Below are 243793 nucleotides of genomic sequence, written 5' to 3' on the forward strand. Positions count from 1 at the left end.
AACTGGAAAAAACCACCATGAACTTCATATGGAACCAAAAGAGAGCCTGCATAGCCAAGTCAATTCTAAGCAAAAAGAACACAGCGGGAGGCATCACACTACTGGACTTCAAACTATACTACAAGGCTACAGTAATCAAAACAGCATAGTACTGGTACCAAAACAGAGATATAGACCAATGGAATAGAACAGAGGCATCAAAGGCAACACAACATATCTACAACCATACAATCTTTGATAAACCTGACAAAAACAAGCAATGGGGAAAGGATTCCTTGTTTAATAAATGGTGTTGGGAAAACTGGCTAGCCATGTACAGAAAGCAGAAACTGGACCCCTTCCTGACACCTTACACCAAAATTAACTCCAGATGGATTAAAGACTTAAAACATAAGACCTAGCACCATAAAAACCCTAGAAGAAAATCTAGGTAAAACCATTCAGGACATAGGAGCAAGCAAGGACTTCATGACCAAAACACCAAAAGCATTGGCAACAAAAGCCAAAATAGACAAATGGGACCTAATGAAACTCCACAGCTTCTGCACGGCAAAAGAAAGAGTCACTAGAGTGAATTGGCAACCAACAGAATGGGAAAAAATTTTTGCAGTCTACCCATCTGACAAAGGGCTGATATCCAGAATTTACAAAGAACTAAAACAGATTTACAAGAAAAAAACAAGCCCATTCAAAAGTGGGCAGAGGATATGAACAGACACTTTACAAAAGAAGACATACATGAAGCCATCAAACATATGAAAAAATGCTCATCGTCACTGGTCATCAGAGAGATGCAAATCAAAACCACATTGAGATATCATCTCACACCAGTTAGAATGGTGATCATTAAAAAATCTGGAGACAACAGATGCTGGAGAGGATGTGGAGAAATAGGAACACTTTTACACTGCTGGTGGGAGTGTAAATTAGTTCAACCATTGTGGAAGACAATGTGGCAATTCCTCAAGGACCTAGAAATAGAAATTCCATTTGACCCAGCAATCCCATTACTGGGTATATATTCAAAGAACTATAAATTGTTCTACTATAAGGACACATGCACATGAATATTCATTGCAGCACTGTTTACAATAGCAAAGACCTGGAACCAACCCAAATGCCCATCAATGATAGACTGGACAGGGAAAACAAGACACATATACACCATGGAATATTATGCAGCAATCAAAAACGATGAGTTCGTGTCCTTTGTAGGGACATGGATGAATCTGGAGAACATCATTCTCAGCAAACTGACACAAGAACAGAAAATGAAACACCACATGTTCTCACTCAAAGGCGGGTGATGAACAATGAGAACACACGGACACAGTGAGGGGAGCACTACACACTGGGGTCTATTGGAGGGAATAGGGGAGGGACGGGGGGGAGCTAGGGAGGGATAGCATGGAGAGAAATACCAGATGTGGGTGAAGGGGAGGAAGACAGCAAATCACACTGCTACATATGTACCTATGCAACTATCTTGCATGTTCTACACATGTACCCCAAAACCTAAAATGCAATTTAAAAAAAAAAGTATTCTCCATCCACTCCTAGAATAGTACTCCCATTGCTCTCCCCACACGCACCTTCTCTCCAGGTTGAGATTTGCATTCCAGTAAAAACTTGATAGACTCCCATCCCCCTTCTATGATTTCCACTTGTATTGCTGCTAAATGCATTAGGTTATTTCTTCTGTATTAGTCTGTTCTCATGCTGCTAACAAAGACATACCTGAGACTGGGTAATTTATAAAGGAAAGAGGGTTAATTGACTCACAGTTCCACCTGGCTGAGGAGACCGTGCAATCATGGAGGAAGGTAAGGGAGTTGCATGGTCAGGTCTTACATGGTGGCCAACAAAAAAGCATGAGAGCCAAGCAAAAGGGGAAATCCCTTATAAACCCCTAAGATTTCAGGAGACCTATTCACTACTGCAAGAACTGATTTGGAGAAACTGCCCCCATGATGCTACCACCTCCCACTGGTTCCCTCCTACAACATGTGGGAATTATGGGAGCTACAATTCAAGATGAGATTTGGGTGGAGACAAAGCCAAACTATATCACCTTCCCATTAATATATTCAATTGCTGAATCCTAGAATCAGAGAATTTCAGGGTTAGCACAGATCATCAGACCCTGGGATCCCATCTTCTCTAAGAAAACCTCATCAAGAGGTTTGAACACCTTCACTGGCTAGAAACTCATGTTTCCCATGCAAGGTGGCCCATTCTGTCTCTGAGCACCTCTAGCTCACCTGGATTTTCAGCAGTGGTACTGCAGAGCGGCCAGAGGGAGGGCAGGAAGCGTGCTCACAGCTGGAACGGTCAACACATCTTCTCCAAAATTAGTCTGTTCAGGCCTAAAGGTGAATAGAGAAGGTAAGATGGGGGCCTTTCTGTGCGCTAACTTCCCCTGTCATAAAGCCTGCCCGGGCTTCCACTCAGCAATTCCTGTGGAATACAGTTTCTCCTTTGTTAGATTTTTTTCCACTTAGTGACTCATTGTCTATTTACTGGTATCTTTGAGGTCTTACAGATTTTTCCTATTACCATTAATTTAAATGTAAAAGGATGGTCAAAGAATTTAGCAAGGATAGTGTAATCTTTAATAAGATTTTTCAGAAGGATTGTCAAGAAATGTTTCAACAAGAAGACAAGTGGTAGTGAAATATTCTTTTAAACAGGAAAAGGTAGCAGAAAGCTGCGCTAATCACAGCAGTAATGACACTATAAATAAACATCAATGGAAAAGGGTAGAGAAATATGTGAGTCTATGTGGGAATTTAATAAATGATAAAGGTGGCATTTTAAGTCTTGGGAAAATGGAAGATCCCTCTGGAAGAAAAAAATGTTAGATACCTGTCTTGTGATGGATTTTTAATAACTAAGCAGTTCTAAAAAGCATAAAATTTTAGATTGCATTTGAGAACAGTTTTCTAACATTATAAGGAAGTTCTTCCTAGGGAAGACAAAACTGACTTAACATATTTTAAAAGATTGCAAAATTAAAACCTTATTTTAAAAAGAACAACAGGATATAATGTTCAAAGTATATCTCTTCTACAAAAAGAACTGTAATACGTTTATAAGAAAACTATTAGTACTTTAAAGGGAAACTAGACAGAAGATATGAACAGACAAGAAAATTTGGCCAGTAAACAGATGAAAAGATGCTCAAATTCATAGCAAAAAGATGGTTAGTGAGATGCACAACTTTTCATTGAAAGGTCCAGCGGGGAAAGAAATAACATCTAGTAACGGCATGTGTGTAGGGAAAAGGAGCTGGAAAAATAAATTGCCGCTATCTTTCTGGATGTCAGTTTTGCAAAATTTACAAAGCTAAAAACGTGGATGAATTCTGCTTCAGACACTTCTAAGGAGGTATTCAACAGAACGTTTGTACACATGCATAATGATATGTAAAAAGGTTTAATGAGGCGTTGCAATAACAAAATGAAAATAATAATATCTGAGTCAATTACCAATAAGGGAAGGGTAGGAAGAATTCTGTCGCATTCATACGGCACGCTATGCAGAAGTTAAAAGAACAGAGAAATCAGTATCCAGTGATCTGGAAGGAAGAATGTTTATATATTTTTTTTAAAAAATCAGTTACAGACCAAAATGTACGGACTGATTCCATTTGTAAAGATACACCTTGTATAGACACAGATGCACCTGCATCAGATGGGAGGAAGTCAGGAGAGACGCCCCCCAGACTGCTACCACAGCACCCCAGAAGGGTGGTGGGACTATGGGACATTTTCAGTTTTTTTGTGGTTTTCCCTATTTATCAACAAATGTGTTTAAACAAACAAACAAAACTTATTACCATACCTGGCACAAGACAAGCTATCAAAAGACAGCAGCCATTCTCCTGACCATTATGATGTGTGTGCTGTGCCCTGGATAATTCCCCTTCTGTCCCATTCTTGTAGCCAGCTCTTGTTTTCCAAACATTTTTCTCTTCTTGGTTGGAAGCAGAGGTGAATTTCCCACCTTCCCATGAAGATCTGTGACTTACAACTTCCCTCTCCTTCTCCCTCCCCCACCACCCATATAGTGCATGTCCCTCAGCTGGTGTTTATTTCCTGTGACTCTGAAGAAATGGAAACGACGGATGGGGTGAATGACTGTGGCAGGGTCCTTACGCCATGCCAGAAACACCCTTTAAGGTGACAGCTGACCCCCAGATAGGCTATCCCAACACTCTCTGTGGCAGCTTTGGAGCTCTAGTGAAGACAACCACCCACCATTTGGGCTGTTGCTTCTCAGGGGCACTGTTACTTCCCTGGCGCTAAAGTAACCAACTTGTCCCAGTTTGCCCAAGACATTCCCCCATTTTAGCACTGAAAGTTTCACCTCCCTGGAACCCTCTCAGCTTCATGCAAACCCAGACAGCTGGTCACCCTTGTGAGCAACTGCTGTGTGTCTGGCTGTTCGCTAAGCAGTGCTGGGGGGAGAAAGGGTATGAAGATAAACAACACACTCTCAAACCTCAAGGTCTTACGATGCACATGAGAACACTGGTGGAGAACCAACCTGCCCTGCTGCGATTCGTCTTGGTGGAGACACCAGCCACGGGCTCTGGCAGGGAAACCACAGCAATGAATTCTTCCTTCAGGGAGCCTCACTTAACGTTCTCTATGCTATAGGCAGTCTCTGGCTGGTAGCCCAATTCCAAGGCTCTGATTGACTTTCCCTGTTCTCTCCTATGTCTCGTTTTTGTGCTCTCCCCCACCCCCACCTTCCCAAAATTCCCTCCTGGCTTGGCTCCCAGGGGCCCTCACAGGCACCTGGGAGCCCCTCAAGAGCGTCTCCTCCAGTCAAGCCAGCCAACAACTCGTGGGGAGAAAATCGAGGGTCACAGTAGTCCCAACTTTCTGGGTCCCTCCCTGAAATAGATCCCTCTGAAGGCCACCCTGAGGATGCTGGCTTGGCAGTGGGTCCCTGGGCTCCAGAATATTCACTGGCCCAGCCACGTCCTGCTTCCCACTTGAAAGCATGTGTGCACCACCTCCCAGGGGTGAAGACCAGCCTTCTGTAGGAGGCACACTCACAGCTACCACCCCGCGCCCCCAGCCCGGGCGGCCATCTTTCCCGACACAACCCTCACCTCTCTCCGGTGCTCGGCGTGTCCTGGCCCCTCGCTGGCCTTCCTCCTTAGCAGGGTTTTCAGCTCAGGTTCCATTAGAGTCACCTGGGAAGTGTTTTAAACACACCAAGGCTAGTCCCCCTCTCCCACAAGATCAGTTAAATCCAAATCTCAGAAGAGGAGCTCCAGCACTGACAGCCTTTAAAAGCCTCCAGGTGATTCAAATGTTGAGCCAGGAGTGCGTGCAGGGCCGGCTTTGCAGGAGAACCATGGCAGCTCACCACAGCCTCGACCTCCTGGGCCCGTGAGATCCTCCCACCTCAACCTCCCGAGTGGCTGGGGATACACTCAGCTAATTTTTTTTTTAACGTAGAGACAGGGATCTCATCATGGTGCCCAGGCTGACCTTGAACTCCCGGGCTCAGGTAATCCTCCAGACTTGATCTTCCAGAGTGCTGGGATTATAGGCGTGAGCCGCGGCACTTGGCCACGTTTGGCTTTGTTAAAGAGTAAACTAGCCCAGGTGTGGTAAATATAATGCTCTAGGGTAGTGACCCAGCACCTTGGCACCTGCTACCTAAGTAAATCACCTTAAGTAAATGTGGCGAATGACAGCATTTGCCATCAAAGGCTGTGGGAGAATTCCGTGAAACAATAGAGGTAAAAACACCTAGCACGATGCCTGGTGTGTGCTCAGAATATCACAATGTCAGCTGTCAGCCAGTTACTCTTCAGTACGAATGAGTAAATGGTTATTGCCCAGCAGGGGGTCTTGACGGGGCGCAAGAATGAGGTGCCTCCTGTGTTAGGGAGGAGCGCCCTAACCAGGGGGAAAGGGAGGGAAGGACTGAGGCCTAGCTTTGCTGATGTCATAGATTTGGCCCAAGGATGCAGTTTACCCTAATTGCTTTGTCACCTTCTCAGGTCACCTTCCCTCTCTGGCCGTCTCATTCTTGAGGGCAGAAGAAAGCATTATTGTCCACTCCTTAACCCAAGGTGGGGAAAAGATGAGAGTCCATGCCTCTTCTAAGCAGAATGACCGCAGGCCTTTGCCGGTGGGCGTTTCTCATTCCTGGTTTGTGAGGTCATTCCTGTGGACAAACAGAAGAAACCAGAACTTGGCCTGCCAGGGACCTCCAGGCACCAGGCCAGTTCTGAGCTCAGTTTCATTTCACCAGCCATGAATCTTTCTCAATGTCATCCAACACATTACAGGCATTTATATTAAACAATAACAATAACAAATCATTGTCTTCAACCTGCTGAGCCCCCGCCTCGGTACCAATGCCAGAACTCGGTCGGACACTTTTGGGAGAAAATCCTGCCTATCTCCTTGGCATCCCAGCCCTGAACCCAGGAGCAGAGAGCTCCCAGGCGATAGTCAGGACAGGTCACCACCTGCGACAGTGGGGTAGGGTGCAGGGAGGAAGCAGGAAAGAGACGCTACGGAGCATGACCAGAGCTGTGAGCCCACAGTCAGCCCATGAAGCCCGCCGCCATCACCCCTGAGCCTCCAGGATGGACACTTCACTCCTCCTCGCCTGTCAACGCTGGTCTCTTGGTCATGCCACCTGTGTCAAGAAAGAGCTGATCGGGAGACAGCACGCTTCCCTGTGTGCCCTCAGACATGTTCCAGTTCGGGCCATGCACACATAGTATCTACCAAAAAAACTAAATGTGAGCCACTTTAAAGGGAGGACAGAAAAGCTGAATTTAGGCGGGACAGGACAGAGAACGGTGTTTTAGCAGCAGTACTGGCCACTGTGGAGGGGGGAGAGGGAATGCGAATATTTGTCAAAGTTGATTTTCTGAGATCCCACCCCTTCCGTGCGCGGATTTCCACATCAAACAGGATCTTCACCCATTACCAATGAGCGTGCCCCACCCTGCCTGGACTCCTGTTTCTCCCGCTATGCTCAGGGAGGAGGAAGGATAGAGGAAATCACTCAAGAAGGATTTAAAAATCAAAGGGTCAGAACAGGCAGGAAGCTGGAGAAACCAACGTGAAGAAGATGGAAAAGGGAAGAACGTGTCACAAAGTAACAGCAAAAGGAAGAAACCCAGTTTTAACACGAGGCCCCGGGGCTCTCGGTCACCTGCGGCATGTGGAGAAGTCACTTCTCTCCTGCATCTGGAATGGTCCTAGTCGTCGAAATGACTGGGTGGGTGCAAGCCTAGCCATCTGGAGGCAGAAGCCTCTCGCGTGCCGCAGGACAGACGCAAGGAGCCTCCAGCTCAGCACCCGACACCCAGGAAGAGGCTGCGACATACTTGTCGATGGGGATGAAGAGCCCCCGTTCCTGCAGCTCTGAGGAATGCCCGGGGTGGTTGCTATCACTCAGCCACGGGACCCAGAGAACCTGTTTTATAGGTGCAAGGATGAGGCCTAGATCTAAAACCCATCTGACTTCCCCATGAGCCTGTAAGCTCCGCAAGGCCAGTGACCACGTCTCAGTCACCACTGTACCCCTGGCCCAGCCACTCCTGGAACAAGAGGCATGTGCCTGTGTCCGCTGACCCCACAGGGAGGTGAGCACCAGCGTAGGCCGAGGGGACACCATGGGGAGGGGATGCTGTAAGTGTCCTCACCTGATGGAGGACACTGAGAGTGAACCAAGGGCAGCCAAAGCCAGGGCAAAGTCCAGAGCAGCCCAAGGAGGCAGCGGGAGTCGTGGCCCTCTTGGGCCTGCCCTGGGAGTGCGCTCGGGTTTGGCGGTGGGGACGAGATGCCTCTGTAGTATTTCCGCCCACATTGCCTATGTTGCCAGCCAGCGATGGCCACCTCGTGGAAACCAAGGGACCTGTGGTTTGGGGAAGAGGAAAGCGTGGCAGCCCACAGGGGCCTGCGTGTGGAGGAGCCTCTGAGCCCCGTGCGAGAAGGAGACGGTGGGAGGCTGAGGAAAGGAAAGCCTGCGAGGTCGGAGCCCAGCGACTTCGAAACCCACGTGGATTTGGCTCCTGAAAGGGAACGCTGTGGCCCTGTGGTGAGGACGGATAACCTGTGGACAATGCCAGTTGCTCCTCACCTGAGGGGAGAGGCTTGGTGACGGGGACAGGAAAGGGACGCCTTGAGAGCTCCCGGAAGGAGCTGGCACCAGGTTGAGCTCCCGGAGCAGGCTCTCTGCAGGTACTGCCAGGTCCCAGACACACCAGCTGCGGAATGCTGGCAGAGCCCAGCAGGGGAGGCCGCGGCATCAGCTTTCCTCCTTGCATTATGATTTTTCAACTGAGGCTCAGAGAGGTGAACTCATGTGCTCAGGGTCACATGACTCACACAGAGGAAGAGAGAACAGTCTCGGATTTCGGGCCCTGCTCCTCCTCTCCTCTGCATCACACTGCCTCTCCCGGGGGGCAGGCGTGGGCACTCGCCCCACTCTGTCCATCTCTCTCCCAGCAGGTGCTTGCAGGGTGCCCCGTTGTGCAGGGCACGAGCTAGGCACTGTGAACACGGCGCAGCCTCTGTCCGGGTGACCCACAAGGTCCACTGGCCCCGGGCAGGGCACAGGTCAGCATGTAATCCTAGTGAGTTTCAGCTCTCAGCCTTTCAGAGCCTTGGGGCACTGTTCCACCTCTGCCGAGAGCCCAGGATTCAATCTTTCTCCCCCAGAGAACTCCGGCTTGGGGAGCTATTAGTAAACACAGGCCCCCCTCCACACACCTTCATCAATCAAGTGGCAAGAACCTGGGGTAAGACACAGCTCCAGGAAGCCCCAGCTAAAATGAGCAGATAGTACCTGGCCAGGCCTCCTCTGCACCCCGGGCACCAGCATGGAGCTGTCTTAATCACCAGGCCCCAAAGGATGACACAGGCCTCCACAGCTCAGGGAGCGCCTACAAACAAGGGCTCGGGTCAGCTCTAAAGATAACTGCCCTATGCCCTAGAATCCTCTTGGCAGAAGTGAGAATCCTTCTGTGTCTCTGAAGGTCATACTGTCCTTCAGGGATTGCAGCTTCTGCAAAGACATAGAAGCTGTACTGCAGGTGAAGAGCGCTCCCAGCCAGGCAGACCCACCCAAGCCAGAGGCCACAGCCTTGCCTCCCTCATCCTCACAGACCGGAGCGATGGGTTCGTCTCTGAGCTTTGTCATTCACCTACCCCTGTACGGTGGCCACAATGACATGTCTCCTAGCTCCTCCCAGCCCCCTGAGCTGAAATAGCTGTGTCCAGCTCGTCTTTATTCCCTGAAGTACCTGGTCTATGAGCACATGATACATATGTGTCAGACAGGAACGCTTTGGTTGATAAAGAAAAAGGAGGAATATATTCCTTGAGCTGCATGTTTCTTGATTTCTTACTGTGTATACTGTGAAGAACCCTTTATGTGAGTTCATTTAGTTCTGAAAACAATGTGTTGATGTGGGTAATACTATCCATATTTTAGGAGGAGGAAACTGAATTATAGAAGGATCCTGGGCCAGGTTTCAAACCCAGCCTGCCTATCCCGAAGCCACATTTTCAGCCAACTGTAGAGCCTGCTTTTTTCCCTATCAGAAAGAATGGATTCCCAGGCCGGGCGCGGTGGCTCAAGCCTGTAATCCCAGCACTTTGGGAGGCTGAGGTGGGTGGATCACGAGGTTAAGAGATCGAGACCATCCTGGTCAACATGGTGAAACCCCGTCTCTACTACGAATACAAAAAATTAGCTGGGCATGGTGGCGCATGCCTGTAATCCCAGCTACTCGGGAGGCTGAGGCAGGAGAATTGCCTGAACCCAGAAGGCGGAGGTTGCGGTGAGCCGAGATCGCGCCATTGCACTCCAGCCTGGGTAACAAGAGCAAGACTCCGTCTCAAAAAAAAAAAAGAATGGATTCCCAGGGATCTGCCTTTTTCTAAACATCAGCATGACTTGGTTTCATCTTAACTGCCTGGCAAACAGTAGGTGTTCTATAAATGTCCATGAAGGATTAATAAATGGACGGCATCAATGTCAATGAAAAAGCAAATACTGAGGGAAGAAAGCATGTGAAGATGGGTCAAAGACGGGCAAAAGATGGGCACTCTGTTCTGAAGCATTATCAGCAATTTCCTGGTATGTGTCTTTTGTGTGTGCCTCATACACAAACACAGGCAGGCACACAGATACCACACAGGTCTATGCTCTCAAGTTGGAGAAAGTGAATGTTAATTACTTCTACAAAAATCTTAGAGGCTCTTCCATCCCCCAAGATGTGATTCAGAACTCCACCCATGTTGCAATTCAAACTTCCTTCTGCTAATCTCACTAATGCCACTGAAACCTCTACTGTCCTTACACGGCGGCACCAAGGGTTTGGGCAGAAGCGTGGGATGTGAGAGCCCAGAGCTTCCACGTGGGCAACAGCGGGATCTAGCCTGATTCCTGGTTCCTGCCCTCTCTACCTAACTCTGGAGCTTGGTAAGGCCTTGGTGTCTGTAACCATGGCTCACATACTGCTTCAGCTCTAGCTGTGGTGTGTGTGTGTGTGCGTGCCTGTGCGTGTGTGTGCAGGCGCACGCACAGTGCCTGCACACCCAAGAAGATCCAAACTATTCCCAAATTTAAATCTTTTCTCTCACCGTAACTCTAAATACAGCCATGCATGTTAGAAACATATATCACATATGAAGTTCAAAAATGAATCACTGCCTCATCAGACATTATTTCCTCCAAAATGTATACAAACACTGAAACCACTCCTTTTAAAACAAAATGAGTAAACAAATGAGGACAAACGATCTCTAAAAGGAAATTCAGAAAGAGATGGGGAAGTGGCAATTCCCAAAGGTGAACCTTCAAAGAACACAGCTCACTCAGCACCTGCCAGCTAATGAGGTCATCACGGTCCTTTCTTTTATTTAAGAGACAGGGTCTCGCTCTGTCACCCAGGCTGGAGTGCAGTGGCGCGATCTTGACTCACGGCAGCCTCAGCCTCCTGCCCTCAAGTCATCCTCCCGCCTCAGCCTCCTGGAGTGTGGCCACCATGCCTGGCCCTAGGGACGGATTTGACTTCCGTCACTCAGTGCTCCTTGGAAAAGCCCCCTCTACTTCAGAATCCAGTATCCCGTCCCCTCACCACCTCCCAACGCTGGCATTTAGAGTTTTCACAAACGTGAAGTCCACACCACTCTGAACAAACTCCCTTAGATGCTCCATTTTGCTCAGTTTGGCTGAAGCTGAGCTTCTTGTCCCCAGACTGAAAGAGGCACGAAGCTTAAGCCACTCCGCCACCCTGTGGCCAGCGAGAGAACTGCACGTTTCCCGCGGGCCAGAGGCCACGCTGTGAACAATGAGCTCACGAGCTGCTTGCTCACCAGTCTTACATCCACGCCTGCACCTTTTGGGAGCGCCTCCTCGAAGGCCTTACCACAGTTCCTAATTGCACTGGAAATTGTCTGCTTTCATACAACCGTACGCCAGTTTTCTTGTGTTTAAAGGGACCGATTCATCTATTTCTGGGTGCTTTGCTCTCCAAAACATCGTGGTTAGAATCCAACCCCAGGGTTTATCCACTTCGTCCTTCTGCCCCAGGGAAGGACAGACACCCTTGAACCCACTCAGGAAACACAGTCACTGTCGTTTTATAAAGAGTGTCTGAAGGCAGCGTCACAATCTCCTGATAACACACAACCATGTGTTTGAAGGTCAAGGGGTCGGGAGATTTTCTCTAAAGTCAAACCCAAATTCCTACTGCTGCGAGGACCTGAGGAAGTACGAGCAACCCCTGCTGATGCTGATGTGAGTTTGAGTCCTAACTGGAGAACTCGATTGCTCTGAGCCTTACTCTTCTCATCTGTGACGTGCAGGTGTGAGAGTCAGTCTTCCTGCCCCTGCCTTCGGGTTGTAGGGACGTGGGGTGTGCAAAAGGCTTTTTAAGTACGGTAGGAACATGGCTCCAGTTACTCTCATGAAATGCTCCAAGGTGTCAGAAGGCATTCAAGAGGGGCAGGTCGCGCAAAATGATGTCTTCAAACACAGAAGTAGGAGGAACCAGACTGGAGTTGGTGGGACCAGACATGTCACACCCTCCTGCCCAGCATGGGAGTCACAGTGTCAGCGGGCCACCCACAGACCATGAACCAGTGACCTGCTCACTGGCATTTTGAGTTGACAGTAACCCCCCTCAGCCGCAGAGTGCCAGCGCAGGAGTGACTCTGGCCAGGTCAGCGAGGTCCGGGGGCTCTGTGACAGAGCTTGCCCCGATCACAGAAGCCATCTGTTCTGGATTTTCTGGACTTCTGGTGTCAAATATTCCAGTCCATTGCGCCAATAAAGACACATGTGCTTGGCAGGGTCTGACGACTGGGGTTCAGGAAATACAGCTCCCGGAAGCCCATTCTCGCAGCACCCTTTTGAATGGAAGAGGCATAAACAATCATCAATAAAAAACTCTCGCTGGGGTCTCTGAAATCCCAATCCTGAAGTGTAGGGCTCTCACAGTGGCCACCCTGTCCAGGGGGTCGGAGGGTCACCTGTTTCAGGGTTGAAGCTGGAATCCTCCCGAGCCTGTGACTGGCCAGGACTCTCTCCTGGGACCCCACACCAGAGCCCAAACGGCAAGATCAGAAAGGAGGCTGACATCCTTGCAGCACGGGCACAGCTGGTGCCCGGGCGCTCTCTAGTGGAAGATCAGAAGAAGACAGCCTGGAGGGATGCAAAATGAAACTCACGAAGCAAGCCAAGTGAGCATTTCTCCTGAGTTTTCTTTCCCCTCCTTCAGGATTGTCAGCACACATCTGCTTCCACGTTGACTGGCAGGCAGGCTTCAGTGCCTCCTATGATCCAGTCTAGGGAACGACCTTCAATTCATAACAAAACAGAAAACTTGGAAAGGTTTCTGAACAGCAGCTCTCTCCACCTCCAAGAAAAACAATGAAGTTTGGTGTTTGGGCCGCCTTCCTCCCTTGATGTGTTTCACACACGATTCTCCTGGTTCAGGGAGCTTTCAAGTTTGGGCATCAAATGCATGCACAGCCCTTTCAAGTAGGAGGTCTGAAAACCAAGACAAATAGTAGCTGTGCTTTTTAAAATGACTCATTTCATTTCCAAAGCATTTGGTCTTTTTATTAGTCTCTTTAAAATATAAAATCCATTGTGCAGCACACATCCATCTGAACAAACTAGATTCCAGGAATGCTTGGAAGAGATGCACACAGTCCTGTTGTGTGGGCATGCACGGAAGCAGGCTTATGCTTAAAATTTGTAAAAATTGGCCGGGCGCAGGGGCTCAAGCCTGTAATCCCAGCACTTTGCGAAGCCGAGGCGGGTAGATCACTAGGTCAAGAGATCGAGACCATCCTGGTCAACATGGTGAAACCCCGTCTCTACTAAAAATACAAAAAATTAGCTGGGCATGGTGGCGCGTGCCTGTAATCCCAGCTACTCAGGAGGCTGAGGCAGGAGAATTGCCTGAACCCAGGAGGAGGAGGTTGCGGTGAGCCGAGATGGCACTCCAGCCTGGGTAACAAGAGCAAAACTCTGCCTCAAAAAAAAAATTTGTAAAAATTGTAAACTAAAAATTGATATTTAGCCAGGCATAGTGGCTCATGCCTGTAATCCCAGGACTTTGGGAGACCAGGGTAGGTGTATTACCTGAGATCGGGAGATCAAGACCAGCCTGGCCAACATGATGAAACCCTGTCTCTACTAAAAATAAAAAAAATTAGCCAGGAATGATGGTGCATGAATCCCAGCCACTTGGGAGGCTGAGGCACAAGAATGGCTTGAACCCACAAAGCGGATGTTGCAGTGAGCTGCAGTCATGCCACTGCTCCAGCCTGGGCAACAGAGTGCGATTCTGACTAAAAAAAAAGAAAAAATTGACAATTTTTGTAAATGGAATTATTTAGGCACCACACAAGGGTTATTATTGTTTATGATGTACTCTTTGCAATTAGTTTTTCTGTGGCTTTAGATACTGACAAAACCTAGTAAATATGTCAACAGTATTTTAATGTGGATATTTAACAGGAATGTTGGATCAAGTAGTATAAAATCAAAGAACATTAAGATGTAATATCTCTTAGGCAGTTCCTCTGAGAACCGAGCGTCAGACCAGACAGTTTACACACACAATCCCATTAAATTTCCCAACGACTCCATGAAGTCGGTGGTATTATTTCCATTCTATCGCTAAGAAAACTAAACAGAGACCTGAACAGGCGTTCGTCTCTGTCTGTTCCACGGCACTTCCCTGCCGCCTGTGTCAGTGCCATAAGTACTGGCAAGAATAACCCACTTCTAAAGTACTTACACCAGAGGATGCTGACCAAATGAAAAGAATTTCACAACAGAAAGATTAAGTAAATGCTTGAAAGGAAAATAATGTAGTATAAGGATTCCACAAAAGGCTTTTATACAAAGATGTTTTCAGAAAAGAAATGTGATTCTAAACAGTGTCTCCAATCTAATCACATGAATACAGTTGAATACTTGAAGACCGAAATCAAACTGTGCACAGAACAGTGGTGCATAATCCCAGAAAGATTTAAAATACAAACTTACCAAAATCACAGCTTTTAAACAACAGATTTGAAAACATAAATAGATACTCACTGCATGAAGACAACCTTGGCTCTTCTTTGGTGAGACCTCAGCACCTCCCAAAACGTTATAAATAATGTTAAAAAAACTTTCCAATGATTAGTCTTAAACTTCACCTTTTCTAACATTAAGCGTCTCCAATCTAAGGACCTGGCTGCTTGATCTGGAAAGAATTGAGTTAGCCTTTATAAAGTGTCGGCGTAAACATCTTTTCAAGAGGGGTATATGATGATTTTCGTTCGAGAAGCCAATTCAGCGTTTATAAAAGGTAACTAAATCCATCAGCATGTCTGTCCATTTTTCTTTTTGCATTAATGAGACTGAGCTTCGTAATTTCTGAAGCATACAATTCAAATGGGTTCAGATTAATAACAATTATATATTTATACATTGATATATATTCACATATATTCATGTGTTTATTGCAAGATAATTAAGCTAAGAAAACTTTACCCTCCAGGTTTCAAGAGCAGTGAAATTAGCAGGTTCATTTCGACCTGACTGTGACGGTTCCTCTCTCACCTTGCTGTTCCCTGTGTCAAAGGACCCAGAGGAGCAGAGGCCGTCGCTTCTAAGTCCCAGCCTAGCACAGTGTTAGGCGGGTGGTGGGGACTCATTATAAGGGTTTTTGCCAAGTTTAGAATGAGGAAACTGAGACCAGCATAAGAAAATTAAATGCCAATTTATTCAACTCCCGGGTGAGGTTCCATGGTCCCGGGGAAAGGGGCCAGGGAAGTCACACTTAACTTCTCAGGACAGGGGGTTTGATAGGGGTTAGAGATGATTGATTGATATTGGGAAAACAAAGCATAGGCAATTTCATTAGGTTGTAGGGAGACAGGGGGGTGAGCTGCTGCAGGTAGGGAGGTGGGACTTACTGAGGGTGGGCTGGCTAGGGATGTATGGGGCAAGCTGCCATTGGGTAAGGCTTGGTGGGGTTTTTTTTAATTCTGGTGGGTTCGAATGCATAGTTTAGTGCTGTGAGTGCATAGTCTAGTGCTGAATATAGATCTGGAAGCAGAATGCAGAAGTGGGTGAGGGGAGCCCGCGTGGAGAAGCCAGATGCTGAGTAATGTGTCCGAACTGATAACGTGTTATCAGACGTGGGGAGGGGTGGGTGTTGATGCGGAGAGGGGTGGGCATGGTCCATCTGGCTCCCAGTGAGGCTATCGACCTTACACTCATGAAGTGTCTCCTTAACGGATCTGTGCTAGCAACTTCTAGGGCACAGGTTTGATCCCTAGAAAAGTTTCTATCTACATTTCACCAAGAATGAACATATCTCTATTAAAAAAAAAAACCTCCAAGCTTATTGTCATTTGGGCTTCTTATCTGTAGTTCAGACTACTAAGGGACTGGAAGTGCTTTCAGAACCAACCTACTCAGTTTGGCATCGAGGAGACAGACTCACAGAGAGAGGGGAGGGCATCCCTGAGACCCTCGCCCAGGCCTTCTGACTGCAAAATTGCTATTCCTCTCTTATGTCTGTGGAGCTGGTGCCTCGTGGCTGCCCACATGACAGAAAAGAAACAGCTACCTCAAGACAAACAACAGTATCTCTTCTCTGGCCACAGTGAGCGGCTACCTGTGACATTCTCAGAGTGGGGCGGCCCAGCCAACAGAGCAGCAGTGCCAGGGGCCTCGCTCGATGCCATTGCAGGCGAGCTCGGAGTTCATCCTCCTTGGCAGTTCGGAATGAGGAAACGGCGCAGGTGAAGAAAGGGAACTGGGAGGAACAGAGGGACGATTAAAAGGTGGACTCATACTCGGGAGGCTGAGGCAGGAGAATTGCCTGAACCCAGGAGGCAGAGGTTGTGGTGAGCCGAGATTGCACCATTGCACTCCAGCCTGGGTAACAAGAGCGAAACTCCGTCTCAAAAAAAAAAAAAAGTGGACTCAAATGCAAGCAGCGGGAGAAACGTCTGTGCAGGCCCGTCCTCGAGCCCTCCAGTACGGCCTTGTCGTGTTGCTTGGGCCTCCCGAGCCCCTGGAATCCCAGCCCCTGGAAGACAAGAGCCGTTCTGGAGGAAGCCACGCAGAAGCACTCCCTCAGTTTCTCACAAGAAGGATGAACAACATGGTGCACTTTCTCATAGAGCAGATGAACGGGAGCTTATACTTCCCTAGGAGGTCAGTTTATCCCTGTTTATCTTTGTTGTAACAAAGACGTTGCATCAAAAGCAAAGGTTTATAGCAGCAACAACGTGACTGTCCAAAGCCCTGGTCTGGACATTCTCAGATCAGCTCTCGGAAACGGTGTTTCGGATACGTGGGTTCTGCCTTAGAAGACGGAGATTTCCGGCCGGGCGCAGTGGCTCATGCCTGTAACCCCAGCACTTTGGGAGGCCGAGGTGGGCGGATCAAAAGGTCAGGAGATCGAGACCATCCTGGCCAGCATGGTGAAACCCCGTCTCTACTGAAATACAAAAATTAGCTGGGCATGGTGGCGCGTGCCTGTAATCCCAGCTACTCGGGAGGCTGAGGCAGGAGAATTGCCTGAACCCAGGAGGCGGAGGTTGCGGTGAGCCGAGATCGCGCCACTGCACTCCAGCCTGGCGCCTGGCAACAGAGCAAGACTCTGTCTCCAAAAAAAAAAAAAAGACGGAGATTTCCAATCAAAATGTGTAATTAGTGGCGAAACAAGATATGCAGAGGGCCAGGCTGCTGTCAATGCTGAATCCAAACCAGATTCCTGTCAGGCCACACTACATCCAGAAACATTTTCTTATGCAGAAAACCTTAGTAGCTTGGCTTGCCAGAGTGATTCAAGCAAGGCCTCTGCTCTATCAATGAAATATAAAAGTCAGATAGAGCTAATTAATAGTAAAAAGCATCACTTAAATTACCTTTCAAGCATTCTCAATTACCTTAGAAGGAGCAATTGACAATCATTTGGTACATGAGATATGAATCGACTTTCTCCAATTCATTAAAGCAGGTCCCCCAGAGCCCTGGTCAGACCATACTTTGATAACCTAGTTTAAGTTATGGAAACAATTTGTACCTGAAAGTAATAGAGTGGAATTGCCTCAGAAATCCCCTTCCACGTAGTCTGCCATTGTAATTTTTTTATTATAGAGTTTCTATCTTAGAGGAAAAGATGCAGCAGGGTTCTCCTGGGCTGACCCCTTGCTTCCCTGGGACTCAGTTGGCCCCTCTGTAACAAGAGGGGCCTCACCCCTGAAGTTCCTTATCACTCTGAGGGTGCCTGGTTCCCCATTGCTGCAGCGGCTCTCAGATACCTGAATCAAACCAGCCACTCCATTGTAGCAAAAATGTTGATACAAACGTCAAAAATCTCTTATGTGAAAACCTCGAAACGTCAAAAATGTCTTAGGCAAATCGGTTTCTGCAAAGAAAACAAATCTCTATTTCTGTCTTGGTTTCTTGGCCTGACTGCCAGGCTGAGTGGAGACAGTGAGGAAAGAAGGGGACTGGGGTCTCCTTAATCTGAATGCTCATGTTTTTCCCTCAGCGTCTCTTGACGCTCAGTGCAGCTCCTCAAACTGCCCACGATGGCCTGTGTCCCAGAGCCCAGAAACTCTGTGTGTCAATTTCTCTAGGACACTGATTGCCGTCCCAGGTCCCCTACCACCACCATCCCACACTACACCCTTTCCCCCAAGATCTCCTGACAATTCAGGAGAAGGGATATTAGTCGGCTGTGGAAGGCTGGGGAAGTCTTAATGTGCTCATTTTAATACTTTCAGGCCGGGCGCGGTGGCTCACGCCTGTAATCCCAGCACTTTGGGAAGCTGAGGCGGGTGGATCATGAGGTCAAGAGATTGAGACCATCCTGCTCAACATGGTGAAACCCCGTCTCTACTAAAAATACAAAAACTAGCTGGGCATGGTGGCGCGTGCCTGTAATCCCAGCTACTCGGGAGGCTGAGGCAGGAGAATTGCCTGAATCCAGGAGGCGGAGGTTGCGGTGAGCTGAGATCCCGCCATTGCACTCCAGCCTGGGTAACAAGAGCGAAACTCCGTCTCAAAAAAAAAAAAAAGACTTTCAGTTAATCCCCTTGTTTTCAGTTCCACCCAACCCTGGGCATTCTCTCTGTGAGTGTGCGGCATTCAGAAGCTTACCATCGTGGACAGCATCCCCCGAAAAGCCTCTGAGTTCCAGCTGTATCCAGTTTGTATCAATTTATCCAGCTGAATCCAAACCAGATTCCTGTCAGGTTTGGATTCCTTTATCCAGCTGTATCTATTGCTGTCTTTCCTCCCCTGGGTACTGTCGACATCTCCCCCACCGCGCTCACCTTTATGGTCTCTCCACTGGCACTGGGGCGGGGGACGCGAAGACTGCAGACACGTCCGGGTAGAATCCTGCTTCCTTTAACCCGATGTCTCCAGGGTGGAATTCCTTAGGTCGTTTGACCCTTGCTTCTCTTCCCGTTTTCCCCTCCTTGTGCCATGATCCGGAGTCACGCCAGCACCTTCTTTCTTCCGCTCACGGCCTCCTCCTTCCCTGAGAGGCCTCCCTTAAGATCAGTCCCTGGAGATCTGTGGGCTCTGGCCTGTGAGAGAAGCCCTCTCTGCCTTTTGGGATTGCCACAGCTGTGGAAGAGAAGGGACGTTCCAACTCCCTGGCTGCCCTGACAAAGCTCTTCACTGTCCTGACCATGAGCGAGGCCTCTCTGTCCCCCTCCCTCCCTCACTTCCTTCCTTTCTTCCTTCCTTCCTTCCTGCCTACCTGCCTTCCTGCCTTCCTTCGTTTTAAATATAAAATGTTTCATGTACAGAAAGTGTACAAAATCTTTTTTTTTTTTTTGAATCAGGGTCTCACTGTGTCACCCAGGCTACAGCCTGGAACTCCAGGTTCAAGCAATCTTCCTGCCTCAGCCTCCTGAGTAGAGGGAGGGCTACAGGCATGTGCTCCCATGCTCCACTGATTTTCGTATTTTCCATAGACATCGGGTCTCCAGGCTGGCCTCCATCTCCTGGCCTCAAGTGATCCTCCCACCTCAGCCTCCCAAAGTGCTGGGATTACAGGCATGAGCCACCACGCTTGGCCTCCAAATTGATAACTAAAGGCCATCCTTCTCCTACCTCATTCCTTCTCTCACCCTCTCTTCCTAGAAACAATCATTTTCTAGAGTTGGCGTGTGTAATTTTCATATCTGCCTCATGGATTATGTGCTCACATTTTCATGATCTATATCCTTTTGCAACTTGTCTTTTCACTCAAAACTCGAGAGTTCATTTCTTATAGCTGCTATTTTCGTATCCTTTGCATGTTTTAAAATCTGCTGCTGATGGATAATTTCCACATTTTTTATTTTATTTAAAGTGTTGTGGTGAACATCCTTGCATCCTTATTTCTCTTTATGCTTAGACTGCAGGAGAGTTCCCTAGGCTGGATATCTGCAGTGGAACTGCTGTTTGTATGCAGGCGTTCAGCTGGGGTAGGCCTTGCCAGCCTGGTTTCTTGGGTGATTCTGCATCCCACCAGCAGGGTTTTACTGTCTGCATCTCATCGCATCCTGTGAAACATCAGCTGTTCTCAAACTTCCATTTGTGCCAATCTGACAGATGTAAAAGAAAGCTCATTGTTTCACTTTGCATGTCAATGAGTAATTTCCAGTCTTCCTATTCTGTGAATTGTCTGTTCATAGTATTTGCCCATTTTTCTATTGAGTTGTTTTTTCATATTGAGTTAAAGGAGGTCTTCACATATTTCAGATAATAACCCTTTGGCTGTTATATTGGTTGCAAATATTCCCTCCAAGTTTGCGGCTTGGCATTTAACTTTTTAATGGTCTTTTCTCTCATAGAAAGTTCTAGCTTCTCAAGAGTGTAAGAATATTCTCTTATATTGTCTTCTGAATATTTTAAACAATTGCTTTGCATTTAGGGTTTAACATACCTGATATCTATTTTCGTGTGGGATATGAGGCAGAAATCCAATTGTTTCTCATTTGAAGAAAATAATTTCCTGAGCAGTAGCTGTCTATCCTTGATGACTGCAAATCTTTTATTGAGGTATAAATATCACATTAACAAGTAACCATTTAAAAATGTACAGTTCAACAGTATTTAGAGATTCACAATGCCATGAAACCCCTATCTCTAGTTCCACAACTTTTCATCCTAAAAGAGCACCCAAATCTCTTTTTTCCCCATAGTAATCATTGCCTTACTTTTTTTTAATATTCCGGGGCACGTGTGCAGGATGGGCAGGTTTGTTACACAGGTAAACATGTGGCATGGTGGTTTGCTGCACCTGTCAACCCATCACCTAGGTATTAAACCCAGCATGCATTCACTCTTTTCCCTAATGCTCTCCTCCCCCGCCATTATTTCCCTACATGCCCCAGTGTGTGCTGTTCCCCTCCCTGAGAACATGCAAACACCCCATATCTTTTGAGGAATCACTCCCTCTCTCCCAGCCCCTAGCAACCAGGAATCTGCTCTTTGTCTCTATAGTTTGCCTATTTTGGGTATTTCATATAAAAGGAATCGTGTAAGATGTGACCTTTCGATCATGTCTTCTTTCACTTAGCATAATGTCCTGGAGGTTTATCTATCTTATAGCTTATATAGTACTTCATTCGTTTCCATAGCTGAATCATACCCAATTGTCTGTCTGTACCACAATTTATCCCTTTATACCTCATATACATATGTGTTGTTTCTTCCTTTTGGCTCTTAACACTGCTATGCTTAACTGAAACTTAATATCACCTTTAAGGATAAATTACAATATATAAAGTACATGGAACACGGCCTAAAACTTACATAGCAGAAATCATGTAAGCTATAGTTACTATTCTTATTCTCTATTTTGTATTTTCATGGGTCTGTCCTTATTCTCTTTTGTTCCATTTCTCTTCTAATCTATTTCTCTGAAACTATCACATCTTTTCACTTACTATAATTTTTTAGTACATTTTAAAATCTGGGAGGATAAAATATGTCTCTCACTTGATCTCATTCCTTAAAGGTATTTGATAATTCCTGGCCTTTCAGTCTTCCACATGAATTTTTTAAACAGCCTGTCAAGGTCTATGAAAAACATTAATAGGATGTTGAATGAAATTGTATTGAATTTATAGATAAATTTGAATATGATTACTTTTTAATAAGTCTTACCATTCATGAACATTATATCACTTTCTGTATATTTAAGAAAATTTAAGCTTTATTTCAATATAATTTTATAATTTTCATTAAAAATGTCTTGTAAAGTTTTGATAAACTTCTTCCTGTGCACCCTTGTTGCTACTTTAAATTATATTTTAACTCTACAGTTTACCAATTTCTTTGTTGCCATTGATTTCTATATTTCATTCCTTCTGTTTCCTGAAGGACATCCCTTAGTTTTTAAAGAAAGAATATGAGTGGAAAACTTTCTCTTCTTTATTATGAAAACGGAATTATTTAACCCTCATTCTTTTTTTTAAAATTTTAATTTTTTTATTGCATTTTAGGTTTTGGGGTACATGTGCAGAACATGCAAGATAGTTGCATAGGTACACAGGTGGCAGTGTGATTTGCTGTCTTCCTCCCCTTCACTCACATCTGGCATTTCTTCCCATGCTATCCCTCCCCAGCTCCCCCTGCCGCTGTCCCTCCCCTCTTCCCCCCAATAGACCCCAGTGTGTAGTGCTCCCCTTCCTGTGTCCATGTGTTCTCATTGTTCATCACCCGCCTATGAGTGAGAATATGCGGTATTTCATTTTCTGTTCTTGTGTCAGTTTGCTGAGAATGATATTCTCCAGGTTCATCCATGTCCCTACAGAGGACACGAACTCATCGTTTTTGATGGCTGTATAGGATTCCATGGTGTATATGTGCCACATTTTCCCTGTTCAGTCTATCATCGATGGGCATTTGGGTTGGTTCCAGGTCTTTGCTATTGTAAACAGTGCTGCAATGAACATTCGTGTGCATGTGTCCTTATAGTAGAATGATGTATAGTCCTTTGGATATATACCCAGTAGTGGGATTGCTGGGTCAAATGGAATTTCTATTTCTAGGTCTTGATAAGGTAGCTGGTTAAAGTCAACTACAGAGATAGCAGGTTTTCTCTCAGCAATTCGTAGCTGTCCTCCTGTTCCCGGGAGGCTCTTGTTAAGAACTCTTCTTCTGGTCTAATTGCTGATCCTTTGTCAGTAATCCCTGTTCGTTTTAGTTGTCTTTCAGTTTTTCTCTTTGTGATTGCTATGTGATAGTTTCTATCTGGTGTCTCTTGGGTTTAAATTTGTTTTTATTTTTTCTGTTCTAGGTTCACTTTGTTTGTTGCATCTATCAAATCATATCTTTCGGAATCATGCCAGCCATTTTCTCTGTACGAGGACTCGGATTAGAGCACGTTCAATACACTCATCTATCCTTCATGTCACTTAACTTCTCGTTCATGTTTCCATCTCTGTCTGTGCTGCGTTCCAGGAAACGTATTCGTAAGTTCTATTGTTCTAGTCCATTAATCGTTTCTTCAGCTATGTTTAATGTACTTTGTGGCTGTCCATTGACTTTTTTGTTTTTATTTATTTTTTTTTTAGACAGGGTCTTGCTCTGTCACCCGGCTGGAGTGCAGTGGCATGATCTCAGCTCATTGTAATCTCCGCCTCCCGGGTTCAAGTGGTTCTCCTGCCTCTGCCTCCCGAGTAGCTGGGACTACAGGTGCGCACCACCACGCCCAGCTAATTTTTGAATTTTCAGTAGATATGGGGTTTCACCATGTTGGCCATGATGATCTCGATCTCGTGACCTCATGATCCACCCACTTTGGCCTCCCAAAGTGTTGAGATTACAGGCGTGAGCCACCACACCTGGTTTTGACTTTTTATTTTCATGATTTTTTTTAATTTCTAAAAAATCTACTTGGTTTTTACCCTTACTGCTAGCAAAAATGGTAAAAAGAATAAACAATATTCTTATCTAAGTTACAAGATTAACAAATTACAATAATGAAAAAATTTTACTTTACAAAAGAATTGCTTTAATAGGCTGGGATACTTACTACTATTAGTCAAGTAGCAGAAAATATGGAATTGTCAAAGCACTAATCTGCGTTAGTTGATTCCTGGAACATTCCTGCAGATCAGTGCACCACATTGGAAGAGGAACCTGGATGCACTTGTTTAAGGAATGCCACCAGGATTACGGGATGGCTTGAAGTTTGGTCTCATTAGGGATGCTTTAGGTAGAATAAGATGAGAACTTGAAAATAAAACTTACAGGCCTGCTTGATAACTGGTAGAGCAGGGGGCTAGCCTTGAATTCTACTAGGTAGTGCTCCCATAACTAGGCTTCCAGTTACAGAAAGACTCATTCTCATTCTGATGGCCCTAAGGATTTGTGCTCAATGGACGGAAGCCACAAGAAATAAATCTATGCTGAATATAACGATCTTCCAACCATTAACCAGTCTATGAGTAAGTACAACTAAAACAAAGGCCCCCAAGTGAATTATTTTTTGCCAAAAAATGATTAAAATTAATCCATTCCACACAAAATAAGCATCATTGGTGCTTCTGAAAGAGCTGCACTGTAATTCGGTGGCAACTGAGCATTAATTTTAGGTGGCGTAGGAAACATATTCTTACCAGTCTAAGTCATGGGTACTCAGTCTTTATGGCCCTTACAAAACAGTGGTTTTCAGTGGTCTCCATTTACCATCTGGATTGTAATAATAGTCACGCAAGATTTCTATTCTGTTCACTTGAGGCCGACTCGAAAGGAGAGCTTTCCAGGTCTCCCCATTTTAACAGCAGGAATCTTTTTCACAAGAAAGCAGTTGTTTCCCACTGCCAATAATCCCAGATATATTCAAATGTCCCACAGACCTTACAACTATTCAAGAATTCCTCAGGAGTACAACTTCCTTATCTTGACATAAAGAAAAAAATCTACCTACTTCAGTAACACAGTTAGTGATAAATTATTCAACTGACTGCATAGTCCAAGAAATCTTTATGGAAAAAGTTAAGAATGCTGTTAATCCTCTAGTTCATGCCCTATTTTTTTTTTTCATTTTTACTATTTTTGAGAGCATGAATCACTGTGAATTGAATGAAGTGGGAAGATTTGATCAGAAGTGTCAAAGTGGGTTAAGCCTCTCTAACCGTACTCCACGGGGAAAGGAAATGTGCCCTGTTCCAGGTGGCTGCTTAATTTAAACCATCAGTAAGTGCTTGCTTAACTAATCTGCAGCAGCCTTCTCTGGTGAAGCTAAAATTTTACAGCTTCCATTAACACTTGCTCATTTGTTACATTACTACTCTATAATGTCATGTGCCATGCTCAAAAATATCAGTTCTACTTTGGCAGGTCCCTACCTGTTACGATAAAGGATGCATCTTGGGCATGGTTTTTCTGCTCCTGGTATCAGTAGAACTCCTATAATGGCTTATAGTAGAACGCCACGCATTTGATTTTGTTTTGATTGTGCTGTAGAAATAGAGGCAAGTTTTATGTCCCATATCCAAATTTTCATTTTTACACCTCAAATGCTACATATGCTAGTCAACTGTCACAATAATATTAGACCGGATGTAAGAATTCTCCAGGAAAAGAAAATGTTTAATTAAGGGCTGGCTTAGATTTGGGTGTTACTATGAAAAATGCCATATCACAATTAGACCTAAAACATAGATAGGGAGAAAGTGAATAAAATTTGGGGTTAAGGGTAGTTCTAGAAGAAATCCAAGAGGCCGGGCCAGGCGTGGTGGCTCACGCCTATAATCCCAGCACTTTGGGAGGCCGAGGCGGGTGGATCATGAGGTCAAGAGATCGAGATCATCCTGGTCAACAAGGTGAAACCCCGTCTCTACTAAAAATACAAAAATTAGCTGGGCACGGTGGTGCGTGCCTGTAGTCCCAGCCACTTGGGAGGCTGAGGCAGGAGAATTGCTTGAACCCAGAAGGCGGAGGTTGTGGTGAGCCGAGATTGTGCCATTGCACTCCAGCCTGGGTAACAAGAGCGAAACTCTGTCTCGGGAGGGGGGGCGGGGGGAGAAAGAAATCCAAGAGGCCAACACTGGCTGCATTCACTCAGCACCAATGTAAGTGTCCTTGTTTTTAGGAAGAAGTACAGGGAGAAAGGGATGCTGGGAAACGATCCTAATTTCAGTTCCTGTCTCACCACAGGACCTTGGGTAAGCCATTTGGTATCTGTTTGTCCCATCTGTAAGATCCATTAATACGATATCATATAGAGATCGATAAACGTTTCTGTCAAGGGTCCAACAGCAAATGTTTTAGGCCTTGTTGGTCATTTTGTGTTACAATTACCCAACTCTGCCACTGCAGTGGCAGAACCAGCCATAAGCAATGCAAATAAATGAGTGCGGCTGTCCTAATAAAACTTCGGAGGCACAGATGATTTGGCCTGGAGGCTGTAGTTTGCCAAGCAAGAGTATCCTGTCTATTCAACGAAAATACCTTAATATTTAAGGAAGTGCCATAAGAAATGATAAAATGATGCATAGAGAAGACTTAAAATGACGGCGAAAGAGAAAAGTGGTTTGAGAAAAGCTGATATCACAAGGTAAGTGATTTCTGCAAAAACAAAAACCCAAACAGCAAGAACTGAAATCCATTCTTGGTGAAAATTATTTATCAAGGCATTCAAACCGCCTGAGGCATTGTAATCATTCCCTGGGAAGTTGCTTGATCTTTCTTCACGTTTAGAAGAATTAATGCTAAAGAATGAAATCTTCTTTGTGAAGTATTATCATCTTAGTGGACAGAAGATCATGTTGGTATATATATTTCATTACTATTCTTTTTCGCAGAGGTCAATTTTTAAAATCGTTTCATCCAGCAGATGATATTTAATGTATAAAAGGAATAAAAATCAATGATGTGCTTATGTTTCCTATTTTTACCTCAAGTGTCATCCTTCTGATGTACAATCATGTGGCAATATATATGCTAACACCAATTATTCTGAATTCTTTATCAAAACAATTTGCCAGCACTTGTAAAACGAAACATTGGTATGATCTGAAAAGGAAAAAAAATTCTGTCATTTCTTAAGAGTTTCTCCTATAGTCTATGATTTTTCTAAAATTTGAGAAGCAAATTTAATAAATTGAGAATTTTGAGGGCATACAGCTCTACAATCTTTTATATTTGGTCCAGATGTGTTTCAGAATTCAGAAATTCACATTTAAGAAAAGCAGTGTGTGCCGGGTGCAGTGGCTCACACCTGTATTCCCAGCACTTTGGGAGGCCGAGGTGGGTGGATCACGAGGTCAGGAGTTCAAGACCAGCCTAGCCAACATGGTAAAACCCCATCTCTACTGAAAAAACAAAAATGAGCCCGGCATGGTGGTGTGCACCTGTAGTCCCAGGTACTCAGGAGGCTGAGGAAGGAGAAGCACTTGAACCTGGGAAGTGAGCCACGATTATGCTACTGCACTCCAGCCTAGGAGACAGAGCAAGACTCTGCCTCTAATTAAAAAAAAAAGAAAGAGAGAGAGAGAGAGCGAGAGAGAGAGAGAGAGAGAAAGGAAAGGAAAGGAAAGGAAAGGAAAGGAAAGGAAAGGAAAGGAAAGGAAAGGAAAGGAAAGGAAAGGAAAGGAAGGAAGGAAGGAAGGAAGGAAGGAAGGAAGGAAGGAAGGAAGGAAGGAAAAGAAAGAAAGAAAGAAAGAAAGAAAGAAAGAAAGAAAGAAAGAAAGAAAGAAAGAAAGAAAGGCAGGCAATGCAACACGGTCCATATACCACATCACGTACAGCTTGTATACCTCCAGGGACATCTGCAGCAGCACTCTGTAAGAAAATTAAGTACTTTTGCTACAGCCAAATTAATTACACCAAATAAAATAAAACACCACGAATAGCTTCATGTCAATTCAGTTCAGATTTTGCTGCCAAATGTCTTTGTTTCAAACTTTTGCAAAATCTTTGGGTTTTCAGAGCTTTTTGAATTTTGAAGAAGTCTGTGCCTTGTAGAAACAAAACAGAAAAGTCTTTCTGACGACTTTTTCACCTCGAGACCCGCAATTGACTGTCTGAATTATTTATATATGTATATTTAATATACTTAAACCTGAAGAAACTTTCAAAGCATGGATTCAAGAACAATACGCCTCAATTTTCCCACTAGCAGCACAATTACCAAGTGAAATGTGCTCCCTCAGCTCAAGTCTTGATTTCTTCTTAGAGCCAACAGGCATGGCACAGAACCCACTTTCACCAGTACTCATGGTCATTCTGACAGTGATTCTCAACCACAAGGGCTTGTCCCTAGAGGACAAATGACCCTATTATGAGCAATCTTCTATTTTCTAAGAACCTTTGGTTTTTCTCTGCAATGAAAAGATGATTCTTCTAGCTCTGGCAATAATTGCAAATCAGTATTAACTGACATTGAGATCTGCAGAGCTCTTTAAGAATTTGATCATTTTAAGTCCAGAGCATTAATTTTTAGTCCTGGCTATACATTAGAAATACACACAGAACATTGTTAAAAATAGATATCCAGGCAGCACCAGATCAATATACTTAGAAATCCAAAAAAAAAAAAGATAAGTGTCCTCCTTCCTGCAAAATTCAAAACAAAAACAATACTCAATCATAAAACACATGGAAGGAAGTCCACCCTGGATGGAATTTTTCTTATGAAGCTTCAGTACACTCTTTTTATTCTGTTTTTAAAGCCCCTGCTTTGCTACAGCCCTCAGCATGAACTGGTTCTTCCTACTGGATAATCCAGCACTGGGTGAGCCTTCCAGACTTGCAGTCTGAGCCCCAAGTGGAAGAGGGAGCAGAAGAGAAAGACAGCAGTGTGGTAGAACATCCCAGACCACCATGCAGTCTAGGAAAGGTTCTGCAAGGCCACTGTAGAGTTTTCAAGCCAAATATGGCTGTCAGAGGACTTCTGTGTCTTCTAGAATTTGTAAACTAAGTATATCTTAGTATAATTGCCATACTCAGCCAATGGCTGAGAGAAACCACGGAAGGCAATGCAAATACTGCAATGGATTTCAAAGTGCAGCGGGGCCCCCAGGTTAACTGCATTCTCTGTAATCCCCCCGCACTGGAGGTGTGTGCCACAGATCTCCAGTATGATGAAGGGGCTCAGTACCCTGAGAAGAAGCTTATCTGACTAGCATCTTGTAAAGTCCTCCATAACTATTAATATAACTTCTCACTACTACAGGATCTGAAGAGGAAAAGGGAAAGACAAAAAGTAAAGCAAACGTTACTTGAATAATACAAACCCACAAAGTGTTCATATCTGTAAACAATGCGCCAAATGTTTTATTTCTCTCATTTGCAAGTAATTAACTCTCAAAGCATTAAAAAATTATTACACTTTACCAATGAATTATTTCTGTCCCTGGAGATTAAATCAAATAAAAATGTTACAAATAGTATCAGTATAATATGATTTCTTAAATATATAGGACACTGTCAACAGCTTGATTCATATGAAAATATAATCAGATATCTCAAATTCCTAATTGTTTTAAAAACACAAAATACAAACATTTGCTATGAAATTGCTTATAATGATCTCTTTAATAAACTGCAATTAACCACTAATATAGAAATTCAATTTAAGCTATAAGTTGTATGTATATACTTTACAGAAAAAAACAATTTTGTAAAAGTTATGACAAGCAGAGATCAAACATTAGTTACTGCATTCTCTTTTTAGAATGTATATTAAATCACACTAGGAAAATGTAAAGTTTTATGACCAGGCCTTAAAAAACATGAATGATGATGACAGAACCACCACCCCATAAACAAAACTAGAGCAGAGGGTGTCCACATCTTCCTGAATTCAGTGATTTGAAATACTGCCGTGTTAAACAATAGGAGCAAATCTTAAGGTTCAGCCAAAAAACTTAAATATTTTTCAGTATTTTTTAAAGTTTTAATAGTGTATCTCTGATCGAGGATGCAGAAAGGACAAAAAAAAAATACTGTACTGAATTGATCCTCACAGGCCCGCTACCTCAAGAAACACAGTGTCATTATATATGGCTTATTTATATATAAAACAACCGGAGAATTGTCATTCTTCTTAAAAAGTATTTAAAATACATTCTAGGTGTGCATTAGGACTAAATGTTAATTTGTGATGTCCTTAAAGTCTTTCAACCTGTAAGAAATAATTTCTGGGAATGTAAAAATATTGAATTTTACATACTTCAGAGTCTTGAAAAACTTAAAGTGTAATATTTTCATGTATCAGCAAATAATTATGCCATATAAGCTCATCTTGAAGGAGCATGTAAACAGCTTCCAAATTTTGATGAATGCTACATTAAGGAGGGCAGAGTGTAGCTATTTTAAGGTTTGATTGTCCACAATTTTTACTATTAGAGTGCAAGGAGACAAAATAAGCACGGATGTAAAATACACTTTATTAGAGGGAAAACAGTGTTTTTATGAAAAGAAAATAGCAAACATGTCATTTCTCCCTTTAGTGGGTTTTCTTCATTCAATTACCTGGCTTACCAAAAATGTTAACTCAGTTCAATTACTGAACAAACTACTTTTCAACAAAATGTCAGGGTCCAACACTTGTCCATGGGTTAAAACCTTTCAGCCAGGCGCGGTAGCTAACGACTAAAATCGCAGCATTTTGGGAGGCCAAGGTAGGTGGATCACGAGGTCAGTTCAAGAACAGCCTGACCAACATGGTGAAACCAGACTCTACTAAAAATACAAAAATATTAGCTGGGTGTGGCAGCACGTACCTGTAATCCCAGCTACTCAGGAGGCTGAGGCAGGATAATCGCTTGAACCCAGGAGGCAAAGGTTGCAGTGAGCCGAGACTGCGCCACTGCACTCCAGCCTGGAGACAACGCAAGATTCCATTTCAAAAAAAAAAAAACTTTCAAAGAACACTAGTCATTCTAAACCCCTTTCCTATTCTTCAGTAAGGCTTAAATTAAATATAAGCCTATTGACCTTTGCTTCACAATTTTAACATTAATGAAAATTTCATTCTAAATTTGAAGTGATGTTTCTTCAAGGGTCTGGCCCATTTGGGTGGCAGTGTACAAGTGGATTGTTATTACATACATGGTCACAAAATTAGAGTAAAAACTAAAAGGGGAGAAAAGTAGACAACCCAATATTAGTTACCCTAGAAAAATAAAACTGAAAGATACTTGAAAATTGTCTTTAGCAAGATAAAGTAGAGTGCTTTATAGACAAGAACAGTGAGTGTTTTCTCTCCCCGTTGGAGCCCCTGGAATCTGTGATTAAGATGACATTTGGGGTTTGAGAAGTCTCACTGATGACTGCTTCACCAATTTCTGCTGCTGTCTCGTTGACTGTGCATCCTCAATGGCATGATATGCTCTCTGTAAAGGAAAATACTTATCATGAATTTTAAAGACAAGTACAGGCTCATTTGGTTGAAGGGAAAGCTAAGAAAGCAAGAGCTGAAGCTCTCCCAACGGGTCTGATAGCTAAGGACCAAGGATACAGTCCAGAGGTGTCACATAAAAACAAGACCCTTGCACCTGACTGATCCACAGCATATCATTTTAAGTTTATATATCCATCCAAAGTTATAATTGGGAGACCTTAGGGAGAAATAATGGTATTCATTATAACAGGCTTTTTAAGAAGTATTTCAGCTAAAAAAGGGGGGGTACTCTCGTTCACCTCTGCGGTGGCGGCGTCCTTCAGGGAAATGTTTCGAACACAGCCTTGTCTGGCACTGTCCTTTTTGTGGAACAGACCCTGTTCCTGTTTCAAAAGAAACAATGACAGAAAAGAAATTATTCTGAGGAAGAAAAAAAAATCACAACTTTTAATTGTGAACTCTATTTTGTAACAAATAGACTAACCAAATACACACATTCAAGTAGGACATGAAATAAATCATCTTGGTACAAAGACAGTATTTCCATACGTGAGTTGTTAGAATTTATAAAACTGGATGAGCATACATCTACCTGTATAAAATAATGGCTTTCAGCAGGCTGTGATAAATAGCTTACAGAAACACCACTTGGTAGCTCATCACATCTGACAAATCAAAAAAACCCTTCCTTCATTTCTTTGGCTGATAGATAAAATTTTTGTATAATGTAAAATACACTGAGTCAATTCTCACCATTGAGGTGAAAGAAAAGTGGTAACTGAGGTAACTGTAAGACACATGCACGGTGACACAGTCTTTCTTTCCCAGTTTGAAACCTGCATTTCATACACCAAGCCACTCCTTCAGTTTCAACATTCTACAATGTGGTATTGCTAGGGAAACACCGTGTTTTCTTTTATTTGTAAATTTCCACAAAAAGATACATAAACATAAATTAAAGGTAACAGTACTCACATCTCTAGCTATTCAATTTCACAGTAAATGTTTTTCAGATACTTTTGCTAATAGAAACAACATTACTGTTTAGAGAAAACAAATACACTCAAGAAATCACCATATGTAGAATAACAATTTATAGTGTTTTAATGGCATGAAAATAAATTTATAATATATATAATGTAGCAAACATATTTCAAAGAAAGTTAAGTAGTTGAGTCTGAAAACGAAGCAAAAGCTAATCACTTTTACAAATTACTACGTAATTAAAATAAAAGTGCTTCCTTATAAAATGACGGGACCTAAGACATAAAAAGCATGATCACATACTTCAATCGTATTCGCATTCCATAAATGCCGAATGTCATACAACATGGGAATTTTGGATACATTTAATTTTATCAAATCACTTAAGAATCTTCTGAAAGCCTAAAAAAGAGGAATCTTTCCAGAAATGTCTAAGATTATAGTAACGTGGGTATCCATATGAAATTAAAAAACAAAACTCTATTTACTAATGCTTATTTCTCTCAAAAAGAAAGTATCAGCATATCAGACTCTTAATTATCTGGGTGGGTAAACTGATACTTCACTCTATGCAATCAAGACTGCCAGAAAATGAGGTACAGTTATACAAATAAACTGATTATATCTTTAAGTCTCAGCATATGGTAGTAATAATGACACTAATCCTTCAAACACTTTGTGTAGTTAACTGTAAAACAGGCTGAAAGCAATGAATTATTAGCTTTAAAGGTGTGACATGTTTTCTTACCTTAACTGAAATTTTTAGCATATTTTCACTGACACTAGGAGGAAGTACAAAATCTTCAAATGGACACTGCCAGTCTACAGACATAAGGCCCAGGATTTCAACTGCCTTTATACACAACACTCGCCTATTTTGCAAAAGAAAACAAAAACTTACAGGTCATGATGAAGACAATGTATTCTCACCAATAATTCACTCCGCTGAATGGCAGAGGTAGCACTTGCTCAGCAAAGTAACAAAGCAGGCTTTCAAAAACTCCCCTTCTGTCAATCTTACAGAATTCAGAAAAATGTCACTTTTTTTTTTTTTTTTTTTTTTTTTTTGGTTAACCAACCAAAAGGCTGATAGGGAAATCATCCTTGAAACACATAAGAAATAGGCTGTACTCTCATCAGGGGAGCAGTAAAGGCAGAAGCCCCTGAAAATGTTTAACTTGGAAATTATTAACTGCTCTTTACCGTCAGCCATTTATGCCTTCCAGTCAAGAATGAACGTGCAGGAAATGTCATAAACCTTAAATGTCAGCAAAGATTCACTTTAGGCCTACTAATAAAGATCAGATTTGAACACTTTAATGCTAATACACTTTATCACAGAGTACATTCAATGGCAATAAAAGAACCCTTAAAGGGCATCCACAGTGATTTCTCAGCGTGTGATTCATTTTCATTACTGATAGACCTATACTTAAAATTAAGCTTCTATTACAGAAAGCAAAATTACAAAAGAACTATTAATTCTACAAATATTTAGGGTGCCAGAGAAACAAAGAAGATAGTTTCGGCTTGAGAGGTGCTCCCTGGCTAGAGGAGAAATAAACATGTAAAGAAATGCTACGGCACAATTAGACAAGTGCCATAAGAGTGTGCAGAAGCTCACCAACTGAGCTAACCAGCCGCACAACAAATTAGCTGGGCACGGTGGCGCGTGCCTGTAATCCCAGCTACTCGGGAGGCTGAGGCAGGAGAATTGCCTGAACCCAGGAGGCGGAGGTTGCGGTGAGCCGAGATCGCGCCATTGCACTCCAGCCTGGGTAACAAGAGCGAGACTCCGTCTCAAAAAAAAAAAAAGAGTGTGCAGATTGAGTCTTTTGGAGCAAGCAAGAGAAAGAGAGGAGAACAAGATTGTACTGGTAAAGCAGGTGACCTGGGAGTCGATTCTTGAAAGGAAGGAGTTCCCCATGTAGGTAAGGAAATGACAGTCCAGACAAAAGGAGGAACACTCTGCCATATAAAGGGATACAAAACAGGAAACCGTAGCTGGAGTACCAGATGGACACCATGGTGAAGTAGTAAGAAAACGAGCACCAGACCTAAGGGGCTTTTTCTTTTCCTTTTAACAAATTTTCACTTTTAATAAAACAGGAAATAACATGATAATGTTGTTTCACTTTTAATGAAAAAGAAATGGCATAATGTTTATTATTTTAGAGTCATGGTCCTGGTGGTAAACAGAGGGAGGTGGCAGAGATTGGCAGTAGACATTCGAGGTAGGAAGTTACCGCAACAGTCCAGTCAGGAGACAATGAAAGCCTCAAGGACGGCAGTGGCCTGAGAAGGCGGAAGAAAGGGCTAGATTCCACATGTTTAGAAGACAGACATGAATGGCATGGTGACCGATGCGGTGTGGGGAACTGAAACAGACCCCTGGCACTGTATTTCTCAGCAGAAATGCTGTTCAAGTTTGGGCTTGTTTGGGATTGCGTTGTGCACTGGACAAAGTCCAACATCCCTAACCCCAGCCTAGTAAGTGGCAGTAGCACCCTCCACTCACTGTGACAGTCTCCAACACCAACATCCATTTCCAAACAGTCTCCACTGCCCACACTCCTGGCCTCAATCCATAATAAGCTAACAGAGCTAAGAGTTAAAATGGCTCTTACAAATGCGTGTGCCAAACACAATTCACTACTCCAAATATCTTTCAGTTCTTCTCTTTACCATGCCAATAATACTACTGCTCTCCTACCACTAAAATGTCTCCTTCGCTCTTCCTCTTGCACCATGTTTACCAAGATTCAAATCTTGGTGGTCTTCTACACACACTCTCAGAATGGTCTCAGAAAGATCTCAACTCCTGATTTTTATCCAAACTATCTATCTATCTATCTATCTATCTATCTATCTATCTATCTATCTATCTATCTAGGTATCTATCTACCTCTCTCCCTCCCTCCCTATCAATCTATCCATCTACCTACATACCTACCTACCTACCTACCTACCTACCTATCTATCTGTCTATCTAGGTATCTATCTACCTCCCTCCCTATTTATCAATCTATCCATCTATGTACCTACCTACCTACCTACCTACCTACCTACCTACCTACCTACCTACCTGTCTATCTAGGTATCTATCTACCTCTCTCCCTCCCTCCCTCCCTATTTATCAATCTATCCATCTACCTACCTACCTACATACATACATACATACATACATACCTATCTATCTAGGTATCTTTCTACCTCTCTCCCTATCATGTATTCCCTTCTCCTCTATATCCACTCAGTCGCCAAGCCTCATAAGTTGAATCCTCATTCTTTAGACCCTCCCACTTCCTATCATGATACTTTCCAGTCTTTATGGTGGACAGAGTTTTAAGACCGCCCCCAAGATTCCCAAACCCTAATATACATCTCTGCACAGTCCCCTAGACATTTAATGTAATGGATTTCATTTCCAGGATTAGGTTTTCTTATAAGGCACAGGTGGCTTTAAGCAAAAACAGTTTATGTAGGTGGGCCTGACCTAAGTTCATGGACTCTAAATCTGGGCAAGATACTAAGAAGTCAGAGATTCAAAGCACCCTTGCTGGCTTGGAATAAAGGTGGTTTCGAGGAGCTGAGAGCAGCCCACTGGCTGACAGGTCAACGACACAGGGGTCTTAGAACTCTGCCAGCAACAGCAAATGAGCTTTGAAGTGGATTCTGCAGTAATCTGTTGTGCAGCAATAGAAAACTTACACAATCTCTAACTGGTCTCCTTGCCTCTGGACTGATTCTCTTCCAGTGTAGCATCCCAACTGCCAAAGATCTTTTAAAACTACAAGCCTCATTGTATTATTCCCTGTTTACAAGATTTCCATGGGGTAGAAGAGAGGTTACTCTTGTGTGTACTATGCCTCTGTGTGAGCAGCCACAAGTGACATTAAAAAAAAAAAAAAAAAAAAAGGACTTCCGGGTGTGATGGCTCATGCCGGTAATCCCAGCACTTTGGGAGGCCAAGGCAGGAGGATTGCTTGAGCCCAGGAGTTCAAGACTAGCCTGGGCAACACAGTGAGACTCCATCTCTACTAAAAATACAAAAAATTAGCTGTTGCATGCCTGTGGTACCAACAACGTGAGAGGCTGGGGTGGGAGAACCACCTGAGCCCGGGAAAGCAGAGAATGAAGTGAACCATGATCAAGCCTCTGCACTACAGACTGGGCTATGAAAGAGAGACCTGTTTTAAAAAAATACAGTAATAGACTATACCTTAAGCAAACCAGTGATTCTCCTTCACATCAATGATAACATCTAAACCTTTATAATCTTATGAGCTACTACCTATGACTCATCTCCCAACACTAACATCTTACCATCCAGCCATTCCACACTGATCTTACTGGTCAAACTGCCATAGTGCTGTATGCCTCCACCTGCCTCTAGTTAACCTGTGCAAGAGCTGCGTACCCAAGACTCAGCTCAAGCACTCCCTCACCTATAAAAGCCTCCTTGACACTTTTCCCATGACACTGTGGTCCCTATCTTACTGTATCAAGAGTTCTTCCTATGTCTTCAGTCTCTGTCAATAAAAAACTTACACAGTGTCTAACTGGTCTCCTTGCCTCCGAACTGATTTCTTCCAGTATGGCAGCTGACCACAAGGATATTTTAAAACTACAAGCCCCATCATATTCCTCCCTGTTTCCGAGCCTTCCACGGGGTAGAACAAAAGAGAGATTATTCATGTGTGTACTATGTGCATACGCCTCTGTGTGAGAAGCTGCGAGTCGTATCAAACAAAAACATGAGAGACAGCTGGGTGTGACGGCTCATGCCTACGGTCCCAGCACTTCGGAGGCCAAGGCGGGAGGACTGCCTTGGCTTTTCTTTGCTTTCCTTAGCACTATCATACTGTGACATCAGTGATAATTTGTAGCCCCCGGCCTTTAAAACAGGGAAGGGAGAGAGATGTAACTTTCATCTCTGTGTTCCTGTATTTGTCACATGTTCATGTTTTTTTAAAAAAAGTCTGCTCAATAATCAATTTCTCAATAAGGATTACTAAAATAAACTATAGCAGAGTTAGGACCAACTAGTAAAGCTATAGCCTAAGAAATTTAGGTCATGAGAACTTGCATTTTGTTTTTAAAACCTCATAAGAAAAAAAAAATTGGGGGACTAAGTTTTCGGTGAATTTCAAAATAAAAAATGCGATATACTGAGAAACTCAATTAGTAATCATTAACATGTCAATAATACATTTAATTAACAGGGTTGATATCATTAATTTCCAAAACATTCTTTAAATTCAGTAAGAAGGTTAACATACCAATGAAAACTGAGCAAAAAATATCAACAAGTAATTCAAGAAGTAGCAAATATAACCGGATGATGATATATTAAAAGGTTCATGCTCAACAGTAATCCAAGAAATGCTAATTAAAACAAAAAATTATTTTCTACCCATCAAGCCAGGAAAAAATTTAAGTTTATTTATTTATTTATTTATTTTTGAGACGGAGTTTCGCTCTTGTTACCCAGGCTGGAGTGCAATGGCGCAATCTCGGCTCACCGCAACCTCCACCTCCTGGGTTCAGGCAATTCTCCTGCCTCAGCCTCCTGAGTAGCTGGGATTACAGGCACGCGCCACCATGCCCAGCTAATTTTTTGTATTTTTAGTAGAGACAGGGTTTCACCATGTTGACCAGGATGGTCTCGATCTCTTGACCTTGTGATCCACCCCCCTCGGCCTCCCAAAAAAAAATATAAGTTTAAATAAGTTTATAAAATATAAGTTTAAATGATAAAACCTAGTCTTAACGAAACACAGGAGAAAGAGCACGTTCCTGTATTGCTGAGTGGTCTCTAAACAACCGATTCAACCTTTCTGAAAAATGACTTGGCAACATACAGAAAAGACCTCAAAACTCTTCATGACTTTCAAATTAGCAACCCCACTTTTAAAAATGTATTCCAAAAAAATAATAGAAAAAGGGTCTGGTTACAAATATACAACAGTAAGAAATCAGGGAATATCTAAGACATACATTGTTTGGGCTTAATCTATGGGAGACAATATAAAATTATGGACACAAAAAATAAGTGATTAGTTGTCAAAGTCATAAAATCTGCTTTTTAGATTGTTTTGTGAATATTTTTACCTCTCAACTAATGAGCAAATCAGATGACTGAAGAATCCTCCCTTACATGAGGATTCTTACATGACTGGGTAACCTCTCTTATCCTGTCATTCAGCTTTCCTTTCTTTCTTCCCATCCAAATAAATTTAAATGCAGTCATGAGGAATCTAATGCAGATTTTGCCTACTGTAAGAACTTTGCCTTAATCTTATAAAACTCATCACTAAGAAAGTTCTGAAAATTATTAATCTATAATTCTCACTTTGGGATAAGTTTATTATCTAGGATAAATCCCAGGAAAATAAGCTTGGTAGTTTAGCCCAAGTTCCTGTATTTGGAAAAATTATCTACCACTTCCAAATGTTTAGTAAAAGCTGAGAGAAACATACAGAAGTAATGCCATTCCTTAAAAGGGGCATGCTAATCACTCAAAATAAAACTTAGCAAAAGTGATTCATGAATTAATCGTCCATAACTGGTCCTGCGGTTCATGAGTAAGCGTATCACTATTACAGGTATAAAGCCTATTCTAGATTCTCTCAGTAGTTGTGTAACCTGAGTAACTCCCTAAGCTACACTGTGTAACTTGGATAGGTCCCTAAGCTACAAAGATATCTCAGTTTTCACATCTTTAAAATGAGAAGGTTGGAACAGAAAATCTCAGAGGACATATTTAGATGTGTATTGTTGTGATTCTATGAAAAAGAACATTTTGCCACTCACTTTGGAGAATTTTAAGTACAATTCTCCAAATCCTCTGCCAGTTCAGCTTTCAAAATTCTTGTGACCTACGCAACTAAGCAGTATTTGGAAAAATGTCGCTTCAAGTCAATACCTGTTTGTGACCATAAAGATGGTCTTCCCGCTTCCAGGAACAGCACAGTGGTATCGGTAAATCTCTCCTTCCAACTTTTTGATATGATTCTGAAAAGGAAACCAGACTCTAGATTTGAGAAGTATGTGCATGTAAGTAGTATTTACAATACTGCATATTAGCTAATTATAATAGTGTTAGGAAAACATTTATTAGAAATAACAGCACAATTCCACATATTGGTACATGAAGCTACAAAAATATTCACAGCATGTTTGTAAGTTAACTTCTACTGTTGCCTTAAGAGAAAAATATGTATTAAATGCTTACCAAGTGGTCTTCTGGTAAAATACATTTTGTTCTGAAGTAACTTAGAAATATTAAAATATCTGCTAGCAATCATCACGCTTTAATTAAGAAACACATAAACATACGCCAGTATAAAATAACTACATTAACATTACAGGGGCTCTGAAATAGGAGTCCATGGCAGGCCTTCAGGTGGGTCTCTGAAGCACAAAACATAAAATTTTTTGAAAATGTGATTCTACAACGTTTTTCACAGCACAGTTCATATTTTTTGTCAGTGTTTTTTTTCAATCACAGAAGGGAGTCTGTGATCTCTCTCAAAGATTAAGAACCACTGCTTTAAAAGAGGTAGGAATATATAATTAATTATACACATAATAAAATTCCAAGATAATTAATGTTTAATGCTTTGAACATTTGATCTTATAGATTAAACATGCATTGAGAAGTATATTGATGTATCAAATTATATTTCTTACAGTAAAGAAAATATGACAATATTAGTATGAACAAAGAATTTCTAAGATTTCAAAATGTCTGGCACGATTTCTTTCTAAAGACAAATGTAAGCATAAAGTAATTCAAATATAAGTAGTAGCACATTAAAACACATTTATTTCCTTTTCAGCTATCTCAAAAGTATTGTGATTTGAATTAGTCAAATATTAAAAACAAGAATTTTTAAAATAATGGATGCTAACGAAATATTACTGACATTATATATAATACACGGTTGAAAATAGATAATATATATGAAAATACGGAATAAATAAGACCTTGACACTCTATGACCAAGAATATAACACCAATATTGTTAAAAGGATAACACAACCAATATAACCACAAGCAGAGAAATCACACTTGATATTATTTCAGTGCTTAAGTTTACATTTTTTAAAGTTGCTTGGTACCTAGTCATTCCTTGACAATTGCAAAAAGCCATGAATAAGGAAGAGGAATCCAAAAAGAACTGGGGTCTCATCCTCAGAATGAGTCTCAGAGAAGAGTGCAGTTTCATAGCAATAGTCACGTGTTTCACGATTCACGTGTGCAAATTAGCTAACATCTTTTAACATGTATGCCTTACTTTCTTCAACGAGAAAATGGGAAACGAATTTAATAATTTAATGCATCTATCTTCAGCTTGAAATTTAAATGTTAAAATATTTATATTTGAAATGCAAGCACAAGAAATACTACCCACTTTCTATCTTGTATGCCTTAGTTACCAGGCTATTGTGCTTCAAACCATTGAGAGCTTTTATAATATAATTTATCACCATAATACCCTTTAGAAAACCTTGTTTTCAGCACTACTAAAAACCCATTACACTCTGAGATTCAGATTAAGATATTCAGTCACTAATGGCAGCAGAAGATCAAATTAGTTGGTAAAATATTCACGTATCCTTCCCAAAAATGCAACTTGAGGAATTTAACAATACTTTGCAAAAGCCCTTTACCCCGTAATTCAATTTTTTCAAATAAATTCTAAGGAAATATGAAAAAGCAAACAAGATATAAAAAAGCAAAATGTATAAAGATGCTTATTAAAGCATTATTACTGTTAGTAAAATAATAAACAAATTTAATGTCATGAATTAAGAGAGTTAAAAGCACAATGGAATGTTACCTAAATAGATGGGAATACAAGAATTAAAAGTGCTAAAGAAGCATTTCTAAGAACATGGAAAAATATAACTAAAATGAAAAAGCAAGGAATGTTGCTTTAAATGTTGTATGATCGTAAGTATATGAACCAAAATGAGTATTAAATGACTATATATATATTGTATATAGTCAAATATACAAACAATGTATATATAGTCATATATAGAAGAATTTAAAATGTTAATGAAGCATTTCTCAGAACATGGAAAAATATAATGAAAATGAAAAAGAAAGGTTGCTTTAAATGTTACATGATCATAGTAAGTATGTGAACCAAAATGAGTATTAAATGACTATATATGCATACATATCATGTACGTGTAGTCACATATACAAGAATTAAAACTTCTAAGAACATGGAAAAATATAACTCCAATGAAAAAGCAAGGAATGTTGCTTTGAATGTTATATGACCGTAATAAGTATGTGAACGGAAATGAGTATTAAATGACTATATACACATAATGTATGTATATATATTTGTTTATGTGTGTGTATATATGTGTATATACATATATAAATATGAAGACTAGAGGATAAGTAGAGTAGTACATCTCAGGAAAACATAATATATGATTTAGTAACTCTCAAAGCTGAGTATCAAAGAATACAGAGCACTACTCAGGAGAATAAAGAAAACGAGGATCAAAAGATCCCCAAATAAAATATTTAGAATTTGCCCATATTACAAAGGGCTAAAAGGATATAATTTTATACTCTAATGCTCTTTAATATTTCCATGTTTTGTTATACTTGATCCCTTAAGGACAGAAGGCTTCTTTTGTATATCCAGTACACTCAAAAGAATCAATAATCAATAAACATTTTTACCCAACTAACTCATGACAGCAAGACAGGCAAAGATGAAATAGCCTAAATATCTCCATTTTCCGTGCCCACCCTTGACATCTATGGCAAAAACTAACAAATTCTCTCATTAGTGTATATCATTCTATTTCTTCCAGTAATTATAATAATGCATCTAAGTTTTAAAAGCTGTCTGATACCTTAAAACTAATAAATCAGACAAAATGATTATATGTTTAAATAAAATAATTAAGTTTCTTTACGTTTTGTGCTTTTTGACATAGAGTTATAAAAAGATATCACAAGGAAAAGATGAATAACATAAAAGGCTAAACAAAAATTCAACATTTAAGAAAAAAATCTTAAGTTACAGAGGTTCTCAAAAGTAAGTCTCATTAAAATAGCAATATATCCAGTAAAATTAAAAATTGTTACTTTTATTTTAGAATCTCAGGAGGGAAACTACTAGAAATGATTTAAGGTAGCATCTTGAAGTAGTTATTTGTGCTTGACTCTCCTAGAATACTGCATGCGGTGACACTTTTGCCATCGCTCAATTTTCTAGGCACGAGAAAGGTTTGTCAGCTGCCATTAACATCTACATGTTTTGTTACCCTTGACCCTTTAAGGACGGAAGTCATTTCCTTTGTATATTCAGCACAGACTGGTTTTTGAATGTCAGTCTATCTTCTTTAAAGTGCTTATTTTAAACATAAACTTCAACTTACTATTTTGATAACTGCAATCCTAAAATACATAATCCAACTGAACAGTTATATGTTAATAGTTTCACTCTCTTCAAATATACAACATATTAAATCTATGTTTATACTTTGGCTTCATTTTTGAGGAGAAGCATAAAAGTTGCTAGATAAGGCATTGCTAAAACGTTTCCATCATTTATTACAAAAAAAGAAATTGAAACACAACTTATGTGGAGAACTAAGAGGGTACTAATTTCAAAAATAATGATTTGTAATTATTTTTCTCTCATTAAGATAAATCTTCTCTAAGGATTTAAATGCAAAAGGTTGGTTTTTAAAAATAAAGACCTCTATATATTCAAGGGCCACACAGCAATTTGACTAATTACATGTTCAACTTCTATCTACATTAATTAAAACTAGTAATTATGAAATAAGTGTAACCAACAAGGAGATTCAATTTTTGAAAAGCAGAAATGCTAAAGCCTGAAGATGTATATGACACAATTACAAAATGACTATCATTTATTAGCAACAGTACCAAGCGGTTAAATAGGAAAAAGAGGGATGAGAAAACATATCCTCAAAATTCATGTGCCAACTATTATTTGAGGTCTAAGGGCAGGATCAGAGCAACTGACACTTCCATTATTAAAGCAGATGCTCCAGTAAATAGTCTTGTAACTTCAGGAAATTTAGAGTCATTTGTGAAACAGAAAGCTATGTAATTCCATCATCAGGCCTCACAAACATAAAGAACACGTTCACTAAATTGGACACAAAACAGTCCTGTTTTTCAATTTTATCTGAAATGCACATGAACACCATATAAACAGATAAAATTTTTGAAATGATAGTAACAGTATCTGCTTCTGAGCTCAATAAAGTCTATTCAAGTCAATTAAAGTCAATCTATCCAACAGAGAACAGAGTTATTCTCTGCATCCTTTAATATTTTGTGCTAATCTCTTATTTCTGGACAGTATTACCAGGAATACCACAAGTTTTTATTTGTAGTCAAGCCACTACTATGAAAGTTCAGATGGAGGTGAGAGTTTTAAAGAAAATTTCATGAAAATTGACAATGGAATTCACACACAGTCAATTAATACCACAGTTTGCTTTGATTTTTAAGGACGAAATCAAGAAGCAGTTTAGGAAACATTTATTCCTGTATTTCCAGTTCTTGCTGTGTAGGCAGAAAAACAAAGAAAATAAAGTTAGAAGCATGCAGAAATATAGATAAAATGTAAACATATACAATAAAAATCAAAGGAAGAACAATTAAGAGGGATTTTATTTTAAAGTCAAGGTTGAAAAATATTAATAAATCTCTTTTGGGGGAAAGCCTGTCATGGGAGAACAGCAATTTATACACATATATATATACATACACACACACATGTGTATATTACCAAAACACAATAAAGTTCAAACTAAAAGCCTAAAAGCTCTTAAATTTTCTTTAAGATTTAGCAAGATCACAATTATATATAATATTTTATTCACCCTCCCCCCAGTTCTATTTACTGGGATAAATCTAGATTGATGAAGTAGAGCAAATAAATTAATTTGTTTAGGAGAAATGGAAGCAACGAAGTTCCAGTAATCAGCTACAAAGCAGGAAACCAAACTTAACAATGTTAACTAAACAAGCTATCACAGAAATAGTGATATAGCCTATAACTTAACATTATCGCTTCTGAAAAAAAAAAGCTTTACTCCTGTGTAGAAAAAAAAATCTATAATTTCAATTAAACACATGCTCAAATGAAAAACAAATAATCAAATTCTATTCTACAAACTATGTATAATACTTAAAGAAGTTCATCAATCAGGAACTTTAAGAGCTGCCCATGAAATCCTGGACCTAGATATCATTAAAATTCCATTTCACTCATGACCATGAAGAACAGAATTTACCTCAAGTAAATCAGACCCCTCAGATTCCTGTCTGTCATATGGACGAATGATACCATCTTCATGGATCAGGCGAGGGGGACGAAGACTAGATACTTCCTCAGTTGATTCTGCTGCCCTGAATAAGGCATCAGGAAAATATTGACAGTCTTTCAAAGTAACGTGTGTGTTGATTAAATATATAAATATTTCACAAAAAAACAGTAATTTTAAATAACTTTCCCCAAATAATACAAAAATATTAAAATGACTCCAAGATCCCCAAGCTTTTCTAAAAAAAAAAAGAAATATCAAAATAATAAAACCAGGGCCTAGCTCATCTACTCTCTGTATCCTTGGTGTCTAGCACAGTGCTTGGCACATGGTAGGTAATAAACATTTGTTGAATAAAAGAGAAATTCAGAAAGTATGTCTTTTCTTATTCCTTTCTGGTGGCACTGTATGTTTTGAAGCCATCACAGCTTGCAATTAGACTTTAAGATCCTTAAGAGCAGGCAAATTATCTAATCCATTTATGTGTTCCTTGTAATAATTAGCACACAGAGACAAACCTTGCACATAGTACACTCAATTACCTCTGAATGCCTTGGAAGGTACTACTGGCCATATCTATGATTCCACCAGTTGGACGAGCCACAGCACCCACGAGCCCTTTTCCAATTCCTTTAAAGAATCCAGCAGCTCCTTCCTTTTTGGCACCTTCAGAAATTCAATGTCCAATGACAATAAATGAATAAAGATATTTTAAAATGAGCAAGTTTGAATTCAACCAAAACCAGGGCCAGATACTGAACTGTTTTAACCAGGAAGGTACAAAATCTTGGCTTTCTAAAGAAGTTAAATGTAATCCAAATGTGATCAAATAGTGATTCTCAAAGTGTGTTAGAAACACACATTCTTGGGCCCCACCCTACACCTACTGAATCAGAATCTCTGGGACATTAATAAGCACTCCAGGTGGTGCTGACACAGTCACATCAGTACCTGCAACTTGCAGATGTAAGAAGGGACCAAAAAACATTCGCTTTTTTAATGCTGACCATCATATTTTTCAAGGAGTATACTTTTAAAAAATATTTTAAAAGTTTATTGAAATATGTAGTTCATATACCATAAAATTTACCATTTAAAATGTACAAAGTAAATTTTAGGATAATGTGGCCTTTAGTATGTTCAGACTCGCACAACTATCACCACAATCCATTTTAGAAAAAGTGCCCCCTATCCGTTAGTCATTCCCCATTTCCCCCCACCTCTCCCCCACAAATCCTACCCAGTGTACCTCCATTTCTCCCTGCCCCTCCCCAGCTCCAGACTAGGTAACCACCTGGAGCTGGTTTCTATCCCTATGGATTTTCCTATTCTGGACATTTCAGACAAATGGAATTAGGTAATAGGTGGTATACTGCAACTGTCTATTTCCACTTAGCATCACGTTTTCAAGGTTCATCCATTCTGTAACATGTACCAGTGCCTGATTCCTTTTTATGGCTGAATACTATTGTAAAGTATAGAAATATCATGTTTTGTCTATGCACGCATGAGGTGATGGGCATTGGGGTTGTTCCCATCTTTCGGTTATCTTGAATAATGGTGCTATGAACATTTGTGCATAGTTTTTGTTTGAACGCCTGCTTTCAATTCTTCTGGGTGTAAACCTAGGAGCAGAATTGCTGGGACACATGGTGACTCTGTGTTTAACTTTTTGAAGCACTGACAGACCATTTTCCTCCAAAATAACTGCATTATTTTATAGTCCCACTACTGGTATGTGAGGGTTCCAGCTTCTCCATATCCTCCTAACTCTTGATACTAGCCATCCCAGTAGGTATGAAACGGCATCTCATCCTAGTTTTGACTTGCATTTCCCTACGGACTAATGATGTTCAGCATCCTTTTATGTGGTTATTGGACATGTGTATACATTCTTTGGAGAAATGTCTATTCATATCTTTTGCTTCTTTAAAATTGTATTATTCATCTTTTTATTGATTTATAATAGTTCTTTCTATGTTCTAGATATGTCTTTTATCACATATATGATTTGCAAACATTTTATTCCATTCTGGACTGTCTTCTCCCTTTCTTCATGGTTGTCCTTTGAAGTAAAAAACTTTAAATTTTGATGAAGTCCAACTTTTGTACCTTTTCTAGCAAGGTTTTGCTTAATCCAAAGTCATGAAGATTTACTCCTCTATTAATAGTCTTGCTCTTACATTTAGGTATTTAATCTATTGTGAACTCATTTTTATATATGCTACAGGTAGGGGTCCAATTTCGTTCTTTTGTTCGTGGATATGAAGTTGTCCCAGCGAATCTGTTGAAGACAGTTCTTTCCTATTGAATTATCTTGACATTCTTGTGGAAGATAATCAGAAGGAAGGATCTATTTCTGAATTTTCAATTGTATCCCACTGTTTTACATGTCTATACTTTTGCCAGTACTACACTGTCTTAGTTACTGTAGCTTTACAATAAGTTTTGGATTTGGGAAGTAGAAGTCGGCCAACTTTGTTCTTCTTTATCAAGACTGTTTTGGCTATTTTAGACCCCTGGAACCACCATGTAAATTTTGGACTTGGCTTGTCAATTTCTGCAAAGAAACCAAGTGGGATTTTGATAGGGATTGCACTGAAGAAGCGACGTGCTTTTTTAATGGGATAAAAACAACAGCAACAAAATTGAGTCAATTGCTACTGAGGGCCCAAACAAATCTAGTTTATCTCTGGTCCTGCTAAAAATAACATTCAAAGTCTGAAGCATCATCTCCTACTTCACCTCTCTGCTTTCTGAGGAAAATATATTCACTGAGCAACTGAGGGCTATGAATATAAAATTCAGTCAGCAATTTTCTCAGTCAAGTGTGTAGCATCAATAACATATACTGTGTTTACCATGCATTCAGTCTTCAGATTCTGTAAAGGAAGGCGGTATTTTCAACATACCTTCCACAGGTTTTGTTATTATTCCAGTCACTCCACCAACAACTCCCTGAAAGACAAATCAAACATAGAGTCTGGACTGAATGGAAGGCGTTTAATTTTAAACCAACCACTAGAGGTCTCTACAGACATCCCGGAAATAACAACGACAACAAAAAATTGAAGACTTAACTCGATAATGTGAACAACATACACATATAAGTCAGCGCTATGATTTTTCAAATATTGTATCACAGCAAATCTTAATGAAAGCACCTAGTAGGAGTAAAATGTTATAAAAGAAACAGGAGTAAAGCAGGTAAAAGGATTTTAAATCTGGCTGACACCAATCAGCTATGTAACCATGGGCAGTGGAGGAAATCTGTCAGTCTCAGTTTCCACATCAGCAAAATGAGTGAGTGGAGCCAAATAATGTTTATAATCTAATTCTAGATTTTAATAAGATTACTCTGTAACTTAGTGGAAGTGCAGAAAACTGAAAATAAAGGGACCTCCCAAGGATACCTAATAACCTGGCAAATAAAGTACCTTAGTGACTATAATATCCAACATTACAAAGACAGCAGTCAGCTTCCTAAAATTATTTCCAAAATGAAAACATGAATATACTAATACATTCTTAATCACTGTGAAGTTAATAGTAGTAAAACTACCTGTATATTCTAAAAACACACAGAAAGAGACCTGATGGATACACACTCCAACTGGAAACAGATGAGAGATGATTAGAGTCGTCTACCCTTACTTTTAATGTTTTATTTACTCATTAAAAGAATAACTTGTAAGTTCTTACAGTTATTTATAAGAAGAATATTCATATATCGCATAGATAATTAATGGTACTCATATATTACCTATATAATTTAAAAGTCTTAAAAAGTAATGAAAGGCAGTTCCTGGTTTACCAGCAATTAACTTTCACACATCCCTTCTAAAGAAACAATCACTGGTACCCTGTAGCTTTCCTTCTTCCTCTAGTTTCCACTGGTACCACGTATATCTACTTCTCACTTCCTCATCTTCTCACCAGTTCTAACCAGTCATCATTACAGTTTTACAAAATCTGGCAATTCTGGGCATAGATCTGGTGATGACAATGAGGAAGGGGAGTAAAAGGAAACTGGAAAGTCCATAATTCATCATTATTTCTATTCTAACCAGGCCTAGACTCATAAGGAACAGTCTAAGTTTCATACAACCAGCTAGAATACATATTTTTTTTTAAGTTGCAGATTTCTTAAAGATTCAACAGAGAACTTACCCGTAAAAAGCCCTTTCCTCCTCTGGCCAGGCTGTCTCCAAAATCTCTGGGCTGACGACTCAATTCTTCTCTTCTTTTTTGCTGATATTCCTTGTCCATTGTAATTGCTGCCAAACCTTTCCCAACAGAACCAGTGATTCGAGATACAACTCCTGCCGCACCACCTATCAAAGACAAGGAATTAATACCTAGAATACTCAAGGAACTCAAACAACTTAACAACAAGAAAACAATCTGATTTAAAAATTAGCAAACAGGCTGGGCATGGTGGCTCAAGCCTGTAATCCCAGCACTTTGAGAGGCCGAGGTGGGTGGATCACGAGCTCAAGAGATGGAGACCATCCTGGTCAACATGGTGAAACCCCGTCTCTACTAAAATTACAAAAAATTAGCTGGGCATGGTGGCGCGTGCCTGTAATCCCAGCTACCCAGGAGGCTGAGGCAGGAGAATTGCCTGAACCCAGGAGGCGGAGGTTGCGGTGAGCCGAGATCGTGCCACTGCACTCCAGCCTGGGTAACAAGAGCGAAACTCCGTCTCAAAAAAAAAAAAAAAAAATTGGCAAACAATCTGAATATTTCTCAAAAGGAGACATTCAAATGGCCAACAAATATATGAAAAAAAAATGTTCAAGATCAATAGTCATCAGGGACGTACACATCAAAACCACAGCGAGATAGTATCTCACCCCAGTTAGAATGGCTACTACAGAAAAGATAAAAAATCACAAATGCTGTCAAAGAAGTGGAGAAAAGGAAATGCTTCTATATTGAGAGTGGGAATATAACTTAATACAGCTATTATGGAAAACACTATGGAGGTTCCTCAAAAAACTAAAACGAGAATTACTGTATGATTCAGCAATCCAACTACTCAGTAAATATCCAAAAGAAAGGAAATCAGTTTATCAAAGAGATGTCTGCACTCCCATGTTTCCTGCATCACTAGTAATAATAGCTAAGACACAGAACCAATCTAAGTGTCCACCAATGGAAGAATAGATAAGAAAATGTGATATATATATACACACACAATGGGATACTACTCAGACATTAAAAAAACTGAAATCCTGTCATTCACAGCAACATGGATGAGCCTGGAGGACATTATGTTAAGTGAAATAAAGTCTGGCACAAAAAGACAAACACTGCATGTTCTCATTCACATCTGAGAGCTAAAGAAGTTGAACTCATAGAATTGGAGAACAGAACTATGGTTATTAAATGCTGAGATAGGTAGGGGGAGAAGAAGACAGGAAGAGATCGGTTCATGTATACAGCATTACAACCAGACAGGAGAACAAGTTCGAGTGTGCTATGGCCCTGTAGAGTCGCTATAATAAACAACTAGAAGAGAGGGTTCTCAATGTTCAAACACAAAGAAATAATACATGTGTGAGGTAATGAATATACTAATTACCTGATTTGATCACTACACATTGTATACAGGTATCAAAATGTCACTCTATACCCCATAAATATATACTATCATTAAGGTCAACTAAAAATAAAATGTGAAACTGTTTTAAGGCTCAGAGAGGTTACATTGTTTACATAAACAGCATTAGCATGCAACTGCTTTAAACTAATAAGAGCATAAAATGCTGTGCCATACAAGAAACGTAGAAATTAACTTTTCCTATCTAACAAGAAAAGGAACAAAATTATTTAAAATACATGATTCAACACTACAAAGACATATTAAAAAACCAACAGCCCACTGTTAACTTATTTTCCATTTAAGAACAAGGAAACATATCTTTTAAGAGGGATTACTAAGAAAGTGATCCCTTCTTTTATTAAATGAAAGCATTCGTTTTTCATATTTCCTAACAATATAATAAACAATAAATACATAAACACAAATATGTGATGCATACCCACTGTGTGTCCAAAGAGGCTTCTCACTCCAATAACCAACCCCTCTGCAAATTCTTCAGGGCCTTGAACAGCACCCTGGCCAAAAACAGAAAGCTTATTATTTAAAATTTAAATAAGTTTAAGACTTTTAATCTAACAGTTCGGGGTTTGCAGGGAGAATTTTTATCTGTAAAAATCTGTAAACATTGTGACGAATCAATTTGCACCTTCTAACCCACGTATGGATAGAGTATCTATTGTGTCTGAAGACACTTGGAACTGACACAATCTTAGCAAACCCTTTAAGTTAAAAGTTGGATAGGTATAAATCACTGGCTTCAATTACAATTTGAAGTCGGCCTCCCAGAACCAAGTTTCATCGGATTGCTAAAACAAGCTGCGATAAGAGTAAGAGCCCACAAACTTTTTGCTGTCCTGTTCTCCCGTTTATTTTCTCTGTTTTATTCTTCTAAAACCCTCATGCACTGGGCTGGTAGGCCCTTTAAATGGAAGGGAATAGGTTAGATAAAAGCTTGAAATGAAACAAACTTTGCTTTCAGTGCCCCATTAGTCCTTTCCACATGGTGGTACAGCCTTGAAAATCTTAATCTACTCAGCACTCTAAATATTCTTACAACTACATTAAATCCTGGCAAACGTGGGCAGTGTTCATTAAATTCTAAGCAATCATCCAATGTTATCTCATGTGCCTTAGATAAAAATATAAAATTGATATACTTTCGTGATTTGAACATTATTCAATTCCCAGATACAATTACAATGCAAATTACTATCTGCCATTAAAAAATAGAACATCCATTTATCTATATCTATCCTTAAAATAAGTAAGAAGTCAGTACCTGGAAGGGTTCATAGAATAAAGCTTCAACTCCTTCAGACAGACCTCTGATTAATCCAAATGGGTTTCCAAGTACATCTAACCCCAATACAAGGACATACATCTGTTTCAAGAACTAAAAAAGAAATTAAATTAAGTCCGCACAACTGCTTTAAGACAGATTATAATGAAGTACAAAAAAAGAGATTTATTGATCAAATTAAGTTTGTGTTAAAAGAAAGCTGTATGGAATAACCACCACCACATCCACTAAGTGATCTTTCACTATGTGCAGGGCACTGTACTAATAATTTGCACAGAGCTTTGAAATTAGACAGAACTAGGTTTAAGGCACAGCCTGACGTGCAGCAGTTATGTGACTTTGTACAAGTCATTTAGTATCGAATGGCCTGTCTTCTAATCTATAAAATGGAAGGTTAGACAGGGTGTGGAGCTTATGCCTGTCATTCCAGCACTTTGGGAGGCTGAGATGAGAGGATCACTTGAGGCCAGCAGTTCATGACTGGGCAACATAGTGAGACCCCATCTCTATAAAAAATGAAAATGAAAATTTTTTTAAAAAGGGAAGTTACACTGTCCTTGCATGGGTGAGTATGCATATTAAACGAACACATAATTCAGTAATTCTTAGTTGTTTTACTACTACATTACCATCACTATTATTAATAAATTAGATGGAAAATAATAACAAAAACAAAAACTAAGGGAAACTGTATCCTCATTTTAACATGTAACAACCATAATGTCTGTATATGTCACAGGAGTAGAAGGAGTTCCATGGTATAGCAGTTTTACCCAAGTGACCTGCAACAACTACTGTGTCTATGCATACATACTTGAACCACAGAGGAAAGAGGCTTCGAATTCTCTTTGAGATTCACTAGATCATGTTTGGGAACTATAATCACTAAAGAAATCAAGTGTAACGACTACGAATTCACGATTCTTTCCCAAAGTGGTAAAAGTACAATTGCAAAGGAAAAAAAGGAACAGGAAGAAGACTTTCAAAAGGTGTATAAAGAGGGGTAGAACTAAAGAAATGGAAATTAATGCCCATCAATGACAGACTAGATAAAGGAAATGTGGCATATACTCTATGGAAGAATACTCTGAAGCCATAAAAAAGGATGAGCGCATGGATGAAGCTGGAAACGATCATTCTCAGCAAACTAACACAAGAACAGAAAACCAAACACTGCATGTTCTCACTCATAAGTGGGAACTGAACAATGAGATCACATGGACAGAGGGAGGGGAACATCACATACCGGGGCTTGTCAGAGGTTGGGTGGTTAGGGGAGGGAAAGCATTAGGAGAAATACCTAATGTAGACGATGCGGTGATAGATGCAGCAAACCACCATGGCACGTGTACACATATGTAACAAACTGGACATTCGACACGTGCCCAATAACTTAAAGTATTGTAATAAAAAAATAAAGAAATTAATCGTTGAAGAAAACAACTAAATAAGGAGATTTCGAAGTGAGGTAAATTAGATAAACATTACTGCACACTGTACAGTCACATGCAAATGTTTTGCTATTTTATAAAGTATATTCCTGATGAAATACTGTGATAGGGTATTACCTGTTCACTGTAATGCCTAACAACACTCCATATAAGCTGATCTCTCTTGTAAAATTGATATCGAATTTCATAATAAGCAAGTCTGGGAGGAGAAAAAGGAAAGATTCAAAGATACCAAGATATATAATTTAAAAAAAAGGGACTTAAAATGTGAATGACAGCTAATTCTAATCATAGCCAATTCTTTCACAACTGACTTCATACATTTACCATACACAATTTATGATTATCTTAATAATGGTTACTAAATTATTATAAAAACAGTGCATATGTTTTTCATATATGGATAAAGAGTGAAGAAGTTTTTTAAAAGTCAACAACCATCCCACCACAAAGGTTTATTTTCCTATTTCCCACTTTGAATTCTTTCTTTTTCTATGCAATGGTAAAATGTTTAAAACATTTTGTACACCCTGTTTACACTCAAGATTGTGGAAAAGTATTTCTCTATGTTATTTAAAACTCTAAATAACCATGTTTAAGGGATGCACAGTATGCCACCATGAGGCAGTGTCGTAATAAACAATTCTACTGTCAGACACTTCCAATTTTTGGTAAAATAATTAATGATGCCATGTGTATGTTGAATATAACTCTTTAACTGAACTTCAAGATTAGATTACTTTTTGGAAAAAAATTCCAAAAGGAGAATTACTGAGTAAAAAGCAACAAAACATTTAAGCCTCCTAACAAATGTAGTTTTCCACTTACACCAAGAGTATATAAAAAGTGATATTTCTTAGACTTAACCCCTGACTAGTATTAAATAAAATTTTAAAACAGAATTGTTCGCATTTTAAAATCTGTGATAATGTGCTTTAATATGCACGTATTCTTTGAAAAATAATAACACCTTCACTGTGTTTTCCCTTTTGCTAATTATCTCTTACTGTTCTCCGGCCACTATAACCATCAGAATCTAGGTTTTTGTTATTAATGTTTAATATTAAGATAACAGTCCTTTGTCTGTCATTGTATTTTCCCAGTCTTGTTTTTTTAATTGTTTTCATTGACTTTCTTGTAAAATATTTGATTTTTATACAGTTAAATATATCTTGTATTTTCCACTGAAATGTTTTCCAGTGATTTTAAACTTAGAAAGACATCCTCTATTCAGAGATTTGACTTTTTTTGTCTTTTCAGTTTAGGTTTTATATTTTATCATTCATTTTCTCCAAAATTTAGTAGTGTACATGTGAGGTGAAGGTGATCTACGGGGAATTTTTTTTCACCCAGATAATTACTTGTTCCAATACCATTGTTGAATTTCAATTCAATAACAATGTTTAATTTATATGTATCTAGCATTACATATTTCTAAATATGTTTTAAAATATGGTCAATTTATAATATATCACTAAAAATTCAATTATTCTATATTCATGTATTATCTAGATATGAGTAATCAAAGAAAACAAGACTTTTCACCTTATCATTATGAATACAATAAGCATTCCTAAAGGGTATAATCACAAATGCACCAAATTCTCCAAATGTAAGTAGCAAAGTTATCCTTTTCCTAAGCTAACGATGCACAAACGGAGAGAATTAACATCGAGAAACCTGATCTTGGTACACCTGCCTCCCAATGTACTCTAACAGAAGTCTTACTTGAAGATAAGGTCATCCACATCAGTTAGAGTAGCACCTATGCTTTTCAGCAGCAGGTTGACAGAATGAACTGCAAACATCTCCTGTTTTTCTTTGTCTGATTCTTCACCTCCTGAACCCAAAGACAAACTCAAATGCAACTAAAAGAAAAATAATTTTCAATAAATGAAAGCTGAAAGTGAAAATTTACATATATAGGATCCAAGTAGTTACAGAAACAAACCAAAAAAAAATGTCTTTCCATTAGAGTCCTAGTGAAAGCCATTATTTGATACTATACACTAAAGCAGAACAACCCACTAATATTTGATTCTCTTTACTTTTTGATAAAATACAAATTGGTCTGATCCAAAAATAGAGTTCGAATTTGATGCACTGCATATAAATGCCATTGTATGGATATGAAGGAGACCAACATACTTTTTAAAAATTGCATAATCATTTTGGTTTTTTTGTTTTTTGAGATGGAGTCTCATTCTGTTGCCAGGCTGGGGTGCAATGGCACGATCTCGGCTCACTGCAACCTCTGCCTCCCAGGTTCAAGCAATTCTCCTGCCTCAGTATCCCAAGTAGCTGGGACTGCAGGCGTGTACCACCAAGCCCAGCTAATTTTTTGTATTTTTAGTAAAAACAGGGTTTCCCCACATTGGCCAGGATGGTCTCCATCTATTGACCTCGTGATCCACCCGCATCGGCCTGCCAAAGTACTGGGATTCTAGGCGTTAGCCACCATGCCCAGCCAATCATTTTAAGAAGAAAAACATGTCAACTGGCACATAAGTAATTTGACAGTCAAAATAATAATAATAACGATAACATGACAAGGTAAGTTACCAAGCTGTCAAGTTTTTAAAAGTAAAATAAGGTTTTCAGCTTCCACAGACCCTCCAACTTAGTATTTAAAAATGAGATTTTAGATTCTCATTTAGCTGCTACATTGTGCTAAGCTACCATTAGTGCAACAGTGCAAGAAGAAACAGGCAAAAAGTAATTCAATATGTGAAGTAAAGTAGATGAATTTCCTTTCTCATTTTGTCACTTCCTAGGCGTATTAACTAACTAATATAGAGCTCAAGTAAAGTGGACTTGGGGCAAGGCCAGGAAAGCCTGTGGTTATTTTCTTTCATGTGACCCTCTGCTCACATGAAAAGTCTGGGAGGGCTGGGATCCAAGACAGGTAACCACGAGTAAACAACGATCCAGCCTTTCCCTGGGGCAAAGTCACTATGGGCCATGAAAATAATTGTTGTTCATAATTTTTGCCATTAGACTTCACGGCACAATTCCCACTGTGCCTAAGAACATGAATCCAGGAATTATCAATCGTTAATATTCCTCTAGCATATAAAATCCATAAAGCCATTTTATACCTCCACAGCAACTATGAGAATAGCATTCAGTAAATATTTAAGGTATTGTTCAATCTCACAAATAACTGATTTTCACTTAAAAATAAAAAAGAAATGGTATATTACCTATCACATAAAACATTATCAACTTTGAACTTGACACTATCAATATGTCTGCTATCACCAAACTAATATATCAATTTAAAATAATAATTCCATTTTAGAAATTTATTCATTTAGCTAAAGGACCGGTATATGCAATTGAAAGTAATGTGCTGTGAACAGGTTTTGAGAATATAAAGGATCATCAATATTTTAAGGAGTTTACTTAATTATAAATCTGGCCCATTACATTACACAAGTTTAAAGCATTATGGTTGATAGCATTTGTGAATTTACTAAGCAATCACCTTCTCCTATAAAAGCTAAAAAGAACAAAAGGGGGAAAGGAAATGGGTTCATAAAGTACAAAATCAGGCAAGTGAAAGGTATCCAATTTTCCACTCCCTTAGTTACAATCAAATTTTGGAAGGAGGAAAAGCACCGCAGCAACAGTATAGTACCTACTTCAGCGTTTTCACATTCTGGTTAGGGCGCCCATTATAGCTCCCTGTTTAAACAGTGATAGTAGTTACAAAGTGTAACCAAAACATTAAATGTTGGCCAGCACTTCCATGCTTAATTAAGAAATGCTTTTGTCAGCTTCTTCCTTGAATAAGGGGGTTATTAATTCAAGACTAGAGAACATGCTTTGGTGGTTTCTCAGTGGGAATTTTGGTTGTACATATGTTACAGAGAATTGTCTTAATTATTTCAATTAATCAAACAAAACTCTTGCCAAATACATGATGCAACAAATTAAAACCTACTTTCGTCCATGGACCCTTTAAAAAGTTCTACAACAATTTCACAAAATTCTCAAAATTATAATTACAACAAACCTTAACAGGAGAAATATGGAAATGTTCAAAGAAACTAAGAATTGATATATCGGTCATTGAAGTCTCCATTAATTCTGCATTTAGAGCATCAATATCTTGTTGGATTAACTTTGCCTGAAAAAATTAAAATCAAGAATTTCTATTTTAATTTTGTTCTCTATTACAATTAGTTCAAAAATGCTGATTTAAATTTAAATTTTATAATTTTCCCAAGAAATAAAAATTCTTACCCGTCTTTTTTCAGCTTCAGGGTCTGTTGTTGGGGTAAACAGTGCAATAATAGCCCCTAAAAACCCCTGATCGATTTTTAAGGCCATTTCCTGAATGAGGACCATAAAATACCTAAGGAAAATAAAATTCAAGATGGAAAAGGATTTCTATCAGATCTTTTAATTTTCAGTGTTACAACTTTGATTTTAATGAAAAGCCACAATGGCATCTTTTCCTTCATCTCCTAAAAATCTTGTTAATAAGATCAAAGTCTTCTTAGATTGAGACTTTTTCGCTGGAGTGAAAGTTTCACCTAAGGTAATACTGCTGCGTTACCACTTGGCACTTACAGTCCCAAAAGTCACATTCATCACATCACAGATGAAACAAACACAACCAGATGATGTAGCATATATGATCCCATTTTTAAAGTTCACGGGAATTAAAGAACACAGCTCACAAACACGTGTCATTTAGATTTCACTTACTATTTTACATTCTAATCGGTGTTATACAAGGAAGAAGGTGGCTGAAGAAATTCTGCACTTTAAAACGTGTAAAGACTACCACTAAAATAAGCTGAAGCATATTACCTGATGAAAAGCAAATTAATAGGTTCAGTTGGAAAATACTTTTTACATAGAGTAAAATTACTTTCCAAGTAGATTTTCATTTTAAATGCCGTTAGCGAAACCACAGGAATCTTTACTCACTTGAACTGCAGGACTTTACTGTACTCGTTAAACCTGATGATGACGCTCACATCAACGAACGGCTTGGGCTCTAAGAGGAACAAGTAACACACAAAACAGTTTGTACCAGGCCAAACCACTGACTATTTAACCTCTATAAATGAGGCATATCTATGTCACAACTTTTTTTTTTTTTTTTTTTTTTACCTGAATCTAAAGCAATAGATTTTGGAGGGGCAACGGGATGGAATACGACAGGGAACATTGCACCTGGTAACTGATTATCAACCTGAAAGTAAAGAAAACCAACTTAGCAAGATTTCAAATAATTCAAATTTTCAGTTTCAAAGCTAATGTTATAGAAGAGGTCTCTAATTTCATCATAATTGTCTGCATGTTTATGTGGTGCAATTAGAAGTATCATTTTAAATCTGTAAAAGTTATATACCTCAGCAAGGACAAGGCTTTAAATGAAGAACTATATAAATACCCTCATAATTGTATTAACAGTGTGTGGTATGTACATCATCAATGAAAATACTTGTATCTATGGATCCCGTGAGATTTCAACTCTCTATGGTTTAAATAAAATATAAGTAGAAACTGAATATGAAATTAGGGGATAAGGTAAAAAAGAAGAAAAGAATTAAAGTAGCCTAAACCGTACTTGACAGCTAAAAAGAAGGAAAGGAGGTATGCTGAGAGGGAGCAAGCAGGCACATTTATCAAAAAGGAACCTTCAGCAAAGCTCTGCTCTGCCCTGAACCACGATAAAGGAAAACCTTATTTGGGGATCCCATGACAAATACATAGGAACGTTTAAAAATAACAATCTCAATGCAAGAAAACCCTTTCGCAGGCTACCTGATTAAATTAGTATCAATAATCACAAAGTTTATAAGTAAGATGTTAGATAAACAGGGTTATGGAAGAAGGGAAAAAAGCATACAAACAAAAAGAAAAGATACCAATCACAATGTAAACTATAAAGTTGTAAAAAAGAAATTTTATTCTCAAGATTCCCAAAGTGATGATAAATACTTCTTTGAGAATGACAATATTACCTGAAGCCAGTACAACCTGGCCCTTAAACTTCTCTGGTGAGAAGATTGCTTAAATTCAATCTGAATTCCTGATAAAAAGTCTCGTTTAATAGGGCAACGAAGAGGGAGGCGCATTTCCATTGGATCTTTATCAAAATTGACCTGGAAAAAAAGCACATGATTTTGTGATGAGCTGTTGTTAGCACAGTAGCTGTTCCATTTTAAAAATCTATTTACTGATCAGATTGAAAAAAACTTTATCTTTGTGTCTCACCAAAAGATCTATCTTAAGGTGATCTACAGTTGAGATCTTTGAAACAAAAGCACCACTTTTCTATCAAAGTTATTAGAAAAGCAAGAAAACGATTATGAAACTTTTCAATTATAGAAACTTCAGTTTAAAAAACATGCTTTATAGAAAAGAAAACTTTTTCGAGTAATGGATAATTCTGGATTTTTTTTTTTTGAGACACGGTTTTGCTGTCACACAGGCTGGAGTGCAGTGGCAAAATCACATCTCACTGCAGCCTCAACCTCCTGGCCTCAAGTGATCTTCCTGTCAGCCTCCAGAGCAGCTGAGACTACAGGTGTGACACCACACGCAGCTAATTTTAATTCTTACTATGTTTTTCTTTGTATAGACAAAGTCTCACTGTGTTGCCCAAGCAAGTCTCAAACTCCTGGCCTCAACTGATCCTCCGGCCTCGGCCTCCTAAAATGCTGGGATTACAGGTGTGAGCCACTGCATCTGGCCCCAAGATAATTCTCAAACTCTGTTTTGCAATCACTAATTGATAGCTTAGTCATGCCTGACACTAATATCACTTTTTATCATTTAAGTATGGCCAACACTGATGGGGGTGGTAGAGAACCTCACAGTTTGACCAGTGCAAACTGAACCATCAGACACCAACAACAAAGAGTAACCAAACTGCATGATTAAACTACAGCAAGCTGGAAACTGCAGTCAAGCTTCTGCAAACTTTCAGGAGCAAAGGTGACTGTTGGTTTTAACTGTGTAAGGATCCAGGTAGAGTGCAACTTATTTGTGGATGTCTACTCAAGTCCAACAATTACTCACAATTAATGAATTTACTTGAGCAGGTTTTTGTAGGTTTCTCCTCAGTGAAATATGTAATTTTACACAGTCTTCATTTAGCAATATATGTTGGTGTCATTCAAAATATTAAAAAAAAATTTCGATGAAGTAATCTTAACTTCTCCCTAATTTTTCTGAAAACAAGTTCCATGAGACGATCTGATTTGTAAATATAACAAATTATATAAAAATGCAATAAAATTATTAAAACACAGGTTTAAATCCTGTTTCACAGTATATGATTAAAAAACAATATGTTTTAATAAAAAATATACTGATATGTATCATTAGTCATGCCAATCCTATTAAGAAATAACACTTTACTAATAAGTAAGTTCATTTCTGAACACATCTTTATTTGCGCATTATAATTTTACTTACTACCGCCACCAAGAAAATACACATAATAAAAATCAAAACAAAGGAATTTTGGTATACCTCAAAATTATTATCTAGCTTAATCCAACCATGGCCTCTTGATATTTGATGTTTCTGATAGGATTGTTCCAATAAGATTATCTGCTTTTGACTAAATGGCTTCCACTTCTGTTTTGGTTTCATCTCCCACACGACACCAGAACTAAATAATTCACAAAGAAAATTAAATGAGCAACATGTATTTAGGTCTGTGGAACTTTATTCAATTCCAGATTATTGTTAACTATTGTTTTCTATGAAAATTGCATTGGTACAACGGACTCCTTTATGTAGTGAACTATACCTGTGTTGCAAGCGTACAAAAAGAAAAGAGGCAAACAAGAAAATACTTTTTCTATCACACGTTGACATCAAGCAATTAAAGGACTGGCAAACTTTTTCTGCAGAGGGCCATATATCAAGCAGTAAATATTTTAGGCTTTCTAGACTGAGTTATTAGATAGGCAACTTAGATATAAAAGAAAAAACTCCCATAAATGTTTTTTTTAATCAATTGTATTATTTATTACAGATATTTTGCAACCTCAAGTAGAGGAATATAAAGATTCCCTTCATTGCTAGAAGTTTTTCTTCTTAAAGCAAACGTTAATGATATTTTTAAGCCTTCTTAAGATTCTCCTACCAATTCTCAGTAGAAGGCCTTCCTTCCTACTAACCTGAGAAGGCTCTCTCTCACATTGGTATAAGATTTCTTATCTAACCAAAAACAAAAACCACATGATTATCTCAATTGACGCAGAGAAGGCATTTGACAAAATTCAACAGCCCTTTATGCTAAAAACCCTCAATAAACTCGGTATCGATGGAACGTATCTCAAAGTAATAAAAGCTATTTATGACAAACCAACAGCCAATATCATACTGAATGGGCAAAAACTGGAAGCATTCCCTTTGAAATCTGGTACTAGACAAGGATGCCCTCTCTCACCACTCCTATTCAATATAGTACTGGAAGTTCTAGCCAGAGCAATCAGGCAAGAAAAAGAAATAAAGGGTATTCAAATAGGAAAGGTGGAAGCCAAATTGTCTCTATTTGCAGACGACATGATAGTATACCTAGAAGACCCCATCGCCTCAGCCCAAAAACTCCTGAAACTGATAAACAACTTCAGCAAAGTCTCAGGATATAAAATCAATGTGCAAAAATCACAAGCATTCGTCTACACCAATAACAGACTTAAAGAAAGCCAAATCAAGAGCGAACTGCCATTCGCAATTGCTACAAAAAGAATAAAATACCTTGGAATACAACTCACAAGGAACGTAAGGGACCTCTTCAAGGAGAACTACAAACCACTGCTCAACGAAATCAGAGAGGACACAAACAGATGGAGAAACATTCCATGTTCATGGTTAGGAAGAATTAATATCATGAAAATGGCTATACTGCCCAAAGTAATTTACAGAATCAACGCTATCCCCATCAAGCTACCATTGACTTTCTTCACAGAACTGGAAAAAACCACCATGAACTTCATATGGAACCAAAAGAGAGCCCGCATAGCCAAGTCAATTCTAAGCAAAAAGAACACAGCGGGGGGCATCACACTACCGGATTTCAAACTATACTACAAGGCTACAGTAATCAAAACAGCATGGTACTGGTACCAAAACAGAGATATAGACCAATGGAACAAAACAGAGGCACCGGAGGCAACACAACATACATACAACTATACAATCTTTGATAAACCTGACAAAAACAAGCAATGGGGCAAGGATTCCATGTTTAACAAATGGTGTTGGGAAAACTGGCTAGCCATGTGCAGAAAGCAGAAACTGGACCCCTTCCTGACACCTTACACTAAAATTAACTCCAGATGGATTAAAGACTTAAACATAAGACCTGGCACCATAAAAACCCTAGAAGGAAATCTAGGCAAAACTATCCAGGACATAGGAGTAGGCAAGGACTTCATGAACAAAACACCAAGAGCATTGGCAACAAAAGCCAAAATAGACAAATGGGACCTAATGAAACTCCACAGCTTCTGCACGGCAAAAGAAACAGTCACTAGAGTGGATCGGCAACCAACAGAATGGGAAAAAATTTTCACAGTCTACCCATCTGACAAAGGGCTGATATCCAGAATTTACAAACAACTCAAGCAGATTTACAGGAAAAAAACAAACAAGCCCATTCAAAAGTGGGCAAAGGATATGAACAGATACTTTACGAAAGAAGACATATATGAGGCCAACAATCATATGAAAAAATGCTCATCGTCACTGGTCATCAGAGAGATGCAAATCAAAACCACATTGAGATACCATCTCACGCCAGTTAGAATGGCGATCATTAAAAAATCTGGAGACAACAGATGCTGGAGAGGATGTGGAGAAAAAGGAACACTTTTACACTGTTGGTGGGAGTGTAAATTAGTTCAACCATTGTGGAAGACAGTGTGGCGATTCCTCAAGGCCTTAGAAATAGAAATTCCATTTGACCCAGCAATCCCATTACTGGGTATATATCCAAAAGACTATAAATCGTTCTACTATAAGGACACATGTACACGAATGTTCATTGCAGCACTGTTTACAATAGCAAAGACCTGGAACCAACCCAAATGCCCATTGATAATAGACTGGATTGGAAAAATGTGGCACATATACACCATGGAATATTATGCAGCAATCAGAAATGATGAGTTCGTGTCGTTTGTAGGGACATGGATGAATCTGGAAAACATCATCCTCAGCAAACTGACACAAGAACAGAAAATGAAACACCGCATAGTCTCACTCATAGGCGGGTGATGAAAAATGAGAACACATGGACACAGAAAGGGGAGTACTAAACACTGGGGTCTATTGGGGGGAAAAGGGGAGGGCCAGTGGGAGGGGGAGGTGGGGAGGGATAGCCTGGGGAGAAATGCCAAATGTGGGTGAAGGGGAGAAGAAAAGCAAAGCACACTGCCATGTGTGTACCTACGCAACTGTCTTGCATGCTCTGTTCATGTACCCCAAAACCTATAATCCAATAAAAAATTAAAAAAAAAAAATAAAAAAAAATAAAAAGTGGAAAAAAAAAAAAAAAAAAGATTTCTCATCTAGGTTCTTCATCATCCACACCAGGAAGATGGATCCTGCTTCACTTCATATTCCCCTACTACCCAACAGATCTACCAGCACCAGCACACTCCCATAAATTTTTAATTGAAACTCAGAATATAAAATAAGTGAGAGCAATTCTTAAAAACAAGTGTACTAATGAAAAAACTAAACTTCCTTTGCAAAAGTAATATGTCACTCAATTAGTGCCATTAATTATCAAAATCTATTGCAAATGTTCATCTATTAATGGTAATGTATAATGAGCATCTTTAAAAATGCCGCTTCACATAGACAGGTGCTGTCAAATACTCATATTGATCAATGAGAATTTAGTATTTTACTTGAGCATATATAGCACTTGGAAGGCATTTAAAAAACTCTATTAAAGTCTTCTCTTGATATTTGCCTTTTTGTATATCAATATGTTACAAGTCAGTCACTGCCAATTCAAAGTTAGGTAGAAGCTCCTCGACTGCACAAATAAATTTTGAAATGTGGAAATTTCCTTACACCTGCACTGAAGTTAGAAAACATGTTGCTGGACCTGGAGTTGCAGGCCATAAAATACATCCTCTCCAAATACACGTGGAAGGACCTGGAGTTGCAGGCCATAAAATACATCCTCTCCAAATACACGTGGAAGTGGAGATTCTGCTTCATGTTTTAACTTTGGACAGCACAGAAAGTACACGGAACATCTTGGATACTACTTGAGAGTCAAACATTAGCTGTCTTCAAAATGACTAAACTGTAGTATAAATTTTTCACATAAGCACTGTTTGTCTCTAATTTTAGCTTGAAATTCATTTAAAAAAACATCAACTCTGAAATTCTGCAACAAAAACTAATTTCCAAAGCCACTATTATTCTTTTACCAATTCTGCAACAAAAATTAATTTCCAAAACCACTATTATTGCTTCATCAATTCTGCAACAGAAATTAATTTCCAAAGCCACTATTACTGGTGCTCAGTGACGGTGGCTGAGGGTGATTCTTTTTGTTCAAAAAAATTTTAATCCTAGCCCAGAACTCAAGAGTACAACAAAAAGTTACTGATGCTAACCCATCAAGCTGCTGTGTGGTAAGACAAGTCAGAAAGAACATTCAGCTTCTACTTCTGGCAAAAATTCACAAACCTAATAATGGTTAAGTCCACACAACTGAATAGAGTTTACTGTCTGACACTAATGGTTTGATAACAAAAGGCAAACTAAAATTTTTCCACTAAGAACCTACTCACAAATAACAGGCTTTAAGCGCTTTACATTTTTACCAGCTATATGAGTTAGTCCAACTAAGCCTTTTTCTGTCCCACACATACTTTCCCATAATCAGTTGTACATATCTTCAGGTTAATATGGAATTAGCATTTCCTCAGCCTGTTTAAAAATTTTCTCATCTACAGTTGTCCTAGGCACAGTATTTAGGTTAACCTAGAGGTTAACCCTTTCGTCACTTCAGACTAAGCACTGACTTCTCAAATATACAACTGAGCCGTGTTAGTAACATCTGTGGACTCATCAAGAATCCAGGGAAACCACTCAATATCATTTGCCTTGTTTTTCTAATTGACTATTGATGTTCTAAATGTTTTCTATTCTTTAAGCAACTGCTCCCACTGAAAGGCTGATGGCCTTAAACAAGCATTTTCTCTGGATACATTTCTTTAGCTGCTGCAGACACAATTCAATGAGCTCACTATTGGTAAAAGACTTTCCTGGCTTGGCTAATACATGAGTCCCTCAGAAACTTACTTTGCTTGCAAACTCATTATTGTTTTTTTATATTTGTGAAGATATTTCTGTGACCAGATATTTTGCCTAAACTTTCTGATTTGTCTGGCTATTGCTTCCCTGTGATTTGGAAATGTTACGGTAAGCTCTTAGTTCGGAAACCATATTGTCAACATACATTGTATTATTTCAGCATAGCTATAGTTTCATAACATAATAAAATAATGTTTTTTTAATAGCAAGATAATCCACATTCCATTATGCCCTAAAAGAATAACACTCAAAGTCCATTTTTCTTTTCTTGTTTGACATGATGGATATATATCAGTAATATAAAAAAAATGCTGGAGAACAATATGCGTGAACTCAAAACACAAACTGATTTTCATAATTTTCAAGTATCACATTCTTCTTTTGATTTTTTTCAACCATTTACAAATGTAAAAAAAATTATTCTTAAATCAAAAGCTGTACAAAAACAGGCAGTGGGCTAGTGGCTCATAGGTCAAACTTTGCTGGCACACCTGAATTAGAGAATAATGCTTGCATAATATATATATATTTATATAATAACAAAATATAAATCTGTAATATTTTACTTTACATGGCTTGTTTATATTAGTCAATGTTAGTGTTAACAATGCCTAACTATGAAATGTACTTAGAGGATACCAGTGAAGGCACTGAATAAAACATCTACTATAGACAACATAAATCCAACATTATTCATGATAAAAACTCTGAGACAACTTAAAGGGGAACTTCCTCAACTTGATAAAGAGCACCTAAAAAAAACATACAGCTGACATCATAGTGAGAAACCAGATGCTTTCCCACTGAGATTAGGAACAAGGCAAGTATGCCCACTCTCAACCATTCCCACTTCAACATAGTACTGTAAGTCCAAGATGTGATCAGACAAGAAAAGAAAGTTAGGGCGAAGAAATAAAGTGTCTATGACTGTCTGAACAGAAAATCCCAAAAAAACCCAAAAAACTCTTGTAACTAATAAGCAATTATAAAAAGTCTGCAAAAATACAAGGTTAATATATGTCAACTGCTTTCTTATATGCCAGCAATAAACAATTTGAATTTAAAATAAAAATACAATACCATTTACATTAGCACCAAAGAAACGAACACTTACATATAAACAAACTCTAATACAATGTGTATGCGATCTAAGTGAGGAAACTACAAAAGTCTTTCAACAAATTATGTTGGAGGAACTGGACATCTACATGCAATAAAGCAAATCTAGACACAGAGCTTTCATCTTTCACAAAAAATAGCTCCAATAGATTAGACTTAAATATAAGTTTGAGTTCAGCCTGGGCAACATGGTGAAGAAATTCCAGTCTCCACAAAGAAAAAAAAAGTACTAGCCTGGCATAGTGGCGTGTGTCTGTAGTCCCAGCTACTCAGGAGGCTGAGGTGGGAGGATTGCTTGAGCCCGGCTGGCAGAGGTTGCAGTGGGCAGAGATTACACCACTGCACTCCAGCCTGGGCAACCAAGTAACACTCTGTCTCAAAAATAAATAAATACATATATACATGAAAATAAATAAATATAAAATACAAAATTATATAACTCCTAGAAGATAGTAGGAGAAAATCTAGGTAACTTTGTACATAGCAAAGACTTTTTATATACAACAACAAAAGCACAATCCACGAAGGAAAAGAATTGATAAGTCTGACTCAAAACATAAAACTTTTGTTGTTAAAAACAGTTACAAGAATAAAAAGATAAGCCACAGACTGGGAAAAAAATATTTGCAAAACACATATCTGATAAAACACCGGTATCCAAAATCAACAAAGAACTCTTAAAGCTCAACATTAAGGAAATAATTTAATTTTTAAATGGGCAAAAGATTTGAACAGGTGGCTCAGGAAAGAGGAGATATAGATGGCAAATCAGTATATGAACAGATCCTAACATCATATGTCATCAGAAAACTGCAAATTAAAACAATGAGATACTACTATATCCCTATTAAAATAGCTAAAATCCAAAACACTGGTGATACCAAATTTTGGCAAGGATGTGGAGCAACATGAACTCTCATTCACTGCTGGTGAGAATGCAAAATGGTGCAGCCACTTTGTAAGACAGTTTGATGTTTCTTAGAAAACTAAATATATTTTTATCATATAATCCAGCAATCACATTCCTTGGCACTTACCTCCAAAAAGGTAAAAACATATGTCTACACAAAAACTTGCACATGAATGTTTATAACAGCTTTATTCCTAATTGTCAAAATGTGGAAGCAACCAAGATGTCCTTCAATAGTTGAAAGGATGAACAAATTGGAGTAAGAGTCCATTCATACAATGGACTGTTAGTAATAAAAAGAAATGAGCTGTCAAGCCATGTAAAGAAACGAAGGAACCTTAAAAGCATACTGCTAAGTCAGAGAAGTTAATTCGAATAGGCTACATACTGTTTGATTCCAACTACATGAAATTCTGAAAAAAGAAAAACTTTGGAGACAATAAAAAGATCAGTGGTTTCCAAAGGTTTAGAAGAGGAATAGAGGGAGTAAGAGGAGGAAGCTGAGGGACTTTTAGAGCAGTGAAACTATGTTATATAACACTGGTAACAGTGAAAACGGGTTATTACATATTTGTCAGAACTCATAGAATGTACAACACACAGAGTCAGATGTTAGACAGGGAAGTTAGATAATGATGTTAGATAATAATGAAATTAGATAATAATGGTGTACCAATATTAGGCTCATCACTGGTAACAAACGTATCACAAGACCACAAGATGTCAGGAAAAACAAGAGCGTGGGTATATGAAAACTCTGTATTTTACACAGCTTTTCTCTAGACAGAAGGCAGCTCAAAAAAAAAGTCTGTTGTTAAAATTATAAAACCGGTGTTTTTCCTTTGAAAGTGTAGATTTCTGAATGTGTACCATGTCATAAAAAAGGAAATGAAGTTATTTTAGATAAATTTTTAAATGTTCTTATAAATAAAAGTAAACCTGACAAATTAGGACAGGATATACAATATTAAAGTAAAAAGAAGTTTTATCAAAGAACAAAACAAAAGAAAAAACTGGACCTATATGACTAAAAATGATGTCCATGTTTAGTTTGAAAATACCATATAATACTGAAATATATAACAAAGAATGTATTACCTAGATACCCATAAATACATTAACACTATATTAATTGTAGGTATGATAGCATTTATAACCATGAGTTTATCAGGTGTTATGCAAAGTGCATTGCATAGATTATCTTTCTATATAAACTTTTATCCTTAATATTTGCTTTTATTTCCCCAAACACATGCTTATTGATAGATCTTACCCTGGTTATATCTGGTATCATGTCAACCATTTCACCCATCAGCCTCCAAAAAGAGTAAGTCTTTTACCAAATTAAGTGTGATTTTTAAAATCATTCAAATACTTTTCTTATACAGGCATAAACAGAACTAGAGAAAATACCTAGTCCCATAACTATTTCAAAATTCTAAATGACCACCCATTAAAGATATGTACTTGGATCAAATGCTGCCTCCTCCACAAACCGTTTTTCCAGTTTCTGTTGGTTTCCCCCAACTCATGACGGCTTCTCCAACTTCTACTACACCAAACAAATTAGTCACTTCTACCTCTGTATTTCCAATGCGCATGTACATCCTTCTTTGTACACCCTTTCCTTTTCTCAGTATTTTTGTAATTCATTAAAAAACACAAACACATATAAGGACAACAAGGAAGGAAGCAAACCACTCTTTTCCCCACGAACTGACAATGAGTATTGTGCAAAGTGAATACGTTTTACTGAATAAATATACACCACGTCGAAGTCAAACCAGGTATCCTTTTACTTTCCTCAAATTGGACATTATGAACTCAATGCCTTTTAAAGGTTTAGGAAGTCTTATTTTCCCTCTTGCATACCTGGTTATCCCAATATATGAAACTTCCTGCTTGCTTTCATTGTTAACCAGTGAAAGCCCAAGACTGTGGAGAGACAAGGTTATTTCATAATCAGCCTGTTCCATTTCTTCTGCCTGCAGTGCTTTGGAAACCAAGGCAACATCATCGGTGAAAAGCAAAACTCTCTGGCGCCCATCCAAAAATGATACCCAGTGTATCTGTATGTTTGCATCATATGGAAACTGTCCACATTCATCCTGGGAAAAAAAAAGACTTTTCATTAAACCCACACAGAGTAACTTTTTATTATATAAAGTAGAGAAAGATTAGAAAAGTTTAAGAAGCACTACTATAAATTGAAAAATTCTAACCATCAAAACGACATAAATTAAATTAAGCCATAATCTATTTTAAAACATACTCACCAATTATTTTCAAAACCTGACTAAAAGAATAGTTTTTTAATACCTTAGTCTGAATTATCTAGTGAGCGCTAAAAGGGCACAGAGCAGGATTAAGAGGATCTTTTGGTGGCACCAATGCCTTAAGATGCTTATTTGTCTCCAAGCTGGAGAACAGAACGGTTCACAAGTTTCTTAAAAATATAAACTCAGACTCACAAGTTTCTTAGAAATATAACCTCAGGCCAGATACAATGGGTCATACCTATAATCCCAGCACTTTGGGAGGCTGAGGTGGATCACCTGAGGTCAGTAGTTCAAGACCATCCTGGCCAAAAAAGTGAAACCCCATCTCTACCAAAACCACAAAAATTAGCCGGGCATGGTAGCAGGCACCTATAACCCCAGCTAATCAGGAGGCTGAAGCAGGAGAATCACTTGAACCTAGGAGGTGGAGTTTGCAGTGAGCCAAGATCACGTCAGTGCACTCCAGCCTGGGTGACCGGAGCAAAACTCCATCTCAAAAATTAAAAAAAATAATAAAAGAAAAAAAAGACATATAACCTCAGACAAAACCAGGATAGCTTATTTTTATGTTTTAATGATCTATAACATAGAAAATATTTACATAAATCACACTGGTGAAGCATGTAGCACTTAAACATATGAGGCTTGATTTGGTCAATGTTTTCAGAGGCTAAAATAATAAATTAATAATAAATTCTACTTCATTCAGGGCTTAACAAAAATAGAACAGCAGTTCATTTCAATAACTAGTACAAATACCTACTCTGTACTTTCCATTTCATGCTTTCCAGGGGAGGAAAAAAAAAGAAAAAACAAATGAAGTTACCAAGAGCATAAGAATAGCAGAGTGTCATTAATGTTCAAAATTTACTAATATTTTTAAGGTTTATTATATTATCAAAGAAGCCTAATTTTTGTACTAATAAGAAATCAAATTTTAATAAATACCTATTAAAGAGGTGAATTCTGTCCATGTAAACTATAAAATGTGCTATGTATCTTAGTTCACAGTTATTACTCCAATATTCTCAGACTCTTGTTTTTCATCTACTTCTTATGTTAAAAATTAAATGAAGTGCAATAACATATCCCCACGCAACTGTGTTTCAGTTAATTTCTAGCATTTTAAGTTTTATATGCTAATGCAATACTAGCCATTGCATGAAAGTTTATGGCTATCACTCCTTCTTTGTCATATTATCATTATCTATTTAATAATTTTGCTTTGAATTATACTTGGTCAGAAATTAAAATCAACTGAGAGTGATATCTCCAAAATGAAAAGAGTAGAAGCAACGCAGATTCACTCCTTACCACAGAAAACCAAACATAAACTTCTAGCGCCAACTTTATCACCAGCAATATCCCAGAACTTAAACCCAAGGCTGACACAATTCCTGGGACCACAGAGAACTAAAAAGCTCCATGCAGACTCTCAGAGAAATGAACTTCTCTCCCCACAATGCCTCTTCCCCAGTCTGCCTGGCATCGCATGCAGGAAATTTCTCTCAGGCTCAGAAAGCCAGCTTCCCCACCATCTTGGGCTCCCTTGCAGGAAAATCACTCCTGACTCAACCCATGGGAAGCATCACAAGTGCCTCAGAAAGAAAACCCCCCAAAGGCAGCTACAGCCAAAGAGGGGAAGCAGGATTAAAAACTCCACTCCAAGAATTTTTGCTCTTTATTTCAGCCAAAGGAGATGCCTATTCAGAGCAGCTGTTCACCAGCACCACACTGTGGGAGGCACAGTCCATAAATCTTCAGAACAGGAACCAATGGCCAGCCTTCCCACATAGCTAGGATATCCCCTTCGAGATGCAACCTCCCCCCCACCACTGGAGACAGTGTCAAATGTTTCTGAGAACTGAGGCAAACCAGGACTTACCATTTAGTGCTGAATAGGAGGCCGTGATCTAGGATAAAGAGGGCCCATAGGCACCTGCAAAGAACGTTTAAGCAAACATACTCTGGAAAGACCAAACCAAGCCAGGGAACAAAGACCAGAATAAATAAATAATCCTTCAATGTAAAGCCACAGACGCATGTCCACAAGAAACAACAGCAAGCAGGGAACCATGGCCTCCCCAAATAGACAAAGCAAAGTGCCAGTGACAAGCTTGGAGCTCTAGATCAAGAATTCAAAATAGCAATTCTAAGAAAGTTAGCAACTTACAAATAACACAGAAAAACAATTAAGAAATTTATCCGAGAAACTGAAACAGATTGAAATAATAAAATTAAACAGAAATGCTGGAATGAAGAAACAAATTTGCTGAACTGAAAAATGCATTGGAGGCTCTTAACAGCAGACTAAATCAAGTAGAGAAAATAATCAGTTAGCTCTAAGACAGGCTACTTGAAAATATACAGAGCAGAAACAGAATTTAAAAAAACAAAGAATGCCTGCAAGATATAGAGAGTAACCTCAAAAGAACAAATCTAAGAGTCACTGGTGGTCACGAGTGAGTTGAGAAAGTGCAAGGAGTAGAAAGTTAATTAAAGAATTAATAAGATAAAACGTTCCCTATTGGAGAAAGACAGAAATGTAGTTAAAGGTCAGAGATCACCAAACAGATTCAATCCAAATAAGACTATCCCAAGGCATATAATAATCAAACTCTCAAAGGCCTATGACAAAGAGAGAACCCTAAAAGCAGCAAAAGAAAAGCAAATAACATAAAGAAGCTGCAGTTTGTTTGGCAACTGACTTCTCAGAAAACCATGCCCTGCAGGAGGCAGTAGGACAACATATTCAAAGTGCTGAAGGGGAAGAAAAATCCTGTCAACCAAGAATATTGTATCCAACAAAGCTTTCTTTCGAACATAACAGAGAGAGAGTGTTATCAGACAAACGGAGGCTGAAGGAATTCATTATCTTTAGACGCATCTTACTAAAAATGATAAACGGAGTACTTCAGTATGAAAGAAAAGGATGCTAAAATGAAAAAAAAGGAGGCGTAAAACTCACTCATAAAACTAAGATCATAGACAAATTCAGAATAATCTAACACCATAATTGCGGTGTGTAACCTACTCATATATCTAGAATAAAAACTAAAAGACGAATCTACCAAAAGTAATTATAGCAACCTGTTAAAAAGCAATATAATAAATATAATAAGATATAAATTGAGACAAGAGAATGTCAAGATGTATGGGGGATGGACTTAAAGTATAGTGTTTAGTTTCCTTGCTTTCCTTTCTGATCCAAGTTAAATTGTCATTTGTTTAAAATAATGTACTGGGTCTATAAAGATGTTTTTTGTAAGCCTCATGGTAACCACAAAGCAAAAAACTATAATAAATATACTAAAAACACAAAGCAACAAACTAAAACATACTGTCAGAGAAAAAGGACTTAACACTAAGGAAGATAGTTAAAAAAAATATGAAAGAAAGAGTGGCATTATAAAATAATCAGAAAGGCTGGGCGTAATGGCTCACAGCTGTAATCCCAGCACTTTAGGAGGCCGAGATGGGCAGACTGTCTGAGGTCAGGAGTTCAAAACCAGTCTGGCCAACATGGTGAAACTCCATCTCTACTAAAAACACACAAAAAAAATACTTTAGCTGGCTGTGGTGGTGTGTGCCCGTAATCCCAGCTACTTGGGAGGTTGAGGCAGGGGAACTGCTTGAACCAGGGAGGTAGATGTTGTAGTAAGCTGAAATCATACCACTGCACTCCAGCCTGGGTGACAGAGTGAGAAAGGAAGAGAGAAGAGGAAGAGAAGAGGAAGAGGAAGAGAAAGAAAGAGAAAGAGAAGAGAGAAGACAAGATGGACAGATGAGAAAGAAGGACGGAGGGGAAGGGGAGGGGAGAGGAGACCTGTAACAAAATGGCAGTAGTAAGTCCTTAATAATCAATAATAACATTGAATGTAAATAGACTAAATTTTGTAATTAATAGAAATGGAGTGGCTGGGTGAATAAAAAAATAAGGCCTAACTATATGCTGTCTACCAGAAACATACTTCATCTATAAAGAAAGACATAGGGTGAAAGCGAAGGGATAGAAAAAGATATTCCACAATAATGGAAGTCAAGAATAAAAGAATAGGAGTAGCTATACTTACATCAAATAAAACAGATTTCAAGGCTAAGATTCTAAAAAGATTCAAAGTCATTATATAATGATAAAGGGGTCAATTCAGCAAAAGGATATAACAGTTGTAAATATATGTACCCAAAACCAGAGCAGCCAGATATATAAAAAAAATAATAACAGATCTTTATTAATAGACTACTAATAGGGGACTTCACTATTAATAGGGGACTTCAACACCTCCATTCTCAGGAATAGAAAGACATCCAGACCAAAAATCAACAAAGAAACACTGGAGTTAGACTACACTTTAGACCAAATGGATCCAACTGACATGTAAAGAACATTTATCCAACTGCTGCAGAATAAACCTTCTTCTCAGCAGCACATGGAACATTCTCCAGGAAGACCATATGGTAGGCCACCAAACAAGTCACAAAAAATTCAAAAAGCTGAAATCATATCAAGTATCTTTTCTGTCTGTAATGGAATAAAACTAGAAATCAATAACAAGAGAAATTTATAAAGTATAAAAACACACTGAAATTAAATAACATCTTCCTGAACAGTAAGTCAATGAAGAAATTAAGAAGGAAATATAAAACTGTCTTAAAACAAATGCAAATGGAAACAGCATATATCAAAATTTACAGGATTCAGCAAAAGCAGCACTAAGAAGGAACTTTACAGCAATAAATGCCCATATCAAAAGAACAGAAAACTTCAAATAACCTAACAATACACCTTAAGGATTTAGAAAAGCAAGAATAAACCGAACCCAAAAAGAGTAGAAGGAAAAAACTAATAAAGATTAAAGCAGAAATAAATAAAATTAAGACTAAAAAATACAAAAAATCAATGAAACAAAGAGTAAGTTTTATGAAAACATAAAATGGACAAACTTTCAGCTAGACTACAAAAAGTGAGAAGGCCCCAAATAAAATCAGACATGAATGAGGAGACATAACAATTGATTCCAAGGATATAAAAGGATCATTAGAGACTATTTTGAACAACTATCTGCCAACAAATTGGAAAACAGAGAAGAAAGAGATAAATTTCTGGACACATACAGTCTACAATCAACCCTGAAGAAACAGAAAACCTAACTGGAAAACACCACGTTAAGTGAAATAAGCCAGGAGCAGACAGTTAAACACTGCACATTCTCACTTATATGTGGTAGCTAAAAAACGGCTGGTCTCATAAAGCAAAAATTAGAATAGTGGATACTAGAGGCTAGGAAGGATAGGCAGAAGTGGGGATAGGGAAAGTTTTTTAAAGGATACAAAATTACGGCAAGATAGAAGCAACCAGTTGTAGTGTTCTATAGCATTGTAGGATGACTATAGTAAACAATAATATTATTATTGTTACATATATAGCTAGAAAAAGGATACTGAATGTTCCCAACACAAAGAAATGAGAAAGAGACACAAAGACATTAAGTACTCTGATCTGATCATTATGTACCCCATAAGTATGTACAATTATGTGTCAATTTTTAAAAATTATTTTAAAAGAAACACAAAGCTCCAGCAGACCAATTACAAGTAACAAGATGAAAGCAATAACAAAGTCTTCCATCAAAGGAAAGCCCAGGACCTGATGGCTTCACTGTTGAATTCTACCAAACACTTCAAAAATGAACTTATGGCCAGGCGCAGTGCGATGGTTCACGTCTATAATCCCAGCACTTTGGAAGGTACTAGGATTTGTGGATGGATAATGAGATCTAGACCATCCTGGCCAATAAGGTGAAACCCTGTCTCTACTAAAATACAAAAAACTAGCTGGGCATGGTGGTGTGTGCTTGTGGTCCCAGCTACTTGGGAAGCTGAGGCAGGGGAATAGCTTGAACCTGGGAGGCAGAGGTTGCAGTGAGCAGAGATCGTGCCACTGCACTCCAGCCTGGCGACACAGCAAGACTCCATTTCCAAAAAAAAAATGAACTTAAAACCATTCTACTTAAACTCTTCAAAAAAAACTGAAGAGGGGGGAATACTTCTAAACTGATTTTACAAGGCCAGCATTATGCTGTTACTAAAACCAGACAAAGATATAACAACTACAATCCTCGACAAAACACTAGTAAACTGAATACAATAACACATTAAAAAGATCAATCATGATCAAGTGAGATTCATGATAGGGATACAAGGATGGATCAACATATGCAAATTAATATGATACATGATATTAACAGAATCAAGGACAAAAACCATCAACAGATGCCAAAGAAGCATTTGACAAAATTTGATACTGTTTTATGACAAAAGCTCTCAACAAACGAGGTACAGAAGGAACATACCTCAAAATTATAAAGGCTGTATGTAACAAACCCACAGCTAATATCATACTGAAGAGGAAACAGCTGAAAGCCTTTTCGCTAAGATCTAGAGCAAGACAAGGATGCCCACTTTCACCATTTTTATTTCACATAGTGAAGTCCTAGTCAGAGCCCTTAGGCAAGAGAAAGAAAAAAAGGGCATGGAAATTTGAGGGGAAAAAAAAGTCAAATTATCCTTGCTCACAAACAACATATTTAGAAAAACCTAAAGACTCCACACACATAATCAAAAAAAAAAAAACCAACCTATTAAAACATAAATTTGGTAAAGTTGCATGATAAAAAATCAACATCTAAAAATCAAATGGCCAAGCACAGTAGCTCATGCCTGTAATCCCAGCACTTTCAGAGGCCAAGGTGGATGGATCACTTGACCTCAGGAATTTGAGACCAGCCTAGGCAACATGGCAAAACTCCACCTCTCCAAAAATAAAAATAAAAGCCAGGATTGGTGGTATACACCTGTAGTCCCTGATACTCAAGAGACTCAGGTGGGAGAATTACTTGAGACTGGGAGGTTGAGGCTGCAGTGAACCACGATCACACCACTGCGCTCCAGCCCAGGTGACAGAGCAAGATCCTGTCTCCAAAAGAAAATCAATTGCATAGCTCTATGCCAACAAAAAACAAACTAAAAAAGAAAGCAAGAAAGCAATCCCATTTACAATAGCTACAAGAAATATAGAACACCTAGGAATAAGATTTAACAAAACTGGATAAAGCTGTGAAACACTAATGAAAGAAATGAAAGAGAACATCAAGAAATGAAAAGATATCCCTCATTCATTGTTTATAAGAATTTTATTGTTAAAATGTCTCTACTACCCAAAGTGATCTATAAGACCAATGCAATCCATATCAAAATATCAACGATATTCTTCACAGCAATAGAAAAAAACCTAAAATTCATGTGGAACCACATAAGACCCCAAATAACCAAAGTAATTCTGAGCAAAAAGACTAAAGCTGGACACATCATACTAACTGACCTCAAAATATACCACAGTCATAGTAACCAAACAATGTGATACTGGCATAAAAAGCAGACCAATAAAACAGAATAGAAACCCTGGAGATAAATCCATGCATTTATAGCCAACTCATCTTCAACAAGGTGACAAGAGGAAAAGACAGTGTCTTCAATAAATGATGCTGGGAAAACTGGATAACCATATAATGCAGAAGAATTAAACTAGACCCCTACCTCTTACATATACAAAAATAAACCTGAAATAGATTAAAGACTTAAATTTAAGACCTGATACCACAAAAAGAATACTTAAAGAAAACGTTGGAGAAATGCTTTGGGACATTGGTCCAGGCAAAGACTTTTTGGATAAGACCTCAAAAGCGTGATCAACAGAAGTAAAAACAAACATACAGGATTATATTAAGCTAAAAGGATGCACAGCAAAGGAAACAACCAACAGTAGAGACAACATACAGAAAGAGAGAAATTATTGGCAAACTATCTGTCTACTAAGAGATTAATAATCAGAAAATACAAGGAACTCAAAACACTCACCAAGCTTGTGCTGATGGGAATGTAAAGTAGTAGAGCTACGTGGAAAACAGTATGTAGTTTCCTCAAAAAACTAAAAACAGAACCAGAATCCAGCAATTCCACTGCTTGGTATACATCCCAATGAAGGGAAATCAGGGTATCAAAGAGATATCTGTAGACCCATATTTACTGCAGCACTCCACAACATGGAACCAACCTAAACGTCCATCAATAGATGAATGGATAAAAAAATGTACTACATATACAGAATGAAGTATTATTCAGTCATTAAAATGATGGCAATCCTGTCATTTGCAGCAACTGGACAGGACTGGAGGTCATTACGTTAAGTCAAGTCAGTCAAGTACAGACAGACAAACACCGCATGTTCTCACTCACATGTGGGAGCTAAAGAAAGTGGATTTTATTTTATAGAGAGTTGTTATTGGTTACCAAAGGATGAGAAGGGGATGGGAGGGAATAAGAGAGGTTAATGGGTACAAAAATATAGTCAGAAGGAATTAGATCTTGTGTTAGCTAACAGAGGATTATTATACTTAATGATAATGTCGTAAATAGCTTTTATTATTTTGAGATACGTTCCGTCAATACCTAGCTTATTGAGGGTTTTTAGCATAAAGCGCTGTTGAATTTTGTCAAAGGCCTTCTCTGCATCAATTGAGATAATCATGTGGTTTTTGTCTTTGGTTGTTTATGTGGTGAATTATGTTTACAGACTTGTGTATGTTGACCCAGTCTTGCATCCCTGGGATGAATCCTACTTGATCATGCTGGATAAGCTTTTTGATGTGCTGTTGCAATCGGCTTGCCAGTATTTTATTGAAGATTTTTGCATCTATGTTCATCATGGATATTGGCCTGAAGTTTTCTTTTCTTGCTCAGTCTCTGTTGGGTTTTGGTATCAGGATGATGTTGGTCTCATAAAATGATTTGGAAAGGATTCTCTCTTTTTGGATTATTTGGAATAGTTTCAGAAGGAATGGTACCAGCTCCTCTTTGCGTGTCTGGCAGAATTCAGCTGTGAACCCATCTGGACCTGAGCTTTTTTTGGGTGGTAGGCTCTTAATTGCTGACTCAACTTCAGCCCTTGTTATTGGTCTATTCAGGGCTTTGACTTCTTCCTGGTTTAGGCTTGGGAGGATGCAAGGGTCCAGGAATTTAACCATTTCTTCCAGGTTTACTAGTTTATGTGCACAGAGTTGTTCGTAATAATCTCTGATGATGGTTTGAATTTCTGTGGAATCTGTGGTGATATCCTCTTTATCGTTTTTTATTGCATCTATTTGATTATTCTCTCTCTTCTTTTTTACTCATCTGGCTAGTGGTCTATTTTGTTGATCTTTTTGAAAAATCAGCTCCTGGATTTCTTGATTTTTTTTTAAGGGTTTTTTGTGTCTCTATCTCCTTCAGTTCTGCTCTGATCTTAGTTATTTCTTGTCTTCTGCCAGGTTTTGAGTTTTTTTGATCATGCTCCTCTAGATCTTTCAATTTTAATGATAGGGTGTCAATTTTAGATCTCTCCTTGCTTCTCATGGGGGCATTTATTGCTATATATTTTCCTCTAGAGACTGCTTTAAATGTGTCCTAGAGATTCTGGTATGTTGTGTCTTCGTTCTCATTGGTTTCAAAGAACTTCTTTATTTCTGCCTTCATTTCATTGTTTATTCAGTCAACATTCAAGAGCCAGTTGTTCAGTTTCCATGAAGCTGTGCGGTTCTGAGTTAGTTTCTGAATTCTGAGTTCTAACTTGATTGCACTGTGGTCTGAGAGACTGTTATGATTTCCGTTCTTTTGCATTTGATGAAGAGTGATTTACTTCCAATTATGTGGTCAATTTTAGAGTAGGTGTAATATGGTGCTGATAAGAATGTATATTCTGTGGATTTGGGGTGGAGAGTTCTGTAAATGTCTTATTAGGTTTGCTTGTTCCAGGTCTGAGTGCAAGTCGTGGATATCCTTGTTAATTTTCTGTCTGGTTGATCTGTCTAATATTGACAATGGGGTGTTAAAGTCTCCACTACTACTGTGTGGGATTCTAAGTCTCTTTGTAAGTCATTGGGAACGTGTCTTATGTATCTGGGTGCTCCTGTACTGGGTGCATATATATTTAGAATCATTAGCTCTTCTTGTTGCATTGATCCTTTTAGCATTATGTAATGTCCTTCTTTGTCTCTTTGATCTTTGTTGCTTTAAAGTCTATTTTATCTGAGACTAGGATTGCAACGCCTGCTTTTTTTGCTCTCCATTTGCTTGGTTAATCTTCCTCCATCTCTTTATTTTGAGCCTTTGTGTATCCTTGCATGTGAGATGGGTTTCCTGGAAACAGCACACCAATGGGTTTTGACTTTTTATACAATTTGCCAGACTGTGTCTTTTGATTGGGCATTTAGCCCATTTACATTGAGGGTTAATATTGTTATGTGTGAATTCGATCCTACCATTTTGATGCTAGCTGGCTGTTTTTCCCGTTAGTTGATGCAGATTCTTCACTGTATTAATGCTCTTTACCATTTGGTATGTTTTTGGAGTGGCTGGTACTGGTTGTTCCTTTCTATGTGTAGTGCCTCTTTCAGGCACTCTTGCAAAGCAGGCCTGGTGGTGACAAAATCTCTGAGTACTTGCTTGTTCGCAAAGAATTTTATTTTTCCTTCACTTATGAAGCTTAGTTTGGCTGGATATGAAATCCTGGGTTGAAGGTTCAGCCACTGCTCTGAGCTAATAGCATAAGGACTGAGCTTTCAACATGGACTTCATTTGCTTAAATGACCTAATATTCCCTAAGAAAAGACTGAACTTTATTTCCCAGTCAAAAAGAAGTATGAGTGGGCCAACTCAGCCACTGGGAAGAAGAGGAGGTGGAGAAACAAGAGGAAGAAGGAAGTCTATTTTAGATACATGGGGAAAATCCTAATGCAAACCCACCCTGACTTCAGCGGGCGCTTCTGGGTCTTGTATGCACTAGGTGCTCTGAATGCTGGGGAACCGGAATGGGTTAGCCTGGAGGCATCAGACTGTCATTCTACAACCACAGAAGAGCCATCACTGGCAGAGAGATCCTTGGCACAGTTAAGCAGAGATCCTCTCAGAAGAGCTTTTGAATAAATGAAGTTGTTCTGAATGGCCTTGTTTAAATGACTGCATTTGTTGGAAAACTGGATGTGTTAGAAGGCTGGCTTGGAAGACAAGGTGTCTGAGAAGCCGTCCTGCTGCACGAGGAGTTTCACTGCTGCACACCTAGTCTATGGGGCCTGTGTTTTTGGCCTCTGACTTACTTCATAAAAATAATAAAGGCATTTTCTCTTGTGCAAAAAAAAAAAAGAAAGAATGCTACCTTTTTCTGATGACGCATTTTTTTCACAAAGCCCATGTTGAGTTTTTTTCTGTTTATCATACTTAAATGAGGAAATATCTGTGTAAACCTAGTGTTGGCCAACAATGTATGATTTTCTTTGAAATTCCCTGTCATGTCCACTTGGCCTGGGCAGAACTCCCTTCTTTGACCAAGTGAGTGGAAAAGGACATGAACACTTTCCTTGCTTTTGGCTCGGTTTTCAATACCTGACAGATTATCTGCTGACTGAGGTGGAATCACCCTCTCTTCCTACTGTCTTGTTCTCTAACACCAAATAGAAGAGAAACATTAAAAACGGAAATCCCTGATCATGCCGTTAACAGAATTCTTCCTGGATCTGCTTCTATACACAGGCCTTTAAATTCTCCTCCAGAATGTCATTGCCACCCTCTCTCTAGTATCTATATGCTACTTACTGGGAGCTATGGTTATTATTAAATGTGAGGAGAGAAGAAATGAAGATAATTCAATCACTGCTGGCCAATTACCATTTTAAAGCAAAAGTCAAGGAAGCCTTTTAACAGCTGGCGGTATTGGACAATGAACAGTGGACAATGACACTATTTAAACTCTTTCATCATGGAATACATTCATACAGAAACTAAATGATCTGCTACTAATGCAGGAGCAATTCCTATATTCGATGGGAGGCTGGTAAATTCTTAGGGCCCTTTCAGAGGCTGAGAGTATAAAAAATAACATGTTTAATCAATTCAACACCCTAAATATTGTTGCAATAAATATTTCAGGCCAGGCGCGGTGGCTCACACCTATAATCCCAGCACTTTGGGAGGCTGAGGCGGGTGGATCATGAGGTCAAGAGATCGAGACCATCCTGGTCAACATGGTGAAACCCCGTCTCTACTAAAAATACAAAAATTAGCTGGGCATGGTGGCAAGTGCCTGTAGTCCCAGCTACTCAGGAGGCTGAGGCAGGACAACTGCCTGAAGCAGGAGGCCAAGGTTCCAGTGAGCCGAGATCATGCCATTGCACTCCAAAAGCGAAACTCCGTCTCAAAAAAAAAATTTTTTTTCACTAAATGTCTTACATGGGGTAATGTGCCAACTCCATTAATTAACAAAATATATAGCTGTGTTTAGGAAGACATGCTTCAAAAACTCATAGCCAAAGGTGGCATAGATATGTTCAAAATAAAGTTATTTTTAACTTAGTCTTACAATTCCTTCCTTTTAAAATAGGTAAATAAAGAGGGGGCTTTAGTGGTCTTTACTTGGGCAAGATAAAGCAGGTCTATTTTTTAAACTGTAAATAAATGGTTTAGATTGATCTAGGATAATATATTGGTTAGAACTACAATATTCGCCATCTAAAGTCCAAAAGCTGCTTATTCTGGAAATACTTCCAATTCATTTCAGTTCAGTTAGGACACGGAGGCAGTGGAGACAGCTTCTCTACTTTCTTCACTGTCAGGGAACTCATACAGCACTCATGCACGTCAAATGGTACCTTTAACAGATCATGTTCCCCAACATTTGCTGCATACGTCCATGTAAGTTTTCTGGTACCAGTAGGATCCGCCCAGGCAAAAAGTCGAGCTTGTCTTGGCAGCAAGACCATTTCTTCTGGTGACCCACTAAAACCCAACGGACAGAGAGAAGATCAGATTATCTTCGAGTTAAAAACCCAAACCTGTAATTTACTGAGGAGGGGATTAGCACAAGAGTCCTATGAAATTGCTTTGGTTAATAAAATACAACTCTACCTAAAAACAAGTACCCCAAAATGTCTAATAAACTCATGGTTTTTAAGCTTGGAGAAACAGAATATTGCCATTTCTGAAGCTTCAGGGCACCTGCAATTGATCCAGGTGGAATTATACCAATGGAATTCATTAGGGTAAGCAGATTAGCAGATCAAAGCCCACCTGTAGAAATGGCTCTAAACAATAAATATCTTTAGCAGCAGAAGAACTTCACTCAGTGCTTAAATTTAAACACTTTTTTTTTTTAGAGACAGCGTCTCCCTATGTTTCCCAGGCTGGAGTGCAGTGGCCATTCAGAGGTAAGATCATATCGTACTACAGCCTCAGATTCCTGGGCTCATGAGATCCTCCTACCCAAGGCTTTCAAGTAGCTGTGACTATAGGTATGCATTACCATGACCAGCTAAGCTTTTAAATCAAACATGATACTTAAGATGTATTATGGGTCACAGCAACCAAAAACAATTATGTCCACACCCTTACTATGCAAACTGTGGTCTGTAAACAAGCAGCTAAGGATTTCCTGGGGACTTGTGGAAAATGCAAAGTCCTGGGCCCCATCCAAAATTTACTAAATCAAAATCTGCATCTGACCAAGATTCCCAGGATGTTTTTAAATTGATGATTAAAGAAGTATTTGTCCATTTAATGCAAAAAAATATTCCAGAGAACTGGGAGAAAAAAGTAATCCAACTAGGTTTTAATCCTAATACGTACTTTAAAATCTCTCACTGGATTCACTCCATTAGAATTAAGACTAGGGAAATCTTTAAGGAATTTACATATATACATATATTTATATGAGTGTATATGTGTATAAATATATATTCATATATACACATGTGTTAATATAAACATATATAATTTTATAAATAAAATTATTTTTAATGGCTTAAATTCTCTACCATTAAATAACGGCATCATCCAAACCAAATGACAGCAAATGCAAGAATAACGAAATTCCTGTCAGCCAATGCTGCACATTCAACACACTATCTACTCATCGTCTTCTCATGTAACCTTCTACTACCCCTACCCAAAAAGACTAGATGCAGATTTATAGAAGAAGTTCACTGAGCACTACCAGATTACATAGGAAAGGTCATACTTAAACAGGTTCACTCCCTTATCTGCCATTCTGATATCTTAAAAGCTTTAAAAGCCCGAACATTTTTCTGGAAATTTGGTGTCAAAACTTATTTGGCAGCAAAACCTGAATTGATATGAAACTATTAATAGTTTCTATTTATCCTATTTGATGTGAATATTCATCACTTTTGCTACAGAAATATTAATGTGTTTCCAGTGTTATTTCAAAACATGCTAAGGGTATTCAAATACCATGTGTTCCATATCACCTTTCTAAAATCTAAAAACATTTTGAATGTGAAACCAAAGTGTTTCCCAGAGGTTACTGTGGACCAATGTAAGTATTTCCCATTAACCCCTTTTTTCTCATACCTCTGTTTGTATGAGAGGACGTCCCACGGTGTATGGTTCATTATCAAGGCAGGTGCGGATCCCTCATGGTAATCAGAAAAGGTTATGACAGTTGAATGTTCAGCAGTGTTTACATCCACCAAGATGCCCCCATCCTATTGCAGGAAAAAATATGTATGTTTGATAAATTGGTTTAATCTACACTTATACATGGAAATTTCAATATTATGTAAAACACAAAGTTTTATTTTCTTTTTTCTTTTCTTTTCTTTTTTTTCTGAGACAGAATCTCGGTCTGTCACCCAGCCTGCAGTGCAGTGTCGAGAACTCGGGTCACTGCAACCTTCATCTCCTGGGTTCAAGCAATTGTCATGCCCAGCCTCCCAAGTAGCTGGGATTACAGGCATGTACCACCATGCCTAGCTAATTTTTGTACGTTTTAGTAGAGATGGGGTTTCACCATGTTGGCCAGGCTGGTCTCAAACTCCTGACCTCTCGACCCACCTGCCTCGGCCTACCAAAGTGCTGGGATTACAGGCGTTGAGCCACCATGCCTCTCCTGTTTTCTTAAGTTCTTACCGAGAAGCAAACTGGCTCTGGATCTGTTACAAATATAAGTAGGCATGACATATTGATATAGCAGCACCTTCAAATAATTACCAGTAGATTGTGATAGCATGGTTTACTGAAATCCTCAAAGCAAATTTTAGAAATCAAAAACATTTTATTTTAAAATATGGACTTACCAGATCTTCTAAGCTCAATAAAGTGCCATTATCCTGTTGGTTATAGAAGAATGGTTTGGAAGATCCTTCACAGCCCACCACTCTTACACAAAGTTTGCCTGACAAATTTTCAGGCCAAAATGGAAGGCACTAAAAATATAAAAGTTATTATCAGCCTTAAGACAATACCATAATATAATAAATAAGACATTAATTAAATTCTAAATTCTAATTCTTGATTAAATTATTATGAATTTTCTAAAAATATATCCTCCATATCTCATAGTAAGATTACTGACAATATAATGACTGTGAAACCAATGAAATTTCATCAGGAGAATACAGATATATCCGTCTATATGCATTTATGGTATAATTACCATATGAGAAACTGAGGAGCCTGTTGATTAAGAATTACACAATTAATTTCAATTATTTAAAATTATAACCTCAAATGCTTTTGTGTACATCCCATTTTAATTCATTAATATATGATGAATTATTTCACAGAGTATCTTATCCTAGGTAAACCAGAAAGACAACTGAAGGCAGAGGAGAGAACAGCACAGACCTTGCTGGAAGTTCTGACACCACCCTTCTAGCTGTTTTATATTAATCAGACCATATACTTACTTCTTTGAGCATCAGTTTTACTCATAAAACTGAAGATTTCGTTCCCAATAAAAAAAAAATGTCGGCCGGGCACTGTGGCTCAAGCCTATAATCCCAGCACTTTGGGAGGCCGAGGCAGGTGGATCACAAGGTTAAGAGATCAAGACCATCCTGGTCAACATGGTGAAACCCCGTCTCTACTAAAAATACAAAAAATTAGCTGGGCATGGTGGCGCGTGCCTGTAGTCCCAGCTACTCAGGAGGCTGAGGCAGGAGAATTGCCTGAACCCAAGAGGCGGAGGTTGCGGTGAGCCGAGATCGCGCCATTGCACTCCAGCCTGGGTAACAAGAGCGAAACTCCGTCTCAAAAAAAAAAAAAAAAATGTCCTTCTGTTATGGAATATACTAGGTAAATTCTATTTCTGAATAAATACTACTGTAATCAAACCCACAATAAAGATAAAAACATATGAGCATTTATTTGTTGCCAAGTTTATGGTGATCATTCTAAGCACTGTGAACACACGGCTCTTAGAGCGCCAACTTTGTGTATACTTTAATTGGAATCCTTCCTTTTGAGTCTTTTGCTAAACATTTTTTAAATAACTTCAGAATCTTTCTTTAAACAGTGGAAAGTGATCTTCAACTATCCTGAACATCAGCTGTTTGGTTGAAAACTCGGTCAAGATCAAGCTCTAGTGTCTATTTTTGCACCTGTCATCTTCTGGCACACAGTGCCCCATTTGCTTTACCTCCTAATATCTTACTGAGCACGAAAAGCTTAGTTCAAATCCAACTCTTCTGTGAAACTTTTATCTCTTCATCTATAGCACCATGATTTCAACTACCAATGACTTTATTGACCTTGGACAACTCTGAAACTCAGTTTCCTTTTTGGTAAAGAGAGAGGGCGAAATTTTAGCTCAAAGAAATTTCCAGCTCACCTGGTCAGAAATTCTATAACCACCTATAACTTAGCATATGCTATCTTTCTCTCCACGTGCTGACTTTTATAACTCTTTTAAGATAATAGCTTCTTGAATATAGAGACATTATCTTGACTATGGAGACACTACATTGTACATAATATCTACGTACTTTTTACAATACATATTCACATTCTATAGATATAAGAATTAGAAAAAACACTATTAATAATCTAGACTGGGCTAGTGGTAAGTATTATCAAAACTTTTTGTTTCTTTAAAAATACAGTAATGAAAAGAATCTTTCAAAGCTGGGTATCTCATTTTAACACATCAATATCATAGAGTATGAAAAAGAGGTATATATAATTCTTATTTAGATGTCAATATTTGTATATCTTAGGAACCAGTTGTAATAGAGAGAAATGTTACCTCTGAAGAAGCAATATAGTTCCATTTATTCGTTGGCATTGAGCCATCAGATGCAATCTCACCAACTTCTAGTTCTAATGATGACTTGTTTGCAATGGTACAAAAGGGAGTCAGGGTAACGATTCGTGAAAGATTAAAACTGCTCATTTTGATGCTAACACCAACCTGTGGAAAGGAAACAAGCTTATTTTCCAGTTAATTCAATGTCTTTGAAATATACACACAGCCCCTCATTCACACACCAGCTTCTTAAAACATTTTAAAATAAGAATTCTTAAATAAAGCAACTACAAATTACATTCTACTACAGATTATCTTCTAAGAAAAAAAATTTTAGTTCCTTAGTTTGGCTCAAGAACTCAAAAAATACCAATTAGTAATTTAACTAATGACTTGCAATGACAGATTTAATATGTCTAGCATTCTTTACTTTTAAAAATCCCAAACATAAATTGCATTATAATTTGTACAAAGGCCCAAGTTTGGCTGCTTTAGTATCTATTATTTGTAAAATAAAAATTTTGAAGTAGTAATAAAATAGGTCAATTGGTACCAGATTATTCAAATTTTCATACAAGTCAAATTTAATATTTAAGCAATGTCTGGCAAGGGGTGGTATAGAATAAGGATTCTAGCATACTGTGAATATTTTCCAAGTTGTTCTCTTGGATGGATTAAACTCACTGTCTTAAACTTAGACACATTCAGGTTGTGCTCTGTAATCAGTGGCCATAAAAATCTGTAGTGATAACAGCCTTCAACATATCACTTTAAATTCAAATTTCTCTACCCTGTAGGAGCCGAGTTGTTCATTGAACTGTAGAAAAGGTGAATCGAATTAAAAGTAAATAAGCAAGCAGAACTCACCAAGTATTCCATATTGTTGGCAGGACACTTCACACACCCATAACTTCCCACGGTATCCAACGAGAAACTATTGGACCAGCCACTAGTTGAAATTTTTAATTGTACCTATACCAGAGAGCACATATCATCATATAAGAAACCTAAAACACTATAATAATTTTATCTGATAGAAAGTTGCTGGACTACTAGAAACTTCTTTAGTAGTACAGGACACAGAAAAATATAATCAGAGCCATATAGCAAACAGGTAACAGAACCACAAAAAACTCTAAAAGAAAACAAAGTTCTGATATTCTCATTCACCTATGCAATGAGTATAGTAAACCTAAAGATAGATACCAATGAGATTCTGTATTGTTTTTAAACAGAATTATAAAGCAAAATGATGTTTTCCAGTGATAGACCTATGATACAGAGCTAACAAATTTTTAAAGTCTTAGCATATAGAGAATTGATGTCTTTCACATTATTCAGCAGACACTGCATGAAAGCCATTGTGACAGGCAGAATGGAAGACAAGAGGACACAGTTCCTGTCTTCAACGAGCTTCCAACTAGAAAGAGAGACTAGGAAATACAAACTCAAAATCATCATACAAGACTCGATGGGATAAGAGCCATACAAGAGGCAAAAAATGCTATCAAGGTGAGAGGGTAAATCGTTTACTTCTGGTTCTGGGATTTAGATAAAGATTTACAGAAGAGATCAAACTGTGCCCTTGTATTAATCTCACCCTCATCCACCCAATTAGACTGTAAAAAACCTGAGGACAACTAGAGGTCAGACACATAAACAAGCAATTACAACTACAATACCATGTTTCAATAAACACTCAAAAGACAGTGGAAATCCCGAAGAATCACCTGTTGGAAATGCAAAATCTCAAACCTTACCTAGACCTACTGAATCAAACTCTAGAGACAGGACCCAGCAATCAGTGTGTAAAACCCTTCAGGTGCCAGGTGCAGTGACTCACACCTGTAATCCCAGCAGTTTGGGAGGCTGAGGCAGGCAGATCACCCGATATCAGGAGTTTCAGATCACACTAGCCACTACAGTGAAATTCTGTCTCTACTAAAAATACAAAAATTAGCCGGGCGTGGCAGCAGGCGCCTGTAATCCCAGTTACTTAGGAGATTAAGGCAGGAGAATCACTTGACCCTGGGAGGCTGAGGTTGCAGTGAGCCAAGATCACACCACTGCACTCCATATACAACAAGAACAAAACTCCATCTCAAAAACAAACAAACAAAACCTTTAGGTGATTCTAATGTACACTGAAATTTGTGAACCACTACTACTGTAAGAACATGAATGGGATATCTAGACCCATTTTAAATGGTTAGAAAATCTTCACACATATCAGGCTTCGGCAGAATGCCAAAGGATGAACAGCAGATAATCAGGAATGATGAGGAAGACAGAGAAATAGGGGAAGAGGCACTGTAGGCAAAGGGTACGCCTACACAAAAGCCTAGGGGTGAGCCCTTGGGAAAGGGTGTGGTAAGAAATACCAAGACAGGAGCCTAAAGAGGAAAGAAGGGAACAGAGCATAAAGGACCAGGCTTAGGCATTTGGTTTCTCTCACGAAGGCCTGGCTGAGTGCTTCACACATAAGAAGGCTCAACTAACGCAGGCCAAACTCAGTGATGACATCTTTAGAAATGCCATTTCATCACTGGTAAAGTACATAAAATCAAGTTATTCTATCTACCATACTACTACTACCACCACTTCAGAACAGAGGTCACTCTATTGTCATTGGAGAAAACGGCGATTCAGGCTCAGGAAACCAGTTAGCTGCTAACATACCATTTGATTATGCTTAAGTCTCCTTGAGCCTAATTCACACCAATGGCATTTGGCAAACAGGTAAGCATGGTTTTAGGGAAGGCAAATAATTCCCAAGTTTCTAGATCAGAAATTTATCTGTTTTAACTTACTATGTGAATAAAACCACACCTTATTTTTAGTAAAAATGTTCTTCTTCTTGAAAGAGAATAAAATAATATCCCTGAAATCAGCTGGATGTTTCACATGAATATCTTCTGAACGATACTGGAGAACCCGGGAGGTCTTGTTGATGAGCCAATAGGGACTAAAGACAGACAGGACCATCCGGCTGCCACTGCGCCGGACATGTACTGACAGATCGACCGTCGTCACTTCTGTGGAGTCAGAAGAAAAACACACAGGAAAGAATTCTGGAAGTGTATCACGTATTCGGAAATGTCCATTCCAGTTTTTGCCCTGGTATTTCACCAGGACTAATTCCATTATTTCACCACTGATTCTCGAATGCAGGACATCAGCAGTACTGCCTTCTGCCAGCTCATGAGTTTCTGCTGTTCCCTGAAACCAAACAGAAACTTTATTAGTGATTTTTTAAAAACCTTTGAAATAAAATCCATATTTTTCATAAATGCTAAATAACCTACCAGTTGCAAGTTAACTGCCAAGTCTTCTGTGCAGTACCTTGCTTATATATTACAAATGTCCAGTACTCGCTAAGGAATAAAAAGCAAACACTGTACCATAGCCACAGGCAGAAAGTGACTTTGGCCATTAGGAGGCTAATCGCCATGATTTTGTGAAAAAATCAGGTCTATAACAAGAGTCAAAGACTGGATTCAGGAAGCTTGGCTGTTGTCCATTAGAGCTATGGCTTTAAATGAGCCACTTCAGTGCCTGGCCTTCGGTTTTATCCTCTATCCATGCATCATGCCTAACGGTTGCCACATGAATGGAATAAGAAAAGTGGTATCAAACTATTCTGACGAGTAATCTAAGGTGGAATTATTTGAAAAATGAATAACAACATAGAAACCAGGTTTCCTTACTGAAAACTCCTCTTATGTAAATACTATTTAAGTCATTTAATTAATTTTTGTCTCCACAACTCAGGAATGGCTCATTACCACATTAAAAAAAATAGGTTCCAAATACTTTCCAGATTTTAGTATTTTAAAATATACTGGCATACAAAAATTTTAAAATATTTATCATACTCCATTACTAGAAAATCCTTATTACTTCTTTAGACAGACAGTAAATTATTTTTATTTTCCAAGGTTTAGTTTCAATAGGACCTTGAAGAAATAATTATAATATTTATTTTAAAATAAAAAATGTAAGAGGAAATATTTTCTCATTTTTTCCTATCTTTTGGTTAATGGAATTTTACTAAATTAACAAAGAGATGATCATGGCTCTTAACTGAAGGAAGACGCCACAAAGAGCAGGGATCAAAAAGCCAAACTGCCTAGGTTCAAATCGCATCTCTACCACTGCCCAGCTATGGGCCCTTGAGCCGGTCACTTAACCTGTTTTCAACTCAGCTTCCTGATACATAAAGTGAGCCTAATAAGTACCTACATCAGGATTCTTATAAAGAGTAAATAGGCTGATACATGCAAAGTACACAGAGCAGTTCCTGGCACACAGTAAATGTTATGCCAGTTTTTGCTATCATTAATATTATGAAGGCATTACAAATTACATATATGCTATATAAAGCAGTGACCTCAATTAAAAATACCATAAAACAATCAAAATTTACTCTGTGCCGCAATAAAAATCAAACTAAATGCAAAAGACGTACCTCAAGTAAGTATCTTAGAGAATATGGGAGAAGATTTCGCAAAGTGAGAGAAGGATAAAGATGAATAAGGTAAGCTAAATCCCAGTCTTCCCCATGTGTACATATGTAGCTTAATTCATCAGGCAGAGCCACTGTATTCACGATGAGAGGTAAGAAGCTGACTTCTACTGATGGACACTGCAACATGCATCTGACTTCCCTGCTCCTATGAAGTTCTTCCTTCCAGGAAATGTAAGTGGTGGATTCCTTGTACTGATGCTCTAAGACTCCAGCTGGCTGGATAAACAAGTGACATCTGCAGAAAGAGGAAACTGTGAGAATAAAGTTTTGATCCAGAACTTAAGACAAAGAATCTTATTAAATCTTCCTGACAACTCTAGAAGATCGGTGCTATTATTCCTGTTTTTACAGATGTACAGATGAGGAAACCAGGGCTGAAAAAAAGGTTACAAATTTCACCCAAAATCACATACCCAACTTGTGAAGGAACTTTCTAGGGAGGGGGAAAAAAAAAACTCTGTAAACAAAGACAACTTAAAAACATTTTTTCATTTCAAATACAAAGGCAATCTAATAAAAATACTCAGAAAAATTCTGACATCAAATATATTATAAGGAATTTTCATCTGATAAATTCAATGATAATATAATGTAAATGTATTTCGTAATGTAAGAATAAATTATGTCTTAAAATTGGCTTTTACCAATCTTTACATAATAAAAATATGAAGTTATTTTCCAGAATATAAATCCCCAATTCACACAATTAAAAATATGTATTATGAATTTTTAATGCTCAGTACATTTAAAGAAGTATCTACCTATATGAATCTAAAGGAACATGGAACTCCTCTTCAGGTCTGGCTATCCCAATACGCTCCAATAGCTTAACATTCTTAACAAATTTATAGATGATAAATGGAATGGAGAAATGGTTTTTGATCTGTTGGACAAAAAGACATACAAATTTTTTAAAAGATACACAAGTTCAAAAGAAAAATGAGAGCCATACACAATTACTTTTAGATCTAAAAAACTTCAAACTCAATACTAGAAAATATTTTTACTGCCAACTGAAAAATTTCAGAATATTTAGGTGTTATATATATTACACTTAATGTTTAGTGGCAGTTGAAAATTTAGGTATTCAAATGCTCCATGTATTATCAGCTTATGTTTACTATTAGTCTATATTATCTTTCAAATATGTATTATTCTTTGAAGATTTAAGCCATTTTTTCTCTGTGACAATCTTTTCTCAATGTATCATGTATAATAACTAAACAGAAATGAATAGCAAAAAAAAAAAAAAGAGAGAGAGAGAAAGAAAAATAGTGCAACTCTCTTTCCTTGACTAAAGTCTGTTATGCACCGGAGCAAATAACAAACTAAGACATAACAATGACCAAAATTTGAAACCTTTGTATTTTTATTTATCTGATGTTAGAGATAAAAAAAAAAAGTTCTTTTGCTGACCACATACTGAAACCTGTAGTCACACAGAGAAAAAGAAAAATGTTGGAAAAGCCTTAAAAGTAGAAATATTTACAGAGATTAAGATGCTAAAATGTTTTTAGAGGAGGAGATCATTCCAATATCCCTTCATACATACTTGAAAAATATAATCCAAGTGGCATACAAAGAGAATGGAATGTTGCCTAACTACAATTACAATCATCCTCGGTTCTGAATATTTAAAGGAATATACCAAAAACGCTTTATTAATTCTAAATTTGTTGTCTTAAAAGACAGAAAACAAAACTGAGCTTTAAGTTAACAAAACTACAGACATTTAAAATAAATATTACCAAAGCAAGTTGGGTAGTAAATAGAAGCCTTTTCAGTTTACAATTTATTTCTGAATAATCAGTATTGACCTAATGAAGTTTTACTCTATTCCTACACTCAGCTAAATTACTGAATACTTCTTGGTACACTGAAAGGGCTACAGTCCACTTTGAAGTGTTACCTGCAGAGGAGAGCGAAGGGTAATGACTTTATTCCCTTCAGTTGCATCGATCTGTACCAAGACGGAGTCGGAACGACTGGCACTGGGATTCCGTACATTATACAGTCGCCGTCCAGGTCTGGCCACAGGGATATTTGCAACTTCTGTATATCCATGAGGTACTAAGGCAGTGCAAAAGAGAAAAGAATTCCAAATATTAATTTGCCAATGTTTCTCTATGACAGAATTATCATTAGTACCTCAAAATAATGAGTATTTTTCTTCATGACTAGAAATGATTACCACAAAATGCTTTTCTAAGACACATAAACTAAAAAAATTAGACCAGTTACTGTTAGAAAATTTTGACCAAAACAATTTTTCTTGGGGTTTTGAATATAAAAACAAAATCCAATTACAATATTTGTAATTACAAGAATTCTTGTAATTGTAATTACAATTATTGTAATTACAAAAATCTTATAATTTTATTCTCTCAATTATATAGCAACAATCTTTTTCTCTGTCACAGCGTCACTATTTTAAGACTTCTGAATATAGCTATTTTCTCTCCTCATTAAACTCCTATCTTTTTAAAAACACATTATATATCTATATGTGTGTGTTATTTAAGAGCATAAAAGTTTTGTAAAGTATTTCTTAAATCAATAAAGTTTAATTTTCTCAAGTTTAGAAAACAAGAAACAAGAGGTTAGCAATTATATTTTTTCAAATGTTGTATCTCCAGATACGGGCAGCAAAATGTTTTTTCATATTTTATCAAAAACAAGCCCAAACCAACAATTTCTCAGATGCCCCTAAAAGAAAATAAATGTAACATACCAATGGTCAGAGTGAAGAAAGAGCTTTCCTGACGGCTCAATATAGATAGGTTCCCTTGACGTGAAGGTACCATGCTGGCATATTCCAGCTCCAAATTCTGGCCAGCTTCAACATCAAAAACATCACTTTTCTTGGGGAAGCCCATTACTCTGAGATTACAATTGGGCCGCACTTTAATGGGAACACCTACAGCATTTTTTACCGTGAAAGGAGCTCTGTCCTTCAAAGAGTAGTCAAAAGTAGAAGCAGTGCCCTCTGAAAAGCCCTGAAGAGGAACATATCATCACAGTAAGATTTCGGAAAACATACATTCTTTCTAAAACCTACACCATAACTACACATCTTTTGATGATTAAAAAATCCATGTTTCATTTTAAAACTCCACTTGAAATATTCTAAGCAAAATTCAGACATACTTTTGCTAAATTGTTGAAAACATTAAGACAACTTTTGGATATTGTTATATTCATTGTATTTCCTGAAGAAATATGAATTGCCATTTGTGGCTCAGGAATAAAATCATCTCCTGGCAGCAAACTTTTATCCTGGACTGGGTTCTTCTTTACCTGTGAAGAAAAATAACATGGCAAATGTATTAACCAGCCGATAATAGGAACGCTGAACAGATGTTCCACAGAAGTCTTATTTTCAAAAATACACAGTGGTTCACTTTGATTTCATGGAGAGCAACATTCATTCCTTCAGAGCATAGTCCAAACATGGGGAAAACTTTGGAATTATGTCATGAAATTATCCAAAGCCAGCTAAAATATTTGTTTCTTATGCATTCCTCAGGGCACAGCTGTTTATTCAGTGTCATCCAACTGGTGATCATGTGTTGATAAGCAACCTAAGAGGACCCTGAAGTCTAAAGTGATCCCTATTAGAGGTGCCACCTGGAAATGTTTCTTTCCTTCTATTTTTTTTTAACCAATAACACCTTCAAATAAGTAATGTTAATATAGTAAACACTTAACTAGCCATCGGATTCCACCAGCTTTTGTTCTAGTAGTATTTCAAAAGCCTTGTAAAACATTCTTTGTTAGCCTCCCTAGGCCAGAGAAAGGTATGTCAGAAAAATACTACTTCTTTATTGAGAGGAAATTGGAACACAGGTTAAGTGACTTATCTTTAACAGAAGAATATGTGGAGTTCATTTCTGTGCCTGACTCCTCAGGCTGTCCCAAAGAAGTATGCTATGACAATTTCTTAACAATGTATGACTCAAGTTCCTTTTAATCAAGAAAAACGTGCTTCAGAATCTAGGATTCTGAGGTGTTCTCAAAAAATAACATAAAAAGGTAACAGAAAAGAGTTTATTAACTAGAATAGCAATTCTCAAATATCCTTGTCTTACCCTTAAAAAAAATCACTGAGTATACTAAACAGTATCATTTATGTTGTATCTACCAATATGCACTCTACTAACAATCAAAACTGAAAAAATAAAATATTCATTTAAAAAAATAAAAATTACATGCTAATACAAATCACATTGTAATCAAAAATGAGTACTTTAAAAATACAGTGAGAAGAGGAGAATATGTAAATTTCTTTAGTGCCTGCCTTAAGGGAAGACAGATAAATTCTCATTTCTGTTCTGCATTCATCTGCTGCAGTATCACATTCATGTAGTCTCTGGAAAACCCCACTATGCACTCATGAGAGAATGAGAATGAAAATGATATATGAAGAGAGTTCTGACCTCGTGGACAGAGCCCTTAAAAGCGCTTCAGGGATCCCAGACCACATCTTAAGAATCACTGAACTAAAAGTTAGGAATGAATATGCACAGTATCATTCTATCCAAAGATATTTTAAGATTTCCTTACATCAAGCCTTAAATTCCACTGTCTCTTCCCGTCCACTCTCTCAATCAGTGGCTCCCAGACAGCATGAATCTCATTGTAATAGTGCACCTGGAAAGATACATACAGAATGATAAGAGAGTCTTTTGGCCTTAATTATGTATTTCCGTAACCAGTGGAAAAAATATTAATTAATGTTATATATTATTTGCCATTTAAAAACCCACCTAACAATATATAGAGTGTATGTTCCTTTACTCTCTTACTCTATTGTCATAAATTATTTACCAAATCAAGCTTTAAAAAATAATTATCAAAAAACAATACATCAACAAATTAAGTGTCAGAATACAATATCTATTCACATATATACTCATGATGGCCATGCACAAACAAGAAAAGCTAATATCTTAATTCCAAAATGGCACTTTCAAGAAGTTGTCTCTGAAGGTATTAAATGAAGTGGCCATACCTGCAGCGTCAAGTCTGCAGCAGCAGCCATTAAAGAAGTCCAATTTTTAATATTTCCTGAAAACTTAGACTCCGCCAATAATAAAGGTACAGTTCGATGTCCAAGGCCACATTCTAAGGTAACCTGAACTGATTCTACAAGAACAGCACAATTTTCCTCTATCAATGAATGTTCGATGTCTCTGAAACTTTCCGTTACTTCTGTTGCCACATCAACACCAAGAAACCAAGTGTTATAATCATTAATCGATTTGACACCCCAAAGATTTTCCATTTCCTTAGCTGTATCTTTGGACTCATCTTCTTTCGTTTTTGGAGACAGTGCAGCCATGATTGTCATCACAGTATTAAGAATTATGGGTGAAATCTTTAAAAAAAAAAAGCAGAAAAATATTTAGGCTAAATTCTTTCCCAGATGACAATATATGCATACATGATTTTTTAAATTAAAAAGTAACTAATTTAAATTTTAAATAATTTCATAACCAAGGAAAACAAGAGAGAACACAAAATTATGTGTCAAGTCAACTAACTGGAATTAAGCAACTAACGTCGCCTGTCAGTAGTCAAAATCTAGAGTTAAACTGAGCAGTTCAGACCAAAACAGTGTGATGTGAATAGACAAGTATAGAAATGTAAACAAATTCTTCATTTTAAAATCAGCTGCATTAACTAAACCAAAGTGTGTGATCCTTGTCAAGACACACATAAATATCGTGACACAACAAGATCTTAAAAAAATAAAAGAAGATATGCATTTGCTTCCGTCCGCCTTAATAAAACTGGAAGACTGGAACTCATAGCTGTCCTTTGACTCACCCCAAGATCTGCAGATCCTACCTCTTGCTGTCTTTGGATAGTGCCTTTCTTCGCTCACTTCCCTCATTTTCTATTATTGTAACTTGAGGTCTACACTGCTGATGCCTTCTCTGTCCAACACTCTCTCCGCCAACCCTCCACAACGCCACCAGCATACTTCTACAACCCAAATCTGAGCATGTCATTCTTATGCTTAAAATCTTCATCAACTTTCCATAACTTTTTTAACCCACAGGATAAAATTCAAACTCTCTTTAGCTTAATGTGCAATGCTCTTTGTGGCCTAGTGCCTATCCAACCAGCTAGCCAGAAATTCCCCAGAAATACTAGGTTAAATAAGTTAACTGTATTCCTTTATTACTCTCTCCTACAATCCTTACTTAAAATGTAAAGAGATACAATTACATCAACAAAAGCAGGATCTAGTGTGCACTGCTTTCCTAATGTACTTGTCAACTTTTTTCCTTGTCTTATTAACGTCACTTATTTAATGCTTCCGGTCTTACAACTCCACCACACCATTCTCTCCAGCCATATGGGACCACCCCCCCCAAGTCTTAAAAGGATTTTTTCATACCTCTGCCTTTGTGCATATTATCAATTCTGTCTGGATAAACCTTTCCATGCTCTCCATCTATTTAATCTCCATTAGACTTTCAAAACTCAGATCAAATAGTCCTTCTTTTACACAGCTTTCCCTGATGTTCTGGTCTGAATGAAAGGCCCCATGTCTTTGCTCCCAACTGAACCTTGTCCATGCCTTTAGCACTGAGAGCTATGATCACTGATTTCTTTCTTTCTCCCACATGTCAGTAAGTTTTTTGACAGCAGGGGCTACGAATTCCCAATGCCTTGTAAAGGACATTTTTTTATACATTTGAGTAAACATTTTGAGTAAAAGCTCAAAAATGTTTGTTGAATAAGTCAATAAATTTATGTACAAAGAATGTAGAGTCTTCACAGCACCTAACCTAATGTCTTAAGAGAAAATACAAGAAAATTCAAGAAGTTTTTCCCCCATTTACTATTTTATATATTTTTTAAAGTAAATCCATTAACAATATACATTCTAAGACTATTCGGTATTTTAAAATGTTGAGAAAAAAATAAATTAATATTTACATGGTACTTCAAATGAAATGAGTTTCAGCCTTAGTTCAACCACTGTTGGTCACGGACATATGTAAGTAAAGCCACTACCATTACTGGCATTAACCAATTAAGCAAAAATTAAGCAATTAACCAAAAAAGGACTCATTTTTGTATCCTTTGTGTAAACAGAGAAACAGATTGCAGAAAGTATTCTATATCTTCTATTTGTGACTGGGCACGAGGTCAGACTAAAGAATCTAAATGCCACTGGAAAACAATTATTTCAATGGCACTGAAAACAATTAATGTTTCTCAATACTTTAAATGTAGAGTAAAAAGCAGTAAACTGTAATAATTATTTGTACTGTGCAGGTGTCATTATAAATATTTGAAGCCAAATAAAAAATTTGATCATATAGTTATTAAATTCAATCAACTTATATATCAAATAATGCCTAAAAATGACTTATTACAAATAAAGTAATAACAACCTCTTCTCTCCATCCTTTCTTCCCTTATCTTCCCTCCCACCCCATGTCTCTTTCCTCATCCAACTCAACCTCCCTAACACATACATGTAAATATAATAGAAAAAACTACCCTGATCATTTGTAGATAGTAAAAAGTACTCTTTTAAAGAAAATAGAAGCAAACATTTGCGTTAAAGAAAAATACACTTTAGTGTTAGAAATTACTTATTACTGAATATGACTAGCACAGTGCTTGAGTTATGAGAGACATCAAAAGATACTGTCTCAACTGCAAAATACGCAATGCTGTGAGAAAAATAAGAATTTTCACTCAAAGAATATGGTAAGTACTAACCTTAATTATAAATTCTTTAACCTTGATATTTATATTTTGTTTTCCTGAAGCCCACATACATTTTTCCATAAATAAAGAACAGGGCTGCAAGACCTATAAACAGATAAATGAAGTTCACATTTCCATAGATCCATTACATACGTAACACACACTTACAAGAACCATGTCTTACTTAACTTGGGATGTTTAACTACAGCCTGCTATTATTCTAAAAGCAAAAAGGCAAAACTAAATTAGCTAAGAATCTCTTTTGAAGATGCTTCTGAACTATGAGAAGTCTGCACACGTTGGTAAAGTACTTTAAGCAGTTCTGATGAATTTCATCACACCAAATCTTTAAGTAATAATGCACATTTAGTACATTTAAAATGTTTCTTTCTGCTATAATAGTTTTTAAATGATGTCCTCTATGAAATATACCTTTGAAATATCTATAAAAGTGAGCTAAAGACTATGGTAAGATAGGTAAATAAACAGTTTCCAGATGATTAACAGGTCAGTTTGAAACATTATAAATGGCCCTTACTGCAATAAAAGTCAAATCTTCAAATTGTGAGGTCTATATTCTTATATACCATTAAAGAAATGAATGAATAAGCTTGTACCTGAACTGAATGAAGCAATTAGTATTGCATAATTGCCATTACTTAAAAAATAGGATGAGGCCAGGTATGGTAGTGCACACCTGTTATCCCAGCACTTTGGGAGGCCAAGGTAGGAGAATTGCTTGAGGCCAGGAGTTCAAGACCAGCCTGGGCAATATAGCAAGACCCCTTCTCTACAAAAAAATTAATTTTAAAAAAATGAGCCAAGTAATAGTCCTAACTACTTAGGAGGTTGAGGCAGGAGGATTATTTGAGCCCAGTAGTTTGAGGATGCAGTGAGCTAAGATGGCACCACTGCACTCCAAGCTGGGTGACAAAGTGAGACACTTGTCTCTAAAAGAGAAAGACTTAGAATGAACTAATAGATATAAGCTTTTGGTGACATGCATAAAGATGATCCTGCCAAAGAATATTTCATGATAAAGTACAGACTTCACACTTTCTTTATGCAGGTCACTTTGCCCACAAATTTTTTTAATTTAAAATGCCACTACAAATAAGCCACATAATATAATGATTCTCTTATCATAAAATTATCAACACTATACAATAACTGGTGTGGTAATTAACTAAAATCATATTTTTCAATAATAATGTGAAAACATAATTGACCTTCACTTTTTTTTTTTTTGAGAGACAGAGTCTCGAACTGTCACCCAGGCTGAGTGCCGTGGCGTGATCTCAGCTCACTGCAACCTCCACCTCCCTGGTTCATGTGATTCTCCTGCCTTAGCCTCCCTAGTAGCTGGGATTACAAGCACACGCCACCATACCCAGTTAATTTTTTTTTCTTTGTATTTTTAGTAGAGACGGGATTTCACCATGTTAGCCAGGATGGTCTTGATCTCCTGACCTCATGATCCGCCTGCCTTGGCCTCCCAAAGTGTTGGGATTACAGGCATGAGCCATTGCACCCAGCCAACATTCACTTTCAGTAACAGCAAACACCAATGCTTTTGGAGAGATGATTCCAATTTTTTTCATTCTAAGCCTAAATATCATTCTTTCATTAAATAGGTATACTATGGTGAACAAATGAAATGGTTGAAAAAGAGTATTAATTTGTACACTTTTGAATTTTATCAAATGCTACTCAACAGAAGATGGTATAATGAAAATAAAACCATCTGGAGATAATCCCCAGTTTGGTCACTGCATCCATGGCTAAGTCATTTAACATCTTTGGAATTCAGTATCTTTATATGTAAAACCCCAAGTTCACAATAAATAACCTCTAAAGTCCTGCAGAGCTCTCATACTCTAGAATTCATGAATCAACTGTTTCTGCCATTCTTCAACCGAAGTTTAGGACACAAGGTAATTCTTACTGTGGTAATGTTTTTCCCTCTCTTTTCTCTGAGAAAAGGGCAAGCGAGCACTTTCAGATCTCTCACAGAAGCTTCCATCATCTGTTCAAGTTTGGATGTTGACAGAGAAAGTTTACACTGAAACGAGGCTGTCAGAGCAGGAGCATCAGCCTTTGTCAGGTTGGCAACAAATACGACTTCTGGATCTGTGATCATGGCCTTCAAAGTCATATTTGGTCTAACAGAGTCATCTGAAGAAACAAAAAGCAGGAACCAGAAAAGTTTCAGGTAAGTATTTTCATTTGACTGCATGTTATTTACAAGTTGTTAAGTTCTTCTCCATGTTTTCCTATAAAAGATATGGTGAAACTGACAATATTAATTGGTTAATACGAATGATTAAATGATTAACAAATGCTGATTGTGTAAGATAAGGCAATCTGATCCCTGTCCCAAGAATACCATTACCACTTTGATCTAGCAAGAATAATCCTGTTTTGAAGCTCTTTTTGTCAGAATTAAGATATGTGCATATACACAGACATAAGTATGTATTAAACTGCAGGTGCAAGAAAGGGAAAACTGGAAAGAAGAATATCAGGAAGAGGAAAAGAAGCCCAGATAAAGCAGACACCGTTACTTGTTTCCTTCAGTTTCACCCGAAAGTCCATAGTCAGTGTCACATAATCTATAGTATAAATATATTCAATGCATATATAAATATAAATATCAGATATAATTACTATTTAAAAAACAATAACAGTAAATTTTTAAAATAGCATTCTTACCCTACCAGGACATATTACTTTTTCAATCTGAATAATACATTAGAGAGAAACATATCTGACTAAGACAATTGTAATTTAACATAGAAAAGTCACCGATCTGGCAGGGGCAAAGTGGCTCACACCTATAATCACAGTGCTTTGGTAGGCCGAGGAGGATAGACCACTTGAGCCTAGGGTTTGAGACCAGCCTTGGCAACATGGCAAAGCCCTGTCTCTACTAAAAATACAAAAAATGTACCAGGTGTGGTGGTGCAAAACTGGTCCCAGGCTAATCAGGAGGCTGAGGTGGGAGAATTGCTTAAGCCTGCCTTAGGTAGTGAAAATTACAGTAAGCCAAGATTACACTACTGCACTCCAGCCTGGGCGACAGAGTGAGAGCTCATGTCAAAAAAAAAAGGTTGGGGTGGAGAGGGGAGGAGAGAGAAGGAAAGGAAAGAAGGGAAAGAAAATCACTGATCTACTAGATAATGCTGGAATAAAAGAAGTATACAGCTCAAGGTGGCTTTAGCATACAGCTAGACAAGACATTTGCAAACTCTTCCACAAACTTTAAGGAGTTAAGGTGACATTCAGGGAGGTCCTGCTGGGTCCTCCACAGTCCCCATGTTCTGCTTTAATATTTTCAGTTGTTTTTCATGTGCTAGAATTCTCAAAATGTTTTCTTTGAAGAAGATTCCCCACCTATAAAACAGGCCACTAACCACTGACCCAGATTAACTCCATTTCTGGATCAGTAAAGAAGTGTTCATGGCACAGTTGGAACCAAAGTTGGTCCAATTTCTTCTGTACCTCTCTCTTAAAAATGTTTTATTTTAACCCATTTCTTAAAATGTTTTAAAGATTTTAAACATTAAAACATATTAAACATTTCTTAAAATGTTTTAAAAAATTAAAAAGCGGGCTGGGCGCGGTGGCTCACGCCTGTAATCCCAGCATTTTGGGAGGCCGAGGCGGGTGGATCACAAGGTCAAAAGATTGAGACCATCCTGGTGGTCAACATGGTGAAACCCCGTCTCTACTAAAAATACAAAAATTAGCTGGGCATGGTGGTGCGTGCCTATACTCCCACCTACTCAGGAGGCTGAGGCAGGAGAATTGCCTGAACCCAGGAGGCGGAGGTTGCGGTGAGCCGAGATCACACCATTGCACTCCAGCCTGGGTAACAAGAGCGAAACTCTGTCTCAAAAAAAAAAAGAAAGAAAAAAACTAAAAAGCTAAAGTTTTTACATAGAATATGTTTAAATCTAAAAGACTAATTTTACATTCTTAAGTTCTCCATTTCTCTTTTTTCTGTTTGTAATTCTTGTTAAAATATACAAGTCGTCATCTATGACAGATAAATTCTGCTAACCTTTCTCTATCTTGACTTTCCCTGTGGCAGTCTGTCTTGGTAAAATCTGTGTTTCTTTTGCCACATTTTCTGGACTCTGAGGCACAGCTTTGATAAAGAAATCTGCCACAGTCATCAGAAATTCCACACTGGCACATACATACAGCTTGTCAAGAACAGCATCAATTTGACTTCCATTTTTGTCTTGTTTGTAATTTATATCAATCATAGAACTGCTGTTATCTTGGTCATTCTTTCTGTCAATCATTCTGAAAAAAAAATGCTATTCATTATTTTATTCTTGCTAAAACAATTAAAAAGATGAAACATTTCCTATATACCTCAATAATCTTTCTTTCACCTTTCAGTTTCTAATCTGTATAAAAAACAGGTCAAGGTTAACTAGAATCTAATTATCCATTAGTAACCAAGATTACCAATCTCCAAGGCAAGATACAGGTTATTAAGCAATTACTGAATATTTTATACTTTATTATTATGCAATTATATATGTTATTGCATTATAATGCAATTCTTGGGTATTACATTATAATGCAATACTAGAGAAACAAACCAGTGTTGGCCAGAATGGAATTTGGGCAATTAACAAAACACATCAGTGTAGTGACACAAAATGTAACACAGCCCTTTTATATTATTTTTATGAAATAAAACCTCACTTTAAAAATTCATCTTCAAAGATAATCCTATGAAAATTTGAGCCCAAAAGTATTCAATACAACTTAAATCATCAAGTATTTATCAAGTGTGCTCCATTATAGTTCCCCTATGTCCTCCATAAACTGGAAAAAGCAGGCTACCTGATGGATGTTCACTTATCACCCTTGTCTAAAGAGCTGTGAACAGCTACTCTAGACATGAAATTTCCAAACTAGAATAGCTGGGTGCATAACAGCACACCTTCCTTATTTATTCATCTCTCAGAAAAACAAAGGGCTCAGAAGTATCCCATATGTATTCAATGGAGTCCAAGTTTAAGTAGCAACATAGTTTTTCTCAAAAAAAAAAAGGGTACAAAATTTGTGTCTCATAACTTGAGAAAGAAAATTAAATCATAATTAGGCTACTGAAATTACATATTTCCCACTTTAGAGTGAGCTAATATAAGTCACCCTTTCACAAATGGCTTGATGATGTGAATGCACTAGATTCTATTTCTACTAAAACTTTGAAATAAATTTTGCATAACTGTTTCATAAAAAGACATGAACAAAATAAACCAGACGAAAGAAAAATCCATAACTTGAAGGCTTTTTAAAATAAAATTCTGCCTACTGGAAAGAAATTCGAAAAATATATCACCAAATGTATCACCCCATGTTGATTTAACTATTAAAACTCATTTTCTCTTAGTTCCCATTCTAAAGATGGCATTCCATTTTATTATTAAACTTCCCTTTAATTTAACCTTTAAAGCAGCTGAATCTTCTATTAGCACTACTTCATAACGCAATTCAAATCAGGAAGTATGATCAAAAGGCATAGATCTTTTTAGGTGATCCCTAGCAATGCCTGGAAGCCATGGCAACTGCAATGTCAATCTGAAATAATGTATAGCAAATTCAGAGCTGACAAACCTCGATGTCGCTCTCTCAATTCCTTCTCTGAGATCATCAAGGGTGCATGTCTTAAGTTTAACACTGACATTCATCGAGCCATCCTTAAACATCTTCCCTGAGGAGGCCATAACATGTAGTCTGAGTTCACCAAGCTGGAAATGGTCATTATGAAAAGAAACTCTGGACTCCTATGGTATATTTTACAAGCAAAAGAATTAATTATCTTTAAATATTATATAATTCCTTTTAAACAGATTTCTTAATTCAGAGATTAAAGGCGAACTGATTTCATAAAATTTAAAAGATTCAGTGCTAAAACACCTAAATAGAACAGAGAATATGCATGCTTGTGAGTTTACCTGCACATACAAATAAATATATATATGAGTGAGTATTCAATAATGGTTAGTATAGAAAAATTTATCTAATTTACAACTTATTGCAAATAAAAATAATTAGGACGGAGTTCTGTCAATTAATCAATTAATCTAATAAATATTTAATGAGTTCTTCTGTTAAAAAAATAAGATTTATGAGGTTTATAAGAAAAAGTAAGGCATAGGAGGTGATGTGAGTGAGCATATACCCCAATCCCTTGAGAAAACAAAACAGAAATACACTAAAAGGAACATCACAAGAAGATGCTAGTAGTTGTAAATGATTAAATATTTTGTGACACATAGTATTTTATTCATTCATATTTACATCTTCTCACATTTCACAAAGGCCATTTAGTGGTTAGGAAAGAATATAAATAGTAAGAGCTGAGAGAGGCTGAAGAGATCTTTCTGGCTGGGGAAAGTTCACGAAGACTGTGAGAACTTAATACAGCTTCAGAGGCAAAGTGGGATCAGATAGGCTAAGAGGGTGGCAGGAGACAGCCTACATAAAGAAAAAACATGAACAAACAATTTAAGATGTTCTGAGGACATATGATACAGGGTAATTGGGCTAGGATACTCCAGTAAAGAATGGCAGGGAAAAAACTCGAAAGAAACACAGAGTTTTTAATCAAGGTCTCAAATCCCAACCTAAATATTTAAATTTTCACTTACAGAAAAACGGACCTCAATCTTTATTCTACCATAACATATAATTCCAAATTGTCTCAGTAGGCCCAGATTAAAAAAAAAACACCAGGTAATCAACAAACAAAAACCTTCAGGCAAGTGATGAACATCCATGACCACTGCTTACTACAGACCAAGGCAACGATAACAGGTGTGCCGGGTATGGGCAATCATCGGCACTGGTTAGAACGTCACCCCTTCTCTCACTCAAGAGAGGATGTTTATGCAATGGGTCAGAATGACATTATTATTGGCAAACTTGGAATGCCTATAACTTATAAAAATGAAAATTATTCACAAACTTTTATTCTATAACCATTAATAGGAAGGGCCTGAGACACAGCTACTGATCACTACACACGAATGCTTCCTGATAGGATTATTGATAATGGTTTCCTGATGGAGACAATATGGAGCCCCTAAATTTTTTTCCACAGATGAAATTCAGATTATATAACACAGTGTTTATTAGTGGAAAGGGAAGTTGGAAATGGCTACATGAGATTCATTTAGGAAAATGAACTTGTGCCAATATCCAGGATGGATGAAAGGTAAAAAAAAAATCAAACAAGGAAGTCATTGCAGTACTACAAGTGTAAGAAAAGTTTCAAATAAAGAAGCATGAGAATTGACAGAAAAAAGAGAAAGTTTACTCAAGAAAAAACTGACAGTACTCAGCATCTCAATGAATAAGGAAGGTATGAAAAAAATGAAGCAAAAGTAGACATCAAGATTCTAAGTCTGGGGAACCACCTTAGATGGTACCAAGTAAAATAAAGATTGAATTTAACGGTTCATTTTCTGTAAGGTCATTTTCCAACGTTTTCATGAGCATTAAACATTAGAAAATAAGGCAGTTCATTGCATAAATGACAAATACAAGCCCAAAATTCAAAAGTAACAATGTATAAATATTACATAATTTGTAGTAAATAAGAATGAACATATTTCATAAAAATAGACATTAACAACAGATATAAAACCCATAATCTGTATCTGTTGTTAATGCCCATTTGAGTATACTGCTCACTGGCCAATTAGGGTATATCCTCAATGTTCAATCTATAATCAATACAAAATATGGATATTAAAATGCGACATGCATTATAGGTATTAATATATGACATAGTTTAATTAAAATATTTACTGGGAGGAAATATCTGCATAATAAAAAATAGCTTTCTACAATACCACTGATATATTAATCAGTTCAAATCATTATGGCATAAGACCTTGGTTCTTCAATTCCTTAATCGGTGTGCTTAACACATAATCTACTACATATAACATTTATTCAACAGAAACATAATTAATGTTTATATATCATGGATAATCATGAATTTAAAAATCATCAGGCAAGGCTCTAAGGCCACTACTAAATTATTATTCTTAAGTAGTTATATATACATATACATACACATATAGTTGTGGAATAAAACTGTACATATAATTAATCACTCATATATAAAATTCTTCTACTAGTAATAAATCAAACTGTTTTGATGCTGATATTACTTGGAAAGAAAGAAAACCCTGAGTACTTTGCCTTAGCTTTGGAAGATTAGAAATATTAACAAAGTGAAGACAGAGGGCAAGAGCAATGCATATTCTGTAGGCCAAACAGAATTTTATAGACATATTAAATGTTTTAATGAAAAGTCCCACCAAAAAAAAGCCAATACTCTAAAACTGACGATCCAGAGCTACAGATTTATTTCTAATTATGCAAATGTATTACATACCTGGGTGATATCATTGTTATAAAGGATGAGGGAAAGAGATTCAAAGTGAAAGTCAAACTGAAGAGTGACAGTCTGGTTCACAGAAAGCTGTGAGTCTGTCCCATCTTCTTGTTCTGGTGGTGAAAATTTAACAGCTTTTAAGTAGGTATATAATTTTATAAATATTTTTAAATCTGAGAGAATTTATTATACTAAATTTATATGACGCCTCTGGGATTCTACAAATCACTTTGAGACAATTAATAAAAATGACAATTACATTCCAAGTGTTAAATTCTAAAAATGGCAATGACTGTTCCATATATATTTACTATATATGCACAAAGAGGCACAGGCAGACTATATTAAAAAAACTTTTTAAAGGGGGGGGCTTACAAAGAATATAGTTTATAATTTTCAAGGCTTTTACATCTAACTGGCTACAAGCCATTTTCAAGACATTATGAAATTAGAGACAAAGAATAGTCAAATATTTTCCCTTAGATTAGACAGCTAGTTAACAGATTCTCTGCTAGCCTAATGTACTTCCTACTATCTTTACCTATATTATCCAACCTGTTATCTTTATAAGAACAGAATACAACTCAATAGCAAAGTCAAACAGAGTTCATACATGATGCAGGGAAGGGAGTGGGTGCTTTGGAATTTGGAGACAAGTCTTTTCCCTCATCTTTAGAAAGATCATACAGACTGAACAGATCTTGCTTTCAATCACTCTTACGGACTGATTCTATAATTTTTTCAATATTGATTGTAAATGTTGTCATTCTATAGAACAGTCTGTTCTTACAAGTTGCCGGAAAAACGAATACTGCATAACTCTAACCACCTAAGCCTTCTCCAAGTTAGAAAATTCCATTTTTCTTGGACGTAATTTATATTCTACTTTTCATCATCTTTGCAGCTTCCATTTGAATTAATAAATTTTCCCAAGTGCCACAGTGTTCATATAGCAAGAACCAGATACATGAACGTGATGATGACTGAACATAACGAGATCATCAACCACATAGGGCCTGCCTGGTAATCGTTTATTCATCTCTACATATAGTTCCTGCCTAACTATAGTAACAGCCTGTTTATCTAGCATTTGTCTGTATGGTGGCACAAACTTCACCTGGGGAGATGCTGATCTCATCAAGCTTGGCAGTACTTGAAACTATCTACTTAGCTTTTTTTGCTTCAGTGAGGTGGCCGAGTTGCAGACGCAGAGATGCAGATCTTTGTGAAGACACTCACGGGCAGGACCATCACCCTTGAGGTCGAGTCCAGTGACACCAGTGAGAATGTCAAAGCCAAAATTCAAGACAAGGAGGGTATCCCACCTGACCAGCAGTGTCTGATCTTTGCCGGCAAACAGATGGAGGATGGCCGCACGCTCTCAGACTATAACATCCAGAAAGAGTCCACTCTGCACCTGGTGCTGTGCCTGAGAGGTGGCATTATTGAGCCTTCCCTCTGCCAGCTCACACGGAAATACAGCTGCGACAAGAGGATCTGCCGCAAGTGCTGTGCTTGTTGGCACCCCCGTGCTGTCAACTGCCACGAGAAGTGTGGCCACACCAATAACCTGCGCCCCAAGAAGCACGTCAAATAAGCCTCTTCCTTTCTGGAAGGGCAGCCTCCTGCTCAGGCCCCATGGCCCTGGAGCCTCAATAAAGTGTCCCTTTGGTTGACTGGAACAACAACAAAAAAAAACCTAACACCATAAAAACCCTAGAAGAAAACCTAGGCAAAACCATTTAGGACATAGGCAAAGGCAAAGACTTCATGACTAAAACACCAAAAGCAATGGCAACAAAAGCCAAAATAGACAAACGGGATCTAATTAAACTTCAGAGCTTCTGTACAGCAAAAGAAAGAATCATTAGAGCAAACTGGCAACCAACAAAATAGGAAAAGATTTTTGCAATTTACCCATCTGACAAAGGGCTAATATCCAGAATCTACAAAGAACTAAAACAGATTTACAAGAGAAGAACAAACAAACCCATCCAAAAGTGGGCGAAGGACATAAACAGACACTTTTCAAAAGAAGACATATATGAAGGCAATGAACATATGAAAAAATGCTCATCATCACTGGTCATTAGAGAAATGCAAATCAAAACCACATTGAGATACCATCTCACGCCAGTTAGAATGGCGATCATTAAAAAATCTGGAGACAACAGATGCTGGAGAGGATGTGGAGAAATAGGAACACTTTTACACTGTTGGTGGGAGTGTAAGTTAATTCAACCATTGTGGAAGACAGTGTGGCGATTCCTCAAGGCCTTAGAAATAGAAATTCCATTTGACCCAGCAATCCCATTACTGGGTATATATCCAAAGGACTATATATAAATCGTTCTATTATAAAGACACATGCACATGCATGTTCATCACAGCACTGTTTACAATAGCAAAGACCTGGAACCAACCCAAATGCCCATCAATGATGGACTGTACAAAGAAAATGTGGCATATATACACCATGGAATCTATGCAGCCATAAAAAATGATGCATTTGTGCCCTTTATAGGGACATGGATGAACCTGGAAACCATCATTCTCAGCAAACTGACACAAGAACAGAAAATCAAACACCACATGTTCTCACTCATAGGCAGGTGTTGAACAATGAGAACACTTGGACACAAAGAGGGGAGCATCACACACTGGGCTCCGTTAGGGGTGGCCATAGGAGGGATAGTGGGAGGGAGGGTAGGGGAGAGATAACATGGGGAGAAACGTCAGGTATAGGTGATGGGGGGATGGAGGCAATAAACCACCTTGCCATGAATGTACCTATGCAACAATCTTGCATGATCTGCACATGTATCCCAGAATCTACAGTAAAATTAAAAAAAAACAAACTATCCACTTAAACCAGAAACCTTGCATACTGTTCTAGTCATTTGTTTGTGTCATTTCAAAACACGCCAAGCATAGCTAGAGGAAAAGCAATGTTGATATGGTGTATCAACTGGTAGTTTTATCAGTTACTGTCATTTGAAGTAACAGCTGATGTTATGAGAGCATTAGAAAAGCACAGCAGCCCGCGACCATTTACTATATGGGCCAGGGGTACTTCGTCTCTTTTTAGCCATGAAAATGTTAACCCATTTATAGTCTAACAAAACATTATATTCACATCAATGGCTTTAAATGATGAAAAAAGAAATTATATTTAATATAATCTAAGAAAGCAAAAAGAAACCTTACATTTTAGGAAAACTATCATTAAAAAAGGCTGAATTAAAAACGTTCACTGCTTTTAATAGGTTCAAATAAATGATCTGAAAAAGTATCTTATGCATTTGATTCATAATTCTCCAATTAGTCCAGATAAATAAAGCAGTTACTATACAAGAACACCTTCCTTTCTCATTGTTCAATCATCTGAGTATGGTATGTGATACCAAGGTCCTTTTCTCTCTGAATTATTTTGGAACCTTACTACACTGCCTGTCTAGTTTGATTCTTCTCTCAAGATATTCCACTGCCTAGTGAATTCAGCAGATTTGGCATTCACAAGTAAAGTGTAAACAAGCATCACTCCCCCTGTAGCAGCCAAAAGACATACCTCCCAGCCCCAGCTAAATTTCCACAGTAAGGAGAACAAGACTGAATTAGTTTATAACACAATGCACTGGACAACTAGAAAAATACTATATATAAATATGACATTAACACTAATTTTTTTCTCCATGAAGTAGATCTCATCAATTTATACCTCTGAGACGGTCAGGTCCGCTTGAAACATCAACTTTTCTGACTCTTACAGCCTCCTGCACAGACTGTGTAGGGCTTGGTTGTGAGGAAGCTTCTCCAAGATTTTCCAGCAAAATTTTCATTAAAACTGTCAAGTCATCTTCACTGAGAGCAACCTGGAAACCACCAATAATTTGTTAACTGAAAGTAATTTAAAAAATGCAGACTGGCTGGACATGGTGGCTCACACCTGTAATCCCAGCACTTTGGGAGGCCAAGGTGGCAGGCAGATCATGAGGTCAGGAGTTTAAGACCAGCCTGGCCAACACAGTGAAACCCCATCTCTACTAAAAATATGAAACATTAGAGGGGCGTGGTGGTGGGAGCCTGTAATCCCAGCTCCTTGGGAGGCTGAGGCAGGAGGTTGCAGTGAGCTGAGATTGCGCCACTGCACTCCAGCCTGGAGACAGTGTGAGACTTCATCTCAAAAAAAAAATGCAGACCAAAATTTATGTTTTTTTAAATTAATTGTTCATTACTTAAAAAAGAAAGAGTTAGAGTTGGGACCATAAATACCAGAAGAGAAGTATTTCAGCTTGTTTTCTGTGTGTTTTCACCCGTACCCAGGCCTCTGCCTCCGGCACTCCAACACTCTCTATGGCTTATCTGTTACTATGTCTTCCTGTTCCTGGACCTGTGCCTATCTGTCCCCTTTCCCGATCTTCCCATCTCCATTCTGTCTCTCTTTCATCTCACGTAGTACCCGCGCTTCTATAATATTCACTCCCCTTGTAAGTCAATACAGGGAGAGTGTTGTTCAGTTTCTAGTCTCCATCAAAAAGTAAGATGCTCTCCTGCTATATAGCGCTTAATCTCAGTACATATGCATCTGGATATATATATAACATCTGTTTAACTTATCAAGAATAATACCACTTAGAACAATAACAAATGTATCTACAAAGAATGTTTAAAGAACAAAAAATAGAAAGGTAGCATCTTCTTTATCTCTCACCTTCACAAAAGGGTACGTGCGGCAAAAAGAAAAAGAGCCAGGGCCTTGAGTCAGACAGATCTGTATCAACACTACCACTTCAAGCTGTCTTGTCTGCCAAGTTTCTTAACCTCTTAACGCAAGTTTCTTAATCTTTAAAAGAGGCATAATACCAACTTTCTCACAGTCGGCTGCAGAATGAGCCAAAGCAACTAAAACAAACGAAGCTGCTATTGCTGCTAAAATCCATTAAATCAGGACTTTCTTTGAAGTTTCTTATCCTTCTACCTTGTGTAAGACACAGTGGCTCAAAAGACCTGTTTCAAGTATTTATACACTAATTCACACAAGCATGCATGCATAACAAATCTCCTCTGAATACCACAGTACCCTGTGTCTGCCAAATTAGGTCCCTAGCACCAGGCAAATTTCCTAGTTCCCAGTTTAAATGAAAATACAGAGCTATTTAAGCACAAGATAAAGACCAGGGATTTATGGCTTGTCCTAAGCCCCAGGCCTCACATAACAGGTATAATTTTCAAGCCTTAGAAATTCCTTGTGTATCCCTTCCCCATTCTTATACCAACCAAGGTACCACAGCTTCCTAAAGGGCAACTGAGTTCACCCCTCTTTCACTTTGCTGTGATTTAAAAAAAAACAAGTATAAAGAACAATTTTGAAAGGCAGCCTCATAGTGCTTTAAAAACCATCAAACTGATCTATGCAAAACAACCTGTCGGTATCTATCACCTGCCTGATACCCTTTCTGAGCTGCAGCCCAGACCCAGGAAAACTGTACAGACTAAGACCAAAGGGGGTGTTTAGAGACCTGGACTGCTGACAGATTAAGCGTTGGTGGCCTCATCCACTGTTACTGCATTCCTGAGTTAATAAGAGTCCTTCTGGTTAACGTAATGATCATACTTTGATGCTAAAGTATCAGATGTTATGTTTTGTTTTGTTTCTTCTAAAACACTTCAAGCATAAAGGAAAAGAACAGAGAATACTATAATCCTCCCCTGTGAATCTACCACCTGGCTTTGTCAAATTTTAACAAGTTGCAGTATTTCCTTGAGAACCTGTTTCCCAGTTACAGCTATAGCTGAAGCCCCGTGTGTACCTCTCTGAAACCCTACTCCCTTCTTTCATCCTGAGAAAGACACTAGCCTAAATTACAGAATTACTATTTCCGTGAATACTTTCTTACAGTCACCACTACTGCATCTCTTATGAACACTATATAACAGTATTATCTTTCCTGTTGAAACTCTGAAATAATACAGAACTGACAGAACTGTACTATCATTTTGCAACTCACTTTTTTCATTTTTATGTTTAAGATATATCAGTTTTGTTTCATATAGCTCTACTTCATTCACTTCATCTGCTTTACAACATCCATTATATGAAGATACCATAATTTTATCCATGTTCTGCTACCAACAGACATTTAGATTTTACTTAGGCTTTCACCAAAGCTATAAGCACACAGTCTTTGAAAGGCAGAGTCAAATATTAGTCCTGGGATCTAATCTCTTAGCAGAGAGAAATTAAAAGAAGGTACCCACACTCTGGAATAAAGCCTACCCTATCAATGCCTGAACAGACATAATTCACTCATTGTTCTTCATGTAATATATACACTAGTATACGAACAGAAACCTTTCATTTCTACAACAAGCTTCAATTTTAACTTCTTCCCTAGTAGAACTCTGCTCCTTTGATCCTTCTTATTTTATGTTAGAGTCAATTCTGAAATAATCACAGGTATCAAAACCCATTAAACTACTGAACTTTTGTTTGGTTCTGTTTAGCCCTTCTCACCCCTACCGCATCCCCGGCTGTTTGGTTTCAACAGTTTCACACATAGGCTCACAAGAATCACAGGATTCCTAAACTTCCACGACTACCTTCAACCAGTCTCACCTCCTCCTCTGAACTAATATGTAACCTTCCAACAACACTATTAAAAATAATGCTGTGGCTGGGTGCGGTGGCTCATGCCTGTAACCCCAGCACTTTGGGAGGCTGAGGCAGGTCAATCACCTAAGGTCAGGAGTTGAAGACTAGGCTGGCGAACATGGTAAAACCCCGTCTCTAATAAAAATACAAAAAAAAAAAAAAACTAGCTAGGTGTGGTGGCATGTGCCTGTAATCCCAGCTACTCAGGAGGCTGAGGCAGGAGACTTGCTTGAACCTGGGTGGCAGAGGTTGCAGTGGGCCAAGGTTGTGCCACAGCACTCCAGCCTGGGTGACAGAACGAGACTCCATCTCAAAAAAAAAATGCTATAAGTATATGCTTATCAAATACACACATTTGCCTATTCACAACAATATCACCTTTCTAATTAAAACAGGGCCTTTATGAACTACGCTATTAAAAATGCTGTATTTATAAGCTTATCAAATACACACATTTGCCAATTCAAAATGGTATCACCTTTCTAGTTAAAACAGGGCCTCTACACATTAAAAATACTAAGGTGCTTTGAATGTAGTATCTGAACATCACTTAGCATTGTCTTACAATTTAACCACATTAAAACTTTAAAATAATTTTCCAAAATTAACAGCAATATTTTGGGCCGAGCATGGTGGCTTACACCTATAATCTCAGCACTTTCAAAGGCCGAGGAGGGCAGATCACAAGGTCAGGAGACCAAGACCAGCCTGGCTAACACCATGAAACCATGTCTCTATTAAGATACAAAACATTAGCCAGGCGTGGTGGCAGGCACCTGGAGTCCCAGCTACTCAGGAAGCTGAGGGAGGAGAACCGCTTGAACCAGGGACGCGTATGTTACAGTGAGCCAAGATCATGCCACTGTACTCCAGCCTGGGTAACAGAGCGAGACTCCACCTCAAAAAAAAAAAGAAAATAGTAATATTTTTTAGTAGACTCCAGCAGATTTTATCTCAGACTCCTTGCTGGTTTTACCAAACATCTAACTAAAATGAAAACAAAGAAAAGTGAGGGAAACAAGGATGATCTCATTCGCAGTTAACAAAGGATTCTCTTTTATTTTTTATTTATTTTTGTCATTTTTGAATAGGAAACAAATCTAATTTATTCTATTTGCTACTTAAGCAAAAGTATACACACAACCAACATGCACTAAGAGAAAACTGGTTTAGTTTCATCAATAACGTAGCATCTTCTACAGTATTACATTCTTCTGATACCCACTAGAACTGCACTGTGATCAATGATAAAAGCCCATCGAGAAATGTTCCTATGTTATATACTAGATACTTACCTGCATAGGTTTCAGTTTTCCTTTGACCTCCATCCCTGGAATTTGCACACACCATGCTGCTGCTAAGTTTCGCTGTATGGACAAAAGCATGTTGACCGGTTTTAAAATTTCAATGTCATTTTGTGGCAAGCTAGCCTGCAAAACGGTTCTGAAAGAAAAACAAGAATTTCTTTTTTATTTCAAATTTACGTTGTAAAATAAGGACTACTCTATGTGTAACAGTTTCCACACAGTCTTTCATAAAGGCTAAATGCTATCAGAAGTCTTTTAGAACATACTTCTTTTCACAAAATCAATCCAGATCACAATAAATAAAGTTAACATACAGAGCTATCCAAAACCAAGCCTATATAACACTGACTTCAAAGACATAATTTTCATACACTGTGACCACGGCGTTATTTACTGTTTTTCACAAAGGCTGTTTGATACAGTAAAGAGTATATGCTGCCATGCCAACAAATGTTACCCCTTCCTAAAACTGGAAGATAAAGAAAGTGATCTATACTTAGCCCTTAATATGCTATTGGTACTTCTCCAGACTCAAGGGGAAAACTCAACTTATCTAAAAGTTAAACAAACGTATGGTAATAGTCATTCTAGCTTGCCTGCCGACAACCACTTGCATCATCAGAAGTTCTCTTGTCACTCAGTAGAGCCAACACTGTCCCATATGGATTGAATAATCCTTTAGGTAACTCACTGAAAATTCCCAAATGTGACAAAGTTTGAAAATGAGAAATGAATCTTAAGTTTTTTATGTTAGGAAGTTTTTTTCCCAACCCCCGAAAAGGAAAGGGCTATGTGAAAAGTAAAAAAAATTTAAACATTAAATTAAGTATTGAGTAAACTATAGTTTTATAATAGCTATTTTTTTTAGAATGGAAAAAATCATATTATAAACTTAGTAAGAGAAAATACAGACTCTATGAGGCACACAAATGACTATTAACCACTGACCAAGAAGCTAATGGTCAAGGTTTCATAATTAGAAGAAATAAGGAATGAAACCCACAAATTACTAGAATATTTTACCTCATGCAAAAATTCTATGAAAATCCTATTTCTAGTAAGAAATACACAACTAGATTACATATTTATACCTTGACAGCTTCAACTGAGTGAGTTCGATGTTCATTTTATCAATGACTGGGGGAAGAGAATAATGTTCCATAGGAACCAAGGTAAACTTGTTTTCAACTCTGATTAAACCAAGATCTGCTATAACACCATTAGGTGATACGGAAGACTGAGGAATAATAATAACTGGTGCTTTCAAATTAATATCCATCAAAAGGCGGAAACTCTTCTGAGCCAAGTCTTTCATGCTGGAAGCAGCTCTTTCTGCAGCCTGGACTGTGGCTGTGCTTAAAGCTTCTTTAGCAGTTTGGAAATTGCTGAGGAAGTTCTGTTGGAAGAGACAGATTTTTAGGGAAAAGGGTAATTATTTTTAAAAGGAAAAACTTTAAAATGTATTTACTTTAAAGAGAAAAAATAAACAAAAGAAGTAATATAAAACAGATATTATTTATGATTTTGTATATGGAGAGAATAAAGTCTAGAAACATACTCTGAGCTATTAACAACATTTGCTCTAGGAAGAAAGAGCTCGTTCTTTCATTTTATGTATTTGAGAATTATTTTATTCTTATGACAAATTTTTGCAACAATTCTTTTTTGTTTTCAAGGAAAATTGATCTTTGTTTACCTGTAAACTGTCACCTGTATCTGTCACCTGTAAATAGGTGTATGCTACTCCTGCTGCTGCTATTATTCTCCTGGTGGACTTGAGATTGACAATAGGACAGCAGCAGCTACATATGCTTCAATCTCACCCTTCTCTGAACCCCCATTAGAGCTTTTCAGTATACCTTAGACCAAGGGTGTTCAATCTTTTGGCTTCCCCAGGCCACACTGGAACAGGAGGAATTGTCTTGAGCCACACAAAAAATACACTAACATTAACGATAGCTGATAAGCTTAAAAAAAAAAAAATCACATAAAAACTCATCATGTTTTAAGACAGTTTACAAATTTGTGTTGGGCCCCATTCAAAGCTATCCTGCCGTGGGTTCAACAAGCTTGCCTTAGACACTCTAGTTTTATTTTGTTTTGCCTTTGAGAACATGACATTCCAAGATTTTTGTACAACTGAAAAATGGAAAGTGACTACTACTTAAGGCTTTTGTTTTTCAGTCTTGGAAAAATAGAGTTAACTTTACTCTCGCTGTTACTAAATTTAAAAAGTAAACGTATATTGTTCATAGTACACTCAAAATAATTGAATGATCCATTTATATAAGTTCAGTAGAGAAATAAAAATAGTGAACATATAAACTAAAGTAGGGGGCTCGTCCAAGCTACACATCAGAGATATCATGATGTAGAAAAAAAAATTAAGTGGGATTAAAATGGTTTAGTTATATTCAAAACCTATTTTGTCAAGCAAAAGAAGAATTTGAAAGGAAAGATGTGGGAAAAATGGAAAAGGATACATTATTAATACTTTGCTAAGCAAGGAGAACAAAAATATGTGGTAAGTCACTCCCGAGTGATAAAGAAGACATCAGAGAGAAAAAGGTTGAGCTTTATTTTTTTTTAAAAGAAAAACATAAGAGAAATGGGATATTGAGAAATCAAGAATATTTTAGACTAAATTTCTAGAACGTTGTTCTAAGAAAGAACGCTTGATACAACAGACTAGTATATCATTAGGACTGCTGAGTAGGATATAATGGAACACACACATATAAAGAAATGATTGAAACTGGCAACTTTCCTTCCAGCCTTGCCTGGCTGGCAGCCATGGGGTGGACCAGCATAGGGGAGTCATGAAGATAAAGGTAACGATTCTTTAAAAAATCTCCCTTTTATTCATGAATGTTGATTATTTTAAATTCAAATTTAAATGAAAGGGAAAAGGACAGTACTGTACTACTCTAAGAGTGGGTTCTATTCTGTACTGCAGGTAACAGCAATAAAGTTTAGTCTTAAGACACTAAGCTTCTGCCAGCTTCCTTCTAAAGAATTTTTTTAATGTACTCATGCATGAGGGAGACAATTAATTGTCTACAATCCTGTAATCATTAGTAAGAGTCAAAATTTATTTATAGTAAGACGTATTTCATCTCAATTTCAACTAAAAACAGAAAAAAATTTTCCCAATGAGGATAAGATCATTCTTAGAAGGAATATTCTTGGTATACATCTATTAATATTACAAAGGCAATCTAAGCTTCCCTAGCACCCACTTCCAAATTAGTTACTCTCTAGAAAAATTAAAATGATGCTTTGAGTAGAAATTCATAATTCTAAGAAATCATAAGATTCTGTACATGGGAAACCCTACAGACTCTACCAAAAGGCTCCTGAAATTGACAAACGACATTGGTAAAGTTTCAGGATACAAAATTAATATACAAAAAGTAGTAGCATTTCTATACACCAATAACATTCCAGCTGAAAGCCAAATGAAAAACGCAATCCTATTTATAATATCCATCAAAAAACAAAGTACCTATAAACACATCTAACCAAGGAGGTGAAAGATCTCTACAAGAAGAACTAGAAAACACTGCTGAAAGAAATCACAGATGACACAGACAAATAGAAAACATTCCATGCTCATAAAAGAATCAATATTGTTAAAATGGCTATACTTCTCAAACCAATCTATAGATTCAATGTTATAAGTATCAAATGACCAATGTCACCTTTCACAGAACTAGAAAAAACTATTCTAAAATTCATATGGAACCAAAAAAGAACCTAAATAACCAAACCAATCCAAAGCAAAAAGAACAAAGCTAAGGCATCACATTACCTGACTTTATACTATACTATAAAGCTACAGTAATCCAAACAGCATGGTACTGGTACAAAAACAGACAAATAAACCAAGGGAACAGAATTGAGAACCCAGAAACAAACCTGTACATCTACAGCCTCCTGTTTTTTAACAAAGTCAACAAAAATAAGCAATGAAGAAAGGATTCCCTATTCAGTAAATGGTGCTGAGAGAGCTGGCTAGCCAAACAAAAGAATTAAACACTATTCATTCTATGGTAAAAGAACCCCTACCTTTCACCATATAAAAAATTAACTCAAGATGGATTAAATATTTAAGTGTAAGACCTCAAACTATAAGAATCCCACAAGAAACCTAGGAAACACCATTCCAGACATTGGCTTTGGGAAAGAATTTATGACGAAGTCCTTAAAATCAATCGCAACAAAAATAAAAATTGACAATTGGGACCTAATTATAGAGCTTCTGCACAACGAAAGAACTTTCAATGAAGTAAAGAGACAACCTACAGAATGGAAAAAAATTCGCAAATTATGTATCTGACAAAAGTCTAACATCCAGAGTATATTAAAAAAAGAAAAGTAAATGAGTGAACAAGCAAAAAAACAAATCCCATTTAAAAATGGGCAAAAGACATGAACAGACACTTCTCAGAAGAAGACATGCAAGCAGCCAACAAACATGAAAAAAATGTTCCACATCACTAATGATCAGAGAAATGCAAATCAAAACCATAATGAGACACTATTTCACACCTGTAAGAATAGCAGTTATTAAAAAGTCAAGAAATAACAGATTCTAAGGAGACTCCAGAGAAAAGATAACATTTACATAACTATTTCTGGAAATTTAAATTATTTCAGCCACTGCAGAAAGCAATTTAGAGATTTCTCAAAGAACTCAAAACTACCATTTGACCCAGCAATCCTATTTCTGGGTATATATACTAAAGAAAATAAATTATTCTCCCAAAAAGACACATGCACTCATCTGTTCATCGGAGCACAATCCACAAAAGCAAAGACATGGAATCAACCTAGACACCCATCAACAGTGGACTAGATAAAGGAAACATGGCACATATATACCACGGAATGCTACACAGCCATAAAAAAGAACGAAATCACATCCTTTGCAGCAACATGAATGCAGCTGGAGGCTATTATCCTAAGCAAATTAGCACAGGAACAGAAAATCAAATACTACATATTTTCACAATGAATGCAGCTGGAGGCCATTATCCTAAGCAAATTAATGCAGGAACAGAAAATCAAATACTGCATATTTTCACATATAAATGGGAGCTAAACACTGGGTATTTCATGAACATAATAACAGTAACAAGAGACACTGGGGATTACTAGAGAGAGAGAGAAAAGCGGGGGAAAGGTTGAAAAATATTGGATACCATTCTCAGTACTTGGGTGACAGGATCAATCATACCCCCAAACTTCAGCATCATGCAATATGCTCATGTAACAAACATGCCTATGTATGCCCTGAATCTAAAATATTTGGATCATCAACTGAAATTAATAGTTGAAATTATCAACTGAAATTAACAACTGAAGTCCAAAAAAGTTGAAATTATTTGTTTTTAAAAATGGTGATTTTAGAAAGCTTTGATTAGCAGCCCTGCTAAGAAGAACAGGCAGATTTAAATCCTTTAGCCCATGTGATACCATTTGGCTCTGTGTCCCAGCCCAAATCTCATCTCAAATTGTAATCCCCAGGTGTCAAGGGAGGGAACCGGTAGGAGGTAACTGAACCATGGGCGGTTTCCCCCATGCTGTTCTTGTGATAGTGAGTTCTCATGAGATCTGATGGTTTTACAAGGGCGCTTCCCACTCCGCTCATTCTTGACTGCTGCCATCTAAGACATGTCTGCCTTCCCTTTCACCATGACTGTTAAGTTTCCTGAGGCCTCCGTAGATGTGCGGAACAGTGAGTTAATTAAACCTCTTTACTTTATAAATTACCCAGTCTCAGGCAGTTCTTCATAGCAGTGTGAGCACAGACTAATACACCATGACACTTACATGGAAATAAATAATAAAAAGAAAAGCATTTCATGATGCTGTGGATCACAATCATAACCAAAAGCTGTAAGTTCCAATATGAGTCCTCCAAATGTTTGAAGAGTTTCCTCAAAAAAAATTGTTTTAACTAAATACTCTTAAATATATTTCATTAAACAAGTAACAGTGAAAAGCCCTAAATTAAAAAACAAAACATACATTTAAAATGTATACCTATGGAAATGTTAGAGAATTATAGTCTAAATTCAAAACAGTAATTTTAAAAATTCATTTCGTTAATATCATGAAAAGGATTTAAGCACTCCAGTGCTCATCACAGAGCCCTAGCAGTGAAGATTTTTACTATCTAGGTTCAGCTATATAAGCAAAGGTATTTGGGCCTCAGTGAGAAATAAATAGATTTTTTTAAACTTACCAAAAGAGACATGAAGAATTTATGCACATAAACAATCTGAATACAACCCACTTTGAAGCTAAGTCTGCCGTCTACTTTGGACATATCAGCATAGGCCTCTCCTTCTGTAGCATCTGGATAAAGAGTCAGTTGGAACCTAAAGACTTCATCTCCCAAAATAGAGACAGCCTAAAAGTATTACATTAACTGGTTATTATATCAAAAGTGCTGTACAGCCCTTATCAACATATTATAAATAAGTTCTCTTATTACAGAATCCTTGATATATAAAGTAGCCATCTATGGTTTCAACCTGAAAAATTATTCGCTGACAACATTTTGTGTAGCAATAACTTCTTCCTATTTCTATAAAATTCATTTTACCAGTAAAAATATCAATCACTTAACTGTTCAGAAATGAGTTTTGGAAATCAGTGTGTATCAAGAGGCCTAGTCTATATACAATGTGAAAGCGGACTATTAGCGTTCTTATCTCCAATTTCTAATAAAGTACCTGCTACAGGACAGACAATAAAGGTATAGTATGCAAACGAATAATAACATCTCAAATCCAAAGAACAACATAAATTCCAATATAAAAATCTACTTTTTAATCACCTTTTTGTGAATGGACAGATGATCTACATTCGTAACTATAATATCTTTAAGTCTGGCAAACACATCGGTCTGCTTAGGCTTCACAGAAATAGAGGCATCCATTCCTACAGGAAACACAACATTTATAAATTTTTCACCAATTCAGAGGTATTTAAGTACAATAATATACTGACAAGATATAAAGTGAATAAAAATTACTCATTATTAGACATATTAACGGCATTGACTTTCATGTATGAGACACCTAAGAAAGATAAGAGATATCTTTAGGGATAGAGACAGCTCCTACAAAAAAGTTGTGGAAATTTAAAAAAAAAAAAAAAATCAAGTTTCAAGGAATTTTTCCAAATTATTCATATTTCTCCAAACTTAAATATCCTCTGAATCAGCAAGATCGGCAGTAGCCTTTTAGGAAGACAGCATTTGTTAAACAGTGATGTTACAAACATTTACTATATTAAAAACTGTTGCTCTAATAACTTAAAAAATGAACATCATTTAATGAATACTCTTATTTCTATAATAAACCGCATTAGATAGCAGTCCTCTAAGATTTCTCTCCAAAACAAAATTTCTTTGTCATTCTCAATTTCTAAAAGCATAATGATTTCTACAACTGCATAAAAATGTAAATAATACATAATGCAATAAGGAATGTCTCAAGTCAGCTATGAATCATAACAAATTTACTTTTAACATTTTAAAGCACATCTGTGAAAAGTCTGCAAAGTCTTCAATGTAAGTAAACCAGAAGAATACTCATAAGAAGTCTACCAAGTACAAGCTCATTTTTCCCGGTTATGTAAAGAAACAGAAATACCTACAACAGGAAATAACTACTTACCATGTATTTTAATATCTGCAATGTTACCCTTCTGATCACAGACGAAGACATTAAATGCATTTAATTCAGCTGTGACCTTTAAATCAAACACATCGTTTTGGGAAACGTTGCTGGGTACTAAAAAGTCACAGAAACCTTCTGATTAGCAAAGGGCAAACATGATAGAACACATACAATAACCTCAAATCCACCAAAATAAAAGAACATAATGTACTCTGAGGAATCAGAACTCCCTCCATTAAGACAGCATGTAATTAACAGATTTTGGATCAATTATCAAATTCCAATCATACAAAAATTAGCATTTTCCTTTTCAAATTACAAATAAAGGCAACAACACTTTTTTTTTTTTTTTGAAACAGAGTCCTGCCCTGTCACTCAGGGGGAGTCCAGTGGCACGATCTCTGCTCACTGCAACCTCTGTCTCCCAGGTTCAAGTGATTCTCCTGCCTCAGCCTCCTGAGTAGCTGGGGCTACAGGTGTGAAAGGCAACTATACTATTAGTAGCACCTTGAAAGTGCAGTTTACTTGATGGAAACCTTACTATAACTTTTTCTAAGAAAACATTCATAACAAACTGAATTAGCGATGCATAGTTAATAAAATACATATTATTTACTACAGCACTTACATGTTACTAACTACAGAAAGAATTTCTTTAGATTATATCCTGTTGCTCCATGAATAATCCTAAAATAAATTCTATGAGAAATGAACATAAAGGGCCAAAATTTTTAAAAAGGAAAAAAAAAAAAGCAGAGTGAGACTCCATCTCCAAAAAAAAGTATATATACATATACATATTTTTTTGAATATATACTTTTTTTTTTGAGACTGAGTCCCATTGCCAGTCTGGAGTGCAGTAGCACCATCTCAGCTCACTGTAACTTCTGCCTCTCGGATTCAAGCGATTCTCCTACCTCAGCCTCCCAAGTAACTGGGATTACAGGTGCATGCTGCCATGTCCAGCTGATTTTTGTATTTTTAGTAAAGACGAGGTTTCACCATGTTGGCCAGGATGGTCTCAATCTCTTGACCTCATGTTCCGCCAGCCTCGACCTCCCAAAGGGCTGGGATTATAGGCGTGAAACACCATGCCCAGCCAAAAATATATTTTATAATGTATGTGCATGCAGGTGTATGTTTGCAGAAGGATCACAATCAAACTTGTTCCCTAAATCCACTTTAGTCCAGATCCTGATTGATAAATTTAGGATACATTTTCCTAAAAATCTGTCTCACTTGAATAAAATAGAGACTTCTGATTGAAATTGCAAAAGCATGGAGAATATCTGTCCTTACTCACCAATCTGACAGGTTTTTTTTTTCTTTAATATTTGATGTAGCATAACCAAACCACAAAGACCGACAATATAGTAAAACTGGAAGACTGTATCTTTGGGTCAATAGTATTTCTAGTTTATTGTGAGTTTAAACATTTCTTTTCCGTTTATTCAACTGTATTGTGTATTTATTGTATATATACATCATATAAAGGAGACAAACTTCTGAGGGTATTATTTCTGAGGCTATTAATGTGACAGGTACATTAAAGGCAAAGAGTTTGGTAAAGCTCTTTTACCCTATTTTATAAGGAAATTATTACTCTGTTGCGTGGTTTAAAAAAATCCTGTCTTTGTATCTGATCTAATAGTACTGACAGGTTTACAGCAAACATGCCAATAATACAGGTAAAACTCAAACCGGTAACGATCTGAAAATTCAATTACTGGATAATAAATACTGACATCATATGATATAAAAGAAAAATGATTAAAATGGCATTTGGCTTAAAAATAAGCAAATGCTCTTTATTCATTCAGAATGTCATACCTAATGAAATAACGTAAGTCATATGCCTGAGGACCATGTGCCCATATCTGTGTGATCTAAATATAGGAAACCAGTGTCAGTCTGCCCATTCCATCAGCTCCTTCCCTGCAGTGTCCCACAAAGCACTTAAAATTACTGAGTGCCAGGTAAGTCAAGTCCACCTGACTCACTGGAATGGACCTCTGTTACCATGTGTGATTGAATCCATAACTGAGCTTCTTCCTTTCTCACTTTCATTGAACTGATGACGACAAAGACACATCAACGTAAAGTACATACATTTCTATTTTATGTAAAAACTAGACAGTGAAATGAAATATAAATACACAACATTAAACAACATTTATTTAAAATTCTTCACTAAACTGCTCTATAATCCCATAGAGGTAACGTTTTCTTTCTCTTGAAACTAACCTATCAGAGCAGCAATGTCAACATGCTAAATACTTAATGGAAAAAAAACAACTTGCTGTATTACTATTAAAGCTCAGATACAAAGCATTAGATCCTGATTCAAAATTATTACCAGCTTTGACAGTGATACTTCTGGCTTCCCCCGCTAGTGGTTTCGGCTCAGATTCCTTCTCAGAAGAGGAAGGTTCAGAGGATGCAACAGCAGATGATAAAAAATCCATGAAGGAAAGCAAAGCTTCCAAATGAAGCACTAAGTCTAAGGATGAAAATGAAACCTAAGATAATGAACAATTAGAGAGGCGGATTTCAGATGCATAACATTTTTACATCAGGGTTCAACAGATAGAAGCAGCACAAGAACAGTTCAATTAAAAGCCTTTTTAAAATTTTAATTTTTTTTAAGAACTAACTCTATTAAAATGTTAATCTTTGCCGGATAATAAACCAACACTCTGCAAACTCCGGTTTTTAACTCAACAGAACTGGATGGATTTTAAGTAAAGACACAGGAAATATCATCAGGCTTTAAACTACATTTCAGGCAGTTCCTAGCTGACTATGCACGTTCAAAAGGACTGTGAGCAATGTCTGTACTAGGTTATGCTTTATCCCCCACTCTATCTTATTCTAATCCCAATGCCAAAACGTAATTCAAATGTTTAATGCTTCCATCAATGTTAGGCCAAACAACCAGAGTCAACTAAAATGAGTAACAAAATTGCCTTTAAGTGTATTATTCACATACTTGTCAAGAAATCTAAGTCAAAATTAGGAAACAATATTTTCAGAATTCAAATCGACTTTCTGTAAGAACTTTATTCCAATTCTATATCTATTTAACTTTATGCATAAATTAGATTAGAAATATTATTACTGCCACTGTTATTCTCATGTTAGAATTTATAATCTCACAATTGAAAATGGCTATGAAGTTAGATTTAATCAACACAACCCAGCCTTACAGTAAATTATAAAAGATTTACCTTCAGTCTCTGTTTGGTACTGTCATGAATAGTTTTAAATTCTGGTCCATCACTGTCTGCCTACAAATAGGGGAAATTACACCAATGAGTTTCAAACACTAAAAATTCATATACTGAAAATTCATATACTCTTTACTTTTCTAAGCATGCTATTAAAAGACTGAAACCATATTTTTGAAAGGCAAAGAAGACCATTCAAAAAAAACCAAAATGACCACATAAGCATTTCTCACATTCCATACACGCAAAAACTCAAATTCCTTATCCTACTGTGGAGGAAATGCTAGTGTATCTAGATTAGATACACTAATCTAAAGTAGGAGAAAATGCCAGATTATATAGAACACCCTTTATTTTGGATTACAATGGAACTTTATGTTATTCCTATTTATTCAACATCATAGAGTAACTCAGAAGGTTAATGAACGTATCCGGGATTTTCAGATGCTTGCAAAATTTACCACAATCAATCAGTTTAGATTGAAAAATGTTGGGAGAGAAAACTGGAATATTAAATACAAGGGTAATACATATAACTTTATATATTCAAATATTAAAGAATCCTAGAAACGAAATGAAATGTACCTTTGTCAGCAACATTTTCAGAAGGGGTTCATCAGTCACATTAGAAGAGTTAATCATGTGAAGAGGTCCTCCTTTAGAGTCTAACAGAGAAGAAAGCCAAGGTTGATACATCAACTTAAACATTTCACACATTTTAAAACAAGAGCAGCCATTACACAAATGTACATTTGTCAAAACTCAGAACTGTACACTAAAAAAAGTGAAGTACACTGTGTATAAACCATACCTCAATAAACCTGGCTTTGAAAAAAAAAGAAACAAATTCCATAAAACAAAAATACTAGTACCCACCAATTACAACTGGTATAACACACGGTACTACGATATTACTCTCCTCTAAACAAATCCTAGTATATTAAAGAATCTATAAAACACATAGAGTAGGAATTATTCTCAATACAAATTTACTTAAAGATATCCCATAGAGTTCTTATAAACACTAATAGAACTTTAAAAGTTAGCTTACTGCAGGAACTTAAAAGGTCAAGGATACCCACTAACAATAACTTAGTATCTATTCTGAGGGAAGGACATGAGACTACAGATGATATTAATTTTTTCCTCTGTATCCTTCTGTATTTAATTTAACACATATTAGCATAATTTAAAAGAAATGTTAAAATTCACAGAATTTAAACATTTAAGAAACAAATAAAACGTCTTTTTTCTAGTAAATTAACTCAACTGTTCAAGCTGAGGTAGGGTCCCCCTACCTCTGTACCCAGGGACTGTTTTTGAAAAGCTGAGTTAATGTAGTAGGAAATTAACACAACTGTAGACAAATAAATATGTTTAATATTGATAAAAAGGCAGGGATCATCTGCCTAATGAGTAATTTTCACAGACAATATTTCACACTTACCGGTGAAATCAAAGCATCGCATGCTAATCTTTTTTAGATAAGCTTCAGCAGTCACGTCGTAGGTTTTAACTCTAGCTTCCATTCCAAGCTGCAGGACATTTAGCTCATGTAAAGGCCTTCCTTCTTTTTCTGATTGTTTCATCAAAGTAACCACAACCTAAAAGAAGGTACCAGTATTACCACCAACTACTTCATTAATACACAATGAAGGTAAGTCAAGAATTTAGTAAGTATCTGGAGTGATATAAGCAAGAAGTTCACAGAGTGTTAAGATGCTGACTTCTATTTGTGCCTGCAGTTTGGCCTAACTCCCAGAAGTCCCAGTCTGATGGACAGCTATCCATCTGAAAGTCTGTGATACTAACAGCCAATTGTTACACTATTCCTGAGGCAACTTTTCTCAACTTTGGCAGTATTAACATTTTGAGCTGGTAATTCTTTGTAGTGGGGACTGTCTTAGGATCGTAGGATACAAGGCAGCTTCCCCGGCCTCCACCTACCAGAGGTCATTAGTATTCTCCCCCCAGATAATGGCAACAGAAAATGTTTTCAAAGAATGCCAAACATCCAATGCCAACTGTTCCCCGTTAACCCAATCATTGTCCTAAGGAAAGAGAATGGTCATAATATACAATTAGAAATAATATTTAAAATGTCTTATGGGTTTTATAAATGTATGTATATATGTTGTATATGTGTGTGTGTGTGTTATAAGTATATCTGCAAATAGAATGATTCATTTATCAATGTTCCAACAACCAAGGCTTAAAACCTTCAGTAACTCCGATATTAACCAGAAAAACATACAAGTTTAACGAAAAAGAAGTTGGCTTCGAAGCACGTATTTCAGATTCCTAAAAGTAGAGCCCATTCCTTTAAAAGTTTGTTTGTTTGTTTATTGACTGGTTAGAGACAGGGTCTTGCTCTGTCACCCCAGCTAGAGTGCAATGGCACAATCAGAACTCACTGCAGTCTTGACCTCCTGGGCTCAAGCTATCCTCCTGCCTTCCAAGTAGCCAGGAGTAAAGGCACATGCCACCACATCTGAATAATTTAAAAAGAAATTTTTTTTTTTTTTTTGGTAGAGATGCGGTCTCGTTACATTGCCCAGGCTGGTCTCAAATAACTGGACTCACACAGTCCTCCAGTCTTGGACTCCCAAAGAGCTGAGATCATAGGCATAAGCCATTGCAACCAGCCTATTTAAAAGTTTATTATTTTGGGCCGGGTCACGCCTGTAATTCCAGCACTTTGGGAGGCTGAAGCGGGTGGATCATGAGGTCAAGAGATCGAGACCATCCTGGTCAACATGGTGAAACCCCGTCTCTACCAAAAATACAAAAAATTAACTGGGCATGGTGGCACGTGCCTGTAGTCTCAGCTACTCGGGAGGCTGAGGCAGGAGAATTGCTTGAATCCAGAAGGCGGAGGTTGCAGTGAGCCGTGATCATGACATTGCACTCCAGTCTGGGTAACAACAGCGAAACTCCGTCTCAAAAAAAAAAAAGTTTATTATTTTTAGCTCAGAGAAAAAAACATAAGCTCTGACAAAACAGATTTAGAGGAAGTCCTTACAAGTCTCTGTATCCACTGTGCTTTCTCACATGCTCACACTTTTATGCCTGTTCCTCTCTGGCTTGTCCCCAGACCCTTTCCTGATCCCTTTTCTCCGATAATTTACTTCTCTTTAAAAACTTGATTTAAATATCTCCTCCTCCAGAAAATCTTTACTGAGCCTCTCAGTCTGCTTAAATGCCCCCACTCCCTACCATCAGCCCCCCAAGCTCCAACAGCATCCTCGGCAAGAGTTTTCGTGAGGTGATTACAAAAATTTTAATAGTTTTCCTACAGGAGTTCAGACTGTATACTTTTTGCCTCTATCCTTATCACCAGGCACATACAATAAATATTTGTTGGATGTGTGAATAAAGAAGAAAATCCATTTCATCTTTTCTCAAGAATATGCAGATGGCAAACATATGAGTAATATAACCCTTTTTAAAATGCAGGCATAATAGTATTTTATTCTATCAAGGGTTTCTAACATTTGAAAAGAATTTCTCTGACACTATTTCCCTTTCCTGCCTTTCTTATATGACATCCAAGGCAAGTGGCATTCCAACTGTCCCGAAATCATTAAAAAGCATGTTATAGGATGCTGTCATTCTCTACGAAATACTGTAGCTCCCAAATCCTTAACAAACTTTTAATGTTAAAACATCACTGCTGGGCCAGGCACTGTGGTTCATACCTGTAATCCTAGCACTTTTGGAGGCCGAGGCGGGTGGATCACAAGGTCAAGAGATCAAGACCATCCTGACAAACGTGGTGAAACCCCTCTCTACTAAAATATAAAAAAAATTAGCTTGGCGTAGTGGCAGCTGCCTGTAATGCCTGCTACTCAGGAGGCTGAGGCAGGAGAATCACTTGAACCTGGAAGGCAGTGGCTGCAGTGAACCAAGATCAAGCCACTGCACTCCAGCCTAGCCACAGAGCAAAACTCTGTCTCAAAAAAAAAAAATCACTGCTATATGTGAGCAGCCCACATAGGTTTTTTTATCAGTATCAAGTATCTACAAGTTTAGTACAGGTAATTCCAAATATCCATTACTTATTCACCTCACTTTACAAAAACAGCTGAAAATTACACACCTCTTTAATTTCAAAATTCAGCAGCATATTAATGATGTCTACAGATCTAATTTCTTCCACTCCAGTTGTTAAAGTATTTTTTGAAGCATGTACATCTTGTTGTGATATGGAGATTTCAAGGGGCTCTTTAATTTCACCTGAAACGTTTAAAAGAAATTCATTCACTTTTATTCACACATTTCTTCCACAAATACTTATTGTGGACTCATGTGAGTATTCTGGACCTGGTAGAAGCAATGAAAATCCACAAAGTAGTAACAGCGCCAGCCCTTAGAAAACTCATGGTTTAGCAGAGGAGACATATACATATAAAAGACAAACAAGGCCGGGCGCGGTGGCTCACGCCTGTAATCCCAGCACTTCGGGAGGCCGAGGCGAGCAGATCATGAGGTCAAGAGATTGAGACCATCCTGGCCAACATGGTGAAATCCCGTCTCTACTGAAAATACCAAAAATAGCAGGGCATGGGGGCACGTGCCTGTAATCCCAGCTACTTGGGAGGCTGAGGCGGAAGAATCGCTTGAACCCAGGAGGTGGAGGTTGCAGTGAGCCAAGATTGTGCCACTGCACTCCAGCGTGGCAACAGAGCAAGACTACGTCTCAAAAACAAAAAAAAGACAAACAAAATAAGCAGGCAATACCTAGCCACATTAAGTGAACAAATGTTAATAGAGGCTATATGAAATGCACTGGAAGCACAGAAGAAAGTGTGACATTGTTTTACAGAAGTCAAGAAAGGCTCTTAGAGAAGAGCCAAAGGACCTCCTCACACAGCGGAGATATCACTAGAAGGGAGGAAAACACATGATAGGTTTTGCAAACAGAATGGAGTTTGATATGGTTAAGTCATTAGGGGGATAACAAGAGTTAAGACTAGAAAAGAAAAAGGGGAGTGGGAGGTTGGTGACTCTTAAACCACATTAAGAAACAAAAGTAAAGCTATATAATTTTGACACTGTTTCGAAATTCGCACACCCTGAAATGCAATAAAATTGCTTTTTAAACTGTAATATAAAAAATATTAACAGCTATCACTTGCTAAGTGCTCACCTGTGTGGCAGACACTGTTCTAAGGGCTGTATATATACTTTTCTATTTAATTCTTATGACATACCTTTGAGGCAAGAACTTTATTGTCCTTATTTCAGAAGTGACCAAATGAGATTCGGACAGATTCAGTCCCTTGCCCAGTGTTGTACAAATGGCAGAGTCCAAATGTGTCAGTCTGATTTTACAGTCTTCACTATCCACAGTCCCCCAATATCATTAAATAAGTTATTACTATTATTGCAGTTGACGTCATCTTGACCACTAATAAATACAACGCACAGGAACCATGTAGTATAAACTATACCAGAATTCCATATAGAAAGCCACTATTGTTAATCATTACCTTTGACAAAGCACTGTATAGGGCAGGGTTTCTTAACTCTCATCTTACTCCAACACTGTTCCAAACATAATGTGAACCAGGGAAAATGATTCTAGCAAATATTTTTGCTTTTAAAAAACAATTCCCAGAATAGGCAAAGATTTTTCAAGTGGAAAATAAAAAACATTGATCATTTTAACAAACAATAAATTTAAGCTGATTGAAATTAACAGATTCTATTCATTAAAAGATCCACTAAAAGAGTGAAAGGCCACCAGTCAGAAAGCTAATGAAAAGTCAAAAAATGACATACGTTGGCCAGGTTGCATAAAAAAGGGACTACTCACACACTGTGGGAATGTAAATTAGTTCAGCCACTATAGAAAGCAATTTTGAGATTTCTCAGAGAACTTAAAACACCTTTGACCCAGCACTCCTGTTACTGGGTACATACTCAAAAATACATAATTCTACCACAAAGACACATACCCTCACCTATTCATCACAATAGCAAAGACATGGAATCAACCTAGATGCCAACTGGCGGTGGGCTGAATAATGAAAATGTGGTACCTATACTCCATGGAATGCTACCAGCCACAAAGAAGAATGAAATCATGTCCTTTGCAGCAACATGGATGGAGCTGGAGGCCACTATCCTGAACGAATTAACCCAGCAACAGAAAACCAAATACCACATGGACATAACGATGGGAACAACAGACAGTGGGGACGACTGGGGATGGGGGAGGGCGAACAGGGAGAGGGGTGAGAAACTACCTGCCAGGTACTATGCTTGTCACATGGCTTACGGGATCATCTGTGGATGAAATCTCAGTGACATGCAATTTACCCAGGCAGCAAACCCACACCTGTACCCCCTGAACCTAACATAAAAGTTGGGGAAAAAAGTGTGAAAGGCGAACCACAGATAGGGAAAAAGATATTTCTACACATATATGCATGTAACACACATAACCAACAAAGGGCTCATATTCCGAATTTTAAAACCGCATATCAATAAGAAAAAAGGCAAACATCTCAATAAAAATAGTTGTCAATAGGATTAAATGGTTACATCACTAAAAAGCAGATCCAAATGGCCGATAACCATAGGAAAAGGCGTTCACCTTCACTAGTAATCAAAAAGCAAATAAAACTCGTAGTGAGATGCCACTGCATATCTATCAAAAGGCTAAATTTAAAAAGATTGGCAAAGCCCAGTTCTGGAGAGAAGGTGAAACAAGTGGAACTCTCATACATTGCTGCTAGGAAAGTAAATCAGTGCAACCAGTTGGAAAACTCCTTGCTCTAATATGGCACAAGTTACTGAACCTAAACATAAATCTCACATATGACCCAGTAATTCTACTCCTACCTATGTATCCCCAAAAAAGTGTATATAATTATGTCAAAGACACAAAGTAACATTCATAGCGATTTCATTCATGACAGCTAAAAACTGGAAACAACCTGAATGTCCATCAAAGATAGAATGAATAAAAAGAACAAACCACTGCTATGCACATCACGGGAAAATCTTGCAAACATCGTGCTGAGGAAGCCGAACATCCAAGAGCAAACTCTGTATGATTCCACTTACATGAAATTCAAGAAGAGGCAAAACTAATCTATTATAAGTTAAAACGGTAGTTACCTCTGGGTGGATTTGCGGGCAGGATGTTTGGTACCAACTGACAAAGGACAAGAGAGAAGCCTTCTGGGGTACTGAAAATGTGCTATATGTTGATCATGGTGATTACACAGGTGTATCCATATATGAAAAAATTCATTGAATTGTACACTGAATATTTTTACACTTGACTGTATGTATTAAAATACAGTAAAATCGTTTTTTAATAAATAATACAATGTGATGCCAGTTTTCACTTAGCATATGGACAAAATTTTCTAATCTGATCATATACTGTGTTAGAAAGGTAAAGAAAAACAACCTGGTCGGAGGGCAAAGTCAGTAACGTTCTCTGCAGGACAAACAGCAAGATCTGTCAAAATCTTAAATTAGTCTATTGATTTGCTGACCTAATTGTAAATTAAATTTACATTAATAATTTACATATCTTTTAACTGGTGTTATCCTATAAATATATACATACTTATAAAAGTATGTATGAGGACATTCAATGCAACATGGTGACAATGAAAGTTTAAAAACGACCGAAAACATCTACCACTAGGAACTTGCTAAATAAATAAGATACCTCAACAGAATTTAATACCAGGCACCCATTACGAAGAATGAAGGAGATCTATACATATCTACAGATATGGAATAGACACCAAGATACACTGTTAATATTTCTTAAAAAAAGCAAAGTGCATAAACACCCACATGCATGTATACAGACAGGATGTTACCATGTTTGAAAAAAACTAAAGATTATACATTTATGTGAATATACATACATTTTATATACACACACACACACACACACACACACACACACACACATGTATATATGCATATATTACCTTAAAAAATAAGGCTGGTACTTATTTTGTCTTTAAGTCAAAAGGACCACTGTAACTAATAATTTAAATTCAGTTTCCATTTTTACTCCTGTATAATCTTCTCAGTATCTTTGGAAAGTGATAACTTATCAATCATTTCAATTCCTACAGATATTTTACTACCAAGCCTTTCTGAAAAATCAGATACACGATGCTACCATAACCTACTGCCAACTCAAAACAGTTTCTTCCGTCCATGCAATTTCAATGATTACTTCAACTATCTACCACTGATTTGAAGTCCTTCTTTGTGGCCTCCTCTTCACTCGTGCAACTTAGAAAAAAGTCTGAAACTGTAACTGAAAACTTAAGAGAGTCAATCATCTCCAACTATGGTTTCATTCAATAGCATCTCGTTTATTTTCTTGGTAATATGAACTGCAACTTGTAAACATACATTTGTTTATTTTTATTTCCTAATTCCCTATTAAACCATAAAATAAATAGACACATAACTGTCAGCCTCTTACCTGTCTCTTGTACTCCTGGTTTCACTTTAGACAGGTCTTCAGTACCCTCACCAAGATTTTCTGCTAGTATCCTAAATAAAAGATTAAGATCTTCTTGATTTAGACTAACCTGTAAAATATTATGTTAAAAAAAACTAGATTACATTTTTAAATGAAACAATTGTAATAATATAGAAAATAAATTCCCAGTTGCAACACATAAGGGACAGAATAAACATAACACTAAAAAGTTACATACAATCAAAACCCACAAGAACTGCACCACTTATTTCATGTTAAAATTTTTATTTTCCAAGATAATAAGACGTTTACAGAAAAACCAATGTAATTTTTATCAGTCAATATTAGCTCCAATGACTTATGTTTACTGAAAGTTAATAATGATCAAAGAAATCTTATCTTCTTTTTTAAAAGTGACAAATTGGGAAAATGCATAAATTCTACTTTTTAAACAATAACCACTCCAATGAAATAAAAAGCTTGTCTTCGATATAAAAACTAAGTACTTCCTTCAATGCTATCATTATCTTAGGGGTACTTAGATAGCCCTAAAAATAAAAATCTACATATATAATACATGAGATAAAGTATAATATGCTAATACATAATTTACATACAGATCTCTACCAATATGTATGCATAAACAATTTTAAAGTTAAGAAATCTTAACTAAAGATTAAATTCTACAGAAAATAGTAATGATCTTGTTGGAAAAAGTCTCACTGAAATTTTTCTTATGCTATTCAGAAAAAAAGTCTATATTTCATTTGGATTTCAAGTTGAAAGTCTTCAGAGTTTAAAATGCCAACAATGAAATTTTTTTTCACTCATGTACTTACATTCATTGAATCAAGATGTCCTTTGATTTCCACAACAGGCAGCTTGTGGTACCAAGATGCAGCTATATTCCGATTTACAAAAAAATCCAAGTTAATTGGGTGCAACAGCTGAATATCAGGATGACAGATGCCTGGCTGGATGACTGTCCTGTGAAAAGCAGAAATGTTACATACACATAGATATAGGGTAGAAATGCAACAAATTAAAAAAAGCAAAGTCAATCGTTTTTGGCTGTTCTAAATACTGATTTGAAACGATGTGGCTTGAGTATTTTCAAAACTGAATCTATATTAATCTATAATCCACTAGAAGGGACAAATTAAAAGGTGATAATACAATGAACCATTAAGAAAACTTTTTTCTTCTAACAAGAGATAGCTGGAAAATGGAATAAGTTTTTAAAAGCAACCCACAGGAAGAAACAGAGAAAATCATTACATACAGTTGTTCAAGGATTCATAGGTATGTTGCTGCAGAGACTGAAGAAAATGATGGCAAAGTGAAAAAGAGGTGAACAGTTAGCATTTTTTTTCTTTTCTTTTCTTTTCTTTTTTTTGAGACGGAGTTTCGCTCTTGTTACCCAGGCTGGAGTGCAATGGCGTGATCTCGGCTCACCACAACCTCCGCCTCCTGGGTTAAGGCAATTCTCCTGCCTCAGCCTCCCAAGTACCTGGGACTACAGGTGCGCACCACCATGCCCAGATAATTTTTGTATTTTTAGTAGAGACAGGGTTTCACCATCTTGACCAGGATGGTCTCGATCTCTTGACCTTGTGATCCACCCGCCTTGGACTCCCAAAGTGCTGGGATTACAGGCTTGAGCCACCGCGCCCAGCAACAGTTAGCATTTTCTGAGGCATTTCAAAAAGCTCTTCTATAGGATTATTTTCTAGACTTGCCTTACAGTCATTAATTTTTTATTCTACATAATTAAATCTTCATTGCTGGGGTAGAAAATAATTTTTAAATGTATTATGTACAGATTTCATGTGCCGCCTGGTATGAGCACTTAAGCTACAACATAATTTACACAACGTGCCTGCCAAAAATGTGCAAGTTCAATCTAACCGTGAGGAATCACTCAGACAAAACCAAACTGAGAGGTAAGTGGAACCAGGCTGTTTTCTTCAAAACTAGAGTAATAGTCATAGTCATAAAAGACAAAGAAAAGCTAAGAACTACTCCAAAATAAATTTTTGTCAGTACAGAAATCCTCCTCAGTAGTACAGAATACAATTATACACTATGGGTGACCCTGAAATGGGTGAAACAGTGGATATTCCTATAATGGGACAACTGGTAAAATCTGAATATTGACTGAACTTCAGATTATAGTATTGTATCAATATTAAATTTCTATCATTATATCATGGCTAATATAAAAGAATGAATGTCCTTGTTTATAGGAGACATATGATAAAGTATTTAGAGACAGAGTTAAGATGTCTATTCTCAAATGATTTAACAAAAAATGTTTTAAATAATATGTATATATGTATGTATAGACGGATTAAATGGAATATAAGCAATTTGTGAACCTAGATGAAGGATATGTAGGTACATTCACAGTACCTTTTTTTTTCAATTTTTCTGTAGGTTTGAAATTTTTGAAAGTAAAGGTTGATTTCAAAACTGTTCTGGTGGCCTGGTGCAGAGGGCTCATAACTGTAATCTCAGCACTTAGGGAGGCCGAAGTGGGCAGATCACCTGAAGTCAGGAGTTTGAGACTTGCCTGGCCAACATGGAGAAAACCCATTTCTATAAAAAAAATACAAAAAATTGAGCCAGGTGTGGTGGTTCGTGCCTATAGTCCCAGATAGTCAAAAGGCTGAAACAGGATAATTGCTTGAATCTGGGAGGCAGAGGTGGCAGAGAGCTGAGATTCGTCACTGCACTCTAGCCTGAGAAGCAGAGTGAGACATCGTCTCAAAAAACAGTCTCTACTAAAAATACAAAAATTAGCTGGGCATGGTGGCATGTGCCTGTAGTCCCAGCTACTCGGGAGGCTGAGGCAGGAGAATTGCTTGAACCCAGGAGGCGGAGGTTGCGGTGAGCCGAGATCGCGCCACTGCACTCCAGCCTGGGTAACAAGAGCGAAACTCTGTCTCAAAAATAAATAAATAAATAAGTATCTGTTCTGGGCCAGGCATGGTGGCTCACACCTGTAATCCCAGCATTTTGAGGGGCCAAAGCATGTGCATCACCTGAGGTCAGGAGTTCAAGACAAGTGTGGCCAACACCAAGGCAAGAAAATCGCTTAAACCCAGGAGGGAGAGGTTCCAGTGAGGCAAGACCACGCCACTGAACTCCAGCCTGGGTGACAGAGCAAGACTCCATCTCAAAACACACACACACACACACACACAGACACACACACACACGTAAAAGAAAACCTGTGTAACTGAAGAGTTTATTTGAATTGGCTAAGAATTTCGACAGTCATAAAATTTCATGGAACTCACGAACATAATATTTAAATCCGTAATTATTGAAAAATCATACCTAGAAAGTGTAAGCTTTGTTAGCTGCACATCCATTCTATCGATTACTGGAGGATTGACGTAGTCTTCATCAGACACCAGACTAAACTGATTCTGAACTCTGATTAACCCAAGATCTACCACTACTGCATCGGTAGAAATGGAAGACTGTGGGATGACTATAACTGGTGCTTTCAAATCAATATTGATGGAAACACGAAAACTCCTCTGGGCAAGATCTTTCACACTTGTGGCAGCCTTTTCTGCAGCCTGAGCAGTGGCAGCGCTCAGAGACTCTTTGGCTATCTGGAAATTATTCAGGAAGTTCTGTGGACACAAAGTATAAAAAGAGAAATTCAGAGAGAATACAGGCACATCAATAATAACACAATCTTCTTTTCATACATGTGGTAACTTTTTTCCCCAATATTTAAGTTTCAGTTGAGCCCTCCTTTCCTTGTGGCAGTAAGAAATTACCGATAATCCATCTATAGCTATGAGCAGCCTGAAATGAGTTAATGTTACACGGTTAAGACACAGAGAAATAACTTTTTTTAATAGTTTTTGTACTAAAGAATTTCGCTTCATTATATTACAGTAAAACTAATTTGTTCTAGACAAAAATCATTAAATGATTCAGATTTCAACTGTTAAGTAGGAGTTTTAATCTCTACATTCATGCATAAATACCATCTATAATTAAAATAATGCCCACCCTAAAATCCAAGATTTAAAACATTTGCCATCATAATTATTAGACTTTTAAAAGTATTTCAAAGTTGAAAAATCCATATACAAATAGCGATTTTACCAGAAGTGACATAAGGAATTTATGAAGATAGATGATCTGAATGCAGCCAACATTCAGAGACAGCACACCATCCACTTTGGACATATCAGTATACAAATCCCCCTCGGTAGCATCTGGATACAAATCCAAATTAAAACGAAAAACTTCATTTCCCATTATTGACACAGCCTGAAAAACAGAGACTTGAATGTATTCTCATCCAGGAAGATAATGACAAACTTTTAGAAAAGGCTTTATATTTGTAGTATTTATAAGAACATTTTTCTATTGAAGTATATTTCATTAATTTTTTAAAATAAAATATACTTTACAATAGAATCTCATATTCAGCCATTAAAGAATATTAACTGTTTATAATCACTTACTTTCTTATGAACTGTCTTTGGATCAACATCTATAACAATAATATTTTCCAGTCGGGCAAAAAGTGACTGCTTTCTTGACTGAAGAGAAAGGGAGGAATCCAGGCCTGAAAAAAGAGTGTACTATAATTTTTACGTATCTACCATATAGAAGATCTTTATTTCCATTACACTACATTATTTTACTTTGGGGTGATGTAAATTTAGAAGTTTTAAATTTTACATCAATTTAGCAATGTTTAAATTTAGCAATGTTTCAACTCCCAATGGATAAATAAGTTGCAATATTAAAGTTTTTGGTTTTATAAACACCAAAATCTATAAATTCGTTAAACAATTATCTGAATTTTCAATCCAGGGAAGAAACACATCTAGTATAAATAGATTATCTCAGGATTTAAGAAAATATCCTTTATACCTTATATCCAATCATGGAAATTACAAAAGTTTCACATATCAAATTCAGACTAGTAGATGCATTGCCAGTTTGGAAAGGACAAAAGAAAAAAAAACTAGTTTTCCAGTTTTTAAGTTCTCAAAAAATTTCATTAAACATATTCAACACATTCTGGTTTTTGTTTTTGTTTTTTTGAGATGGAGTTTCACTTTTGTTGCCCAGACTGGAGTGCAATAGTGCAATCTCAGCTCACTGCAACATCCGTCTCCCAGGTTTAAGCGTTTCTCCTGCCTTAGCCTCCCGAGTAGCTGGATTACAGGTATGCACCACCACGTCAGGCTAATTTTTTGTATTTTTAGTAGAGACGCAGTTTCTCCATGTTAGTCAGGCCAGCCTCCAACTCCCAAATTCAGGTGATCTGCCTGCCTCAGCCTCCCAAAGTGCTGGGATTACAGGTGTGAGCCACCACCCCCAGGCACCTATTAAACATATTCTTTATCTTTACCAGATCACAGCAAGCTAATCAAGGGAAGCCAGAGGAAAAGCTAGATGAGTTTAAGCAACTTTTACCTAAAAGAACACAATGTGCTCACAGAGACTGTCATTCATTATAAGACTGCTTTTCACAAGGAAAGATAAATAAACACAAATACATAATTATGTTATATATAAAAATCACATAAAGATAAAAAAGATTAAAAAGTAAAGTTATTATAAAGCATGTCCATAGACCTTCACCTAAAATCTAGACCGACACTTCTCCCAGCTCAAAAGCATTTCTACAGTGACATCAGTATCCGTTTTCCACTTCCTAGATAACTCTCAGAAAGGTTCCAAACACCAGGATATGTGGGAAGTTCAATAGGGATGGCCACATTCTGACCAGTATCTATAACCCAAAGAGAAGAAGGCATACCATCCAATTATGCCTTTCCAGCTTTCACAGCTCAGAGCCTTCATTTGTACATTCTTTAGCATGGCAAAGAAAACAAAAAGAAGAAAAAGCTTCTCTCTTCACAATGTTTAATACCGTGTGAACTTTTACCTTGAATCTTGATTTCCGCGATATTGTTCTTTTCATTGCAAACAGTGATACAGAAGGCACTCAACTTAGCAAATAGCCGGAAGCCAATAATGTCAGCATCTTTGGAGGATACAATCACTAGAAATAAAACAAAGCACTCTATCACACAGTGAAATTGTAGTCATCTACACTCTATTAAGGTTTATTCCCTATATTAAGTGAACCACTGTTATGTCAAAAAAAAAACAACATTCTCCAACTGTTAAATATTCAAATACTTTTTTTGCTTTATATATTCTGTAAAGTTTGCATTTTTTCTTTTTTTTTTTTTTTTTTTTGAGACGGAGTTTCGCTCTTGTTACCCAGGCTGGAGTACAATGGCATGATCTCAGCTCACCGCAACCTCTGCCTCCTGGGTTCAGGCAATTCTCCTGCCTCAGCCTCCCAAGCAGCTGGGACTACAGGCACGCACCACCATGCCCAGCTAATTTTTTGTATTTTTAGTAGAGACAGGGTTTCACCTTGTTGACCAGAAGTTTGCATTTTTAATAGTGATTTAAAAGCAAGAAAAAAAACTAAAATAAATAAGGACACTGAACCTCAGAGAAGTTAAATAATGGGTCTAAGTTTACACAGTTGAAGTTGCAAAATCAGGATCTGAACTGTGTTTTTCCTGATCCAAAATCTGGGCTCTTGGCCAATTAGATGCTACTCCCGAACCCTTCCCTACCTTTGTTGTCTGAGTCTTAATTTCCTTATGTGTAAAATGGAAAGAAAGACTAACTCTTTATAAAGCCCCTTCAGGAGCCACTGAGAGAGGAGGAAGAGCTCAGTCTAAATAGGGGTCTTTTCCCCCATTACCTACCTAAAGGCATCCTATATCACCACCAAAATAAGAACAAACATTTTTTTGAAACAGCAGTATTGATTATATTTGCCTTATATATCAGTTGCTTGCATATAATTTAATTTGAAGAAAAGGGGAAAATGGTGATTAAATGACTGAGTCAGATCATCTCTAGTATTCCTCACTTAGCTTTAGAATTAGAAAACCCTTGCTAACAAAAAACAAAAATGTCTTTTTCATACCTTTCGGCAGAGTTGAATTTTTTTGTTGTTTTTCAGTTGAAATTTGTACCTCCTTGGCAACACTCATGCTTTGGTCATCTGATGGAACAATGGTTGTAAGGTAATTAATAGAAGAGAGAAGAGCTTGTGTTTGTAGTAACAGATTTAAAGATGAAAAGGCCACCTAAAAATGTTTTAAAGAGAAAATTAGTTTTCCACAGCCAATTATAACCTGTAGTCTCCACAACAGACCCAAAAGATACTCAGCTGGGCCTGCATCATTGCTTTCTACCATTTAGAAGGAACAGTGAAGAGAGGAAGATCACAATCCCCTTTAACAGGGAATATATAGAGAAAAGTTACACTTATATACTACAGGAGTATATCAGAATATTACAGTAACCTAATGACTCCATTTACCAAGCATAACGGTCATGAAATCGATACTCTGCTTCTCATGGCCATCCTGACATTCAATATATAGATGGCTTTTTAAATCTTCAATAGATAATTATGATTATATAAAATTACAAGTCAAAAGATAAAATCCCAGAACCACCATGTGCTACTATGTCTAGAAATGATTTCGAAGGTGGCATCCATGAGATTTAAATATAAAAAGGACAATCATGAGTGAGTTACTAAGTGATCTTCTCAAATCAGAATAATGGTCCTATCATTTAAAAGGAAACACAATATATAACTTACAGGGAAAAAGTACTACACTTGTTAAAACAATCACTCTAGAAAGCTACGACAGTAATACAAACTGCTTTCAAGAATGGGTAGTTTTCTAATAGCAAATGAATATAAAATGAAAAACTCTTTATAAGTAAGAATTTATTTTCATTTTCTCATAACACTAAATGGATATATAAAAACAATAAAAGCTTCACAATATTAAAACATATATTCTCCTACCTCTCAAAAAAGTGTGAGCTAAAACTCAGCTCCTTCATTTCAACTCTCATTTGAGCTTCACTCTGTTGCCCAGGATGGAGGGCAGTGGTACAATCTCAGTTCACTGCAATCTCCGCCTCCCAGGTTCAAGATTCTTCTGCTTCAGGCTCCCAAGTAGCTGGGATTACAGGCACCCACCACCACCCCCGGGTAATTTTTTTGTAAGTTTAGTAGAGATGGGATTTCACCACGTTAGCCAGGCTGGTTTTGAACTCCTGACCTCAAGTGATCCACTTGCCTAGGCCTCCCAAAGTGCTAAGATTACAGGTGTGAGCCGCCACGCCCGGCTTCATTTTAACATTTTAATGTTACCCATAAGTACATTTTGCTTCTCTTACTCTAAGCTACTACATAAATAGCATAGCTTCAAAAGTGCTCAACATCTCTCCTTATATTTAATACACTTTTTCACCTGTACATCAAACAATGGTATATAGTTTGGCTAGTTTAGAAACCTTAGTTCTTTGTACGTTGAAGTTCCTTTGCCTATAGCATTTCCTCATTTAGAAATAATACTGAAACTTTTGAGGAGGTTAGGATGTGATAGAATAAAACAACAGCTTTAGTAAGCTGAATCATAAACACAGAGCATGGTAAATATCGATGAGGTTATTTACAACTCATATGGATCCTTGACTATGCCATGAAATGACCCAGTCAATACTCCTCAAAAGATCCTAGAGAGACTTCGAGAATAGGTTGTTTTCAAACAGGATAAATTCCTTTAACGAATTTCTCACCTTAACTGTTTGTTCAGTTTTTCCAAAAGCACTTTGAAAACTAGGTCCATTCTTATCAGCCTGAAAAAAAAAAACGAAAGTTCTAGAGAAGGAACTAAGATCAAAGTAAATAAATCACTTATTTATGATCTCTAGTTAATTTATAGTTAGTTAAAATATATTTCACATACATCGTATATTTCACATACATTGTATATTTCAAATAAATTTTAACTAATTTATAGTTAAAATATATTTCACATACATTGTATTGAAATTTTATTGCCATTATTTTAAAGTTACATCAAAATAACATATTTATTATAATAGTGCAAATGTGTTCTCCTCTTCAAACACGGGAGAACATTCACTTCCGGGAAACTGTAGCAAGGAATCAGAATGATAAACTCTGAAGGTTGTAAGGTATAAAGGTCACATAGCCCATCTATCACCTACGCTTAAATCCCTCCATAAAGTCTTTAGCAAGTCCATTTTTTTTAAATCTCCAGTAAAAGAAACCTTGTTTCCTTACAAATCTAATCTTTAGAAATCTTAAGGAGGTCTTCACACCGAGTCAAAAATCTATCTCCCATATTAACTAATCATTGGTCCTAGTCCTGTCACTTGGGAACATAAACAAACTCAAACTCAAAAGATTTACCTCCTGTGAGAAGTTTTCTGGCCTTGCGAATTTCCCTTGCCCCTCTGTTCTAATAATGCTTTGTGCTTTTCTTTGTTAGAGAATCAATCAGATTATATTCTGATGATTATTTACTTGTGTATCTCCCTACTCGTCTATAATTTCCTTGAGAACAGGTAATGTTTTTCATCTCTGTACCCCAAGCGCCTAACAGTATAGACATCCAATAACACATGCAGAGATATTTAATACACAGCTGTTGACTGATTAAACAAATCAACTAATCTTGAATGTAGCTATATACCATTAGTTCCTTCAGTGTTGCTCATAGGAAATATTTCTGTTGCCCTCCCTATTCCTGGCATTTCTCTTCTGAACCCAATTTACTATGACTTTATCCTTTTTCATGCAGGATACTCAGCCAAAGGTCACCTATAAATGACCTATAATCAGTATAGGTATGTGAGTACGCCCTGGAAGACAAATGGTACCTACTTCATCCCAGGTTTCCATCTTTGGGGATAAGACGTTCAGTGACTTTGTGTAGTAATAGCCCTGTACTTAACTGAAAGAGAAAGAAGGTGTACAAAGGAAAAAAGAAACAGATTTCCCTATAATTAAAAACTGTGATACACATCCAGAGCCATCAGTTTTTTACTGTCCTATTTTTCCTTCCAGAGATATAGTTTGGAGTAAACGATACATATATAATCATTCTATGGTCCCTACCTTAATATATTCCACTTTCAAAAGATCTAATCCAGGCTTGTCAGAAGAGCTAATCAAGTGAAGGGGCTTCTTTTTGGATCCTAGATTAAAGAAAAAGGAAAAAAAATGTATTTCAAATAAATTGCTCTTTTGTAATTTGAAACTTCTTAGACTTTTAAAAAATTTGTTAATTAAGCTTTAAAAGAAAATCACTGCATGTTGTCAGTTATTAAATACTAAGGCCATCACTGCTGATGAAATTAACCAACACAAAGAGTTACCTCTGACATCTTAGTTAAAAACATACATATTTATTTTCACCCAATTTCACAAGTGTCTTCTAAAATTCTGACAAATAATTTTACTTCTATTACAGAAATTAAAATAATTTCCTTTTGTTTAAAGTGTGAGAGGTGACTTAAAAGAGAAAAACGTTTGTCTTTGTCTTTTTTTCCTTAAGAGAGAACTGTTAAACTCCTTTTTAACTTAAAAACCACAGGTACTACCAGATGTCCTTTACATTCTTAGGTAGCTGTACCCAGGAAGGGCCTCCAAAAGCTGTGGAAGGAGAAGTAACTTGTCCACCATATTATCCGTCTTTTATAAGTTGCAATTCTTCAACTCTTGCTTCTGAGACATCTCTAAATTTTCCCTTGACTTCCAAGGGCATAACCTTCACTAAAGGAAAAAATAGCCTAGAAAATTTATTATTTGTATTTTCCCCTCAAGACAATAATGCAAACTTTGTATTAACACAGTGCCTACAGAAATTACAAACACATAAAATATTTTTCTTCTAAGCTGAGATTTTAGTTTCAGCTATTTAAAAAAAAATTATAAAACACAGGTCTTTATACAGTTAGCCTTCTGTATTGATGGATTCCAATCCACAGTTCAAACCAATTTCAGACTGAAATATTTTTTAAAAATTAAAAACACAAAAATTTTTAAAACCAACATGGTATAACAACCATTTACATAGCATTCACATTGTATTAGGTATTAGAAATATAGAGATATTTAAAGTATATGGAAGGATATGCATGGGTTATGTGAAATGCCGGGGCCGGGCGCAGTGGTTCACGCCTGTAATCCCAGCACTTTGGGAGGCCAAGGCGGGGAGATCACCTGAGGTCGGGAGTTCAAGACCAGCCTGACCAACATGGAGAAACCCCATCTCTACTTAAAAAATACAAAATTAGCTGGACGTCGTGGCCCATGACTGTAATTCCAGCTACTTGGGAGGCTGAGGCAGGAGAATCACCTGAACCCAGGAGGTGGAGGTTGCAGTGAGCCGAGATCATGCCATTGTACTCCAGCCTGGGCAACAAGAGTGAAACTCCATCTCAAAAAAAACAAAAATAAAATAAAAAAAGAAAATCCAATGCCATTTTATATAAGGAACTTCAGCATGAACTTTGGTACCCACAGAGGTCCCAGAATCAATGCCCCACAGATACTAAGGGAAGACGGTATTTGACTAAAGCTTCAGGCAAATGTTAGGGAATTTCAATTATTGAAGATTCGTCCATTCCTACATGCCTCGAATACCTGAGCATACAACATATACACTGAAATGAATAAACTATCAGAGTTTCTGAAAGAACTAACTTTATATCCTACCATTTTTATTTTTATAACTTGGCATTTCTTGTGGTAAATGAGTACTATTTAAAAGAAAGAACAAGGCCTTCAATATCTTAGACCAGGGATAAACTAAGTTTTCTCATTCATGAACTACATGATATTAAGTAAGCTGCTTAATCTTTATTTAGCCTTTATCTGTTCATAAAATGAGAATAATATTCCCCATATCAAGGAGATTTTTACAGACTATCTGAAGCAATAGGTAATATTAATTAAGAGCACAGACCCTACGGCCAGACTTCCAGGGTTTTAATCATGGTTCAGTCACTTACTAGTTCTGTGTTCTGTGACAATGATAAATTATATTAATGAAATCTGTCTATGCCTTAGTTTATTTACATGTAAACTGTAGACAATAACACTGCCTACCCCATAGCACTGATATAAGGATTAAATGAGTTACTACTTATAAAATGCTTAGAACCATACAGCTATTATCTATTATAAATAATATATAAATTAAAGTGTTTCACATATTTATAAGAGCTATCTTTATTACAGGCTACTATTGCTATTTTTATGGCTATTACCTTCAATTTCATAATAATCCAAGCTGATTTTCTTTAAATAAGATACCGCAGTTAGGTCAAATGTTCTCAGTGTAGCTTCTGTTCCTAACTGAGTAACATTAAATACTAGAATTGTGTCTTCTTCTTTCTGTTGTTTAGTAAACTCCAAAATCACCTAAAAGAATTAGCAGAGCCAATGAAAAGTTGATAAGGAGTCTGAATCATACTTAAAATAAGGAAAACAAAATCTTTCTCCGTACACATCACCATACGAATAGTAGTAACTCTGCTCATACCACCATAGCTATTTAATATAATTGGAAATTACCAAATGAAATTCTATTCTTGAGTATATAAGTGCATTTATTAAAAATCATAAAAATTTAACTCCATTGTTTATTTTTTCTAATTTAGTAAAAAGAGGAATGTATAAATCCTTAATATGATATTTTTTAAACCTGAATTTCAAAGCAGAAATCATGTTTAGTAAATTTTATCAGTAATTTTTATGGGGATTTTTTTTTAATCCCCGTTAAAGTAGAAAGTAAGACAAGATGTTCACTGCCATACTACTATTTAAGTTAACTCTGGAAATGATAGCCTGCATTTAAAAATAAGTGGTAATTTTTAAAAGATGTAAGTGCTTTTGCTACTCTAATCAAAAGGCATAGACCTTTGTCCCCACTCTTTGAATATGGGCAGGCTTGTGAATGCTTAAATAATTAGAATAGAAAGGAACTGATACTATAAGGACTTCTGGTGTCAAAAAAGACCATGAAACCCCCACCTGGGAACACTCGTACTGGGGGAAGCCAGCCACCATGTAAAAAGTTCAGCTACTCAGACTGTCATGGCCTTTACCAGGCTGAGAGGCCAATAAGTAGGGGCTTCAGTCAACACTCCCAGCTTAGCGCCCAGTCAACAGCCAGTATCAACTGCAAGCCTCATTAAGGCAGCCACATGGACCTCCAGCTTGAGGCTTCAGATGACTGGAGCCCCAGTCAGTATCAGAATGTAACCAAATGAGACTACACAGAAAAGTGCCCAGTTTGACCTTTCCAGAATTCCTAACCCACAAACCTGTAAGCAAAATAAAAGTTATTTTAAGCTATTTAACTTGATAGGCAGCAAAAATAACCAGAATAATATAATATTGAAAAAAGGCAAAATATAATGCTGTTAGCAGATGTTATAATTTCACACTGAGATAAAACTTTAAAAATACTTAAAGAAGAGGCCAGGTGTGGTGGCTCACACCTATAATGCCAGCAGTTTGGGAGTCTAAGACAAAGTGGATCACTTGAGCCTGAGAGTTCAAGACCAGCGTGCGCAACATGGTGAAACCCCAACTCTACAAAGACCGTAAAAACATCAGCTGGGTGTGGTGGCATATGACTGTAATCCCAGCCTCTTGGGAGGCTGAGGTATTCTGTTACACTAACATAAAACAAATTAAGGCATTCTTTATCATCATGAAGTTTACAGTCTAGGGAAAGCCGGAGAAAGTGAAGGTTGCTGTCTTCTCTTGGGTGGTCAGATCTTTCCAATGGGATTGAAAAAATACCTGAAGTTAAAAAAACCAAGACCTGCAGGAAAAGTGTTCCAGGGAAAGGAAACAGCAAGCACAAGGAATGTGCTTTGGTATACAGAAGGAAAACATAAGACAGGTATAAGCTCCGGGGGGCAGGAGCTTGACTCACTGCTCTTTTCCATTACCTAAAATAATGTCTGGTAATAATGGCACAGGATCAATACTTACTGAAAGGATAAATGGAATATGACTGAAGGATAGTGAGCAAGGCAGGAAATAAACGGCCAGTCAAATGAGGTGTTACATGTAAGGCCTTGTCCGCCATGGGAAGGACTTATCATTTACTCTTAGTGAGACCTGAAGTCAGTGGAGGATACAAAGCAGAGTAGCAACATGATCTGACATTCATTTTTTTTAAGCTATTTTATTTTATTTTATTTTATTTTATTTTATTTTATTTTATTTTTGAGACTACGTCTTGCTCTGTCACCCAGGCTGGAGTGCAGTAGTGCAATCTCGGATCATTACAACCTCCACCTCCCAGGTTTAAGTGATTCTCCTGCCTCAGACTCCTGAATGGATGGGATTACAGGTGCCCACCCCACACATGGCAAATTTTGTATTTTTAGTAGAGACAGGGTTTCACCATGTTGGACACACTGGTCTTGAACTCCTGACCTCAGATGATCCACCCACCTCAGCCTCCCAAAGTCCTGCGATTATAGGCATGTGCCACTGCACCCAGCCTGACATTCACTTTTAAAGGATCACTCTGGCAACTGACAGAACAGAGTACCTGACTGAAGTAAAAACAGTTAAGACGTTACTGAAATATAATCCAGGCAAGATTATGGTGCCTTGGACAGCACAGTAGCAGCAGAAAGGAAAAGCAATCATTTGAATGCATTTTAAAGTTTGGGTCATGGTATTTAACTATATTTTGGATAGAGTATGAGAGAAAGAGAGAAGTTGAACGTGGCTAACGGAAACCATCGTTCTCAGCAAACTGACACAAGAACAGCTTATACCTGTCTTATTGACAATAGAGTGTTAATGTCTCCCAGTAATATTGTGTGGGAGTCTAAGTCTCATTGTAGTTCATTAAGAACTTGCTTTATGTATCTGGGTACTCCTGTACTGGGTGCATATGTATTTAGGATTGTTAGCTCTTCTTGTTGCATTGATCCTTTTACCAGTAGGTAATGCCCTTCTTTGTCTCTTTTGATCTTTGTTGGTTTAAAGTCTATTTTACCTGAGACTAGGATTGCAACGCCTGCTTTTTTTTGCTCTCCATTTGCTTGATAAATCTTCCTCCATCCTTATATTTTGAGCCTATGTGTATCCTTGCATGTGAGATGGGTTTCCTGGATACAGCACACAGATGGGTTTTGACTTTTTATCCAATTTGCCAGTCTGTGTCTTTTGATTGGTGCATTTAGCCCATTTACATTGAAGGTTAATATTGTTTTGTGTGAATTTGATCCCGCCATTTTATTTATTTTTTTTGCCAATCCATTTGAGCTTATGAGGTTGCTCAGGTTAGCCTTGAACTGATGACCTCGCCTTCGCAAGCGCCACGACCTCCGGCGGGAGCCACTTTGGACCCCTGATCCCGCCATTTTAATGTTAGCTGGCTGTTTTGCCCATTAGTTGATGGCAGTTTCTTCATTGTGTCGATGCTTTTTACAATTTGGTACATTTTTGCAGTGGCTGGTACTAGTTGTTCCTTTCTATGGTTAGTGGTTCTTTCAGGAGCTCTTGTTTTTTTTTTTTGTTTGTTTTTTGTTTTGAGACAGAGTCTTGCTCTGTCGCCAGGCGCCAGGCTGGAGTGCAGTGGTGCAATCTCAGCTCACTGCAACCTCCGCCGCCTGGGTTCAAGCAATTCTCCTGCCTCAGCCTCCTGAGTAGCTGGGATTACAGGCACGTGCGACCATGCTCAGCTAATTTTTCTATTTTTAGTAGAGATGGGGTTTCCCCATATTGGCCAGGATGGTCTCGATCTCCTGACCTTGTGATCTGCCTGCCTCAGCCTCCCAAAGTGCTGGGATTATAGGCATGAGCCACGGCGCCCAGCCCAGGAGCTCTTGTAAAGCAGGCCTGGTGGTGATGAAATCTCTGAGCAACTGCTTGTTCGTAAAGGATTTTATTTCTCCTTCACTTATGAAGCTTAGTTTGGCTGGATATGAAATTCTAGGTTGAAAGTTCTTTTCTTTAAGGATGCTGAATATTGGTCCCCACTCTATTCTGGCTTTTAGGGTTTCTGCTGAGAGATCTGCTGTGAGTCTGATGGGCTTCCCTTTGTAGGTAACCCTACCTTTCTCTCTGGCTACCCTTACCATGGTTTCCTTCATTTCAACCCTGGTGAATCTGACGATTATGTGCCTTGGGGGTTGCTCTTGTTGAGGAATATCTTTTGGTGTTCTCTGTATTTCCTGGACTTGAATATTGGCCTGCCTTGCTAGGTTCGGGAAGTTCTCCTGGATAATATCCTGAAGATTGTTTTCCAGTTTGGATTCATTCTCTCCACTACATTCAGGTACACCTATCAAACGTAGATTAGGTCTTTTCACATAATCCCGTATTTCTTTGAGGCTTTGTTCATTTTTTTTTTACCCTTTTTTTCTCTAATCTTGCCTTCTCATTTTATTTCATTCAATTTATTTTCAATCTCTGATATTCTTCCTTCTGCTTGGTTGATTCGGCTACTGAAACTTGCATATGACTCACGAAGTCTTCATGTTGGGTTTTTCAGCTCCGTCAATTCATTTGTATTCCTCTCTAAGTTGTTTATTCTCCTTAGCATTTCATCAAACCTTTTTCAAGGTTCTTAAGTTTCTTTGCATTGGGTTAGAACATATTCTTTTAGCTCAGAGAAGTTTCTTATTACCCACCTTCCGAAGACTGTTCCTGTCAATTCATCAGCCTCATTCTCCATCCAGCCCTGTCCCTTTGCTGGTGAGGAGTTGTGATTCCCTTGGAGGAGGAGAAGCCTTCTGGTTTTGGGTGTTTTCATCCTTTTTGTGCTGGTTTCTTCCCATCTTTGTTGATTTATCTACCTGCAGACTTTGTAGTTGTGGACTTTCAGATAGGGTCCCTGAGTGGACATCCTGTTTGTTGATGATGAAGTTATTTCTGTTTCCAAGTTTTCCTTCTAACCATCAGGACCCTCTACTGCAGGACTGCTGGAGGTCCACTCCAGACCCTGCTTGCCTGAGGATCATCTGCAGTGGCTGCAGAAAAGTAGGGGTTGCTGCCAGTTTCTTCTGCTATCTTTGTCCCAGAAGGATACCTGCCAGATGTCAGCCTTAGCTCTCCTGTATGAGGTGATTCTTTGGATACACAGGGGTTGGAGAGCTGCTTGAGGAGACAGGCTGTCCCTTATAGGAGCTCAAGGGCTGAGCTGTGAGCTCTGTTGTTTCATTCATAGATGCTGGGCAAGTATATTTAAGTCTGCTGCAGCAGAACTCATAACTGCCTTTTTTTCCCAGGTACTCTGTTCCAGGAAGGTGGGGCTTTATTTATAAGTTCCTGTCGTGCTGCTGCCTTTTTTCAGAGTTGCCCTGCCCAGCAAGGAGGCAGCTAGTCACAGACTTCCAGCAGAGGTGTTGCTGACTTGCCATGGGCTCTGCCCAGCTGCTGTGTGAACTTCCTTGCAGTTTTGCTTAAAGGGGTATAGTTAGGCCAGGTGCAGTGGCTCACCCCTGTAATACCAGCATTTTGGCAGGCCAAGGCGGGTGGACCATGAGGTCAAGAGATTGAGACCATCCTGGTCAACATGGTAAACCCCGTCTCTACTAAAAAATACAAAAAAATTAGCTGGGCATGGTGGTGTATGCCTGTAATCCCAGCTACTCGGGAGGCTGAGGCAGGAGAATTGCCTGAACCCAGGAGGTGGAGGTTGTGGTGAGCCAAGATCACGCCATTGCACTCCAGCCTGGGTAACAAGAGTGAAACTTCACCTCAAAAAAAAAGGGGGGGTATAGTTAGAACTGCCTCAGTAATGGTGGTTTGCCTCAGTAATGGCAGACTGTCTCTGTAATGGCGGACTACCTCAGTAATGGCAGACTGTCTCAGTAATGGTGAACTGCCTCAGTAATGGCGGACTGCCTCAATTGTGGCGGACTGCCTTGGTAATGGTGGACTGCCTCGGTAGTGGTGGACTGCCTCGGTAGTGACGGACTGCCTTGGTAATGGTGAACTGCCTCAGTAATGGCGGACTGCCTCAATTGTGGCGGACTGCCTTGGTAATGGTGGACTGCCTCGGTAGTGGTGGACTGCCTCGGTAGTGACGGACTGCCTTGGTAATGGTGAACTGCCTCTGTAATGGCGGACTGCCTCGGTAATGGTGGACTGCCTCGGTAGTGATGGACTGCCTTGGTAATGGTGAACTGCCTCAGTAATGGCGGACTGCCTCAATTGTGGCGGACTGCCTTGGTAGTGGTGGACTGCCTTGGTAATGGTGGACTGCCTCGGTAATGGCAGACGCCCTTCCCCCCACAGAGCTGGACCATCCTGGGTCCAGCTGTGCTTGCTGTGAAACTCTCAATCCAGAGTGTTTCAGGCTGCTGGTCTTTGTGGGGATGGGACTGGCTGAGCCAGATCACCTGGCTCCCTGTTTCAGCCCCCTTTTTTTCAGTTGAACATGCGACTCTGTCTCTCAGGTGTTCCAGTCGCCAGTTGAAACAGCACCCAGATTTGTGTGAGTTTTTGTGAGGAGACCTGCTGGGCTGGCTGAAACAGCTGTGCTGGTGACTCGTGGCACTTTTCCACCAGGGAATCTCCTGGTCTGTGGACAGTAAAAATTCATTTGGAAATGCGGTGATTACTCACTCACCCTCTGCGTTTTCACTGGGAACTCCGATCCAGAGCTGTTCCTATTCTGCCACCTTGGATCTCTTCTCCTACATCAGGTTTTTAAAAAGCATTTTATTTTAAAAATCTTTGTGTGTGAGAGAGTGAATGTGTGTGAGTGTGTATGTTCATGTGTGTTGGGCAGCAGGAAAGACAGAGTACCATATTTTTAATATACTTGACATTTGGGTCTAGCTTGAGAATAGCTTTAAAAGATAGTGACAACCAGAATATATCCACTTATAGACAAAAAAGCACATACTTCTTTAATTTCAAACTTGAGTAGAAGATTAATGAGCTCCTCATTTGGAACCTCTGCAGCTTTTTTAAGTTCTGATCCTTTCATACTTTTACCAGTCTGTGGTTCTCCGTCTTCAGCATCAAAATACTCATCATCAGACTCTAAAGAAAAAGACATTTATTTGATCTGAGACAATGTACGTTGAAAACTGCATAAAACACGCAAATCTAAGTCTCCAAAAAGGGAAATTCATTTATTAGATATAATCTTCATATTTATCATCAGAATAGCTGCCTTTTTTAAACTTCCACCAAGTGACTCAACCTAACATGCAATAATCACATTAAAAATCAAGGTCAGGCACAATGGCCTATAATCTCAACACTTTGGGAGGCTGAGGTGGGCAGATCGTAACATCAGGAGTTTGAGACCAGCCTGGACAACATGGTGAAACCCCATCTCTACTAAAAATACAAAAAAAAAAAAAAAAATTAGCCAGGCATGGTGGCAGGTGCCTATAATCCCAGCTACTCAGGAGGCTGATGCAAGAGAACTGCTTGAACTCAGGAGGCAGAGGTTGCAGTGAGCCATGATTGGCCATTGCACTCCAGCCTGGGTGACAAAAGCAAGACTCCCATCTCCAAAAATAAGTAAATTAATTAATTAATTTAATTCAGTTAAATTAAATAACACTATGTTCTTTTCTTCAATGATTCTGTTTTTCACTTTAATTCATTCATTCAATATTAAACAAAATATTTATTGGGCATTATCTACCATGTATCAGGCTGTGCCAGACACTAAGGATACCAGAATGACCAGGATAGACTTAGTCCTGTCCTAATGAAGCTTACACTCTAGTTCCAAATTAAAACAGATCAATTAGGTCAGAGCTAGAGAAAAAGTTCATGTAGAGATTGGGGCCAAAAGAAGTAGCTTCTTTAGAATCTTAAGCATTGTCAACTATAAAAAAAAAAAAAAAAAAAAAAAAAAACCCTTCATTTATCCTATGAAGACAGAAACTTGGGCTTAAAGAAAAGACTCAAAGTCACTCTAATGCAGCACAACTAGAACTAAAACCAGTAAATTACTATAGCACTTTCAGAATGCCCTTATTTTCTAAAAATGTTATCACTGTATAACAATGTATAGGCTTAGTTTAGTAGAGAAAGAGTATTTTACTCTCCTTACCTGATTCCACAGCATCTAGCAACAGTGAAGTACCAAGTAGACCTTTCGTCCCACCTGAAATAACAGGAATTGAGGATACCTAGCAAAGAATACAAAAAGTTTTCTTAAAAAGAATGATTTAGCAGGAATAAATGTCATAAATGAGAGAAAGACTAAAAAGTAATAGAGGATAAAGAGATATAGAAAGACGCATACACACAATATAACACAATATACAAATCTTCCAACAAGACATATTGTGCTATCAACTAATAGTTAACTAGAATTACAAATTATTAAGTCTACCTCCCACAATTACAAGGACAAACTAGCGTAGCTCTAGTAAGTTAGTCTATTAATACTGCATATCATTTACATTCTGTCTATTACAATATTAAAGTACATCTTTTTTAGAGGTCCCTGGCACATGGTACCACCATTAGCTGGCTTTATCAAATTTAATTTCAAAGTAGAAATCCAACGTTTCTACTGTATAAAGACCAATTCCAATTAAAGTGACCTACAACTTTTAAGTCTTAACATATAGGGAAATTTTATACCAATTGTTTCATTTGCAAGATTCTAAAGAAGATTTTTGTTTGTTTTTTTCCCCTCTAGCTTTATTTAAAACATATTTTGTAAATTTGAAAGACATTTTACTTTCATTTCTATACTTTTAGTCCTTTCACTTATAAACCCTGCACTAAAACAGACTTTTCACCACTGCTCTGAAACGATGGTAAAAATAGGTTTATAAATGTTATTGTATCTATTTACCTGTCTCTCTGGAGACTGGGCTGATGATTTCTGTGGCAAAGGTATACTGTTCAACAAACATAGCACATCTTTCATCTTCTGGTCAGAAATTCTAACATGCATCAAAGGAAGTCCTCCTGATACTTTAAATCTAAAAGTACAATTCAGTGGTAAGGTTTTAAGTCAGCATCTCAATATTACAGACAAAGGAAAGAACTGCATTAATGTAGTTAGATTAAAACATGTTTAAAATTTTTGACATGTTTTAATCTAACTACATTAAATGCCTCTTTTACAACACTGTCAAGAAATGGGAAGTTCCATGTTAGCTACGTTTCCAGATAATTTCGACATATCCCTCTTAAGTAGCCAAACCTCTTTAACGTCACTAATTTTTATCAAAATCTTTCCAAACACAATTCTCTACATTTCAAAACCAAAACACTACTTCCTGGTATCAAAGATCTCATATTAAAATATCAGACAGTATTCACCCCATCACCTCTCTATCCCATTGCCTTGCTTTCTTTCTTTTTATATGTAGCAGTTGGCAGCACCGGACATATCACATTTATAGTTGTTTATTTCATGTCTGCTCTGATTAAAATGTTAGCTCCATGAGGACATCTGCTTTACTCACTGCTGAATCACCACTGTGTTTTCATCAGTTGCTTACTTTTTGGCAGGTGCTTCTATTCTGTTTCCTACTCAATATAATTGCCCCGGGTTTATTTGTCTCAATAGCTTTATGGCAGCTACATGCTGGTCATAAAGCTCTTTTTGGTTCTTGTTTACCTTTGGCTTCCTGACTAAGCTGGGAACAGCTCAAGCTGACAGACGCCTAATTGCTAGATGCCATACTGGGGCATGTACAGTAAAGCACTATAGAGAGGGAAACACAAAGCACTAAATGCCTATATTGGAAAAAAACTTAGTTCTCAAATCAATGACCTCAGCTTCTACCTTAAGAAACTAGGACTGAAAAGCAAATAAAATCTAGAATGAGCAAAAGAAAGAAATAATAAACATCAGAGTGGAAATCAGGGGGGAAAAAAGAATCAAATAAAAAAGAAGATGGAAACCAATAGCTGGGTATCTCAGAAGATCAACAAAATTGATAAACCTCTCATCAGAGTGATCCAGAGAAAAAGAGAAAAGGCACAAATTACTAACATCAGGACTAAGAGGAATAACATCACTACAGATTCTTTGTGTATTCCATAGGTAAGAGGAAAGCATTATGAACAGTTTTATGCCAATACATTCAACAACTAAGATGGACAAATTCCTTAAAACACACAGACAATAACTTAAAACACTTAAAACACACAGATCATTGGAAAGAATAATCTAGTCCTATATCTATGAAAAAACATGGATTTGTAGTTAAATACCTCTCAAATAGAAAACTCCAGGACCACATGGCTTTACTGGAGAATTCTACCTAACATTTTAGGAGGAAATAATAGCAGTTCTACACAACATCTTCCAGAAAACTCAATGTATGAGGCCAGCATTATCTTGATATCAAAACAAGAAAAGCGCAAACCAATATCCCTCATTAACACAAATATAAAACTGTGTAACCAAATTTTGGCAAAACAAGTCCAAAAATATTTTAAAAGAATAATACATACAGGTTGAGTATCCCTGATCAGAAACGGGGCAAGAAGTGTTTCAGATTTTGGATTTTTCCAAATTTTGGAATATCTGTATTACATAATGATATATACTGCAGATAGGACCCAAATCTAAACACGAAATTGATTCATGTTTCACTCATACCTTGTACACAGAGTCTGAAGGTAATTTTATATAAAATTTTTAATAATTTTACGCAAGAAACAAAGCTTGTGTTAAGAACTTATGTGCAGAATTTTCCACATGTGACATCATGTTGAGTCTTGAAAAGTGTTAAATTTTGGAGCATTTCAAATTTTGGGTCTTTGGATTAGGATGTTCACCATTACCAAGTGAGCTTAATCCGGTAATGAAAAGTTGGCTTAATATCCACCTGATAAAGGATATCAATGAACTACTGATACTTATAACGTAAATGAATCTCAAATTAATTATGCTGAATTAAAAATGTCAAACAAAAAAGTTAAAAGTCTATGATTCTATTTACGTAAAATTCTAGAAAATTCTAACATATATATAGCATCAAAAAGCAGACAATGTTGTCCAGGGACTGGGAGAAGAGAATTTCCAGAAGGAAAGAAAGGAATACAAAGGGGAACAAGGTCACTTTTGGAGATAATGGGTTCATTGTCTTGACTGTGATGATGGTTTCACAGCTGTAGAGCTAAGGTGATATTTATCAAATTGTAAACTTTAAATAGATGCAGTTATATTCAATAAAGCTGTTTTTTCAAACCAGCAAAAACATTTCATAACTGTCTACTTAAATTCAAAATTAATTTTCTATTTTTATGTCATTTTATTTTTCTCAGGATTATACAAGATTTCATTATCAAAAGAGCCTCTAATGTTTTTAAAGATTTTATTTCAGGCCGGGCGCGGTGGCTCACGCCTGTAATCCCAGCACTTTGGGAGGTCGAGGTGAGTGGATCACAAGGTCAAGAGATGGAGACCATCCTGGTCAACATGGTGAAACCCCGTCTCTACTAAAAATACAAAAAATCAGCTGGGCACGGTGGCGTGTGTCTGTAATCCCAGCTACTCGGGAGGCTGAGGAAGGAGAATTGCCTGAACCCAGGAGGTGGCAGTTGCAGTGAGCCGAGATCACGCCATTGCACTCCAGCCTGGGTAACAAGAGTGAAACTCCGTCTCAAAAAAAAAGATTTTATTTCATTAATATTAAACATGGGATTACATTCATTCAAAATATGGACCATCAACTTTTACAGAATGTAAAAGTTCAAATACCTCTGAAATAAGAGTTGATGTAGAACTCAAACATACATTTTCTTAAAAATATATTTCTGCTGCAAGATAGAATAATCCTTATTTCTTTCTGTCTCCCACAGTAATCTATCTTTGCTTCCTTAAATTCTAGCAACTGATGCAGACGTATTTCACCTGTTGATTTTCTAATATAAAAGAAGCTCATACATTACCTGGCCATTCTAACGTCTTTTTCTACCATGGCCTTGGCCAGCTCAACATGAATATCCATGGGTTGTAATATATGCATAGTTGATGGATGCTGAAATCGACACTTTTTCCAGTTTTCCTCTTTAAAAAATAATTCAAGATATTATTTATTGTTTTTACAAACAGCAGTGGAACATGGATAAAATATTATTTTTAATGAATATTATTTTAAATGATCAGTCTACGAAAAATTACTGTAAATTAATCCAAAGTCAATGATTACCAATTTTTACTTCTTTTGGCATATTAGTTAAATAACCATTGCTTTTTAAATACAAACTGACAGGATCAAAGACTGTGATATAAGATAAGTGTTTGGAGAATGTTTGCATAACATCTTCCATTTCAAAGGAAACAGAAAAAACAAAGCCCAGCATCTACTACCCCAATTCCAGAATTAGTGACCAAGGTTGATAATTACAGTGAAAAGAGGAGGAAAAACAAGAAAAAAATAAAAAAAGAGGTTTATGGTTAAAGTACAATACTTATACCAGCTTAGCACACAATTCCAAAGCAAAGATGAGTTTTATCAAAATTTCATGACCAAAAAAGTTTAATAATCACTTTTCTTCAAATAAAGTCCCAAAACAGATTTTCCTATAACCAACAGAGTCCTATGCAGATCTTTATTGATGGCAATGACTAAACAACTTTTTATCACTTATAATTCAATTATTTTTAAGTAAATACAAAAGAAAAGACAGTTTTAATGTTCTGTGTAAATACTCCACTTCAAGGAATCAACAGAATACATGAAAAGTATTATGTATTTATATTTTAATAAATCTCAACACTCCTACTAGAGTATAAACTCTGCACGTAGAGACTATAACTGTGTCCTTTCCTCTAATGACCTACCATAAAGTGATATTACGATCAAGGATAATTAGTAAGTATTTATTGCTTCTAAAAACTAAGTCTAAAAAGACCAAAAATATTTACTTAAACATAGAAAACACCAAAGCTTTTGGAAAATAATTAAGTCAATTACTTTAAGATATTAAGACTATGTCTACGATTTTGTAGATATACATTTATCAGATATCTACAAAAATAGAAAGCACGAGACTAGTAATACAATTGAAATGAAGACTAGGCTAATATAATATTTAATAATGAAGGCAGCAAGGATAATATTGAGTCATCCCAAAAGCATTAAGACAGAAAAATGTGAATCAACTCCGATTTCCATTTTGTGTTCTAAGCAGTCTTACAGTCATATTACAAAAATACAGGCTATGAATAGACCCAGATTCAAATGGAGCTAGGTATCTTAAGATGACTAGCCAAATTTCCATTTCTAAGTGCTGCAGTAATTTACACTGAAAGTCTCCAACACAGTTTCTTTAAGCGGTCAACAGAGTATGTGTGCAAGATGGTTGTCAGGGTTGATATAAAGGCACACATATATACACACATATATTACACAAACTACCCAATATAATTCCAAGATCCTGAAAGTTGAATAATGGTTTACCTGCTCTTGCAAAAAGCAGTTGTACATTTTTTATTTCAACATCAAACTTGTCATATGCCTTATCCATTATTTCTTCCAGAGACGAATTACTAGTCTTCTGCAAACCTTGATCTTTACTGTTGAGCTAAAATGAAGGGAAAATTTCAATTTTTTTTTCTCCAAAACAGAAAAGCACATACATCAACATATTTTAGTTGGGTTTAAATCTTGCATTTAGTTAGTTAAAACCTAACAAAATGAAAATGCTGCCCTTAATGAATAAACATTTTGTTTAATCTTCAGATAATTATTTGTAAACAATGTATTAGGAATATAATATTTCGGCGTACATCTCTATTGAAGTTGAGAAATAGGTGTCAGCACATTTGTATGTTTAAGCTGTCTGTCGCAAATAACTTGTCTAGACGTACAACTACTCCTCCTGGTTCTCAGGAGTTATTGCCACTTACAGTCCAGCTCCCCTACCTCCCCACCCCACACCCTTCACCATTAAATTGCAGTGTTTTGTTCCTTCTCCACACTAGACCACAGAAACAATTAGGCCACTATAATTCAGCTCCAGTTAGGACTACCCTCTCCCCCTTCCCGGTGGAAGCAAAGATTGATTCAGGAGTACACAAGGGATCTTCAAAAAGTTGATGGAAAATGCCCGCTATGAAAAAACTATTAATTTCAAAACTGTTTTGCACCAAGAGAAACTTGTACTAACTTTTTATATCATGTCTGAACAGGATCAACTCTGAGTCACAAAGAAGATTAAGGTATCTGTTTGAAAATGGGCCCCCTATCACAGCAACATAAATTCTGCTAAAATCAAAGCAAAAACAAATACCAAATTAATGCAGAAGCTTGGGTGGAAGAATAAATCAGTAATGCTTTATGAAAAATGTATAGGAACAGTGCCCCAAGGAAATCAGCAGTTTATAAACAGATAACTAATTTTAAGGAGGGTCAAACAATTTTGAAGATGAAGCCCACCAGTGGCAGACCATGTACATCAATTTTCGAAGAAAAACTGAATCACGTTCATTCCATAACCAAAGAGGATCGACGATTAACAGCAGAAACGACAGTAGACACCAGACTGGTTTCAGCCTACACAATTTCAACTGGTTCAGCCTACACAATTCTGACTGAACATTTAAAGTTGAGCAAATTAATCAACAGGATCCAAAACCGTTGCGCTGATATCAGCTACAGACAAAGGCAGAGCTTTCAATGGAAATTTTTTAAAAGTGTGGGGTCAAGATCCAGAAACATTTCTTCAAACAAATGTAATAACAGATGAAACATGGGCCGGTCATGGTGGCTCACACCTGTAATCACAGCACATTGGGAGGCCACAGTGTGTGGATCACTTGAGGTCAGGAATTCAAGACCAGCCTGGCCAACATGGTGAAACCCCATCTCTACTAAAAATACGAAAATAAGCCAGCTGTCGGAGCGGGCACCTGCAATCCCAGCTATTCACGAGGCTGAGGCAGGAGAATACTTGAACCCTGGAGGCGAAGGTTGCAGTGAGCCAAGCTAGTGCCACTGTACTCCAGCCTGGGCAAGAATGCGACTGTCTCAGAAAAAAAAAAGAGAGAGAGATTAAACATGGCCCTGCCAGTATGACCTTAAGGACAAACCACAATTAAAGCAATGGTTACCAGGATGTGAAAGTGGTCTAGTCAAAGCAGAAGTGGACTAGTCGAGAGCAAAGGTCATGGCAACAGTTTTTGGAGATATTCCAGGCATTCTGCTTGTTCACTTTCCGGAGGGCCAAAGAACCATACCATTTGCTTTTTATGAGAGTGTGCTGAGAGAGACAGCCGAAGTTTTAGCAGAAAAATACCCAGGAAATCTTCAACAGAGAGTCCTGCTTCACCATGACAATGCACCTTCTGCTCATGCCTCTCATCAAATGATGGCAGTTTTGTAAGATTTTCTGAGAAATAATTAGGCACCCACCTTACAGCCCTAATTTGCCTCCTCCTTTTTTTGGTTTCCTATTCTTAAAAAAAAAAAATTTATAAACAGCACCTAATTTTCTTCAGTTAGTAATGTAAAAAAGACTACACTGACATGATTAAATTCCTAGGACCCTCGATCCTTGAGCAATGGACTAAATGGCTAGTACCAACACTTACAAAAATGTCTTGAACTTGATGGATCTGATGTAGAGAAACAAAATTTATAATTTTTTTTATCTTTTAATTCCATTTTTCCACAAAGTTCTCGAAGTCCCCTCATATATCTGAAGTTATCACCTTTTACTGGAGGCTTGGATTTCTACGAGAGTCAAAATCCAAAATCCAAAATTCCCTTGCCCTACTTAGTTACTGACAGTGGTTTAACAAATATACATTCATATATGTACAATTTCCTATTGTCAAAATATATATGCAACAAATAACATGGTATAAATAAACTCTGGAAACTGAAAACTAGGAATGCTTCTTTCTAATTAGGAAAAGACAGAATCCAGTCCTTACTGTCAATTCACCTAACATTACAGAAAATTGGAGGTTTTTTCTTTTAACGATCATAAAGCATAAATAAAATACTCCAAGCTAGGCTTGAAAAACGGGCTAAAAAAAATAAGTCTACATTTTGTTTAGTGAACTCTGAAGAAAAAAACAGCAAACTATTGGAGAGTGAGCTAGCAAGTCAGTCAAAGATGGGCAGACCAAAAAAATGCACATATACCTACCTGAAATGTACCAAAATCTAAAATCAGAAGATTTGACTTTTCATGGTGGAAACCTGTCTGTGGAACTATTAGATAAGAAGGCTTCAAATTTATCCTTAAATCAAGGACTTTTCGAGTTTCAATAATATGTGTAAGTCCTAAAAAAGGTAAGAAATAATCACAGATTAGATGGTTAAGTTGAAATATGTAATCATATTATTAACAACTAGCATAAGAATTTTACATGAAAAGTATTACAAAGGAGTATTAGTTTTTGTCAAAAATTAGATTCTCAATTCAGCATGTAAGGTGAAAATTGCTTACAATCAATGGGAAACAATCTTATTATAGCATGGTATAGTAACCCTAACACAGCTAGTATTTTAAGGAACTGGATAAAATAGTTGTCGTGAGCTTGAGGCCATGGTATACAAAAGTAAGTATCTTTCAAACTATATTCACACACAGTGTGATGAGAGTTTCTTAAGAACTGAGATGGAGGATTGTTTTTCCTCTCAAGCTCATTCTGAAGCATGAGTTCTTGACTGTAATGGAAGGCAGAATCATCTGTGCCCCATATTATGTTCTTTCTCACCCAGTCTAGCAGGTATATTTGTCTTTGAGTAAGCCATATCCACACTATACTGTAATACAGCCTGAGTTTAAAATGAAGAAGAAAAGCAACGTAATATCTTGAATACAATGTTTACAGTAGAGTAGACAAAATTTTCAAAGCTTAGCTGATGCTTATGTAGACATTCAAATTCTTTACCTGTAGCTGTTCTCTCCTTAATTTCTTCCAACTTCATCAATGTTGCTGATGTTATTTGCTCAAGATCCAACCCCTTATTTGACTGAAAGAATTCTACCACTGCATTGACAGTTTTCTGTAAGAAAATTTTTTTAATGTAACCAAGTTACACATAGTTCCTTCCATATTGTAAACTTTAAAGTTTCACCTCAATTCTAAACAGCTGTGGCTTTGAACTGTGGAACTTCAAAGATATTCTGCTCTACTACATCTCCCTTTGGAGTGAAAGAGACTCTGGGGAAAGGAGAGAGCCTAAGCAAGCTTCCTGGAGAGACAACAAATGTGCACTTATCATTACAGTGTCAAGTATGTTCTCCAGTGTCATATGGACGCAGCAGCAGGTACTACCTCTAGTTTCAGCCTCCAATTAGTCAGAAGGTGAAACGCCACTTCTCTACACTGTAATTAGATCCCCTTGCACTTTGAAGTTTAGAAAATTACAAGGAAGAAAGCCATTCAGCTCTTACCTACATGCCAAACTTAAACTTTAAAAAGATCATAAAAAAATCAGAGATTTTCCAAGATGAAACAGTTCTGGAGACTGGTTGTTCAACAATGTGAACGTACTTAACACTACTGAACTGTACACTTAAAAACAGTTAGACATTAAATTGAGTTATGTAAATTATGCCACAATTAAAATTTTTAATTATAAAATATAATGAGTTCTGCAGTCTTTATATATTTCCCCTCCCCCCCACACACACTGTGAATCTAGCTTTCAGTTGTAAAGTAAAATTAAGTCAGGGATCTCAACAAGCTGGGGTGAACCTACAAGTGATGCAATGAATAGTGCACCATATCCACATTGCTGACTAACTTGAGATGATGGATAAGATAGCCTGAATAAAGGTAAAGCTGTAGATACAGAACCCGAGCCAGCGTTCCCAATAACATCTAAATGCCAATGTTTTTTCCCCATGTTAACAATATTTAAAATTCTTTTAATCACTCCTAAAGCTCTATGAATTTCTTCTAAACAACGAAAGAAAAGAGAAACTACACAAAAAAGAAATGGAGTAAGAAGTCAACGTATAACAATTTGGGAGTAGTTGGCAAATAAACAAGAATTTTTTTAAGTATATTAGATTTTTTAAAATTTAACATTAGCATAGACAAATAAACCTTAGAGTAGGAAAAAATGTATAGTATACAAAAAAAATCAAAATTAGCTGCTGAAAACATACTGCTTTTGAAACAAGAAAACCCTATTAGGAAACTTACCTACTAAGTAAATAAATGTTAACTATGAAACAGGAGAAATTGAAAACCGACTGTCAGAAGTGTAGGACGGTTTAAATACAGAGTTACTGTTTCCTCGCACTTACGGCATCATAGATGACCTCCACGGGCTGAGACTGAACAAGCAGACTCTGGTCGGCAGCACTAGCCTCCGGATTGGTTTCAAACTCAATTTTAAGCAAGGATGATGTAGTATCACCAATGGAAGCCACGAGTGATGGGACAATATCCTGCTGTCTCAAACCTGTTATATACCAGTGTTCTAACTTTGCTTCTACCCTATAAACCAATGAAGAAAAAGGAAATAACACAGATAAGGTCTTTTGTAATCTAATGGGCCAAAATACAAATTTCCCTTTAAAAACTTCTTTTTTTTTTCCTGGTAAATGTATCAACTAGTATTCTATGTATCAAATAGTGATAAGGACATTATCACTAAAAACTTCTTTGAGAACCAGGACCATCCATGCACATTATCCAGAGCTGAAGCTCAGCCTCCTCAGCCAGGTATTCAGTTGCTCCCTAACAATCGGTTTTGCTGCTCTTCTTGTTTTAATTAATTCCTTTTCATCCACATGAAAAACTCACTTTAGCCAACTTCAGATACCGTAAAAGTTCTGATCACTGTTGTATGAATAAAAGATTACATGACATGGATGAACTCCTCACCCTATTTCTACGCCACCCTTAACACCCTCTTACTCTATCCTAGCTTCTCCTAGTCATTTCCATCAGGAGCCAAGGCCTTCTCCTAGCTCAGTTATTCTCTTCCACAACTAAGCCTGCGTAGGGTTAACTAAGAAGTATTTGATCTTACAATACCTTCTCCCCTTAGAGCTGTATACTGTTACGTAGTTCTTGAATCATTAATTTTTTTATATCTTACATTTCTTGAAAACAAAAACTTGTACTTCTCCATAGCTTTCACAGTATTGGGCCTATAAATTAAATGCTATCCAATAAATATTCACAAAGGTAAGGAGGGAAGGCAGAACAAATGATCAAGTACCCATACAGCTCCGTAACAAAACAAAAGCAAATATAAAAAGACTACCTTGCCATATGCAAGCCAAGGAAATTAAAGAAGAGCTAGCACTAATCATTTTTTAATACTGAATAACACATCACATTTCTTGCCAAACACTGTAACTAGAAATAAAAATTGAAATAAGTTCTTAAAAACTTACTTAAGCGCTTGTGCTCCTGGACGCTGAGATACTTGAGTGCCCAGGCCAATTATCTGAATTTTTAGTATTTCTGGAATATTCTTGTTTTCTCTGATTGTAACAGAGGTGCTTACTAACTTCAGGGTCATTATATGGGCAACATACTATAGAGAAAGAATAAAATTAAAATTGTTAAAGTTTAAATAATTATCACTTTCTTTAATACTTTCTTCTTATCTGAATTTGCTGAATTACAAGGCAACCTAACAAATAGAGCACGGTAGGTTCTGGCATCCATATGCTTACCATAAAGGAAAAATTCTTCATTTACAAATTTATTCACTATAAATTAGAAGAGTCAATACAAAATTGTCCACTCAAATAGGGTACTTACAAAACACCTAGAAATCCATTTCTCTTAGTTTGTTTTGCTTTGTTTTGTTTTTTGCAAATGCCACCTTGCTCTGCTGCCCAGGCTGGAGTGCAGTGGTGCAATCTTGGCTAACTGCAACCTCTCTGCCTCCCAGGTTCAACCGATCTCCTGCGTCAGCCTCCTGAGTAGCTGGGATGTGATCTGCCACCACGCCAAGTTAATTTTGTGTTTTTAGTAGAAACAAGGTTTCACCACGTTGGCCAGGCTGGTCTCAAACTTCTGCCCTCAGGTGATCCGCCTCCCAGAGTACTGGCATTATAGGCATGAGCCACTGTGCACACACACACAGGCTCACCTTCTCTTACTTTTAAGATTATAACAATGAAACAATTACAAAACATTCTGTGACATAAAATTCAATTCAGCAGCTTTTTCTGAAACAAACTATTTGAGAATAATTCTGTGGCTGAAGGAAAGAAAACTATATAGAACATCTGCTTGATTGCTGTACAGAATCAGTAAAACACTGAGAAAATAAATCCTGACCCCAAAATTACTGTCAAGATTGAAGGGAAAACAGAGAACCAGGGAGATGATCCTGGAATCTGGGGACATGTTTCTCCTAGAGGTATTTGGAAATTTCAGAGGGGACAGTCTAGAGGCTCTGAAGCTAGGATGGCAGGGTCAAAATTGGAAACCAGGTCCCACAAAAAGTAAAAGCACTGATAAAACACTTTCTCTTTTGGCTGGGACCCTAGAGGGCTATATTATAGGAGTAAAGGCGAACTGGAAGTAGGCAGACTCCCATGATCTGCAGCACAGCATCAAATCATCTCAATACCTACAGTAACACTGACTGTGTGCATGCACACACACACACACACACACACACACACTCTCTCTCTTACATATACACCCATACACACACATACACACTCTCTCTCTTACATATACACCCATATACACATGCACACATACTCACACACACTCTCTCACATATACACCCATACATGCGCGTGCACACACACACTCTCACATATACACCCATACACACACACACTCTCTTACATATACACCCATAAACAGTCTCTCACATATACACCCATAAACACAGTCTCTCACATATACACCCATACACACACGCGCACACACACACTTACATATACACCCATACACGCACACACACTCTTATATACACCCATATACACGCGCGCACACACCCTTTCTTACATATACACCCATACACACACACACTCTTATATATACACCCATACGCACACGCTTGCACACACACGCTCTCTCTTATACACCCATACATACACACTCTCTCTTACATATATACCCATACACACACTCTCTTACATATACACCAATATACACACACACTCTCTAGAGCTCTAGACATCAAGTGTGTCTAAATTTAGACTTACTCAGACTACTAGATTTATTATGGTCAAAGACATAAAAGATAAAACAGAGCATGCTAGCAAATAATTTGGAAGCTATGAAAAGAACCAAATAGAAATTCAAGAACTGAACCGTACAAAAACCAATTAAGAATTCAATGAATGAGTTTAACAGTAACATACAAAGAGCTAAAGACAGAATTAGAGGAAACTAGCCAAAAACTAAACAGATAAAGAACTTGAAAATACCTCAGAGAAAAAAAGACACACATGAGATATTATGAAAAGATTCCACTATGTACACTAGATGTCCCAAAGGATGAAGGAGAAAAGAATGACGGGACAGAAACAAAACTGGAAGTAATGATTTTTCCCAAATTGACGAAACCTCAAGATGTCCAAACAGTAAGAAGTCCAAACAGTATAAACAAAAGTGAATACATATCTAAGTACATGACAGTAAAATTACTGAAAATCTAACGTAAAGAGATGTTCTTAAAAATAGACAAAACAGAGAGGTGGGTGGAAATTACCTTCAAAGTGATACAGTAAGACTAACAGCTGAATACACAAAAGAAAATACAGGCCAAACAACAATGAAATTGTATCTTCAAAACGCAGAAAATTATTAACAACCTAGAATTCTATACACAAAAAGAAGTATCTGGCCGGGCATGGTGGCTCACGCCTGTAATCCCGGCACTTTGGGAGGCCCAGGCGAGTGGATCACGAGGTCAAGAGATTGAGACTATCCTGGCCAACATGGTGAAACCCCGTCTCTACTAAAAAGTACAAAAAATCAGTCAGGCATGGTGGTGCGTGCCAGTAGTCCCAGCTACTCGGGAGGCTCTGAGGCAGGAGAATTGCTTGAAATCAGAAAACAGAAGTTGCAGTGAGCCAGGATTGCACCACTGCACCAAGCTGGCAATAGAGTGAGACTGTCTCAAAAAAAAAAAAAAAATTAAAAAAGAAAAGAAGTATCCTTCAAGAAATAAAGAAAAATAAAAATATTTTCAGAAAAAAAAATTATTTTAACTTGTCACCAGCAGAACTGCATTAAATAAGATAATATGATGGGCAATGTTCAGGTAGAAGGAAAATGACTGACCGGTGGTTAGAGATACAGAAGAAATTACGTGACTGGAATATTAAATATTTCTACACTTTAAATTCTCCCCATAATAATTTACAGATTCAATGTCATCTCTAACAAAAGCACCACATACTTTTGAAAAACAATGATAAGATGATTCCAAAAGGTATATATAAGTGGAAAAGGCCTAAGATAATCAAAACACTCTTTAAAAAAAAAAGGTCAGAAGTCTTAGTTCAAGACTTATAAAACTGTAATAATCAAGAGTATTACTCTGTTCTCATGCTGCTGATAAAGACATACCTGAGACTGGGTAATTTATAAAGGAAAGAGGTCTAATTGACTTTCTTTCAGCATGGCTGGGGAGGTCTCAGGAAACTTATAATCGTGGCAGAAGGTGACCGGGAAGCAAGGCACCTTCTGTACAAGGTGGCAGGAAGGAGAAGTGCTGAGTGAAGGGGAAGAGCTCTTTATGAAACCATCAGATCTCATGAGAACTAACTCAGTATCACTACAACAGTAGAGGGGAAACTACCCCCATGATTCAGTTACTCCCACCTGGTCGCTCCCTCCATGATGGCAAGGTGCGGATTATGGGGATTACAATTAGGATGAGATCTGGAGAGGGACACAAAAGCCTAACCATATCAACATAATTAGTCATTAGGAAAATGCAAATTAAAACCATAGTTGAGGAACATATCATACCCACTAAAATGGCTAAAATGTAAAAGCCTCACAATATCAAATGTGGCAAGAATATGTAACAACTGGAACTAGTGGCAGGAATATAAAATATTACAACTTTTGGAGAAGTGTTTGCCAGTTGTTAGAAAAGTTATATGTATTTACCCCACGACCCAGCAACTCTACGCCCAGGTATTTAACTCAAGAGAAATAAAAAAAATATGTCCACCAAAGACTGGTACATTCATAGCAGCATTATCTGTAATAGCCAAAACCAGAAACAACAAAAATAGTTATCAACAGGAAATAGATAAGAAAGTATGGCATATTCATACAATTAAACACTATTCAGCAATGAAAAGGAACCATCCATAAATACATACAATATGATTGAACATCAAAAACATTATTCTAAGCAAAAGAAGATAGAAACAAAACAAGGCCTGAACTGGAAAAAGTAATCTATGGTGAGTAAGTTACAAAGTGTTTGCTTTTGAAAGGCAAAAGAAGAAAAATGACTGGATGGGTTACAAGCGAACTTTTTTGGAGAGATGGAAAGGTTCTCCATCTTGTAATTCTGCCCTAACCAAATTTAAAGACACCACTTTTACCAATCCAACAAAAGATGTTCAACTTCTACTGATAAAAAGTATAAAACATGATTAAAAGGGGTAAATAAATGGAGCCATGTGCTGTATTTACAGATTAAAAGGCTCAATACTATAAAGATATAAATTCTCCCCAAATTAATTTATAGAGTCAATAAAATCCCAATCAAAATCTCAAGTTTTTATATAGAAACTGACCAGCTGATTCTAAAATTTATATGGAAATTTTAAGGACCAAGAATGGATACGGCAATAAGAACACCAGAGTTTATGGATTTTTACAAGGTCAAAGGAATGATTACAAAGTTGCAGTAACTAAGACAGAATAATACAAAGACAGACAAATGGCCAATGGAATAAAGCAGGGATTCCACAAGTAGAGACACTTAACTGATGGTAAAGGGGTCAATGGAGAGCGGTGGGAAAGGCAGCTGGTGTTGTGTCAAGGAGACAGCTATGCGGACAAAAACTGAATCTTAACCCCAACTTCACACCATATACAAAAATCAATTTTAGACAGACCATAGATTAAATAAAGACAATATAAAACTTTGGAAAGAATAGTTTCATGACCTTGCAGTGAGGAAAAGACTTTTAAAAAGGACCCAAAAAAGCACTAGCCATAAATGAAAAAATTAGTAAATATTAAAAATAAGAAGTCTAGCCATCAAAAGATACCATTAATGAATGAAAATGGAGATGGGAGTGGTGGCTCACACCTGTAATCCCAGCACTTTGGAAGGCCAAGGTGAGCGGGTTGCTTGAGCTCAGGAGTTTGAGACCAGCCTGGGCAACACGGCAAAATCCTGTCTCTACTCAGCACATACATACACACACACACACACACAAACACACACACACACACACACACACACACACACAAAATTAGCTGGGCGTGGTGGCACATGCCTGTAATCCCAGCTACTCAGGTGGCTGAGGCAAGAGACTCACTTGAAACTGGGAGACAGAGGTTACAGTGAGCCAAGATTATGCCACTGCACTCTGGAAGAATAAGACCCTGTCTCAAAAGAAAAAAAAATCAGAGAGTAAAAATATACTTTACATTATGAGAGAAGAGACTTGCAACACAACTAAAAATGAAAAGCCAAGCCACATTGTAAGGGCAGATATTAACATCCAATGAGCAAAGGCCTCATATCCAGAATATATAAAGAATTCCTACAAACCAGTAAGAAAAAAAGGCAACTTAACAATGAAGAAGAGACTCAAAACCCACCTTCACAAAAAAAAGCTTATTTACCAATAAATACATTAAAAAGTACAAAACCTCTTTAGTTACCCAGGAAATGCAAATTAAAACCGTAATATTACAAATACTTTTGCATCAACCTAATACTACTACTATTCATCCCATTTAGAATGGCTGAAATTGAAAAGAATGATAATGCCAAGTGCTGGTGAAGACATCAAGCAACAATTATCCTCACATACTGCTAGTGCAAGTGTTTTCCACATTGGAAAACTATTTGCTACAATATAACAACAAATATGCTCATATTCTATGACTCAGCAATTCTACTCAGTAAACATTATCTTACATATCCACACTAAAAGACACAAGTTTAGAGCAGCATCATAAACAAGAAACAACCCACAAATGTACAAATAATAAATAAGATGTGGTAATTTCAAATACTTGAATCCTATACAGCAATGAAAATGAGTAAAATACATCTACTGCAACCACAAGGATGGAGCTCACAAGAACAAAACTAGAAACTATATATATATATATATATATATATATATAGAGAGAGAGAGAGAGAGAGAGAGAGAGAGAAAGAAAGAGAGAGAGAGAGAGGGAGAGAGAGAAAGAGAGAGGCCATTTATAGAAAGATTAAAAATATGCAAAACAAAATCACAATGTCGATAATAAAAATCAAAAAGAAATCAAAGATGATTTACCATAAAAATCAGGATAATGGCTACCTTCGGAGAAGCAATGATGGGGGACATAGGGGCTTCTAAAGTGGCAGCAATATTTAAATCTTAATCTTAATAATAATCACATAGCTGTTCCCTTTTTAGTCAATCAAATAGGCAGTACATTTTGGTTTTCCTTACTCTTTTATAAATGTTATTCTTCACAATTTGAAACAATTTTTAAGATAAAATTCTTTAAAGCTTTAATTTAGCACTATAAATTAAAGTACTTTTATCAGGTTATTCTTACATTCACTAAAACTGCTTAAATATAAAGTTGGAGGCTGGGCACAGTAGCTCAAGGCTGTAATCGCAGCACTTTGGGTGGCTGAGGCGGGCAGATTACCTGAAATCAGCAGTTCCAGACCAGCCTGATCAACATGGCAAAACCCCGTATCTATTAAAAATACAAAAATTAGCCAGGGGTTGTGGTGGATGCCTGTAACCCCAGCTACTTGGGAGGCAGAGGCAGGAGAACTGCTTGAACCTGGGAGGAAGAGGGTGCAATGAGCCAAGATTGCGCCCCTGCACTCCAGGCTGGGTGACAGAGCAAGATTCCATCTCAAAAAAATAAAAAGAAAAGTTGGAGAGAAAATTTTAATTGGTAAAACCTGACAGTATTCAACCAATAAGTAGTAGAGTGAAACTAGTAGCATTTTTATTACTTAAAAAAATCAGTAACTCTAACTCAATTCAGTCTAATACAGTACAATGAGACAAAAATACCTCTTAAACCACTTAAATAATTACCTCCTTAGGTAAAGTTAGGTTGTGGGTACTCTCACTATAACCAATGGCAGTGAAGAGTTTATCCTTCTCCTCTGGAGTCATAAGGTCATCAATAGCTATGAAGAAAAAACATTTTAAAAATTAATTGCATTCATTTGACAGATATAACGAAAAAGACTAACCAAACTAACAAGTATCCTAAAATCAACACACGTAAATGCTAAAGCAAAATGAGCCCGGTAATCTCCTCTAATATGCTACAGCTTTGACTAGTTAAACATATTCTATTTGCTTGCTACGGTCAAGAAAAGGAAAAGAGACCTATGTAAAAGGTAACAAAAAATGCTCAATGTTGAGACCTCTAAACTTAAACGTTTTAAATTTAACATAAATATTTCACAAACAAAAAAAAAAATCAAAGTTTTATTTTAGTCTAAGTTTTATTTTAAATAAACATGGAAACATTCCAGCCTAAGGTATTTGCTTATATATTTACCATATTGAACTAATTTATTTCAAAAGCATTTCAAAACAAAATTCAACTAATAGGGAAGATACAATTTACATAGTTTTGGTTTTTTTTGTTTTGTTTTTTTTTTTGAGATGGAGTTTCGCTCTTGTTACCCAGGCTGGAGTGCAATGGCGCGCTCCTGGCTCACCGCAACCTCCGCCTCCTGGGTTCAGGCAAATCTCCTGCCTCAGCCTCCTGAGTAGCTGGGATTACAGGCACGTGCCACCATGCCCAGCTAATTTTTTGTATTTTTAGTAGAGACGGGGTTTCACCATGTTGACCAGGATGGTCTCGATCTCTTGACCTCGTGATCCACCCGCCTCGGCCTCCCAGAGTGCTGGGATTACAGGCGTGAGCCACCGCGCCCGGCCTGTTTTTTGTTACTTAACACTGTACAATAAATGTGACTGGGAACTTACTTTCAGGGATCAATGATTCTTCGTCCTTTTTCTTAGACTCTTTCTTACCCCAAAACCCACTAAACCAGCCTCCACGTTTCTCGCCTGTGTCAGCAGACTTTTTCCTTAATTTTTGCCCAGACCGAATCACCTAAAAAAAAAATTTTTTTTTATTTACTTGAAGAATGCCCTCTTCATTTTCAGGTGTAGCCTGGAAAAAAACAATGGTTCACTTTTTTTGTTTTAACACTACGTAAGACTGAACCAGTCGAGAAAGCCACTATCTGCTTAAACGATGCTCACAACGTAATTTGATTAAATGCAGTTCCCCTATCAGTTTATTAATACTTCTCACACCAACTGATAGCATTTTAATGAGGCTGCATTTTATGAGCAATATAATCAACGTTCCAAGAAAACGTTTCTAAGCAATGCGACTTCCAAATTTTTAAGTTAAGGAGACACTAGACAGGCATGTTTATAAAACGAAAAGTTCCTTGAAAGGGACACACCCAAAGAAGTATTAATTTAAAACAATTATATTTCAGAATTCATATACATTGCTGGCTTGCTAACTGGGCAGAAAGAGGGATATAAACGAAAATAGTCCTTAAATCTCATTTCACCCTCTTTTCACAACAAATGTATCAGAAAGAAAGAAAAAAAAGGAAGAAAGTGAAGAAACAAAGAAAAGGAAGGAAAGGAGAAAAGAAGAGAGGGAGAGAAGGAACAAGGAAAGAAAAAGTAAAAGAAATAGGAGATAAAAACCGTAAGTAAGCAGGTATACAAGCATGGGAGAAAAACTGGGTAGCCAAAATGATAGCAGTAGTATTCTAAGTTGTTAGGAGTATAGATGTCTTTTCATTTCTTCCTGGAGTTTTTCAGAGTTTTCATCATAAAATTTTTTAAGTGGCCAGGCATAGTGGCTCACACCTGTAAAGCAGCACTATGGGAGGCCAAGGCAGGTAAATCACCTGAGGTCAGGAGTTCAAGACCAGCCTTGCCAACATGGCGAAAACCCATCTCTACTAAAAATACAAAAAAAATGACCAGGGCGTCTATGATCCCAACTACTCAGGAAGCTGAGATAGGAGAATCGCTTGAACCCAGGAGATGGAGGCTGCAGTAAACTGAGATCATGCCACTGCACCCCAGCCTGGGAGACAGAGGAAGGCTCCATCTAAAAAAAATGGTAATAAAATAAAGTTTTCTTTTCCTTTCTTGTTAGTTTTTTCAGTACTCCAGTTTCTTTTCTCCTGAGACTAAATTAAGCAATAAAAACCTCAACTCATGAAACTTCAGTATCTAGATCCTAGGATTAAAGGAAGGTATTAACATGTTTAAAACATAAAATGAGCTAATAAAAATGATTACCTCAACTTGTGCTTGTTGCCTTGCTAAAATTATGTTAAAAACATCTAAAGTTTTCTCCAAGTCCTGTAAAAAACAGAGACACTTGTAAACAGGAAATGTAATCACCAGATAAAAGAAATCTTTCTTTTATGATTTCTAGGCATATCTAGTCCATTATCAGTACTTGTGACCTAGTGAAAGTATTAGTATAAATCTGAATGTATTCTAGACTTTCAAATTTTTTTTGTACAGTAAGAGTTTTCCAAGAAAATAAATCCTCATTAAATATAGTACAAAAGTAATTTTTCTGTGAGACCATTATATATAATTGATATACAGTCATAAATGCACATGAAAACAAGAATATTTAGAAAGGGGATTTGTTTTACATATTATCCTTATGGTTCTTACCTCTTACTCTCCCCTATTCTTTTTATTATATAGCCATTGTACTAAGGGTACCATTACAAAACACATAATATTTAAGATGGTAAAATTCTGCAAATCAACAAGCAGGCTAAAGCAGAATCTGATTGGAGGCATTTATATAAAAATATGTGGGAGACTCTAACATTAACCAGGTGTGTTGTCTCATGCAATTCTCCCAACTCTCTAAGACAGATACTGTTTCATTTTATACATGAGAACATGAGACCCGAGAGTTTGTGAAACTTGTGTCCATAACCAGAAGGACACACAGTAAATATCCAAGTCAGTATTTGAACCCAAATCCATCTGACTCTAACATCTATGCTTTTTCCAATATTTCAAACTGGAGATTGTAATATATTTCAGAAAAATAGGAATTCAACTCATTTTTCACCTTATGAATCACTGGTACAAATAGTTCTATAACTGAAATCAGATGACATTAAGAAAATTATATATCCAGTGTGTTTCTACCTTTTAAAAGGGGTAGATAAGACATCCTCTTTCCCGAGAAGTGAAAGCTGTTTTATATAAATAATACTCTGAAGTATTTAAAAAAGCCACTACCATTTAAATACAGGATTTTTACTAACAAAACAAGATACAGCTATCTAATAAATGCATATTTAAACAGCTATGATACTGACTCTCTAAACATTATTATGAAAACCAGACACCATTCCCAAATCACTTACAGTAACCTTATTTTATCTGATATTAACATGGGGAAAAAGTTTTTAAAAGAAGAAAAACTGGAAAAAAAATATTCTACATTTTCCCAGATGATTCTCTCTCAAAAAGAGGTGAATAATTTTCCTCCTAAAATTATTTTTTGATTCAAATTACATAGAGAATAATATTAAAGGATGATTAGACAAGCAACAGCTCTCACTCATACATGCAAGATATACCTGAATGTCTTTCTGTATTTCTTCTGAGACTTTAGACTGTATGAACTTGTTTTTATAGGCAATTTTATAACTCTTGAGTAACTGCCTGTGCTTTTTTATGTTACTCCATGACCACATCTGTGTATACCTTCTTATATGAACTTCGAGAACAGAATCAATTGCATATTTCCACCTGAAAATCAAATTTTTTAATGTAAATTTGAGTATAAAGATTTAAGAGAAAGCAGGAAAAGAGTCTTGACTTTTTAGATCTTATATTATAAAATTTTTTGTTCTTCCTAACTATCTTCCTATAAGAGCTCAGCAATTCCCAGTGCAACTGTCTGATTTAAACAGATTTAGATATAAGAAAACCCGTAAGGAAGTGATTTTGCCAAAGCAAAATCCCAAAGGCACAAAATTACATGTGGAAAATAGTATTCCAGTAAGGTTATAACATTGAGCTTATGTGGGTGACTGATAAGCAATAAAACTTTGATAAAAATGTTGAATGTCTTGAATGTTAAGAATTTGGGAACCAGCTGGGCATGGTGGCTCACACCGACACTGTGGGAGGCCAAGACAGGCAGATCACAAGTTCAAGAGATCAAGACCATCCCAGCAAACATGGTGAAACCCCGTCTCTACTAAAAATACAAAAATTAGCTGGGTGTGGCGGCACGCGCCTATAGTCCCAGTTACTCAGGAGGCTGAGGCAGGAGAATCACTTGAATCCAGGAGGTGGAGGCTGCAGTGAGCCTGGCAACAGAGTAAGACCCTGTTACAAAAAAAAAAATAAAATAAAAAAAAGAATTTGAGAACCTAGGAGCAGAAATACAACTGGATATTCATATGAAAAAAGTAACATGGACATATAAAAGAAGTAAAAGCTGTTTTCCTGTTTTTGTAAGTAATCAATATATTTACTATTTGTCTTTTAATATTCTTGTCTCTTTTTTAGAAGTGGCTGAATTACATGGCTTTTAAGGGTCTCTTAACTCTGAGAGTACCTAATTACATGATTATATGCTTCTCACAAAAAAAAAAAAAAAAAAGAAGAAATTCTAACTCACCATAGTCGACCATTGGTATGAAGTGGTAAACAAGGCTTGTATTTCCTATAAGGTGCATTCCTAACCATATAATCCACTGACTCCAAAAGGTCGATCATACTTAAGTACTGTTAAAAAAAATTTATTTATTACATTGTACATATAAATAAAGACTAAATTTCATTCTATTTTTTAGTCTAGTGAGACTCCCAATTCCCAGAACAACGTTGCCTGGTAACCCAAAAATATACTGTTTTTAATCAAACTTAAGATGCTATCAACTACAAGTATACTGTATTTCATCAAATTTAAGACACTATCAATTTTAAGTTGTAATAAAATTTTAGGTTCTACTACAAAAGAAAACTGCTGTTAATTAAACTGTCTTATCACCTATATATATCCTATTTTCAGACATGTTAAAATGTAAACTAAATGAACAACTGAGAAACAATGAAATATGGTATCTGTAAAGTATGACATAAAATATGTCTGTTTCTAAGACTGTATATTTTTCCTCTGGACCATCGTTTCAGCAGTAACTATCTATGAGCTGATTTTGAACCTGCTGCAAAAAATTACTGCATAACTAAAGCAAGATAAAGCTATCTAAGCAGCCATCTTACCACCAACACAGCAATTCTGCATAGATCTGTCAAACAGCTCAAATGGAGGGAAACATACACCCAGAGGTAACAGGAAAGCAGAGAAAATAAAGAAAAGGCCTAGTCTAGCTTCCTCCTCTCTAATATTTCATAATGCAGTTCTAACTCAGGGTTACCTACCATGCAGCTGCTGACCACTTGAAATGTGTCTAGTCTAAACTTAAATGTATTGTAAGTATAAAAGATTTCAAACATTTGGGGAGAAAAAGATGTGAACTATCTCATTACAAGTTTTTACATTTATTACATGTTGATATGATTAATATTTGGGAAATGTTAAGTTTAACAAAATGTATTATTAAAGTTAATTTCACCTTTTTCTTTTTACATTGTTAACAGAGCTACTAGAACATCTAAAATTACAACTTGCATTACATATTGATTGAGCAGAACTGTACGAAAAAGCTAAACTAGCTAAATCTCCTGTCCTTTCACTTGCAGTTCACCAAGCCTGTCACCCCAACTCTCTGGGCATATAACCATGCTTGGGAAACAAATGAAGGAAAAAGCTGCCAACACAGCTGTTCTAAAAAATTAAAGAAACAATATTTAAAAACTGAGGAGGGAAAAATACATTAAAATCTTCCACCAACAATTGTGAGTCAGATGGAAATAATGTCATTCCCTACAGTGTGATATGATTCTCCACAGTTTAGGAAAAGATGAAAAAAAATAAAGAAAACTATTTCTTAAATGTGAAGTTCATATTCCTTCAAAGAGAATTTTTTAAACAGTCAAATATTAACATAACAAACCCCCCAAATCCACCAAACCACCAGAGAAGTAATAGTCACCAATAAAAGCAGTCCAGATTTAAGGCTAATCACAGCTGGAAATATCCAAATGAATCCTACCTGAGGTTTGGTAAGTTCAATGGCAATATTTTGTACTTCAATGTTCCAATCCAGTTTGGGCGTTTTGAGCTCTGATTCTGCATAAGGATTCATGTAGAGTTTTGCAGAGGCTGATATCGGCTGGAAAACTTATATCACACAGGAAGACACAGATATGCTTATATGCTTTTACATATAAACAAGTATAAATAATTATGAGAACACTGTCATACTAGAAGTAAAGAAAAATGATCAAAAATATGTACAACAAAATCACTACCCAAAAATATTTCAGCGGTTTATGCTTCTACGTATCTGCCTAATAATAAGCTCGATGGTTAAAGCAAAATCTCCAAGGTGCAAATTGGAGACCTATGCTTCTGGGTAAGAAAATTATAAATCAGACAACCTACTCTTGGTTATTCACAGTCCGCATGAAATTAGGCTTCTCTTCCTTGCTGCAAGACCTTTAATGATTTTACTGTTCACGGAAAATACCAACACAAAAAGGGAAATAAGATGTGGTAACTTTGTCTTATTTAATCACTGCTTATTAAAGCAGAATTTAATAACAAAATCATGAATAAAATTCATTCCAAAAAAGGAAACTGCTCACCTCTTTATGATTTTCAAAATGATCATGACATACATAACCTTAGAATCAACTAAAGAAAATAATCTTTGGGTTGAGAAGTAATATAAAAAGGTGTATCAGGGAAGATACTAGACGGGAATGCAAGGTGATAAATGATAAATTCTAACTATGAACAGTATCAAAACTATAAAAACTGTGATATCTTATAGTAATTACAACTTGCATAAGATTGTAAAAAATTTTCAGCTGCTTTAAACACTAGTTATAAATGGAAAATGCCTAAGAATGAAATTGTAGATTTTTCTTAACTATTTCCTCTATCAGTGAACCTAAATGCTTTTGCAAACAAGCAGCACTTGAAAGTTTTGTCATCATAAAATACAGGGATCTATGTAACATAAGTGCCAACTACCATCCAGAGGCAAATAGTTACCAAAGAACATGCAGAAAACAACAGTGAAGCAGAGTAACATGGAACAACATGAGTACGAAAGCTGAGAACAACCGTAAAGACATAATAAACCAACAGCTTCAGCAGAACGAAACTGAAATAAAGAAAACAGATGGAAAAAATAAATAAAGAAGGAGGAAGCTTTGTTAGAGATCTAGTTATAAAATAAAGGTGAGGCTGCCCAGAAACAGAAAAGCTCACACACCAAAAAAAACTCTTTAGAGTGGCTGGTTTAAGTTAACACTGCAATAGTAACATGGTAAGGGTGACCTGAATACCAGGATCTCAGAGATTAAGTTATTTTTTTGAAAAAAGAGAGAAAACCTAAATCCTAAAACAAAGACTACAATAGCAAGCTAAGAAGAATACATGGATTTCAAAGAAGGCTGGCCGTAAGGAATGAACTACAGCCATACTGCCCTTCTCTCTCTGACTCTCCATTGTGTGTGTGTTATCTATTCCTAAATAGTTATAACACAAACATGCTGCGCATCATAATACTAAGGCATAAAATTAATAAACTTTATTTGACAAAGTAACTTTACCACACAGGTATGTTAAAATAATGTATTTAATTCTATGTTTCTTCCTATAACGTGAAATAAACTTTTACTATTACTTACTGTATTGATAATTTGGAGGTATATTTCCACTTGTAGGAATTTCATTTTTCAGCCGATCCTAAACAAAAAATATGAATGAGAATAAAAAAGAAAATGCACACATATTCAGCCACACACACATACACACATACAGACACACAAAAAACCTGGTTCTTACAACAGTATCTTTGTTTCTCTCTTTGTTACTGGAAGTAAGAAAAATACACTGAGCATTATAAAGATATAGAAGCAGACAACTTTAAGAATTCTGTATGTCTACAAACAATCATGTAGTATGTCCCCTCTGACTCTGAAAAAATGTACATAAATGTATATCTATACATTGGGATTTCAGACACAGTCTAGTCAAAGGCAAATTAGGTGGTACAGTATCTTTCTGAGAATTAAGAGATGGAACACTGAAATTTAGCCAGGTCTAAAAATCCACCTGTTCTTCCTTTATCCATTAATAAATATGGCTAAGACTGGTTTAGCACACTGAAGTTTTGAATTAATCTTCTACTATTCAGAAAACATCATCACAAATGTCTAAAACATTTGTCAAAGATAGACGCTTTATATCTGTAATATCATCTTTATAATCTTTATAATACTCAATCATTCTAACATGAAATATCAGAATGTAACCAGAATACCATCAAAATGAGAATGTAAAAAAATCAAAAATATAGTCTTAATATAATTCTATGGGCTCTGATGTCATTGCCCAGTGAACTATTTTACAAAAATCTTAAAAAACAAAAGTGCTTTTCTGGAGACAGAAAGATTTCAAAGGATGTTTTTCAAATTTCCAATCTAGTGAAATACAAGTTAAACGAATAGCTGATACCCTTTCCTCATGAAGGCCCTCTTATGTTAAACAAATTTAGGGAGTGGGAGTGAAGCTAGCTCTTCCAAGTTTACATTAATATTACCAAAATCTGTTCCCTTGATCTCTGGTAGGACATGCTGCAGTTTACATTCCAGTAGGCACTAAGACTATCAAGTCGTATAAGCTGTAATGGAAAAATGAAAGAGATCAACCACACTGAAATTAGGAATCAATATTAAAAGATTATTCTCACATTCACCACTCCAAAATGACCCAAATGCCATTTTGAATTTTTAAAAGAAAGAAAATAATACAAAAATGAGGGGAAAATATATCCATGCTATTCAGACTTCATTAAGTCTAGCATTTGCTAAATTGTGCTTCGAAGAATACTGTTTCCAAGGAACTCATTCATTCAATTACCAAATATTTATTGAGCATTTAGTATTTAACAGACCCTGTAAGTATTTTGCTGAAGAAAAAGACATGATTCCTCCGGCAGATATGAATGGCTGTTTGCAGAAAACAGGTGGTAGGAGAGGAGTCTATGATCAATACAGTGGAAAACTATGTACTAAATATCCCTCTTGGGGATTCACAGTGCTTGTTAACATATTTAAAGTATTGTGAAGCTCTGTACTTTAAAATAAAAAGAAACATATCTGTTTAATTATGTACAGGTTAGTACTTCAACCAATATTCTTACTTGATCAGAGAATATTTTTTCTGTAACATCTAAAAATATCTCAGTATCTAACGTTCATAAAGTGCCATTTGGGAAATATTAACTGTATCCAATATCTGCATTTGATAGATAAAGAACCTGTATCTCAGAATTGGTAAGTGATTACAGAAGGTCACACGGTAGGTAGCATAGCCGAAACTAGACCCCAGCCTTTTAACTCACACTCCACGGGCACAGGATGCTCCACCAATGTTTCCTCAGGAAAATAAATTAAGTGCACCTAGAAAACTAACAAAAATTTTTATCCCAATATAATACCTTGTATATAATTTTTTCTGCTTCATTTAATATGCATGGAGTCCAGTGTTCATTTGCAGTCTAAAAGGAAAAAGAGAATACCTGTGAAATGTGGTATAGATGTCATACAACAGCACTTTAATACTTGCAAAATGTAACAAAATAGAAAGAAAAGACATCTAGTTAATGTTAGTTAATATTAGCTATATATTTCTTTACATATTTATAAGACAACATCAAAGAAACAATGAAAAGAGAATTGATATGGTTCTAACTTAACTGAGTTCATTCACTCAGAAAATAATTACTGGGCTACTATGTGTATTACTGGAAAGAATTGAGTATAAATGAAAACAGAGAGCCAGCCTATATACTACTGAAGATGGTACACGTTCCTTTTTTTTTTTTTTTTTTGAGACGGAGTTTCGCTCTTGTTACCCAGGCTGGAGTGCAATGGCGCGATCTCGGCTCACCGCAACCTCCGCCTCCTGGGTTCAGGCAATTCTCCTGCCTCAGCCTCCTGAGTAGCTGGGATTACAGGCACGCGCCAACGTGCCCAGCTAATTTTTTTGTATTTTTAGTAGAGACGGGGTTTCACCATGTTGACCAGGATGGTCTCGATCTCTTGACCTCGTGATCCACCCGCCTCGGCCTCCCAAAGTGCTGGGATTATAGGCGTGAGCCACCGCGCCCGGCCTTAAATAAACAAACAAATAATTGTTGTAAAATAGGAAGAAAACCAGGACAGTATGGAAATTACAGCATGACCATGTTTCTACAAGGACAAGCACGTTCAGCAATGCCAAATACTAAACTTATTTTTAGCAGCAAGCGCCTTATTGAGAAACCTGTTAAGAACTGTTTCCGTGGAGTAGCAGAGTGAGAGTAGCATGAGTAAGGCATCGGTAAGATAGGTAAGATAAGATCCGGATCAGATGTGGGAATATCACTTCAGATTTAAAAGTTAAGGTTGTAACTGCAAAGAAAAACAAGCGGTATGGATACAAAGAGGTAGATCTGCTAGGCTGCTGTTCTAATAGCCACTGTAATGGCTGAAGCAGGAAATAACTGAGCCAGACGATGTGCCGAATGTCTTCATAAACTATCTCATTTAATCACCACAAAAACACTGAAAGGTAGATACTATGCTAGTGAATGCATGTGTTTTTGACAGAAGGAGATTAACATGGTAACCAGTACAATATTATTTTGCAGGTCTTTGATAAAATATAATAGGAAGCATAAAAGAGGGAGTGGCAAATTCTAAGAAGGAAATGAAAAAGAATGAGAAAGAAAAGGTCATATATCACATAAGTATTAAAACTTGAGTAGAATCACCAGCCAGCCAAAGGGAAGAGAGTAATACAGACAACTAGAGCAGAGTCAAGAGTCTGAGCAGATACAAAGGGTCAAACAAAGCAAACACTAAGGAAACTACACATTCTTATGCACTAGTAGATCCGTTATCAGACAACCGGAGATACATGACCATTTTGTATTTTGTGCATTGTCTGCTAGAAGTGCAAAGTTACTATGCTCCCTTATGGCCAGTATCATTAGATACAGTTTTCTGCAACGACTCTTTCTCTATCCTTTCGAACACAGATTCTACCCTTGTTAAAGGTGTTACTGTATACTTCTTTTTATCAGAAGTTTCTTCAAATTCATTTTGGAAATGGCAAAGGATAAACAGTATATGAAACACTAGCTTCCTTCACCTCCTTTCCTTTGTTTCTTCAGCTCTTTCTCTTTATTGTTTCTGCTCTGTTCTTCAGCTCAATGTGTGTCCCTGCTTCTCTATATGCCCATAACATTGTTAAGCCTTCCATATAACCATGTCCTTCTTTTCCTGTTTCTCTGGCAGCCTACTGCCCTTCCATTCTTCTTCCTCTTCTTTCCCTACTGAGGCCCTCTTATATAAGCAGTAACAAGGCAAACTTGTCTGGTATCATTTACGGTTCACTGTCCTTAACTTTAAAAGTATCTAAGTGAACCACATCTTCTCCATAGCAAAACCTGATTCAGCTATCTGTCTTCACTTACATACCCTAAAACATGTTTCCTACCACTTAGTTGCCCATAATAGAAAAAAATGTACAGCCTATATGTATATAATAGTAAAATATACTGAAGGTGAAAAAAATAGAAAAAAATCCAGCCTATATATTTTATATATGTGTATATAGATGTCCAGCCTATATGTATATTTAAGGGTAGAGTTGCGTGTATATATTATACACACAACTGTCTACCCTTAAAGACCATTAAAAAAAACTTATTATAAAATCATCAAAAACAATTAATTCACACATAGCCCAGAGATGCATACGCACACACATGCACACACACATAAACATATATATATCTAGAACCTATTTAGAAATTCCATCTACCTATACCAAAATGAGTACACTACTCTACAGAAATTCATCTTCCCCTACTTTCCCATGTTTAAGATACAGCTTTCTTTCTTTCAGATTATTCAATAACGATATTTTGATACCTGTTATATGGAAAGACAATTAAAAATAATTTTAAAATGTAATAATAGCATCACTAAAAATGGTGAACTTCTGGAAAAGTTGTAGCATGGTAATAAATTTTAAAAATCATAGTTCTTCACAGTACAGTTGATTTTAGACAATTTACCCTATGACTTCAGAATAATACTTTACAGGTTCCACAGAAGTTTTAAATAAAGAAAACATTACCAACAGACTAAGTTCTCCCAGTGTGACACCAAATGAAAGAGGCCGCTTTGGATCAGTGACCTACCAAAAAAGAAAAGATAAGATGGTGACGGTGAATCCATGTCCTTTACAATAAGCAGCAAAGGGAAATGTGTTTACAAGTTAAGTCATACAACTCAGCTGGATTTGTGTTCAAGTTTTTGCTCTATTTCTGTCTTCAATATCTAAGTTGCAATCCACGGTGCTTAAACTATATCAAATGCGCACAGTATCACTGTTTTAGACATCTTAAAGAAAAGTCTTATAGAATTGCTTGGTCACGGCAGAAACTAAGGAAATTAGGGAGAAGGGAAAAAGATAATGTTCTAAATCATCCAACTGGGATTCCAGAGTTTAGTCACATACACTTTTCTCAAATGGAAAAAAATCCATGTGGTACAGTTGAGAAGTATGAATAGCTTTATAAGTCATTTTTAATTAACATCAGATATATGATGATTTGTGGCAAAATATTTTCCTTCATTCCCACAGTCATCTCTTTATACTTAGAGATAACTAGCTCAAAATAACTTGCAGCTCATTCTGAAGAAACTGTCATTAGTTTTATTAAAGACAACCCTCAGTTGCTAACGTACTGCCTATAAACCGCGGTTATTATCCAGTGAGCATCTTTGTGATAAATTGTATTTTCTCTAAACCCATTTCTTTATTGTTATTATTATTATACTTTAAGTTCTGGGGTACATGTGCAGACCGTGCAGGTTACATAAGTATACACATAACATGGTGGTTTGCTGCACCCCATCAACCCACTATCTACATAAGGTATTTCTCCTAATGCTATCCCTCCCCTAGCCCCCTACCCTACTACAGGCCCCAGTGTGTGATGTTCCCCTCCCTGTGTCCATGTGTTCTCATTGTTCAACTCCCACTTATGAGTGAGAATATGTAATGTTTGGTTTTCTGTTCTTGTGTTACTTTGCTGAGAATTATGGTTTCCAGCTTCATCCATGTCTCTACAAAGGACATGAACTCACCCTTTTTTATGGCTGCATCATATTCCATCGTATATATGTGGCATATTTTCCTTATCCAGTCTATCTTTGATACACCCATTTCTTAATAAATAATTTTGTAGATGAAAGAATTTCCGCCTTTTTAAAGGCTGAATAGTATTCCATTGTGTATATATACATTTTATTTATCCATTCATGCATTGATGGGCAATCTTCTCTAGAGTGAATAGTGCTAAAATGAACAAGGGAATGCAGCCTTCTCTCTGAAATGCTGATTTCAATTCCTTTGGATTCATAGGAATCGAAATCAGTATCCTCTTATCCTCGGGAGATATGTTCCAAGCTCCCTAGTGGATGTCTCCAACCACAAATGGCACCGAACCCTAAATATGCTATGCTTTTTCCTATATATATAAACCTATGATAAAGCTTAACATTACAAGTCAGAAATGGGACTGCTAGCTCATACAGTAATTCGATTTTCAGTTTTCTGAGGAAACTCCACACTGTCTTCCAAAATGGCTGGAGTAATTTACATTCCCACCAACAGTGTATCCAGGATCGCTTTTCTTCACATAGGATTTTAATGATAATTCTTCTACTTTCATAATGTGTTGAGCACACTTCATTTTCTTAAGTTTGTCATTAACAAGGCATTTATGATTAGGTTTCTTCAAGACATTTATTTGTTAACACAATTCATTTTAATGACTCCATTAAGCCAAGAGATAAAGTGGGTATGACAGAGATGGTGTTTTTTGAAAATCTACAAGTGGCTCCTGCTGACTTTCAAGTTACACAGGGAACTTATCAAGAAAAGAAAAATAAAATCTAGAAATGTCAGTATTGCTTTAATTCAATTCAAACTTAGGGCAACTTAAAAACAAAAAGAATGCAAACTCATTTTTAGAAGCAGTGAACATTTCCAAGTTCCTAGATAAATGAAAAAATTCAAGATTTCTTACGTTTTGAACTTTTAAACAAAGCAATACATATAGGTCAAAAAATGTTACATTTTAATTAACATTAGCCAGTTAAACAGTTCTTACTCAGCTCACGTCACACTTCTGATCATGAGTGAGTTTGGTTTCTTTTGTGCAATTACTGTTCCACATGTGTGTGAACAGCTGTGGGTTTTCAATCCAACTCAGTGAAATGTAAAACAAATGAGACTACAGTCAGGTGACCAGAGTCTTAGTCATGTTTTGGGCAATTAACATTACCAATAGTTTTTTCATCGCCTTTTAGAATTAACTCTTTTGTCAGCAGAAAGCAAACATTAGTTCCTTAAAGTTTTAATATGATGAGTCTCAACACGTAAAACAAAATTCAAAAAAAAAAAAATAACAGAGGATAATTGAGGACAATCCAAAAAACTCTTTTATCAGCTTCAGAAAGGAACACATGGTAATTTTATAGTATATTTATGTACCTAAATGCTCAATAAAACTAGCCTAATACAAGAACATATGGTAGTGTACTCATTAGAAAATAATCAATCTTGGATTTAAAAACGGGTACAGATAATCCATATGTAGAAAAGTCAAAAATGTTACAAAATACATATTTAATTATTAACTTAAACTGAGTAAATAAAAATTACTTACATCATCTTCATATTTAATGTGAATGCCTGTGATTTTTACTTGCACATTTTTTATTACTTGAGTTGCCAATTTTTCCACAAATGTATCCTTTTTGGTTTCTTTTGGCTTATCTATTAAAAAACAGAAAAACAGAAGCTCAAAAGTTGAAATTCTCATACACCTCAAAATTAATTAATGTATCAAAATTAATAACCAAAGGACAGCTAAGGCACCACTCAATGGAAATTACAGCCATAGTGTCTTTATTTATATTTTAATATGCAATTCCAACCTGAAATGTGTTTTTTGGCATTTTTGTTCATATTTAATGCCTGTATCACCTCTTCCTAAAATGTTTTTGAAGTTATACTGTTTATCTGACATTCATTTCACCTTCCAACTGGAATCTAACACCCATTTCACATTCCAAGTCAGAAATAAAGTAGCAATGTGTATAAACAACACCATGGTATAAAACTACTTTACCTACCTTTTGAACGATCAAGACCTTTAAAAGGTTTCTTAAAATGTTTTTTGTGCTTTTTACGTTTACGTCCTTCTCAGTGGAAGCATTTTAGTGAGAAAAGGATAAAATTCAAGTTAGCAGACTACAGGACAGAAAGAAAAAACAACAGAATTCTTCCTGACAGCAAATTCTGGCACAACTCACCTTACCTTATTCTAAACTGACCTGTTACTTCAATATAAACACAAATTCACAAATCTTCTTTAGTCTAGAATAACCTTCTACAGTAAAGAATAACCTTCTTTAATCCAGAAAATACATTGGCAGGTATAATTATACCAAAATGGGATAAAATCTCCATTCCCAATGCCATTTACAACATCAATGACTTTACAAAGTTATACTTTAATTTCAACATTACCAAAATATTGGAAATGTAACAAAGACAGAATATAAAATTTTCAGAAGGTTTTGATAAACATACAGTAGGAACATAGGCACACAGATGAAATGAAATGTAAGTTTGGATGATACACTTCACACACAAAATTATTTAATGACTCAAGGATATAAAGAATATTCAGTGGGCATAACATCTACATTGGACTGTACACTGAATTCGATTAGCAGTTCCTTTAAAACCTCATTCTCTTTTGACACTGCCTAACTGCATTCTGGCATTTACCAACACCTGTCTTACTCAACTCACAAATCTTCACACTCAACTTCGTACCAGTTCACCCCCAGTCTGAACTCTTGAGGCAGTCTCTGTTTTATCAACTGGTCTCTACTCTCCAGCCTCACCTACTAAAGGTCCTTCTATACTGTTACCAGATTGACATGTTTTAAAAAAATTAATTACAGCTTGTTAATCTCTTGCTCAAAATTATTTACATTCTCTCTGCAACCTGCCAGACAAAATTAAAGTGTGTTTACACAACAAAGAATGTCCTTTTATGAAGTGACCCCTACCTCCCTGTCCTGTTCTATCTCCTGCCAGGCATCCTTGCATTGGATACTACAGAAATACTGATACTTTCCAAAACAGGCCATGCTTTCTAACGCCGAATGCCTCTACATATGTCATTCCCTGAACTTGTCTTGCCTTCCCCGAAGTTCTTCACCAGGCGAACTCCTAGGCAGCTTCTAAATCTCAGGCCCAGCACTGCTGCCTGTGTGAAGCCTTCTTAAACTCCTCCAACTAGCCCAGGGCCTGTACCTTACACAGAACTGCATAAACAGTGATTATAACATATCTGAAGTATGTGTTTAATTGTCCTGCCATTAGGCAGAAGGCTTCATTAGGTCAGAGATTATCCTAATACCTGGGCACAAAACATACAATACTTCTCTCTTCAAATGGATTAAAAGAAATCCACATCCGGCTAAATTAATGTTATATATATTTAAGAGAATAATTTGGCTTGAAATTTTTAATTTGTTCTTCCTTGATTTTTAAAAGCAAATTGTTCTGCCACTATAAAAAATTAAAAAACAAATCCTGGACTACAAAACTACAATCCTCAGTTTCAAGAAGAAAACATTTAATAAGTAATGTAACACAATCAGGATAGTGATACCAGTAATTCTTGCCACCATAAAAGTCACTGACTCTGTTCTATTCACAAATCAAACATACATAAAAAGAGTAAGTTTTCAAAGAAATACCATTTGAAAAGAAACAAGCAAGAAAGCCAGACTAGCCATGAAAACCATTCCACTTGGCAGACCAGCTTTCAAAGACAGACTCAGCTGCCTGGGTTTAAATTCTCTTCTTACCTGACCAGTTATCTTTCTGGTTTCATATTTGTTCTACCCCATATTCTGCCTTTCATCTCAATGGCAGATACACCATGTTTAAACCTGTCTTAACAGTTTAAACCTAATTTTAGTGCTATGCAGCACTTAAGAAAAAATTTCTAATTAATCCAATAAATAACAAATTTATGATTCTCAACCACACACTAAAGCAGTTCTCAAACATTCTGGTTTCACAACCCATTTAACATTTAAAACTTGAGGACTCCAAGACGGCCGATTAGGAGCAGCTCAGGATTTCAGCTCCCAGCGAGAGTGCTGAGGGTGAGTGGACGCTACATTTCCAGACAGATTTTTATTGCCCACATACCAGGAGATTCCCAGGCGTAGGAGCCCCATGGGTTGCCGGCACGGCTGTTTTGGCCAGTGCCATGGGTCTCTGCACAAAATACATGGGTCCAGATGCCATTTTAGCTGGTGATTGGAGCACCTGGGAGACAGAGTCGCCCATCCAACTGATAAAATGGGGACTGAAACAGGGAGCTAGGCAAGGAGATTCCCCGGCAAAAAAGTGCCATGAGTCTGCAGCGGATGTTTCAGCCAGTGCAGCGAGTCTACACACAAGAAATCACACAAATCCAGGCACCGTTTCAACTAGTGACTGAGACCCCTGGGAGACAGAGTCGCCCATTCAACTGAAAAAAAAAAAAGGGGGTCCGAGGCAGGGAGCCAGGTAATCAGGCTCAGCCAGTCCCACCCCCACAAAAAACAGCAATCTGAAACGCTTTGGATTGAGAGTTTCACAGCAAGCACAGCAGAACCCAGGACAGTCCAGCTCTCTGGGGGAGGGGCGTCCACCATTACCGGGGCGTCCACCACTACCGAGGTAGGACGTCATTGCTGAACCAGCCCGCCATTGCCGAGGCAGTCTGCCATTACAGAGAGACTCTGCCATTACAGAGGTGGGCTGCCGTTGCCGAGGCAGTTCTAACTATACCCCTATAAACAGGACTGCAGGGAAGTTCACACGGCAGCTGGGCAGAGCCGACAGCTGCTCAGCAACGCCTCTGCAGGCAGACTCTGACTAGGCTGCCTCCTCGCTGGGCAAGGCAGCCCTGAAAAAAGGCAGCAGCATGACAGAAACTTATAAATAAAGCCCTACCTCCCTGGGACAGAGCACCTGGGGGAAAAAAAGGTGTTTATGAGTTCTGCTGCAGCACACTTAAACATACCTGCCCAGCAGCTCTGAATGGAACAACGGAGCTCACAGCTCAGCACCTGAGCTCCTATAAAGGACAGACTGTCTCCTCAAGCAACTCCCTGACCCCCTTATATCCAAAGAGTCACCTCGTAAAGGAGAGCTCAGACTCACATCTGGTGGATATCTTTCTGGGACAAAGATAGCAGAAGAAGAAACTGGCAGCAACCCTTACTGCTCTGCAGCCACTGCAGGTGATCCCCAGGCAAGCAGAGCCTGGAGTGGACCTCAGCAGTCCTATAGCAGAGGGGCCTGACTTTTAGAAGGAAAACTAAGAAATAGAAAGAAATAACTTCATCATCAACAAACTGGACATCCATTCAAAGACCCCATCTCAAAGTCAACAACTGCAAAAATCGCAGGTAAATAAATGCACAAAGATGGGAAGAAATCAGCACAAAAATGATGAAAACACCCAAAACCAGAATGCCTCTCCTCCTCCATGGGATCACAACTCCTCACCACCAAAGGAACAAGGCTGGATGAAGAATGAGTCTAATGAATTGACAGAAACAGGCTTAAGAGAGCCAAATCAAGAATGAACTGCCATTCACAATTGCTACAAAGAGAATAAAATACCTAGGAATACAACTAACAAAGAACATAAAGGACCTCTTCAAGGAGAACTACAAACCACTGCTCAACAAAATAAGAGAGGACACGAACAGATGGAGAAACATTCCATGTTCATGGTTAGGAAGGATCAATATCGTGAAAATGGCCATACTGCCCAAAGTAATTTACAGATTCAACAGTATCCCCATCAAGCTACCAATGACCTTCTTCACAGAATTGGAAAAAACCACCTTAAACTTCATATGAAACCAAAAGAGAACCCGCATAGTCAAGTCAATTCTAAGCAAAAAGAACAAAGCTGGAGGCATCACATTACCTGACTTCAAACTGTACTGCAAGGCTACAGTAATCAAAACGGCATGGTACTGGTACCAAAACAAAGATATAGACCAATGGAATGGAACAGAGGCCTCGGAGGCAACATCACACATCTAGAACCATCTGATCTTTGACAAACCTGACAAAAACAAGCAATGGGGTAAGAATTCCCTGTTTAATACATGATATTGGGAAAACTGGCTAGCCATGTGCAGAAAGCAGAAGCTGGACCCCTTCCTGACTGCTTACACTAAAATTAACTCCAGATGGATTAAAGACTTAAACATAAGAACTAACATCATAAAAACCCTAGAAGAAAATCTAGGCAAAACCATTCAGGACATAGGCATAAGCAAGGACTTCATGACTAAAACACTAAAAGGATTGGCAACAACAGCCAAAATAGACAAACGGGACCTAATCAAACTCCACAGCTTCTGCACGGCAAAAGAAACAGTCATTAGAGTGAATCAGCAACCAACAGATGAGAAAAAATTTTTGCAATCTACCCGTCTAACAAAGGGTTGATATCCAGAATCGACAAAGAACTAAAACAGATTTACAAAAAAAAAAAAAAACCCATTCAAAAGTGGGTGAAGGATATGAACAGGCACTTTTCAAAAGAGGACATATATGAGGCCAACAAACATTTGAAAAAATGCTCATCATCACTGGTCATTAGAGAAATGCAAATCAAAACTACATTGAGATACCATCTCACGCCAGTTAGAATGGTAATCATTAAAAAATCTGGAGACAACAGATGCTGGAGAGGATGTGGAGAAATAGAACACTTTTATACTGCTGGTGGGAGTGTAAATTAGTTCAACCACTGTGGAAGACAGTGTGGCAATTCCTCAAGGACCTAGAAATAGAAATTCCATTTGACCCAGCAATCCCATTACTGGGTATATATCCAAAGGATTATAAATCATTCTATTATAAGGATAAATGCATACAAATGTTCATTGCAGCACTGTTTACAATAGTAAAGACCTGGAACCAACCTAAATGCCCACTGATGACAGACTGGACAGGGAAAATGTGGCACATACACACCATGGAATACTATGCAGCCATAAAAAACGATGAGTTCGTGTCCTTTGTAGGGACATGGATGAACCTGGAAACCTTCATTCTCAGCAAACTGACACAAGAACAGAAAATCAAACACTGCATGTTCTCACTCATAGGCGGGTGTTGAACAATGAGAACACATGGACACAGTGTTCTCATTGTTCAACACCCACCTATGTGTGAGAGGGGAGCATCACACACTGGGGTCTGTGGGGGAAAAATAGGAGTGGGACAGCGGGAGGTGGGGAGTTGGGGAGGGACAACATGGGGAGAAATGCCAGATACAGGTGATGGGGAGGAAGGCAGCAAACCACACTGCCATGTGTGTACATATACAACAATCTCACATGTTCGTCACATGTACCCCAAAACCTAAAATGCAATAAAAAATAAAAATAAATTTAAAAACTTGAGGACTCTAAAGAACTTTTTATTTATGTGGGTTATAAATACTGATAGTTACCATGTCGGAAATAAAAACTGAAAAAAAATTATGAGTTTATTTAAAAATAAGCCATTACATAATACTAAGTTTTACTGAAAAAAGTCGCATGGTTTTACATTCTTACAACTCTTTGCAGTGTCTGACTTAGTAGAAGACAGTTGGATTAGCCTATCTGCTTCTGCCATCAATCTGTTCAGATATGTTGTTTTAATTGAAGGACATGATGAAAATGTGATCTCATTCTAGGTATATAACTAGAAAAGGGAGGAGTATTTCCAATGCCTTATGAAATTATAGATATTATATCAAATCCAACAAGTGGAAGTTTCTTAAAGGTAGTTGCATCATGGAATCTGAAACCCTATCAATGAATTTTTCATACAAATTAAAATCAATTAGTCCATCTTGTACTTTAAATGAACCCTTTACACATGTATGTTTCTTATCATCCATTGGAAATGTTGCTTTATTGAATTATGCAAATCTTCCAAATGTCACGGCATTTCATTATTTAACGTCAAAAGTCCCATCTGTTAATATTACCACCAATCTCATCAGAAAAGTCTTAAAGTATTACTGGGAAGCTGTCGATCTCAAGGTGGCAAATGGAAGTTTTTCAAAATTCTACTCAAGAGCTCAAATTGTATCATTGGCAACAAAGATTGCCAGTTGTTTTCCTTGAAGTGGTTTTGCTGAGGCGTCTACCAAACAACCAAATCTGAATAATGGTAGTCTGTGATTCTTCCAAGTAAAAATGGTTTTCCAGAAAAAAAAGCAACTAGCTCAGCTCACAACTCGAACGTCTGCACAAGTACTTTCCTTGAGACAATCATCTTCCTTCAGCTTGCAGAAACGCTTCAGGCATACTTTCACTGCTGTTGCACAAAATATTAGAGACATGCTTAAGGGTCAAAGTTTATTAAAATTTAAAACTTTCTACTTCATCAAGGGAACCCGTAAGTAAAAACTGGCAATGTTTTCATTTCGTTTTGCTTACTGTGCGTACACGGTAGTGAAGTGCAGTGACCACTAGTATAGCTTGGTGCCACTACCTTGAATCGTGCTACGGCAGCCAGCAACTTTACACACTATTGCTTTTGTACCAGCAATGAAGATGTCAACAAAAGAAAAACTAAATAACATTCAGTATTATTATGAAAATCATTCTGACTTTTTGAGAACCATTGCTTTAACATAAAAAAAAGAAACATCAAATGAGGAAATAACATACGCTCAGAAACTGAAAGAGAACGATCACGAAACGCAGGTTAGGTCTTAGCCGACTGAATGAAGATATCAACAACAAAATAAACTGTTCTCATTTCAGAAGCAACAACATTCTGGACCTCATTTTTCATCTAGGCTAATGTACCTTTTTTAAGAAACTGAATCAATGAGGTTTTCTTCTATAGTCTCTGCTGGTACGGTCTGCTGTTTTTAACAATGCTACCCAGTCTACAGTGAGCTGGTTAGACTACATCCTACAAAACCGGACAGTGAGCCATGAGGATTTCCATGCTATCTTTTATATTAAACAAAGTAACTATAAGATGAATTAACAGAGCCAGCCACACTTATGAAAGGAGTAGAAGGGGAGCTCGGAGGAACACCTCAGGGGTAGTATCACCTAATGCTGTGAAGTCTGCCTTGAAAAATCTTCTTCCATTTGTCCTAATGAATCAACATATTAAAGTTCCTGGCTACAGAAATAATTCTAACATGATGTTTACTGTGTAAATTTCAAGATGCAGACCCACTTGCCATTTGATCAAAACAAATTTTAAATATGACTGAATTAATACAACAAGCTCTTGAAGTGTGATATAAAACATAAAGTTTAACAAATTTGATTCTGTAAAATATTAAATATTATTATTTCAATGTATTTGGCAGACTTCCTAGTACATAAAAGAATCGTATTATAAATCTTGAATACAAACAGTAAGCCTTTAATCTCCATTTTGTGAAGCTTGAAATTTCAATATGCTGGACAGAAGAGCAGTCTAGAGGCACTTCCAGAGCCACTACAGAGGTGAAATGAATCAAAGAGGACATGAGAGGGCGCTCAGAGGAACACCTCCTATCAAGGTTCTGAATTTGTTTTAAAAATCCACTTTATTGCTTTTTACGTTTCAAAATCGCCACTATCAGAGAGGAACTGCTTAATTCAGAAACTACTTAATTCAGAACTCTAGAACTAACGTCGAACTGGGAGACAAATCTGAAAGTTATTTGTAGATCACATTATAAAATTCATAATAACAGTGAATTATGTCTGTTCACCCCACAAACATCCGGCATCATCCAGCACGGTGACTGCCACAAGAAGACACTCAAATATTTAGTGAATGAATAAATGACTACAGGTAAGGAAAAGGAAACGATGGTAAAGGGGGAAATCACAAATTACATTTCCATATTTTCTAAAAGGATGGCGTGCCATCAAACGGACTCCACCAAAAGCACAAGCATATACAAGAATATGTTGGCATAGCTGAATATAATTAACCATGCATACCCACCAGGCTTGATGTCCTTGTAAACAAAGTTTTCCAAGCCATATATAAACTCCCCCGAATGTGTGCCTGCATCCACATGGCAGCAGTAATCAAAATGCAAAGCAATTTAAAGACAACTTTAATTTCACAGGTAAAATATGCCTAAACTTAATTTCAAATAATTAGAAATCATGTAACAGAACAATTAAAATTTGGTGACACCAAAACTATTTATTTCCAAGGAAATATTCACAGTGACACCATTTTTGTTCTTTTAACATGAAAACTTTATTTTCATAATATTAAAATTACTTAACAACTAAAATTATAATAATCATTTCAAATTATGTGAGGCAGATAAATATCAATTGTGCCTAATGGCTCACTGCAATCTTTGACAAGTTTTCAAACAGTGCAAAAATCTGCTATTTTGGTTCTCTTTTTGCATGCCATTTTGCCCATTTTCAGAATAAAATATTACTGTGATATTGGACACTAATTTTACAGTCAGCTGAAATGATCTCGTCTTACTGTAGTGTGATCTGGTCTCTTTGGATACACTGTCTGAATCCTTTACGTCCATTCTTGTTAATGATGGCTAGACAGCATCTGCCACTCCACTCTCCAAATCCAGTCTACACTAGACAACACTGCAAGTTTAACTTCCTTAAATCATAGCTCTGATCATGTGATTCCTTGGACTCTTAAAGAAAGAAAAAGGAAAACTTACTTCCCCACTGGCTACAGATGAAAGTTCACATTGCACAGGGTTAAGAATACAAGATCTAGAGCCAGACTGGGTTCAAGCTCTGCTATTTTCTAACCATGTTACCTAGAACAAGTTATTTAACTTTCACTTTCCTCAGCTGTAAGATGGGACAACAGCACTTACACGGCATGTGACTATTAACGGGTTAATTCATATAAAGTATTTTGAAGAGTGATTGGTGAATAGTAAATGCTCGATAAAGGTCAGCTGCTTTCACTGTCACTACCATTAACATCATTAGAGCATGCAAATCTCTAAAAACTCATCTAAACTTGGCTTTCCAACCCTAAATCCAACTAGTCTCTATCAGACTACCAAACTGTTAGCTGTGCCCACAGATGATCTATACTTTTCCACCTCACTTCCTCCTGTACCTATTATGCCTGCTCTCCTTTTTGCAGATCCATCCTTTAAACGCACTTGAAATACACACCGTCACAGTATCTATCCTGATCTGCTTGACTGACTATGACATGTTCATTCTGAACTCCCAGAAAACAGTCTGTACCTCTTTGATGGGACTCAACACTTTCTCTTGCTTATTATTATGCAAATTTCTTATTTGCCCATTTAAAATGTAAGGTCTTTGAATTGACAGGAGGGTCCAAGGACTCTGTAATTTTTTTTTTTTTGCTTCCAACAATGTACAGACTGGCATCAGACTTTTTTCAAAAGAACCTGGAAGCTAGAAAACATTCCCTCCAAAATTCTAATTTCTAACCTAGCATTCTAGCCCCAGACACAGCAAACAAGTGTAGGTAAAACACAAAGACATTCAGCCTTGAAAGAATTTTCAAAATTATACCCAATGCAACCATTCTTAAAAGCTTCTAGATGTGCTCTAGCAAAACAAATGAGTAAGCTAAGGAAGAAAAAGAAGGCAAAGGACCCAGGAAACAGGGAATTAACCACAGAAGAGCAATTAAGACCAGTCCTAAGATGACAACTGTGCACTGGTCTAAAAAACAATCGGTTCAGAGGGGAAACTCCAAAAGACAAGAGCGGGGTAGAGAGGACCAACAGATGGCTTTACGTGATTGGAAAACAAAGTCAATACTCAGATAACAGACAAATTTCATGTAGCATGTGAAAAAGAATTAAAGATAAATTTACATATAAGACTAAGCAAATAAAGTATTGACAAATTCACGAAAACCAAAAGGTTGTAAAAGAAAGGAAATACAGTCATAGTACACTCATATGGTTTGGATATCAGTCCCCTCCAAATCTCATGTTCAAATGTGATTCCCAAAGTTAGAGGTGGGGCCTGACGTGAAATGATTGGATTACGGGGGTGGGTCCCCCATAAATGATGTAATGCCTGCTTTCACTTCACCTCCTGCCATGATTGAAAGCCTCCTGAGGCCCTCACCAGGAGCAAGTGATAGCACCATGCTTCCTATAAAGCCTGCAGAACTGTGAGCCAATTAAAACTCTTTTCTTCATAAATTATCCAGTCTCAGGTATTCCTTTATAGCAATACAAGAACTGCCTAACACATATATCATCTAACCTGCGCAGTAAACAATAATTGTATTGTCATGGTAATCTAAGTACTGACTAGTAATTGACCAAAAATGGTATGTCCTTATTATGAGAAAATGGGAAGGAGAATTCAGGGTGCAAGGAGATAGAGAAGTAAACTCCTTCACTACCGTAACAGGAAGCCCTAGATAATGCCCTATATTAATGAACTAGATTAATGACAGATGTTAACATTGCTAAATATATATATATTATTAACTCAGGCCGAGCGCAGTGGCTCACGCCTGTAATCCCAACCCTTTGGGAGGCCGAGGCAGGCGGATCACGAGGTCAAAAGATTGAGACCATCCTGGCCAACATGGCAAAACCCCGTCTCTACTAAAAAATACAAAAATTAGCTGGGCATGGTGTCGTGCGCCTGTAGTCCCAGCTACTCAGGAGGCTGAGGCAGGACAAATGCTTGAACCCAGGAGGCGGAGGTTGCAGTGAGCCAAGATCCCACCACTGCACTCCAGCGCCTGGCGACAGAGCGAGATTCTGTATCTCTCTCTCTCTCTCTCGCTCTCTCTCTCACTCTCTAAATATATATAGATATATATATATATATATTTAACTCAAAGGAGTTGGTCTGAATGAACTGCCATTTTTCATCATGTCTTTTTGGCCAAAATATTGATTTTCAAGTGTGTGTACGTATTACTTTGATAAAATCCAACATCTTAGGCACAGAATCTAGCATTTGCAAATCTTTTGGACTTACTAGGAATTTAATCTTTCTCTTTATGATAGCCTTCACAGGAAAATAGACTCACTCCAAAGAAATAAAAGGAGAAAAACATCAAAGAGTTTATTTTTGCAGTCGAGCAAATTTTCTAAAAATGAACTCATAGTTACATTTCAATTTCCTTTTATTCCTATGATAGTGGGAAACAGTATATTTTTATCAAATAAAACAACCTAAGTCAAAATGATTTTTTTGAGCCGATCAGCATAACTGTTTTCATTTTTATCATCTGCTGCTTAGAGTTGAATCACCTCCTTCCCTTCCCTCTCTGAGTCCCTATATACGTGCAATGGTGCTTTTGTGCTTTCAATATCAATAAAAAGTAGAAAAATAAAGTATAATTAATAATTATTAATAATGGTAAAATGTAAACTATATAAAGGTCAGGGTTGTCTTCTATCAGTCACATGAATAATATTATAAGATGTGACTCATATCCATAGAAAAGAGAAAAAAAACTGCAACATAATTAAATGTATTTCTTAACAGTTAAGAAAAGAATAATCTAAATAAACTTCCCAATTCCTGAATTCATCTTATAGACTCAAAACTTTTTTTGACAAATATAACATGTTAAAACAGCATGTTAAAAGTTTCACTTGTTGAATTTCAATTCTGTATTTAAAAAAACTTAAATTTTATCATCCAAACTATAACGTCATTACTATATACAGCATAGGCCTAAGAGTTCCATTCACACAAAATACTACAGATGTACATCCTTTATGTCGAACCATTCATAATAGCCTCTTTGTGAGACCCAATTATCAGTTTTCTCAGCACTGAAGACCCAGGAGTCAAAATTTCCTATGTATGAAATGTGTGTAAAATAGATAATCATATTACCAATTAAACTGTCAACTACTAAAACAAATGAGACTATATACCATGTCTTTTCTTACAGGTGACTTAAAATACAAAAGCATTTTTTAAGCAAACACAAGTTATGCTCCATCTTTAAAAAAGGTGGAGTTTGAGATTTGGTTATTAATTATATATATATATATATATATCACTTATGGAATTATAAATGACAAATATGTAATTATATGTTATATCAGTATATCTAAGTATATATCAATACACTTGTTGATGAATATACATATGTCAATATCCTAATCTGAACAGTTTAAAGAAAAAAAGTGAAACTCTAGTGCTCTCCAATTATGGTCATTTTTATAGTACTATTTTTATATATGTTAATTAGCCAAAATTGAATATAAAGAAAAAAATCACACTGAACTGTCATGAAACAAAACCATTCTCGTCTTCCTTTATTTGCCACACGAAGGTGATATAAATTTTTAAAAAACTGTTTTCCTAAAAATACACATACTTAAGCTTCAGCAGGAAGACAATAAGCTTAAGAGTGAAAATAAGGAAGAAAAATGTTGAGACTTTTAGAAAATTTCTTCCATTATGGTAACCTCTGTTTTTTAAATAGCTTAGTAACTTTTAATAAAATAATCAGTATTTCTGCACAAGAAAAAAAATACCTGGAGCAAGAATTTAAAACTCTGATTAAAAACTTTAAGGAACAAGCTATTTTTAAAAAAGAGTTCTAATTGAGTCAATTAAGTCAGCAGCTTAAGCTAAGAAAAGAAATCTTATTATATCTAAATACAATTAACATAATTTCTAACTCAATATTTGCTTTATCTTTCAATCAAGACTATCTTCATCATAAAAATATATACACATGCCACCAAATAACATAAAAGTTATATAAAATGCTAATGACCTTTATACCCTAATCAGCAATTGCTGATTGACTTAAAAGAGATAAACACTGGATGTCTAGAAAAGTCCTTCAATTCATCACTCTACAGATGCTCTTTCATCTTCCCCTTATTCTTGCTCTATAACACAAATCAAGGTCATCAGATTTATTTTAGATAAAAACAAAAATGTAAACATAAGGCAAGATGTTAAAATGTTAAACCCTGAAGAATCGGGTTGTTTCTGTGTTTTGCTGCTTTTTATTATCCTGTACAACACAAAGGGAGACAGCTGGCACTAGAATTACAGCAGCATTCCCTAAACACCATTTCACTATTGCATTATGCTCTACCTCGTTACCTAGCAAGAACACAGGTAAAAACGCACACAAAGAAACTATTAACATTTGGCCAAAATAAACAGGCCTGCAAATACTCTAAATTTGGAAAGTCTCCTAAAGTAGCACAATAAAAATGACTAATTAAGAAAAGTGGAAAAATCAAATTAGCAACATGATAAAACACAGAAAAAAGGCAGTAACTTTTTCCTGAATGTGAGTCATGAAAATATAACCAATATTTTGAGACTTTTTAAAAATTATTTCTTTACAACTGCAGCTTATGAAGGCTTATGAAAGCATCCTCTTTAAAGGAAACTAAATATATCTAAAATATAGCTATATCTAAGTTTATCTAAAACGAACTTTTTACCTTTTTCTGCTGCTTTTTGAAGGGCTTCTTCAATTCGGGATAGCTCCTTCTGTTTAATATCCTGCAAGGATTTTTCTTCTTTTTCAGCATCGTACTTGATACCTAAAAATATATAGTCAATTCACACAAATGGAATTCATAAATAAACAAATGGAAAAAGTTCGGCCTCCTTATGATTGTGTAAGTATGTAATCTTTCTGCAATACAAAAATACTTTCAAATTTTTAGAAAAGTTTTACAAAATGTTTAAACACATATCATTCCTATTCGCTTACAAAAACTTAAACACAAAAAGGAGGAGGGAGGAAAAGAAATTACAGCGAGAAAGGAAGGTAGGAAAAAGGGAGAGAGGAGGGGGGTGAAACAAAGACAAGGAGAAACAGAAGGAGTACGGAAAGCACACCAGAATATTGCTCTGTCAGTGCTCAATTTTAAGAAATTACAAAATAATTTAATATCTAATACTACCTGGGATCAATATATATTGATTTTTTAAACTTTCAAAAAGTAATTCAGAATATGTATCAACAATCAGAAAATATATAAGCCCTTTTTATCTAGTAATCTCTTTCTGATCATGCAATGTAAGGAAATAACACAAAAGAATTAAAAAGATCTGGCCAGGCGCGGTGGCTCACACCTGTAATCCCAGCACTTCGGGAGGCCGAAGCTGCTGGATCACGAGGTCAAGAGATCAAGACTATCCTGGCCAACATGGTGAAACCGCATCTCTACTAAAAATACAAAAAATTAGCCAGATGTGGTGGCACATGACTGTAATCCCAGCTACCTAGGAGGCTAAGACAGGAGAATCGCTTGAACCCAGGAGGCGGAGGTTGCAGTGAGCCGAGAATTCGCCACTGTACTCTAGCCTGGCCAACAAGAGCAAAATTTCATCTCAAAAAAAAAAAAAAAAAGAATTAAAAAGATCTATAATGACATATTTATAATACTGACTATAAAGCAAAAAGCAGTTATTAGCCCACAACAGAGTACCATACAGCCTTTCAAAACTGTCATTGCCATCATGAAAACTGTCAAACACATCAAAAATGTATATAATAAAAGGCCAGACCAATGCTGTATATATAATGTGGTAGCAGCTACTGAAAATCACGTAGTCATAGGCTAAAGACTGAAGAGCAAAATGTAAAAATTAAAATTGTATTTGTATAATGGTTGAGAAATTGTAAATTTTCCCTAAAATGTCCAAACTTAACATTATATTGTTCTTACAAATGAAAAAAAATAAAGATATTACTTAAACATCATTATTTTAAAACATTAATTAAAAATTAAAATACTACAATTTCTAAGGAAAATATCACCAATTTTACAAATTTTTGAGAGAACATTCTCTCAAAACCCGAAGCAATAAAATGGGGAAAAAAATAAATTTTTCAATCTTGAAATCTGCAGATTAACACATCAGGATACTTTCAAAGATTTCTTTCACTTCATTTCCTATTAGCTGAGCCTAATTCAGCTCAACTGGAAGCCCTAGTTGCAAAACAAGTACTCACAGAAAGAATAAATTGCAAAAATAAATTAAATTTTCAACAACAAAAATACTTTATACACAAATGTAGTTATATATGTTCATACATATTCAAAATGTATGCACATATGTATGATTGGTTTATTTAAATTACCTTCTATCTTAATAAATAAATGTACGAAAATACTTAGGTAACAACTGAATTTCAATGTGATGTTAATGAGTGGTTATAACCGAAAATAACGTACTTGCTCCAGGGACAACAAGCAGGTATAATCCCTCTAGGGTCGCAACAACTGCTTCTCCATAAAGGTTTTTCCAAGGAATCTTCAAAGTTAATTTATCTAAAGAAACATAATTTCAACCTTAAATTCTTATTTGACTGCTCAAGAAGACATAATTCTCTCACTTTCCATTAGAGAAAAAGTATAAAAAACTCTTCATGCATATAGTATGTATATCACTAAAAAAAAGATGAAAAAACTCCAGCACTAAAGTTTACAACGGTCTTTTCCACGTAAAATTACTCTTAAGTAAAAATTCACATTGTAATTTTTATTTTTCGATACAAAATATTTTGATAACCATTATCCATTTAATATTCAAAAACTGTAAAATGAATAAGGCAGCTATTATTTCAAACCTAAAAAAAAAGGAAACTCAGTCCTAGAGAAGTGAAGTTAATTGTTTAGTCTATCTAGTGACTTAAGCAGTGACCAGATTACCAGTAAGGATGCTGAACCAGATTTGGTGCACAGCAGTTGATAGTATTAATATTGCACATGCTCTTCTATCCACATCAACAAATAAATCTTTACAGATGAACAGTAATAATATCTACACAAGCTACCAGCAATTGAAGCAGCAACACAGAGAAGAGATGCAAAGAACCTTGTGCAAATGGAATTTTGAGAGTATACCAAATTATCACAACAGGAAGAGGCAAACTCTAAAGGCAAGGCATACTGTTTCAAGAATAGCGTTATGAGTCACAGACAACTCAGACCAGTTATATTCCAAATATCTATTTATAAATCCCTTAAAAGACAGAACACATATCCTCCCTTGGAAACAATGGCATTAATGTCAGGTCCTCCTGAGGCAAGCCCACAAAAGCTTTCACTCATGACACAGACGAACTATGGCCCTAGTATTACTGTCCCACATTTGGGGTTTTATTGAAAGCCTATTCAGGGCAAAGGAGAGAAGACAAAAAGGGCACACTCTCAGCTAAATTTTGAAATGGGCAAAATCTGTTAAAATACTTCCGTGTTTCTTACCCCAATCTCTAGTATCCCCTTTCCAGGTCTCTAGGCAGCAAAAGGTATCCAGTCTGCCTTTCTACATCAACTCTAACCAAACCTTTCCTACACATAAAGCTTTACATGTTCCAAAATAAAATATCTTCCTTCGTCATAATTTTTTAAATTGTATTTAAAATCTATAGTTCTCTCAGAGCTAGTAATCAAGATTTTCAGGAGAAAAGATTCTGATTCAACTAAGTCATGCTTGTATGTGAATAATTAAGTTACTTACACCACCAGAATCACTGGTGGTTTTTTATATTTAAAATCATTTTTAAATGAAAATGCTCAAAGTTCAAAGAACTGAAAAACTGTATAACAAACTAAAGAGAAAATAAAATAATGTATTATAAGACGGAATATTTGGGGTCCCCTAGACAGATATGGAGGTAAGCCAGTTTTACCTGGTATCTATTTCCAAGAATAAAATATCAAATTATTTCTCCACTTAGATTTTCATTTCTCTTCAGCTTGGAAACCTGCTGAGTTTCTCAAATGGCTCATATGTCAGAGAAGTCTACAGCATTCATTTCTAGGTCCAACGATTTTATATTTACAATGGCTACTGTCATATTTGTAATTATATCAAAATCTCCTAACAAAACGTATGTGATTGACTTCTTGGTGAGCATAAGATTGAAAAAGTGGGAAATATCACTTTAACTAGCATACCAGAAAGGGACTATCTTTCCCTAAAGCTTTTCTTCTCTACATTTATCCTAATTATCCCCCAACTTCTCAAAAGGATCCTAGAATTGAGTTTTTTATATATTACTCCCTCCTTTTACATATCAGAAAACTTTTTAAATTTTTAAGAAAAAGGATAACTCAAGTGTACCCAGAAATACGTCTAGCTCTTAGAAAACCAAATCACACTTGAGCTTAATTACCCACAGTGACGCTACAGGTTAGGCATAATATTTTAGCCTAAGCAGAAATTTAACGACTAATATAAATACTTGGTATACCCCAAAAAAGGGGAATTATAAAGACTGTACATGCCTAAAGATGCTTTCAATCTAAGAAAATTTCTCCTGTTTCAAGAGACAAAAACATAAAAATATTCTTATATATTAAAAGGAAACATATATATCATGTAAAATGACCCAAACACAATATCCAAATAATTGCTAAGAGACGCTAGAGTAGTGAAAGACAAAGCCTTCCTATAATAGAGAATACTGAATAGAGAATAAAAGCGATATGGTGTAATAGCAGGGTGATAAAGTTGGAAGAAAGAATTCTTCCAACAAGTAGAATTCTAAAGTAAGAGTAAGCCATCTTGAATTGTAATTTATATATATTTTTTTAAGTAAATCCTAAACATAAAACCTGAAACTGTAAAATTCCTAGAAGAAAACTGAGGAAAAACTCATCTGTACATTAAGCGTAGGCAAAGAGTTTATGACAAAGACCCTAAAAGCAAATTCAAGAAAAACAAAATTAAACAAATGGGACTAGTTGAACTAAGAAGCTTCTAGGACGAGCGTGGTGACTCGGGCTTGTAATCCCAGCATTCGGGGAGGCCAAGGCAGGTAGATCACTTGAGCCCAATAGTTCAAGAATGCCATGGGCCACATGGCAAAACCCTGCCACTACAAAAAATACAAAAATGAGCCGAGTATGGTGACACATCCGTCATGTCAGCAACTTGGGAGGCAGAGGCAGGAGAATCCCTGGAGCCCCACGGGTCGAGGCTGCAGTAAGCCATGATTGTGCTCCAGCATTCCAGGCTGGACAACAGAGCAAGACGTTGTCTCTAAATTAATTAACTAATTAATTAATTTTTTAAAAATAAAAATAAAAATCTTCTGCAAAGCGAAAGAAATAATCAACACAGTAAACAAACAAACTACAGAAAGGGAGAAAATATTTGCAAATTATGCCTCCAACAAAGGACTGATATTCAGAATCTATAAGGAACTCAAACAAATGAACAAGGAAAAAAAAGATCCCATTAAAAACAGCAAAGGAAATACACATTTCTCAAAAGAAGAAATATAAGCAGTCAACAAACACATGAAAAAAATGTTCGAGATAATTAAGCATCAGAGAAATAAAAATTCACACCACACTGAGATACTATCTCACACCAGCTAGAACAGCTATTACCAAAAAGTCAAAATATAACAGATATTGGCATGGACATAAATGAAAGGGACCACTTGTGTACTGTTGGTGAAAGTGCAGACTGGTTTAACCTCTATGAAAAACAGGATGGAGCTATCGCAAGAAACTAAAAATAGACCCCGCAATCCCATTACTGAGTATCTACCAAAAGGAAAATAAATCATTATATTAAAAAAGACAGCTGCACTCGTATGTTCACTCGTCTGTATCACAGCACTATTCACAAAAGCAGAGTCATGCAAACAACCTAAATGTCCATCAACAGTTGATTAGATAAAGAGCATGTGATACATATATACCATGGAATAGTATGCAGCCATAAAAAAGAATGAAATCATGTCCCCTGCAGCAAGATGGATAAAGCTGGAGGCCATTATCTTAAGTAAACCAACTCAAGGGTGGAAAATCTAATATTGTATATTCTCACTTAATGGTGGGATCTAAACAATGGGCACACACAGACATAAAGATGCTTAATAGACATTGGAGTACACTGAGCTCCATAGAGACACTGCCAGGACAAGTAAGAGTTAAGGAATTAATAACCGTAATATATAAGGAGCTCAAACAACTCTATAGAAAAAAATCTAAAAATCTGATTTGAAAATGGGCAAGAGATCTGAATAGACATTTCTCAAAAATAGGCATACAAATGGCAAACAGGTACATGAAAAGGTGCTCAACATCACATCCTCAGAGAAACGCAAATCAAAACTACAATGAGATACCACCTCACCTCACTTAAAATGGCTTTTATCCAAAAGACAGGCAATAACAAATGCTGGCAAGGATGTGGAGAAAAGGAAGACCTTGCATACTGTTGGTGGGAATCTAAATTATTATGGCCACTATGGAGAACAATTCAAGGGTTTCCCAAAAAACTAAAAATCGAACTCCCATATGATCCACCAATCCCACTGCTAGGTCTACAACCAAAACAAAGGAAATCAGCTTATTGAAGAGATACCTGCACTCTGATGTTTAATGCAGCACCGTTCACAATAGCCAAGATTTGGAAGCAACCTAAGTGTCTATCAATAGATGAATGATTAAAGAAAATGTGGTATATATACACAGTGGAGTACTATTCAGCCATAAAAAGAGTGAGATCCTTCCATTTGCGGCAACATGGATGGAAATGGAGGTCATTACGTTAAGTGAAATAAGACAAGTACAAATAGACAAACTTCACATGTACTCACTTACTTGTTGTAACTAAAAATTAAGATAACTGAACTCATGGAGACAGAGAGTAAAACAATGGTCACTAGAGGCTAGGAAGAGTAATAGGGGAGGATGGTTAATGAATACAAAAATATAGTTAGACAAAATGAATAAGACCTGGTACTGGATAGCACAACAGGATGATTGACTGTACATTTTAAAATAACTGAGTATTAATTAGATTGTTTGTAACACAAAGAAAGGATAAATACTTGAGGTGATGGAAACCTAATTCATCCTGATGTGATTATTACACACTGTATGGCTGTACCAAAATATCTCATGTACCCCGTAAATACATATTCCTACTATGTATCCACAAAAATTATAAGTAAAAAAATTTAATGAAAATAATAGACACTGGGGACTCCCAGTGAGGTAGGGATTGTGGAGAAGGGTGAAGGTTGAAAGATTACCTGTTGGATACAAAGTTCAATATTTGAGTGAATTTTGTATCCAACAGGTAATCTTTCCTAGAAACCTATTCCCCACGATTACTCAATATATGTATGTAACAAACATGCACACGGACCACCTAAATCTAAACTTTTTCAAAATATAAATTAAATAAATAAAAATAAAAACCAGATAGCATGGACTACATGGGAAAACTTTGTAAATTAAATGCCCTATTAAAAAATGTATTCCACAAAGATATATATTTACTTATAGACAGTCTTAGTGTGGGAGTTTTAACTGCAAAGAGAGAGACTTTGTACTTACCAAAACATATCCTCCAAACCACATTGCTGCATAATACATCAAGTGAAAATGGTTGAACAAAACATGAAGGACATAAGCTCCATTTACAGTTTACCTACGGGAGTCTGCAAATTATACTACTTTCACATTTAAAGAAAAAGCACATAAAACTTGGAAATCTAACGTGAAAATGGGGGCATATTTTGCATGGTGGAGCCAAAACCTGAAGAATGCCACTGTAGTACAAACATCCTTCCATTTTCCACCTTTTGTCATAAAAATAGGAAGTATGCGTATTTTATATATAATATACATTAGGCTCAGAACTCTACAAGCTCTAATTAATGTAATTTAAAAAATATCTCACACTTTTAGTCAAAGATTTTTTTAGGTTAGATAACACAAGCAAAATAGAAAACTGAAAGGACTAAGAATAATTCAAATGAAGACTAAAGTACTTACCAATTTGGCCAGCCTTGACTTTAAAAGGAACATCCAATTCACTCTTGAGAAGAAAGAGAAAATGTAAAGGACATCTTAAATCCTTAAGCCACCCAAAAATCACTTTTGTCTGATCATTTAAATATACATCTCTAAAGAAAAACAAAAAACAAATTTTCTGTATTTGAATAACTCATAAAGGACATGTTTTATAACTAAAAAAAATTTTATTGGCCAGGCACGGTGGCTCATGCCTGTAATCCCAGCACTTTGGGAGGCCAAGGCAGGTGGATCACCTAAGGTCAGGAGTTTGAGACCAGCCTGGCCAACAAGAAGAAAACCCATCTCTACTTAAAACTTTTAAAAAATTAGCCATCGTGGTGGCAGGAGCCTGTACTCCTAGCTTCCTGGGAGGATTAGGCAGGAGAACTGCCTGAACCTGGCAGGCGGAGGTTACAGTAAGCCGAGATCATGCCATTGCACTCCAGCCTAAGTGACAAGAATAAAACTCCATCTCAAAAAAAAATGAGTTTTACAACTTAAGCTTTGACTTTAAAGAATTCACAAGAGAAACAAAATGATAAATAGGAAAAACAGAAAGTTTGTAGTTAAATAACCAGATAAACTGATTACTTGCTTTAAGTAAACCAAATCTAATGGAAATTAAAATCAAATCAAATGAATGTAAACAGATGGACAATGTTTATCTAAAATACTAGAACAAGGAAAACGAATAGTCTTTTTGCATAAATTAGTCGAAAACAATACAGAACAATTCTCACTCAAATATATTTAGTAAATGAATAAATTTTAAAATCTTAAAAGAAAAGCTAGATTCCCAAAATATTATTTACCGAATTAGCATTTCCTTTAGGTAAGTTACAGACAGGTACCAACGAATAATAATAAACCTTCACTTACCTATACCTAGTTGTTTGGAGTACAGGTAAGTGAAGGTTTATTATTAACTTTTGAATCTTTTAAGAGTCAAAAGTTCAAATAACTGTTTTTATTCACAGAATACTAAACAATAACTGACACTCATAATGATCACCTGAGTCTTTGGAACTATTAAAAATTAAACCAGTTAGTACAGCCATTCTGTTAGATGTAACTTAATATATACTAATACTATAAAAATTTGACCCACAAAATATAGGTAATAACCAAAATAATCAATTTACCTGATCAACTGATTACATCTGCATTCTAGGTAAACAGGAATTAACAAAATACTATTACAATAGCTTTGGATAAAAAGTCTTTTCTAGAGCCCCCCCCCAAAAAAAAAAAAAAAAAAACTGCTGTCAATAAGGGCAGCTCTGTCCTCTGGAGGACAAGAAAAATAAATTCACATTCCACAGGATACAAAGTACATACTTCCGAAAAGGAGGCCTCATGCTCATTTTAATCCTCCTGAAATAATTTTCACAAAAAACAAATGTAAAGAACTCATATCAAAGTGAGACCTCATCAATCTAATTTAACTAGAAAAAGGAGGCTACTTTGAATTAATAAAAAACATAAATCACAAAATAGTTTATTTAATTACAACCAAAACTTTAATTAGGCTAAAACAGAGTACAAATTATTTGTCTCCTAAGTATGCTGATATATATTCTGTCACTACAATTCTATTTATATTGTCATGAATAGAGAAAAAAAAACCCTATCTTTAACAACAGAATCAAAAGGTCTAAATTTCTGTTTAAAATTTAGAAGTTGTAGCATCCTATATAAAACAGAGAAAAATAGTTCAATATTTTGAGTACCTACTATACGCCAGGCTCGACTTCTCATCTTATTGTTTTATACTCTAATACTATAAAAATCTGGCCACCAATATAGGAAATAATTAACTAAAATAATCGATTTACCTAATTTTGTTTTATACTTAACTCCACTTTAAAGTTGATTAAACTCATGCTAAAAGATCAAAAAAAATAAGAAGTTAGGACAGGCGCAGTGGCTCAACACCTGTAATCCCAACACTTTGGGAGGCCAAGGCAGGCAGATCACCTGAGGTTTGGAGTTGGAGACCAGCCTGGCCAACGGGGCAAAACCCCATGTCTACTAAAAATCTTTGCTGTCAATAAGCACAAATTACAGGCAAGGCACCTGTAATCCCAGCTACTAGAGAGGCTGAGACAGGAGAGCTGTTTGAACCCAGGAGGCGCAGGTTGCAGTGAGCCAAGATTGCACTACTACACTCCAGCCTGGGCGACAGAGTGGGACTCCGTCTCAAAAAAAAAACAAAAATTAAGAGTTAGAAAGCTGAAAAAATTAACTAAACAATAAACTCATTAAGTGACTTCATAAACTCACATTTAGCCCAATAAGCTAAATAGAAACCTAGTGGTGGGGGGCGTGGTTTTGTTTGTTTTCAACTCAAATGACACAAATTACTTTCTGGAGCTAGAGTCCAGAAAATCCTATTTTACCTCTTAATATTACTATAATAAAGCAAGACTGTAAATATATTTCAAAAATATAATTATTTATTAGATACATTATTTTAAACTAAACTCTCATTTATCTCAAAAATATGTAAAGATACTTCCGAAGAAAAATATTTCTGTAAGGAAAAAGTCAACCACAAAACTGTACAGTCAAATTAGATTAAGGAAAAACACTCCATTTTCCAAGAGATACTATTTTGATTATTAGGGGGAAAAATTTCTAACTCTTTAATCTCAGATTTTCCAACAGCAACTGGGTAAACAAGTAGTCCTTCTTTGAGTGATTCCATTATTTTTTCTGTACCAGGTATCGGATGCCTAATAAGCAAACGTTTCTAAGAACTTACCAAATTAAGTGAGATATTAGCATAGTTAAAAAAAAAAACTTACCAGGGCATTTTCTTTTATCTGTAGATTACCTAAAGCCACATTACCTTTAAAAAAGAAAAAGAGGAAAAAATATTACAATAACACACCAATTAGTATAATCTATCATAATATAGTACCAAGCAGCAAGAAACTGGGCTAAGTGCGAAGAAAACAGTGATAAGCAAAACTGACTTAGCTACCAGCACAAAATAGTTGCTACATACGGTCAGGAGTTATTAACTGTAGCACACTATAAGTTAGCCCAGTGTAAAAGAAATTATAAAATATTTAACTAGCTAACATTTAAAAAAACAATGGGAAAGAAGCTGGAGCTTTTTGGATAGAACTTTAAGACCAAAGAAAGTAGCCATCATTTTGAATGACTGAGCCAAAATCCGAAGATATAAAGAGATGATGACAAGGTCAGATCGATCATCCTCGGTTCTTTAATTATGGTATCGGTTAATATTTTCTTCAGAAACATGGTGTCTTTTCATGTCTCCAAACATGCTGCCTTCCCGATGATCACTGTATGTGCTTCTAGTCCAACTTCTATTATATCCATACGCTGCTATGAAAATACTATGACATGACTCGAATTTTAAACACTATCCCTGAATTCGTTGATACACCATAGTTAAATATTCATGCTCACATAAAAACTTAAGGAAGAGGCCGGGCGCGGTGGCTCAAGCCTGTAATCCCAGCACTTTGGGAGGCCGAGGCGGGTGGATCACGAGGTCAAGAGATCGAGACCATCCTGGTCAACAAGGTGAAACCCCGTCTCTACTAAAAATACAAAAATTAGCTGGGCACAGTGGCGCGTGCCTGTAATCCCAGCTACTCAGGAGGCTGAGGCAGGAGAATTGCCTGAACCCAGGAGGCGGAGGTTGTGGTGAGCCGAGATCGCGCCATGGCACTCCAGCCTGGGTAACAAGAGCGAAACTCCATCTCAAAAAAAAAAAAGAAAAGAAAGAAGTTTTCATTTCACTTAAATTATGCTAAGGCTAATAAAACTATAGTTTCAACACTAAATGCAGGCATAAATGACTTATATATTTTCCTAATCATTTATGACACATTTTTTTAAAACTATAGTAGCTATGTTCCCCATTAACATTTTTCAATCGAGTAACTTTTTCTTAGGGTATTTTGGGGTAAATTTAAAAGTATATTTAATTTTTTATGCCATTTTAGAGATCTGCTTTTCCCCAGATCTCAAAATGAAACATTTATTAAGGACCCATTATATGTTAGGTGCCGGAAAGAGAAAGATTACTGAACAATGTCCCTGCGATAAGGTACTCAGCTTAGTAGAGGGGACGGTGCAAAACTAACTGCGGTGTCTGCCATGACTTTTAATGGCAAAAACTGCAACGACTTCTGTACTAAACTAATACTTTCCTAAAAGTTTAGAAATATTCCAATAGAAGCACACACAAGATGAAAAGGAGGAGCCACCTAACTGACTAGGGAAATCAAGAACACACATAGGGTAAAAGAGCATTTACCGGGTGGACAAGAAAAGAGGGCAAATGATATGTGTGAGTAGGGCACATTTCTGAAAGCACAGCTGGTTTGGTGTAAATGAAGGGTGTGAGAAAAGGATAGGAAATCAGGTCAGAAAGGCAGGCAGGGGCCAGACTAAGGAAGGGCTTTTAAGATAAAAAATTCCAGACCCACCAAAACAAAGAGAGAAAATATACGTAACAGAGATTATGTTATTACTCAACTATCCTAAAGAATAACTATTGATCTGCCCAAGCAATTTAGCTACAAGGATATTGCAATATTGGGAGGGAAAGAAGGAAGCACAGAAGGAGGGAGGGAGGGAGGGAGGAAAGGAAGGAAAGAACCTAAAGATCTAAATGTCCAGCAAGAAGGCATAACTCACAATACATCTGTATTATAAACAAACAAAAGTAGACATGGGGAAATGTTCAAAAAATATTGAGGTTTTTTTTACAGGTAAAAGAATGCCCAGATTGATCTAATTTTAAAAGTATCTATATATGCACAAATGTGCATTCCACACATACACAGAAAAAAAAAACATATGATGCCATAATGCTCACAGTGGTTATTTCCATAAAATAAAGTTCATTTTCTGTGTATATACAGTTCTTAAATTTTCTAAAATAAATCATCAAAAACTACAATGAAGGAAGAAAAGGAGGAAAGAAACCTCACAAATGGTAAGAAAATACTATAGCATATAGCAGGAGGGAAATGAAAGAATACAGGCAGTGAGGAAACTTCCATAATACAATGAAAAGAAATTAAAACCTAAAATAAGGAAGAAACTTCAGGATCAAAGAGGTAGAGTCACAGTAAAGAGTTGTTTTGGAGGCAGAATATACAGGATATCATCCTGCCTAGACGCAGAACAATAAAGCAGTCATGAAGACTAGCATGTTTAGCAAGTCAGGAGGAATAAAAGTCCTTATGCATTATATAGGCACTAATATTACATAAAGACAAATATTCCTGGATTCAAATCTGTCATGATGAATTACACAAAATTATAATTGGGAAGTCTATTCAAGCCCACAGAGTAATCTGCACAGATGCCAGTGCTTATCTGTAACCATCCAAACTAGTTTAACAAGATCTAAGGCCCATATTCGGACTTTCAGCTGCTCATAAATTTTGACCGTTCTACCTAGTCATTCTTAATTGGTAGGTCAAGTGTCACCAAGAGTGATCAGAAAACATCTGCATTAGAGGCGAAGCCTTTATAACAATTGTTAAGGCACTAACATAATGTGTGTAAAAATATAAATATACTTGTAAAACGTGGGCTGTTTCTGTTGCCTTGACACTTTAGTTCTTTGATCAAGTAGTAGGTAGCAGGTGGTACTTAAGACGTGAAATGTTGGGCCGGGCGCGGTGGCTCACACCTGTAATCCCAGCACTTTGGGAGGCCGAGCGGGTAGATCACGAGCTCAAGAGATCGAGACCATCCTGGTTAACGTGGTGAAACCCCATCTCTACTAAAAATACAAAAAAAATCAGCTGGGCATGGTGGCGTGTGCCTGTAGTCCCAGCTACTCAGGAGGCTGAGGCAGGAGAATTGCCTGAACCCAGGAGGCGGAGGTTGCGGTGAGCCGAGATCGCGCCATTGCACTCCAGCCTGGGTAACAAGAGCGAAACTCCGCCTCAAAAAAAATTTTTTTTAAAAAGATGTGAAATGTTGAAAACTACCAATATGGCTAACAGAGTTAGGTAAATATATTTAGACAAACTGGCAGACAAAAAGAGATCGTACTTATTACAGGGTGCTAGAATTAAAGATGGCTTTTTTATTAATGCTTTTCAGGATTTTCTAGTTTTATAATAATTAGATATTAATTTTATGTGAAATTATGGAAGTTATAAGAAGGAAAATGGGGAAATAAAACAAAAGTAAATTCACATGTCAATATGATTTAAATATTTTTATATAAATTTTTCTTATATCTATTACTGCCTTACTCCCAACATGTAACAAAGAAATATATATTTCTGCTACCCAGTCTAACAAATGCACACTTCCTCTTTGAAAATGTGAATGTTATCTAACAAACAGTAACTCTAACAGTGAAATAAGAATAATACATTCTACAAGTTATTTGCACTGAAGGAGGAGCCTCTAGTTCTAATACAAAGAATAGGGAAGGAATAAGCAGCATAATTCAGATTAACACTGGCACCAGTGTAAAGAGGTAAAAGTGCATTCAGACGTTCAACTAGTAGATGAGTATTTATCTTGGTAAGGCAATGGACTAACAGGTACTCTCCACCAAACTGCATGCTGACTGATAAATACGCAGCAGCGTCATTTCATATCCTATGGATTCCAGGAATCCTGCTGGAAGATAAGTAACTTGTGAGATCAGATTAAACCATCTCCCCCCTAAAAATCAACCATTTTATATTTAACTGAACACTGATGAAAAAGATTTCATTTTCCTTTTCTACCTTAAGGCAACATAGTAATTCTATATACATGTAAATAACTTTACTGCTATAGCCAGATCACCAGGGCTAAGAACACACAGAAGCCCTAGAAAGTTTCCCAAAAAACTGAAGGAAGGATAAATATTTGTGTCCAATCTCTTAAAAAAAAGATAAAGGATATGGTGACTAATAATTGGAGATGAATAAAATTAACTCTGCCAGCAAGGAAAAGTCCAAAGCCAATCCTACAATCAAGTGGCTCTAATCTTACCAAGTCTAAACAGACAAGGAAATTCTGTGAAGCGATCTCCCTTACGTGGGACAGGCCCATGGGAGGAGGGTAGACACGTGCATAGTAAGTAGTCCGTGCTTCAGAAGAGACCCCACATGATTTCACTAATAAACTACAAATAATTGGGGTGTAAGTATATTGCTAGAAAGTCATAGTTTCCAAGCCAATCTCGAAAGATATTTTAAGAAATACACTAAACGGGCCAGGTGCAGTGGCTCACACCTGTAATCCCAACACTTTGGGAGACCGAGTCAGCTGAATCACTTGAGCCCAGGAGTTCGAGACCAGCCTTGCCAACATGGCAAAACTCTGTCTCTCCAAAAAAATTAGCAAGCCATAATGGCCGGCGCCTGTAATCCCAGATACTCGGGAGGCTGAGGCAGGAGAAGGCTCGAAGCAGGAGGCAGAGATTGCAGTGAGCCAGGATTGTGCCACTACACTCCAGCCTTGGTGACAGAACCAGAGCAAAACCCAGTCTCAAAAAAATAAAATAAAATAAAATAAAAAAACCTCTAAAAGGGTAAATCCTGTATCAAAATTTAGTGATCCTCATCAATGAACCAGAAGATGAAAATGGAAGTAAATTAGCAAATGACACCAAGAGTTGGAGTTATCTCAAAAAAAAAAGTAGAGGCCGGGCGCGGTGGCTCACGCCTATAATCCCAGCACTTTGGGAGGCCGAGGCAGGTGGATCACGAGGTCAAGAGATCGAGACCATCCTGGTCAACATGGTGAAACCCCATCTCCACTAAAAATACAAAAAATTAGCTGGGCATGGTGGCGCATGCCTGTAATCCCAGCTACTCAGGAGGCTGAGGCAGGAGAATTGCCTGAACCCAGGAGGCGGAGGTTGCGGTGAGCCGAGATGGCACCATTGCACTCCAGCCTGGGTAACAAGAGCGAAACTCCGTCTCAAAAAAAAAAGTAGAAATAGTTGCTAAATTATAGAAAACAACCAAGCTACTATATTTATAAATAAAAACCAAATGGTACTGGCCTAATACGGAAAATCCTGCCTAAATCCAAGAATGGTTTTTCAAACATATAATCATCTACAAAATAAATGTAAGACATATAGTGCTATTGTTAAACACCTCCAGCCAGAAATAATCTCTAAACTTCTGCAGAAATTTAGGCTATACCTTTCTTACGGTACTTAGCACTTAACTTTATATAAACCCCCAGCCCAAGATTATAAACTTCTTACTGATTCTCCTCAGAATAGTTACTCAATAAATACTGACTTCAGAATACATACTGTACTGGGTGGAAACAACTACAATGAGAACATAAATCTTTATATTCTGGAAAACACTTTCAGATATATAACATTACTCCATCTCACAGCCTCCTGGGGGAGGAAACAGGTTGTATGTATTAAGCAATAGAAAATGAGGCTTCCAGAGATTAAATGACTAGCCCAAGAATGCTGTGGCAATCTAGTAGTAAGTGGTAGTGCCAAGGCTCAAATCTTATAACATTCAATGCTGTGTTCAGAGTAACACTGTTCTCCCAAATAGCAGAGCATAAAGGGTACAGGATGTTCATTCAAAAGACAGTCCTACCTCCCCGGATAAGAAAAATGCCATAAAAAAATCAGACTCAGCACTGACAGGCCAGTGTGGTTTTAGTTCCACTTTCGGTGTCTGTATTTTCAAAAAGATGTGAAAAACTCCAAAACAAAAAGGATAACTAAAAGTTGCATAACAAGGGCACAGTCAGAAAGGTAGGATGCAGTCAAGGGGTTATGTTCAGAGCATACCCAGAAGAAAAGATAGTGCCACAGGGGAAAACAGATGCAGGAGATGCTATTACAAAATGGTCATTTTAGTAATTTTTAAAAATCTCTTTTTTTCCTCCAAAGACAGAAATTCACAAATTATAATTTAAAACTACTGGGGACCATAAAGATACTTAAATCTAATCCCCTCTCACTTTATGAATGAAAAAATTAAAGTCCAAAGAGATCTGGTACTTTATCCAAGGTGATACAATTATTTGTGGCAGTACTAAGAATAGACTCCATGTCTCCTGACTCTCCAGAGTCAGAGTCAGGAGACACAGAATATAACATAAAACATAGAAATCAATCCACAACTGTGGCTAAACACGAAAACCAACCAACAAACAAAAATACCATGCTACAATCCATGAGATTAGCTTTGCATAACGTAAAACAGTGAACGAAAGAACGCTCTGTACTTATTTTTTAAGATTTTGTTTATGTATCGATAATATAAACGTTCATTATTTATTTGAAAGTATATCCAAATGTTCTGACACATTCATTTTCCAGGAAAGTGAGCTAAAGTAGATGACTCGACAGTTTTTAAAGCACGAATCCAATTATTTTAATGACTTCTGTTTTAGTAAAGAGTACCAAGGGAAATATTACAGCTACTCATTTCAAATGAATCTAGCTAGTCAACCCAGATTAACCAAGCTAGACTCCTTTCAGTGAGTTCACAGTGACTTTGTCTGCAGGGAGGAAGGCAGAAAAGAGAAAGGAAACAACTCTGACTCTTACTCTTTCCATTTCCTTATTGAAACAGGAAGTCATAGTGAATAAAGATGGAAAGCTGCAGCTACCGCTGAACGTTCTCCCTTGGAATTCACTTCAGGGATCTCCTACTATTGAGTAGTGTGGTAGAGCTTCCTAGCAGAATGGTTACCAAAGTACCAATTCTCAGTTCTGGTTCTAGAAAAGAAGTCAATTTTTAATTAGTAATGATACTTAAATATGCAAAAAAGTGCTGGGCGCGGTGGCTCAAGCCTGTAATCCCAGTACTGTGGGAGGCCGAGGTGGGTGGATCACGAGGTCAAGAGATCGAGACCACCCTGGTCAACATGGTGAAACCCCGTCTCTACTAAAAATACAAAAAATTAGCTGGGCATGGTGGTGCGTGCCTGTAATCCCAGCTACTCAGGAGGCTGAGGCAGGGGAATTGCCTGAACCCAGGAGGCGGAGGTTGCGGTGAGCCGAGATCGCGCTATTGCACTCCAGCCTGGGTAACAAGAGCGAAACTCCGTCTCAAAAAAAAAAAAAAAAAAAAAAGTGCTAACATTTAAATTGTAAGCAGTGCTTTAACTGACAGTAACTGAGCCTAAATACATATTACACCATTGACTTGTCCTCTGTTATTTTAAATGCTAAACAACAGGCTAATGAGAAATGCAGCCTCCACTACACCAACTGTTGGCTGAGAGGAAAAAACTAAAGAAAATCCCTCTACAGGTTTAGAAATATCTAGATACTGCCATCTTTTATGTGTCAAAGCCAGAAAAAGCAAAAAGGCCTGCTCTTTCTTTCATTTTCAAGCTGCCTTACAGGAACCTGTTAAGACAATATATTACAGTATATTAGACTAGAATGCACAAACATTAGCATGAGCCTGGAACCTCATTTATCTTGTCACTGTCATTGACTGGGGCTCTTTACTCACCAATATCGGGTGAAGATCAAAAAAGGAAAGATAAAGATACATCATTTAAATACCTTTTCTCACTATGATTGCAGAGGAAGTGGCCATACCAATCATCCAATGAAGGATCTCACAATGTTCCTGCCTTGCTACATCATCAAAGTTTAAAGACAGAAGAGATGAACTTGTTTAACCTTTCACTTACAGATAAGAAACCAATGGTCACCTGTCAGAGACATGCCAAAAGCTACACAGCTAGACAGTATCAGAGACGGAGTAACAGGAAAGAGGCTTGCTCATTCCCAGTCCAGTGGTCATTCTCCTTTCTTACGCTGCTCTGCTCCAGCAGTATCTGGCAGCTCAAGGGGAGGTGTCAGGGGTGGCATCAAGGACAGAAGAGTAAATAGCACAGTTTGGGCCACAAACTCTGAGGGCATTGCACTTGGCTTCTATTCCTGGTCACCGGAGTCACCCTTGTATCCAACACATCACAGCCTCTATGTTGATTCCACTTGTCCAAATATCAAGAACAGCAGAGTTCCGAGTTACGGAACATTTTCCTGCTGACTCTCCACAGTAAATCACTTTGAAAAACCAAACTGACAAAGGTTCTACATTGCGACAATACTACTCAAATCAAATTGCAAAAGACGTGGCATTTCAACATACCTTTTCAAACACGTTACTCTTTAAACAATTATATCCTGGACACATCCCAATAGCTAAGGGCTGTGCAATTTACCTCTTGGTATGTTTGCGGGGAACAAAAATCTAGATAAACCTTCCTACTCAAGTAGGCAGTACATGCCCACCAGGCACTTTTCCGAACCTCTGAAAGCCTGACTTACAAACTAGCTGGCAGGTAATACTGTAAAAGCATAAGCATAAATTCAAAGGCAAACAGAGTTGTTTTTTTTAAAGAAATGTGTTTGAAAAATAAGAAATGTTTAGGTATGACAGCACTACACAAAATTATCACTCAATAGAATACTGACACCTCTAAGAAAACCAAACACCGCATGTTCTCACTCATAAGTGGGAGTTGAACAATGGGAACACGTGGACACAGGGAGGGAACATCACACACTGGGGCCGTTAGGGGGTGGGCGGCAAGGGGAAGGAGAGCATTAGGACAAATACCTAATGAATGCGGGGCTTAAAACCTAGATGATGGGTTGCCAGGTGCAGTAAACCAGCATGATACATGTACACCTATGTAACAAACCTGCACGTTCCGCACACGTATCACAGAATTGAAGTAAAAAATAATAATAACTTTGGGAGGCCGAGGCGGGTGGATCACGAGGTCAAGAGATCGAGACCATCCTGGTCAACATGGTGAAACCCCATCTCTATTAAAAATACAAAAAATTAGCTGGGCACGGTGGCGCGTGCCTGTAATCCCAGCTACTCAGGAGGCTGAGGCAGGAGAATTGCCTGAACCCAGGAGGCGGAGGTTGCAGTGAGCCGAGATCGCGCCATTGCGCTCCAGCCTGGGTAACAAGAGCGAAACTCCGTCTCTAAAAAAAAAAAAATAATAATAATAATAATAATAATACTACTTGTAGAAGTCTGAAGTTAGAAGAAACATCCATATGAAAATAAAACAGACTGTTTTCCATCACCCAGCTAGGTTTGGTTAATCATCATTACTATCAATATTATCAACAATGACAAAGGATTTTGACCTAATCTATCTCACAAATACATTGAGTATTATACATGCACTTTACAGATTAGGAGACTGAGAATTGAAATGTTTTGCCCAGAGTCCCACAGCTAATAAATAATCAAGGTCTCAATTATCTACAACGGCAAGGATTTTTAAAAGGAAATTCTGCTTAGATTACTTTTAAAAACACACAGGAACTGCCTGGCATTAAATATTTAAAGAACAGAAAAACAACGGTAGGATGTTTGTTTGCTTTGCTTCTCAAATTTAAAGGCAACGTCTAAAGCATACTTCCTGATTCTGGACATTCCAGTAATTTTCCCCAAACTTCTCAACCTTTTCTAATTGTAAATTTCATTATGAATGCCTACATATATGAATATATGCACAGTACACTCTTTTCCAAATCATGTTAACATAATATTTTGATTCTTAAAACTACTTCCAAAGATCACCCAAGCAAAGATTATGCATTTTTATTGACATGATACCTTTCTGTCACTTAAGATATCAATTTCTCTCTAAAATCACAGATTTCATAAGAGTAATCTACTTCCTCTGTGACCTTTTTAACTCCTTACAATTTGTTCAGCAGCCAGCAGGTCTACTACACATGCAGAAGAAAATCTCAGTCTCCCGCTTAGACTAGGGTTTCTCAACTAACGTTTGAGCTGGACAGTTCTTCATTGCAGGAAGTTGTCCCCTGCGTTGTGGAATGTTTAACAGTACTCCAGGGGTCTATCCACCACAAGCCAGTAGCATATCTCTTCCCTCAATGTGACAACCAAAAACGTCTCAGACACTGTCAAATATCCCCTGGGGCACAAAGTCACCTCCCATTGAAAACCACTGCTTTAGGCTAGTTAGATGCACCAGTTAAGATGTATCAAAGTAGTGTATCAACCGATTTCAAAGAATACTAAGATCAGGTGTGTGAAATATTTACAGGATGCATTCTTCCCTTTCTCAAGACTTGGAAATTCAACAAGAAAAAAAAAAAACTCTATGAACTGTAAACCTTACCTGCTAAAGCAAATAGTTTTCAAACAAGATTATACAGAATTTTCAATTTTTAAAAAAACTTGTCAACATTGTGGATGCCATATCAGCTATTTTATTAAATATTCCCATTTGTTTACTCAAAAAAACTTCAAGACAAATTTACTTAGCAATATTTTGAAAGAACAGGAAAAATCAACTCAGATATCTTGCCTCCAATATTAATGAGGAATAGGGTTAACGACAGATTGTGCAATAACTCTAAAAGCTCGTGACTTCTAGCCTTTTTTATTTAACCACAAAAATAAAAGGCAGCAAAACTTTACAGACGCAGAGTTGAGAGCAGGTCAAGCTAGGAGAATCCCTGATCGGATGTTCACTGGACACAATACGCAAAACAAAAGAGTTTACTTGCTCAGGCCTATTATAAAGTTAATACTGGCCACCAGCAGAATACCTTATTCTAAAAATTTTTAAATGAGATGAAAGAAAGTCTCCTTTTCTAGATTTCCCCAAAAAAGAAAAAAGGAAAAATAACATAAAATTACGGCATTTTTAATGTCAGTTGCGAAAAAGTTCAAAATCTTCAAGCAGTACTCCTCGATGCCATGGTAAAACCATTGTTAGAACAACAGAAGACTGGCATCATCTTAGATGTTACCTAGTCCAACCTCTAATTTTTTTTTTTTTTTGAGACGGAGTTTCGCTCGTTACCCAGGCTGGAGTGCAATGGCACGATCTCGGCTCACCGCAACCTTCGCCTCCTGGGTTCAGGCAACTCTCCTGCCTCAGCCTCCCGAGTAGCTGGGATTACAGGCACGCGCTAATTTTAAAGATAAAAGAGGGTAACATTTGATGGCAAGGGAAGCTTTGACTATAGATCCATACATTTTATCTTTTTAAAAATAAAACGTCTGAAGTAAATATGGCATAATATTGTAACATCGAAATATGGGCAGTAATTACATGAAAATATTACATTATCCAGTATGACTTAAAGTTTTCAGAATTTAAAAATATTTTTTCTATAAAAGTTTAAGATGAAGAAATTAAGGCCCAATAAGGTAAGTGGCTTGTCCAACACAACACACCATTCATTAGGCCTATTCAGATTTCAGATTTGCTGCTCCACTGCATTTTCAAATTGCAAATGTTTACAAACTATAAGAAATCACTGGAGATAATATTGCCAGTATTCTTAAGAAACACTTGATTTCTGCAGAAGGTGCTGGACATTTAAATCCTAAGTGTGTCTTTCTTTACTTCCCTTTCTTTTACATTATATTGAGTGTGGGGGGGATGTAAACAATGTACAGTAGGCCCCCCACATCCACGGATCGAACCGACTGCAGATCTACCGCAGATCAAAACTATGTAGGGAAAAAAAATAAAAAATATCAATTCAGCAATAAAAATAATGTAATTACTTTGTTTAAAGACAATAGACCAACTACTTACATAGCATGTACTTGAATTGGGTATTTATTATAAGTAATCCAGAGATGACAAGGTACACAGAAGATGTGCATAGGGTACCTAAAAACACTAGGCTATTTAAGGGACTTAAGCAACCTTCGATTTTGGTATGGGCAGGTATACTGAAACCAATTCCCCAGAGATACCAAGGGACTATTGCATTGTTGGGCACACCACAGTGAACCAATCAAATAATCAGCCACTGATGAAAAACAGGCTCTCGGCCAGGCACTATAGCTCACACCTGTAATCCCAGCACTGGGAGGCTGGGGCGGGAGGATCATTTGAGTCCAGGAGTCGCCACTGCACTCCAGCCTTGGCAACAGAGCCAGATCCTGTCTCAAAAAGACAAGGGGAAAAAAAAAAACACCCAAAACAGGCTCTTCCGCAAATCAGGGTAGCACCCACCGTTCTATAAACAACATATAAATATATGCTCCACATTATGTAATTATAAATTTTAGAAGGCAGGTTTAAAAAGAAAAAAAAAGGAAAACTAAAAACAGGGGAAATACATTTTAATATTATATTTAATTTAACCCAATATATCCAAATATTATTTCAACACATAAGCAACATAAAAATTGAGGTATTATGTTTTTTCTACTTCATTAGGAGTAACACTTACTCAAAACGATGTTTTAATTCATACTAACAGGACGTCTCAATTAGCACTAACCTCATCTCAAGTGCTGAACAGCCACAGTGGCTAGTGGTTACCCTAACGGACAGGGGAAGTCTATAGCTATTTGTTGCTTGAATTAAAAGCAGATCCATACATTTGAGTCGCTTTTTGAATTTTCCTCCAAAGCTGACAAAATTCCCAAATCTTTTCTCGAGTGAGAGAGTTCCAAAGTCCTCAAAACTTAACACGTAATTCACGCAAACGGTGAAGCTGCTGAAGAGTGCATGTTTAAGCGCACCATTCATTGCATATACACTTAATCTCCAGGATAAAACCGCTGGCACAAATTCCCGGGCATGCAACCAAGCAGACACCTAATTAATGACGATGCTGATCGAGGCTTGAATTCCTCCCTATTGCTCCAAAACAAAATTCAAAACCCTCTTCGTCCTGCCGGAAAACTAAATGTTAAAAGAAGAAATCGTGTTATCAAGAGCTGAAAGCATTAAGAGTAAGAATCCCTGCGCACGCGCCTTTCTTAAAGATCTTCCCTGCCTATTCCTGTCCAAACCCGGCAATCCTAAAGACAAGGAACCCAGTTCTTGCACCCTGTAAAATGACAGTGAAGGTAACTGCGAAATACAATTTCCTTCTTCTTTCTCCTTAGTGCCACTCCGAGCGTGTATGACCAGACAACCATGCTCCCTCCAAGCGGTACCGAAACAGGGCTCTGTTTTTACGCTGTGGGGCCAAAGGGGCCACGCTGAGTGCAGCGAGAGGACCACAGAGACCGGCAGGGCGGGGAGAAGAGGGCCAGGCCTTGGCCTCGGGGACGCGAAAGGTGGCAATTTCGGCAGCACAGGCGGGATCCCGCCCCCATCTCCCCAGCCGGGGTCGGCACTGGGACCCCGAGAATCCGCGCTCCGCAGACGCTCGCGCGTCCAGCACCTGCCGCACCAGGAGGGGGAGTCTAGGGCGGCGGAGGGAGCAGGGCCCGGGCAGGATCCGGGACGGAGCAAGCCCTCGGCAGGGCCCTCAGCGCCCGCAGCCCGCCGGCCGCGCCCTCCTCGCTTACCGCCCCAGATGCCCAGCTTCAGCTGGGACTTGTTCAGGTTCTCCACATAGTCCCCCAGGAAGCGGTTCAGCAAGTCCGCGACCACCGACTCCAGCACCATGGTGGGGCCGAGGCCGCGGGAGAGGGAGGAGCCGGAACCGCCCGGCACTGCTGAGGGCGGCGACCAGCGCCGCGAGTGACAGCCCCTCCGGCGCCCGCCTGCCCCCGCGCCGCGCGCGTGACCCCGCCTGTGCGCAGGCGCGTAGTCGCCCGGCTGGCCGTTGCGAGGGCCCGGCGGTGATCCCCGGCCTTTTGCGCGCTGCAGCCCCGGCCCTCTGGGATCCTGCGGAGGCGCGGAGGGGAGGTTTGCTTGGGCCTACCTCGGCAGCTGTGTACGAGGAAAAAAAGAACGTTCGAGAAGAAAAAGTGGGGGCAAGAGTTTCCGAGCACAGGGACATCTTTGTGGCCGCCACCTGCTGTTGACCTCCGGCTGCAGCGCAGTGTCCAGAGCCGCCTGGCCACTAGGCAGCCACCCCTGTACCTGTGGATCAGGTGGGGAAAAGGACCCACTGCGTTCTTGTCCTGCTAGAGTTCGACTCCACCCTCTGATTCTTAAAAACTCATAGGTTTTTTTGTTTTGTTTTGTTTTCTGGATTTGTTCTGTTTTGTTTTTCCCAGACAGGGTCTTGCTCTGTTACCCAGAGTGGAAAGCAGTGGCGGGATCATAGCTCACTGCAGACTTGGCATCCTGGACTCAAGGGATCCTCCTGCCTCTGCCTCCCGAAGAGCTGGGACCAGTGGCCCATGACAAATAATTTAAAGGTGGGAGGAGGGGCCGGCGTGGTGGCTCATGCCTGTAAATCCCAGCACTTTGGGAGGCTGAAGTGAGTGGATCACGAGGTCAGGAGTTCAAGATCAGCCTTGCTAAGAAGATGAAACCCTGTCTCTACTAAAAAATACAAAAAAAAATTAGCCAGGCGTGGTGGCAGGCACCTGTAATCCCAGCTACTCAGGAGGCTGAGGCAGGGATTTGCTTGACCCCAGGAGGCAAACGTTGCAGTGAGCGGAAATCACACCACTGCACTCCAGCCTGGGCAATGGAGTGAGACTCTGTCTCAAAAAACAGAGTGGGAGGAGGGGAACAGAGCCACATGAGAGGGCAGATATCATAGAATAAGAACTGAATATACGTGTTTTGTGGGAAACTCATTCTTTTCCCCTCTCTCTAAGATTCACTCTTAATTCACAAGCCATTAATTAGTTACCTATCTTATTACAGAAATAAAAAACAAAACGTTGTAGTGACTTTTTTTTTTTTTGAGACGGAGTTTCACTCTTGTTACCCAGGCTGGAGTGCAATGGCGCAATCTCTGCTCACCGCAACCTCCGCCTCCTGGGTTCAGGCAATTCTCCTGCCTCAGCCTCCTGAGTAGCTGGGATTACAGGCATGCACCACCATGCCCAGCTAATTTTTTGTATTTTTAGTAGAGACGGGGTTTCACCATGTTGACCAGGATGGTCTCGATCTCTTGACCTTGTGATCCACCCGCCTCGGCCTCCCAAAGTGCTGGGATTACAGGTTTGAGCCACCGCGCCCGGCCTGTAGTGACTTTTTAAGTTTGGGTTACTTGTTATTTATATATCACTTTATTTCATTTTGTCGTTGAACTGTCTTTGATGCAGCACGGCCTTAAAAGCAGAGCTTTTATACCACGAGGTCTTTCAACCCTGGTGAAATTTTACCACCCATTGACGTTCACCTCTTCAGAGAACTGGAAATTTTTTCCTAAAATGTATTTCAGAAAGCTGTTGAGATATAATAAATAGAACCTAAGAAATGCTGATTTGTAGTCACAGGATTTATAAGTACTTTGCCACAAGGTGATGTCCGAGAAACTATTCGTGTGTTGTTCCTAAACAACTGAGGCTTATACAGGATCACAAAGAAAAATCTTAAATTCAAGGTCTGCTGGAGAAGAAAGAAAATCAAAATGGCTACAGTTGGTGTTGTGCCTTAAATACCTTTGTACCTTAAATAAAATTGAAGGTACAAAGAAAGACCCAGTCATTACTAACCAGTACTGTCAAGATCCACTTTCCTCTCCCACTGCTACACACACCGCTCTTCTTTAAGAAGATAAATCCTGCCCACTCTGTCTTCGCTGCACTGGGAGCAGCTCTCCTGCCACAGCCCCTCACCTATCTGCCTGCTCCAAGTTGGTCTCCACTCCCTTTTTGGTCAAGAGCATTTCACAGCTGCTGAGCTGTCCGCTATCTGCAGCGGTGCTGAAACGACCAGAGACACTGACAGATGAGAGCCCCAGAAGCTTGGCAGTCTCACATCCCCTTACCTCACCTGTCTCTAGCCGCAGCTTCAAGGGACATGGACACAGCAGCCAAGTTCATCGGGGCTGGGGCTGCCACCGTTGGGGTGGCCGGCTCTGGGGCTGGGATTGGGACTATGGGAACCTCATCATCGGTTTTGCCGGGAACCTTCCTCTGAAGCAGCAGCTCTTCTCCTAAGCCATTCTGGGCTTTGCCCTCTCAGAGGACATGGGGCTCTTTTGCTTGACGGTGGCCTTGCTCATCTTGTTCGCCATGTGAAGAAGCCGTCTCCATGTCCCATGGTTCTTTCACCCATGTGTGGTCAGCCCTGCGTGTTCCTTTTCCTATACCTCCCCAGATACCCTGGGGAACGTGGTTGGCTCAGGGTTTGACAGAGAAAAGACAAATAAATACTGTATTAATAAGATGTTTCTTGAAAAAAAAAAGAAGATAAATCTTACCCATGTGTTTTTCCTAGCTGGTCACACAGACAAAATATACCTAGTAAGTACTCTGGATTTCTTCACTGTCCACAACAAAATAACAGCCCAACTGGTCTATTCTGCTTTTGCCATCTTTCCTAAATTCTCCGTGTTCCTTTTGGGCCAGGCAATCTCCCTGAAACTCACTTTCTAGCCTCCAGTTATTCCTTCCTCCAGTCTATTCTCATGAACACCAGACTTGATTTCCCGAAGCATAGGTGAGCTTAAGTTACTCACCTGTTTAAAAACATCCAATAACTTCCCAGTGTTTAGAACACTCTATTCAAACTTTCTCTAGGTTCTTTCTAGTCATACACCCTAACAATCCCCTCTTCCTTTTTGTTTTTTTTTCTGTTTTTTTTTTGTTTGTTTGTTTGTTTTGCTCTTGTTGCCCAGGCTGGAGTGCAACGGCACGATCTCAACTCACCGAAACCTCCACCTCCCAGGTCCAAGCAATTCTACTTCAGCCTCCCGAGTAGCCAGGGTTACAGCCATGCATGACCATGCCTGGCTAATTTTTTATTTCTTTAGTAGATGGGGTTTCTCCTTGTTGGTAACGCTGGTCTCGTACTACGGACCTCAGGTGATTCACCTGCCTTGGCCTCCTGAAGTGTTGGGATTTCAGGCCTGAGCCACCGCGCCCAGCCCCCCTCTTCCTTTTTACATTCACATTGACTATGCACCAAAAGGAATGTAAAAAGAAGCAATATATGTTCTGGTTGAGATAAAGCATGTACCATACATACTTAAGAAAGAAACCAATACAAGTATGTACGAGTAACAGGAAAGACGGCACAGACATAGCTTAGTCAAGCAGGTGGAACAACAAACAGGCACGATCTTTTGGGAGAAGTGAGGACCAGTAATGCCTTGTCTAATACAGCAATTCCTTACAGTTCTCTGGTATAGTGTGATAATTTTGAAAGGATAATGTGTAAAGGTGCTTTCATATGCATCAGTTTTACTATGTTTCAGTTATATTTCGTGAGCTGTCATATTATTATGCACAGGTAGGCATTTTGGTGTAATCCTCACAAAACATCTGCGAGGTAACATGCAGGTAGTAGTATGGCCTTTATTTTATAGGAAAATTAAGCTCAGGAATGTTCAACGACGTACCCAAAATCACACAGCAGATATTAATTTCTTCTGCTTCCCTCCGCACTGCCATCCTTTTCTCTTCCAGTCATTATGCAGTTTAACCACCACTGGGCTATTAGTCATTAGCAGCGATCTTACTTTGAAAGGTCATGGCAGAAAAAAAAACTTGGTGGAAAATTTGGCTCTAAATTTTTGGTTCAAAAATGCTATTACCATACAGCATAAAAAGCTTTAAATTTTACTATTTTCCTTTTTCAGCATGTTTTAAGGGATTGATTATGTGCATTCAGTCATGCCCCAAATCTTCCATATTTAAGAAGTCAGAAACGTGCAGTCCCAATTTAAAACGAACTATAACCAATGTCAAGAAACGCCATTAGCGCTCTTATGTATGGCATGGTACCAGAAATAATTTGGATACAGAGGTTAACTGAGAAAATGAGCATTCTCATTAATTATAGTTCTTGCCTTCATTCTGGCTTAAGAACAGTGAGAATGACAACAAAGGCAATTACAAAACTAAGCTTCAGTGAAGGACTGAACAGTAAAAACAGGTAAGCAAAACAGTATTCCTGTTAAAAACAAAAGTGTAAATTAGGGACACTTAAAAATTACTCAAAAATGTTTAAAAAACAAAATCCACACTAACCGCCACCCATATCCTATTCCCCAACCCTAGAGCTTCTGGAGAAAAGCAAAAGGAATTTGGGGGAAAAAGAAAATGGAGGAGAAAGCTAGAGTATAAGCCATGATACCACGGACTGCAGGAAAAGTTAGGGAGGTTAACTAGGAGAAAGCAAGGGAGTGGACTGCAGAATGTTAAGGCCAGAGAGGGGATCATCTGATTAATCCAAACCCCTCAGTTGACAGATGGAGACACTGAGTGCCAGGGAGAATTTAAGGTTTGACTGTCAGAGTGAAAACGCAAACGCAAGTGCCCGACTCCCTGCTCCGTGTTCTTTCCCAGCACTCCATACTCTAGCTGTGTTGAACAAGATGCGTAGGTATTTCAGAACACTAGTATTTTATTGGCTGTAAACTCTCTTCTTGCTTTCCTTGACACTCAACCTCCTGTATTTTTGTAAGTGTGCTTTAAAATGTTTGGTTTCCTTTTACTGAGAGCACCTCTTGTCTTGATGGTGTGTGGTCTATTTATGCTTACTTTACAGAATGGTTTTCCAGCTCCAATACTGGATGTTCCCACAGCTACAGCTGTGAGCTTCCTCTGAGTGGATTTGTATGTTCCAGGCACTCGTTACATCATCCTCCCAAGTACTGGGCGGCTGGCTCACGCTTCCGAGTGAAGTAAAACATAAGGCTTAATGGGGTCACAGGGACCAGCCATGCAAGGGCAAATCTCTGCTATTTTTAAGAAATCACGTACAGGAAATGCTATTAAGGTGTTACTGAAGAAAATGAATCATTAATAAAAATAAAGGAAATCTGCTTTGCTTGCCTGAGGAGAAAAATGTTTTTAAAGGAATCCATGTGTGAATCAGCTAATCCCTAGCCAAGCAAACAATCATCATCATCATAATAGTAATAATACCAGCTAACCGCCAGCCAGCACTTAACTGCCAACCAAGCATTCCATGCATACCTTTTTAACCCCCCCAACAATCTTAAGTGGTCGGAATTATCAACCTCATTTTATAACTTGAGCTCGAACAGGTTCATTAACTTGCATAATGACTTTTCAGCCAACTTCTCAGACTGTAAACTCTGATCTGTGCTCCTAATCACTTTAACCAAGCAAGGGCTCTCACAGGGCCACCAACATCTTGTTTCCTGAGAAAAGCTGAGTCAGAACACGTGCACATGACCCTCAACTATATAATTTGCTAAAACTTTTACCATAGATTTAGCCCTGGCCCAAGAATTTTGGCAAAGAGCAGAGGTGATATCAAGACAAAGAAGTAGGCTGGATTTAGGGGCTCATACCTGTAATTCCAGCACTTTGGGAGGCCGAGGCTGGAGGATCTCTTGAGCCCAGGAGCTCTAGACAAGCCTGAGCAACATGGCAAAAACCCATGTCTACAAAAAATACAAAAATTAGCCAGGTGGAACATGCCTATAATCCCAGCTACTCGGGTTGGTGACATGGGAGAATTGCCTGAGCCTGGGAAGTTGAGGTTGAAGTGTCCATGACTGTGCCACTGCACTCCATCCTGGGTATCAGAGTGAGCCGCATCTCAAAAATTAGTAATAAGAAGAAGAAGACATAGCTAGTCAAGGGAACAGTAAATCCAGAGACCCACCAATCCTGCCCCTTAGACTCAACATGTAAGTAATGTTCAGGCCAAGTACGGTGGCTCACACCTATAATCCTGGCACTTTGGGAGGCTGAGGTGGGCAGGTCACTTTGTTCAAGACCAGCCTGCTCAACATGTTGAAACTCCTTCTCCAAAAAAAAAAAATTAGCATGGTGGCTCATTAGTGTAGTCTCAGCTACTTGGGAGGCTGAGGTTGGAGGATTGCTTGAGCCTGGGAAGCAGAGGTTGCAGTGAACCAAGAGTCAAGATTGTACCACTGTACTTCAGCCTGGGCAACAGAGTGAAACCCAGTCTAAAAAAAAAAAAAAGTAACTAATGTTCAGTAGTCTCTTCTCATGTCTGCCTCACCTAGATGGAATTCAAAGTTTACTCTTATCATTTTAATCCATCATTTGTGGATTTACATAGCTGATATGATCCTGTACAGCCAACTTGTACCCACTTGCTAGCACGGTGGCTGGAACCCAGAAAACACTCACACAGTACATATTGCTTTAAATGACTGAACTAATGAGCATTTGCTCTCCGCTGTAATAATAATATTATAAGTGACACTGTGCATATCAGGTGCTATGTTAACCCTTTATATGCATTATCTTTATACTCACGGTAACCCTATAAGTTGATACTATTAAGAATTTTATTTTAATTTTTTATTTATTTTTTTGAGACAGAGTCTCACTCTGTTGCCAGGCGCCAGGCTGGAGTGCAGTGGCACAATCTCCGCTCACTGCAACCTCCACCTCCACCTCCACCTCCACCTCTTGGGTTCAAGCAATTCTCCTGCCTCAGCCTCCCAAGTAGCTGGGACTATAGGCACACACCACCACACCCAGCTAATTTTTGTATTTTTAGTAGAGACGGGGTTTCACCATGTTGGCCAGGATGGTCTCGATCTCTTGACCTGGTGATCCGCCCACCTTGGCCTCCCAAAGTGCTGGGATTACAGGCTTGAGCCACCACGCCCGGCCAGCTAGAATTTTAAATTTGATACTGTGGCTTAGAAAGGTTAAGTAACTTGCTCAAGATCACACAGCCACCATTCTGGCATTAACAGTGGATCTGATTTCAGATCCAGTTTTCTTAACCACTATCCTTTACAACTTTCCTTCTCTATAAAGAATAATAATCACTTCTATGTATTTAGCACCTACCATGTTATAGGCATGGTGCAAAATATTTTACATTATATTATTCCAAAAACAGCTCATTTATACCTATTAGTAGGTATCATTTCCTCTATTTCCCATCATGATGTGATGTTGGATAAGGTACTTGATTTCTGAGTCTTAGTTTTCATCTATAAAATAAGGATGATCTGGCCGGGCGCGGTGGCTCAAGCCTGTAATCCCAGCACTTTGGGAGGCCGTGGTGGGTGGATCACGAGGTCAAGAGATCGAGACCATCCTGGTCAACAAGGTGAAACCCCGTCTCTACTAAAAATACAAAAATTAGCTGGGCATGGTGGTGCGCGCCTGTTGTCCCAGCTATTCGGGAGGCTGAGGCAGGAGAATTGCTTGAACCCAGAAGGCGGAGGCTGCAGTGAGCCAAGATCGTGCCATTGCACTCCAGTCTGGGTAACAACAGCGAAACTCCGACTCAAAAAATAAATAAAATAAAATAAAATAAGGATGATCTGAATAGGCACCCCTGAATAGCGTTTCTGTGACAGTTCTACAAACTTTATGTAAATCATCTAGCACAGCGCCTGTGTGTCCTGGAAACAAAATACACATGCCCTATCCTGAAAACACTTTTGCATGAATTCAATTTAATTCATGAAACATTATTTAGATAAGTGAATAATTTGCAAGGCAGGATATTAGGCTGAAATATCATACACCCAAATGCTGAACAAAATGCCTCAGATCTCTTTGAGCCGGAGCTAACTGGAAGCAACTCTCTTACAAAATGAACACAGATTAGTTTTCAAAAGGAAGGAAAAGGATCTCTCCGGTGGGCACAGCCTAGAAAGGTCAGATGTGGTCAGGGCACCTCGAAAGGGTGATTCTAACTGCCCAGATATATGCAAGCATACATTTTCCCAATTAAAAAAAATCAGCACACATGGCTTAAGAAATAGGTTACGTTTTTTCAATTGATGTATAACGCACAATGAAGTGCTCTAATCTTAAGTGTACACTAGTTGATTTTTTTTACATATGGATACACCTCTGTAACTCCACCTTGATCAAGGTATGAAACCCTGACCCCGAGTGATTTATAATCAGAGAAGAACATCTAAAATCAGAACGGAAAACCAGAAAGCAAGTAAAGAACTTTGAAGGCTGGGCAGCTGGCAGCTGGATTTCGGGAAGGGTATTAGGCAAGAATAAAACAAACCGGACTCGTCTTCCTTTTAATGATGGATGTAGAGCACTAACACGCGTTCACATTCATTACACCCGTCGATCCTCACAGTGACTCTGCGGTATAGTAGAGACTTAACACATTTTGCATGTAAGGAAACAGAAACCTGCTCTGGGTTTCCGAGGAAAACACCTCCACCTGAAGCCGGAGAGAAAGAACTGGGTCTCCAGACCTTGCTCAGCAAATCCAGCCACGTGGCAGAGGGACAGAGGAGGGCCTGGCGTCAGGTTACCAGGCAGCGCCCCTCTGTTCGGCCCACTGCCAAGCGCTCCCAGCAGCAGGCATAAAAGCTCAGGCCGGCTGTCCTTGAGCACTTGTGCTGAACCCCACCGCGCGCGCTTTGAATTTCCCAGCGGCTAAGCACGTCTCTCCTGGTCGGTGTACCTGGCAGAAAGGTGCAGAGACCCATCTGACGCAGGACTCCAGGTACTTTAGGAGGGACCTATTAGCTTGCTTAATTCCCCGGGGGATTCCTCTGAGGCTCTTTACCTCTGCAAGGGGAGAACAAGCCACAGTATTCCAGGAAGGAATAATAATTACTTTAATTCTAGCAGAGGACTAGACGGCTATACTCCAGAGAGTCAGGAAACGATAGCGCATAGCAAGGCAATCGTTGGCACAGAGAACAGAGCGACTGAAGTTACAATCCAGCATTTTGTGAACCTTTGCCTTAGGCCAGCGAGGGCGGATAGAGAATAAAACAAGCTCTGAAGTGTGTATTACAGCAGAGTTGAGACAGGACAAGAGAAAAACAACTCTTTTTCGATCACTGAAAAATAGTTTGCCATAGCGGCATGCAGAGCAGTTTGCCTTGTTTCGGGAAAGGCAGGAAGAAACACCCCGAAAGTACTAATAGAAGAAAGGGGACAGGAATTTCTGCACCCTGCGGGACTCGCTCTGACAATCCTTGAACCTTTGTGCTTTGCAGGCAGACAGACTCCAGCAGAGGGTGGCCAGATGTGGTGCCTGGAGCGACTCCGCTTGGGCCCTGAGTGCCTTCGGCGGGGCGGGGACTGGCTTCTCCCGGGTCGGGCCGGCAGAGCCAGGTCTCTCACTTCCAACGCGTGCGCAAATGTGCTCACTCCGGACCGCATCCCAGAGTTCTGCATCCCGCCGCGGCTCGCGCCCCGCCTGGCCTTGGCTGCGCACCGGCATTCTTGGAGTGAAGAAGCAGGGAGGGACGAAGGAGCGGGCCACACGGACTGGGACCCGCGCTCGCAGGCCGCGCTGTCGCTGCCGCATCTGCCGCGTGTGCGCACCGCCTACGGCTTCTGCGCGCTGCTGGAGAGCCCGCACACGCGCCGCAAGGAGTCGCTCCTGCTCGGGGGCCCGCCCACACCCAGGCCCCGAGCCCACACCTATGGCGGCGGCGGCGGCCAGGACGCCCCCCTGGGGACCCTGAGCGGCCCGCGAGCTCCTCTCCCGGCCTCCCCGGCGGCCCCCGGTGGTCCCCGCCCGCCCCAGGACGCTCTCGTCCCCCGGCCCCGCGGCTGCCGCCTCCTGCGCGCCCCCAACGGGCTGCTGAACCGCGCGCTGCGGGCGGGGAGGAGTCGCCGCCGGGCCCGCGCCCGCTCCGTCTCCAGCAGGAACGAGGACGAAGAGCGCCGCGCAAGCTCCCAGTCTCCGGCCCGGGTCCCGCTTCCCGAGCGCCTGGTGGCCGAGGGCACCGTGGCTCTGGGCCGCGCCGGCGACGCCCTGCGCCTGGCCGCCGAGTACTGTCCGGGAACCGGGCGCCTCCGCCTCCGGCTGCTCCGCGCCGAGGGCCTGGCCGGAGGCGCCTCCGTGCCCCGCGCCGTCCGCTGCCGCCTCAGCCTCGTACTGCGGCCGCCGGGTACCGCGCGCAGGCAATGCAGCGCCGTCGTGGGGCGCAGCCGCAAGGCCGCCTTGGACCAGGACTTCTGCTTCGACGGCCTCTCGGAGGACGAGGTGCGCCGCCTGACGGTTCGTGTCAAGGCTCGGGACGAGGGCCGCGGCCGAGAGCGGGGCCGCCTGCTGGGCCAGGGCGAACTGCCTCTGGGCGCCCTCCTGCTGCTCTGAGGGCCCGGCCCTTCCAGGGGCGCTCCCGACACTGACCACCGAGTTGAATAAAATAAACATGTATTTGTTGTTCTCCTCAGGCCTGTTTTATTTCAACACTGGTAGAGATGACTGTAGATTAAGTATCCCCGTAAAAGATATGGTATTTTCCGTAGATACCTCGAGAATTCTTTTTAGCAAATGGAATGGTGTTGCGCAGTGTTTCCCAATATAGACAGCCATTTGCATATCATATGTACCACACACTCCTGGAAAATAATCACATGAAGTGTTAGAACTAGAAAGTGTCTTCGCGATCTATTTGCTCCAATCACCTTATTTTCAAATTGGTGCATTCCACAACAAAATTGGTGCATTCCACAACATGCATCGAACCACCTTGGAACATTTACTTTTGAAGCATTTTGTTTGAGACCCCAGATAAGAAAATGAGGCCAATAGAGGTGAAGTGACTTGTTCAAGATCAACAGTGAGTGATTAGTTAGAACGCCAGTCTGATAGTCCTAGCTATATCTTAGTGGAAAAGCCTCGGAGAAAATGAAACCGTTTTCTAAGCTTAATGACAATAGGCTCGGCGCAGCTGTTCATGCCTGTAATTCTGGCACTTTGGGCGGCCGAGGCAAGCAGATCGCTTGAGCCCAGGAGTTGGAGATCAGGGTGGGCAACATGCCAAGACCCCGTCTCCATAAAAAATACAAAATTTAGCCAGGCTTGTTGGCGTGCACCTGTAGTTCCTGCTACTCCGGGGCTGAGACAGAAGGATCACCTGAGCCTGGAAGGTCGAGGCTGCCGTGAATCGAGATCGCACCACTGCACTCCAACCTGGGCAACTGGAGTGAGACCCTGTCTACAAATAAGTATAATAATAATAACTAGTTTTACCAGTGTTAATTTATGTCTTAACTCCCAAAAGGAGGCACTGCTATGCCCATTTACAGATGAGGATTTTGAGGCACATAATAAAGAGCAGAGTCAGAATTTGAACCTAGACAATCCGCATTCCACTCATTACTCTTATTATATAAGTAATACCGCAGTGTCTGAACGGCTCGCTATTAAAGTCGCGAGATGGTGCGACTTCTCTGTGAAGTTGTTGACTCTGAAGTTGGTGTCTCCTTGCATTCCTCACCCTGCTTTTGGTGAAAAAGCAAATGGACTGAAATGGATAATTTATTATCTAATAACTTCAAGCATTGTGATGAGCTGATGGGTCTAAGAGTCTGACCAGGAAGCTAACTGGCTTCAGAAGCATAGAAATGGGTGTCAGCCTTATTGTAACCAGGTAAGCTAATCTGCTGGAACAGGGTTTTACCTCTGGCTTCTCATAAGAATTATAGATTTAACAATTCTGTTTTAAAAGATGGTTTTCCTTCATCCCTTGAATTCCCTGCCAGCAAGGTATTTTTCTTCCTTTTTTATATGCAAATAGAAAATGCATCCTAAATGAGGTTTAAAAATTTTGAAAATATTTAAATATACAGCATGGTGTTAGATATGACTCCATTATCAATGTGGATTGAGAAATGGTTTCTGCTTTATTTTATCTTTTAGAAACAAGACCTCACTTGTCACCCAGGCTGCAGTGCAGTGGTGCCATCATAGCTCACTGCACCCTCTACCACCCAACTCAAGCTATCATCCCACCTTGGCTTCCCAAACTGCTAGGATGATAGGCGTGAGCCACCATGCCTGGCCAGTTTCTGCTTTTATTAAAATTGTTCACAGTTTTATCCATTCATGTTCATTGAAAGTGTTATTTAGAAAAAGTGTGACAAGGCCTGGCGCCGTGGCTCACGCCTATAATCCCAGCACTTTGGGAGGCAGAGGCGGGTGGATCACGAGGTCAAGAGATCGAGACCATCCTGGTCAACATGGTGAAACCCCGTCTCTACTAAAAATACAAAAAAATTAGCTGGGCATGGTGGTGCACGCCTGTAATCCCAGCTATTCAGGAGGCTGAGGCAGGAGAATTGCCTGAACCCAGAAGGTGGAGGTTGCGGTGAGTTGAGATTGTGCCATTGCACTCCAGCCTGGGTAACAAGAGCGAAACTCCGTCTCAAAAAGAAAAGAGTGTGACAAAAATAAATATTATACAAAGTACGAAGAAAAAAAGAAAAGATTTACTGTTTCAGTCACAAATCAGGGTTATTGTGATGTGTATTTATAATGATGACCATTGAACAACTGTGAAGAATACTGTGAATTCTGTGACTCTATAAAAATCAGCCACATCCAGAAGCTTGCAGTGCCTGACCAGATGAATGATGACATACAGTAGTTCAGATCTAACACGTGCTCTTCTATTAATCGGTCAATATTTCCTTGGCCCTCAAGCCAAAAATGTTTATGATTTTCATGATTTTAGAATTTTGGTAGGGCAACTACTAATGAGTTCATGTAAGTAGCACTTTAAATGGAAAATGAATGGAGAGTGAAAACAACCCTTGGCTATGTATAATATCATTGTGTGTTTTCATTTTTTCATTTTAAAAATAAAAAAATTCATTGATAGTTTAAACGGCACAAGTTCCAGAAGATGTTGCAAAAACTATTGTCACTACATTATATACATGTCATTTTATTACATAGATTTTTTCAAGAAAGCAAATCAATGGGTTTTAATTTTTCTGTTTCTAAAATTAAAAATTGCATTGATAGTTTAAATAACGCAAGTTTTTATTTCAGAAGATGTTGCAATGACTATTGTCACTAGATTATATATATACCATTTTATTAAGAAGATTTTTATCAAAAAAGGAAATCAATGCATTTGAGGGGATGTAAATTTTTTATGAAATAGTGGTGGTGATTTCCAAACAGACGCTCCATTAATGGCAAGTTATGGTTTGAGCAAATAATCTGAGAGTCTAATGAAGAAGATTTTTTTTTTTTTTTAGAGATGGAGTTTCACTCTTGTTACCCAGGCTGGAGTGCAATGGCGCTATCTCGGCTCACTGCAACCTCCGCCTCCTGGGTTCCGGCAATTCTCCTGCCTCAGCCTCCCGAGTAGCTGGGATTCTAGGCACGCGCCACCAAGCCCAGCTAATTTTTTGTATCTTTAGTAGAGACGGGGTTTCACCATTTTGACCAGGATGGTCTCGATCTCATGACCTCGTGATCCACCCGTCTCGGCCTCCCAAAGTGCTGGGATTACAGGCTTGACCCACCGCGCCCGGCCCTGAAGATTTTAAAGGGGCTGAGATAGAATCGTAAATAATAAAATCATAAAATTTTATAGTTGAAAAGAACTTTAATAATCATTTTGTGCAAATTTGCATCATAGAAGTGGACCAGAGAAGCAAATTCTAGGTTGCCCCGAATCACACAATCAGTAAAAAAAGCTGGGACTAGAACGTATTTGATTTTCATTTTGCTCTTCCATGTCATGTCTCTTTGACTACTAATTCCAGGAAAAGAGAAACACTGTACATCCTAATCTAATTTGAATCTTTTGCATTCAAGAAATCTTATTTGCAATTCAAATGTTTTTGATAACATTAGCCTTTCTGGGAGCAAATTTAAATTTCATTTACGTTTTGCTGCCCTCTAGTGGATCCCTCAAGTGTTTTGTCCGTTGACTCTACCTCTATTACTAGACCAACTCAACTCAAGATCAATCTAATGCTGGAACCCTGTGTTCTTGAAGATCATTGCTAATATTAGATTGTAGTGAAGATTCACGTTGAAAAGTAACTTAACACACTTATCTGAGAGCACAAGGTGCCCAAAATATTTTAGATTTAAAAAAGAGAGGGAATTTTTTTCCAGTAAGAATAAAGTTGGGAGTGTATGGCAACAGCATGTTGGTTACAGAAAACTGCTTTTACAAATCCTCACGTTTCTTCTCATCAAGCTTTAGTACTCACATTTTCTCCATGAATGATATGGCACGATCTTGCCTCTTTGTGGTTTAAATATCTGAACATATTCAAAGGAAAGACCTACGCAAGAAACAGAAAATGCCAGTTTAAATAGCATCCGTTGAGTAAAAATTTTTAAATCACTGCATCGTTCGCTGGTTTTACAAAGATAATGTATTCTACACCTAAAATACTAGCTTCAGTATGGCTCAAATATTCCCAGGAGATAATTTCTTTTGAGTCTAATTTTCTTTTATACACACCTCAACAATTAACATTCTCTCCATATTCATTCCCAGGACTTAGTTTAGCCAAGGCATGGAAGAAACTGCTCTGCCTCCAGGCTTTTGAGTTCAACAGATAAAACAGATGCATGGCCCATGGTGTTTTCAAACCCAAGTTTTATATTCTGTACATGCACATAGAAAAATCCCATCGAGTTAATGCCATAGTCATTATAGGTCCATAATAAAATGCTTAGCTAAGAATTCTCCAGGGCCGTACTGATTCGGCTTTCTATTACTCTAGATTGGTTCAAATTTTGTAGAATTTTACATAGAAAAATTAAGTATAGATTCTTTCGGGGAAATCTGGCTCCTTTCACTCAGCATTATTATTTTGAGAGACAGCCATGCTGTTGCCTGTATCAATAGTTGATTCTTTATATTGCTGAAGAGATGACTGTTGAATGGCTAAACTCCAATTATTTTATCCCTTTATTTGTAACTGTTTTCCTTGCGCTCATTATTTCTTTTTTCCCTTCTCCTCTTTTTCTGCTTTCTCTGGTTCATTGGACATTTCATATGATTTTACTTTCTCTTCTTTCTTAACAAATCAATCATAGTTCTTTTCAAAATTTCTTTAGTGGTTTCCCTGGTGTTTGCACTATGCATTTGCAACTAATCTAAATCCCTTTGAAGTAACACTATACCAAGCTTGTCCAATCCGCAGTCTGTGAGTGGCACAGGATGGCTTTGGATACAGCCCAACAAAAATTTGTAAACTTTCTTAAAACACTGTGAGATTTTTTTTTTTTTTGCTTCTTTTTTTTTTAGCTCATCAGCTATTATTAATGTATTTTATGTGCAGCCCAAGACAGTTCTTCTGATGTGGTCCATGGAAGCCAAAAACTGGACATCCCTGCAGCATGCTTCATGGGCAGTGTGGCTGTATTATAACAGGATATTCCCAATTTCTCCCTCCCTTCCCTTAACATATTGTAATTTACTTATCTGTTCTTTGGCATCTGTCATTCATTTTGAAAAACTTTCATCCATTTTTACTTCGAATATTTCATTTGCTTCGTTCTCTCTTTCTTTTTCTCCCAATTACTCATACGTTACATCTTTTGAAACCATTACACGGTCTTGGATAGTCTGCTCTTTTTTTCCTTTTTGCATTGCAGTTTGGGAAATTTCTATGTATATGTCTTCAAGTTTATTTCCTTGGCCATGCCCAATCTATTAATGAAACCATTTAAAATTTTTAACATTTCCTTTCATTTTTAAAGCTTTCCACTCTCTGTTTATATTTCCCATATGTTCTTGCATGTTGTCTGCTTTTCCCATTCTAGCCTTTAACATATTATTTATAGATAGTTTAAATTCCTGGTGGGACAGTTCCAAAACTGTGTCATCTCTGAGCCTGGTTCTGATGCTTGCTTTGTCTCTTGAGGTTGTTTTTTTCTTGTCTCCTAGTGTGCCTTACTGAAAGCGGGACATGATGAATTAGATACTAACAACAGAGGTAAATAGGCCATTAGTGTGAGGGTTTAGGTTTACCTGGAGGAGTTATGCTGTGGTTACTCTTTGTTATAGCTGTAGGTATCTGAGGCCAGTTTCCTTTAAAGTCCATATTTTTATCTCCTCTGTTGGCTTGAGTTTCCCTAAGAGCACTTCGTTACATAAAGTATCTGCCTTGCAGCTCTTTCAGCTGTTATCCACTGATGTCCTGGAACCCTGCTGATGGGAAGGGAAAGTGGTCTATAACTCTATGACTAAATCTCATTCTACTAATGGCCGTTTGTCCCTGGGCTGAGACCTTCACAAATGTTTCTTAGCTTTTTTCCTCCAGGTGAGATGAGAAGAATCACAGGGCCTAAGCTGAGGAATTGCCCCTCTCTCAAGCTCATAAGACTCTGGTAAAGTCCTTTTCTCACGAAGAGTAGATTTTTTTAAGGGAGAATGCTTTGAGAGTATTTCAAAATGATTACTACTAAGTTTTCTCTTAGCTCTCCACCATGAGAACCTGGTGGGGCTTCTGGGAATAACCCATGAAGTGTGCCACCTACAACACCCTCCCCACAACCCCAAGACTGAGGATCCCAGGAGTATCTCATGCTCACGTTAGTCCATACTCAGCCTCCAGGAATTTGTCAAAATACCCATTTAGTATTCCTATCAGTTTATGGCTCCGGTAGCTTCTGCTCCAGGTCAGCTGATCTCGGCTTGACTCTCCATGTCAGCCTCTTCCTCCAGATTTCAGGGTGGTGGTTTGTCTTGCTACATCAAATCCCTGATAGGTCTAAGGAAAATTATGGATTTTTAGTTTGTTCACTTTTTTTCTTACTGTAAGAATGGGAATGACAACTCTCAAGCTCTTTATATGGTGGAGCTCATTAGAAGATCAGCTTAAAGAAGGGAAGCTGACCCCATTAGGCAAGTTAGGCTTCCAGAATCAGTATCCATTCTCCTGGTAATAGACATTTAGATTATGTTCAATTTCAAGGTTTTATGAATAAAACTGCTACAAATTTCATGTACAAGACTTTGCATGGATGTATGATTTCATTTCTCTTAGGTAAATACCAAGAGTGGAAGAGCTAGATCATCATATGGTAGCTGAATATTTAACTTTCTAAGAAACGACACACTGGCTGGGCGCGGTGGCTCACGCCTGTAATCCCAGCACTTTGGGAGGCCGAGGCGGGTGGATCACGAGGTCAAGAGATCCAGACCATCCTGGTCAACATGGTGAAACCCCTTCTCTACTAAAAATACAAAAAATTAGCTGGGCATGGTGGCGCGTGCCTGTAATCCCAGCTACTCAGGAGACTGAGGCAGGAAAATTACCTGAACCCAGGAGGTGGAGGTTGCAGTGAGCCGAGATCGCGCCATCGCACTCCAGCCTGGGTAATGAGAACGAAACTCCATCTCAAAAAAAAAAAAAAAAAAAAAAAGAACACACTTTTCCAAAGTGGTTGTATCATTTTACTTTCTCACCAACAAAGTGTAAGAGTTCTGGTTGCTCAATACCTTCACCAACACTTGCACGTATAAAGAACTTTTGAAGGAAGACATATACAGACGGTCCCCAACTTAAAATTGTTCTACTTAACAATTTTTGACTTCACAATGGTGAGCCAGTGATATGCGTTCAATAGAAACTGTCCTTTGAGGGCCCAGACAACCATTCTCTTTTTCACTTCTGTAGAGTGTTCCGTAAATTACGTGAGATACTGAACACTTTCTTATAAAACAGACTTTGTGTTAGACTCGGGTAAGTGTCCCAAACATGTTTAAGGTAGGCTAGGCTGTGCTGCGACATTTGGTAGATTAGCTGTATTAAACACATTTTTGACTCTAATGGGTTTACTGGGGTGTGAACCCGTCCCAAGTTCAAAGCATCTATATTTAAAGATTTTATTTTTGTTACCTATGCGCTGTTACAACCACGTACGGCAGGCCCCTCAGTAATTTTGACTAGATTTAACAGTTCAATGATAACAACAACAATTAGGCAAAGGCCACATTTGGGACAGAATTTTGAAGTAATCATCATTATTTTGGTATAAGATATCCAGAAAATATGTGAGTCCATTAAAGAATCCTGGAACATCAAGATTTTTAAATATTCAGTGCTGATTCAATAGCTTTAGTGCTCAGTAAGAGTTACTGTGTTTCCAAAAGTCATTAATTTAGCCATTTAAAACCAATACAGATAGGCCGGGCGTGGTAGCTGACGCCTAATCCCAGCACTTTGGGAGGCCAAGGCAGGTGGATCACGAGGTGAGGAGATTGAGACCATCCTGATTAATACGGTGAAGCCCTGCCTCTACTAAAAATACAAAAATTTGCTAGGTGTGTCTGTAGTCCTAGCTACTCAGGAGGTTGAGGCAGGAGAAACACTTGAACCCGGGAGGTGGAGGTTGCAGTGAGAGAGATTGTGCCACTGCACCCTCCAGCCTGGGCAACAGAGAGTCTGCTTAAAAAAAGAAAAAACAACCTACAGATAGAAGATTTCTATCATAGAGCAGGATGAGATTTTGTGAGAGTCAATGAAAGGAAATAACAATTATATTATCTGAGAAAGGCCTGACTAGAGATGGGGCTTAGAGACTCTTGCTTTGCTTCTAGGTAGGTTAACAGAGTTCACTTTTGTCAAGGGGCTGACAATCCCTTCTTTCCTTTCTTTATCATCCTGCAGCTGGTGAAGCAGAAATACAAGCCATATAGCGCCCTCAGAGCTAGAACACGGCTGCGGAGCCAGTTTCTGACAGTTATTAGTCAAAGGCACTCCTCCGTCTACAATCTGGGGTTGGACTGTGGACCCCAGGCAC

The 243793-nt window shown here is 37.9% G+C and overlaps 2 protein-coding genes and 3 pseudogenes across 7 annotated transcripts; 4 read left to right on the forward strand and 1 right to left on the reverse strand.

Annotated features, from left to right (window-relative positions):
* Positions 1–28788: 28788 nt before the first annotated feature.
* On the reverse strand, positions 28789–224985 carry VPS13C (vacuolar protein sorting 13 homolog C). Of its 6 annotated transcripts, XM_078333289.1 has the most exons (86): positions 224809–224985; positions 211330–211373; positions 208502–208544; positions 208061–208086; positions 202928–203023; positions 201182–201283; positions 195739–195801; positions 187809–187874; positions 187340–187449; positions 184738–184797; positions 182048–182107; positions 181148–181228; positions 180234–180291; positions 178586–178713; positions 177088–177194; positions 176036–176207; positions 174717–174779; positions 173364–173493; positions 172455–172549; positions 165615–165757; positions 164514–164706; positions 163147–163261; positions 162396–162532; positions 159701–159824; positions 158187–158304; positions 155128–155257; positions 154372–154450; positions 153202–153341; positions 146579–146732; positions 144423–144502; positions 143075–143134; positions 141396–141558; positions 140328–140444; positions 138889–138992; positions 138524–138691; positions 137735–138039; positions 135232–135379; positions 134393–134501; positions 130019–130155; positions 127367–127523; positions 126505–126584; positions 125920–125979; positions 125049–125211; positions 122690–122806; positions 121846–121949; positions 121249–121416; positions 116090–116394; positions 114987–115134; positions 110758–110911; positions 107040–107152; positions 104246–104415; positions 102669–102916; positions 100551–100780; positions 98618–98710; positions 95883–96248; positions 95435–95521; positions 94019–94168; positions 93603–93867; positions 92781–92941; positions 91633–91754; positions 90812–91106; positions 89173–89562; positions 87211–87315; positions 86344–86508; positions 84395–84523; positions 83670–83803; positions 81953–82079; positions 68809–69044; positions 60084–60225; positions 58568–58708; positions 57711–57792; positions 57525–57594; positions 56832–56943; positions 56602–56715; positions 54312–54451; positions 52701–52782; positions 51112–51225; positions 50272–50347; positions 48395–48558; positions 47137–47182; positions 44767–44890; positions 44195–44309; positions 38802–38890; positions 32622–32745; positions 31189–31272; positions 28789–30881 (listed from the first exon to the last, which is right to left on the reverse strand). In XM_078333289.1, exons 12-86 carry the CDS (start codon positions 181178–181180, stop codon positions 30780–30782), a joined length of 10473 nt encoding a protein of 3490 aa, XP_078189415.1. In that variant the 5' UTR covers positions 181181–181228; positions 182048–182107; positions 184738–184797; positions 187340–187449; positions 187809–187874; positions 195739–195801; positions 201182–201283; positions 202928–203023; positions 208061–208086; positions 208502–208544; positions 211330–211373; positions 224809–224985; the 3' UTR covers positions 28789–30779. The 6 variants fall into 6 exon arrangements, 5 of the variants coding, with proteins under 5 accessions (XP_078189415.1, XP_035114654.3, XP_035114655.3 ...); XM_035258763.3 differs by lacking the exon at positions 208061–208086; XM_035258764.3 differs by lacking the exons at positions 187809–187874; positions 195739–195801; positions 208061–208086.
* Positions 79876–80230, forward strand: LOC128928732 (histone H2B.N pseudogene; annotated as a pseudogene).
* LOC103795515 (ubiquitin-ribosomal protein eL40 fusion protein pseudogene) lies at positions 108226–108636 on the forward strand (annotated as a pseudogene).
* On the forward strand, positions 224907–227537 carry LOC100398264 (ATP synthase F(0) complex subunit C2, mitochondrial pseudogene; annotated as a pseudogene).
* Positions 227538–233650: 6113 nt separating this feature from the next.
* On the forward strand, positions 233651–235448 carry C2CD4A (C2 calcium dependent domain containing 4A). The gene is made up of 2 exons (XM_002753198.6): positions 233651–233764; positions 234267–235448. The coding sequence occupies exon 2, from the start codon at positions 234296–234298 to the stop codon at positions 235373–235375; it is 1080 nt and encodes a 359-aa protein (XP_002753244.1). The 5' UTR covers positions 233651–233764; positions 234267–234295; the 3' UTR covers positions 235376–235448.
* The last annotated feature ends 8345 nt before the right edge of the window (positions 235449–243793 follow it).

The sequence above is a fragment of the Callithrix jacchus genome, chromosome 8, assembly GCF_049354715.1.
Source record: "Callithrix jacchus isolate 240 chromosome 8, calJac240_pri, whole genome shotgun sequence".
Taxonomy (NCBI): domain Eukaryota; kingdom Metazoa; phylum Chordata; class Mammalia; order Primates; family Cebidae; genus Callithrix; species Callithrix jacchus.

Excerpts from the sequence above, each read along its gene's own strand:
- C2CD4A (XM_002753198.6), top strand. The coding sequence starts at position 234,296 with ATGTGGTGCCTGGAGCGACTCCGCTTGGGCCCTGAGTGCCTTCGGCGG.
- VPS13C (XM_035258763.3), bottom strand. The coding sequence starts at position 224,908 with ATGGTGCTGGAGTCGGTGGTCGCGGACTTGCTGAACCGCTTCCTGGGG. Across the intron at positions 178,714-180,233 it reads ACCTCCAAATTATCAATACA|TTTTCCAGCCGATATCAGCC; the intron begins GTAAGTAATAGT and ends GTGTGATATAAG. Across the intron at positions 93,868-94,018 it reads TTTTCAACAATTTAGCAAAA|GGCTTTTCAGAGGGCACTGC; the intron begins GTATGTCTGAAT and ends GTTCCTCTTCAG.